Source organism: Pelodiscus sinensis, chromosome 12 (assembly GCF_049634645.1).
Source record: "Pelodiscus sinensis isolate JC-2024 chromosome 12, ASM4963464v1, whole genome shotgun sequence".
Taxonomy (NCBI): Eukaryota; Metazoa; Chordata; order Testudines; family Trionychidae; genus Pelodiscus; species Pelodiscus sinensis.
In genome coordinates, this window is record NC_134722.1 from 47,066,396 (window position 1) to 47,335,606 (window position 269,211).

Genomic DNA, 269,211 nt, shown 5'->3' on the forward strand with positions numbered 1-269,211 from the left:
TATGGATTTTGGGGAGTCTCTAAGGTGCCACAGGACTACTCGTTTTTCCTCCTTATTTCCATTTCCTGCCCTTATTAATGGTGCGGTGTCTTCTCCCTGGCGGTCAGTAGATCACGGATCTCAACGTATTATCAGAAATGTCGATTTCTTCCCATGCGAGTGTCTGTCACCTTCGTTATTTCTATCCCACCCGGGTATTCAGGCCGGTCTGAACCGGTTATTTTGGGTTTTCGAAGGGACCTGACGGTTGCCTTGTCGAGGTGAATGGTCCCGCATAGATGCCCATCGGCTTTGCTGTGCGGGCGGAAGGTCCCAGGGGCATGGCAGCTTTGCCTTAGCTCAACATGTAAGTCCCGTGCGGGAGAGCAAACTGCCCCTAGAAACCCACTGTAACGTCTTACGATAATCATAGAATGAAAGCCATAGGGGGAAATAAATGTCTATCGCTATAGGCCGGCGTCACCGGGCCCCGCCCCCCAGCCGCGGCCAGAGGGGACTCAGCCGGCCGGGAGAGCAGAAGGTTTATTAGTCGACAGGGACACGGCGTCGAACAGACTAATCGGCACAGGAGCCAGGAGCAGCCATTACAACCCATCTTGGGGAGAGGGGCCCAGAGCCAAGGGCCCTGCCCCCAAGCCAGTGAGACTCTCACACCCAGCAGCCCGCCCTACCCCCCAGCCTTTGTCCTGCTCTCCGGGGAAAAGGGGTCACCTAGTTACACCCCCTCCCAGGCTCAGGTGACAGAAAGCATCCGCCGTGCCGCCAGCCCTCCTGGGGCTGGGGAGGCTGGGGCTGCGAGCTTCCTGCTCTCCCCATGCTGGGGTGGGGGGGAACTGGGGCCACACGTCTCCTGCTGGGGGGTGGCCTGTCCCTACAGTGTGGGGCCTTGGCTCCCGTAGGGCCTGGATAGCACAGTGGGGCCTCAGGCAGAACGGGTGTGGCATCAGGCAGAAGGGGTGGGTCATCAGGGGAAGGGTGTGGCCTCAGGCAGAAGGGGCGGGGCATCAGGGGAAGGGTGTGGCCTCAGGCAGAAGGGGTGGGGCATCATACAGAAGGGTGGGTCATCAGAGGAAGGGTGTGGCCTCAGGCAGAAGGGGCGGGGCATCATACAGAAGGGGTGGTTCACCAGGAGAAGGGTGTGGCCTCAGGCAGAAGGGGCGGGGCATCATACAGAAGGGGTGGGTCATCAGGGGAAGGGTGTGGCCTCAGGCAGAAGGGGCGGGGCATCATACAGAAGGGGTGGGTCATCAGGGGAAGGGTGTGGCCTCAGGCAGAAGGGGCGGGGCATCATACAGAAGGGTGGGTCATCAGGGGAAGGGTGTGGCCTCAGGCAGAAGGGGCGGGGCATCATACAGAAGGGGTGGGTCATCAGGAGAAGGGTGTGGCCTCAGGCAGAAGGGGCGGGGCATCATACAGAAGGGGTGGGTCATCAGGAGAAGGGTGTGGCCTCAGGCAGAAGGGGCGGGGCATCATACAGAAGGGGTGGGTCATCAGGAGAAGGGTGTGGCATCAGGCAGAAGGGGCGGGGCATCATACAGAAGGGGTGGGTCATCAGGGGAAGGGTGTGGCCTCAGGCAGAAGGGGCGGGGCATCATACAGAAGGGTGGGTCATCAGGGGAAGGGTGTGGCCTCAGGCAGAAGGGGCGGGGCATCATACAGAAGGGGTGGGTCATCAGGAGAAGGGTGTGGCCTCAGGCAGAAGGGGCGGGGCATCATACAGAAGGGGTGGGTCATCAGGGGAAGGGTGTGGCCTCAGGCAGAAGGGGCGGGGCTGGGGACTTGCCTCTCCCAGACCTGGGTTCACCAGCCACTCATGAGCAGAGGCCTAGAGACCGGAAGGGGCAGAGCTGAAGTGCTTAGGGCCACACATCCAGTGGGGTTCACCCCACCCGAGGTTCCCTAGCCAGGTGATCAGTGGGGCCAGGAAAGCAGGTACCAAGCTGCCAGTCCCTGAGGATCAGGTGCATCAGTATCTCCTCTCTCCAGACTTCCCCTGCCCCGTCTCTGGAGACCAGTCGGTGCCTCACACGGCGTCTGCCCAGGCCCACCCAGGGCCCCTCAGAGCCTGCAGATCCCTCGTTCGCAGACACGGGGCAGCGGTGTCCATGTCTCATGCACACTTGCTCTTGCCAAGGCAGAAGGGCAGGTCCGGAGCTGGGACCAGGATGCTGCTGAAGATGGGCCGGTAGTTTTCGGGCAGGGTCTGCGGATTCTGCGCCATCATTTCCAGCACCACGTTCCGGGCCTCCTTGGAGACGTCACCCCGGAGCTCCAGCACAATGGAGATGTGCTCGTCGCTGTGGGGCAGGAAACCAGAGAGAGAGACAGTGACCCCCCTGCCTCCATTTCTTGCAGAAAGCACAAAGGTCGGCTGCAGGCTGGGGAGGCACTGAAAGTGACATGCCTAGGGACGCATGAGGGGTAAATCCAGCCCTGATTTGGGGGCAGCGGTATTGCCAACCTTATGTTTGGGATGCCTTCCCAACAGGGCAGCTGGGGAGCAGCGGCTGCTGGCCGGGAGCCCAGCTCTGACGGTAGAGCCACCGCCAGCAGCAGCGCAGACGCAGGGAGACGGTCTGGTATCACCACCCTTACTTCTGCACTGCTGCTGGCAGGATGCTGCTTTCAGAGCGGGGCTTCTGGCCAGCAGCTGCTGCTCCCTGGCCGCCCGGCTCTGGAAGCAGCACCGACGTAAGGGTGGAAATACAGTGACCCCTCCTACAATAACCTTGACACCCTCCTCCTGAGCCTCCCTGTTGGGTCAGGACCCACCTGCCTGGTTAGAAACCCTGACATTGAAGATTGAAATATCTCAGACCGGGACTTTCAAGAGCTTTGAAATGCTCGGATGGTGACATTTACCAAAAGGGATCGTGACTGTGGCAGGACCCCAGCCATACGGCCGCCTGCCTGGGTCGGTGTCATTGGTCCATGCCAGGCTGAGGCGAAGCAACCAGCCAGCAAAGCCACCAAGCGAAGCGCCGGCATTTTTCGCTAAATAATGGGACTTCTTTGGTCTGGGCCGACTTTGAATTCCCGTGTCTGGTCGGTTCCTTTTTCTCCTTTCAGCTCTTTGGCTGCTGAGCAGCGGCGAATGAGAGGGGAGTGGAGGAGGGGCTCTTTGGGAAAACTTTCTCTTTTCTCTTTTCTCCTCCGTGTTTGGTTCTCCTCCACTGGGGTTTTTCGAACGGCTGGTTAAGTGAGAGGGCAGCAGAAGGACAGAGAGGCGGGGTTAGTCCCACTGCCCCGCCCCGCTGGCCATCTGACATTTCTTTATCTCGCTGGACAACATAAAAGAAACCTCTTGGGAAGCCACCAAACAAGGGGCTTTGGCTCTGGGGTGGGTTCAGCAAAGGGGAACCCTTCGGCGGGAGCCAGGGGCCCCTGTGCTGCTCCGACAGGTGAGCTGAGGCTGAGCGGCGGGAGCCAGCCGGCCGCTGCCGTGCCTACGGGCCCTGCCCCCGTGGCTTTCGGGGACGAACAGGCTTGCGAGGAGAGGGTACCTGACGTCGGGGTACTTCGTCACAAATCCCAGCACCTCCAGGCTGAGCAAGGCCGGGTCCTGCAGGCGGATGAGCTCCTGGAGGGCGCATATCACCTCCAGGCTTTGCTCGCTCTCAGCCAGGCCCTGCCGGAAGGAACCAGGCAGCGTCAGGAGCCGGGCCAGACACAAAGCACCACCCCAGGGAGCCTGTGGGCCCGGCACGCTGGCCTGTGGACAGCACCCACCAGGCCCAGGGGCTCAGTTCAGCGTCCGGCCACCGTGCTTGGGCCACAGGGCATCCTGGGGGGTGATGTGCTCACGCCCGACCCCTCCGGCCTGAGAACGGAGCGATCCAGCCTCCCGCAGCCAGCATGTGGCTTGGCCTAACGTCCAGGGGGAGCCAGCCCCTCCCCCCCAGCAACTTGCCGCCCAACGTCGCTTTGGGTGAGCGATAGGAGCCGAGAATCTGCGTCGTGTTTCGCGCCCCCCAGCGGCTCTGCCAGGCTGCCAGTCCAGCAGGCGACGGGCTCTTCTGGGGCAGGCCTCCCGCCGCTGTTACTTTGGGTATTTCACTAGCCCCTGGAGCCAGGACGTGCGTCTCCCACCTCTAGATCCACAAGGCAAGGGCCCTTCTGGCCACATGGCCACCCACTGGCTATGACTATGGACCGCCACTGGGGAGGGCAGCGGACAATTCCCTCGCCCTCCGGGGGGGGAACATTTAAGAACACAAGAGCGGCCAGACGGGGTCAGACCAAAGGTCCATCGAGCCCACAGTGGCCCAGAGGGAGGGAACAAACAAGGAATCAAGTGATCCCTCTCCTGTCAGCCATTCCCAGCTTCTGGCAAACAGAGGCCAGGGACATCAACCCTAACAGCCATTGATGGACCTAACCTTCATGAATTCATCTAGTTCTTTTCTGAGCCCTGTTAAAGTCCTGGCCTTCACCACATCCTGTGGCAAGGAGTTCCGCAGGTCGGCTGCGTGCTTCATGAAGAAATAGTGCCTTTACTTTGTTTTAAACCTGCTACCTGCCGTGGCTGCCCGCCCCCCAGCAGCGCCGACCTGCCAGCCTGACCTCGCGCCTCTGGGGGGCAGCTCCCCTCACCAGGTTGTGGAAAAGCTCCCTGAGCTGGGAGGCGTCCTGGAGCAGGCGGGCGGAGAGCTGGCTCCGCTCCTCGGCGCTCCGGCACACCATCTTCTTCTCCAGCAGCGCCCGCACGTAGTGACTCATGACCAGGTGCTCGCTCTCGGCCAGCAGGACCTAGGCTCCGGCGGGAGCGGAGAGCGGGTGAGAGGCCAAGCCCTTCGCTGGGGTCACCCGGGGCCACCGCAGCTAGTGGGAGCCAAACCGGAGACGAGCAGGACCAGCATGCTCCATTCTGGGCATTGGCGGGCGCGGACGGAGTGGGGGGAGCGTGACCAGGCCGGGCAGGTGGGAGGGCCAGGCCCCCGGGGCAGTGGAAGGGGCTACGGCTTGGCCAGGCGGCCTATGAAGGGGAGGCGTTAATTTTCAGGGTGATCCCACCAGGGGGCGGAGGGAAGGTGCCGGGCGCCCCCTAGGGGTGGGACTGGTGGTTTCGGGGAATCAATGGGCACCGGGGGCGTCTCCTGGCTTCCCCCAACCCTGAGAACCCGACCAAGAGCTGTGGGGAGCTCTATGGAAACTATCCCCACAGAGCAGGTGGGATGGGCCAGGTGCCCAGCCGGGCTCCCCCAGGCACAGGAGTTCGTAGGGGCAGGAGGAACCCAGCCCCAGTGGTAGGAACCCACCTGCCCTGGCCAGGCTAACCCAGATGTTCCCAAACTTCTAGCCTGGCCCCCTTTGAGGATCCCCGTCCCATGTGCGCCGCGCCCCCGCCCCTCACTTCCTGCCCTGTTTCCTCCGAAAGTAGCCCGGAGGCGGGAATGGTCCATGTCAGGGCCCCGCGCCCCCGACAGCCTCGCTGGGCCCCCACGGAGGGGTATGCTCCCGTCTGACCCAACCGCGCTCATCCCTTGGAGGCCAGCTCCTCCCAGAACCCACTGGCCCTGCTCCCGCCCCATCACCGTTCTGGGACTCTTATTCCTGCCCCGCCATCGGGCAGAGAGCCCAGTCCCCTAGGAGCGGCACCGTGCCCCCGGGAGTCCCCAGTGCGCAGGGGGCACACTCAGCACCACGCCCCTTCCCAGGGCACAGCACGCGCCTCCCAGCCCACCCGGCGGGGAGCCAGCCACACCCGCTCCCAGAAGGGGGGGGTGTCGCACGGGCAGCGGGCGGTACAAGGAAAGCTTCTGGGGCAGCCATACCGAGAAGATGGGTTTCTGGGCATGGGAGATGTCGCTCATGTACTTGTCGATCACCCCGCACATGCTGGTCACCAGCTGGTCCCCAGCCAGCCACTTGCGGGACGGCAGCTGCACATACAGGGGCTGAAGCACACAGAGCACCCACGTGGCGTCAGGGACAAGCCCATCCCACGCTGCTGGCTCCCGCTAGTGTCTCAGCAGGGTGCTGGGCAGCAGGGATTTTGAAATCAGCAGGTGGGGAGAACTTACACCCAAGAGTTGTAAAAGAGCTGGCCGAGGCGCCCTCAGTGCTGTGCAGTGTGGTGACCCTCCCCCTGGTCCTAGCCCTGCTGCAGAGCCTGCTGTGTTGGAAGGGGTGGGACTTTTGGCAGCATGGGCAGGGCTGGGTGGCGGGGGCTCAGAGTCCACCCAAAGTTGGAAAAAGCTGTTGGAAAAGGGGAAGACTCGCGCTGCTGAGCTAGTGTGTGCACCAGAGCACGGGTGGCAGGGAGGGGATAAAATAATAGAACAGGAGCAGGGTTGTAGGAAGCGAGGAGGAGAAAGGCGGCACATTAGACACGTTTCTGCTCAGACGCAGGAGGAAATAAGAGAGCTGTGGGCGTGAGCAGGCACCATTCCAGTTGGGATGCAGAGGGGAATTCAGTCTGCAGCCACACTGGAGAGAGAGTATCCGGGGGAAAACCGGAGAGGAAATGGAACTGGTGAAAGGGGGGGGGGTGGATCCGGAAGCTGGGCTAGATGCAGACAGATCCTGAAACCAGTCACCCCCCACCCGGAGCCTGAGCAGAGAGCGGGGAACCCCAACTGGTGAACAGCCGCTCGACCGCACCTCCTGGGCAACACGAGGTGCAGAGCCCTCACCTGTGCAGAGAGGAGGGTTCCGAGTGGCTGGCCCAGGCCCTGCGCCTTTGGGGCCCCCGCGGTGGCTGCCCCAACCGTCCAAGGGACGGGCCCTTCGGATTACCCGGGGCTGGGAGCCTGGGGCAGCGGCTGGCCCCTCTCGCATTCACTGCACGGGCGGGAGTCAGGCGGAGTGCAGGGGGCGGGAGGGCAGGGAGGAGCAGAGCAGGCTGCCGGGAGGTGAGAAGGGGGGGGCTGACCCCTGCTGCCACCAGGCCAGGCCCCCGCAATCTCCCAAGCCGGTTGCTCGGGGGCGGGGCAAGCAGGAAGGGGTGGGGCCTGGAGTGGAGGCGGGGCCTGTGGCGGGAGAGGTTGCCCTGGGCCCCCGGATGGCCCTGCCGGTAGAGAAAGTCTGTAGCTTTTGACGTCAGCGCGGTGTGAAAGGCAGGGCAGGCGGCTTTATACTGCGACATCCAGTTAGCGCCTTTGCTGAAGCCCAAGGAACCAGGGTCAGGGCTGCGGGTGGATGTCCGTTCCCCGCTGGCTCCGTGCGACCGGCTGAGCGCCCGGGCAGGGCAGGGTGTCCCCCGGCAGGTCTCGGCGTGTTGCCGTTTCTCTGCCTCTCGTCCCAGGGAGCGTGGCCCCGCCCCGCCGGCGTGCCCGTGTTGATTCCCGGTGCGTTTGGCGCAGCGGGGACATGCCAGGGGACCGGCCGAACGCGAAGGCCGGGCCGGTTGTTTAAGGGGTACGCGGGATTGCCTGATGATCGTCCCACGTCAGCGCCAGGCAGGACACCCGGGCAGCGGAGGCAAGAGGCCGCCAATAAAGAACTGGGTGTAGTTAGCCCCAGCCAACACGGGCTGACGGGCGAGACCCCGGCGAAGCCTCTTGCGAGCGCTGGCTGCGGAGGCGACACGGCTGGCCGACGAGGGCACGCGCGCGTGAGCCTTGCGTGGGCGCTCGTAAGCTCGGCTGGGAGTTCGGTTCAGACAGCCGGGCGGCGCTAAGCCGGCTCGCTCCACGTGAGTGTGGACGGGACGCGGCGTGTGGGGGGGGTCTCAGGTCCTGGCCCCGCTATTCCCGCCCCTCTCGGCCGCGCGTACCTGCAGCTCCGCCAGCAGCTCCTCCAGCAGCAGCCGACAGGCCTTCTTCTGGGTCCGGTCCAGCGCCGCCGTCAGGGAGGGGGGGATTCCCGCCGGCTCAGCCGGGGACGCGCCGCCGGGGTGCAGGGTGGGGATGGAAGAGCTAGAAGGAGACAGACGCTGAGGGGGGGGGGGGGCTGGGGCAGGCAGCCCGGGAGCCTGGGCTCTGGGGGAGACTCAGGCCCAGTGCGGGCGACACTCTGGAGAAGGGGGGAAAGGACTGCAGGGGCTCTGAGGAACCAGTCTCAGGGCCTTGGGGGTAGGGGAGGGGGGGCTGTGCCCGGGGGGGCTGTGGGGGAGGGGGAGCTGTGCCGGGGGGTGGGGGAGCAGAGGGGGAGCTGTGCCTAGGGGGGGAGCTGTGCCCGGGGGGGTTGTGGGGGAGCAGAGGGGAGCTGTGCCAGGGGTGAGGTTGTGGGGGAGCCATGCCGGGGGGAGAGGTTGTGGGGGAGCCGTGCTGGGGGGGAGGTTGTGGGGGAGCAGAGGGGAGCTGTGCCAGGGGTGAGGTCGTGGGGGAGCCGTGCCGGGGGGGGAGGTTGTGGGGGAGCCGTGCCGGGGGGAGGTCGTGGGGGAGCCGTGCCGGGGGGAGGCTGTGGGGGAGCCGTGCGGGGGGGCTCGAGGGAAGCAGCGGGGGCGAGCAGGGCCCAGGAAGGAGCTGCCGGCCCGGGGCCGGGTTACCTCAGCGCCAGGGTGTTGTTGAGCACGGCCAGCAGGTAGGAGACGTAATGCTGGGGCCGGGCCGGGTCCCTCTGGTGCTCCTTGCCACACTCCCCCAGGGCCTCGCGCAGCCTGGGGGGGGCATGCGGGGCCATGAGGGGCGGCCGAGAGGGCTCCGGCCCTGGAGCTGTCCCCAGGGAGCAGAGTGGGGACAGGGCCCGGCCCCCCGCGGCCACCACTGACCTGAGCAGAAAGGCCTCCAGCTCGCCCAGGGCCATGGCGTGCACCTTCTGCTGCAGGGACTCCGTCACCAGGGACGCCACCCGGATGTTCTCCCCCAGCATCTGGGCAGGCAGAGCCAGGCACAAGGTCACTGCCCTGCCCGCGGGCGGCCCCACACCCCTCCGGCAGGGCACCGGGCACCCAGCGCCGGGCTACCCCTCACCCGCGGGCGGCCCCACACCCCTCCGGCAGGGCACCGGGCACCCAGCGCCAGGCTACCCCTCGCCCGCGGGCGGCCCCACGCCCCTCCGGCAGGGCACCGGGCACCCAGCGCCAGGCTACCCCTCACCCGCGGGCGGCCCCACGCCCCTCCGGCAGGGCACCGGGCACCCAGCGCCGGGCTACCCCTCACCCGCGGGCGGCCCCACACCCCTCCGGCAGGGCACCGGGCACCCAGCGCCGGGCTACCCCTCACCCGCGGGCGGCCCCACACCCCTCCGGCAGGGCACCGGGCACCCAGCGCCAGGCTACCCCTCGCCCGCGGGCGGCCCCACGCCCCTCCGGCAGGGCACCGGGCACCCAGCGCCGGGCTACCCCTCGCCCGCGGGCGGCCCCACGCCCCTCCGGCAGGGCACCGGGCACCCAGCGCCAGGCTACCCCTCGCCCGCGGGCAGCCCGCAGGGCAGGGGCCTCGCACTCGGAGACCTCCCCGCCAGGGCAGGAGGAGCCGGGAGAGCAGCCTCGCAGGCCCAGCAGCGACCGCCGGGGAGGGCCCCAGGCCAGGCGTGACATGGAGCTGGGGTGAGCCCTCTGCGGAGCCTCCTCCCGCACGGGGACAGGCGGGTCCTCGGGGGCCCGAGAGCCAGGCCAGGCCAGCGCACGGTGGAGCAGGGCGAGTGTGCATGGGGTGAGGCGCCCCAGGGTGCCAGGGCCCCCCAGCGACACGGGCCCCCCAACCAGGGCCCCTCGGCCCCCTCGCAGGGCACCGCCAGCGCCCGCCCTGCCCCGGCCCGGCCCACCTGCATGACGATGACGGGCAGGGCAGACTGGAAGAAGCCCAAATGATCCATTTCTGGTTCCTCGTCCCGGAACCACTCCTTGACCTCCACCTCCAGCGTGCGCCGCATCCACTCCGCCACGCTGGCCTGCCAGACGGGAGGCCGGGGGGCTGAGGCGGACGCCGGGCGGACGCTGCGAACGCCCCGGCGTGGGCGCCCCACCGCGGAGACGGCCCTGGGGCCCGTGTTGAAAGCCGGCCCACGCTGCGGCTCCCGAAGCGCCCGGGGAGGCTGCAGGCCGGCTGCCCGCTTGCAGCCCGACCAACGGGGCCCACGGCCCTGCAGGGGCCACCCCGCGCCCCGAGCCAAGAACCAGCTGCCAGCGCCGGTCACACCGAGCTGCCGGGCTCTCTGTCTGCTTCCAGGGGGCGGCGAGCCGGGCCTGGCAGCTGCTCAGCCACCTGCCAGGAGGATCACCCAGGGCTCCCGGCCGCGGCAAGCCGGGTGGTGGGCACGGCACGGCACAGCACAGCAGCACGGTCTGGGCGCCAGCGCCCGCGCCGCAGAGCAGGGAGGGAGAGAAGCCGTCCTGGCCTGACTCTCAGGCGCCCCCCGCCTCCCACAAATGGGCAACTCCCTCCCCGCGTGGGACGCTCGCCCATGCAGCTCCCCTGCCCCTCACCTTGACTTTCCCCACGTACGCCCGCTCCATCTGGTCCAGCACCTCGGCGGGCAGCAGGGGGCCCAGCGCGGCCACCTGCACCTCGGGGAGAAGGTCGGGGTGACCCATCATTTCCGGGCTGCGGGGAGGAAGGAGGCGAGCCGGTGACTAGCACCCCTGCTCCAGGCGGGCGGACGCCCCCCCCCAGCCCGGCACTGACCCGGGGTACACGTGCAGCACCCAGACGAGGAGCAGGAAGAGCTCTTGCTTGTCCAGGTCCCTGCCGGCCACGCCCTGCAGCTGGGCGCAGAGGGCCCGGTGGTACAGGCGGGTGCAGACGCCCACGATGTCGTAGTGGGGCGGGCAGCACTGCGCCATCAGGTCCTTCACCACCCGCAGCTCGGCCAGGATGTCGCGCTGCAGCACGGCCAGGTGCCGGCCCAGCCCCGGCCCCTTCGGGTCCACGGGGTCGGCCTGGAAGTGGTTCGCAGCCACCGTCTCCTCCAGGACCTGGTAGAACCTCTGCCTCCAGGCTCTGGGGCGCCCGGGAGGGAGGAACCGGTGGGCCCGGGGGGCGCCGTCCAGGCCCTCCTCCCGCTCGACGATCCGCACGGCCGCGACAAAGCGAGCCGGGTCCTCCTGCACCAGCTCCACGCCCCGGCCCACGGTGCACCACAGCTGCTGCGCCAGCGCCTCGCTCAGCTCCGGCAGGCCCCTGAAGAGGGACTCCACCGCTGCCACGGCCGGCTCGCCCAGGGGGCCGTCGCCACCGCCCAGCTGGGCGTAGGTCTTGTCCCGCAGGCGTTCCAGCGCCATGAGCCCGGCGTGGGCCTCCAGGAGCTGCTGGTCATGGAGGAGCTGGAGGGACTGCGCCAGGAGGTCGCGGACTGCGCAGAGAGGAGAGATCAAACCGCCTGGGACCCTCCAGCGCCCGGCTCCCCTCGGTGGGTCCCGCCCTCGCCACGGGCCAGGACCCCGCTGCTGCCTAGCGCCTCCCTTTGGGGGCAGGGATCGAGGGCCCCCTCTGCCCCGTTCAACCCGTGCCCGGCTCCCCCTCATGCCCACAGGGCTGCTGGCCCCTGCTTGGTCGAGGTGCCGGGAATCCCCGGTCCTACGGGGCCGCGAGCCTGCTCCGCCTCTGAAAACCGGGCCGCCCCTAGCTAAAAACGCCGGCCTGGCCAGCTGTGCCCAGAGCCCCAAATCCCTCCCGGGAAACTGCCTGGGAACCTCCTTCTGCGCTGGGCAGCCGCTCCCCCCGCCCAGGGTGGGCACAAGGGAGGCAGCCCCGGAGAGGGGAGAAAGCCTGAGTCCCACGCCCCGGGCTGCAGGGATGTGCTTGGCCACAGGGTGCCCAGGCCTCCCTCGCGGCCCGGGGGCTGTGTGCGTAGACACCCGCGTCTGTCATGGCCCTGGGAAGCCGGGGGGCTGGGGAGGGGCTGGGCCGCGGGGTCCCCTCACCTGAGGAGAGCTGGGGCAGCGCCTGCACCACCGCGGCCAGCTGTGCGTGCTCCGCCGCCACGGCCCGCAGCGGCTCCAGGCTCCGGAAGGCCCCGGCGCTGCCCCGCAGCTGCCACCACACGGCACCCAGGTCCCGGCGCAGGCTCCGCACGTCGCCGGCCGCCGAGCGCAGCTGCTCCAGCCCCGCGCTCACCCCCTCCAGGTGGGACTGCACCGTCGACTGGGACGCAGGGCGGGCAGGAAGGGTGAGCGCCCTGGCCCCAGAGATGTGGGGCCGCCACGCTCCGCCAGCCCTGCCCTGCCCCTCTGACCCCCTGCTCTCCAGCCCCCCCACAGCCCCTGACCCCCCGCAATCTGCCAGGCCCCCCTGCAGCCCCTGACCCCCCACAATCTGCCAGGCCCCCCCTGCAGCCCCAGGACCGATAACCTGTCCCTCCACGCTCCTCCGCCCAACTTCAGCACGGGGAGGAGGGAGCAAGCTGCCCCCTTGCTCCGCCCCCGGCCCCCTCCTGCGCTGGCTTGTTTGGCCGGAGCACAGACACGTCCCCCTGGCCACGGGACAGTGATGGAGGTGGCTCAGGTCCCACCGCCCACACAGACCCCTCGCTTCCGCCGGCTCCTCCAGACAGGTCCCCCCGGCCCACCCGCCAGGCGACAGCAGCCGCTGGCTGCTCGCCCCGTCTCCGTGCCCCTCGAGCCGGAGCCGCCCGGGAGCGCAGACCAGGGCTTTCCCTGCCGGCCGGGTCGCTGCTCTGAGCCCAGCCCCCAGGGACTGGCTCCGGGCAGGGCAAGAAGCGGCAGGTGCACCCCGGAGATGCCCCGGGCTCGGCCTGCCCGGATCCCACTCGCCCGCCGTGGCAGGGCCCGGGCCCGAAGCCTGCGTCTCCCGCCCCCTGCGCTGGGCGTGAAAGTCACCGATCCCTCCAGCTCCCCCGGGCTCCTGGCCTTCCATTGGCCGGCAGGGGCCCGGCCGGCAAGTCTCCGCGATCAGCCACGTGGGTGGCGTGGCGCAGACGTGGCCTGGCGCAGACGGGCGCTGTGCGTGGGCCAGCGCTGGCGGGGCGGGCGACGTGCCAGCCCCTTTTCTGCAGCCTCCTTCCACAGGGTCCCCCGCTCTGGCGTGGCCCCAGGAACCAGGCCAGGCCCCTGGCTCCCGGGCACAGAGGGGAGCGGGCTGGGTAGGACGATGGCCGGGGGCGAGGCAGGCGGCCCTTCCCCGAGCGCCTACCTTTAGCCGGGACTGGATGGAACTGTTCCGCTGGGCCTCCCGGCTCCGATAGTGCCCCAGGCCCTCCAGCTTGTCCGGCCGGTAAAACACCCCCGAGGCCCATTTCACAGCCGCGCCTCTGGCCAGCTTCTCGGCCTTCTCCGCTTCCGGCCAGCCCTCCTCTAGGGGCAACGGGCTGCATTAAGGGCCCCCCGAGGCAGGAAGAGCCTCCCCCCCCCCCCCGCTGCTTCCCCAGGACGGAGGCAGGAAGCCAGGCTGGACGTCCACACGCCTGCCCGGACATGGGGACGGGGACGGACAGGCAGACACGCGGGAGGCCCTTAGACAATGCTAGGAAAGAGCAGGAGGCCAGGCGGACGCGCGGTAGGGGACGGGGACGGGGGGGTGCACCCAGAGCAGGGTTTCCCAGCCTATGGGTCTGGACCCACATACAGGCTCTGCCCTTCTCTCCCCCCAGTTTTGAATTGCCCTGGGTCACCAAGTCTTCCTGAATTCTCAGGACGGGTCCCCACGTGGGAACCACTGGCCTGGGGGGGCAGCCACGCAGCGGCCGACGGACGGACACACAGGGACGGACAGCGTCCTTCGCCCTGACAGCCTGCCTGTGTGCGCAGCCCCACGAGGCGGGGCCTTCCCGGGTGCCCCCGAGATCCCGGCACCCAGGTGCCCCGGGCTGCTGAGCCAGGCCTGCGAGCTGGGCAGTGACTCAGCAGGAAAGATTCGGCTGTGGCTGCCAAGGCCTGCAGTGACCAAGCAGGGAAAGCCGCAGAGAACAGCCCGGGGTCGGCCCACCCCTCCCCGCTGGCACGGAGCCTGCTCTCCCCAGGGCGCTGCCTCCCCAGCGGGCCGGGGGGTTAACCCCGGGGCCAGGCCGAGAGCTAGCCAGGGCAGGCCCCCCTGGGGCTGGGTTCTGGGCAGGAGGAAAGATGGATTTGTGAGGAAACTGAAGGAGCCGGGTAGCTGGGGGACTGGACGCCGGCTACCACGGTGGGGTGGCCAGGGCCAAGGGGCCGGCGGGAAGGGAGGAGGCGGCTGGCTAGGGAGCAGAGCAGCTTGCCAGCCCAGCGGGGGCTGCGGAATGGCTTCCCCGTCCCAGGACGTTTCACGAGCGCTGGCCTTGTGCCCGGACGCGGCCCGGTGGGACCCTGCAGGACGTGGCTGTCTACACCCCCGCCCCCATTGCGTCACCCTCTTCAGGGACCCCGCGGGCAGGGGAGCCGTGCACCCCCAGGGGGAAGGGATCTCCCCCCATCCCCTCTGCAAGGGCCGGATCCCGGCCAGGGACAATGGCTGAGACCCCCCAGACGGGGAGCCAGTGAGCCCAAGCGTTGGCTGTCTCTGACCCGGGTCCCCGAGGGCCCCGCCGCCCTCCCTCCAGCTGCGGTTCTCATTACCTCGGGGGCTGCTGGCGTCCTCCTCCCGCTCCGCCGCCAGGCCCATGGCTCCAGCCGCCCTGGGCAGGGTGCAGAGCGCAGGGCTGGGCTGGCGAGAGGAAGCAGAGGCAGCGGTTTCCTTCAGCGATTCCACTCACCGCTCCTCAGGGGCTCATTGTGTTACTGCAGACACACTCAGGATGTCAGAGCCGGGAGGGGGGGCCGAGAAGGGGGAGGCTGCCTGTCACTGTTCACTCTCTGCCAGTGTAGATGGATCTGTGCCCGGCGTGTCCTGCGGGTGCACGGCTGGGTGCCCACGTGGGGGCGTGCCCACGGCGGGTGCATGGCAGCATGGGCTGCGGGCGGGCACGCCCCCCGGGCTTGGGCTGTGTGTACACGGCTGGCGTGCGTTAGCCTGGGTGCACATCTGGGTGCGCAGGGCACTGTGGCTGCCTTTGCACTGGCGTGGTTCCCGCCCTGCACCAGGGGCCCCTGCGCACGGATCTGTGGTCTGGGGGGAGGCATCTCTCCCGTTCCCTTACGCCTGCTGCGCGCTGGTGCCATAGGCGGGTATCTGGCTGCTTGAGCGTGCAGCTGTCTGCGGGTGGCTGCCTCTGTTCATAGCACGCGCCCTCTACCATCCCGCAGACGTTCTGGGCATGGGTTTGCCCCACCGGCGGCCTAGCACCCTACCATCCACCCTGAAATAACAAAGACACTAAACACCACAGGCGACCCCAAGGTACCTTTGAGACGGTTTTGCTCTCAGAGTCCAGACTCATCCCCTGCCTGGGCTTTGGTTTTCAGTACAAGCGTCAACTCCGGCTGGGATGCTCCTAGAATTTCTTCCTCAATCGAAACTGCCCAGCCCACACCCTAGACCAGGGATTCCCAACCTTTTTTGGTCCCCATACCCCTTGGCTACGTCTACACTGGCATGATTTTCCGCAAATGCTTTTAACGGAAAACTTTTCCGTTAAAAGCATTTTCGGAAAAGCGCGTCTAGATTGCCACGGACGCTTTTCCGCAAAAGCACTTTTTGTGGAAAAGCATCTGTGCCAATCTAGATGCGCTTTTCCGCAAAAAAGCCCCGATCGCCATTTTCGCAATCGGGGCTTTTTTGCGCAAAACAAAGCTGAGCTGTCTACACTGGCCCTTTCGCGCAAAAGTTTTGCGCAAAAGGACTTTTGCCCGAACGGGAGCAGCATCGTATTTCCACAAGAACACTGACAATCTTACATGAGATCGTCAGTACGTTTACGGAAATTCAAGCGGCCAGTGTAGACAGCTGGCAAGTTTTTCCAGAAAAACGGCTGATTTTCCGGAAAAACTTGCCAGTCTAGACACATCCCTTGGTTTTTAGTAAACCTTCCCGTGCCCCCTATTCAGTATGAAAGGAAATACATTCTAGACTCTAGAATCCACAACTTTTTTCACGAACACTACTACTTTTGGAATATTTCGATTAGGATAATCTAGTTATTTACCAAATATTCCCCGTACCCCCTTGACAAGCTTCTCATACCCCCTGGGGGTACGCATACCCAACGTTGGGAACCCCTGCCCTAGACCCTCTCTCTCCCACCGAACCACTGCCACCTCTTTAGATCCACACCCCCTGCCTCTGGGAGTCAGCTGGAGTCCAGTAGCCTCCCCAGGAATTGAAATTGGGGGGGGGTGTTTGAATTTACAAGGGGGGGTGTCAGGTTCGATGAAGGGTGAGACCGTGAGGGTGAAGGTGGGCTGTATGGCACCATAGTTCACAAAACTTGGGGGGGGGGTTGTTGGGGAAATTCAGGGGGGGTATACACCCCCATGGGGGGGGTGTAGGGAAATCCCCGCTGAAGTCATTTAACCCTTTCCTGTCCCCCCTGCTAGCTGAGTCCTGCGTTTAAGGCAATTCTGGAGATTTACGCCGAAGTAAGGATGAGAATCGAAGGTTAGTACCACACGAAGCAATCCCAGAAACGGAAAGAAGAAAGGCACAGTTCCAAGCCGAAATATCGGACGTACACCTTTCTATTGCAGACATCGGATTTTGAGTGACCCCGCTGAAACCACAGCATCCCTCCAACACATCCAGCGTTCCTCCGGACCGAAGAGCGCCTGCTAAGATAATTGCCCAACTGTGCAGAAACATCTCAGCCGGGCCTTGACGTGCAATATACATTTACAAAATATAAGCCTGGGCGTAGCTCCTAGCTTTGTAGATTTCAGGAGCAGATAGGCCCACCGGGGGAGAGAGGGAGGGGACACTTTTCATGTCCTGCCTGCTTCACACAAGGCCAAAAAAAAGTAACTTGTAATTCCCGTGTTAAGCCCAAGAATTTGTGGCTGTCCCAGGAAGACAATGAGTTCTGATGGAAATGTTTTCAGTGATGGAGAATGCACCATGTGCCTTGGCAGGTACTTTTACTTATTACTGCCCCTCACTGTTGTGTGTCATGGGCCCAGGATGAATTTGTCTAGCTCCACTTCCAGCTACTGGATTTCATTGTGTCTTTATCTAGAAGACTTACCCGGGTCCAAGACAGGCTGGCTTCTCCTGGGCCAGGGTAGCAGGGTCCGTACTGCTGATCAGGGACCGCTGATAGGGGCACTTGCTGCCATGTGTGAGCATAACCCCTCCCTTTCCATTTGCTATGAAACAGTCCCATTCCAGGAACATCCCATTGTCCTGGCACAACCCAACCCGACCTCGCTTTGAGTGATGGTAAAGAGGAAGCTGCCTACCAAATCAGGTGATCCTCGTGTAACCCTCACACCTGCTGGGTGCGGTGCACTATCCCACTTATGGCACTGGGACCAAGTCAAGAGAGACTAATGAGGCTGCTCTACAGCATTACCTGAGAGCCAGCTGGCTTTTAGCTTGTGTGGTAGAGACTCGTGCACTAAGCTCCAGAGGTCCTAGGCTCAATTCCCGTGTCAGCGTTATGCCAGCTTGTACCCGTTAGGAGGATTCTTGAACAAATGGACTCACAGACAGATGCAAGTTTCTAAAATACATAGGAAGATTAATGAGCCCGTCCTCAGAGATCTCCCTGTGTAAGTGGTGACAGACCATGATCTCATCAGTGCCTCATCTTTGTTTTGACAAGATAAATAGACTGAGTGTCATAAGCCTCTCGCTATAAGCCTCCTCTCCGGTACCTAATATTCTTGCAGCTTTTCCTGAACCCTTCTTCAAATATGCAGAGCCCTGCGCAGATACAAAATGGCTGTGTCTAGACTGGCCAGTTTTTTTGGAAAATCAGCCGCTTTTCCGGAAAAACTTGCCAGCTGTCTACAGTGGCCGCTTGAATTTCCGCAAAAGCACTGACTTCCTACTGTCTGAAATCAGTGCTTCTTTCGGAAATACTATTCTGCTCCCGTTCAGGCAAAAGTCCCTTTTGCACAAAAGGGCCAGTGTAGACAGCTCAGATTTGTTTTCTGCAAAAAAGCCCTAATTGAGAAAATGGTGATCGGGGCTTTTTTGCGGAAAAGCGCATCTAGATTGGCACCGATGCTTTTCTACAAAAAGTGCTTTTGCGGAAAAGTGTCCATGCCAATCTAGACGCTCTTTTCCGAAAATGCTTTTAACGGAAAACTTTTCTGTTAAAAGCATTTCCGGAAAAACATGCCAATCTAGACGCAGCCGATTTGTATCTGTATCCACAAAAATGAGCTGTGGGTATCCGCAGCTGTGGATGCGGTCACCCGCGGATATAAAGTGGGTATCCACAAATTTGTCAGGCTCTAGAAACATGGGTACCAGAACTGGACACCATATTCCAGCTGTGGTCTGTGTGCGTATGTCCTATGTAATATGAAAGCCAAGAATCGAATTAGTCCTTTCGGCCACAGCATCACCTTGGGAGCTCTTTTGCTTTGGCTGCTCTCCACTATGACTCCCTCTTCTAGCAGCTGATGTGGAGGTATGAACACCAAGAGAGGAGAAACTGCTTTTGTAGTTGGCCAGCCATTCACAGTCTTTGTTTAATCCTAAACTAATGGTGTCAAATTTGCAGATGAACTATGTAGCTCAGCAGTTTCTCTCTGAAGTCTGGTCTTGAAGTTTTTTGCTGCAGGATGGCTACCTTTAGTTCTGCTACTGTGTGTCCAGGGAGATTGAAGTGTTCTCCTACAGGTTTTTGTATACTGCCATTCCTAATATCAGATTTGTGTCCATTTATTCTTTTATGTAGGGACTGTCCAGTTTGGCCAATGTATATGGCAGAGGGGCATTGCTGGCACACGATGGCGTATATTACATTGGTAGCTGTGCAGGTGAATGAACCAGTGATGGTGTGTCTGATCTGGTTAGGTCCTGTGATGGTGTCGCTGGTGTAGATATGAGGGTAAAGTTGGCACTGAGGTTTGTTGCAGGGATTGGTTCCTGAGTTAGAGTTACTGTGGTGCAGTGTATAGTTGCTGGTGAGAATTTGCTTCAGGTTGGCGGGTTGTCTGTGGGCGAGGACTGGCCTGCCTCCCAAGGCCTGTGAAAGTGGGCGATCATTGTCCTGGATGGGTTGTCGATCACTGATGATGCGTTGGAGAGGTTTTAGCTGAAGTCTGTAGGTGATGGCCAGTGGTGTTCTCTTGGTTTCTTTCTTGGGCTTGTCTTGTAGTAGGAGGCTTCTGGGTACATGTCTGGCTCTTTTAGTCTGTTTCCTCACTTGGATATCGTAGTTTCAAGAATGCTCGGTGAAGATCTTGTAGGTGTTGGTCTCTGTATGAGGGGTTGGAGCAGATGCGGTTGTAACTTAATGCTTGGCTGTAGACAATGGATCGTGTGGTGTGTCCGGGATGGAAGCTGGAGGCATGAAGGTAGGTATAGCGATCAGTAGGTTTCTGGTATAGGGAGGTGTTTATGTGATCATCACTTATTTACACCGTGCTGCCCAGGAAGTGGCTCTCTTGTGTAGACTGGTCCAGGCTGCAGTTGATGGTGGGGTGGAAGCTGTTGAAATCATGGTGGAATTCTTCCAGAGTTTCCAGAAGTGGAGACAAAAACACTTTGGCTACGTCTACACTGGCCCCAAATTCCGGAAAAGTGATGCAAAGCAGGTAAGTCAGAATAGGGAAATCCGCGGGGGATTTAAATATCCCCCGCGGGATTTAAATAAACATGTCCGCCGCTTTTTTCCGGCTTGGGGAAAAGCTGGAAAAAAGCGTCTAGACTGGCACGATCCTCCGGAATAAAGCCCTTTTCCGGAGGATCTCTTATTCCTACTTGAAAGCATTGGGCTGAGAAGTTGATCCCTGAGGTTCTAAAAGGACATGGACTCCATGCATCGAACAAAGTGGTTTTTACCCATGAAAGCTTATGCCCACACATATCATCGTCTGTAAGGTGCCACCGGTCTTGTAGTTGTTTTTGAAACTACAGACTACCACGGCGACCTGTCTGAGGCTTTGTATTTATGTGAGTGCAACACTTAAAATATTATGCATGAAAGGGGAAATGATTCCTAGTTTGTGAATGAAAACTTAATTTGGGAGGTTCTGTATTTTTAAGTTTCGTGTTCTTCAAGAATTGTGGTCAAAGGGAATCAATCAGCTAACCTCCCTGGGCCCAGACTCATCCAAGCGGGTTGACATAAAAGGAACCAGTGTTTTTCGTGTGGACACGCCAGACTTGCCCCGGGGAGGAAAAAAAGTGAAAACTAAGAGTGGAGCTAGCCAGAAAGCAGTGAAGGCGTTTGCTTCCTAAAGGAAGCTTTTATCAGAGTGAACCACGCCCTGGAGTTCAGCTTGTATTTCCAATGCTGGGGCCCGGGGCCAGATCTGCTCCCGGACCAGGAGTGAACATGAGACCAAATCTGAATTCTCTCCACTCATCTGAGGAAGTGGGTTGTACCAGCTACATGTTTTATTAGTCTTTAAGGTGCTGCTAGACTATTTGTTGTTTTTTAATGTTTGGGTCAGTTAAATTACGGAGATTGGTTTTAGGAAAGCCCTTTAAGAAGGTCTTACAGGTAATTCTGGGGGAACTGGTCTGGAATTCGTCTGAGAAGCAATGTTCCCTCTAATCTTTTCCATCTATGTGCAGAATATTTTTTTCTACATGCACCAAGGCACATGTGAATGTGCACCATCAGTAGAAGCAAACCTGGCTGTGAATAAACAAACACCCCGGCTCGCCGAGCCCCCCCCCGCACCCCGAGCCCCCCCGCACCCCGGCTCGCCGAGCCCCCCCCCCGCACCCCCGCACCCCGAGCCCCCCCGCACCCCGGCTCGCCGAGCCCCCCCCCACTCCGGCTCGCCGAGCCCCGCACCCCGAGCCCCCCCCCACTCCGGCTCGCCGAGCCCCCCCCCGCACCCCGAGCCCCCCCGCACCCCGGCTCGCCGAGCCCCCCCCCGCACCCCGAGCCCCCCCGCACCCCGGCTCGCCGAGCCCCCCCCCGCACCCCGAGCCCCCCCGCACTCCGGATCGCCGAGCCCCCCCTGCCGCGCCACCGTGGCCGGAGCCCCCGAGGGGCAGGGTCCCCAGGCGCCGTGGGGGCTACGGGCCGGGGGGCCACGGGGCGCAGGTGCCAACTTCCCGGCCGGGGCGGCGCTGCCGCGAGTGGGGTCCGCTCCGTGCGGTCCGGGAAGTTGGCAACCGGCGCGCAGCACTCGTCACACACACACACACACACACACACACACCCCCCAGCTAGTGGCCGGGCGCGAGGCGGGGCCCCGCCTCGGCCCCGCCCCCCGGCGCCACGTGACTCCCCGCGCGGGCGGCAGCGGCCCCGCCCCCTGGCTTCCGGCGCGGCTTCCCGGCCTGCCCCGCGGGCGGCGGCGGAAGCGGAAGCGGCGCGCGGGGAGGCAGATGGCGGAGTCCGGGCCGCAGCCCCCGGGGGCCCCGAGCCGGCACGAGAAGAGCCTGGGGCTGCTCACCACCAAGTTCGTGTCGCTGCTGCAGGAGGCCAAGGACGGGGTCCTGGACCTCAAGCTGGTGCGGCCCGGGGGGGTCTCTCCGGGGGGGGCGTACGGGGCCTCCCCCCTCTGGCGCCCGCTTTGTGCAGGGCCTGGGGCCGGGTGGAGCCTGTCGGGGGGGGGCTGTAAGTGGGGGGGTCCCTGTCCCGGGGGGCGGTGACACGCTGAGGGGAGTCGTCGCCACCCCGGAACAGAGCCAGACCCTGGTCCCGCGCCCCCCGAGGGCCTGCGCGTCTGCTCCGCGCCCCGCTGCAGGGAAACAATCCAGAGTCCACAGCCCCGTCACCGGGAGATCGTAGCCTGGATCCACCCCAGCGCAGTCGCTCTTCGCAAGTGGCAGCCCTGCATTAAGCAGGACACCAGCTTGAAAGGGATGCGTAGGTCACTGTCAGCACCGTGTGTTGCAGGGGGCCGAGCAGGAAGCCAGCACAGTCTGCGGAGCTCAGGGAAATCACTGCTAAGCAAGTGGGGGTGCGGTTCTCCACTAGCTGAAGTTTCCAAATGATCTTTAGGGTTCTGCCTCCTCCAGTCTGGAGGTGGGGGAGACCTGGCTGCTAGGGGAGGAGAGCAAATCAGATCGTTTCTGGCTGAAGCTCTGCAAATCTGGAGCTTGCATCTGGTCTGTGCCCCAGGTGAATACGCGTTTGCCCACACACGTGGCAACCTGCATGTTTATGCATCACAAAAGCGCACTGCATAGACTGTCCCCAAAGCTGTCTCACCCCAGCACCTCCGAGATCACTAACGTGTGGCTCATTGCACCCTGATGAGCAGCCTTGTCAGACTCGACAATTTGGGAGATTCAATACGAAAAAGGTTTCTTTGAATACACTGAAGCTTGCGGAGGGAGAAGCAGGTGGGTGGCGGGGGCTGCGAGGGGCAGATTGGAGGGGGTTAGGAGGCCACAGGTAAGGCTGTGATATGGGTAGGACGGGGGTAAGTGGGAGTGCAACATTGATCTCGGGTGTATTTGTGGTATCTCGGACCTTGTTCAATGCCCTTCCCTGGTGCTTGGCTGCATCCTGCTTTCCCGGCCTCCCGAGCAGCCTCTGCCCTGGGAGCCGCTGCTTATCATGCCATGTGTGTGGAGGAATCTCCCTTGGATCCGCAGTGCTGCAGTTGCTGCCTGAGGCATCAGGCTCGGATCCGCATGGGAACCCAGGGCTGGAGGACTGAAAACGGGAGGCTCAAGGAAGCACTTGTGCATCCAGGCATGGCTAGGAGGCAGCAGGACTCTTCTCAAGCGGGTCAGCAGTTTGTGGCTCTAAAGTGGCTTGGTGTGGGGCTTTTTTGGGGGGGGGAGCGGGGAGAATGCTGATTTGGCAAAACCGAAACTTTTCACAGAGCCAGTCAGCTTTGAGGAAACTTTTGCCGGGAAGATTTTTCAGAACAGGAATGGGCTCTGAGCTCTGCGAGAGGCACTTCCACCTAGTCTGTAGCATGGTGGTTAGGATGCCAGGTGAAGACCCAACCCCCTGGGTTAGGGATGTCCAGTCCTATTTAATTGGTTAACTGGTTAAATGCAGGGGGCAGCTCCCAGGTGTCAGTTAACTGGTACCTGCTTACTGGGCAACCAGCTACCGATTCACATCCCTAGTGGCGAATTGGCATAGGCACTTATCCTTGTCCCTGGCCATTGGAGATCTTTTCTCACGGTATCTCCCTGCCATGTCCAAAGCCGAAACCTAGCTCTTGTCTTCCAGCAGTGCAGCATGCCTCCATGGAGTGATACCCATGTGTGTGTCGCCTCAGCTGTCTGTGTTCCCACTGCTGCTCTTTCTGGCTTCGGGCATGTGCAGGAGGTGACTAAGAGGTTCAGGCTGGGACAGAAAAGCGGTGGGCGTTTGCTCCAAAAGCGGCGGGCAGTTGGGACTCGTGTTTGTCAGCATCATTGAAACAGAGCAGTGGCTTGTGGAGCACAGCTGTGTAGGAAAGTGACCAGGCTTGTGTCTTTTGCAGTATCCAGTGCAGTGTGGCGCTGGGCATATCAGTACAGACATACGATGCATTCACACTGACCCAGCGCCCATGGAATTCACACTTAGGGTTACTTGGGATGGGAACTGGAGTAACTTCCCTTGGCAGGCACCCAGGGGCGCGCTGAGTGTTAAGGTACGGCTGTTCCTGCCAACCAAAGAACAGATCCACCCCTGGAAACTTCTTGTGGGAACCTCAGGCCTGGGGGCTGAATGCAGCCCGCAGCTTGCCTGGATCCAGCCCCTAAGGCTCAGGGCCCCCCGCTTGCATTGGGGACCCGCACTGGTGCTCCAGCCCCCCGCTGTCTCACCACACGGCTGGAGCACAGAAAATCACGGCTGGGCCCCCAGGCTCTGGTGTGCAAGGGAAATGTAGGAAGCATCTTTCTGCTTCCGTCGGGCATCACATCAATGAGGGTTTTTTGTGTGTGGTCCCCGACTGATTTGTCTGTGGGTCAGTGGCCCCCAACCCAAAAAGGTTCCCTGCCCCTTCCCCTAGAGCCAAGTCAGCCGAGGAAAGCTGAGGACTTTGGGTAGCATAAGAGCTGCCTCACCACAGCCTTCCTAATCTGCTCCAAAAGAGAATGGAGCTAGGGGCTGAAATACGGAGGACCCTCCCGGGGCATTGTCCCAGAGAGGCGCAGTCCTGGCGGGCTCCAGAGGAGCTGGGGAGGTGGCCGGGCTGGCTCTGGGACAGCAGGGGTTTTAGTGCAATGAGAAGTTGGATTGTGGGGAAGATCAGTGGTAGTTTTGAAGTCCTGGGGAGCAGGGTCCTCTCTGCAGCTTGAGAAGCAGGGGCACAGAGGAGGTGCTGTCGGAAGTATGGGGCTCTGACCCCCGACGGGGAAAATGTGGTGCCCGCGGGAGGCCGGCTGTAGCTGTGAATTTCCGGAGTCAGCCACCCATCTCCATTCGGCAGGCAGCAGACACCTTGGCCGTGCGGCAGAAGCGGCGAATCTACGACATCACAAATGTCCTGGAGGGCATCGGGCTGATTGAGAAGAAATCCAAAAACAGCATCCAGTGGAAGTGAGTGGGGCGTCTGCGCAGCGGGGAGGGCGCTGGGAGAAGGGTGCCTCTCGGGGCAGCGGTCAGTTGCGCCCTTGCCCGCGATCCACTCCCCCTCTGAAACGTCCCGCCCCTGCGGCCACCGGTGCAGCTCCACCTGCTGGCATTTTGTCTGTCAGCCCTGTGCAGATGGGCTGGGCGTGTTTCTCCAGAGGCTCTTGCTGCAGGGGCTAAGACCAGAACAGATGCCTCCAGCCCTTCCCCGGGTGTTGAGAGAGGGAGACTTCTGCCCCCAGTATGAGGCAGGACTTTGTCCCTCTGTACTGGAAGGGGAGATGGAAGATGTGGGGCCTCTGGCCTGCTGTAGGTTAGGGGAGCGTGAGCGGTTGGGGGCCACGGGGAGCTGGGGAGGTGTGGAAGAGCCGGGTCTCTGTGGACTCCCGCGGCGGGGCCGGCTGCTCATTGCTGTCTGTCCGCGCAGGGGCGTGGGCCCGGGCTGTAACACCCGTGAGATCGCCCACAAACTCATTGAGCTGAAGGCGGAGATAGACGACCTGGAACAGCGGGAGCAGGAGCTGGAGCAGCAGAAGATGTGGGTCCAGCAGAGCATCAAAAACGTGACGGAAGATGTCCAGAACAGCAGATATCCTTTCAGTGCCCTGGCTCCCGGCTCAGTCGCTGATGCTGTCCCTCCCCCTCACACTCCTGGCGGGTGAGGCCGTTGCCTCTCTCTGGTACTAATGAGCTTCCGTTTGCATGGCACCGTTCTCCTCACATCCCGCAATGCGCTGCACAGCCCTACGCGCAATCGCGTGGTTCTTCCTTGTGCTGTTCGCCTAGCACGGTGGAGTCCTGGACGAGGACTTAGGGCTCCCAGGAGCACGCTCATACAAATAATACTAGCCAGCCCTGAATGCAGCCACCTCTGGGATGGCGCACAGCAGCTGATTAACAGCGTGCTATAACATGGCCCAGCGGCCTGCGACAGCAAGTGCTGCTGACTCTCCACGTAGCACGGCGGGGGGCTTGGGGTGACACGTGTAATCAGTCTGGAATGTCTCCAGCACCTCTGGGGGCTATTGCACTTTGAGGAAGGTGTGTTGGGGAGTTTCAAAGCCCCCTTTCTGGCCCCTGGCACCCTGCGTCAGGACGAGCCGGGACAGAAAGGCCTCTCTGTGGCATTAGCGCTACCGTCTCAAGCATGTAGCTGCCCTGGCAGGTTTCCCCTCTGAGTGCTAACCCTGCTGCCGTGCAGCCAGCCTGCAGCGCTCTGGTGGCAGGTAGACCCCACCCCTTTTCTCCCCCCCAAGACCACTTCAGAGGCTTTGGTGCTGGCACTTAATCTTCTAGGAGTTCCGTTGCCTGCACACAAGGAAAACCTGACGCCAGGTGCTCTTTGAATTCTGCGCCCCTGCAGGAAGCTGCCCCCTTTCTCCTTAACCGCCGGAACGTTAGCCTACGTGACGCACGAAGATATCTGCAAGTGCTTCTCAGGTGAGCTGGCACTGGGTCCCTGGCTGGTCTCCCGGGGCCTGGGGCAGCAGACCCAGCTGGGCGCCCCGTTTCCCAGGAGGGAGAGGGCCGTAGCTCCCAGCTGGCTGTGTCCCACTAGACAATTCTACATCATCCCCCCCCGCCCCCCCAAGATCAGCTGCCCCTAAATTCAAGCTGTGCCCCTGCAGGCAGAGGAGTCAGCGGGACCTGGACTGGTCTGTGCGGGGTGTAGACCACAGCAGTCCCTGGCGTGCACTTCTAGAGGGGGGCTGTCTCCTCTGTCCCTGTGTCCTTGGGGCCGTAGTATCCTTCAGTGCAGGCTTTCAGCTTCCCTCCCCAGGCCACCCCTTCCCGGGGAAACCCTTGTAAGCCTTCCCTAGGACCGAGCCCTGCTCTGCTTGCATCTGACTGAGAGGAGCTGACGTTCCTTGGTCTTTGCTTCATTCCTGCAGGCCTTGTAGATCCTCAGCCCCGCATAATCGACACCTCCCCCTTCTGACTGTCTGCTCCCATTTATTCCAGCCCTCCTGCCTGTCCTCTTCCTCAGCGCCCCTTGCATTGTCCTCTCCCCTCTGCCTGTACCCATCGTCCGTCTTGGGCTCCCGCCTTTCTGGGTGGGGCAGGGTTTATGGCACATCCAGGGAAATGGCGCCCTCCAATAACTGGCAGTGGCATGGGAGGAACGAGTGGGACGGGAATAGGCCAAGGTTGGGTGGGAGGCCGCTGAGGTTCGGGAGCCCAAGTCCAAAACTGCTGCTCAGCTGCTTGTCAAAGCAGGTTTACGCCTGAAGCCAAGCCTGGCTCTGCAGCATGTGGGCCTTGCAGCTGGACTCCCTGCTGGGCGGAACCGTCCCGGAGAAAGTCTTGGGGAGCAGATCTGAATGGTCTGGCTGTTTGAAATCAGCCATCCCAGCTTGTCTCCCGGTGGGGTGCTCGGATGGTCCCAGCCGGCCTCCGAGGGGAGAGGCCGATCTCCGTGTAGCCAGAAAACACCTTGAGGGCACCTGACTCTCCACTCTGCGATCTTTGGAGAGTTAATTTGCTGGAGTTCTTGCATCACAGGCTGAATTCCAGCTTCCATTCCACCGTGCCCCCTTTTCGTAGTACGCCCCTTGCGGGCTGTTTGGCCCGCTCTGAAACGCGAATTGATTTTTGAAAAACTGAATGAAAACAGGTGGAGCGGTTGGAGACGGAGCAGAAGAAATATCACGTGCACTGTGAGACTCTGAGACTCTGTTTTAAAGATGTAGTTGGTGAGGGCACGTCGCTGAAGAGTCTTCTTTTTGCAAACCCACCAGATTTGTCACTCCCCTTTTACAAGCCCAGTTGCTTTGCACCAGGGAGTTTGCAAAAACTGTGATTTTAAAAGTTTACCCTCTCGCTGGCCTTCCTTCCTTATCACTTTTGGGGTTTGCCTCCCTGTTTTTCTTAACTCCTGTGAAGTTAAAGGCAAAACACTGATTTGTGCCATGGAAAGTCGGGAATGTCTGTTGCCCCTAGGGCTTTAGGTACTGTACTTCTAGTTTTGGTTTCTGTGGTAAGTGTAAACCCGCCTGGCGTCAGTGCAAGCCAGAACCTATGGGGGATGCACAGGGCAGCCAAAGTAGCACTGCCGCAGCCGTTGGCTAGTCCGTGTGTTTGTTGACTTGTTTGCACCTCTTTGCAAAGGGAGGTGTTAAAAGCGTCTGCAAGGCGGTGGCATTCCCGGCTCGGGCCCTGGCCAGCGTCAGTAACAAGCACCAGCTTTGGCCTGCACTTGACCGTTGCTAGGGCCACTTCCTGCAGGCCGCCCTGTCCTTGCCCCTAGCCTCCTTTCCCTCGGCAGACACTCACACCCTCTTGGGCTTGCTGCTGGAGTCCTAGCGCTTGGCACGAGAGCTCTGGACCCCTGGCAAGGTCTTCCGGCCGGAGCCCTACGCCAGCTGCCTGGAGTGCATATCCGTGCTCTCCGTCCCGAAGGAGGGAGGCTTTGGTGGCAGGTCTGCGTTTGTCCTGCGGTCTGCCTGATTTCTGCGCTTCGCTCACTGCCTGCCTGCCGTGCCGTGAGCGCTTCCTTCCTGGCCCCGGGGCCGGGCGCTGTACCGGGGTTGCTCTGTGGCGTCACAGCGCACGGTCCGCCCGCAGCGAAGGATCACACTCTCTTTGTGATGTGCTGGGCCCAGGGGTGGCAGGTGAAGGATGGATGGTGATTCCCTTGGGAGCCCCGGCCGGTGGGGTGGGGCTGGTGCTCTCCCGGGAGGGGCTGGTTCAATGACAGCCCCCCCTGGCCCCTGCAGCCAGAACCCTCCCTTGGAATGCCCATCCGTTTGTTTTCACAGGAGACACCCTGCTAGCAATTCGAGCCCCGTCCGGCACCCGGCTAGAAGTTCCCATTCCAGAGGTGGGTGCTGGGTTTGAGCGAGCTGGGGTTCCTGGCAGGTCTGGGCTTTGCTTGCTGGGCTGCGGGGGGCAGAGGGTCGTTAGGAGAAGGCAGCCCCATGTGGACCAATGCCCTGAATGGTCTGTGGGCACTTTGCCTCCTGGTTCCCTCAGGGCCTGAACGGACAGAAGAAATACCAGATCCACCTGAAAAGCACCAGCGGCCCCATCGAAGTCCTGCTCGTCAACAAGGATGCTTTGAGCTCCCCCCCTGTGGTGCTCCCCGTCCCTCCCCCGGAAGACCTCATTCAGTGCCAGCCCGTCGCGGCCGCCAAGCCCCCGAGATCACCTGCTGCCCACTTCCCGGAGGCATCCGTGCCCGGCGGTTCTCACCCGTCCACGCCCACCCCGACCAGCACTCAGGACCACAGCCAGGCTGCATCGAAAGCCACAAGCCCAGGTCGGGGAAGGGGGCTGGCTGGGCATGTCTGGGAGCTGGGTGCGAGTACTAGAGCGCTTGAGCGGGTGAACTGCTGCCCATGCCCCCCGCTCGCGGCCAGGCTGGTTGTCCCCTCGTGGCAGAGACCCCGCTGCTCCCCCTACAGGCGTGGGAGGTGGCCGGGGGGCATGAGGACCAGGCCGAAAGCCCGTAGCCACGCCTGCCTGTGTTCCCCGGGAGCCTGGCTCAGGTTCGGCATGGAGGGGGCAGAGCAGGCTCCTCCTATACGGGGCTGGGTTGGCCGGTGGCCGCTGCTTCCGGAGCCCCCCTGAGTCCCCTGCCCCCCGTAACAGAATGCAGCGTCTCCGCGGCCGAGCCCAAGAGCAGCGGCGCCTTCGACTCCCTCGGCGCGGTGGCCGCGCCCGCCAGCCAGCCGGCAGGGTTGGACACGCAGCCGCTGCAGTCGTCTGCCTCGCTGGACAGCAACTCCGTCCTGCCCAATCCCTCCGCCTCCTTCCAGCCAATCAAGCCGGAGCCTACAGAGAGTGAGTACGGCTTGGCGTGGGCTGAAACGCTCTTGGCGCCGCCCAGGGAGGGCCAAGCTCTGCGAGGGGCCTCCCTCGACCCTGGCAAGCTAGGAGGGGGCCGGAGTTCAGACGGCCGCTTGCCGCTTACACTCTGCGCCCTGCCCCTGCGAGGTCCCTGCCTGGCCCCCGCCTCTCCCGGCTGTGGCTCCCCGAGCATCCCGTCCGCACAGCGTGGGCCTGCGGCGAGTCCCTCGGCCCTGGGGGCTTCCAGCCGTTCCCTCGTCCGGTGGGAGGGTTCTCCGGGCGGCCTCCCTCTTCTCCCGCCATTTCATCCCCTCCCCAGCCCCCCTGCTCCGGTATTCACTGCTCCCCTGGGGGGAGCCCAGACGCCCCTTCGCGGTCCTGGGTGGGGAGCGGGGCAGAACCTCTCTGGGAACTTAGCAGCAGCGCTGGCCCACAGCCAGGCACCACAATTCGCCTGGTTCTGTGGAGAAGGGCTGGGGGCTTGTGGTTCCGAGCCCGGCCCCCGACCGCCCTGTGGGGGCTCCGGAGCCAGCGGGTGCATGGAGCCTGGGTGCTGAACAGGCTGAGCTGGAGAAGTTTGCAGGGGGTGGCGCTTAGCAGGCGGAGCAGCCCTGCCGTCGTGCCTGCCGCAGGCTGTGAGGGGGCTGTGGGGAGCCCGGAGCAGGGGGAGTGATGCGGGAGAGCAGGCACGTGGGTGGGGTGAGTCTCCACTTCCCTTGGTGGACCTGGTCAGGAGAGAGACAGACCATTGCGTGGACCCCTGGTCCTGCCGCTCCCCTTACCCTGGAGTCTGGCCGCCCATTGTGTGGCCGGAGCGGAAGCACGTTCGGTTCCCTGCTCCCCCGCAGGCTGCTGGTGGGGCCCGGAGCCGGTGAGCGCACGGCCCTGCCGCGCTGGGGGTGGCCACACGTGCCTTAGAGAATGCGAGGGGGCCGTGGGGTAGGAGCCTGGCGGCGAGGCCTGTAGATAGGAAGAGCCGTGAGGTGAGGCCTGGAAACTCGCGGGGCCAAGGGAGGGATTCCTGGGGGGGGGGGGCATCGCACCATGACCCTGACGGCTCCACGGACCCCGGCTTCTGAGTTCTTCGCGCGGGGCCGGCCCGGCTGGTGGGCAGGGGCCACTCGCTGAAGCACCAGTGGCCGTGGGGGGAAGCCTCGGGCTGGAAGCCGGGTGGGAGGCGGCGCCAGGGTCGGGGTGGGTGTCCCGAGGGAGGAAGGACGGAGACGCTGGGACAGGGAGTGGCTGGGGAATGGTCTCCGGAGAGCAGCCTGGTTTGCCGAAGGCCGGGCCGGACGGAGCCCTGGGTGAGCAGAACCCTGTCGTCCCCCTAGCCCTGCTCCCGAAGCGGGGACGAGGGGCGGGGGCAGGGGAGGGACCTGTCTCGGCCTCCTGGTTGCGAAGAGAATGTGCCCCAGGTGTAACTGCAGCAGTTTTGTCTCCCAGGGTCTGCAGCCAGCCCCACACCCCAACTCACACCCTGCCCCCCAACCCTCTGCCCCAGCCCTGAGGGAGGGGCCTCGCCCCCCGCCCCTCACTGGTTCTGCGGTGGGTGCCGGGTCCCCTCCGCGTTGGTGCGCGTCAGTGAATTCATCCCGCTCAGGGTGGGAAAGGGGGGAGGGGCGCGGGTGGGGCTCGGGGCAGGGGCAGCCGGCTGTGCTGGGGTATTTCAGGCCTTTCGGGGCCCAGGGCCAACCGCTTCGGTTCATTGTCTCCCCAGTGCTGGAGCTTCCCAAAGAACTCGCCGAGATGTTTGATCCCACACGAGGTACGTTGACCCCCGCCCCCTGCTTGCCCTCCTGTGCTCCGGGGAGAAGGGCTCCCTACTGCCTCCCCCTCCACGGCTCCCCTGCCTGCCTGGCCGTGGGCTCCTGCCGTCGCTGTGCTCGCGAGATGCTGAGCGACCTCTGCTGCAGGCTTCTGGAACGACAGCTGCATGTGCTGGCCCAGGCCTGGACCGAATCTGCCCCTTGGCCCCTATGGACATAAACAATTCCCTCCTGGCTGCCTCGCCACCTGGAATTGGGCCACAAGGCCGCCCCCTGCTGGGAGTGCTCCTCATTGAGTGCACAGGGCCGCTGTGTCCAAGTAACCTGGGGGCTGTGGGGTTGTCCTAGGCAGGGCTCTGCTCTCGGCCGTTCCCCACAGCGAAGAGAGGGCCATGGGGTGTGCAGCTGAAACATGGGGACCGAGGGCGAGGAACACGAAGGAGCATGTGGGGAACTCCCAGGCCGGTCTCATGAAAAGCCCTGGGCTAAATCCACACGTCCAGCACCAGTCCCGCTGCCCGAGCTAGTGGTGTGCCAGCTGGGCAGTGGATCCGGCTGTGCTGTGGGGTTAGCATTACCAGCGGTCGGGCCCTGGCCTGCCCTTCCTCCCCACTGCTGGTAGATAGGTAAGCGAATGCTTGACTGGAAGGGCTGGTATTCCCAGCCGCGCCCCCTGCTCTGTGCGGCGTTTTCCACGCTGTGGAGAGGCAATGCCCCGACCCTGCAAGGGAAGGTAGATGGTAGCAGGGGGCGGGGTGGGCTTAACCGACAGTAGCAGGGGGCTGCCGGTGAGAGTCCGTGGGACACTCTTCACAACGGCTGCTTGTGCGGGGTTAAAGCCTGAAATGCAGTGAGGACAGGAACCAGAGAGCAAGAACCCTTCCCACCCGTGTGCCTCGGCGCTGGGACGGGCCCGGGGCGCGGGCTGGCGTGGAAGGCTGCATAGCTTGGTGTGCCGGGCAGCCTCGTCTTCATTTCATACCCGTAACTTCCCAGCTCACCTTTTGGGGTTCCAGGGGCTCTGCAGGGCCCAGGTTGCTGCTGCTGGAGGAGACTTGATGCAAATATTGTTTCGTTTCCCCTTTCTTAAGGAAAAGAGGCTCCCACGGGGTTTGGGTTTGCCGGTCTCTCCTCCCCGTGCTGGTTCAGCTGGGGGAGAGGCAGGGCTGCAGCGGCTCTGTGCATACCCTCCTCTGGGGAGCAGTGCCCCACGGAGGTGGCTGTCCTGGAGTATTGATTGTCCTAGGGGCCAGCTGGTAAAATCTCCTTGTAGGTACATGTGAGCACAGCTGAAATCCAGCCCGGTGCGTGTGATGAGGCTGTCTCGGTTCATGAGGAAGGTGTGGTCAGATGGGTGCTTAATTGCTTAGTTTTTATTTTCAATTCCCCCCTCCCACCTCCTCCCTGCAAACCCCACCTCGCATGCGAGCAAAGCCGCTAGTCCTCAGTGAGGATCGCCAACTTGCCGCGTTTGTGGCACAACTTTTGCTGCCGTCTTTTTTTTTTTTAAAGAAATCTTTGGAATACGTTGCGGGCGGGGAAAATATGCATGACTGGTACTGGGCCAGTTGGGGGCGCTGTCCCAGGGCGGATACTCAGCCTACAGCTTGTCACGCTGAAGCAGTGCAGGAGTCTTAAAGGGGGCTTTGGCCCACTTTCCCCTGCTGATCACCCCAGCCCCCTTCGTGCGGAGGAGATGGCTTGAGTCCCAAGTTGCTCTCTGAGCAGAGACGATGAAAGGTCTGGAAGACACGAGCTCCGAGGGACTTGGGCTTTAGTTTGGAAAGGAGAAGACTGAGAGGGGACGTGATGGGGGTTTTCAGGTATCTAAAAGGAGGTGGGAGACACATTGTTCTCCTTGGCATCTGAGGACAGGACAAGCAGCAAGGGGCTTAAACTGCAGCAAGGGAGGTTGAGGTTGGACGTTCGGAAAAACTTCCTGTCAGGGTGGTCAGACACTGGGATAAGTTGCCCAGGGAGGTTGTGAGTCTCCATCGCTGCGAGATTGAAGAGCAGGTTGGACAGACGCCTGTCGGGGATGGTCTGGACGGTGCTTGGTCCTGCTGTGAGGGTGGAGACTGGACTCTCGAGCTCCCTTCCAATTCTAGTATTTGTGGTTCTCCGGAGCTGCCTGTGGTTCCGGTCTGCTCCTTGGCTTTCCTGAGAATAGCCTGCTGTCTCCCCTCTCCCCAGAATGCCTGAACTCCGAGCTGCTGGAAGAGCTGATGTCCTCCGAAGGTGAGTGGCAGAGGTAGCTTGCTGCCGAGCAACCTCTCGTTGGGAGGAGGAGCGAGGCCGAGTCCCCCGTGACCAGGCCGGAGGCTCCAAGCGGTGGGTGCGGGTGCCGTGGTTCCAGGATTTGCAGACACCAGGCCCCTGCTTTCTCCCCCGCAGTATTTGCTCCCTTGCTCCGCCTCTCCCCGCCCCCTGGAGACCACGACTACATCTACAACCTGGACGAGAGCGAAGGCGTCTGCGACCTCTTCGACGTGCCGATCCCCAACCTCTGACTGCCCGGCACGGGGCCTGGCCTGGGGCACAGACTGGCCGCTGGCTTCGGAACCTGTCGCCGTTTGGATCCCCGTGGTGCGGCAGGGGGCTCTGGGCCGGACTGGAACCGAGAGCTGGACTTGGGGACCAGGCGCCTCCCGGAGCGTCTCTTCCCTCGAGTTACCTCACCCCTCTGCGTCTGTCTCTCCACTGGATCCGAGCCCGAGCCTGCCCCGTACGGCTCTGCCCCTCGGCGCCTCCTCCGCGCGGCAGGCTCTGGCTTTCCTGCCCCCCTCCCGCCCACCGGCACTTTGCATCTTAGGCAGCGGGAGGGTCCGTGCACAAGCCCGGAGGCAGCTCCCCGTGTGCCCCAGCCCCTCTGCTCGGGGCTGCGCTCAGCTGTGAAAACTGCCCCCACAGGCTCTGTTCCAGCCAGACTCCGGCGAGTTCCTTGGACACGTGAAAGGCAATTGGCCGATGCCAGAGTCCTGCCCGCCCCCCTGCAGGCCTGGTGATTGGCAGCCAGGCCTTGTCCGGGAGATCTCTGTGCCAGTTCCCGCCGCTCCTCCCCGCCTGGCACTGGAGCCTGGGGCGGCGCAGGGGCCCGTTGGCTAGCACTTTGCCATGGCAGGCGGTGTCTGTGGCCGAAGGAGAGACTTTGGGTGCGGGGGGCTCGTCCCCTGTGCCCGGGGGCCTTGGCTTTCCATGGTGGCAGTGTGCTGCCTGGCGTGCTGTCCCCTCCCCCCCCGCCCGCTGACCTGCCCTGTTGGGGTTTGGCAGCCAGCTCTGAATTTTGGGGTCGGTCTCTGGGTTTGCACTGTGCTCTCAGGCCCCGCCTCCCCCCTCTGGATTTGAGAATCTCTTGGCTTTGCACCTTCCCTGGGCAGCCCGTCGGCCGCTGCTCGCCTGCGTTGGCTGCCCGCAGAGCTGCTGGGCCGGTCTGGAAGTGCTGCCGTCCTCAGCCTGCCGGCTACCCTCTGGCAGCTCTCAGCCGCCCCCACCCGCCGCTTGGCTGCTCCTCTCAGCCCCGGTCCAGCCCCGGCTGGTGCCCGGCGAGAGGGAATGAGGAACAAGCGTTGAAACCCCTCTGGGAGCTGGCAGGGTGAGGGGGCTGCCTTTCCCCAGCAGCCAGGGGCCAGTACTGGGGGGGAGAGGAAGCTCCCAGACTCCAAACCCACCTGTGCCAGTTTCTCCACCTCTTCCCTCTGGCCTGGGCGCTGCTTGGAACGGGGGGGCCTGCGTGTGCTTCAGCCTCGATGCCCGGACCTCTGTGTGGCGAGCGCTGTGCGGCCTGGCCCTGCGTTGCAGGCGGGCAAAGGAACTTGGATGGGTATATAAAGATTATTTTTATACACGTGGCGGCGAAGGGAAGCGGCCTGGAATATCTGTACAGTGTTCTTGGAGTGAATAAACGGAGCCTTTGCAGAGCCGGGCGGAGCTGTGAGCGGGGTCAGCGCAGTCCCCGGCCCTTCCGCCAGCGCAGAGCTGGCCCCCTCGGCTCGCTGGGCCCATGCAGCCAGGCCTTGCCCCTCCGCCAAGCGGCCTGACCTGGGAGCTAGGAGCTGGAGAGGGGCTGGTGCTACTGCGGCCGTCTGGCCGGATTTGGAACGGGGCCCAGGCCAGCTCTGAGCGCACCTACCAGGCATCCGTGTGTGACGGGCCGCGGGGCCACCCGGTACCTAGAGGAAGGCAGCAGGCGCCTATGGATTCTTTACCCGAACGTGCAGGCAGCAAGTGAATCCAGGCACTGACGGGGGGCCTCCACCCCTCTCCCCAGCCTCTGCCCGGCTCCTTCCCAAGCCTCTACCTGCCTCTTTCCACCCCTCCCCTGAGTGCGCCCCATCCCTGCCCCTCTGCCTCCCTCCTGGAGCCAAACAGCTGGTTGGAGGCCTGGGGGAGCACTGGGAGGGAGGGGAGGACTGATCCTTGGGCACAGACACATGACGGGGCAGGACGCCGCAGGAGGCCGACTCGTGTCCAGCTTGGGCAACATCCATTTGCAGGAAGCATTTTTCTTTGTAATCAGAAGAGCTTCCTGATTTTAAGGTTGCTGGGAATTCAGAGGGAGGGGGTCAGGGCCCGGCTGTGGTAGGGAGCCACCGGCCAGTTGGCCGTTTGACTCTTTCCTTGAGTGCCGCTGTGGAAACAGGCCCCTTTGCTTCAGGACCAGAGTGCCCAAGCTGGGGCTTAAAAGCTCTGCCCAGTACCCCCGGCTGTCCAGGCCACTATGCTGGGGCCACATGTCGGGAACAGGGACTGGGCCGTGCGGGGGCGGCAGCAGCAACACCATCAGCCCCATTTCTCTCCAGGGGATGCAGGGCCTGGGGGCAGTTCTCCACTTGCGCCCCCCCCCAGCAGTGCTGCGTTAAAAAAGAAACGGGAGCTTTTGGCAATGCCAAACCCTCAGCGCGTCAGAACGATCCCCGAAACGTCGTAAAACACTCCTGGCTCCGACATCAAAGCATGGCTTGGGCAGCAGACGGAGTCGCGGAAGGTGACTGGCTCCAATGGTGGCAGCATGGGGATTACTTCTGGAGATACGGATTTTAACACCGTTTCTGCTACAGGTGTGTGCGGGTGTGAGCAATCCCATTTCTGCAGCTCCAGCGCAGTAGTTTTCAGATGGCACCACCAGGGCCGGCCCGCGACATTTTGGCACCCCAAAGGCTCCGAACCAAAAGTCCAAGGAAACGAACCCAAAATGTCAGGACTTTCTGGTGCCCCCGCCGGCAGCCTGCACTGGTGTGTCGGTTCCTCTGCCTTGGGGCTGCCTGGCAAGGTTCCCTCCTGCTTTGCCAGCCCTGTGCAGAATAAAGTTTTGGGTGTGCACTGAGGCTTGTGCACCACCTGGGGGAACCCTGCTGGCTGTGGGTGCTGTGGCACCGGAGTCGCCGGGGTAGGTGCCCACGTGTGCACAGCGATGGTGTATTGTGTGGTGTGTGATCTAGTTAGCTCTGTAGTAGTAAGGATGCAGCAGTTTGCCTGGGAGAACCTGCCCCACGAGAGCTGGGCTCGCAGGGCCCCGGGAGATTTTCCAAAGGCTCCAGGCGCCTTCACCCGCTGCCAGTGCGGCCCGGAGGCCCCGCAGACCCAGGACTCGATCTCAAAATCACAACTCCCGCGCTAGCTATTGGGAAAGACGCGCCGGCCCCTCCCTTCGCAGCTGGGCGGGCGGGTGTTCGGGAATCGCTCCCAGGCCTCCGCGAGGACCCGGCTCTGCCCCGAGCGGGCTGCGCACAAGCCAAGGCCCCGCGCTGCAGGGTGGCTCGAAGGGACCCGGAGCGGGCCGGGAGCCCCAGGGAGACGCGTCTCTCTTGCCGGGGGCGCGGCTGCGGCAGGGGAAGGGCCGGTCCCGGCCCCAGGGCGCGGGGTCCGGCTGCGGAGCGCACGGAGCAGGGCGCAGCCCGCGTCTGGCGGAGCGGGGGCCCCTACCCGGCTCCTGCCCCCGGCCCCGCCCCGGCCCGCCCCGAGGGCGGAGACACCCGCCCCGCTGGCTCCCCGCCGTCTCGACCCGGAACTGCAGGCGGCGGCGGTTCCCGGGGACCCCGGGCCGGTGAGCGCAGCGGGACCCCGGCCCCAGGGGACTAGGGGAGGGTGTTCCTCATGGTGGTCCATGGGGCTGTGGCCATGGCCCATGGAGGGGAGGTGGCCCCGGGGGGGAGTCAATGGGGCTGGGCGGGTGCCATGGCCCATGGAGGGGAGGTGGCCCTGGGGGGGGTCTATGGGGCTGGGCGGGTGCCATGGCCCATGGAGGGGAGGTGGCCCCGGGGGGGGGGTCAATGGGGCTGGGCGGGTGCCATGGCCCATGGAGGGGAGGTGGCCCCGGGGGGGGTCAATGGGGCTGGGCGGGTGCCATGGCCCATGGAGGGGAGGTGGTCTCGGGGGGGGTCAATGGGGCTGGGCGGGTGCCATGGCCCATGGAGGGGAGGTGGCCTCGGGGGGGGGTCAATGGGGCTGGGCGGGTGCCATGGCCCATGGAGGGGAGGTGGCCTCGGGGGGGGGTCAATGGGGCTGGGCGGGTGCCATGGCCCATGGAGGGGAGGTGGTCTCGGGGGGGGTCAATGGGGCTGGGCGGGTGCCATGGCCCATGGAGGGGAGGTGGCCCTGGGGGGGGTCTATGGGGCTGGGCGGGTGCCATGGCCCATGGAGGGGAGGTGGCCCCGGGGGGGGGGGTCAATGGGGCTGGGCGGGTGCCATGGCCCATGGAGGGGAGGTGGCCCCGGGGGGGGTCAATGGGGCTGGGCGGGTGCCATGGCCCATGGAGGGGAGGTGGCCTCGGGGGGGGGTCAATGGGGCTGGGCGGGTGCCATGGCCCATGGAGGGGAGGTGGCCTCGGGGGGGGGGGTCAATGGGGCTGGGCGGGTGCCATGGCCCATGGAGGGGAGGTGGTCTCGGGGGGGGTCAATGGGGCTGGGCGGGTGCCATGGCCCATGGAGGGGAGGTGGCCCCGGGGGGGGGGGGGTCAATGGGGCTGGGCGGGTGCCATGGCCCATGGAGGGGAGGTGGCCCCGGGGGGGGTCAATGGGGCTGGGCGGGTGCCATGGCCCATGGAGGGGAGGTGGCCCCGGGGGGGGGGGGTCAATGGGGCTGGGCGGGTGCCATGGCCCATGGAGGGGAGGTGGCCTCGGGGGGGGGTCAATGGGGCTGGGCGGGTGCCATGGCCCATGGAGGGGAGGTGGCCTCGGGGGGGGGTCAATGGGGCTGGGCGGGTGCCATGGCCCATGGAGGGGAGGTGGTCTCGGGGGGGGTCAATGGGGCTGGGCGGGTGCCATGGCCCATGGAGGGGAGGTGGCCCTGGGGGGGGTCTATGGGGCTGGGCGGGTGCCATGGCCCATGGAGGGGAGGTGGCCCCGGGGGGGGGGGTCAATGGGGCTGGGCGGGTGCCATGGCCCATGGAGGGGAGGTGGCCCCGGGGGGGGTCAATGGGGCTGGGCGGGTGCCATGGCCCATGGAGGGGAGGTGGTCTCGGGGGGGGTCAATGGGGCTGGGCGGGTGCCATGGCCCATGGAGGGGAGGTGGCCTCGGGGGGGGGTCAATGGGGCTGGGCGGGTGCCATGGCCCATGGAGGGGAGGTGGCCTCGGGGGGGGGTCAATGGGGCTGGGCGGGTGCCATGGCCCATGGAGGGGAGGTGGCCTCGGGGGGGGGGGGTCAATGGGGCTGGGCGGGTGCCATGGCCCATGGAGGGGAGGTGGTCTCGGGGGGGGTCAATGGGGCTGGGCGGGTGCCATGGCCCATGGAGGGGAGGTGGCCCCGGGGGGGGGGGGGGTCAATGGGGCTGGGCGGGTGCCATGGCCCATGGAGGGGAGGTGGCCCCGGGGGGGGTCAATGGGGCTGGGCGGGTGCCATGGCCCATGGAGGGGAGGTGGCCCCGGGGGGGGGGGTCAATGGGGCTGGGCGGGTGCCATGGCCCATGGAGGGGAGGTGGCCTCGGGGGGGGGTCAATGGGGCTGGGCGGGTGCCATGGCCCATGGAGGGGAGGTGGCCTCGGGGGGGGGTCAATGGGGCTGGGCGGGTGCCATGGCCCATGGAGGGGAGGTGGCCCCGGGGGGGGGGGGGGTCAATGGGGCTGGGCGGGTGCCATGGCCCATGGAGGGGAGGTGGCCCCGGGGTGGCCATGGCACCAGGCACACCAGCTGTGACTTCCCTCCGGCTCCCTGCTCGCGGTGGTCCGCTGTCTGCTCCTCTCCCATGGCGGGTGCAGCTGAGCCAGGTTGTCCTGCTGCCTGCCCAGCGCAGGGCACACATGCTCCGGCAGGCTCCGCCTGGCCCCGTGCCCATGGACGTGCCCAGCCAGGTGTTGGGAGCTCCCAGCCCACGGCACATTCCTGGGCTGCCCAGCCGCTCCCAGCGAGCCAGCTGTGCCAAGACGCTCAGACCCCACCCGAGCCCTAACCCTGCTCATTCCAAATAGCTTGCGAAGAGTGTCCGGCCCCTGCCGCTCTAGGGCCAGCCCCCCGACCCACAGCCTCAGACACGGGCAGAGAGTGCCCATGGGCCCGTCGAGGACACACTTGCCACGTAACCCGGCCAGCCCCGGGACACGCCGAAGCGGGCAACCTGGGAGAAAAGAAGCCCACGTCCGTCAACAGCGCGCCCGGCTGCCCGGCCGCAGCAGCGCGGGACTGGACACGCAGCTGGCGGGCGCGCTGAGGATGCGGGAGGGCTAGAAAAATGAAGAAAGCCCGAACTCTGCGTTCCAGCGGGGTTGTCTGAGCAGCATCTGCCAGCTGGAGCTCAGTCGATTTCCATGCCTGCGTTTCCTACGTGCAGCGTGTCCACGCAGGGACCAAGGACCCACCGGCTGGCCCGGGGCAGCTGCGTCGGTGCTTTGAGAGGAGCTGAAACCCATGGTCCCTAGGGGCAAGGTGAAGGGCCGAGCCCGGCCGCTAGGAGGAAGCAGACTAAGTGCTCGTGTAGGGCCCGAGGCAGCCGCAGAGGGGCCCCGTTTGCTTTTCGAATGCCCTTTTCTTTTGGGGGTGTCACAAAATATTCCTGCTTCCGGCCTGCAATGTAGAAAGGACCCAGCGACTTTGAGCGCCGCCGCCGCCGAACCTCGCGAGCGGGCCGGGCTGCTTCGCCTCGTGGCGACTTGCGCCAATCGTCTCCTTGCCGGAGACGATTTTTCCCTCCGACACCATCGGAACCCCCCGTGGCGTTGCCGAGCCCCGTTGGACCGTGTCCGGGGTCCTACTTGGCTGTTCCTCTTCCTTCTTTCCCTTCCGGTCTGCCCGCCGCTTTTTCTTTCTCTTGCCTGAAATAGCTTCTTTTCCGGCGGCTGGCTTCAAAGCCGGCTTCCTCTTTCCGCATCCTCTGCCTCGTCCCTTCCCGCGCGCTGCACTTTCAACCTTCCACATGTTTTCTCTCGCCCTCGCGCCTCCCTCCAAGCGCTCTGCGTCTCGCCCACCAAAGGCCCATCCAGCCCAGTGTCCTGTCTGCCCACAGCGGCCAGTGCCAGGTGTCCCAGAGGGAGTGAACAGAACAGGGAATCCTCACGTGATCCCTCCTCTGTGACCCATTTCCAGCCTCTGACAGAGACCAGGGACCCCATTTCTACCCATCCTGGCTAATAGTCATTGATGGATGTAACCTCCATGAATGTATCTAGTTCTTTTTTGAACCCTGTTCTTCACAATGTCCTCTGGCGAGGAGTTCCACAGGTTGATTATCCTCTGTGTGAAGAAAAACTGCCTTTTACTTGTAACCGGCTACCTAGTAATTTCATTTGGTGACCCCTAGTTCTTATGTTACCAGCTTGGATGTTTTACTGGAACCCTGCTGAGCGGACAACTAACGAGCCACAGGGAAGACAACTCTGGTCAGTTTTTGCTTGGCTGCAGCTTGTGGACTCTTGAGGCACAGCATCCTAGCACTGGAAGGGCCCTTGAGAAGTTGTTGACTCCAGTCCCGTCTTCGCAGCAGGACCGAGCGCCATCACCCCTGACAGGTGTCTGTCTATCCTGCTCTTAAATATCTCCAGTGATGGGGATTCCACACACCCCCTGACAGACAAGCAGTTGTTCCTAATGTCCAACCTAAACCTCTGTTGCCGTAATTTCAGCTTGTTGCTTCTTGTCCTGTCCTCAGAGACCAAGGCGAACAATTTTTCCTCCTTCCTTGTGACACTTTTTTAGGGGGGGCGGAGCACGGAGAGAAGAGAGAGCCTGTGTTGCAATGTGGCCTACGCCCACAGAAAGGTTTTTCCTGCCAGCATAGGGACTTATTTCTCCAAACAGGGGCACTCAGGGCAGGAGCAGGACTCAAACCCACACTCCCAGGCGCTGGAGGCTGGTGCCTGAGCCATGAGGCCCGTGGGACCATCCCTCCCAGCTGTGTAGTGGAGGGGGTGGTGTTTTCACCTCCCTCCCCTAAGCTCTGTGCCAGCGTCAGTTTTAAGTCTCCCCCAGGCCTGCGCCCGCTGGGCAGGCAGCACCACACAGTGACACGGTTGGCCCGGAGTGTGGGGGGATTCTAGGGGGCGTCCCCTTGGGGGCGGGGTGCTGGCAGGATGGTGCCTGAGCAGTGGCTAAGTGGCTCCCTTCCTCCGGCAGGAGTCAGTGGGGGCGAGGAAGGTCGGGCGCCGGAGAACCGGCACCATGCCGCCCCCCAGCAACGTGGTGAAAATCGCCATCCAAATGATGGGCGCCATCCCGCAGCTCATAGAGCTCAACCAGGTACCCACCCGCCTGCCTGCTGAGAAGCCCAGCTGGTGGAGGCGGAGCCGGGGGCGGAGCCAGCAGGGGCAGGGCAAAGGTGTAGCCAGCAGGGGCGGGGCAAGGGGCGGAGCTGGCAGGGATGGGGCAAGGGGTGATGCCGGCAGGGGCGGGGCAAGGGGCGGAGCCAGCTGTCCTGCGGAGGCGGTGCCTGGGGGCCGGTGCGCGGGTCACACCCCATTTTTCCCTGTTTGCAGACCAAGCCCCTGGCTGCGGTTGTGAAGGAGGTTTGTGACGTGTGAGTAACTCTTCCGTCTGTCCCGCTGTCCTCGGCTGTGGTCAAGTCCATCCAGGCAGCTGTGGGGAGCCCTGGCCCTCCACCTGCCCTGGCTGGGGGACTGGGGTTCCCGAAAGCAGCCCCCGGCCTGTGTCCTTGCTCCCTGGGGCACCCCCCCAGTTCAGCTGGAGGACACAGGGCAGCTTTTACCCCAGCACGGGCTTCCAGCCAGACCAGGGGGTGGAGCCTAGGAGAAAGGGGAGGAGCAGGGGGCGGGGCCCATGTGGCAGGGGCGGGGACACCAGGTTTTTTTATTTTGTGCCCAGCCCCCAATAAACCTTAATCCACCTCTGTGGGCGGGGCATCTCTGTGGGCAGGCCCTTTGGGGGCTCCGAGAGGGGGGCGACCCAGCTGTCCCCCCACTGGAGATCCCCGAGCATCGGAGGGCGCAGACCTGACTCTCTCTCCCGGGGCTGGGGGTCCGTGGTGCAGGTGGAACCTGGGGAACGCGGCGCACTACGCCCTGCAGCACGTGGACGGGCCGCAAACGTACATCACCGAGTCGGTGAGTGCCTGGCGCTGCCACCGGCCGGCGCCCATCGCCCGGGCCTGACCCGAGTTAGGGTCTTGACCCCGTTTTCGTGTCTCTCTCGTCGCAGAACCGGGCGGAGATCAAGAACGGGAGCATCCTCCGGCTGACCACTTCCCCGGTACGCCCTGCCCCGCCCTCCTCGGCCCGCCGCAGCTCGCCCCTTCCCCCCTTTGAGACGGGAGCGGCAGCGTGGCCTTGTGGTGAGAGTCAGAGCTCGGTACGGGTCCGACTCCCTGTCGGTCCCCCCGTGCCTCAGTTTCCCCATGCGGGGATAAGGCTACTGACCGCCCTCCGAACAGCTCCAGGGGGCTTTGCGGCTTGAGTAGCTAGAGTGTGTGAAGGGCCCCCGGGCAGCGGGGCCAAGCAAGATTGGTCTGGTTTCCCACCTTGGGACGTCCCTGCCTCTCCCCACGGGACGGTCCCGGCCCAGGTCTCCCCCTCGCCCTGTTGGGATCCCCAGTCCCCGTGGGATGACCCTGGTCTGTCTCCTTGCTGGCCGGCAGGATCAGGAGGCCGAGAGGCTGCTCGCCGGCATCCGGGGCAACAACCTGGACGTGAAGGCGGACTCCCTGAAGAAGCTGGCCAGCCTCTCCCGAGACATCACCTTCGCCCAGGAGTTTATCAACAGGAACGGCCTGACCCAGCTCTTCCTCATTGTGGAGGAGGGCAGCGAGTGAGTGCCGGCCCTCGGCCCCTCCCGCCGGCCAGAGGAGTCCTCGCCTGCTGCGTGCCCCGCATCCCCCGCCCCCTTCTCCTTTGCCCCGCCCCCTTCTCCTTTGCCCCGCCCCCTTCTCCTTTGCCCCGCCCCCTTCTCCTTTGCCCCCGCCCCTTGCCTAGCATCACGCACCCCGGGGAGTTCAGGAAACATGGCGGGCAGGAGTGGAACGGCCTCCTCCCGCGTTCCCCCCAGTCGGTCTGTCCGTCCCTCCCCTGGGGAGACCGTTCTCCAGCCCCATCGATCCCCCGGCCAGGAAATCGCCCGCTGCTCCTCCTAGGTTGTTGTGCGCCCCGTTGCTCTAGCCCCCGACTGATCCCTCACCCAGCTCGAGGGTGGCCCGCCGGGATCTCCACTCTGCCCCTCTCTGGCACTGCTTTGCCAGGCCGTCGGATGTGGGTCTTTGGTTTCTTCCTCTCAAGCATGGTCTCAGCTTTTCTTTCAGCCTCAGTGTTTTCCCTGGGCTCCTGTTGCACTTGCCTGTGCCGGAGTCAGACTCCGTTTAGAACATATGCACGAGGCAGCAGAATTCAGGCTGTTGTACCCTAAATATCCTTGACACGTGTATGCTTAACTGTTACAGGGATAACGGGCGTCCTTGACACTTTCCAGGTCTCCAAACTCCTCCTGGGGCTCAGCCAGAGGCTGTTTTCTTACACCAAGTACTCTCTTTTCATTGCTCATCCTCCCTCTCTCTCTCTCTCTCCCGCCCTCTCCCTGTTTGTCTGTCTCTCTAGGTGTGTCTCACGTGCCCATCGCTGTTGCGTCTGGGCAGCTCTCTCCCTGCTGCCCTGGCCTTTTGAGCGGCGTTTCTGTGAGGCCCCCCTCTGACCATGTTTGCTGTTCTGTTGCTCCAGTGTAGGGGAGATTCTAGCTCACACCCTGAAGGCCTTCATGGAGCTGATGGAGCACGATTTTGTCTCCTGGGAGACGCTGAGTCCAGCCTTCATCAAGAAAGTAGGTGCCCCTGGGGGTCTTTGCGCAGCCCGACGGTGCCGCCGGGCCCGTGAGCCGCCTCTCTGACCACCCCCCGGGCCTCCACGTTGCAGATAGTGAGGTACGTCAACATCAGTGGCATGGACGCCGCGGTCCAGCAGCTCTCCCTGGCCGTCCTGGAGAACATGGTCCTCGGCAGCCGCCTCCTCTTTGAGCTGGTCAGGCGGGAGGTGACCCTGGACCGGCTCCTCACCCACCTGCAGGTGTACGTACGTCCAGCCCCAGGCGCCCACGGGCCTTGTTCCGCCGGGGATGCTCCGCCCCCGCCCCGCCCCCTCCCCTGAGGCTCCACCCCCACCTCTCCTCTTCCTGCCTTCGCCCTGACCCCTCCCGCCCCCTCGCTCCCCTCCCCCTGCTGCCCTACAGCTGGGGGGTGGCTGGTGGGAAGTGCCAGGGGAGGGGAGTAGCTGATCCCCCAGGGCTGATCCAGCCTCCCCTCTGCTTCCCGTGCCCTGGCCCCCGGGCGCCACCCCCGCCTGGCCCCTGCAGCTGGGCGGGGGGAGCGGCCTCCGGGCTAGCGACTCGTTTCCTTGTCCCAGGACCAACCAGCAGCTGCAGCTCAGAGCCATGGCCCTGCTCATCGCCCTGCTGCTGCACGCCGGCGACGCTGAGCGCCGGGTGAGCCCCCGGCCTCCCCCAGGCCTGGCCTTGCCCCGGGGCGTCACCCTCCAGGAAGGGCTGTTTGGGCCTGGCCGGGGGGGGGGGGGGGAGGACGGGGCTGCCTGCCCTTGCGGGGGTGGGGCAGCCCATGGGGCTGTCTGTCCTTGTGGGGGCGGGGCGGGGAGGTTTGGGCTGCTGGTCCTTGCTGGCCTGTGCGACTGCCAGAGCCTCCTGCCTGGTTCACACCCCCGCCCGGCCCCGCCCGGTGCTTGGATTGGGGGCCAGAGCAGCTGCTGGAAGCCAGCCAGTGGCTAGGGGGACTTGGGGCAGCCCATGCTGGCGGGGGGGGGGGGAGGGAGGGGACTGGGCCGGCCCATGGTGGCAGTGGTGATGGGGGGGGGGGGTTGGGCCCACCCATGGCGGCAGTGGGGGGGAGGGGGTTGGGCCGGCCCATGGTGGCAGTGGTGATGCGGGGGGGTTGGGCCGGCCCATGGTGGCAGTGGTGATGGGGGGGGGGGGTTGGGCCGGCCCATGGTGGCAGTGGTGATGGGGGGGGTTGGGCCGGCCCATGGTGGCAGTGGTGATGGGGGGGGGTTGGGCCGGCCCATGGTGGCAGTGGTGATGGGGGGGTTGGGCCGGCCCATGGTGGCAGTGGTGATGGGGGGGTTGGGCCGGCCCATGGCGGCAGAGTGGGCAAGGCAGAGTGTGTCTCACCCGCACTCTCCCCTCCCAGGACATGATGGGCTACCTGGGCGAGAAGAACATCCGGCAGTTCATCCACAAGGTGGGTCCGCAGGGAACCCCTGGCCCTGTGCCCCTCCCCCGCTGTCTGCATCCTCCCGGCCCCCTCCCCACCCGCCACGCCCCTCCCCCGCTGTCTGCATCCTCCAGGCCCCCTCCCCACCCGCCACGCCCCTCCCCCGCTGTCTGCATCCTCCCGGCCCCCTCCCCACCCGCCACGCCCCTGCCCCGCTGTCTGCATCCTCCCTGCTCCCTCCCCACCCGCCACGCCCCTCCCCCGCTGTCTGCATCCTCCCTGCTCCCTCCCCACCCGCCACGCCCCTCCCCCGCTGTCTGCATCCTCCAGGCCCCCTCCCCACCCGCCACGCCCCTCCCCCGCTGTCTGCATCATCCCGGGCCCCTCCCCACCCGCCACGCCCCTCCCCCGCTGTCTGCATCCTCCAGGCCCCCTCCCCACCCACCACGCCCCTCCCCCGCTGTGTGCATCCTCCCTGCTTCCTCCCCACCCGCCACGCCCCTCCCCCGCTGTCTGCATCCTCCAGGCCCCCTCCCCACCCACCACGCCCCTCCCCCGCTGTGTGCATCCTCCCTGCTCCCTCCCCACCTGCCATGCCCCTCCCCCTCTGTCTGCATCCTCCCGGCCCCCTCCCCACCTGCCACGCCCCTCCCCTGTTGTCTGTGCTTGCTGCCTGCCCCCTCCCCATCCCCCACGCTCCTCCCCAGCCCTACACTCCTCCCCAGCTGTCTGCATCCTCTCTGCTCCCCTTCCCCTCACCACGCTCCTCCCCCGTCTGCATTTTTCCCCCTCCCCCGCCTGCCACGCCCCTCTCAGGTTGGGGGCTGGAGCTGCGGCGGGGGCCAGTGACAGCCTTGCTCTGGGGTCTCCCCTAGAACATTATCCACGCCTCGGAGCCAATGGGGGACGAGATGGCCCATTACCTCTACGTGCTGCAGTCCATCACCCTCAACTTGCTGGAGCGGCGGATGCGGACCCCCATGGACCTCTACTCCCAGGTCTGCTGGGCTCCTCCCCCACGGGTCTCGCTGTCCCCCTCCCACCTTTCCTGCCCCGCCAGCTCGCCCTCCTTCCCCACTCCCTCCCGCGGCGTGGACCTCTCCTCTCAGCTACTGCCCCCTGCTGCTGGAGCTCGGCACTGCTGGGCTTTGCCCCGGCGCCCAGGGCAGGTAGCAACGAGGAGGGAGGCGGCAGGAAAGCCCGAGAGATGAGAGTTGGCGAAGGGCAATGGAAACGGGGCGGGGTGGGGAACAGCTTCCGTGGGAGGAGAGATGAACAAAAGGGGGACTGTTCTGCTTAGGGAAAAGACGGCACAGAAGGGAACTGGGAGAGGTCTGTCACATCACCCGCGGGGTGGGGAACGGGACTGAGGGAGTGTTGTTTATTCCTTCTCATCCCACACGAACCCGGCGTCCCCCCAATGAGATTAACAGGCAGCAGGTTGGAAGCGTTGCTTCCCACAAGGTAGCCAACCTGTGGAACTCCTTGCCAGGGGATTTTGTGAAAGCCAAAGGTAGAGCTGGGCTCATTTCAGAATTAGCTCAGGATAGGTGGGGTGTCCCAGACTGCCCTGTCCTCTGCATTCCCTCAGGAGCACCTGGCACTGGGCTATATGGACCATTGGGCGGCGCTGCCCTAGTATGGCCCTTCTTGTGTCGTGAGGCACTTCTGTCTCTGAGCCAGGAGGCCTGGTCCCTCCCCTGTCTGTGGGTTTATTCAGCGGGGCCCCCCTCCCCTCTCCGCAAAGCTCTGGTGGTTGTTTGCCAGTCAAGGGGGCTGGGGGCCGGGGTGCTGGACGGAGTGGCCCGGGGGCCGTTCCTTTGCCCGGGGGGTGGCCCTGCCGCCTCGCTCGGGCTGCAATGAGGCGTCGGCCCGGCCGGCTCTCCCCACAGGAGCAGCGGGACCTTCTCCAGTCCCTGCGTCACAGCGCCTTCGAGCTGGAGAGCGAGCCGGCGGCCAGCGCCGAGCGCCGGCGCTCCGTGTGCGCCAAGGAGTTCCGCAAGCTGGGCTTCCAGGTGAGCCGCCTTCTCCGTGCAGGCCGGAGCTGAGCGGTGGGCCCGGCTGGCCGGCGGAGGCAGGAGCCTGCCCGTGGCTCCGGCCTGTGCTGCTCGGCCGCACCCGGTGCCTTGCTTCCATCTGTCCGGCGCGGGGCTGCTGAGGGACCTCTTGCCCCAGGCGGGCGGCCCCGCCAGGCCTGGTTCCCAGGAGGAACGGGGGAGCTGGGCCGGAAGCAGGGCATGCTGGGAAAGGGAGCAGGCTAGGAAACTCGCCTTCCTGCCCTGGAGAGACTGGCGGCAGCGCGTGTCCTTCCCCCGGAGCCCTGCCCTCGGCAACGGGGCCTGGCCTGTCCCCTCACCTGCAGGCTCTGGGCCTGGCCCAGCCGACGGTGCCACCGTCTCTTCTCCCCGGGGCCACGCCCCACCGTGGCCTGCCCGCCCTGCCCCTAACACAGGGGGGACCCCCGGGCGGGGGAGAACCCGGGCCTGGCCTTGCACCGCGCCGGACGGCAGCCACGGGATCGCCGGGCACTGGGCCAGCCGGGGCCGGCCGAGCCCCTCGTTCCGCGGCGAGGTCCCCGGAGCACCGCCGGGTGTGACCGGCCGTCCCTGCGCGGCAGCCCCTGCTTCCCACGGGGGGCGCGAGACGGTCCGTCGCTGCAGCTGTGGCCTCTTGCGTCCTCCCAGAACCCCGGGAACCCCGCCGAGGACCTGCACCGCGCCCCCCCAGGACTGCTGGCCCTGGACGCCATGGTCTACTTCTCCCGCCACTGCCCGAGCGCCTACAGCAGGGTGAGTGCGTTCCCGGCGCCTGGGGCGCTGCCCGGGGCGGGTTTGTCTACACGGGGCGCTGGGCAGGAGTTAATTCACTTTCCCGTCTCACCCGACCTCAGTCTGGATTCACCAGCCTTGGTTTCTTGCAGCAGCAGAGCCAGCGCCCCCGGAGGCAGGTCTCCCTGGCCGTCCTGTCCTAGGGCGGGTTCCTCAGCCCCCGGTAACCTCCCCGGTGCCGTATGTCTGGGCCTGAGGCTGCAGAGGGGGCAGGGCACCCGCCCTGCCTGGCCTTCGCGGGCAACATCTCCCTTCGGTTCCCGTGGGAGCTGGGCTGCGTCAGCGCACGACGCTCCCGAGTTCCAACCCGCCGGCCCCGGGAGCCCCGGGCAGGGGAGAAGCCGGGCCTGGCCTGGCACCGCGCCGGACGCGGCGGGCGGCTCCTTTGCTGGGGACCCGGCCCTGAGCCGGCGGGAGCCGAGAGGGGACCCAGCCCATCCCTGTCCTCGCTCGCCCTGCGTGCGCCCCGGCCCGGGGGCGTGTGCGTGGGGGCTGTGACGAGGCCGGTGTCTCTCAGTTTGTCCTTGAGAACAGCAGCCGCGACGATAAACACGAGTGTCCGTTCGCCCGGAGCAGCATCCAGCTCACCCTGGCCCTCTGTGAGATCCTGCACGTGGGGGAGCCATGTGAGTGTCCGGCCCTCGCCTCTCTACTGCAGCCTGGCCAGGGCCCCACGGCGCCCCGCCGGGTCTGAGGAGGGAGCAGTCGAGAGCGGCTGGCCCCACGGCGCCCTGCCGGGTCTGGGGAGGGAGCAGTCGAGAGCGGCTGGCCCCACGGCGCCCTGCCGGGTCTGGGGAGGGAGCAGTCGAGAGCGGCTGGCCCCACGGCGCCCTGCCGGGTCTGGGGAGGGAGCAGTCGAGAGCGGCTGGCCCCACGGCGCCCTGCCGGGTCTGGGGAGGGAGCAGTCGAGAGCGGCTGGCCCCACGGCGCCCCGCCGGGTCCGGGGAGGGAGCAGTCGAGAGCGGCCGGCCCCACGGCGCCCCGCCGGGTCCGGGGAGGGAGCAGTCGAGAGCGGCTGGCCCCACGGCGCCCCGCCGGGTCTGGGGAGGGAGCAGTCGAGAGCGGCTGGCCCCACGGCGCCCTGCCGGGTCCGGGGAGGGAGCAGTCGAGAGCGGCTGGCCCCACGGCGCCCTGCCGGGTCTGGGGAGGGAGCAGTCGAGAGCGGCTGGCCCCACGGCGCCCTGCCGGGTCTGGGGAGGGAGCAGTCGAGAGCGGCTGGCCCCACGGCACCCTGCCGGGTCTGGGGAGGGAGCAGTCGAGAGCGGCTGGCCCCACGGCGCCCCGCCGGGTCCGGGCAGGGAGCAGTCGAGAGCGGCCGGCCCCACGGCGCCCCGCTGGGTTAGGGGAGGGAGCAGTCGAGAGCGGCCGGCCCCACGGTGCCCCGCTGGGTCCGGGCAGGGAGCAGTCGAGAGCGGCCGGCCCCACGGCGCCCCGCTGGGTTAGGGGAGGGAGCAGTCGAGAGCGGCCCGCCCCACGGCGCCTCGCTGGGTTAGGGGAGGGAGCAGTCGAGAGCGGCCGGTCCCACGGTGCCCCGCCGGGTCCAGGGTGGCAGCAGCCATAACCTTGTGGGAGTCCTGGCTCCTGGCTAATATTGCCATTCCTGTGTGGAACAATGTGTTTTCTGTGCACCGAGGTATGTGCACCACCCGTAGAAACAGACCTTCGCGGTGGGTGCTCTGCCACTCTGCTGGGCAGCGCTTGACTCTCCCACGTGGTCACACAAGCGCCCAGCTACCAGGGCCCTGCTCCTGGCTGGACGGGGGCACCTGCGGGTGTCCTGGCCCGTCTCTGCTGGGGTTTTCCATTGTGTTCTCCTTGCTCAGGCTCGGAGACGGCCCAGGCCTTCTACCTCATGTTCTTCGGCCAGGAGCACTTCTTCGAGGAGCTCTTCTGTGTCTGCATCCAGCTGCAGAACAAGACCTGGAAGGAGATGCGCGCCACGCAGGAGGACTTTGACAAGGTGAGCCCGGCGGGGCAGGACACCCACCTCGCTGCCAGGCAGGGGGGTGTCCAGTCCCATGGGGCAGTGGGGCTCTGCAGGGACCTGCACAGCGGGGTAGGGTCCGTGACGGTGCCGGGCGCCCCACGGCGGGTGCGGGGGCCGTGGCGCGGGGCCGGGACGGTGCCGGGCGCCCCACGGCGGGTGCGGGGCCGTGGCGCGGGTCCGTGACGGTGCCGGGTGGCCCACGGCGGGTGCGGGGCCGTGGCGCGGGTCCGTGACGGTGCCGGGCGCCCCACGGCGGGTGCGGGGCCGTGGCGCGGGGCCGTGACGGTGCCGGGCGCCCCACGGCGGGTGCGGGGGCCGTGGCGCGGGGCCGTGACGGTGCCGGGCGCCCCACGGCGGGTGCGGGGCCGTGGCGCGGGGCCGTGACGGTGCCGGGTGCCCCACGGCGGGTGCGGAGCCATGGCGCGGGTCCATGACGGTGCCGGGCGCCCCACGGCGGGTGCGGGGCCGTGGCGCGGGGCCGTGACGGTGCCGGGCGCCCCACGGCGGGTGCGGGGCCGTGGCGCAGGTCCGTGACGGTGCCGGGCGCCCCACGGCGGGTGCGGAGCCATGGCGCGGGTCCGTGACGGTGCCGGGCGCCCCACGGCGGGTGCGGGGGCCGTGGCGCGGGTCCGTGACGGTGCCGGGCGCCCCACGGCGGGTGCGGGGGCCGTGGCGCGGGTCCGTGACGGTGCTGGGCGCCCCACGGCGGGTGCGGAGCCATGGCGCGGGTCCGGGACGGTGCCGGGTGGCCCACGGCGGGTGCGGGGCCGTGGCGCGGGTCCGTGACGGTGCCGGGCGCCCCACGGCGGGTGCGGGGGCCGTGGCGCGGGTCCGTGACGGTGCCGGGCGCCCCACGGCGGGTGCGGGGGCCGTGGCGCGAGTCCGTGACGGTGCTGGGCGCCCCACGGCGGGTGCGGAGCCATGGCGCGGGTCCGGGACGGTGCCGGGTGGCCCACGGCGGGTGCGGGGCCGTGGCGCGGGTCCGGGACGGTGCCGGGCGCCCCACGGCGGGTGCGGGGCCGTGGCGCGGGTCCATGACGGTGCCGGGCGCCCCACGGCGGGTGCGGGGCCGTGGCGCGGGTCCGGGACGGTGCCGGGCGCCCCACGGCGGGTGCGGGGCCGTGGCGCGGGGCCGTGACGGTGCCGGGCGCCCGCAGGTGATGCAGGTGGTCCGGGAGCAGATCACGCGGACTCTGTCCCTCAAACCCACCTCCCTGGAGCTGTTCAAGACCCGGGTGAACGCGCTGAACTACGGCGAGATCCTCAAGCTGCGGCAGACGGAGCGGATGCACCAGGAGGAGATGCTGGCCGCGCCCGTGCTGTGAGTGGGACGGGGACGGGCTCCATGGCGGCCTGCGGGTGGGGGCCACCCTGTGGGTTCGGGGCGCTGGGGCCCTGCTCCGAGCCGGGGGTGGGTCAGGCCGCCCGCCCCACAGGTGATCCCGTCCGGCGCTCTCCCCAGGGAACTGCGAGAGAAGCTGAAGCCCGAACTCTTGGAGCTGATCCGGCAGCAGCGGCTGCTGCGCCTGTGCGAGGGAACGCTCTTCCGCAAGATCAGCAGCCGCCGCAGGCAGGGTGAGTCGGCTGGGGCCCGGGGAGCTCGGCGTCTGGCACACCCACCCGGAGGTGGGCCGAGATGGGAAGGGGCGGAGAAGGCCCTGAAGGCCGATCTCCAAGCTCTGGAGCCCAGAGGGGCAGCCCTGCCCGAGCTCAGGCAGACCGAGGGGCCCGTCCGGGATGCAGCAGTGTGGTCCCAGCCAGTCCAAAGCCCCGTGAGGATGAGGAGGGTGAAAGCCACAGGGGAGGAGCTGCAGTGTGGACACAGCCTCGCACGGGGGCTCCTTGCCCGGAGGAGGCCCAGTCTATTGGCAGGGTTGGTCGTTAGAACTGTAGCAAGCGGAGCTTGGGGTGGCCGGGACCACGCAGGGAATATCCCCCTGGGGAAGAAGACGTCTGGGCCAGAGTCTCAGACGGGGCTCCCCACCCAAAAGGGGGCGACAAGACTTACAGACGGGGGATGAGACCGGTGCCGGGAACCCAGCTCTGAGGGCAGCGCTGCCAGCAGCAGTGCAGAAGGAAGCCTGGGATGGGGGCAGCTGTCGCTTTTTTGGGGGTGGTCACAGCCTGCAATATTTTCAAAGGGGGGGGTCCCACTTTTGGGGAAAGGAGGAGCCTCTATATAAGGCACCGAACCCAGAATCGGGTTGCTGGTGTGTACCCCCAGAGGTGGCAAAGGGGTTTTAAACTGGGGGGGGGGGAGCCGCCAGGTGCAGAGGACGGAGCCCTATGGGGTGAGCGGAGCGCCCTGACTCCTGCTCCCTTCCTGTCCCAGATAAACTGTGGTACTGCCGCCTGTCCCCCAACCACAAGGTGCTGCACTACGGGGACGTGGAGCAGGGGGTGCACAGCCCCCCCATCGAGAGCCTGCCAGAGAAGAGTACGTGACACCATGTGGGACGTGATCGCGGGAGCCGAGTAACAAATGGGGGAGTGGTGCGTGGGGGGCATCTGTTCCCTAGCACAGAGCTAGGGATGCTCCGGGGCTGAATGGTGGGAAATTCCAAACGGATGCTCTTCCCACAGCAGGTGGTTAACCTGTGGAACTCCTGGCCACAGGAAGCTGCCGAGGCCAAGAGCATAGTGAGATTCCCAGAGAGCACGCCCATGGAGCAGCCAGAGTTGGCATTGTCTATGCCAGCACTCAGCCTGGATGTCCGGCTTGTTGGCTTCAGCTGGTCTCTGTTAGCAAGCAGGGGGAGAGCGGATACCGGGGTTCGGGCACTGCCCTGTGAAGCCGGTGGCTACTGACCGAGACAGGACTCCGGGTAGATGGGCCTTGGCTCCGAGCGGCCTGGCAGTGCCTGGGTGCTGAATAACCCCACACTGGCTGGGTGCCCCCACCCTGCCCAGGACCCAGGGAGCCGCCTTCCCTCCAGTGCTTACCCTGCCAAGAGAGCCGTGCCCAGCCGAGCCGTGTGCGCTGAGCAGCTGCAGGGCTCCCCGGGGGGGAGGGGGCGGGTCTGCAGGGACATGGGCCCGGGGCGTCTCTGGGGAGCAGAGGGCTGGCTAGGGATCATGCTGCCTCTGTCCCCCCAGTTCCCGTGGCGGACGTGAAGGAGCTGCTGGTGGGCAAGGAGTGCCCGCACATGAAGGAGAAGGGCGCCGGGAAACACAACAAGGTCAGCAGCTGGTACCGGCCCGGCCCCCCGCCCCCGCCCCCCTGGATGTGGCTGTGGGCTGGGGGGGGCCAAGCACCCGCAGAGCCGTGGGCAGACGTGTACTGCCAGGGCAGCCGGCCATTCGGCAGCTGCCCTCTAGATCACCGTGCGCGCCCCACCCCCGTGCCGCCGGCAGCTCAGGGCCCAGCCTGGACCCTGAACGGGCAGCGCATGCGAGCCCAGCACACGGGGATGGAGCCGGGGGCACCCCCGGCCCTTGCCCCCGCCCGGGGATCGGGAGTGCTACCGTGGGCGGGCGCGGCAGCGCGCTGGCGGCTGGGCTACACGGCCGTTGCTGGGACATCCCCTTGCTGGCACCGGGCCCCCGCAGCCCGGCCTGGCTTCAGCAGCCGCTGCCTTGGCCCCGCAGGAGGTGGTGGACCTGGCCTTCTCCATTAGCTACGACGTGGAGGACGACTACCTGAACTTCGTCGCGCCCTCGCGCAACGAGGTGAGCCGGCCGCGGGCGTGGGCCCCAGGGTCTAGCTCGGGCACTGCTGGCGGGTGAGCCAGGCTCCCCCAGGGCAAAGCCCGTTGGGGTCTGGGAGACGCGGCTGGGGGGAGGGTCGGCTCATGGCCCAGAGCTTGCTGCTCGGGGTGAGTGGGCAGCCCCCGGGGCGGGTGTTCTGCTCCCCCGCCCGCGGCTGTCTGGGGCTGCGTCCGTCTGTCCAGCCGCACCTTGGGGAGGCAGGCTCGGCAGTTTGCTGCCACCCCGGCGTCCTCGGAGCCTCACGGAGGGAGCCTGGCTGGGGGGCAGCTACATTCCCCGAGCCCCGGGCAGAGGGGATGGGCTGGAACCGACACCCAAGGGTGCAGGATGGGGGGCGCACGGCCGAGATCGGCTGGTGGTGGAGGGAGAAAGGAGGGGCAAGGAGCTGGGAGGTGTGAACGGGGCAGACAGGACGTGACGGGGGCAGTGGGGAGCAGGTCGGGGAGGGGAACACGGCGAGCTGGGCCTATGTTGGTAGAGGGGAGTGGTTAGGGGCTGGGCAGGGCAGGGTGTGTTGGGGGGATGGGCAGGGAATGTGGGGGGGGGCACATGTGGGAGGACAGGTGGGGGTGGGGAACTTGTCAAGGGATGGGCACATGGGAGGAATGGATGGGGAGGGGGATGCGCATAGGGGGCTGGGCAGAGGGAATAGATGGGGGAGAAGAATGCAGTGGGGGGGGCATGTGTGGGAGGGGAAGTGGCAAGGGGGGCCATGTGTGGGTGGGGGAAGCAGTGGAAGATGCTGATGGGAGAGGCTAAGGTGAGTGGGGCGCAGGGCTGTACCCTTGAGGCAGGCGGGGCAGCACTGTACCCCCGTGACAGTCGGGTGGGGTGCAGGCGCTGTACCCCGAGGCTGAGGGGAGCAGGGCTGTACCCTGAGGTGGGCGGCGGGGCTGTACCCCGAGGCTCAGGTGGGCGGGGCAGGGGGCAGTACCCCGAGGCTGAGGCGGGCGGGGCGGGGCAGTACCCGGAGGCTGAGGCGGGCGGGGCGGGGCTGTACCCCGGGCCGAGGCGGGCGGGGCGGGGCTGTACCCCGGGCCGAGGCGGGCGGCGCGGGGCTGTACCCCCGGGCGGGGCGGGCGGGGCGGGGCTGTACCCCCGGGCGGGGCGGGGCGGGGCTGTACCCCAGGCCGAGGCGGGCGGCGTGGGGCTGTACCCCAGGCCGAGACGGGCGGGGCGGTACCCCGAGGCGGGCGGGGCGGGGCTGTACCCCGGGCCGAGGCGGGCGGGGCGGGGCAGTACCCCGGGCCGAGGCGGGCGGGGCGGGGCAGTACCCCGGGCCGAGGCGGGCGGGGCGGGGCTGTACCCCGGGCCGAGGCGGGCGGGGCGGTACCCCGAGGCGGGCGGGGCAAGGCTGTACCCTAGGCCGAGGCGGGCGGGGCGGGGCTGTACCCCAGGCCGAGGCGGGCGGGGCGGTACCCCGAGGCGGGCGGGGCGGGGCTGTACCCCAGGCCGAGGCGGGCGGGGCGGGGCTGTACCCCAGGCTGAGGCGGGCTGTGGCTTGCCCCCAGTTCTGCCTGTGGACGGACGGCCTGAACGCGCTGCTGGGCCGGGAGATGCGGAGCGAGCGGACGCAGAAGGAGCTGGACATGCTGCTCTCCATGGAGCTCAAGCTGCGCCTCCTGGACCTGGAGAACGTTCCCATCCCCGACGCCCCGCCCCCCGTGCCCAACCCCCCCAGCAACCTCAGCTTCTGCTACGACTTCAGCCCCCTGGAGCAGTGACCCCCGGGCAGCCCCCTGGCCTGGCCCTGCTCCGGCTTGGGCCCCGTGGACCGAGCGCCAGCAGGGGAAGGAGACCGGCTCCCTCTGGGCTGCCAGCTCCCTCCCCCCCCAGGTCTGCCCTCGCTGCCCAGGGAGCCACTGGGCCCTGGCCACTAGTGACAGGCTCCTGCCCTCCAGGGCAGCCCCCAGCCCTTCCAGCGGGGGCCTGGCCCTCCAGGGCTTCGCCCAGCCCCTCAGCGCTGGGTGCCCGAGAAGGTACGTTCTGTGCTGCCCGCCGCTCCCTGGCTGCTCTGCGGGCACATCGCCGCCTTTCAGCGCCAGCCTGGCCAGGGCGCTGGGCCTCTCCCTCGGGCCCGGCAGCTGCTCGGGCTTAGCCAAGGCTGGGCACGGGGGAGGCAGCTAGAATCTGGGTCCCACCGCAAAGGCTGGGGCCAGCTGTTGCCCTGAGCGGGGCCTGCCAGCTAGGCACCCTGGGCAGGCAGCCTGTGGCGACGGCGGGGAGCAGGGCTGAGCTGGTACCGGCTTGCCCCCCGCATGGCTGCAGCCAACGTGCCTGTGCTGGCCCCTCCCCATTCTCTGCCCCCAGAGCCGTAACGCTGCACTTACTGTAACCGGCCCCCCCCCCGTTCTCTGCCCCCTCGGCCATGATACTGCACTTACTGTAACTGCCCTGCGCCCACGGGTGCCCTGCACTGGATCCCTCCAGCCTGGTGCTTCTACTGAGCACCCTGACCCCGGCACCAGGCCTCCCCCCCAACTGCACAAAGGGACCTCCTGCCGGTTGTCTTGGCACTGATCTTCGCTGCCCTGCCCGGGGCTGAGAACAGGGCCCCCGGCCCAGCCTTTGGACAATAAACACTCGCACAGAGCACGCGGGCCTGGTCTCTCAAGGGACATGGGGGCTGGTTAGAGGCTTTTATTGGCGCCCAGTGGCCTCTGGGCGTGGCGGCAGCTCAGGGCGGGCTGCGTGGCTGTGTAGGAAGGAGGGGGGAGCCCAGTGGCCTCTGGGCGTGGCGGCAGCGCAGGGCGGGCTGCGTGGCTGTGTAGGAAGGAGGGGGAGCCCAGCGGCCTCTGGGCGTGGCGGCAGCGCAGGGCGGGCTGCGTGGCTGCGTAGGAAGGAGGGGGGAGCCCAGTGGCCTCTGGGCGTGGCGGCAGCGCAGGGCGGGCTGCGTGGCAGTGTAGGAAGGAGGGGGGAGCCCAGTGGCCTCTGGGCGTGGCGGCAGCGCAGGGCGGGCTGCGTGGCTGTGTAGGAAGGAGGGGGAGCCCAGTGGCCTCTGGGCGTGGCGGCAGCGCAAGGCGGGCTGCGTGGCTGTGTAGGAAGGAGGGGGAGCCCAGTGGCCTCTGGGCGTGGCGGCAGCGCAGGGCGGGCTGCGTGGCTGTGTAGGAAGGAGGGGGAGCCCAGTGGCCTCTGGGCGTGGCGGCAGCGCAGGGCGGGCTGCGTGGCTGTGTAGGAAGGAGGGGGAGCCCAGTGGCCTCTGGGCGTGGCGGCAGCGCAGGGCGGGCTGCGTGGCTGTGTAGGAAGGAGGGGGAGCCCAGTGGCCTCTGGGTGTGGTGGCAGCGCAGGGCGGGCTGCGTGGCTGTGTAGGAAGGAGGGGGAGCCCAGCGGAGCCCTGGCAGCGTATCTCAGTGGCGCTGGCCCTGGGGGTGGCCTCACAGGCTGGCAGCACTGCAGTGTTCCCGGCACAGCACGGCAGGCAGATGAGATCCCCTGCGGGGGCAGGAACACAGGCAGGGGGCCAGCGTCTGCCACTGCAGGGGGCCAGTGGGCAGCAAGCCCCCTCCCGGAACCCCGAGACAGTCCTGAGAGGGGGGAGGGCGGCCAGCCCCTGAGCTGGGGGTGTCGCCCGCAGGCCACAGCTCTCGCTGCCCACACTGCTAAGGAAGGACGCCCCCATGTCCTTAGCAGGGCTTTCTCCTCCGCTGCCCCGGCCCAGGACGGTGGCCTGGCTGTCAGTGTTTTGGGGCCATGCGCTCAGACGGGACCCCCGCAGGCCCCAGTGAGAGGCGGTCTCCAAGGGCTCCCCGCAGGGACCGGGAGCATGCTGGCTGGGGGAGGGCCCAGCTGCCCTTAGTGTGGGACGCTGGCGCGCTGTGGCCAAGGGGGGCCCAGGGAACGCGAAGCCCTGCCGCAGCCCAAGGGGCGGGTGTCCCGCCAGGGCCAGTGGGACCAGGGGCCCAGGCGCCGCCTGGCGCTCACAGGGTGAAGGAAAGGTCTGCCCCCCCCACAAAGCGCGACTGGACGCCGGGCTGCAGGGGGCTGTGGGCCTGGAAGCACTCGATGTCGGCCATGCTGATCCCGTGGCACATGGACACGTCCAGGCTCTTCAGCTGCCTGCACTCCCTGCCGAGCGCCGCCAGTGTCCTGCAAAGGAGACAGTCAGCGTGCTGCCACCCCCGGCCGGCGCCAGGGCAGGGCCTCGCCGTACTCACCGGCCCGTGAGCTGGCTGCAGCCAGCAAGGGCGAGGTCCTGGAGTCTCCGGAGAGAGCTAGCGGCCGCCACGAAGCCAGCGTCCGTCAGCCTCCCGCAGTGACTCATGGACAGCTGCTCCAGGCTGGGGCAGCCCCCGGCCACGGCCCCCAGGCTGGCGTCGGTGAGCTCGGGCAGCAAGCCGAGGGACAGGCGCCTCAGGGCCGGGAAGCGGATGACCTAGCGGACAGAGGGAGGAGAGGCCATGAGGCAGAGCCCCCCCGTCCTGGGGCTCATCCCCCCGGCTCCTGGCCCGCCGTGACGCTTCAGAGCACAGGGCTGGGCCGGAGAGGCAAGGTGTCCTCAGCCCGGCTCCCCCAGAGCACGGCCGTCTCCCCTGGCTCCCTCCTAACTCGGCACTGTGCCAGAGGAGGGGCGCTCTCTGCAGCTTCGCCCCCCTCCCTCCCGCTGTCTGCTCGTCCTGCCCCCAGGGCACATGGAGGCCCAGTCTGGTGCCGAGAGGGGCACCCAGCAGCGAACATGCAACCAGGAGGGTTTTGCTCGCGCCCAGCTGGGCTCCGGGGCCGCAGCAGCCAGACCTGGGTGATGCTGGTGTCGGTTAGCTTGCTGCAGGCCGTGAGGTCCAGCTCCTGCAGCTGCCATAGCGCCGCCAGGGAGGCCCGGGGTTGCTGCGGGGCCTGGGTCCAGGTGGAGTCGCTGCAGGCCGTGGGCTCCGGCTTCAGGTTCTGCAGAGGTGGCAGGGAGGATCCCGTTACCAGAACTCCCACTGCACTTCCGTCCTGCCTCCCTCTGCCAAGCACCAGCGCTGTGCCAGTGGCTCTGGGCCTCCCATCTGCTGCGCTGTGGCAGGGACAACCCCATCCCGGGCCCACTGCACGCCGGCCCCTCGGGGGCGCTCACCTCTCGGGGCTCCTCCACGCCCAGCAGGCCCCCGTCCGTCAGCTCCTTGCACCAGGCCAGCCGCAGGACAGTCAGGCGGGGGAGGTGGGAGGAGACGGCTCGGAGGCTCGCGTCAGTGATGGAGATGCAAGAGGAGAGGTCTAGCGCCCGCAGGGAGCCGCTCAGGGACCGGGCCAGCGAGAGGACAGCGCTGTCCTGGGCAGCAGAAGGAAAGGAGAGAGGCCACTTGGCCGTGCCCAGGAGCTGAGGCTCCATGCAGGAGACCCCGGCTGCTGGCACCGGGGTTGGGTGCAGAACCAGGGCGGCGCCCTGCCCCTGGGCGAGCAGCAAGCGCAGGGAACGTACCGTGAGCAGAGAGCAGAAGGCAAAGCTGAGGGAGGCCAGGGGAGGCCGGCGCTCGGGGGAGGAGCAGGCTTTCACCAGCTCGCGCCCGCTCACTCGGCTGCACTCGGCCACATCCAGGCTCCGCAGGCTCCGCAGCTCAGCCACGCGCAGGAAGGCCCCGTCCGTCAGCCGCGGGAGCTTCCCGAGCCGCAAGCTCCGCAGGGCTGGCAGGCCCGTGGACAGCGCCAGGGCGGCCCGGTCGCACAGCTCTGCGCACCCGGTGAGGTCCAGCGCGGTCAGCTGAGGCTGGTGCGTGCAGAGGAGGCCGACGGCCTCGTCGGAGAGGTCGCCGCAGTGCTGCAGCGTGAGCTCCTGGAGGCGCAGCCCCCCCACACGAACCAGGGATCCCAGAGCCGGCGAGGTGAGGCTGGTGCCGCTCAAGTCCAAGGCCCGGAGGCTGCCAGCCTGCTCCTTCAGGAAGCGCAGGAGGTTGCGGAAGGACAGCAGGGCGGGGGAGCTGTGGGCCCCGCGGGAGGGGTCCCACTCGAAGGCGAGGTGGCAGCGAGCCAGCGACAGCCGGGCCAGGCTCGGGGTGCAGCTCGTCAGCCGGTTGAAGCTGAGATCTGACAGGTGCCGCAGGCCGGCCAGGTCCAGCTCCTGGAGGTGGGTGAGGGCGCGCTGGGCCTGACGCAGGGTCTCGGGCTGGGAAAGCAGCGTCCCGGCCATGAAGAGGCTGTTGCAGCCACTCAGGTCCAGCGAGGAGAGGCGGGGGCAGGCCAGGAGGAGGTGCACGAAGGACGACTCGCTCAGGCTGCTCCCCCGCAGGGACACGCTCCGCAGGTGCGGCCCCAGGTGAGAGGAGACGGCCTGGACCACGTCCCGGGAGACGGCGGAGCTGTCCAGGCTGGCCAGGCGCACGCAGCTCACGGGCCACCTGGCCAGGCGCTCGATGGCAGGCAGGGAGGCCGAGGCAGCGGGGATGTTGTACAGGATGCTCTCCTGGAACCCGACAGGACAGGGGCAGCACGGCCCTGGGGACGGGAGGCAGGACCCCAGGAGAGGCCCTGGGGGAAATGCTGGAGACAGGCCCTGAGGCAAGGACGGAGGGGCCACAGGCCGCCTTCCCCTCCCCCCTGAGCGGGCCAATGAGCATGTGCAGGGAGACCCCAGGAGTGCAGGCCTGTGCAGAGGCAGTGAGGGCAAGGGCCGGATCCAGCCTGCCCCCGGTGTAGCTGACACCCCCATTACCTGACAGGAACAGACGATGGGAGGCTGGTGCCTGGGAAAGCCAGGAGGCTGCCCCGACAGAGCGCTGAGGTTAATGCCTCTCTGCAGCAACCCACCCCCGGGGCAGGAGGGACAGGCTAGGGGTCTCACGCGGGCCGAGCCAGCGGGGGAACGGAGCTTGGCCTTCTCCCAAGCACTGTCCCACCTCCACCCCGGGACTCTGCACTCAGCGTGGCCTGGCCCTGCAGCGCTTCGGGTCGGCTCAGGGAAGAGGGAGCGCTGAGAAGTTCCTTGCAAACCTGCGCCTGGCTGCTGCCCAGGACCGGCTGGCTCGGGCACATGCGGGGCCCGGTTCAGGCAGGCTCGTAACTGTTCGGGCAGGGGACTCGGCAGGGCTGTGACCACGGGCACACCGCGCAGCCAGGGCTGCCGGGAGGGCAGGCGTTACCTGCCGCAGGGAGTCCCGGGCTGCAAAGTACCAGGTCCGATTCACCAGCGAGGCCTCCTTCCTGTCGGCAAGGGGCAAGAAGCTGAGGATGTAGGTGATGACCTGGGAAGGGAAAGGAAGAGGCGTGAGGAATGGGTGTTTGGAGAGGACCGTCCCCGCCTGACTTGCTGGCGCTTTGAGGAATGTTCACAACAGCCTTTCTCCCCCCCTTCACGTAAGGACTCCAGTAAAACAGACGGACGCGTGAGCTTTCCTTGTGAAATCCCTTTGTCTCCTATGCTCTGCTTGGCTGCGATGTCCCATGAACACTGCCCTGGGCTGAGAGCCGGCTAACTCTCCCCCAGTGCCACGCTCTGGGCAGTCCACAGACAGTCACGGCAGGGGAGGGAAGGCAGAGAGGGAGGCTGAGGCCAGGTGTGGAGAAGGGGAGCTGGTCTGCCAGTCCCTGGCTCCTTACTGTTTAGTACTTCGGACTCCGATTACAGCAGGGCCCTGCCTTAGCTGCCCTTATCAGCGCCCTTAATGACGCCTCCACGGAGCGTTTCCACAGCCGACGGCGGGAAGCCTGGGGCGCTTTTTAAACTTACACCCCCTCCTGCTCCAAAGGTCTCTAGCGTCCTCAGCCACGTCCTGCAGGCTGCTGAGCCCTGGGCTCCCAGCACGGCCAGGTTAGCTCAGCGCCATCAAAAGGAGACCGCCCGGGTGCTCAGCGCCAAAAGGCGGCATGCAGCCCCTTGCAGGATAGGCCGGTTACTGGGACCAGGGGCATTTGTGCCCTCTGGGTCGGTTGAAATATACAAACGTGCTTCCAGACAGACCTGGCACTCGCTGGGCAATGAGTCCCACCGGCTGGCAGGGCGCTGCGCGGGGTTCAAAAGTGCTTCCTTTTGTTTGGTTTAAAGCAGCTGCCCAGCAATTTCATTGGGTGACCCCTGGGGCCGGCTTCTCCCTGCCCCCCATGCATGGGGTGGCCAGCTCCCGCCCCCTGCAGGACCGGAGGGCTATGTCTACACTGGCGGGTCTTGCGCAAGAACACGTCCACACTGCCATGTCCTTTTGCACAAGAGCGCCCATGGCAGTGTGGATACGCTCTCGTGCAAGGAAGCTCTGATGGCCATTTTAGCCATAGGGCTTTTTGCACAAGAAACCCCTGCCGCACGTCCACACTGCCCTCTTGCACAAGAGGGCTTACACTTGTTAGAAAAGAGCGTAGCTCTTGTGCAAGAAGCCCTCTCTCCCCACGCTTTACTATAAAACTTCTTGCGCAAGAGCAGGCGGGCAGTGTGGATGCTCTGTGGAAGAAACCGCCAGTGGAGACCTAGCCGAGCAGTCTTCTGCCTAGGGCTGGCCAGCTGCTCCCAGGTACTGGTTAATCAGTACCAGGTAAGCATCACCTGGTGATGAAAGGAAGTATTGCTTTGGGCAACACACAGTCAACCTGTGGAACTCCTTGCCAGAGGATGTAGTGAAGACCAGGACTTGAAGCGGGTTTATAAAAGAGCTAGATGAATTCATGGAGGACAGGACCATCAAATGCTATTAGCCAGGACGGGCAGGAATGGTGGCCCTAGCCTGTTTGTCCAAGACTGGGAATGGACCGCAGGGAAGGGATCACTTGACGATTCCCTGTTCTGTTCACGCCGAGGCATCTGGCATTGGCCACTGGCAACAGCCAAGATGCTGGGCTAGATGGACCTTTGGTCTGACCCCGGCTGGCTGCTCTTATGTAACCGGTTACCGTTCACGTCCCTACTGTGAGCCGAACTAGAATGAGGCCAAACAAGGTCTATAAATACATGGTGCAAAGATGACACAGGGCAGAGCAAGGCCAGCAAAACACCCAAGGGGGCTCAGCCTGCGACCCTCGCTTTCCTCTCACGTTGTCCCCAAAGGGGTTCCGTTGGAAGCCAGAGTGACCACAGCCAAGGGGGACGCGGGGGTTGCACGTGTCTGGAGCTGGATGTTCCTTAATGTAACCAGGCTCTTTGCAAGACAAAGAAACGTGGACAGGATGCGGCTGCCTGATTTGGAGACCTGGTCGTGGGAAGACGGGGGGGCTCAGCCACGGGGTCCGAACGGCCTGAGCTAGAAGCAGTAACCGGGTTCTACTCTGACGCAGGTGGGACCCTGTTGGCCAGAGTCCAGCGAGCACAGAGAGGGGCCCGGCTATCACGCGGACATCCCGCTTCCCCAGGATGACAGCAGTTGGCTGTGCACATCAGCGTCCCGGCAAGCACTGCCTGTGGAGTGGTTCTCTGCAGGCGGTGGCCACAGGCGCATACACATTTGCCCTATAATGTGCGGTCAAGGTGTGATCAGCCCTCAAGGGGCACGGCCCTCTCTCGAGCCACGAGGGAGCAGCCGCGCCAGTGGAGTGGGTCTGTCCCTGGAGGGCAGGGCCCACGGTGGTAAGAGGCCACAGCAACACATTCCAGTAGCCCATTTAGATGACACAGGCTGGCCCCGACCATCACACTAGGACCAAGGGAACACAGGGGTGTCCTCATCTGAATCCAGTTCTACTTCTAGGAACTCGTGGGACCTTCCAGACACTGGGGCCCGAGTGGCGCCCCGGGGTCCCCACCCTGCTCCAGCATGAGCAGAGCAAGCAGGTGTTACCTCCACCGGGAGCCTTCGGGACTCCATGCTCCAGGGGCCAGCAGCAACATCTGCCCCTTGGTGGGACCCCAGTACGGACTGCGCCTGCTCAGGGCCAGCTGCTGCCCTCGGTCCGTCCCAGTGAGCGCCTCAGCCCCTGGAGTCCAGACAGAGACAGTCAACACCCGCCCCTCCGCAGTGCTCCCACCGTCCGTCTGCCCCCCTGCGGCACCCCGGGTGTGTGTCTGTCTGCCCTCCTGCCGCACCCCGGGTGTGTGTCTGTCCGCCCCCCTGCGGCACCCCGGGTGTGTGTCTGTCTGCCCCCCTGCGGCACCCCGGGTGTGTGTCTGTCTGCCCTCCTGCCGCACCCCGGGTGTGTGTCTGTCCGCCCCCCTGCGGCACCCCGGGTGTGTGTCTGTCTGTCTGCCCCCCTGCCGCACCCCGGGTGTGTGTCTGTCTGTCCCCCTGCCCCACCCCGGGTGTGTGTCTGTCTGCCCCCCTGCCCCACCCCGGGTGTGTGTCTGTCCGCCCCCCTGCCGCACCCCGGGTGTGTGTCTGTCCGCCCCCCTGCCGCACCCCGGGTGTGTGTCTGTCCGCCCCCCTGCCGCACCCCGGGTGTGTGTCTGTCTGCCCCCCTGCCGCACCCCGGGTGTGTGTCTGTCCGCCCCCCTGCCGCACCCCGGGTGTGTGTCTGTCTGCCCCGCTGCCGCACCCCGGGTGTGTGTCTGTCTGTCTGCCCCCCTGCCGCACCCCGGGTGTGTGTCTGTCTGCCCCCCTGCCGCACTCCGGGTGTGTGTCTGTCTGTCTGCCCCCCTGCCGCACCCCGGGTGTGTGTCTGTCTGCCCCGCTGCCGCACCCCGGGTGTGTGTCTGTCTGTCTGCCCCGCTGTCGTACCCCGGGTGTGTGTCTGTCCGCCCCCCTGCCGCACCCCAGGTGTGTGTCTGTCTGCCCCCCTGCCGCACTCCGGGTGTGTGTCTGTCTGCCCCCCTGCCGCACCCCGGGTGTGTGTCTGTCTGCCCCCCTGCCGCACCCCGGGTGTGTGTCTGTCTGTCTGCCCCCCTGCCGCACCCCGGGTGTGTGTCTGTCTGTCTGTCTGCCCCCCTGCCGCACCCCGGGTGTGTGTCTGTCTGTCTGCCCCCCTGCCGCACCCCGGGTGTGTGTCTGTCTGTCTGCCCCCCTGCCACACCCCGGGTGTGTGTCTGTCTGTCTGCCCCCCTGCCGCACCCCGGGTGTGTGTCTGTCCGCCCCCCTGCCACACCCCGAGTGTGTGTCTGTCTGTCTGCCCCGCTGCCGCACCCCGGGTGTGTGTCTGTCTGTCTGCCCCGCTGCCGCACCCCGGGTGTGTGTCTGTCTGTCTGCCCCCCTGCCGTACTCCGGGTGTGTGTCTGTCTGCCCCCCTGCCGCACCCCGGGTGTGTGTCTGTCTGCCCCCCTGCCGCACCCCGGGTGTGTGTCTGTCTGTCTGCCCCCCTGCCGCACCCCGGGTGTGTGTCTGTCTGTCTGCCCCGCTGCCGCACCCCGGGTGTGTGTCTGTCTGTCTGCCCCCCTGCCGCACCCCGGGTGTGTATCTGTCTGTCTTTCCGCCCCCCTGCCACACCCCGGATGTGTGTCTGTCTGCCCCCCTGCCGCACTCCGGGTGTGTGTCTGTCTGCCCCCCTGCCACACCCCGGGTGTGTGTCTGTCTGCCCCCCTGCCGCACCCCGGGTGTGTGTCTGTCTGTCTGCCCCCCTGCCGCACCCCGGGTGTGTGTCTGTCTGTCTGTCTGCCCCCCTGCCGCACCCCGGGTGTGTGTCTGTCTGTCTGCCCCCCTGCCGCACCCCGGGTGTGTGTCTGTCTGTCTGCCCCCCTGCCGCACCCCGGGTGTGTGTCTGTCTGTCTGCCCCCCTGCCACACCCCGGGTGTGTGTCTGTCTGTCTGCCCCCCTGCCGCACCCCGGGTGTGTGTCTGTCTGTCTGTCCGCCCCCCTGCCACACCCCGGGTGTGTGTCTGTCTGCCCCCCTGCCGCACCCCGGGTGTGTGTCTGTCTGTCTGCCCCCCTGCTGCACCCCGGGTGTGTGTCTGTCTGTCTGCCCCCCTGCCGCACTCCGGGTGTGTGTCTGTCTGTCTGCCCCGCTGCCGCACCCCGGGTGTGTGTCTGTCTGTCTGTCCCGCTGCCGCACCCCGGGTGTGTGTCTGTCTGTCTGCCCCCCTGCTGCACCCCGGGTGTGTGTCTGTCTGTCTGCCCCCCGGCCGCACCCCGGGTGTGTGTCTGTCTGTCTGCCCCGCTGCCGCACCCCGGGTGTGTGTCTGTCTGTCTGTCCCCCTGCCGCACCCCGGGTGTGTGTCTGTCTGTCTGTCCCCCTGCCGCACCCCGGGTGTGTGTCTGTCTGTCTGTCCCCCTGCCGCACCCCGGGTGTGTGTCTGTCTGTCTGCCCCCCTGCCGCACCCCGGGTGTGTGTCTGTCTGTCCGCCCCCCTGCCGCACCCCGGGTGTGTGTCTGTCTGTCTGTCCCGCTGCCGCACCCCGGGTGTGTGTCTGTCTGTCTGTCCCCCTGCCGCACCCCGGGTGTGTGTCTGTCTGTCTGTCCCCCTGCCGCACCCCGGGTGTGTGTCTGTCTGCCCCCCTGCCGCACCCCGGGTGTGTGTCTGTCTGTCTGTCCCCCTGCCGCACCCCGGGTGTGTGTCTGTCTGTCTGCCCCCCTGCCGCACCCCGGGTGTGTGTCTGTCTGTCTGCCCCGCTGCCGCACCCCGGGTGTGTGTCTGTCTGTCTGCCCCCCTGCCGCACCCCGGGTGTGTGTCTGTCTGCCCCCCTGCTGCACCCCGGGTGTGTGTCTGTCTGTCTGTCCCGCTGCCGCACCCCGGGTGTGTGTCTGTCTGTCTGTCCCCCTGCCGCACCCCGGGTGTGTGTCTGTCTGTCTGTCCCCCTGCCGCACCCCGGGTGTGTGTCTGTCTGTCTGCCCCCCTGCCGCACCCCGGGTGCGTGTCTGTCTGTCCGCCCCCCTGCCGCACCCCGGGTGTGTGTCTGTCTGCCCCCCTGCCGCACCCCGGGTGTGTGTCTGTCCGCCCCCCTGCCGCACCCCGGGTGTGTGTCTGTCTGCCCCGCTGCCGCACCCCGGGTGTGTGTCTGTCTGTCTGCCCCCCTGCCGCACCCCGGGTGTGTGTCTGTCTGCCCCCCTGCCGCACTCCGGGTGTGTGTCTGTCTGTCTGCCCCCCTGCCGCACCCCGGGTGTGTGTCTGTCTGCCCCGCTGCCGCACCCCGGGTGTGTGTCTGTCTGTCTGCCCCGCTGTCGTACCCCGGGTGTGTGTCTGTCCGCCCCCCTGCCACACCCCGGATGTGTGTCTGTCTGCCCCCCTGCCGCACCCCAGGTGTGTGTCTGTCTGCCCCCCTGCCGCACTCCGGGTGTGTGTCTGTCTGCCCCCCTGCCGCACCCCGGGTGTGTGTCTGTCTGCCCCCCTGCCGCACCCCGGGTGTGTGTCTGTCTGTCTGCCCCCCTGCCGCACCCCGGGTGTGTGTCTGTCTGTCTGTCTGCCCCCCTGCCGCACCCCGGGTGTGTGTCTGTCTGTCCCCCTGCCGCACCCCGGGTGTGTGTCTGTCTGTCTGCCCCCCTGCCACACCCCGGGTGTGTGTCTGTCTGTCTGCCCCCCTGCCGCACCCCGGGTGTGTGTCTGTCCGCCCCCCTGCCACACCCCGAGTGTGTGTCTGTCTGTCTGCCCCGCTGCCGCACCCCGGGTGTGTGTCTGTCTGTCTGCCCCGCTGCCGCACCCCGGGTGTGTGTCTGTCTGTCTGCCCCCCTGCCGTACTCCGGGTGTGTGTCTGTCTGCCCCCCTGCCGCACCCCGGGTGTGTGTCTGTCTGCCCCCCTGCCGCACCCCGGGTGTGTGTCTGTCTGTCTGCCCCCCTGCCGCACCCCGGGTGTGTGTCTGTCTGTCTGCCCCGCTGCCGCACCCCGGGTGTGTGTCTGTCTGTCTGCCCCCCTGCCGCACCCCGGGTGTGTATCTGTCTGTCTTTCCGCCCCCCTGCCACACCCCGGATGTGTGTCTGTCTGCCCCCCTGCCGCACTCCGGGTGTGTGTCTGTCTGCCCCCCTGCCACACCCCGGGTGTGTGTCTGTCTGCCCCCCTGCCGCACCCCGGGTGTGTGTCTGTCTGTCTGCCCCCCTGCCGCACCCCGGGTGTGTGTCTGTCTGCCCCCCTGCCGCACTCCGGGTGTGTGTCTGTCTGTCTGCCCCCCTGCCGCACCCCGGGTGTGTGTCTGTCTGCCCCGCTGCCGCACCCCGGGTGTGTGTCTGTCTGTCTGCCCCGCTGTCGTACCCCGGGTGTGTGTCTGTCCGCCCCCCTGCCACACCCCGGATGTGTGTCTGTCTGCCCCCCTGCCGCACCCCAGGTGTGTGTCTGTCTGCCCCCCTGCCGCACTCCGGGTGTTTGTCTGTCTGCCCCCCTGCCGCACCCCGAGTGTGTGTCTGTCTGCCCCCCTGCCGCACCCCGGGTGTGTGTCTGTCTGTCTGCCCCCCTGCCGCACCCCGGGTGTGTGTCTGTCTGTCTGTCTGCCCCCCTGCCGCACCCCGGGTGTGTGTCTGTCTGTCTGCCCCCCTGCCGCACCCCGGGTGTGTGTCTGTCTGTCTGTCCCCCTGCCGCACCCCGGGTGTGTGTCTGTCTGTCTGTCCCCCTGCCGCACCCCGGGTGTGTGTCTGTCTGCCCCCCTGCCGCACCCCGGGTGTGTGTCTGTCTGTCTGTCCCCCTGCCGCACCCCGGGTGTGTGTCTGTCTGTCTGCCCCCCTGCCGCACCCCGGGTGTGTGTCTGTCTGTCTGCCCCGCTGCCGCACCCCGGGTGTGTGTCTGTCTGTCTGCCCCCCTGCCGCACCCCGGGTGTGTGTCTGTCTGCCCCCCTGCTGCACCCCGGGTGTGTGTCTGTCTGTCTGTCCCGCTGCCGCACCCCGGGTGTGTGTCTGTCTGTCTGTCCCCCTGCCGCACCCCGGGTGTGTGTCTGTCTGTCTGTCCCCCTGCCGCACCCCGGGTGTGTGTCTGTCTGTCTGCCCCCCTGCCGCACCCCGGGTGTGTGTCTGTCTGTCCGCCCCCCTGCCGCACCCCGGGTGTGTGTCTGTCTGCCCCCCTGCCGCACCCCGGGTGTGTGTCTGTCCGCCCCCCTGCCGCACCCCGGGTGTGTGTCTGTCTGCCCCGCTGCCGCACCCCGGGTGTGTGTCTGTCTGTCTGCCCCCCTGCCGCACCCCGGGTGTGTGTCTGTCTGCCCCCCTGCCGCACTCCGGGTGTGTGTCTGTCTGCCCCCCTGCCGCACCCCGGGTGTGTGTCTGTCTGTCTGCCCCCCTGCCGCACCCCGGGTGTGTGTCTGTCTGTCTGTCTGCCCCCCTGCCGCACCCCGGGTGTGTGTCTGTCTGTCCCCCTGCCGCACCCCGGGTGTGTGTCTGTCTGTCTGCCCCCCTGCCACACCCCGGGTGTGTGTCTGTCTGTCTGCCCCCCTGCCGCACCCCGGGTGTGTGTCTGTCCGCCCCCCTGCCACACCCCGAGTGTGTGTCTGTCTGTCTGCCCCGCTGCCGCACCCCGGGTGTGTGTCTGTCTGTCTGCCCCGCTGCCGCACCCCGGGTGTGTGTCTGTCTGTCTGCCCCCCTGCCGTACTCCGGGTGTGTGTCTGTCTGCCCCCCTGCCGCACCCCGGGTGTGTGTCTGTCTGCCCCCCTGCCGCACCCCGGGTGTGTGTCTGTCTGTCTGCCCCCCTGCCGCACCCCGGGTGTGTGTCTGTCTGTCTGCCCCGCTGCCGCACCCCGGGTGTGTGTCTGTCTGTCTGCCCCCCTGCCGCACCCCGGGTGTGTATCTGTCTGTCTTTCCGCCCCCCTGCCACACCCCGGATGTGTGTCTGTCTGCCCCCCTGCCGCACCCCAGGTGTGTGTCTGTCTGCCCCCCTGCCGCACTCCGGGTGTGTGTCTGTCTGCCCCCCTGCCGCACCCCGGGTGTGTGTCTGTCTGCCCCCCTGCCGCACCCCGGGTGTGTGTCTGTCTGTCTGCCCCCCTGCCGCACCCCGGGTGTGTGTCTGTCTGTCTGTCTGCCCCCCTGCCGCACCCCGGGTGTGTGTCTGTCTGTCTGCCCCCCTGCCGCACCCCGGGTGTGTGTCTGTCTGTCTGCCCCCCTGCCACACCCCGGGTGTGTGTCTGTCTGTCTGCCCCCCTGCCGCACCCCGGGTGTGTGTCTGTCCGCCCCCCTGCCACACCCCGAGTGTGTGTCTGTCTGTCTGCCCCGCTGCCGCACCCCGGGTGTGTGTCTGTCTGTCTGCCCCGCTGCCGCACCCCGGGTGTGTGTCTGTCTGTCTGCCCCCCTGCCGTACTCCGGGTGTGTGTCTGTCTGCCCCCCTGCCGCACCCCGGGTGTGTGTCTGTCTGCCCCCCTGCCGCACCCCGGGTGTGTGTCTGTCTGTCTGCCCCCCTGCCGCACCCCGGGTGTGTGTCTGTCTGTCTGCCCCGCTGCCGCACCCCGGGTGTGTGTCTGTCTGTCTGCCCCCCTGCCGCACCCCGGGTGTGTATCTGTCTGTCTTTCCGCCCCCCTGCCACACCCCGGATGTGTGTCTGTCTGCCCCCCTGCCGCACTCCGGGTGTGTGTCTGTCTGCCCCCCTGCCACACCCCGGGTGTGTGTCTGTCTGCCCCCCTGCCGCACCCCGGGTGTGTGTCTGTCTGTCTGCCCCCCTGCCGCACCCCGGGTGTGTGTCTGTCTGTCTGTCTGCCCCCCTGCCGCACCCCGGGTGTGTGTCTGTCTGTCTGCCCCCCTGCCGCACCCCGGGTGTGTGTCTGTCTGTCTGCCCCCCTGCCACACCCCGGGTGTGTGTCTGTCTGTCTGCCCCCCTGCCACACCCCGGGTGTGTGTCTGTCTGTCTGCCCCCCTGCCGCACCCCGGGTGTGTGTCTGTCTGTCTGTCCGCCCCCCTGCCACACCCCGGGTGTGTGTCTGTCTGCCCCCCTGCCGCACCCCGGGTGTGTGTCTGTCTGTCTGCCCCCCTGCTGCACCCCGGGTGTGTGTCTGTCTGTCTGCCCCCCTGCCGCACTCCGGGTGTGTGTCTGTCCGCCCCCCTGCCACACCCCGGATGTGTGTCTGTCTGCCCCCCTGCCGCACTCCGGGTGTGTGTCTGTCTGCCCCCCTGCCGCACCCCGGGTGTGTGTCTGTCTGCCCCCCGCCGCACCCCGGGTGTGTGTCTGTCTGTCTGCCCCCCTGCCGCACCCCGGGTGTGTGTCTGTCTGTCTGTCTGCCCCCCTGCCGCACCCCGGGTGTGTGTCTGTCTGTCTGCCCCCCTGCCACACCCCGGGTGTGTGTCTGTCTGTCTGCCCCCCTGCCGCACCCCGGGTGTGTGTCTGTCTGTCTGCCCCCCTGCCGCACCCCGGGTGTGTGTCTGTCTGTCCGCCCCCCTGCCACACCCCGGATGTGTGTCTGTCTGCCCCCCTGCCGCACCCCGGGTGTGTGTCTGTCTGCCCCCCTGCCGCACCCCGGGTGTGTGTCTGTCTGTCTGCCCCCCTGCCGCACCCCGGGTGTGTGTCTGTCTGTCTGCCCCCCTGCCGCACCCCGGGTGTGTGTCTGTCTGTCTGCCCCCCTGCTGCACCCCGGGTGTGTGTCTGTCTGTCTGCCCCCCTGCTGCACCCCGGGTGTGTGTCTGTCTGTCTGTCCCGCTGCCGCACCCCGGGTGTGTGTCTGTCTGTCTGCCCCCTGCCGCACCCCGGGTGTGTGTCTGTCTGTCTGTCCCGCTGCCGCACCCCGGGTGTGTGTCTGTCTGTCTGCCCCCCTGCTGCACCCCGGGTGTGTGTCTGTCTGTCTGCCCCCCGGCCGCACCCCGGGTGTGTGTCTGTCTGTCTGCCCCGCTGCCGCACCCCGGGTGTGTGTCTGTCTGTCTGTCCCCCTGCCGCACCCCGGGTGTGTGTCTGTCTGTCTGTCCCCCTGCCGCACCCCGGGTGTGTGTCTGTCTGTCTGCCCCCCTGCCGCACCCCGGGTGTGTGTCTGTCTGTCCGCCCCCCTGCCGCACCCCGGGTGTGTGTCTGTCTGTCTGTCCCGCTGCCGCACCCCGGGTGTGTGTCTGTCTGTCTGTCCCGCTGCCGCACCCCGGGTGTGTGTCTGTCTGTCTGTCCCCCTGCCGCACCCCGGGTGTGTGTCTGTCTGCCCCCCTGCCGCACCCCGGGTGTGTGTCTGTCTGTCTGTCCCCCTGCCGCACCCCGGGTGTGTGTCTGTCTGTCTGCCCCCCTGCCGCACCCCGGGTGTGTGTCTGTCTGTCTGCCCCGCTGCCGCACCCCGGGTGTGTGTCTGTCTGTCTGCCCCCCTGCCGCACCCCGGGTGTGTGTCTGTCTGCCCCCCTGCTGCACCCCGGGTGTGTGTCTGTCTGTCTGTCCCGCTGCCGCACCCCGGGTGTGTGTCTGTCTGTCTGTCCCCCTGCCGCACCCCGGGTGTGTGTCTGTCTGTCTGTCCCCCTGCCGCACCCCGGGTGTGTGTCTGTCTGTCTGCCCCCCTGCCGCACCCCGGGTGTGTGTCTGTCTGTCCGCCCCCCTGCCGCACCCCGGGTGTGTGTCTGTCTGCCCCCCTGCCGCACCCCGGGTGTGTGTCTGTCCGCCCCCCTGCCGCACCCCGGGTGTGTGTCTGTCTGCCCCGCTGCCGCACCCCGGGTGTGTGTCTGTCTGTCTGCCCCCCTGCCGCACCCCGGGTGTGTGTCTGTCTGCCCCCCTGCCGCACTCCGGGTGTGTGTCTGTCTGTCTGCCCCCCTGCCGCACCCCGGGTGTGTGTCTGTCTGCCCCGCTGCCGCACCCCGGGTGTGTGTCTGTCTGTCTGCCCCGCTGTCGTACCCCGGGTGTGTGTCTGTCCGCCCCCCTGCCACACCCCGGATGTGTGTCTGTCTGCCCCCCTGCCGCACCCCAGGTGTGTGTCTGTCTGCCCCCCTGCCGCACTCCGGGTGTGTGTCTGTCTGCCCCCCTGCCGCACCCCGGGTGTGTGTCTGTCTGCCCCCCTGCCGCACCCCGGGTGTGTGTCTGTCTGTCTGCCCCCCTGCCGCACCCCGGGTGTGTGTCTGTCTGTCTGTCTGCCCCCCTGCCGCACCCCGGGTGTGTGTCTGTCTGTCCCCCTGCCGCACCCCGGGTGTGTGTCTGTCTGTCTGCCCCCCTGCCACACCCCGGGTGTGTGTCTGTCTGTCTGCCCCCCTGCCGCACCCCGGGTGTGTGTCTGTCCGCCCCCCTGCCACACCCCGAGTGTGTGTCTGTCTGTCTGCCCCGCTGCCGCACCCCGGGTGTGTGTCTGTCTGTCTGCCCCGCTGCCGCACCCCGGGTGTGTGTCTGTCTGTCTGCCCCCCTGCCGTACTCCGGGTGTGTGTCTGTCTGCCCCCCTGCCGCGCCCCGGGTGTGTGTCTGTCTGCCCCCCTGCCGCACCCCGGGTGTGTGTCTGTCTGTCTGCCCCCCTGCCGCACCCCGGGTGTGTGTCTGTCTGTCTGCCCCGCTGCCGCACCCCGGGTGTGTGTCTGTCTGTCTGCCCCCCTGCCGCACCCCGGGTGTGTATCTGTCTGTCTTTCCGCCCCCCTGCCACACCCCGGATGTGTGTCTGTCTGCCCCCCTGCCGCACTCCGGGTGTGTGTCTGTCTGCCCCCCTGCCACACCCCGGGTGTGTGTCTGTCTGCCCCCCTGCCGCACCCCGGGTGTGTGTCTGTCTGTCTGCCCCCCTGCCGCACCCCGGGTGTGTGTCTGTCTGTCTGTCTGCCCCCCTGCCGCACCCCGGGTGTGTGTCTGTCTGTCCCCCTGCCGCACCCCGGGTGTGTGTCTGTCTGTCTGTCCCCCTGTCGCACCCCGGGTGTGTGTCTGTCTGTCTGTCCCCCTGCCGCACCCCGGGTGTGTGTCTGTCTGTCTGTCCCCCTGTCGCACCCCGGGTGTGTGTCTGTCTGTCTGCCCCCCTGCCGCACCCCGGGTGTGTGTCTGTCTGTCTGTCCCCCTGTCGCACCCCAGGTGTGTGTCTGTCTGTCTGTCTGCCCCCTGCCGCACCCCGGGTGTGTGTCTGTCTGTCTGTCCCCCTGTCGCACCCCGGGTGTGTGTCTGTCTGTCTGTCCCCCTGCCGCACCCCGGGTGTGTGTCTGTCTGTCTGTCCCCCTGCCGCACCCCGGGTGTGTGTCTGTCCGCCCCCCTGCCGCACCCCGGGTGTGTGTCTGTCTGTCTGTCCCCCTGTCGCACCCCGGGTGTGTGTCTGTCTGTCTGTCCCCCTGCCGCACCCCGGGTGTGTGTCTGTCTGTCTGTCCCCCTGTCGCACCCCGGGTGTGTGTCTGTCTGTCTGTCCCCCTGCCGCACCCCGGGTGTGTGTCTGTCCGCCCCCCTGCCGCACCCCGGGTGTGTGTCTGTCTGTCTGTCCCCCTGTCGCACCCCGGGTGTGTGTCTGTCTGTCCGTCCCCCTGCCGCACCCCGGGTGTGTGTCTGTCTGCCCCCCTGCCGCACCCCGGGTGTGTGTCTGTCTGTCTGCCCCCCTGCTGCACCCTGGGTGTGTGTCTGTCTGTCTGTCCCCCTGCCGCACCCCGGGTGTGTGTCTGTCTGTCCGCCCCCCTGCCGCACCCCGGGTGTGTGTCTGTCTGTCCGCCCCCCTGCCGCACCCCGGGTGTGTGTCTGTCTGTCCGCCCCCCTGCCGCACCCCGGGTGTGTGTCTGTCTGTCCGCCCCCCTGCCGCACCCCGGGTGTGTGTCTGTCTGCCCCCCTGCCGCACCCCGGGTGTGTGTCTGTCTGTCCGTCCCCCTGCCGCATCCCGGGTGTGTGTCTGTCTGTCCGCCCCCCTGCCGCATCCCGGGTGTGTGTCTGTCTTTCCCCCCGCCGCACCCCGGGTGTGTGTCTGTCTGTCCCCCTGCCGCACCCCGGGTGTGTGTCTGTCTGTCCCCCTGCCGCACCCCGGGTGTGTGTCTGTCTGTCCCCCCGCCGTACCCCGGGTGTGTGTCTGTCTGTCCCCCCGCCGTACCCCGGGTGTGTGTCTGTCTGTCTGCCCCCTGCCGCACCCCGGGTGTGTGTCTGTCTGTCTGTCCCCCTGCCGCACTCCGGGTGTGTGTCTGTCTGTCTGTCCCCCTGCCGCACCCCGGGTGTGTGTCTGTCTGTCTGTCCGCCCCCCTGCCGCACCCCGGGTGTGTGTCTGTCTGTCTGTCCCGCTGCCGCACCCCGGGTGTGTGTCTGTCTGTCTGTCCGCCCCTCTGCCACACCCCGGGTGTGTGTCTGTCTGTCTGTCCCCCTGTCGCACCCCGGGTGTGTGTCTGTCTGTCTGCCCCCCTGCCGCACCCCGGGTGTCTGTCTGTCTGCCCCCCTGCCGCACCCCGGGTGTGTGTCTGTCTGTCTGCCCCCCTGCCGCACCCCGGGTGTGTGTCTGTCTGTCTGTCTGCCCCCCTGCCGCATCCCGGGTGTGTGTCTGTCTGTCCCCCTGCCGCACCCCGGGTGTGTGTCTGTCTGTCTGTCCCCCTGCCGCACCCCGGGTGTGTGTCTGTCTGTCTGTCTGCCCCCTGCCGCACCCCGGGTGTGTGTCTGTCTGTCTGTCCCCCTGCCGCACCCCGGGTGTGTGTCTGTCTGTCTGTCCCCCTGCCGCACCCCGGGTGTGTGTCTGTCCGCCCCCCTGCCGCACCCCGGGTGTGTGTCTGTCTGTCTGCCCCCCTGCCGCACCCCGGGTGTGTGTCTGTCTGTCTGTCCCCCTGTCGCACCCCGGGTGTGTGTCTGTCTGTCTGTCCCCCTGCCGCACCCCGGGTGTGTGTCTGTCTGTCTGTCCCCCTGCCGCACCCCGGGTGTGTGTCTGTCCGCCCCCCTGCCGCACCCCGGGTGTGTGTCTGTCTGTCTGCCCCCCTGCCGCACCCCGGGTGTGTGTCTGTCTGTCCGTCCCCCTGTCGCACCCCGGGTGTGTGTCTGTCTGTCCGTCCCCCTGCCGCACCCCGGGTGTGTGTCTGTCTGCCCCCCTGCCGCACCCCGGGTGTGTGTCTGTCTGTCCGTCCCCCTGCCGCACCCCGGGTGTGTGTCTGTCTGTCCGCCCCCCTGCCGCACCCCGGGTGTGTGTCTGTCTGTCCGCCCCCCTGCCGCACCCCGGGTGTGTGTCTGTCTGTCCGCCCCCCTGCCGCACCCCGGGTGTGTGTCTGTCTGTCCGTCCCCCTGCCGCACCCCGGGTGTGTGTCTGTCTGTCCTCCCCCCTGCCGCACCCCGGGTGTGTGTCTGTCTGTCCGCCCCCCTGCCGCACCCCGGGTGTGTGTCTGTCTGTCTGCCCCCCTGCCGCACCCCGGGTGTGTGTCTGTCTGTCTGCCCCCCTGCCGCACCCCGGGTGTGTGTCTGTCTGTCTGCCCCCTGCCGCACCCCGGGTGTGTGTCTGTCTGTCCGTCCCCCTGCCGCACCCCGGGTGTGTGTCTGTCTGTCCGCCCCCCTGCCGCACCCCGGGTGTGTGTCTGTCTGTCTGCCCCCCTGCCGCACCCCGGGTGTGTGTCTGTCTGTCTGCCCCCTGCCGCACCCCGGGTGTGTGTCTGTCTGTCCGCCCCCCTGCCGCACCCCGGGTGTGTGTCTGTCTGTCTGCCCCGCTGCCGCACCCCGGGTGTGTGTCTGTCTGTCTGCCCCGCTGCCGCACCCCGGGTGTGTGTCTGTCTGTCCCCCTGCCGCACCCCGGGTGTGTGTCTGTCTGTCTGCCCCCCTGCCGCACCCCGGGTGTCTGTCTGTCTGTCTGCCCCCCTGCCGCACCCCGGGTGTGTGTCTGTCTGTCCCCCTGCCGCACCCCGGGTGTGTGTCTGTCTGTCTGCCCCCCTGCCGCACCCCGGGTGTGTGTCTGTCTGTCTGCCCCCTGCCGCACCCCGGGTGTGTGTCTGTCTGTCTGCCCCCCTGCCGCACCCCGGGTGTGTATCTGTCTGTCTTTCCGCCCCCCTGCCACACCCCGGATGTGTGTCTGTCTGCCCCCCTGCCGCACTCCGGGTGTGTGTCTGTCTGCCCCCCTGCCACACCCCGGGTGTGTGTCTGTCTGCCCCCCTGCCGCACCCCGGGTGTGTGTCTGTCTGTCTGCCCCCCTGCCGCACCCCGGGTGTGTGTCTGTCTGTCTGTCTGCCCCCCTGCCGCACCCCGGGTGTGTGTCTGTCTGTCTGCCCCCCTGCCGCACCCCGGGTGTGTGTCTGTCTGTCTGCCCCCCTGCCGCACCCCGGGTGTGTGTCTGTCTGTCTGCCCCCCTGCCACACCCCGGGTGTGTGTCTGTCTGTCTGCCCCCCTGCCGCACCCCGGGTGTGTGTCTGTCTGTCTGTCCGCCCCCCTGCCACACCCCGGGTGTGTGTCTGTCTGCCCCCCTGCCGCACCCCGGGTGTGTGTCTGTCTGTCTGCCCCCCTGCTGCACCCCGGGTGTGTGTCTGTCTGTGTGCCCCCCTGCCGCACTCCGGGTGTGTGTCTGTCCGCCCCCCTGCCACACCCCGGATGTGTGTCTGTCTGCCCCCCTGCCGCACTCCGGGTGTGTGTCTGTCTGCCCCCCTGCCGCACCCCGGGTGTGTGTCTGTCTGCCCCCCGCCGCACCCCGGGTGTGTGTCTGTCTGTCTGCCCCCCTGCCGCACCCCGGGTGTGTGTCTGTCTGTCTGCCCCCCTGCCGCACCCCGGGTGTGTGTCTGTCTGTCCCCCTGCCGCACCCCGGGTGTGTGTCTGTCTGTCTGCCCCCCTGCCGCACCCCGGGTGTGTGTCTGTCTGTCTGCCCCCTGCCGCACCCCGGGTGTGTGTCTGTCTGTCTGCCCCCCTGCCGCACCCCGGGTGTGTATCTGTCTGTCTTTCCGCCCCCCTGCCACACCCCGGATGTGTGTCTGTCTGCCCCCCTGCCGCACTCCGGGTGTGTGTCTGTCTGCCCCCCTGCCACACCCCGGGTGTGTGTCTGTCTGCCCCCCTGCCGCACCCCGGGTGTGTGTCTGTCTGTCTGCCCCCCTGCCGCACCCCGGGTGTGTGTCTGTCTGTCTGTCTGCCCCCCTGCCGCACCCCGGGTGTGTGTCTGTCTGTCTGCCCCCCTGCCGCACCCCGGGTGTGTGTCTGTCTGTCTGCCCCCCTGCCGCACCCCGGGTGTGTGTCTGTCTGTCTGCCCCCCTGCCACACCCCGGGTGTGTGTCTCTCTGTCTGCCCCCCTGCCGCACCCCGGGTGTGTGTCTGTCTGTCTGTCCGCCCCCCTGCCACACCCCGGGTGTGTGTCTGTCTGCCCCCCTGCCGCACCCCGGGTGTGTGTCTGTCTGTCTGCCCCCCTGCTGCACCCCGGGTGTGTGTCTGTCTGTGTGCCCCCCTGCCGCACTCCGGGTGTGTGTCTGTCCGCCCCCCTGCCACACCCCGGATGTGTGTCTGTCTGCCCCCCTGCCGCACTCCGGGTGTGTGTCTGTCTGCCCCCCTGCCGCACCCCGGGTGTGTGTCTGTCTGCCCCCCGCCGCACCCCGGGTGTGTGTCTGTCTGTCTGCCCCCCTGCCGCACCCCGGGTGTGTGTCTGTCTGTCTGTCTGCCCCCCTGCCGCACCCCGGGTGTGTGTCTGTCTGTCTGCCCCCCTGCCACACCCCGGGTGTGTGTCTGTCTGTCTGCCCCCCTGCCGCACCCCGGGTGTGTGTCTGTCTGTCTGCCCCCCTGCCGCACCCCGGGTGTGTGTCTGTCTGTCTGCCCCCCTGCCGCACCCCGGGTGTGTGTCTGTCTGTCCGCCCCCCTGCCGCACCCCGGATGTGTGTCTGTCTGCCCCCCTGCCGCACCCCGGGTGTGTGTCTGTCTGTCTGCCCCCCTGCTGCACCCCGGGTGTGTGTCTGTCTGTGTGCCCCCCTGCCGCACTCCGGGTGTGTGTCTGTCCGCCCCCCTGCCACACCCCGGATGTGTGTCTGTCTGCCCCCCTGCCGCACTCCGGGTGTGTGTCTGTCTGCCCCCCTGCCGCACCCCGGGTGTGTGTCTGTCTGCCCCCCGCCGCACCCCGGGTGTGTGTCTGTCTGTCTGCCCCCCTGCCGCACCCCGGGTGTGTGTCTGTCTGTCTGTCTGCCCCCCTGCCGCACCCCGGGTGTGTGTCTGTCTGTCTGCCCCCCTGCCGCACCCCGGGTGTGTGTCTGTCTGTCTGCCCCCCTGCCGCACCCCGGGTGTGTGTCTGTCTGTCTGCCCCCCTGCCGCACCCCGGGTGTGTGTCTGTCTGTCTGCCCCCCTGCCGCACCCCGGGTGTGTGTCTGTCTGTCCGCCCCCCTGCCGCACCCCGGATGTGTGTCTGTCTGCCCCCCTGCCGCACCCCGGGTGTGTGTCTGTCTGCCCCCCTGCCGCACCCCGGGTGTGTGTCTGTCTGTCTGCCCCCCTGCCGCACCCCGGGTGTGTGTCTGTCTGTCTGCCCCCCTGCCGCACCCCGGGTGTGTGTCTGTCTGTCTGCCCCCCTGCTGCACCCCGGGTGTGTGTCTGTCTGTCTGCCCCCCTGCTGCACCCCGGGTGTGTGTCTGTCTGTCTGTCCCGCTGCCGCACCCCGGGTGTGTGTCTGTCTGTCTGCCCCCTGCCGCACCCCGGGTGTGTGTCTGTCTGTCTGTCCCGCTGCCGCACCCCGGGTGTGTGTCTGTCTGTCTGCCCCCCTGCTGCACCCCGGGTGTGTGTCTGTCTGTCTGCCCCCCGGCCGCACCCCGGGTGTGTGTCTGTCTGTCTGCCCCGCTGCCGCACCCCGGGTGTGTGTCTGTCTGTCTGTCCCCCTGCCGCACCCCGGGTGTGTGTCTGTCTGTCTGTCCCCCTGCCGCACCCCGGGTGTGTGTCTGTCTGTCTGTCCCCCTGCCGCACCCCGGGTGTGTGTCTGTCTGTCTGCCCCCCTGCCGCACCCCGGGTGTGTGTCTGTCTGTCCGCCCCCCTGCCGCACCCCGGGTGTGTGTCTGTCTGTCTGTCCCGCTGCCGCACCCCGGGTGTGTGTCTGTCTGTCTGTCCCCCTGCCGCACCCCGGGTGTGTGTCTGTCTGTCTGTCCCCCTGCCGCACCCCGGGTGTGTGTCTGTCTGTCTGTCCCCCTGCCGCACCCCGGGTGTGTGTCTGTCTGTCTGCCCCCCTGCCGCACCCCGGGTGTGTGTCTGTCTGTCTGCCCCGCTGCCGCACCCCGGGTGTGTGTCTGTCTGTCTGCCCCCCTGCCGCACCCCGGGTGTGTGTCTGTCTGCCCCCCTGCCGCACCCCGGGTGTGTGTCTGTCTGTCTGTCCCGCTGCCGCACCCCGGGTGTGTGTCTGTCTGTCTGTCCCCCTGCCGCACCCCGGGTGTGTGTCTGTCTGTCTGTCCCCCTGCCGCACCCCGGGTGTGTGTCTGTCTGTCTGCCCCCCTGCCGCACCCCGGGTGTGTGTCTGTCTGTCCGCCCCCCTGCCGCACCCCGGGTGTGTGTCTGTCCGCCCCCCTGCCGCACCCCGGGTGTGTGTCTGTCCGCCCCCCTGCCGCACCCCGGGTGTGTGTCTGTCTGCCCCGCTGCCGCACCCCGGGTGTGTGTCTGTCTGTCTGCCCCCCTGCCGCACCCCGGGTGTGTGTCTGTCTGCCCCCCTGCCGCACTCCGGGTGTGTGTCTGTCTGTCTGCCCCCCTGCCGCACCCCGGGTGTGTGTCTGTCTGCCCCGCTGCCGCACCCCGGGTGTGTGTCTGTCTGTCTGCCCCGCTGTCGTACCCCGGGTGTGTGTCTGTCCGCCCCCCTGCCACACCCCGGATGTGTGTCTGTCTGCCCCCCTGCCGCACCCCAGGTGTGTGTCTGTCTGCCCCCCTGCCGCACTCCGGGTGTGTGTCTGTCTGCCCCCCTGCCGCACCCCGGGTGTGTGTCTGTCTGCCCCCCTGCCGCACCCCGGGTGTGTGTCTGTCTGTCTGCCCCCCTGCCGCACCCCGGGTGTGTGTCTGTCTGTCTGTCTGCCCCCCTGCCGCACCCCGGGTGTGTGTCTGTCTGTCCCCCTGCCGCACCCCGGGTGTGTGTCTGTCTGTCTGCCCCCCTGCCACACCCCGGGTGTGTGTCTGTCTGTCTGCCCCCCTGCCGCACCCCGGGTGTGTGTCTGTCCGCCCCCCTGCCACACCCCGAGTGTGTGTCTGTCTGTCTGCCCCGCTGCCGCACCCCGGGTGTGTGTCTGTCTGTCTGCCCCGCTGCCGCACCCCGGGTGTGTGTCTGTCTGTCTGCCCCCCTGCCGTACTCCGGGTGTGTGTCTGTCTGCCCCCCTGCCGCACCCCGGGTGTGTGTCTGTCTGCCCCCCTGCCGCACCCCGGGTGTGTGTCTGTCTGTCTGCCCCCCTGCCGCACCCCGGGTGTGTGTCTGTCTGTCTGTCTGCCCCCCTGCCGCACCCCGGGTGTGTATCTGTCTGTCTTTCCGCCCCCCTGCCGCACTCCGGATGTGTGTCTGTCTGCCCCCCTGCCGCACTCCGGGTGTGTGTCTGTCTGCCCCCCTGCCGCACCCCGGGTGTGTGTCTGTCTGCCCCCCTGCCGCACCCCGGGTGTGTGTCTGTCTGTCTGCCCCCCTGCCGCACCCCGGGTGTGTGTCTGTCTGTCTGTCTGCCCCCCTGCCGCACCCCGGGTGTGTGTCTGTCTGTCCCCCTGCCGCACCCCGGGTGTGTGTCTGTCTGTCTGTCCCCCTGTCGCACCCCGGGTGTGTGTCTGTCTGTCTGTCCCCCTGCCGCACCCCGGGTGTGTGTCTGTCTGTCTGTCCCCCTGTCGCACCCCGGGTGTGTGTCTGTCTGTCTGCCCCCCTGCCGCACCCCGGGTGTGTGTCTGTCTGTCTGTCTGCCCCCTGCCGCACCCCGGGTGTGTGTCTGTCTGTCTGTCCCCCTGTCGCACCCCGGGTGTGTGTCTGTCTGTCTGTCCCCCTGCCGCACCCCGGGTGTGTGTCTGTCTGTCTGTCCCCCTGCCGCACCCCGGGTGTGTGTCTGTCCGCCCCCCTGCCGCACCCCGGGTGTGTGTCTGTCTGTCTGTCCCCCTGTCGCACCCCGGGTGTGTGTCTGTCTGTCCGTCCCCCTGCCGCACCCCGGGTGTGTGTCTGTCTGCCCCCCTGCCGCACCCCGGGTGTGTGTCTGTCTGTCTGCCCCCCTGCTGCACCCTGGGTGTGTGTCTGTCTGTCTGTCCCCCTGCCGCACCCCGGGTGTGTGTCTGTCTGTCCGCCCCCCTGCCGCACCCCGGGTGTGTGTCTGTCTGTCCGCCCCCCTGCCGCACCCCGGGTGTGTGTCTGTCTGTCCGCCCCCCTGCCGCACCCCGGGTGTGTGTCTGTCTGTCTGCCCCCCTGCCGCACCCCGGGTGTGTGTCTGTCTGTCCGCCCCCCTGCCGCACCCCGGGTGTGTGTCTGTCTGTCCGCCCCCCTGCCGCACCCCGGGTGTGTGTCTGTCTGCCCCCCTGCCGCACCCCGGGTGTGTGTCTGTCTGTCCGTCCCCCTGCCGCATCCCGGGTGTGTGTCTGTCTGTCCGCCCCCCTGCCGCATCCCGGGTGTGTGTCTGTCTGTCCCCCCGCCGCACCCCGGGTGTGTGTCTGTCTGTCCCCCTGCCGCACCCCGGGTGTGTGTCTGTCTGTCCCCCTGCCGCACCCCGGGTGTGTGTCTGTCTGTCCCCCCGCCGTACCCCGGGTGTGTGTCTGTCTGTCCCCCCGCCGTACCCCGGGTGTGTGTCTGTCTGTCTGCCCCCTGCCGCACCCCGGGTGTGTGTCTGTCTGTCTGTCCCCCTGCCGCACTCCGGGTGTGTGTCTGTCTGTCTGTCCCCCTGCCGCACCCCGGGTGTGTGTCTGTCTGTCTGTCCGCCCCCCTGCCGCACCCCGGGTGTGTGTCTGTCTGTCTGTCCCGCTGCCGCACCCCGGGTGTGTGTCTGTCTGTCTGTCCGCCCCTCTGCCACACCCCGGGTGTGTGTCTGTCTGTCTGTCCCCCTGTCGCACGCCGGGTGTGTGTCTGTCTGTCTGCCCCCCTGCCGCACCCCGGGTGTCTGTCTGTCTGCCCCCCTGCCGCACCCCGGGTGTGTGTCTGTCTGTCTGCCCCCCTGCCGCACCCCGGGTGTGTGTCTGTCTGTCTGTCTGTCCCCCTGCCGCACCCCGGGTGTGTGTCTGTCTGTCCCCCTGCCGCACCCCGGGTGTGTGTCTGTCTGTCTGTCCCCCTGCCGCACCCCGGGTGTGTGTCTGTCTGTCTGTCTGCCCCCTGCCGCACCCCGGGTGTGTGTCTGTCTGTCTGTCCCCCTGCCGCACCCCGGGTGTGTGTCTGTCTGTCTGTCCCCCTGCCGCACCCCGGGTGTGTGTCTGTCCGCCCCCCTGCCGCACCCCGGGTGTGTGTCTGTCTGTCTGCCCCCCTGCCGCACCCCGGGTGTGTGTCTGTCTGTCTGTCCCCCTGTCGCACCCCGGGTGTGTGTCTGTCTGTCCCCCTGCCGCACCCCGGGTGTGTGTCTGTCTGTCTGTCCCCCTGCCGCACCCCGGGTGTGTGTCTGTCCGCCCCCCTGCCGCACCCCGGGTGTGTGTCTGTCCGCCCCCCTGCCGCACCCCGGGTGTGTGTCTGTCTGTCTGCCCCCCTGCCGCACCCCGGGTGTGTGTCTGTCTGTCTGTCCCCCTGTCGCACCCCGGGTGTGTGTCTGTCTGTCCGTCCCCCTGCCGCACCCCGGGTGTGTGTCTGTCTGCCCCCCTGCTGCACCCTGGGTGTGTGTCTGTCTGTCCGTCCCCCTGCCGCACCCCGGGTGTGTGTCTGTCTGTCCGCCCCCCTGCCGCACCCCGGGTGTGTGTCTGTCTGTCCGCCCCCCTGCCGCACCCCGGGTGTGTGTCTGTCTGTCCGCCCCCCTGCCGCACCCCGGGTGTGTGTCTGTCTGTCCGCCCCCCTGCCGCACCCCGGGTGTGTGTCTGTCTGTCCGTCCCCCTGCCGCACCCCGGGTGTGTGTCTGTCTGTCCCCCTGCCGCACCCCGGGTGTGTGTCTGTCTGTCTGCCCCCTTGCCGCACCCCGGGTGTCTGTCTGTCTGTCTGTCCCCCTGCCGCACCCCGGGTGTGTGTCTGTCTGTCTGCCCCCCTGCCGCACCCCGGGTGTGTGTCTGTCTGTCTGCCCCCTGCCGCACCCCGGGTGTGTGTCTGTCTGTCTGTCCCCCTGCCGCACCCCGGGTGTGTGTCTGTCTGTCCGCCCCCCTGCCGCACCCCGGGTGTGTGTCTGTCTGTCCGCCCCCCTGCCGCACCCCGGGTGTGTGTCTGTCTGTCCGCCCCCCTGCCGCACCCCGGGTGTGTGTCTGTCTGTCCGCCCCCCTGCCGCACCCCGGGTGTGTGTCTGTCTGTCCGTCCCCCTGCCGCACCCCGGGTGTGTGTCTGTCTGTCCCCCTGCCGCACCCCGGGTGTGTGTCTGTCTGTCCGCCCCCCTGCCGCACCCCGGGTGTGTGTCTGTCTGTCCGCCCCCCTGCCGCACCCCGGGTGTGTGTCTGTCTGTCCGCCCCCCTGCCGCACCCCGGGTGTGTGTCTGTCTGTCCGTCCCCCTGCCGCACCCCGGGTGTGTGTCTGTCTGTCCCCCTGCCGCACCCCGGGTGTGTGTCTGTCTGTCTGCCCCCTTGCCGCACCCCGGGTGTCTGTCTGTCTGTCTGTCCCCCTGCCGCACCCCGGGTGTGTGTCTGTCTGTCTGCCCCCCTGCCGCACCCCGGGTGTGTGTCTGTCTGTCTGCCCCCTGCCGCACCCCGGGTGTGTGTCTGTCTGTCTGTCCCCCTGCCGCACCCCGGGTGTGTGTCTGTCTGTCCCCCTGCCGCACCCCGGGTGTGTGTCTGTCTGTCCCCCTGCCGCACCCCGGGTGTGTGTCTGTCTGCCCCCCTGCCGCACCCCGGGTGTGTGTCTGTCTGTCCCCCTGCCGCACCCCGGGTGTGTGTCTGTCTGTCCCCCTGCTGCACCCCGGGTGTGTGTCTGTCTGTCTGCCCCCCTGCCGCACCCCGGGTGTGTGTCTGTCTGTCTGTCCCCCTGCTGCACCCCGGGTGTGTGTCTGTCTGTCTGTCCCCCTGCCGCACCCCGGGTGTGTGTCTGTCTGTCTGTCCCCCTGCCGCACCCCGGGTGTGTGTGTGTCTGTCTGTCCCCCTGCTGCACCCCGGGTGTGTGTCTGTCTGTCTGTCCCCCTGCCGCACCCCGGGTGTGTGTGTGTCTGTCTGTCCCCCTGCTGCACCCCGGGTGTGTGTCTGTCTGTCTGTCCCCCTGCCGCACCCCGGGTGTGTGTGTGTCTGTCTGTCCCCCTGCCGCACCCCGGGTGTGTGTCTGTCTGTCTGTCCCCCTGCTGCACCCCGGGTGTGTGTCTGTCTGTCTGTCCCCCTGCTGCACCCCGGGTGTGTGTCTGTCTGTCTGCCCCCCTGCTGCACCCCGGGTGTGTGTCTGTCTGTCTGTCCCCCTGCCGCACCCCGGGTGTGTGTCTGTCTGTCTGCCCCCCTGCCGCACCCCGGGTGTGTGTCTGTCCGCCCCCCTGCCGCACCCCGGGTGTGTGTCTGTCTGTCTGCCCCCCTGCTGCACCCCGGGTGTGTGTCTGTCTGTCTGCCCCCCTGCCACACCCCGGGTGTGTGTCTGTCTGTCTGCCCCCCTGCTGCACCCCGGGTGTGTGTCTGTCTGTCTGCCCCCTGCCGCACCCCGGGTGTGTGTCTGTCTGTCTGCCCCGCTGCCGCACCCCGGGTGTGTGTCTGTCTGTCTGCCCCCTGCCGCACCCCGGGTGTGTGTCTGTCTGCCCCCCTGCCGCACCCCGGGTGTGTGTCTGTCTGTCCCCCTGCTGCACCCCGGGTGTGTGTCTGTCTGTCTGTCCCCCTGCCGCACCCCGGGTGTGTGTCTGTCTGTCTGTCCCCCTGCTGCACCCCGGGTGTGTGTCTGTCTGTCTGTCCCCCTGCTGCACCCCGGGTGTGTGTCTGTCTGTCTGCCCCCTGCCCCACCCCGGGTGTAGCAGGCCCCGCGCCCCCACATCTCTACGCCCGCACTTCCGGGTTTACCCTGGCAACGCCGCAGAGGCTGCTGGGAACTGTAGGCCGGCGCGGGGTCAGAACCTCGCCTCTCCGCGCACCACATCCGGTTCCGGTGACGCGGCGCCGGAAGTTGCTCGTGCTGAGTTGGTGTCTCTGCCGCCGGGCGAGCCGCAGCCGTTATGGCGGTGAGGGGGCGCGCGCCGGGGGGGGCCTAGCCCCCCTCCCTTCCCCCAGCCTCCCCCGGGCCTGAGCCCCCCCTTTCTTCCCCCAGCCCCCCCCCCGGGCCTGAGCCCCCCCTCTCTTCCCCCAGCTCCCCCCCCCGGGCCTGAGCCCCCCCTCTCTTCCCCCAGCCCCCCCCCCGGGCCTGAGCCCCCCCTCTCTTCCCCCAGCCCCCCCCCCGGGCCTGAGCCCCCCCTCTCTTCCCCCAGCCCCCCCCCCGGGCCTGAGCCCCCCCTCTCTTCCCCCAGCCCCCCCCCCGGGCCTGAGCCCCCCCCCCGGGCCTGAGCCCCCCCTCCCTTCCCCCAGCCCCCCCCCGGGCCTGAGCCCCCCCCTCCCTTCCCCCAGCCCCCCCCGGGCCTGAGCCCCCCCTCCCTTCCCATAGCCCCTTCCCCCGGGCCTGAGCCCCCCCCTCCCTTCCCATAGCCCCTCCCCCCGGGCCTGTGCTCCCCCCCTCCCTTCCCACAGCCCCTTCCCCCGGGCCTGAGCCCCCCCCTCCCTTCCCCCCCTCCCTTCCCCCAGCCCCCCCCCGGGCCTGAGCCCCCCCTCCCTTCCCATAGCCCCTTCCCCCGGGCCTGAGCCCCCCCCTCCCTTCCCATAGCCCCTCCCCCCGGGCCTGAGCCCCCCCCTCCCTTCCCATAGCCCCTTCCCCCGGGCCTGAGCCCCCCCCTCCCTTCCCCCCCTCCCTTCCCCCAGCCCCCCCCGGGCCTGAGCCCCCCCTCCCTTCCATAGCCCCTTCCCCCCGGGCCTGAGCCCCCCCCTCCCTTCCCATAGCCCCTCCCCCCGGGCCTGAGCCCCCCCCCTCCCTTCCCATAGCCCCTTCCCCCGGGCCTGAGCCCCCCCTCCCTTCCCCCCCTCCCTTCCCCCAGCCCCCCCCGGGCCTGAGCCCCCCCTCCCTTCCCATAGCCCCTTCCCCCGGGCCTGAGCCCCCCCTCCCTTCCCACAGCCCCTTCCCCGGGCCTGATCCCCCCCTCCCTTCCATAGCCCCTTCCCCCGGGCCTGAGCCCCCCCCCTCCCTTCCCATAGCCCCTCCCCCCGGGCCTGAGCCCCCCCCTCCCTTCCCATAGCCCCTTCCCCCCGGGCCTGAGCCCCCCCCTCCCTTTCCCCCCCTCCCTTCCCCCAGCCCCCCCCCGGGCCTGAGCCCCCCCTCCCTTCCCACAGCCCCTTCCCCCGGGCCTGAGCCCCCCCCTCCCTTCCCATAGCCCCTCCCCCCGGGCCTGTGCTCCCCCCCCCTCCCTTCCCACAGCCCCTTCCCCCGGGCCTGAGCCCCCCCCCTCCCTTCCCACAGCCCCTTCCCCGGGCCTGAGCCCCCCTCCCTTACCCCAGCCCCTCCCCCCGGGCCTGTGCCCCCCCCTCCCTTCCCACAGCCCCTTCCCCCGGGCCTGAGCCCCCCCCTTCCTCCCTTCCCACAGCCCCTCCCTCTAGGCCTGAGCCCCCTTCCCCCCGGACCTGGCCTGAGCCCCCCCTCATGAGCAGGACGGGGGGGTGTCTCCTGCCCAGCGGGGGGTCCTGGGGCCGCGGCGCGTCCCGCGTGTCGATCCCCGGGGGGCCAGGCCCTGCCCGACACTGCCGAGGCCGCGGGGAAGACACGGCGGTGCCAGAGCCCGCCAGCTCATGGAGCGCCCCCCCCGGCCAGGGGAGCCGATGCTGCTCTGCGGGGTGACTGACACGCGCGGGGGCCGCCCCAGGCCCGGACCGTTGTCAGACGCACACGGCAGTGCCCGGAGTCTGCAGGCCAACGCAGAATAAACGGGAAGGACTCGTCTGCGGGGAGCCCAGCAGGCCAAGCTGGATTCCGGACTGCTGCCAAACACAAGCGGAGAAAGCAAAGGCCATTCCTGTGCCTTTCACAACCCCCCCAGGAAGCTACTATGCCAATGTCTCGGAAACACAACTATACAGCCCAGGCAAAACCCTTCCAGTCCTGCAAGCAAGTTATATGTGTGTGAGAACTCGCCCAGCACTGGCTGGGTTGCCGAAGGAGCACTCTGAAAAGCATACTCAGTTCCTGGGGTGGCTGCTAACGCTGCGTACCGTTCTATAACAGCGCTGCCTTTGGGCTCCAATGCCTGTGGGCTGGCAGGGCCTCGAGGTGTGAGGAGGGGGAGGGTGTGTGTGCTAACAGCTACGCTCTTTTTCTAGCCAAAGGGGAAGGTGGGAACCAAAGGCAAAAAGCAGATTTTTGAAGAGAACAAGGAGACTCTGAAATTCTACTTGTGGATCATCCTGGGTGCTAATGTGAGTGTGTGAGCCTGTCTCCGTCAGTCTTCCCGGGCCACGAATTCCTGTCTGCAGCTGCTTCCCTCCCAAAGCCACTTCTGTCCCATCCTCTTGTGGGGCCCGATAGCCCTGACTCCTGGTAGGGATGGAAGGGATTCCTTCTCTGGCTGGCCACTCCTTCTCACTTGGCCCCCACGCAGCTTCTGCAGTGGAAGCAGAATGGTTTTCACTTCCAGGAATGGGTTAGTGGGGCAAGCCGACCCAACCCTGGGCTGCCTTCTGGGGGAGGAGAAATGTACAAGTGACAGCGAGTAACCCCGTGTGTTGGCCTATTGTGTACAGTAAAGGCAGTTGTGGCCAGGTTTGAAGGAGCTTAGAACTGGCACTAGGAAAGCAAGGAGCTCTCCACCCTAAACCTGTTACCCCAGTCAGACTGACACTCCTGCTCTGCGGGCTTGTGGCTTGCCTGACTCCATAGGCGCGGGAACTAGGGGAGCAGGGGGAGTGCTGCACTACCTCTGACTCCCAGCTGCCAACCCTACATGCCTGGCTTCCCCTCTGCCGCCCTGCATGCCAGGGGCTCTGCTGCGGGTCCTGTGCCTGGGGTCCCAGCTGCCAGCCCCACACACCAGGGCTTTGCTCCTGGCTTCAGCTGGGACAGGAGATGGACAGCGATAGGGGGGCTGGATTTCAGGATCCCCACTCTTAAAAATGCTCCTGCGCCACTTCCTGGCTTTGGAAACGGTCTGGTTCCAGCCTCAGCTTTCTGACACCACGGAGCTCTCTGGAGCTTTCCTCTCCAGCCTGGCAGGGCAATAGATCTCAGACGCAGGCAAGGGGCAACGGGGGGCGGGAGGGGTGACACACTGTCGCAGGCCATTTCTCGTGCTAGCATACTCGGAGAAGGCCCAAAGCTGTCTTGGACCTAATGTGTTCCTTCCCGTCCATTCACTGCCTGACTTCTTTTCCCTTGTCTTCCAGGCCATTTATGGAGTTGTGAACCTGGTGATCTTCTACACAACAGCTTCCTTCTGGACCTGGGTAAGTCCCTGATCTCTGTCCCCCATGCAGGGCAGAGGAAGCAAGGGGGTAGCACCTGGTGGGGTATTTGTTCCATTTTCTCACCCTTCCGCCTGCTTCTCCCTGGGGCTGTGAGGAATCTTTGCTGGGTGTTCAAATTGCAACCCCTACATCTCCTGTTGGGGTTAGTGCGGAGTTTGGCAGTCACTGTTTTGGGCCTGGTGCCCACTCTGAGCGCTCAGGTTGCTCTGAAAGGCAGTACATAAGCCTTGGTTCCCTGAACACGCACGAGATCTGTGTGGGGGGGAGGGGATTTTACCCAGCTGACGAGAACTCAGTATGAAGTGGTCTGGGCTCTGCTCCTGTACGTTGGGGCCTTCCAAAAGGGTGGCTTTCACGGCTGACCGCGGCTTGTTGGTTGCAGGGTGCGTGCGTGTTCAGCGTGGCGATCTATGGCGCCAGTTACCGCTCCATGAGCTCCATGGCAAAAGCGTCTTTCGCGGACGATGGCAGCCTGGCTGACGGGGGGATCGACCTCAATATGGAGCAGGGGATGGCAGAGTGAGTGTCCACACCCAGGCGAGTCCAGGTGAGCAGGACCTGCTGCCTGAGTGCATACAAGGGCCCATTTACCCCCGGGCGTGCTGCAAGGCGCAGAGCAGGGGCGGAGCTGAGAGGAGCCATGTCGTGGCAGCAGAATTGCAGTGTTAACTCCAGAGGCTGCAACTGCAGATGGTCAGTTACAGGAAACGGGCTGTGGGCCAGTGAAATTGACCTGTTGCCTTTCCTGTCCCTCTCAGGCACCTGAAGGATGTGATCTTACTGACAGCCATCATCCAAGTGCTCAGCTGCTTCTCCCTCTATGTCTGGTACTTCTGGCTCTTGGTAAGTTGCTGGGGCAGTCCTGGTCTTCTCCCTGCCCTGATTCACAGCCAGCCCTGAACCTCAGCTGGAAGGACCATTGTAAGGGTTGAGCACCAGCCAGAGACCTGCCCCAACGTAATTCCCAGAGCAGAACTTTGTAAAACGCTATCGAGCTTGATTTGCAAAAGGCCAGTGATGGGAGACTGCACCACTGCCCTGGGTAAATGGTTTCAGTGGTGAATTACTCTCCCTTATTTCCACTTCATTTCTTATCCTCCCATCCGAACCTAGAGCCAGCTTTTGGTACATCTCTGGGCCTCCCCCGGCCGTCTCCGGAAGAGAGTGCTGTTCCCCACTGGGATGTGCACTGCGATACTTTACGTGTGGATGGTGACGGGCTGACCTGTGAGCACTTGCTTCACCATGTCTGTGCAGGTGAAACCCCAACTGAACTGAGGAGCAGCTGAGCACTCAGCACCCCTGAAAATCAAGGCAGATGTCCATCGCAACAGCCCTTCCTGTATTAACCCTCCAGCTGGCTGGTACCGACATAGGTCACTGGTGGGATGGGGTGGCAGAAGCCACTAGTAATAAATGGCTGGCTGTTAGCGGAGCGGCCTGGTGCCTGAGCCACGTGTTGGCAGTCTTGCCCGGCAACGGGCTGACTTGAACAAGCATTAAAACGGAGCAGCCCACGTTCTCTCCTGTCTCGCATGGTTCCCTGGCCTGGGGGGCTCTCAAACAGAAGTCAGGGCTCGGCTTAGGCCTCAGGTCTATTTTTAGGCCCTTAGATAAGCGGCGAGCCCCTGCAGCTTTGGCATGTCAAGGTGCACCTCTGCTGGTGCTGTGTCTCTGGTTCTGCTTCTGAGCTCCCGCCCACAGTCAGTGACTCTGCTGCCTCTTGTGCTTTGCAGGCTCCAGGCCGGGCTCTCTATCTCCTGTGGGTGAACGTCCTGGGGCCCTGGCTCACGGCCGACAATTCCGCTGCCGCCCAGGAGCCGAATGAGAAGAAGCAGCGCCGGCAGGAGCGCCGCCAGATGAAGCGCTTCTAGCTCCCCCTGTGGGACGGTTTCGCACTAACCCACCATCTCAACCGTGCTACTTCATCAGGGATGCGATTTAAACCAATCCAAGACCATCGCGGGCTCTGTCTCACCCCCTCCTCCATCCGTTCCAGGGGAAAGGCCTGCAGAGACTTCTCTGGATGGTCTCGGCCGGGGCGCTCCACTAATCGGGGCCTTGCGCGACAAGAGGGAGGATGGTGACGACGGGGTATCTGTAAATAGCTTTTTCAAGCAAGGCTGTTTGTTGGGAACTGCCTTGTTGGAGGAAATATATTAAAGAGGAGAATCTAAGCCAGGGGACTGGTCGCTGCGGTTTGCTCAGGGTCTGACTGCAGAGAACAGTTCTCCAGAGGTGAGGTCTGGGAAAGATCGTGCTGCCGAGTGAGTCTGACGTGCCCAATAGAGGAAGGCTGCCCACCTGAACTACCACTGACCTGGCTGGGGCCATTCGTAACAACCCCCTCATCTCCGGCCAGGAATTCCTGGGCTTGGCTGACCCCTTCCCTCTGCTTCACCAGCCTCACTGACACCTCCCACGTCCATGCGAGTGGAAAAGTCTTTATTGGGGAGAGTAAAACCTTTCGTAGGCGTTTCACCAGGCAATGCACAGACGGGGGGGGGACACGAGCACCTGGTGGTTCTGGTGCCACGTGGGCTGCGCTGCCAGAGGCTCTGCACGGCATGCAGCCTACATCTGATCTCTTTACTTATAGCCCGTTGCCCCCTCCCTCCTTGGAGCAGTCAGTCCTCGCGGAGCGGCTTTCCCAGTGAGGGGTGCGGCATAAGAACCGCCACAGACTAGAACAGACGTGGGGCTCCAGCCTCTTCCGGCTCCGCTTCCAGACACCTGGCTCTACCACGCCCCGCCACTCCCTCCTCGGGTTTTAACAGGCTCCCGCGCGCCCACGTCTCTCCGCGATTGCTATAGAAGCATTTCTTCTCCCCAGCTTGGACGTGGCTGTTTATCTTCCTTCATCATCCTTCCTTCCCCCAGCGTAGCCCTCCCTCCCCCCCCCACGCTAGCTGCCCTGCATGCACCTTAGCCATTACCCCTCCCTCCCTGCCCTGGCTGCGGCATGCAAGGCCTGCCCTCCTGCAGGAATCCACCCAAAACCAGCTCTCCCTTGGCAGAGCCCGATTCTGAATGGATGGGAGGAAGCTCTGAACCAGCAGCCTCCTCCAAGGGAGGGCAGAGCTGCCGAACAGTCACAACATGAACAATAAATAGACGGACCCCCCTGCCCCCCTCCCCCCGAACGCTTTGGACGGCCGCAGTCAGATGCGCACGCGAGACACTGCCCTCGTGTGGCCTGGGATGCAGGACGCTGCCACGGGGGCAGGGAGGTCAGGGACCTGCCCACCTGTCAGTCCGGCAGCAGCTGTTCTAGCTCCTCCTCATTCAGCCGGTTGGTGGCCATGATGTGCTCAAGCTGCTTCCGGTACCGCTCCAGGTCCTGCATGAAATGGGGGATTCGCGCCTTCTCCAGCACCCCAAACGGCTTCAGCTGAGTCACATCTTCATAGGAGACCTGGGGAAAGTACACAGCCGGTTCAGGCTCCCCCCCAACACGGAGCCATGGGGCAGGGCTGCTGGTTCACTGCACCAGGCAAGGCCTTGCACACGTATGGGCAGATCTGAGAGGCCCCAAGAATGGTCCCTGGATTCCAGAGCCCTGAGCTACATGGTCGCTCCCCAGCCAGGCCGTGACCCACCAGCTCCAGGGTCAGGAGATGCTTCCAGCCGTGGCTCTCGGGTCTGACTGCAGGGCGCGTCACAGCATGAGCTGCCGTCCCCGTGCAACAGGCGCAGGTATCAGGGCCTGCCCGTTTCCCAGTTGGAGCGGAAATTGCTGAGGTGGAGGCAGGCGTCGTGTCCTGTCAGCTCAGGCAGGTATCACAGGGCAGAGGCAACTCCCTCCTCTGGCCGGCGCCGTCTCTTGGGCCCCACGGCGGCCTGACACAAGAAGAGCTTGCACCTGGGAAACTCCCCGGTTCCAAACCCCCTGTGGGCGGTGGAGCGTGTAGCCCCGGAGGCTGTGTGCAGCTTCGGTACTCTAGGAAACCGCCCCAGGCGGGGAGGCAGGCGAGTGAAAGCGACGGTCTCCTTGGGTTCTAGGCACAGTGACTGCCTCGCTGCCACCCCCTGCGGCGATAGCTGGGCCGGGCCCAGGGGCACTAGAGACAAACACGCCTCCAGCACACTATGGCACCAGCACGGCCTCCGAGAGGGTCCTAGCACAGTCCGCACCTTGTGCAGGTTGGGGCTGTGCCACACGGCCGCCCGGCTGGGCAAGGCTGGGCTGCGCTGTGTGGTAGTCCCGGCCCTCCGCTGGGGTTGGGAGGGGCACGGTTGTGAAGGGGCATGGTCTTGGGGAAGGGGTGTGGCTTTGGGCAGAAGGGGCGGGGCTTTGGTAGCCTTCCCCAGCTAAGCCTTCACCCACCGCCCATGTCTTCACAAGACACAGGAAAGTGCTGCGGCAGCGGCAGCGGCCAGAGGCTCAGTGCTCCAGAGCCGGGCCCCGGAGGCCATCTGAGACAGGCCGGGGGGCAGCCAAGGCAGCAGAAGAAGCCGTGCTGTGAAAAACGGGGCAGGGGTTCAGCAATACACATTAGCCCCTAGTGGCCAAACCAAGCCACAGACGGCCCCCCAGCGTCGCTCAGGTGAGGTGCCTGTCTTGGGAAACCCCCCTGGGAGCCTGGCTGACGCGTGGGTCTTTGTCACCTCACACCCATGGGACCTCACCTGCACACTCAGGGCCAGGGAGCTAGTGCCGGCTGTGTCTAAAAGTGCTTCTGGTAGGGAGGGGGAGCTTGAGAGGGCCAGCTCCGCCGGGCTGAGACTCAGGGCTGGGATCAGAGGAGCACAGGGGGACCCTGTCTGCTCCAATCTCCGGGCCGTACGAAGCAGGGGAGGGAAGGAACCGACAGAGACGTTTCCAGGTGCAGGAGAGTAAGCAGTGTCTGACACAGCGCCTGGGCAGCGGCAGTTCCAGCGGGTGGGGGCTGCTGCCGTTCCCCCGCTCCGGAAAACGGCCCTGCGCGGTTGGGTCCGAGGGCCTGTATGCCATGGCTGCGGAGGTGCTCGCCAGACACGGCCGTGCTGGATGCAGAGGGGCCGCAGTTCACTGGCACCTCCCTGCCTGTTTGGCCCGACCAGCTCAGCCGCGCTCTCCCTGGGCCGTGCGCAGAACGCCTTGGATGGGAGGCAGCTCCAGAGGCCAGGCCAGGGGAACAGCTGAGAACTCTGAGCCGCCGCTGGGGAGCGCACGCCTGAGCTAACCAGAGACCCTGACTCAGTCTCCCTGGGCGACAGGTGAAACACTCAGATCAGAGGGAAGAGAGAACCCACGCACACTGAAAGGACGGCGAGGGATCCGCCCCGCCCCGCCCCGCCCCGCGTGCTGGAAGGGACGGCGAGGGATCCCACCCGCCCCGCGCGCTGGGAGGGACGACGAGGGATCCGACCCGCCCCGCGCGCTGGGAGGGACGACGAGGGATCCCACCCGCCCCGCGCGCTGGGAGGGACGGCGAGGGATCCCACCCGCCCCGCGCGCTGGAAGGGACGGCGAGGGATCCCACCCGCCCCGCGCGCTGGGAGGGACGGCGAGGGATCCCAACCCGCCCCGCGCGCTGGGAGGGACGGCGAGGGATCCCACCCGCCCCGCGCGCTGGGAGGGACGGCGAGGGATCCCACCCGCCCCGCGCGCTGGGAGGGACGGCGAGGGATCCCACCCGCCCCGCGCGCTGGGAGGGACGGCGAGGGATCCCACCCGCCCCGCGCGCTGGAAGGGACGGCGAGGGATCCCACCCGCCCCGCGCGCTGGGAGGGACGGCGAGGGATCCCAACCCGCCCCGCGCGCTGGGAGGGACGGCGAGGGATCCCACCCGCCCCGCGCGCTGGGAGGGACGGCGAGGGATCCCACCCGCCCCGCGCGCTGGGAGGGACGGCGAGGGATCCGACCCGCCCCGCGCGCTGGGAGGGACGGCGAGGGATCCCACCCGCCCCGTGCGCTGGGAGGGACGGCGAGGGATCCGACCCGCCCCGCGCGCTGGAAGGGACGGCGAGGGATCCGACCCGCCCCGCGCGCTGGGAGGGACGGCGAGGGATCCGACCCGCCCCGCGCGCTGGAAGGGACGGCGAGGGATCCCACCCGCCCCGCGCGCTGGAAGGGACGGCGAGGGATCCCACCCGCCCCGCGCGCTGGAAGGGACGGCGAGGGATCCCACCCGCCCCGCGCGCTGGAAGGGACGGCGAGGGATCCCACCCGCCCTGCGCGCTGGAAGTCCCACACGCGCAAGCTGCCACGGGAACCCCTCGCTGTCGCACAAGCACCCGCTCGGTGCTCTTTGTACGATGCTCTCGTGTGACTGGCTCAAGAGACTCTCTTGGGAATTCAACTCTCTGTACGGGGAGGACAAAAGAGGGTTTCTCTGCCCCTGACACCCACTGGGACCAGCCAGGAAAGGGGCCGCTTTTCTTACACGCAACACCTGCCTCAGCCCTGAGAACTCCCTACACCTAGTCAGGAGCGGCTCCAGGCGGGCTGCCGGCAACTGGCGCCCCAGGCGGAATGCGCGATCGGCGCCCCCGCCTCCATAGCCCTCAATGGCGTGACGTCATCGTTGGCAACTGCCACGGTTGCCTACAAGCCCCTGCACCTAGTACACCGCTTCCGGGTAGCTGTGCATGAAGGGCTGCTGGTGGGGACTCTGCTGAGGGCTTGGAAGGGCCGAGAGCTGTCTGCACCTGTAATACTTCAGGGCTACTGTAACTACACTGAAAATGAGGGCCTTTGGTATTGAAGAAAGCGAGCCCACCAGGACTGTCGGGTGACAGCCCATTGAAGGGGGCAGGGTTGCCGCTGGCCAATGGCGTAACGCATCGTGCTGTTTGCACTGCACAGCAGCCCAGTCGCTGGCAAAGCGCGGCGCGCCGGCTGGGACAGTAAAACACCATGTGCACTGCCCATGAACCCCGTCCGGCTCCGGGCTCATCCCCACGCTCTGCTTTGGCGTCAGGAAGCCGGTTCCGGCCACCCGAGGCTGTTACCTTGCCCAGTGCTGCCAGCAGCCGGAAGTCGATGGTTTGCCGATGCCGCAGGATGCGGAGAATCCCGTCCAGGTACACCTGGTCCTTGCTGAAACAGCCTGCAAGAGGAAGGGGCATTGTGGGATCCAACACGCAGGCGGCTGCGGGCCTAACTCTCCTCCCTCCCTGCGGCGAGTCAGCGGGCGTGTCCGCACCTGGCGCACAGCTCACGGGCCAGACTCACCCTGCCTCTCCCACACAAAGCCTAGCGTAGCCGCAGCGGCACAGCAGTGGAGAGCAGCAGCCCAGGCTACCGCCCAGCCCCCAGGGGTCTGTCGCATGCGGCTCCCGCCTGGACTGCCCTGCTTGACGAGAGCTACCGTATGTCCACCCCAGCTCGGCCAGCACCCCCACTAAGTGTAGACAGCCCGTGGAGTTAGAGCGGGAAATAGCTGGTGTGACGGCAGAAGCAAGTCCAATGGGCTGGGGTCAGTTCCTGGACCAGCTGTCCCCAATCTATGTATGAGCCCAAAAAAGGGGAGGAAAGCGAGGGGAGGGAAGCTGAAGCTCTCTGTAAACACGGGTTCCCTGGGTCAGTCTGCAGGTTAGGGGCTCGGAGAAGCTGGAAGATCTGGATTGCTTTAGATCAGTGGTTCACACCTGTAGTCCAGGGACCCTGGGGCCTCTGCAGACCAGTCTAAGGCTTCCAAGGGGCCCGCACCTCCATTGGAAATGATTTTTGGGGTCCACACATTTTAAAAGGGGTTGAAACCTGCCTTTGGGGCTCTGTGATGTGCTCAGCCGGTCTCTGTGGACAACACAAGTCTGTAAGTCCAGTCCAGGTTTTCCCCAGCAGCGTTAGGAAAACAGCCCTCTAAAGCCTACGCCTACAAGTCCCGCTCCCGCCTCTGAACATGTCGCCAAGTCTTCCCATCTGCACCGCGTCGGAGACGCGCCGTATTGCAGGAGGTGGCCATCGGATCTCGACTCGGCGGCAACTTCTGGTTTCTAACGGCGCTGTCCCAGCTTCGTGTGCGCGGTTCTCACAGAGACGGAGGAGGAAACCCGCAGGCTACCAAGGAGCGCTGCCTTAGTTCTTAGGCTAGATCTACCCTTGGAGAGGAGATTAGGCCCAGGCCAGACCAGCTGCCCGAAGGCCATTCCTGTCTGAGAGCCTCGGCACCGGCTCACGGCTACACTTGATTTTTGGTGCGTTGTCTGGGTAAGAACAACCGCAAGGACGTCTCCTTGAGCTGGGAGTCACACCCTTGGCTCCCACATGTAGACGCACCCTCAGTAGAGACCCCCAAGCCAATCCCAAACCCCCGAGGGTCGAAGCAGGCTGCTCCCGAAGGCAGAGCGCCCTGACTCACCCCACCTTGCTCTACGCCAGCTCTTTGCCAGGAGGCCTGCATTGCCCGCTTCCAGACGAGCCCCCAGGCCTGCTGGCAGGGCCCCTGGGTTGATTTCAAGTGAGAGCTGGGAATGGGGAGAGTTTTCAGTACACACAAGGGACGCACTAGTACGGGGCTCTTCCAGCTAGTACATAAAGGCAGAACCAAAGCCACAGGCTGGAAGTTGAACCTCGATGACGGTGCGTAAGCACTGGAAAAGCCGACTTACGAGGGGCGGGGGGGGGGGGTTCTCCCTCACCTGGAGTCCTTAAACGAAGGCAGGGCAAGCCGCTCACAGGTATTCCAGCGCCTGGCTCCCAGCGCAACCAACGGGAGTCAGGCACCTGTGGGCCGGGGCCCTCGGGGATTTACCAAAGCACCTAGGAGTTTGGCACCCAGCTACCGCTGGCGGTTTCCTGAAGGCGCTGGGGCTGCTGTGGGGACCCCAGGTGATGGTCTCCAGCTGCAGGAGGCTCTGCGTGGCCCACGAGCAGCACAGGGCCCTCGGTGGTCCCGGTGGGGGCCTGCCACGGTGCGGAGGGTAGGTGGAAGAGCCTCGGAGGCGCATGCCGGACGGGTGCTCCGTCTGGGATGGCTGGGAGCCGGGACGCTGCCGGAAAAGCCCTGCACGTGCCCGGGGCCGCAGCACAAGGCCAGGCTGAGGCACAGGGAGGGTTGGGGAGCTGTACACGGCGGGCTCCGTAGCCCACCTTCCCCTAGTCGGTGCCTCTGTTGCCCCGCTAGGCAGCCAGTTCCTCCCCGCCAAACGGGGCCTGAGGCCTTAAAGGGGCAGTGTCACCTCAAGATCCCCTCCCCCCGGCCAGGCTCCCTACGGCCTCCCCCTCCCCGGCCACATGGGCTCAGGGTAGAAAGGAGCCAGACTCCCCCAGCCAGAGCAGGGCCCAGCAGCCTTGTAAAGTTCCCCTGCTGGACTCTGCGCTGGTGGGTGCCTGCGCCATCCTCCTCCAGCCCTGCCCCCGTGCTCACCTCCCTGGGTAGCTGATCCCCAGCCAAACCGCGGTGCCCCACACCCAGCCCTGCCCCACACACACGAGCCCCTCTGTGCTCGGACGAGACAGGCCGGGCGTAGGGCAGGAGAACAAGCGGCCGATGCCTGGGAGCAGACCCCGGGGCTCCCCCACCGCGGCTCCGGGCCTACCTGGCTGCGAGGTGTCCGCCTGGCCTCGCTTGGCCCGCACGCAGTACTCCCACCGCACTCGGGCGTCCTGGACGAAGCGCTCCAGGTGCTGGAAGAGCGCGCTGAAGGACAGGCGGCTGGCCTGGTGCACGGTGTAGTAGAGCAGCGCGGCCCGCCACAGGAAGGGCTGCTTGCGGAAAAGGACGCTGTGCAGGCTGGCCAGGCCTTCTTCGGTGGGGTTAGCGGGCTTCAGGCCGTACCGCTTACGGCCCTGCGCGCTGTGCCATGGCTGGCGGGCGTTGTTCACGCCCCGGATGTAATGGGTGCCTAAAGGCGACGAGAGAGAGAGAGAAATCAGCCAGTGCCCCACGCACCACGCACTGGGACGAAGACATCGGGAATACGGGAGGGAGTCAGTCTCCACATTGACAGGACACGCAAACCCCCCGACACACACCACAGCTGCCCTTTCAGCAGACACGCGGCTCACGAACGCTTGTCTCTCTTGCCACGCCGGTCCAATAAACAATATCCCCCCCCCCGTCTCCCTGACCGAACCGCTGCCTTGCTGTCTCCTGCAGGGCTAAGCAGCACAGCAGTTATTAGCTACTGGGGATGGGAAAGGCTAAGCAGTCAGCATCACCCGTAACGAGGGCTGCCCCAGCCCTGCCCGGACAGGGCGCCTCGGGGCGTCCGCAGCAGCCTCTGAACACAGGGACCTGGGCACCCTGGCAGCAGGGGGAGGAGACCTGGCACAGCCCCTGCCTGTGACGCCATGGCCAGGGCTGGGCTACAGCGGCCCTGTCTGTGGTGGGGTTGGCTGGAGCGGCCCCCCTGCCCACTCCCCCTTTCATCGGTTAACCAGCATGTCGAAGCAGCGAAGCAATGGAACGGGAGCTGACATCCCTACTGGCTATGCTCTAGGACTCGTGGCAGGGGGCTGGAATAATCCTCCATGAACCCTCTGAAATCTAAACTGCCCCCTGCCCCCCCGTGCCAGATGGCTTCACCGCTGAGTTTCATGCAGTTCAGCAACTCGACATGAACAGCCCTCCCATGGGCCTTGCTCTAGAGCCCCCTGCCCCTGCTCGGACACGGGCTGGCCCTGGCTCCCTTCCAACGTGCGTCTCCTCCTTGCTCATCATGCCTCTCCTGCCCAGCCCTGGAAAAGCACCACCTGGGTTGGGACCCTTCTGGCGGAAAGCTCTGAGCGGGGCCCAGACCTCGGCTCAGCAGCCTCCTAGCCTGGGAGAGGCTCAGCTCCTCGTGGGGAAATCCCGCCAGGGCCCTGCTAAGACCCCTGCCTTCTTCAGAAAGCAGGAGGACTGACCGCCGCCAGGAAATCGTAGGAAGCCTGTCTGCAGCGCTCCGCTCCTCATGACCCTGCGACCGTGAAAATCAAGCCAAGCCCCTCGCGCGCCTAGCAAGCCAGCCGTTCCTCTCCGAGACGCCCTGCCAATTCCAGCCACGCCAGTGCAGCGAGCAAAACTACCCTCTCCCAGGCAACCAGCGTGGTTACCGCGGCCTTGCAGCCCGCTAAGGTGGAGGAGGGCCACTGGTGCGGCCTGCTCACCGGCGTAGGTTGCCCATCGCTGTGTAGCTACACAGCCGGCAAAGGCATGTCTTGGGGTTTGGAACGGGTCCCATACGAAGAGAGATTAAAGAGACGGGGACTTTTCAGCTTAGAAAAGAGGAGACTGGGGGGGATATGACAGAGGTCTATAAAATCCTGAGTGGTGTGTAGAAAGTGAATAAGGAAAAGTGATTTACTTCTTCCCACAATGTAAGAACTAGGGGTCACCCAATGAAATGAAAAGGCAGCAGGTTTCAAACAAACCAAAGGAAGTTTTTCTTTACTCAGTGCACAGTCAACCTGTGGAACTCCTCGCCGGAGGAGGTGGTGACGGCTAGAACATGAACAGGGTTCAAAAAGGAGCTAGACAGATTCGTGGAGGTTAGGTCCATCAATGGCTGTTAGCCAGGATGGGTAGGAACGGTGTCCCTGGTCCCTGTTTGTCGGGAGGTGGGTGACAGGGGAGGGACCATGTGAGAATTGCCTGTTGGGTTCCCTCCCTCTGGGGCACCTGGCATTGGCCGCTGTGGGCAGCCAGGATACCGGTCTGACCCAGTCTGGCCGTTCTGATGGTCACCTGTAGTATACTGGCACACCACTAGGTGGCACTGTGCAAATTACCGTAATTATACTAGCCTCCGTCCCTGGAAGGGCACTGAAGGCTTTAGTGGACACGGCAGGGGCGTATAATGTAGCAGTGTCGCGAGCCCACCTTGGCACAGATGCAAGTGACGGCCTGTGGCAGTGAGGCTTGCGGGGCTAGGGCCGTTCTGAATGCCCACATGGCTGGCTGAGCGTCCTGGCCAGAGTCTGTGGACCAGGCAGACCCGCCGCCGCTCGCTAGGTAGCTGAAGCCTGGGGGTTTCTATCCCTCCCGAAACACTGCGTCCTTTGCCTGGCCCAACACGAGGGGCTCTGTTGCTAGCTCCTGTGGGGATGACCTTGCTCCCTGGTTCCCTCCCACCTGGGGCAGCGACCGTCCTAGGGCACCTGACTGCCTGGGGGCCTCTGCCTGGAATGGACAAGGACCCCCGGGGGCGGAAGTCGGTTGGAACAGGGAGGCTGGGGAGCAGGGGAGGAAGACGGGGTAACTTTTTGGGTTTCAGCCCTGAGCAGTGAGGGGCTGGGTCCCAGCCTTTCCCGTAACCTGGGTGCGGTGACTGCTCTGCCGCTGTGGCTCCCAGCCCAGCACGCCCCGAGGGTCTGTGCGCAGCCCGGCCCCGGCTCGACGCGCTGAGCCCAGCAGCCTGCCCCCCGGTCTCCTCCGACCTCGGTCACTCGTTGCAGGGTGACCCCCGCACATCCCCACAGTCTGCCCGGCCGTGTCCAGCCCTCTTGGAGAGGGAGTCGGGTACGTCTCTGCCTGGCTCGGCCAGGATGAGAAGCCAAACGGCCTCGTTTGCAGGAGGACACAGGCCCCAGGCAAACGGGGTCGCCAGCACACAGAAGGGAACATTCGTTCTCTAGCGGCCGAGCCACAGACCGGGCGCCAGACAGTTTTCTCCCCAGTCGGTCCTTGCCCCGCATGGCTGAGCGGATCCTGTGCCGGGGTCACCACTGCTCAGTTCCTGGGTCTCCGCAGGTGTCGGGATAAAGTTCTAGTCCCAGATGAACGGCCATTTTGCAATGAAAAAAATGTCCCAGGTGCAAAATTCAGAGCAGTTTTTCGTGGCCCATGTTGGCCTGCTGCCCTGAACAACCTCTGGGGAGTCCCTGGATGGCGCCAACGCCTCGCCCCAGCTCAAAGGGGTGCTGGCATTCAGTCTGGCTGGGCTCTGCAAAGCCTGACCCCCTTTGGTTCCTCCTCCCTCCCCTCGTCGTGCTCCAAGTTCCGGGGGTTACTTCCGGGGGGGAGACTCCAGGGGCCTCCAGGGCCAGCGCAAGGGGACAGCCACCTCCCGGCTCTGTGACCTTGCTGATCCTTTTTAGTCCCTTTCAATAGCAGGAGCAGGGGCTCCCGATGGGTCGCTGCCTGGCCCAACACCCGCCCCGTACCCGCCGCCCGGCTCTGACCTATTTCGTGGCGCAGCATGCCCTCCAGCCAGTACTGCCGGGCTCCGGACAGGTTGATCGCCAGGGTGGGCCGGCTGTTCTCCACCATCATCACGGCTTGGGACAGCAGGTCCTCCGTCAGCTGAACCACCACCTGGGGGCAGACGGAGAACGAGGGTCAGAGGGTGACGCGGCTGTGGGCACCACCGGCAGCCCCGTGAGCTCCTGGCTGATACTGGGCCCTCCCCTGTCAACTTGTCTGGGGGCCATTTCGAGACGAAGCTTTGTCACCTGCTCCGTTCGCCCACGGAGCAGGGCGCAGGCCTCGGCCCACGGCTCTGAGGGCTGGCAGAGGAACAGACCCAGACTCTGCCGTCTGGACAGGGCCAGGGAAGCCAAACGGCGTTACCTCCTGGGCGGGCCGGAAGGACCCTTGGGTCACTACAGCTCGGTCACTCGGACTCTGCATGGGAACGCTTTCCAGGCGCACGCTGGCCTGCTTCCCCTCGCACCTTCGGCCTAGTCAGTGCGTGGCTAGAGAGCGTGTTCCAGGCGCTGTCTTTGGGGAGAGCTCTAGGTACCAGCTTATCTGGGGTGGGCGTGACTGGTCTCTTGGGACAGGCAGCATCCTGAGGTGACCGTTTATCACGCAGTCCAGCCTGGGGAGTCTCGGGGGCCGGTCGAGGATGCCCTGGTATAGAGATCCCGGAGCTGCCGTGTGGTCTGGGCTGGGTGAAATCGAACCCACCGCCCGGTAATCGAATGGAGCAGTGCTGCAGGGAGGAAATCCCGCAGAACCCGCCTCTGAGCCATCAGTGGTGCAGCCAGGCCGGGGCAAGGGGGTGGGCCTGGGGCAATGTTGGGGCCACCTCTCCCGCCCTCCAGCTGGCCCAGGGGCAGGAGGGACAGCGAGACTGCCCAGGGCCCCACGGGCACCCCCTGCTGGGGAGCAGGAGCAAGGTGTGGGGATTGTCTTGCGACACCCCCCACTCTGGGTGCTCTGAGTGGGGCAGGACGTGGGGGCCTGCCCCATTCCAACTGGTGCTCCCAGTGGGGTGCTGGGTCAGGGCCTGCCCTGCTCTGGCTGCCTGATGCTCCTAGCGGGCACTGGGGCTCGCCCCGGCTCCAGCCTCCTAGCAGGATCAGGGGCCTACAAGCCCCAACTCCGCTCCCTGGCAGGAACGCCGGGTGATGGAACAGTGCTAGCTCCCAACTCCATTCTCCGGGCCTGGCTGGCACACCGCGGTGGCGGAGAGGGGCAAGGCCCTGTGTCCAGGTGGGAGCAGAGCCAGGACTGAGAGGTGAGGGGCTGGGCTGGATCCTGGGTGGGTGAGCCATGGCCCACACAGGCCCGTCCCGGCTACGCCCCTGCTACCTAGAAAGGAGGTGACTCCAATGGAAATTCAGAAGCGTGAAATCCCCGCAAGGAAACCTTTTAAAAACACCGCGCTAGAAACAGACACGATACCCACAGCCCAAATAAAATAAAAACAAACCCTCCGCCAAGGCTGAACGCCCCAGCAAAAGAAGTTTGTGGCAAAACGACGCCCTTTCCAAACGGGCAGCCAACTCTCCCGGGGGGAGCCAGCAAAGGACACAAACTCTAGCCTGTGCAGCCCACGCAGGAAGTCTACCAAACCCATCCTGGGACCCGGGCACCTGCGGTGCTAACGGAGCACTGCGAGAAGAGCAGGTGGCTGCAGAGAAGCTAAACACATTCTTTGCACCAATCTTCACAGCACAGGGGCCGAGGGAGAGTCCCACGACTGAGCCAGCCTTTTTAGGTAACACGTTAAATCCCCAGGCTCAAATTAAATGAGCTAAGACATAAGGAGCAACAGGAAAACTGCCTACCAATGGGTTAAGCAAGAGGAAGATGCAGGACAGGGTAGGCCCAACGAGGGGAGAAAGAGAGTAGCAGAAAATGAGGACACGGCAGAAGCGCGAACATCACGTGTGTGTTGCGGTTTTTGCCAAAAACGTTAGTAGCGACTGGACAGCAAGGTAGGATCTGAGGCTACGTTGGAGAAAGGACACGTTCAGAATTACAGACAAGAGAGCAGTCTTCAAATGGGTAGGGCCTGTCTAGAATACCAAGGAGCTGACGGAGGAGATAGCTGAACTGGACGCAGATTTTCTTCCAAATCTCAGGGAAGACGGACAAGACTCCAGGGGTCTGGAAGAGGGGAAATATGGTGCCACGCTATAAAAAGGGGAATCAGGGCAACCCAGGGAATTACAGACCAGCCAGCTTAACTTCTGTGTCCGGAAATAATGGAGCAGATAATGGAGCACTCAGTTTGCAAACATCTGGAAGACAATAAGGTGATAAGTAACAGTCAGCATGGATTTGTCCAGAGCAAATCCCATCAAACCAAACTAACAGCTTTCTTTTTCAGAGGGGGAGCCGAGTTAGTCTGTAACTGGAAGAACTTCAAAACCAACACACAATCCTGCAGGACCTACCGGTTTTGTGAGTCTTTAAGGTGCTGCAAGACTGTGTGTTGGTTTTGAAGTTTCTCCAGATTTCTTTCTAACTTACTCACTTTCAGAAAAAGGGTTCTTCCTCGTAGAAAGAGGATTACCAACGCTGGTAAAGCCCCTCTGCTCTTTTGACTTACTCTAGAAAGAATGCGATTGCAGTGTGGACGTAACTCCGGTTTTGTCGGAAAAAGAGCCGTTTTTCCAACAAAACTCTGTAGTGTAGACATACCCTAAGGTGCCACAAGACCGCTCGTTTTTAAAGACACAGGCTAACCCGGCCAGCCCTCTGAGATGGTCCGCATTATAGCCCCGCTGCTGACTCCTGTTTGAGCTGCTTCTAGCTTACATCAGACTTCACAAACAACAGTAAAATCACCTCCTAAGGCCAGAATTCTCCTGTTCGGAGCCAAGCCTTTTGGTCTTTGTTTTGCAGTGAGGAGGGGAGCTGCAGCCAAAGTCCAAGTGCCCTGGACTTGCAGCGTTATTGCAAACAACTCCCTTCCCCGCTCTGCCGTGCCTCAGTTTCCCACTCTACAAACAGAGTGTGATGACACATCTACAAAATACTCTGGGAGCTGGGAGTGAAGGGTGCTGTGTCCCCAAAGGAGGAAGGGTCATTCAGACTTTGCAGCAACAGGAATGGATTCTGCACAAAGGAGATTCTTTTAATGGGATTCGGTGGCTTTCTCATCTTTAGTGGCCGCAGCGCTTTTGTCGTTTTCAGAACGCTCGTGCCAGGTGACAGAAGCTGCTACAGCTGGTCAACCAGCTTTTGGATTCAAGACTTTTAACCAGTGCTTGTGTCTGGGGTTAAAGCAGAATTTCTCTCCTAGAAAGACTCGCAGATTTCCTTCACTCCAAACAGAACACATCGGAGCACAGGAGGGATACGCCACAGCGGGCCGTGAGAGGCGCAGCCACGAAAGAAGTCGTCCTGGAGGACTGTATTTTCCAAGGAAGAGCCTGCCCTAACTTCTGACTTACTGAGGGACAATCTCCACTCACGGATCTATTTGCATTCCACTGCCAACGCTCTGTAACGCTTTCCCGGAGCGGGGTACCCGAATACTTGACTGCGAAGAGCCAAACAGTTTAGTCAAACTCGCCCACCTACACCTTGGTTCGTGTGGATTATAATATCCCATGAGCCTTCTGCAAAACTGCGTAGAAGATCCAAGAACGACACTCGGCAGGACAGAGCCTGTCTCGGCCTGGGAGCATTCGCGTCAATCACGTTTTGAATCTGCGCTTTCTCTCTCATTCCCTGGGCACGCAACAGTCCCAAACCTGCAGCCTCCCCGCCACTTGCCTGCCCCAGGCAGGGACAGCTGTCTGGAGCCTCCCTTCTATTGATACTTCTACCCCTCGTGGTCTCCCACTGCCAAATGGCAAAGGGTTCCCTGTTCCGAAACAGAAACTCCTGACAAGCCTCGCAACAGCGCACAGCGCTCATGGGGCTCCCCTCGCCAGAATACCATTGACACAGATGTACAGGTTGAACCTCCCTGGTCCAGCACCCTAGGTACCTGACCAAGGAATTTGCCAGATTGGGGGGGGTCAATGCTCCAACCCCCTGGCTCTGCTGCCACCCAGGGCTCTTTTTCTCTGCGGCTTTGCTGCCACTCGGGAGGGGGGACTCAACCCTCCGCCCAGAAGCCCCATGCCGGAGCTCTGCACAACAGCCCCGCTGCAGCTCAGGACTCCGCACTCCGCCTGCCCTAAGTCTGGCAACGCTCCTGGTCCCATGGGTCACCCTGACGATGCCGGGCCAGGGGTGTTGCCGGACTAGGGAAGTCAGGATGATGGTGTCACCCTGTACCATGTGAGACATTTCATGTGTGTGTGTGATAGCTCAGTGGTTTGAGCATTGGCCTGCTAAACCCGGGGTTGTGAGTTCAATCCTTCAGGGGGCCATTTAAGGAGCAGGGCAAATCTGTCAGGGATGGTACTGGGTCCTCCTGCCATGAGGGCAGGGGACTGGACTTCATGACCTCTCAAGGGCCCTTCCAGGCCTATGAGATAGGTATAGCTCCATTTGTCACAGGTAAACAAAGAACTGTCAACCGGGGGGGTGTGAAACAATGAATTTCAAGGCCTATGAGAAGGCAAAAGGGCAACCCTGAAGAAGGAATGGGAGAGTGCGAGTACATTCATGAAAGCAGGACCCCAACCTGCCCTGGGGGTAAGCACGGTGAATGACTCATAGAGGAGAGCAGACAGCTGGTAAGATTAATGTGAGTCTCTAGAAAGCAGGCATGGGTTTTGTTTTACATGCAACCTTTGTTTTCCATTAGCCTGAATAGCGCTGAACTCATTATCTTTACTTAAAAACCTCACGACTGTTCTCAGAATAAATACACTAGAAGATTGACCAGGTGTTGCTCGGGTCCTTAACTCAAATTAGTTTTGTTTTTCTTCATTTCAATCTTTGTTCTGGGGTTGGACTGGGTTGAGAATACAGGCTGCACTGGGAAGAGAGGACAACCCCGACCCTCTCTCACTGCAGCAGCTTGGGGCCAGGTGAGAAGCATCCGTCCATGGCTGTGGGCACAGCCAAAGGAAGGGTGCATGTCCCTCGGTTGGGAGACAGCCACGCAAAGACAAACTCTGAAATACATAGTATGTAGCTTTCCCTTGCCCCCTGCTGGCCTAACGGGGTTATAGCTGTCCTGGTCCACATCTCTGGCTCCTTGCTGCCCCCCTGTGGTCATTCTGCGGTACAACTGTCCTCCTACCAGACCCCCATCCTTCTTTTCCATTTTATGAGCAACAGTCAAATTCTGGGCACAACCAAACCCTGACCTTGCTTCAGGTTATGAAAGAGGAAGCTGCCTACTCTTACTGGTTAAGAGGAGTTTTTGAACGAACAGACTCACGGAGAGATGGACAGACACACAGTTTCTAAAGTAAATAGCAGATCGTGGCTGTGCGTTGGGTGAGGAAATGAACTGGAGAGGCAAAATTGTTGCGTCGACTAATGGCAATTTATTGGCAACCCCATGCTGAACAAGCAGTGGTCTCACCGACGCTGCAACGGACAGGGAAATGGTAACAATAAAACAAATTCTGCTGAGAAGAACCAACAGAAACCCCCCCAGGGTGCCCCAAAACAGCCGTGTCCAGTAGGTCAACTCTGCTCTGTGGATTGCAGGGACGGCTGGCATTGCTGGCACTTCCCGTTACGGTGGCCGGATTTTCCCCTTAAAAATCCCCTCTCCACTGGTTTTACAATGGGATGATGCTTTTCCAGTTGAAAGTCAAAGCTTGCCAGGGCCACAGTCCTTAGTGAGGAGAGGCGCCTCTCAGTTTTCCACCGAAAATCAACTTCTATTCAGCTGAGCTACACGGGGGCAACGATATTTCACACATGGGCTCCGCCTGCCCCAGGAGTCTGCATGTCACGGCAAAGCAGCGCTGCACAGCACAGCCATGTGGAACGCCAAGTGCTACACAAAACACTGCAAGCCAGCTGCCAGTCAGCGTGCAAGGGTGTACGGGAGACGGGAGAGCTCCACTAGGAGTCTGAGGTGCCAACGGAAGGAAACGGCACTCTGTACGGGTACGTCTACACAGCAACATTACAGTGCGTCTACACAGCAAGCAGTTATTTCGAAATAGTGTCGAAATATTGTCAAGCTGGAGGATGTCTTACTCCGACTCCTATAACCCTCATTGTATGAGGAGTAAGGGAAGTCAGAGGAAGAGGGCTCTGTTTCAAAATAAATGCTGTGTAAACACTCCCAATTTCGAAATAAGCTACGCAACTGACGTAACTCGATTTGCATAGCTTAGTTCCAGTTAAGCCCTGCTGTGCAGATGCACCGTAGGAGCATTGTCTGAACCAACAAGATATTTTGAGATGAATTCCAACCCTCACTTGCTTTCTGACTTCTTGTGGTGGTCTGGTCAAACTGTGAAGATAACAGAACCTTGAGGTTACAAAGTGGAACTCTCAAAAGTTTGGAAACGCCGATGTTAAGGTTGTCCACGTAACCTTAACTCTGACCCATGTGTACATGTGCATTGTCTTACTCCAATGCAGCCTTTAATTAACAATCACATATGATTTTTTTCCCCGCCGTGCTGGATTGGTCTTAGGGAATGAGTCTTGTTCCAATCCAAATGTGTGCAAAACTGAAGTAAAATCATTAACGACAATGAACTTCAAATCCGCACTAGTCTGGCAGCAGAAGCTGCTTCAGGGAGAGCGCCCGCTCACCCGGCTGGGCTGGACTCATAACAGAATAAACGTCATCCACTGCAGAACGAGAGTGAAAACCGGGCCCTGGACCTTGCCGAGAGGAAAGGGCTGGCTTGGCCACACGTCTTGAGGGTGCATCTCGACCTGTATTTCTGCCCTGCTGCGTTATTCAAAACCAGATGTAGCAACTCCCTTCTTACACTGCCCAGGGTTCAACCCCCACTCCGACGCAGTGTCTCAGGACAGCTGGTTAAGCACATGCTTAACGTCAAACATGTGCAACGGGACTTGTGTGTATCCCAGCATGCTCTCCTGAATGAAAGGATGGTCCCGTAAGAAGAGCAGCATGTTGTCAGACAGGTAAAGACTGCGTGATCACCCTCTGCATGTCGTCACTGCCACCTGTAAGCTGGCTGTCAAACACTCCCCCGGGGGTGAGTGGACAGTTCGGCTGGGGCAGTGTTTCAAAGTGTGCAGGCAAGACGGAGGGCAGTGAGGGTCAGAGCCAGGTGACAATACCTATGCCCAAGGGGGCCGTGTTAAGCGTGCACGTGCAAACATCATGTAGCCATTTCCTGATTGTTAAGGGATTCGCTTTGCAACCTTAATGGCGTGTAACCAAGTTGCCATTCTAGACGATGATGCGGGTCTCCTGCCAGGTCCGTGCGACAGCGAGGAGGTGAGCAACGCAGCACACTGCTGGCTGGGGCTGAGGTCGAGGTAGGATGGGCCAGAGTGAAGTGGAATGTTCTCCTGCTGCCTATGCAGGGATGTGCTTCTTCACTGGCAGCAGGAGTGCGGCCTTCCAAGGAAACGTGGTGCTTGCGGTGCAGCTGTGGACTCTCCTAGCCTGCATTCCTGCCCAGCTGGCAGCCAGCGCCCCTGCCCAGACATACACCGTATCTGCTCAGTAGGGGGCACTGAACATGACGCTTTCTCATCAGCCTGTGGATCTCCATCGTCAGGCCCTCAACAAATGCACCATCCTCCGCAGGCCTGGTGCAGGGAGGGGCTGGGCCTGGTGCACATCTGCTGTCTTGGCACTCGCAGCTGCCCCTGTTTGAAAGAAACAAGGAGTGTGGGATTTAGGGCACTAAGTCCTGGCAACATGCAGGAGAATGCAAAGCTCCCACCCCACAGAGAACTGCCTGCGGGTGCCTCTGGCAGAACATGAGCTCACCTCCGGGCCGGTCTCTTTCCCTGCCGAATTCCCAGCCGCTGCTGTTCACACCTTTGCTGGGTCAAAAGGCGCGATACCGCCACAAGCCCCGGGCACTGCTGCAAATCCTGGGTGAGCCCAGGGTGGTTCTGGATGGCTGTGCGGGGAACAAGGAACCAAAGACGGGCAACGTAGTAATTCTAACCGTGTCCCACCATCGTGCGGTTACTAGATCCTACGAGGGAAGGGAGCTGCTGGGAGCAACAGCACTAACGGGGAAGGGCTCCGCTCCCTGGGCAGCCCGAAGGGAAAGGGCAGGGCTAAGAAGCGGTTTAATCACCATGGCCCAGCCCTGCGCTGTCCACCTGCCAGAACAGCACGTCGCGGAGCCAAGCTCCACCTGCCGAGAGTCCCCAGCGCGGTGGCCAGGCTTGGAGCAGATGGCATTCGTCTGCATGGGGACAATTACCGCCGTAACTCGGCCGATGGAGTTAAAGCCCTGCAGATAGAGGCAGCGGGGGGGCAGTACTTCGGAGCGGTAGCGCCGCACAGCTGAGCCAGAGATCAGCTATGCGGTGCTGCTGCTTTGAAACCCCAAGGCAGCGTTTCAAAGGGGCAGCCTCCGCACAGTTGTCTGCAGCTCAGCTGTGCGGCGCTGCCCCTTTAAAACGCTGAAGGGTGGAGCCCGGGGTCAGCTGGGGACTCCCCAGCTAACCGCGGGTTCCGAGCAGCATTTCCCCAGAACCTGGGGTCAGGGGTCACGTCCTTCAGAGACGAGCTGTGCTGCTCCCGCATATTGGAACGTGAATTACGTCTGAAAGGGAACGGTGAGCGCCGCTGAATGGGTTTCCTCCTGCAGTGCTTTCCAGCCCCCTTCCCTCTGAGTCGGAAGCTGCTTCCGTGCGCTCTGATGTCCCGCCCGTTCACGATTAGCTACAGACCCTCCTCCCACAGCAGACTCCTGCAGCACTGTCACACTGGGATGGTCCTCCAGCACGGTGGCTCACTAGGCCTAGCTAGCAACTGATGTTAACTGCAACCTCACAATGAAACACAGCACCCTGCCATCTCACGCTGAGTGGGCCCTGGTGACTCAAGACCCGCTCTGTCTATGGCACGTGTGATACAGACAGTCGCAGCTACACCGGGGCCGGTTCTTGGGCTCAGACAAGCTGTGGGCAGTGCTGAACTCAGAGCAGGGAAGAGACAAAAGCAGCTTTCCGCCAGCTCGGTACGTGATCAATTCCAGGGTTGCTAGCGGGCAGAGTCTGACCCCCGGCACCAGTCAGGGCTGCTCTTATATGTCCTGCTTTGCAACGGCCCCAAAGGGGCTCTTCACCTGATGGCGATTCTGGTGCACAGCCACCTCTAGCCACGCTCGCCTCGCCTCCTGCATGCCTGCCCGGGGTGCCCAGCGGGGCCGAGAGGGCCAATGGGAACCGTGGATGTGTAAACGGGGGAATCTGAAGAAGCAAAAAGGAGATTATTATACTTTTGTGTTTGGCGCCGGTGCGGCCGCTGCCGGAATCCAGGGTTCAATTCTGGTGTCCCTAATTCAAGAAGGTTGAAAAACTAGAGAGGGGGGTCACAAGAAGGATGAAAGGGTAGGGAGCCTTGCCTCACAGCAACGGAGACGGGGCTCTGTCCATTTAGAGTGAAGACCAAGGGAGACGAGATTACAGCCTCAGCCCCTACCTGGGAACCAGACATTGGAAAGCAGGCTCGTCAGTCTGCAGACAAAGGGATAACAAGGGCCGGAGGCGGAAGCCAGACAAACCCAGACTAGAAATTAAGACTCAAATGTTTACCAGCGAGAGTAATTGAGCATTGGAACAACTTACTGTGGTTTGGACTGGATTCTCCGTCCCTGGAAATATCTGAATTACTGCGAGGTGTTTGATACCAGGAGTTGATTTTGGAATATTTACTGGACTCGGACAGGAATTAGTTTAGGGAACTTCTCTGGCCTGTGTTATGTTGGTCAAGGGAGACAATCAGAGTGATAGCCTTAAAAATCGGTGACCTTCTAGCCTTAAAAATCTGTGACCACTAGGCTAGGGTGTCAGGAGGGAGGGGCACAAAGCAGAGTTAACTACAGCGGCTGAATCCCCGGCAGGCCTTTTAGAGCAGCTTTCTGCTCCCTGCCAGCCATGAATGGCGCTCGAGGTGGGCCAGCGTCAGCCACACTTGGTTACAGCTTTGGCTCCAATATTTAACACAAAGAGGTGCTGTGTAAACCAAGAGAAACGTGTTCCCTTTTACGCCCTTTGCATGCTTCCCTGAGAACTGGGTGTCGTCCACAAAGCGTGAAAACTCCGCTTGGTAGCACTGTGTTTTGGAAGCGGCAGGCCTGATTTATGTAGCCTCACTGCGGATGTCACTTTTACATCAAAACGGCTTGAGTCTTTCCTGTGTCACGCTCCTCGAACGGCTTGTGCTACCGTTACTTACGGTCTTCCTGGCTCTGAGGTGCTCAGACGTGAAAACCACTTTTTCCAGCTGCAGACACCAGAGCCACACAGAGAAGCCCCTTGGGGCTACCCTCGGTGACGCTCCTGCGGCCCAAAATTACACCAGATTTGTCTGCGGTCGCCGTGTGTCACAAACTCACACCTAGATGGTGTCTGCACTCACTGCTGGATTCTAAGAACCAGGGGTTCCCAAATTGCTCCCTCCCCATCAATATCTCTGTCTAATTTTGGCTTTGTCGGTAAACATCACCCTTCTGAGTCCAGCTCTTCCTTTCCCCTCTATCCCCACTGATGTTGCGCTAGCAGTCACTGCGGTGAAGATGCTCCGTGACGAGAAGAAGGCAATGATTACCTCTCCCACACAGCCCTCCTTCTGCATGTACTTCCGGATAATCGACCAGATCTGGCACTTGCTCAGCAGTCTCCCACCAGTGGCCACTTCAAAGTTCTCATAAGAGCCGTACTTCTCCAGGACGGCGTGGATGATCCCAGTTGCCTGCCACACACACACACACACAAAAGAGAGTCAGCCTTTCCCCTAGGTACCCCTTGGATTCAAGGGCAGATCTCCCTTGAAGATTTCTTGATACCTTAAATGACTGATTCTTGGAGCAGCTGGTTTGGGAACCCACAAGGAGAGAGGCTATTCCTGATTTAGTCCTAAGTGGAGCGCAGGATCTGGTTCGAGAGTCCAAGAGAACTGCTTGGAACTAGTAATCATAATGTAATAAAATGTAACATCCCTGTGGTAGGAAAAACACCTCAGCAGCCCGGTATCATTTCATTTCAGAAAGGGGAACTACACAAAAATGAGGAAGTCAGTTAAACAGAAATTAAAAGGTCCAGTGACAAAAGTAAATCCTTGCAAGCTGCATGGAAACTTTTCAAAGACACAATAATAGAGACCCAACTTAACTGTATATACCCCAAATTAAAAAACGCAGTAAGAGAACCAAAAAAGTGCCACTGTGGCTTAACAACCAAGTAAAAGAAGCAGTGTCAGACAAAAAGACATCTTTTAAAAAGTGGAAGTCAAATCCTAGTGAGGAAAATAGAATGGTGCATAAACTTTGTCATATTAAGTATAAAATGTAATGAGAAAAGCCAAAAAGGAGTTTGAAGAACAGCTAGGCAGAAACTCAAAACGTAATAGCAAAATGTTTTTTAAGTACATCAGAAGAAGGACGCTGCTAAACAACCGGTGGGGGCCCTTGGACGATCGAGATGCTAAAGGAGCCCTCAAAGATGATAAAGTCATTGTGGAGAAGCTAAATGAATTCTTTGCTTCAGTCTTCATGGCTGAGGATATTGGGGAGATTCCCAAACCTGAGCCATTCTTTTTAGGTGACAAATCTAAAAGGAACTGTCCCAGATTGAGATGTCATTAGAGGAGGTTTTGGAACAAATAGATAAACTTAACAGTAACATGTCACTGGGACCAGACGGCATTCACCCAAGAGTTCTGAAAGAACTCAAAAGTGAAATTGCGGAACTATTAACTGTGTTTGTAACCTATCCTTTTAATCAGCTTCCATACCTAATGACTGGAAGATAGCTAACGTGACGCCAATATTTAAAAAGGGCTAGAGGTGATCCTGGCAATTACAGACTGGTAAGTCTAACATCAGTGCTGGGCAAATTAGTTGAAACTCTAGTAAAGAATAAAATTGTCAGACACATAGATGAAAATAATTTGTTGGGGGAAAGTCAACATGGTTTCTGTAAAGGGAAATCATGCCTTACTAATCTGCTAGAGTTCTTTGAGGGGGTCAGCAAACATGCGGACAAAGGGGACCCAGTGGATATAGTGTACTTAGATTTCCAGAAAGCCTTTGACAAGGTCCCTCACCAAAGGTTCTTATTGCCTCTATATAAAAACATGATATGCCCACATCCTGAACACTGAGTACAGATGTGATTGCCTCATCTCAAAAAAGATTTACCGGCATTGGAAAAAGTTCAGAAAAGGGCAACAAAAATGATTAGGGGTTTAGAACAGGTCTCATATGAAGAGAGATTAAAAAGACTTGGACTTTTCAGCTTAAAAAAGTGGAGAGTAAGTGGGGATAAGACAGAGGTCTATAACATCATGACTGGCCTGGGAAAAGTGATTTACATATTCCCACAATATAAGAACTAGGGGTCACCCAATGAAATGAATAAGCAACAGGTTTAAAACAAACAAAAGGAAGTTTTTTCTTCACACATCACAGTCAACCTGTGGAACTCCTTGCGGGAGGATGTTGTGAAGGCTAGGACTTTAAAAGGGTTCAAAAAGAGCTAGATAGATTCATGGAGGTTAGGTCTATCAATGGCTATGAGCCACAATGGGTAGGAATGGTGTCCCTAGCTTCTGTTTCTCTGGAGGTGGGTGACAGGGGAGGGATTATGTGAGGATTACTTGTTGTGTTCTCTCCCTCTGGGGCATCTGGCATTGGCCACTGTCGGCAGACAGGATACTGGGCTAGATGGACCGTTGGTCTGACCCAGTCTGGCCGTTCTTATGTTCTCTCCCGCCCTACATCTTTTCATGAAAAATTTCCAAATCGCTCAGCTTCATCCTGCATTAGCGTGAAAACAAATGCAACTGCAAATGGAATTTTGTGGCAGGCAATACACAGAGACCCTCCTGATGGGTGGTACCTCCCCTCCCCTTCACAAGAGCATGACTGTTTAGTATCCTTCTGAACTGCTAGGCCTGAACCTTGGCAAAACCAACCTTGTAACAGCACTACCCTTGGAAGGAACAACATCACAGCTTCATAGCACAGACATCATTATTTAGATCCCTTCAAATGCTTCTCAGGTTATTTATGTCCAGTCACCGTCTTACTTTCCTGCTAGTTCCTAATAGCTTCCTGCTCCTCTCCTGAACTCAGTCAACTCATGCACATGGTGAACAATCCAGTCACTCAATATAGCCCTACAGTAAGTATTCAGATGTTGTTATGGGTCAGCCCCACACCCTTCATTGTAGATCTCAGAACACAGACACACACAAACAGCCTCACTACATCCACAGGGGAGATGATTTTGCCCCGGCACAGAGATTGATGGATCAGGTCTATTCACGCAGTGCTGGGGGTTCTGTTCCCAGCGCTGCCATACACTGTGCAAACCGCAGAGCAGCTGATGTTCAGAGTCTAATTTGGTTCCACGTATACGTCTACACTGCGTCGAAGCAAAAACACGCTCCTCTCTGTTTAGGCAGCTAACAAACAGATAGCTTTATTGATCAGTAAAGCAAAGTGAGCCAAACGTGGTCCCAGCAAAGCCGGGCCCAGTAAGGCTGGCTAATACAATCAATCTTAGTATTTTATATCCTTAACCAAACAAGTCTGACGTCAGGGCAAGAAATCAAAGCGAACTTCAAAGAAGAATTACTATCAGCAGAGAAAGAAACAGGTTAAAAGGGAGTTCGAGCTTCAGCTCAAAATAGTTCATTAACACATTCCAACAGCGCATCCCTCTGGCCTCTCCCCACCTCGGTGAAGGCCAGTTCACTCCCTCGTGCAGACACAAGAAACTGAAATGGCTTTTGTTATACAGAATGGCTTCTAGCTAAATATGAAATGGTTTCTACAACTGCAAAATACAACAGGTCTGAGCGCTGGGAGCCACTGACCTCGGTTTGCAAAGCACACACGAGGGGGGTCTCCCACCATGCTAGGTCTCAGAGTTTGCTCTCCAGCCCAAGCGGGAACAACCGCATTGAGAAAATAGCCCCTGCAGCACCAGCCCCGTGAGCCCATGTCAGTGCACATGGACCCGAGGAACCCACCAGGGGCCTGATTTCTGGAAAGCGCCGCGTTACCCGCAACTCCAGCTGAAATCAATGGGAACTCCAATTGCTCAGTAACTTTGGATGTTCAAATGTGATCATGTGGCTAATCGTATCGTTGGTACAATCTGTATCGACGATACGATTGGTCGATAAGCGGCTCTGCAGAGCCGCCACCGCGGCGGTAGCTCCAGAGGAGCCGACTCAAGCCGGGACGGAGCAGTCCTGGCATGGGCTGGCTCCAGAGCCACCAGCGCTGCGGCTCTGCATTTTGCATGTAGTAAGGACTGCTGGGCTCCCACTACGTTTAAAGGCAGAGGCGCAGCGACCAGCACAAGCCGGGACTGCTCCGTCCCAGCTCGCACTGAGTCCTGCAGCCCCTGGCCACTGTGAACGAGGGTTGCTTGGCAGAAACAGCCCCTGTCCTCGGGGGGGCCCAGCTCCCCACTGGAACCCCTGCAGATAGGGGCTGCAGGAGGGGGAGGGGCTGAGGTGAGCACCCTGGAGATGGTGCTGAGGGGAACTGGCTTTTAACCTGGCTCCCCAGAGCACCAGCTCCTGTCCCCGACCTTGCTGCCCCTGAGGCCAGGAGCTAACCTCGCTGCAGCTCCCCTGCTTATCGACTAGTCAATGGGAAATCCATCGACTAGTCGATTAGTTGATTAAATAAAATTAAACATCCCTGACAGGTACTTCTTCTGCTGTTATATAGATCTCTCGGTTTCTGTTTTTTCTACTCCAATTCATCAGAGGAAGTGGGTTTTGCCCAAGAAAGCTCATGATTCTATATATTTTGGTTAGTCTCAAAGGGTATGTCTATACTACAGCACTAATTCGAACTAACTTAGTTCGAACTAGTTAATTCGAACTAAGCTAATTCGAATTAGCGCATCTAGACTTAAAAACTAGTTTGACTTAGCGTTTTGCTAATTCGAACTAGCATGTCCACACTGAGTGGACCCTGAACCGGGGTTAAGGATGGCCAGAAGCAGTGCCGGCAGGGCATCAGATTAGGACTTAGAGCGAGGAGCTGCTGTCTCAGGCTAGCCGAGGGCTGTGCTTAAAGGGACCCAACCCCCACCCCGGACAGGCAGTTCTCATGGGTTCCCCGCTTGCAAAGCAGTCCTGGCTTGGAGTGCCCTGAGTGCCCACACTGGGCACATCGCAGCACTTGGCCATCAGACCGGCTGCACTTGCCACAGGCTGCCATCTGGAGGTCCTGGGTCAATCAAGGGGCTTCAGGAGAGCTTCCATCCCGAGGAGCCCGCAGAGCCAGCCCAGTCCTCCCCATTGGGGGCTCGTACCCCATTCCTCCCTCACCTCCTTCCACTTACCCCTCTCTAGCCCCCCTTCCTGATGTACAAAATAAAGGACACGTGTGGTCAAAAATAGAAACTCTCTTTATTGAACAAAACTCGGGGAGACTGGGAAAAGGAGGTGGGAGAGGGGAAGAGAGAGGGTGGGAGAGGGGAGGGCAACTACAATGATCAGGGGTTTGGAACAGGTCCCATATGAAGAGAGGCTAAAGAGACTGGGACTTTTCAGCTTAGAAAAGAGGAGACGGAGGGGGGACAGGATAGAGGTCTCTAAAAGCATGAGTGGTGTGGAGAGGGTGCATAAAGAAAAGTTCTTCATTAGTTCCCATAATAGAAGGACTAAAGGACACCAAATGAAATGAATGGGTAGCAGGCTTCAAACTAACAACAGAAAGTTCTTCTTCACAAAGCAAATAGTCAACCTGTGGAACTCCTTGCTGCAGGAGGCTGAGAGGGCTAGAACTATAACAGAGTTTAAAGAGAAGTGAGATAAAGTCATGGAGGTTGGGTCCATGGAGTGCTATTAGCCAGGGGGTAGAAATGGTGTCCCTGGCCTGTCTGTGGAAGGCTGGAGATGGATGGCACGAGACAAATGGCTTGGTCATTGTCTTCGGTCCATCCCCTCCAGGGTCCCTAGGGTTGGCCGCTGTTGACAGACAGGCTACTGGGCTAGATGGACCTTTGGTCTGACCCCGTACAGCCATTCTAAGCTCAGGGCTCAGGGTCGGGGGTCTCAGTGGACCACCTTGATTTTCATGCAAACCTGCTCCTGGGTGGCCAGGCTGGCAGCTCTCCTGCCCTAGACGGCCACTTTCCTGTGCCTAGTGCGGAGGTCGTGGATGAGGTCCACGATGTCTGCACTAGACCAGGCCGGCGCCCGCCTCTTGCGGACCTGGGCAGGCTCCCGGGAGCCGCCAGCCTGGTCCCGGGAAGAGGCGGAGGGCTGGGTGGCAGCGGGTGGCTGGCTCGAGCCGTGCCAGGTGCAGGGTCTGCTGGCTGGGTGCTGGCAGGCTTGCACCTGGCACGGGCACCGTAGCCAGCCCGTGCCCCTTTAAGGGCTCCGGGGCCGGGAGGGGGGCAGAAGAGTTTCCCTGGTGGTGCCCAGAGTGGCCACCAGGGAAAGCTGGGGAGGGCTAGCTTCCCACTAGTTCGAATTAAGGGGCTACACAGCCCTTAATTCGAACTAGTTAATTCAAACTAGGCGTTAGTCCTCGTGGAATGAGGTTTACCTAGTTCGAATTAAGCGCTCCGCTAGTTCAAATTAAGTTCGAACTAGCGGTTCGCGTGTGTAGCGCCTATCAAAGTTAATTCGAACTAACGTTTGTTAGTTCGAATTAACTTTGTAGTGTAGACATACACCCTAAGGTGCCTCAGGACTACTAGTTGTTTTTAAAGTTACAGACTAACACAGCTACCCCTCTCAGATTTTTTACCAAATAGATCGGTTAGTCTGTATCTACAAAAACAAGGAGTCCCTGAGATACCTTAAAGACAGATCCCTCTGAGAGTTGTCAACATTTCAAGCAATTGCTTCTTGGAATAGCTGGTTTTAGAATAAGAGAGGTGAGGCTATTCTTTAATTAGTCCTAAGCAACACAGAGAACTTAATTTTTCTTGATTCTATCGCAGTGGCAATTATATTATTTAACTATTAGTAAAGTCAACATCCTCAGGGGATGGATCGTAAAAGTTTAGGAAGATGGACTATATCATCCTATTGACTAGCTGTGGCTCTTTTTTGAAGCCAAAAAGAAGGAATTCAAAAACCACGATTTGAGCATGAAAATGACTTCCTTCACCATAACCACAAGAGGCATGCAGCTCTCTCCCTGAAAAGCAGGCACGAGAAGAATAAACAATATGCTTAACTGGTGAAGGTGGAGAGGTTATCTAAGCCGAACAGGTTACTTTCTCACAGTGGAAATCCAGCCCAAGTGAAGCGACGGAAAAAGAGAACATAAATTATAACAGCTAAAATGGAAATTAAGAGGAATAACAGGGATTTTGCAGCAAACATCTAGATACATCAGAACAAGAAATTCTTGAAGTCTATTAGAAACAGAAAGTCTGGCTGACCACCAGAGCTAAATAATGCAATCAGGGGGCTAGAGACATCACAGACAAGATAAATGATTTATTTTGCATCAGTCTTCATCACAGGTGATGTTGGGAGTTAACTTAATGTGCATTAGTTGAAAAAAATAGGTATCAAAAGAGGAGGTGCTGAAACACATATCAGAGAGCAGCAAGTCACTAGGACCAGACAGTGTTCCTCCAGGAATTTGCTTCAGAGTCACTACCAAAAATATGCAATATCCTAAAAACTAGCAGTTTATACCTAGACACTACATGTGCTACAAACATTATACCTTTTTGGCATTGGAAATGGTTCAGAGAAGGGCAACAAAAATGACGAGGGGTTTGGAACGAGTCCCATGTGAAGGGAGATTAAAAAGACTGGGACTTTTCAGCTTGGAAAAGAGGAGACTAAGAGGGGATAGGATAGAGGTCTATAAAATCATGACTGGTGTGGAACCAGTAAACAAGGAAAGGTTATTTACCTCTTCCCATAACATAGGAACTAGGGGGTCACCAAATGAAATTAATAGGTAGCAAGTTTAAAACAAACAAAAGGAAGTTTGTCTTCACACATCACAGTCAACCTGTGGAACTCCTTGCGAGAGGATGTTGTGAAGACCAGGGCTTTCACAGGATTCAAAAAAGAGCTAGATAGATTCATGCAGGTTAGGTCCATCAATGGCTGTTAGCCAGGCTGGGTAAGAATGGTGTTCCTAGCCTCTGTTTGTCTGTAAATGGGTGAGAGAAGAGTGATCACGTGATGATTACCTGTTGTGCTTACTCCCTCTGGGGCATCTGGCATTGGCCACTGTCAGCAGACAGGATAGTGGGCTGGACGGACCTTTGACTGACCCAGTACGGCCGTTCTTATGTTCTATCTTGAAAAACAGTACTGAAGAAGATCTTATGAATCACAGCTCTGGGAGCCTTATTTCTGTGCAAGGAAAACTGGTTAAAACTGCACTTCCAGAAAATTATAAAGCCGTATAAATAACATATGGTAGGGCTGGCACCGTTTCAGCTGCAAATGACAGTCTGCATCTCGCTAGTCTTACTATTGTTGTGCAGCAACACAATTGTGGAGAAAGGAGCAGTTTACAAGACACAAACAAATTCTGACAAAGCAGCAAATTACATAGCCATGAAGTGAGGGGCAACTGATCATGCTTAAGAACTTGGCAGAGCAACCAAGATTCTTGGGAGTAGGAACAGATGGTCGATTTTCAGTATTGAAAGTGATTACTAGGGTATCTCCAGGCTTTGTACTAGAACAGGTGTTTAATATTTATTTTCTGGACTAATGGGAGAGAGATGAGGTGGCTAACACTGCAGATAGGAAAGGTATATACACGAGTCTAGACTAGAAAATCCAGATTGAACTGGTCATTTAAAATTCAGTCTTACGATGCAAAGTAATGCTCAGTGGATGAAACTGTTTGAATGATTCGTACACTTGACCGGGTTGTAAGCGAATGGCAATCACCCAGGACAGAGACTTGTGTCTGAACGCAAACAGCTCAATCTGCAATAGCAGCCTAAAGACGCAAACAAAGGAAATCAAAGGGAAGATCTCACAATGCTATCACATAGATCGACACTTCCTCTCCTGGCATTCTGTGCTTATTCTGGTCGCCCCATCACAAAGGTAGGGAAAGGACTAGAAGCTGAAAAGTTGTCTGTATAAGGAAGATAGAAAAGACTGGGCGCATCAGTTTAGAGAGAAGAGGAACAAGAGGTGTGGTAAAGAGATAACACAATGAGCAGGACACAGATGGTCTCAGCAGTTCCTATTTACTTTCTCACATGATAACAAAGGGACATGCAAGGAATTTTAAAGGCTATCTATACTCCAGACTTTACAAGGGCACACCTGTGCTGGTGTAGCCGCTTGGTGCCAATGGGAGAGAGCTCTTGCATTGGCACAATTAAACAATCCCCCAGGCGTGACGGTAGCTATGGCGGCTGGAAAGCATCTCCCCCTGACAAAGCGCTGTCCACACCAGCATTTTTGACGGCAAAGCTTATGTCTGTCAGGGGTGTGTTTTTTCACACCCCTGACCGACAAAAGTTTTGCCAACAAAAGTGCTCAGGCAGACACAGTCAAAGGCAACATATTAAATAAAAAAATGACTTTGGAAAAACCCAGCATGTAGTCAATCTGTGGCACCCACTTCCACAAAATATGATTGAGGCTAAGAGCTAGTATAAGATTCAAAAGATGATGAGAGGGACACTAACCACTTGGGCTTCATTAAAGATATTAACTGGTTAACGCACTACAATGGAAATTTTCCCCACCTTTGTTATTCGCATTTACACATATATTCTCTGGATTCTGTAATTTCCACCGCAACTCATCTGATGAAGTGGGTTTTACCCACAAAAGCTCATGATATAATACATCCATTAGTCTCTAAGGTGTCACAGGAATCCTTGTTTTTAAACTTACAGATTAGCACGGCTACTCCTCTGAGACTAAGAATACCCACAGTTAGATCAGGATTAATAATATTTAGGGATCAAACCCATCGTGCTTCAGCCTACAGATCATCCGCTAACTGCTTTGAGTTGGGAAGAAATGTTTCTTGCGTGCAGATTACATAATTGTCTGTTATAGGATTTCTTCCACCTGCTTCCTGTGAAGTACCTCGAACTAGCCACTGTTTGCGACAGGATGGCAGACAAGATGGACTGATCCAGTACTACAATCCCTAAGAAGGAAGAATAGATTTCAGGACTGACTGGCTCCTAGACAGTGACTAAGAGACAGTGCGGGAAGAATTCCGAAGCCACAGCTACCCTCCTTTCACAAGGGCCTGGGAGGCACCGAACCTTTTGGAGTTTTTACAGGTTACGAGTCATTCCAGGAACTATAGTTTGTAATTACATGTGTGCAACACAGTCACTTCTCTGCTGAATGCTTGCTCTGAAAGAAGCATGAATTCGGTTTCAGCTGCACTGAATATAAACTGTCAAATCCTCGTAAATCCAAGTGGCTGAACATTCTTTGCTCCAACTTATATACTCACTCCCCGCGTGTGGTGCAGACCAAGCCTGGGAAATTTAAACCCATCAAGCGAAAGTTTCAGAAAGTCATGAGGAGCCGAACCAGGAGGCTAGGCTAGAAACTGTTCCCCTACCTTAACGAAAGCAGGTCACAACCATCAGCAGCTAGAATACTCACTGAGAAAAAGCAGCAGCGTTGAGGATGCTGCCACCCTGCTCTTAATATCATTCCCAAAAGACCTCAGAAAAAACAATCCCCAAACTGAGTACTTGGCATACAAACACCAGGAGATGCACTGTTCGGCTACGTCTATACTGCGCTGTTTTGCACAAGAAATATGCAAATGAGGCGAAGTGTGGAATATCGCCGCGCCTCATTTGCTTAATTAATGAGCGGCTCCTTTTTGCACAAAACCCCCCTCTTGCTCAAGAGCCGTTCTTCCTGAAAAAAAGCAGAACGACTCTTGTGCAAAAGGGGGTTTCTGCACAAAAACGAGCTGTGTAGATGGCTCATTTTTGCACAAAAAGCGGCCGCCCATTTATGCAAATGAGGTGCGGCAATAGTCCACGCTTCACCTCATTAGCGTATTTCTTGCACAAAACAGCGCAGTATAGACGAAGCCTTAAGGTGTTGCTTCACACACACACACAAGACAAGCACATCCCTTCCAGGGATATTAAAATGCAGGTTTTTGGTAAACGTGTAACTGCTGAAATTCTCAGCAGTAACACGTTTACAAGCGGGAGGGTGGGTGGGAAATGTGGCTCCCCATACCGGCTCCCTGTGAGCATCAGCTCCTGCCCAGGCTAGTTGGTTAATTGTTTAAGCGTGCACACTACCACATCCCTACTCCCTTCCTGCTCTTCGGTGGACCATTCATTCTTTTGGGGACTGAGTATATCTGCTTAAACTAGGGATGTTAAAATGCGTGTAATTGAGTAACCGTGTAACCACTAAAAAAATTTCAGCAGTGATGTGGTTACATGCATGGGACGGCATGAATCAGAGGCAGCAGCACAGAGCGCGAGTGCGGGGAGGCAGCTTTCCAGGAGCCGGAGCACACGGGGAGCCGAATTTTAAGCCAGCTCTTCATGCATAACGGGAGCCTGTATCTAACTGTGAACATTAACCAATGAGCCAAGGGTTTAAACTACACAGAAATCATTGTAAGAATCCCCTAATGTATAGTCAGTCTTTAGCAGTGACTGTGCCACTGGAAACAGGAGAAGAGAGAGCTGGTTGTGTGCAGTGTGATCCATCACCCTGTAGCAATCACAACCCGTATCAAGTTAGGAATTCTTATGTGTTACTTGTATTGTCGCAGCTGATAAACAAGGGAATGCAGACAGACACATATCTTGCCACAGCACTCCTGCTGAAGGACTGACTACTGGGACTCCTCAAAACCACCCTCAAACTCTCACCACACAAAAGGCCAGCTTCCTCCAAGACACAATGAATTCCTCCACAAACTCCGCAACATGAACAGCCAGCCTTGCCACCACGGATACCACTTCCCCACACACTAGCATCCCTCAAAATGACACCGTAGCTCAGTGTTTCTCACCCTGTGGTACGAGTACCTCAGGGGTACTTGAAAGAAGTTGGGGCGGGGGAACGTCAACACAACTGACATTTGGAAAAAACAGAATTTTTGTTTTAAGTTTTACAGCGCTTTATTATTTTTGTACTTTTTACACCCAAAACTTTCATTGCCCGTCCAGCTACAATTAAGTTGTTTAAACAAAGGTGTTACAATGGTAGAAAAAATGTGTGTGTATCTGAAAACTGTAGGTACTGGGTGTACATATATATATATATATTTTTTTTTTTTTAAAAGGGGTACTTTATTACAAAAAAAAGGTTGAGAAACACTGCCATAGCTGCCTGCCTCACATATTTACAAGACAATGGCCAACCCTCCAATATCCATCCCAGATACACGGCTGAACTCATCCGTTTCATCCTCACCCATAACAGTTTTGCAATCTCTTTGTCCAACCCATGCGAACAACCTTCTGTAACCCACTAATCCCTCTTTTGACTGCATCGGTATTAACAGGCCATGCTACCTTGAATGATTCCTTAAAATATGTGCTCACTGCTCATGCTAAGCAAGCTGTTCCACTGTGCTTTTAGCTGGGGAGCTCGGAGTCCCTTTCCCAGCTCTGAAGTGGGGGTCTGAGTGAACTCCAAAGCCCGCTCTCTCACCAACCGAAGCTAATCCGATAAAAGATAACCACCTCACCCAGCTTGTCTCTCTAGTATTCTAGGGCCAACACGGCTACAATTTTTACACGGCTTAATACAAGAGCTTTTCAAATTCCAAATTCAGGTCCTTTTGGGGATTGCGCTGGTTATTATTTGTGGTGCACGCTGAAGGAAGCGCCACAAATTCGAACCTAGCCCAGAACGGACATACCAACTTTCCAACCTACTCCAACTATCCGCAGATTTGAGAGAAGATTCAAAATTGTGCGTTAAACAAAAACATTGCAGCCTTAACTATGGAAGGATTAGCAGTTGCTCCATAAAACAAACTCAAACACAGCGTTAATGTTGTTCAAGGCACTCAAATTCTGAATTTGAGATGTTGGGCTCACACAGTTTCAAAGCCATGTACTTCCTTTTCCCCCATTATTGATTCTAACATACCAACACCTTTTCACAACGTATAATGTGAGGTAACAACAACTGTGCATCCCTGTACAAGGGCATTCTGTGACAACACAGAGCCCCACAAGCTTGGAGATGGAAGAGAAGTATCTGAAATACAAAAACGAGGGCATCAGGAGTTATTCTATGGCATAGGCAGGCTTCTTAGTAGAAGCCCTTCAAATGAAGTCAATATTCCAGAAAACCAAAGGATTATTGAACTGGTACAGTATGTGACAGAATCCTGCACGCTAAGGGTATGTCTACACAGCAGCATTATTTTGGCATAACAAACGTTATTCCGAAATAACAGAGAACGTGTCTACACTACAAGCTTTTATTTCGAAATACTGTCGAGCTGGAGGACTTCTTACTCCGAATCCTGTAAGCCTCATTGCACGAGGAGCAAGGGAAGTCGGAGGAAGAGCGTTCTTCTTTCGACTTCCTGCTGTGTAGACAGCACCAAAAGCCGGCTAAGCTATTTAGATTTCAGCTACGTAAGTGACGTGGCTGAAGTTGTGTAGCTTAATTCGACTTTAGCCCTGCTGTGTAGACATACCCTAGGGAATTACTAAGAACATCATATCCTCCCCCTCCAATGCTGGAGGAGCATTATCCCCAGTTCCAGACCTTGCTGTACTTAGGGAAGGCTACCTCCTGGGTGTTGAACCAGCCTGCCTCCTTGCTACATGAGGGAAAAGGGTGATCTCCCTTGGGTACTGACTGATGTGACCTCAGAGCAAGACGACACTCTGGCCTTTTGCTATAAGGTGTGTGCCGTCCCTTAAGGTAAGGAGCCAACCTGCTCCCTGTGCAGGGAGCGTGTGTGAGGGGTGTACAAGAGACTGGAGTTTACCTGGGTAATGAACTGGTCTGATGCATCTCTGTATTTCTCCAGCACAGCGGTGGGGACAGGCTCCTCGTACTCAAACTGCGGGTTGTAAGTGTAACAAGACTGGAAGAACTTCTCTCTCTCCTCATCAACATTCAGTGGCCGCAGGGCCACCAGCAGGCAAGGACTCCTCCTGCTGATCTCCTCAGACTTTGGCCGGGCAATATGAGGTAGGGAAGCTGCACTGCGGATCTGCGCCCGCGCCCGGCCACTACTATTCACAGTAGAGGTGCTCTCACTCCGGCGCATCCAGCTGCAGGGGCTTGAGAAGGAAGAACAGGTTTCCGACTGTCGTCTGATCTCAGACCTCGCTTCTGAGGCCTTGGAGCACTTAAGCTTGGTAAGCATTTTGGGCCTTTGGCCCAGGTGGGCAGGGTCCGAATCTGGAGACGGTGAAGGGGAGAGGTAGGGGTAGAGTCGCAGCCCATTGTGTTCAGAGAACTTCTTCCCGTCGCGCTCACGCTGGGGGCTAGCACTCAGGACACTGCGGTGCCGCTCATACGACTGCGTCCCTGAGTCTAGCACCATTTTTCTTGGTCAAAATCTTTGTCCTCCAAATGAGGCTCTCCGCTTTCATCTCAGCCTTGTACCTACAGACACATACAAGGAGATGCAGGAAAAGCACAAACAACCACAAACAAGAAGTCTCCGAGGCACCAGGATGCTGCAGCTGAGGTGACGCTAGTTAAACAAGAAGAGGAACAAAGTCCAGGAATATATCAGTACCCCTCTTCTTCTAATTTCCCAAGTAGGTTGGCTCTTACCTGCACCTGCAGGTGAACTGCCCTCACCAATATTCAGTAACCCCAGACATGGAGGCGAGCCCAACACAGCCACATCTCTCCAGAAGAGATCAGACGCAAAAGTTCCATGTTATTTACAGCCTCATCTTCCTTTTCACATTCAAAATGTTAGCTTTGGAGCTACAGTTTTCTATGTTTGGTCCGTACCAGGAGGCCATTTTCACGGTAACCACAAGTACATGCAGAGTTTGTGCACCATCCTAGATCCTAAACCAACCTCATTCCATCAGGGCAAACCACAGGGCTTTGCTGTTGTAATTAAATCAGTGCACATACTGCAAAGCGTGAGATATAGGAATGGAGAAAATGTGCTTTTCCTATCGTTAGCCTCCTAACCTTGTATTTCAATATAACTAGGGCTAATTTTGCCCTGACAGAGTTCTCAGTGAGGAACATGGATGAGGTCTGGTTTAAAGGAAAGTTTAAGACTAAACCTAAAGTATTAGGTGCAGCACTCTGCCTTCCTGCAGTGTTAAGACCATGGAGTTAAAGCGAAGTCTGGAAGAGTAGAAGTTACAGTTCCCAGGTTAATGAGAACTGTACCATGGCACGCCATAACATTTTTATTCAGAATGGTGTAGCCATGTTGGTCCCAGGATATTAGCATGACAAGGTAAGTGAGGTAATATCTTTCATTGGACCAACTTCTGCAACTTACTGAGACCAGAAGATGAGTTCTGTGTAAGCTCCAAAGTTTGTCTCTCTCGCCAAGAGAGGGTGATTCAATAAAAGATATTACCTTCCCCCTCCCCTGCTCTCTCTCATTTTTAGCCAGGGATGCAATTCTGCACTCCTATGCAAACAGGCATTCCCCATGCAGTGTTACCTCACCCATACGGTGTTCGTGAAGTCACACAAAATTCTTTTCTACAAAATGGTATCCTCCATGCATGTTCAGAGGCCAGAGACAGTCATCCCACAGACACAGCTGGATCTGGGGCATGCAAGGCATGCCTTGAATACACTGACAGCACTCCCCTGGGTCTGTGCGCACCGACAGGGCATTCCCTAGGCTTGTTTCCGTGCATGGGGTGAGACGACACTTGGGGCAGCAAGTGGACCGAGGAAGTTACTGCTGCTTCTTTCACGGAATGGTCCTGCTGTTGCTAATTTTCACCAAGGAAAAGAGTAGCCCCAAGTATGTTGGGGAGCGGAGCCTGTGCTGCTCTAGGAAGCTGATCGGGCATTTGCTGCTAGAGCAGGGTGTGAGGAGGCACTGGGAGATGGGGAAACAGTGGCTTGTGGAGATGCAGGAAACTGTTCAGGTCACAATATCAAACCAGCAAAAGCTAGAATGAAGTTTGCCTCATCAACCTTCCCCCCCCCCCGCCCGTTTATGATAAGATCTATAACTAACCCATCCCCAATGATTTCTAAGCCCGGCCCTGAGCTGTTCCCATGGGCAGGGCAGGGAGGGGGGCTGTGAGCAGTGATGACAGGAGGTGTTACGGGGGCCAGAGGAGCGGGGCAGGGACATTGCGTGGAGCTACATACGGCACTGGAGAGGCCTTAGAAGATGCTGCAGGGCAGGGGATGCTGCCGAGTGGGCTGTGCGGGGCACTGGGGAGACTGAGGGCAGAGATAACAGGGAGTCCGGCAGGGCAGGGTTAGGGGTCCAGCGGGGGGAGGCCTGGCGGCGAGGGTGCTGGGAGTGCAGCACTGGGGGGCAGGATAAGGAGCCCAGCGGGACAGGCACTGGGGGGGGATTAGAGGGTCCGGGGGGAGGCCGGGGGCGGGGTTAGAAGGTCCGGGGGGGCCCAGGGGGCGGGGTTAGAAGGTCCGGGGGGGGGGTTGGGGGGCGGGGTTAGAAGGTCCGGGGGGGCCCAGGGGGCGGGGTTAGAAGGTCCGGAGGGGGGTCGGGGGGCGGGGTTAGAGGGTCAGAGAGGGGGGCGGGGTTAGAAGGTCCGGGGGGGGCCGGGGGCGGGGTTAGAAGGTCCGGAGGCAGGCCCAGGGGGCGGGGTTAGAAGGTCCGGGGGGGCCCAGGGGGCGGGGTTAGAAGGTCCGGGGGGGGTTGGGGGGCGGGGTTAGAAGGTCCGGGGGGGCCCAGGGGGCGGGGTTAGAAGGTCCGGAGGGGGGTCGGGGGGCGGGGTTAGAGGGTCAGAGAGGGGGGCGGGGTTAGAAGGTCCGGGGGGGGCCGGGGGCGGGGTTAGAAGGTCCGGGGGGGGCCGGGGGCGGGGTTAGAAGGTCCGGGGGGGGCCGGGGGCGGGGTTAGAAGGTCCGGAGGGAGGCCCAGGGGGCGGGGTTAGAAGGTCCGGAGGGGGGCCCAGGGGGCGGGGTTAGAAGGTCCGGAGGGAGGCCCAGGGGGCGGGGTTAGAAGGTCCGGAGGGGGGCCCAGGGGGCGGGGTTAGAAGGTCCGGAGGAGGGTCGGGGGGCGGGGTTAGAAGGTCCGGAGGGGGGTCGGGGGCGGGGTTAGAAGGTCCGGGGGGGCAGGGGGCGGGGCCCGGGGGAAGGAGGCCTGGTGGGCGGGGCGCTGGGCACAAAGGCCGGTCACGTGCCGGGCCGCGCGGACCCGCCCAGACACAGGAGGCTCCTCCCCGCCCCCAGCTCCGCCCCTCCCGCCAGCGCGCGGCGACCGGGCCAAGCGCCCCCCGCCCTGCCCCGGCCCCGCGTCTCTCACCCCGGCCAGGCCCCGCGCGGCCGCCGCCGCCGCCCGACACGCCGGCCCCGCTCGGCGCGGCCAGCCAATGGCGGGCGCCGCTCGCACCCGGGGAGCCAATCGCCGCCGCCGCGCGGGCTGCGCGCCCCGCCCCCTCTGCCCATTGGCCGGGGCCGCGCCCGACGCTCGGCCGGCGAGCACCCCCCCCCCCCGCCTCAGCGCGCGTGTCTGGTTCCCGCCCCTCCCCCAGCCCGTGCCTGGCCCGATCGGCTCCTGCTGGGGGGGGCTCCGGACCCTGGGTGGGGGGGGTTGGACTGAGTGGGGGGTGGGGCCTGAGGCCCTGGCTCGGGGAGGGACCCTGGGTGGGGGGGGTTGGGCTGAGTGGGGGGTGGGGCCTGAGGCCCCGGCTCGGGGAGGGACCCTGGGTGGGGGGGGTTGGGCTGAGTGGGGGGGGGGGGCTGAGGCCCCGGCTCGGGGAGGGACCCTGGGTGGGGGGGGTTGGGCTGAGTCGGGGGTGGGGCCTGAGGCCCTGGCTCGGGGAGGGACCCTGGGTGGGGGGGGTTGGGCTGAGTGGGGGGTGGGGCCTGAGGCCCCGGCGTGGGGAGGGACCCTGGGCCGGGACTGCCTGCCCCCAAGAGTTCCTGAAGAGCTGGCCGAGGCGCCATGGCCCCTCCTGGGGCGTTTCCTGGCACCCGGGGAGGTGCCCAGGGTCAGAGGGAAGCCAGGGGCAATAAATGGGGCACAGGCCTGTGAGTCTGACCTACCCCTGCGTGGTCACGGGGCAGCCGACACGGCCTCCCTTCTCCTCCCGCACAGCCAGGCCATGGGGATCCAGACAACTTCCTGTCCGGGGCAAGGCCTCTGGACTTGAAACCCGCTCTATAGACTGAGGCATAACTGCCCTCCAGCCTGATGCTGTGACCACGGGGCAACTCCTGGACAAGCCTCTCTCTGGTAGCTGAGCCCTCACTGAGCGGAGGGAGACAGGCAGGGAAGGAGGCTGACGAACACGGTCGCCCTGCCCAGGCGTAAGAGACGCCCCAGAGAATGGGAAAGCAGCCCAAATGTAACGGGGACGTAGTCACTGTGTGGTCATGGCCGTGGTGCTTCTCTCAACCAAGAGGCCCTGTATCCCAGCCCATTGAGAGTGTGGGGGAGGGGGAAAGGTGGGGACTCTGTCCTGGAGATGAGGGCTACACGTTAACCCCAGAATAGGAAATGGGCTCCTTCCATGCACATGGACCACTGTGGAGAAATCCCTGTGATATTCTACTTTGTATTAAGAGGTTGTCCTTCTAGATATATCTTTAAGTGTTCTTATAGGATCTCTGTAACATTTCTCCTATAACTTTGTATTAAGATATATAGATCTTGTAAGAAAAAATGTCTTTTGAGCTCTCCCCTTTCCTTGACTGCCCTGTTGAAATGAATGAGGTGTGAATGGAGGATTTGATACGGTCTCGCATGATATTCTTATTGATAAACTAGGCAAATATAACTTAGATAGGGCCACGATAAGGTGGGTGCATAATTGGCTGGATAACTGTAGTCAGAGAGTTGTTGTTAACGGTGCTAAATCCTGCTGGAAAGGGATAACAAGTGGAGTTCCTCAGGGGTCTGTTTTGGGACCCGTACTGTTCAATATCTTCATCAATGGGATAGAGAGTACGCTTATTAAGTTTGCAGATGACACCAAACTGGGTGGGGTTGCAACTTCTTTGGAGGATAGGGACATAATTCAAAATGACCTTAGCAAGTTAGAGAAATGGTCAGAGGTAAACAGGATGAGGTTTAATAAAGAGAAATGCAAAGTGCTCCACTTAGGAAGGAACAATCAGTTCCATACATACAAGATGGGAAGCGACTGTCTAGGAAGGAGCATGGCAGAAAGGGATCTAGGGGTCATAGTGGACCACAAGTTGAATATGAGTCAACAGTGTGATGCTGTTGCAAAAAAAGCAAATATGATTCTAGGTTGTATCAACAGGTGTGTTGTAAGCAAAACTCGTGAAGTCATTCTGCCGCTCTACTCTGCACTAGTTAGGCCTCAGCTGGAGTACTGTGTCCAGTTCTGGGCGCCACATTTCAAGAAAGATGTGGAGAAATTGGAAAGGGTACAGAGAAGAGCGACAAGAATGATTAAAGGTTTAGAGAACATGACCTGTGAAGCCAGGCTTCATGAACTGGGCTTGTTTAGTTTGGAAAAAAGAAGATTAAGGGGGAACATGATAGCGGTTTTCAAATATCTAAAAGGGTGTCACAAGGAGGAAGGAGAAAATTTGTTCCTCTTGGTTTCTGAGGACAGGACAAGGAGTAATGGGCTTAAAGTGCAGCAGGGGAGGTTTAGGTTGGACATTAGGAAAAAATTCCTAACTGTCAGGGTGGTCAAATATCGGAATAAATTGCCAAGGGAGGTGGTGGAATCTCCCTCTCTGGAGATATTTAAGAACAGGTTAGATAGACATCTGTCAGGGATGGTGTAGACGGAGCTTGGTCCTGCCTTGAGGGCGGGGGGCTGGACTCGATGACCTCTCGAGGTCCCTTCCAGTTCTATGATTCTATAAGGTGAGCACCTCCAGCAGCAGTTGCAAGGGTGGAGAAGGTCTGGGAGCCTGATCTAAGACAATACCTGCAAAGTGAGCTCATTAAGAAGACTGGACAGACAGATGCCTTGGGAGTCAAGCAGCAAGTGCCTGCCCTTGGAAGAACTCTCTTTGAAGCAGCATTACGAAAGGCCAGTTGATGACTAATTGGCTGCATGAGAGGGATAAATAGGAGGCATCTTGCAGAGGGACCCTGGGTTTTTGTCTTGTCAATATGGGAGCATCGATCTGGATCGGCAGAAGCCCGGCTCCACCCCCTCCCCCATCTAACTCACCTGGCCAGTGCAGTTAGGGGGAGCAACTTTTGGTAACAACAAGATGGAGTGTGCTTGTGTGTGTGTGTGAGTGCATGAGTGTGATGTATCATATGCATATGATAAATATTGATTATTCTATGTGTGATCAATAAATGTGGCATGTTGCCTTATCCCTCTGAAAAAGATCCCGAGTACTTTTTTAAGTACAACACCAGGTGTTGAGACGTAATTCCAGAGGGGACCCGCCAATGTGATGAGGAAAAAAAAGTTTGAAAACCACTGGCCTGGAGACCCCAGTAAGGGCGGTGCCTGAGCTTTGTTCAGTTGCCAGTGGCACTGGATTTAGATTCTCTTGGTAGCAAGGCTGGGAGGGGCTCCAACGCCTTCGGAGAGAGAAACACCCCTCTAGCAAAGCGTTCTTCAGCACCAGGGGCAGGCACATCCAGCAGCTAGCCCAGAGGTGGGGTACTCTCCCTCCCCTCCGTCAGCCTCAGGGCCTGGCCCATGCGTTCAGTTCCCCCGCTGCCGAGGGCTCTCCAGCTCCCGGATAGGGAACAGGCATCGTTCCCTCTCAGCTCCGGGAAGCCCCACAAAGGCCCCAGCTTTGCGGAGCTCCATGGTTGCACGCTGCTTGGGGCAAATCCAGCCTGCCTGCTGCAGAGGCCAGCGCAGGGACGCCAGAGGCACAGCTCAGACTGGGCACAAGCTGGGCTTGCCCTGTGGCTGGAGTGGCCTGGAGGGGGGCGTGGTGCCCTGCCCCCTAGAAATTAATGAGTCTGCAACAGCCTTAGCTTTTAGCTCGTGCAGTAGAGCAGGCATGGGGAATGTTTTTTGGGTTGGGGGGAGGGATAGTACCCCACCTCTGACCCACAGAAAAATCCATCGAGGGCTGCACATAAGTGAGAAGCAAAGAAAAAACCCAAACCACTCACTGATGTGGCCCCCAGGGCCCCAACTAAGCTGAAAGACATATACCCCTCGCACACCAGAGCCGGGGGGGTCCAGCCTAGTAGATTTTGTGTGCTGCAGTGGGGTAGTGGGGTGATTGGAGCACCAGTGTGGGCCCCCCAATGCTAAAGGCCAGCCCCCCTAATGCTGGACTAGATCCAGGCAAGCCGGGGGCTGCATAGGGCCCCCCCGGGCCTGAGGTTCCCCACCCCTGCAGTAGAGGCTCCTACATTAAGTGTCAGAGGACCCCAGTTCCAAGCCGCCTGCCCACGGCTGAGGTCTGTTGCCATTCTGCTAGCTGGCTGGTGGTGGCAGGGTCGTAGTGACACAGAACCCGCGCTGGCATGATGCAATGGCCTGGTGCTGGGGTTCATCACTCATCTGCAAGTAACAAGCCTGTAATTAATCACATGTCACAAAACCAAAGGCAGCCAGAGCAGAAGACGGGTGCTGCTTTGCCGGATTGAAACCCTAGGCTTTCCAGCCAACTGCGGCTGGAACCAGGGTTCCCTGTAAGCTGAGCACTTGTGCACCCACTCAGGAGATCATCAAATGCTGCCCAGCTGATTAGCAGAGCATCCACAGCCTTTTGTCTGTTGTTGCTACTGGTGGTGCACATTCACGCATGCCTGAGTGCACATAGAAAAATTTATTCTGTGCATGGATGGCAAAAATCCAGACATGGATAGCAACAATTAGGGGGAACATTAGTTGGAACTGGCCAACCCCCTCTGCCTTCAGTTCATGTTGGGCTTCTTAGCAGCCCTCCGAGCAGAGAGGCTCTTCCTGGCCAGTGTTGGCTCCGGGCTGGGCGGGAAGAGGGACTTTTGCCCATTCCCTCCCTGCTCTTCCCCTCTGTCCTGGACCCTGCCCAGCAGAATCTCGTTGATATAGCTCAGCGTTTGGTTGCTGAAAACCATGTTGAGATGGTCCACGCCGGGCAGCTCCAGGACATGCACTGGCTGCTTCTGCTGGTTCTGCCAGCGGGCGCACAGCTTCATGCTGCGTGTGCTTACCGTGTCGTCCCCATCCCCGTAGATTATGTCCACGGGGTCCTCGAAGGGGAAGTGCTCATCATAGATGTAGGTCTCCGCAGTCGGGAGGCCCGTGCCGTAGAGGCAGTGGGTCTCCACGCCAGGCGGAGGCAGCCCCTTGAGCAGGTCCTTAGTGTCGCTCCACATGTACCAGCCGTCCTCAAAGCTGACGTCGAGGAAGAAGCGCTGGTAGTCCCGGTAGGTGTAGTTGTAGGACGGCGTGGAGATGAAGACGTGCGTTTCGGGCCAGGCCAGGCTGGTGGGGAACATCCAGGGGCTGGTGGTGGCCATGCGCTGTTCCTCCCGCAGCTTGATGTGGGAGACCAGAGGGATGCCCTGGTTATCGCCTGCAATTCACACAGAGACTCAGCAGGAGCAAAACAGACAGACACCCCAAGGGTCCCAAAGCAGCCGGCGTGTGCCCAGATCGCCCGGTGCTGACATGCAGCCACCTCTGGGGGGAGGCAAGGCTGCAGCTCAACAGACGCACTGTAATTCAGGGCAGGAGGCCCAGAGAAGTACTGGGGTACAACTGCAATTTATTGGCTAATCTAAAGGATGGAATTCCCAGGAACACATGTCTCCGAGCACGGTGGGGTCAAAGAGCGCCCCCTAAAGAGTGCCTGCTCTGGTGCACCACTCTGGGGCGCCGACTCTGTAGGTCACACACACGTTCTCTGCAGCCACCGTCCTTCCGAGCTTGGCCCTGCTCCTGGGAGCCCAGCCAGAGGTGGGGAAGCGGAGGCAGGCTTTTGTGCTGGGGGAGTTTGTCCGCGGGTGCTGCTGGGTGTCCGGCAGGAGGGGAAGGATCCCAAGCCTGCGGTAGGTTTTCTGAGCTGGCTCCACGCGCGTGTGTATGTAGGGGGGCTCTCCCGGGTTTATTGCCAGTCTTGCCATATTTGGGGTGGTTTGGAAAGACATGGGTCCCGGGGCCCTGTGATTATTCCAGCATCCTGGAACCCAGCGTAAGTCGCTGCCCTCGTGGCTCTGGAGAAAGGCAGGCAAACATGGCTCTTACACAGTCGTAAAAGGTTCAGATGCCAGAAGGCAAAGGAAAAGCACCCCCGACGGATGTTTTCAAAAGCGCATGGTGTTTAAGCTCCTCTCATGACTCTCTGAGGTTGGCCACGCCAGGTAAAGGTTCGGGGGTGGCTCTGAAGGATGGAGAGAGGAGTAGGAAGTGGGTGCTGTGTCTCGGGGTGTTTCTGAGCTTGTGGGGCTAGGGATGGGGGAGGACTAGAGTGGGGTGGTGTAGTGTGTGGAAACAGCTCAGAGATCCTCCCAGTCTTCTACAGCACAAGTCATCAAGCCCCTGCCGGTGCAGCCAGGGGTACGGGAGCTATCGCCGTGCAGTTAGGTCTTTGCGTCCTTGCTGTATCCATGGATTTCATCGTCATCAGAATGGGGCTTCTGAAGGAGCATGGCACACAGGCTGGGCAGGAGGGATAGCTCAGTGGTTTGAGCATTGGCCTGCTAAACCCAGGGTTGTGAGTTCAATCCTTGTGGAGGCCGTTTAGGGATTTGGGGCAAAAATTCATCAGGGATGGTATTTGGTCCTGCTGTGAAGGCAGGGGACTGGACTCTATGACCTTTCAAGGTCCCTTCCAGTTCTAGGAGCTAGGCAATCTCCATTTAAAAAAAAAAAAAAAAAAAAAACCTGGTGCACACAGAAACCCCAGCCCTGGAGAGGAGAATGGAGCCAGGTGAGAGAGGGCTGGCCAAAACCCTCCTGACACAATGTGTTCTTTCGCTGGGAAATGTTGATTCCTTCAAATGGGGAATCTTTGCAGGCTGTGGCAAGGCTTTCATCAGGAGGGGCCTCAGCTCACGGCATTGCTGCTGGGAGACACCGCCCCCCGGAGCATCCGGGCCACCAGCGAGGGGTGCACCTGGAGATGGAGGAGACCCAGCCTGCCCTGATGCCAGGTTAGGGAGTCAGTTGCTCCGGCCCAGGGATGACTTATACAAAGTGAAACAGCTTCAGCCTGAGACACCCCCCCCCAGCATAGCCCCTGACTTGCCGATTCGGGCTCGCAGCTAGGAGAAGGGAGAGCTTGGTCCAGGTGTCCCTGAATCTGGCTGAGCAGGGTCAATGATGCTGAGTCTCCTGCATCCCAGGGCATGCCCTGACCACCTGGCAAAGGCCTATGGGGGGGTTGTTTCCCGGAGCTCTAGGAGTGACCTGGGGGCCGTGTGTATGGTGAGCGACGGTGCGAGTCTTGTGACTGCCGTGCCTTTCCTAGGGCTGCCCCTGCCACGCTGAGCAGTCTGCAGCCCCGACCTCCCAGCCCCGCGCGGCGGAGTCACCCCCCATTTCTCCGGCAGAGGAAGGCAGACCCACCCGAGGCCAGGACGCGCATGCACTTGGCGGCGCCGCCCCAGGGGGCCCCCAGGGAGATGAAGCCCGCGATGTAGCGGTCCTTCCAGGCCTGGGGCTGCTGCAGCAGGAAGTAGAGGGTGTGGAGGTTGCCCAGGCTGTGCCCCAGCAGGAAGACCCCTCTCTGGTAGGTGTCGTGCATCTCCTCAATCAGCGCCTTCAGGTTGTGGAAATACTCCTGCTGCTGGTCTGCGGGGAGAGCGGCATGGCGCACGGGCCGGGCAGCACCCCCAGCCCTGGACCCTCCCGGGGAGGGGCAGAAGAGGGTGTTCACGGGGGGGGGGTCATCCAGGCCCTCCCATGAGGTCACTCCTCACAGGGGTCCCCCAATCTCATGAGAGGCAGGATTCTGCCCCCCAAGTCACATCTAGGCCAGCAGGGCCCCCTCTGCCCTAAGGGCGTCTCTTTCAGGCTTGCCCGCCCTTATCCCCATCAGGCATGGGCAAAGGGTAAAGGCCCAGCTGGGGAAGGCAAGCTGAAGCCCCGCCCCTTCCCCCCAAAACCACACCCCTTCCCTGAGACCACGCCCTTTCAAGAACCTTCCCCCCAGCCAAGCCCCCCCCCCCAGCCCTCAAGCCCGACCCTTCCAGGCCATGCAGCGGGCAGGGCTGCTGCACCATGGGCAGTGGAGGCAGTTTTGGGAAGGCAATGCCTTCCTGTGCCTACATTCCCCTGGCTGGCTTGGTCTCCCTCCTGGCCCGGGGCTCTCCCTGCTGCCTCTGGAGGGGCCCTTCTGCCTCCCCTCCCCGGCTCCCTTGGCTGAGCTGGCAGCTGGTGCCAACCCTGCACGTACTGGGCCCGATCCTCCAGTCGTAGGGGGCGGCTCGCACCGTCTCGTCTCGCACGTAGCCGTTGTTCACCAGGTTCTGCACGAGGGTGTGGAGGTAGCCTGCACAAGACAGTTCAGTGCAAAGTCTCCGCTGCTCAGGGGGTCCAAGTCCCAAGCAGCCTGTGAAGAGCGTCGAGAGGGTCTCCCGTCTCGCGGTGACTGGGCCCGAGAGCCCTGCCAAGCCGGGAGGCCGGGACCCTTCCCTACCGCTGAGCACCAGCACCCTGGGGAGCCCCGCCTGGACCTAGTGCCTCGCCCTGCGGCCTCACCTGCCAGCTTGCTCTTGTCCAGGTACTCCACGGAGTAGGTCTTGCCAAAGCCGGGCACGCGGATCTGCACCCCAGGGGCGTTGGACACTCTGCCGGTGCTGCGGTTATACACCACTCTGCGGGGACGGGACAGGACAGGACAGGCAGGGCGCTGTGGTTATACACCGCTCTGCGGGGACGGGACGGGATAGGACAGGCAGGGCGCTGCGGTTATACACCACTCTGCGGGGACGGGATAGGACAGGCAGGGCGCTGTGGTTATACACCACTCTGCGGGGACGGGACAGGACAGGACAGGCAGGGCGCTGTGGTTATACACCGCTCTGTGTGGACGGGACGGGACAGGACAGGCAGGGCGCTGTGGTTATACACCACTCTGCGGGGACAGGACAGGACAGGACAGGCAGGGTGCTGCGGTTATACACCACTCTGCGGGGACGGGACAGGACAGGACAGGCAGGGCGCTGTGGTTATACACCACTCTGCAGGGACGGGACAGGACAGGACAGGCAGGGCGCTGTGGTTATACACCGCTCTGCGGGGACGGGACAGGACAGGACAGGCAGGGTGCTGCGGTTATACACCGCTCTGTGGGGACGGGACAGAACAGGACAGGCAGGGTGCTGTGGTTATACACCGCTCTGCGGGGACGGGACAGGACAGGACAGGCAGGGTGCTGCGGTTATACACCGCTCTGCGGGGACGGGACAGGACAGGACAGGCAGGGTGCTGCGGTTATACACCGCTCTGCGGGGACGGGACAGGACAGGAGAGGCAGGACGCTGCGGTTATACACCACTCTGCGGGGACAGGACAGGACAGGACAGGCAGGACGCTGCGGTTATACACCGCTCTGTGGGGACGGGACAGAACAGGACAGGCAGGGTGCTGCGGTTATACACCGCTCTGCGGGGACGGGACAGGACAGGACAGGCAGGGCGCTGCGGTTATACACCGCTCTGCGGGGACGGGACAGGACAGGACAGGCAGGGCGCTGCGGTTATACACCGCTCTGTGTGGACGGGACGGGACAGGCGGCAGGGCAGGGCACTGCGGTTATACACCGCTCTGTGGGGACGGGACGGGACAGGCGGCAGGGCAGGACTCTGTGGTTATACACCGCTCTGCGGGGATGGGACGGGACAGGCGGCAGGGCAGGACTCTGCGGTTATACACCGCTCTGTGGGGACGGGACGGGACAGGCGGCAGGGCAGGACTCTGCGGTTATACACCGCTCTGTGGGGACGGGACGGGACAGGCGGCAGGGCAGGACTCTGCGGTTATACACCGCTCTGCGGGGACGGGACGGGACAGGCGGCAGGGCAGGGCGCTGCGGTTATACACCGCTCTGCGGGGACGGGACAGGCGGCAGGGCAGGGCGCTGCGGTTATACACCGCTCTGCGGGGACAGGATGGGACAGGCGGCAGGGCAGGGCGCTGCGGTTATACACCGCTCTGCGGGGACGGGATGGGACAGGCGGCAGGGCAGGGCGCTGCGGTTATACACCGCTCTGCGGGGACGGGACAGGCGGCAGGGCAGGGCGCTGCGGTTATACACCGCTCTGCGGGGACGGGACAGGCGGCAGGGCAGGGCGCTGCGGTTATACACCGCTCTGCGGGGACGGGATGGGACAGGCGGCAGGGCAGGGCGCTGCGGTTATACACCGCTCTGCGGGGACGGGACAGGCGGCAGGGCAGGGCGCTGCGGTTATACACCGCTCTGCGGGGACGGGACAGGCGGCAGGGCAGGGCGCTGCGGTTATACACCGCTCTGCGGGGACGGGATGGGACAGGCGGCAGGGCAGGGCGCTGCGGTTATACACCGCTCTGCGGGGACGGGACAGGCGGCAGGGCAGGGCGCTGCGGTTATACACCGCTCTGCGGGGACGGGATGGGACAGGCGGCAGGGCAGGGCGCTGCGGTTATACACCGCTCTGCGGGGACGGGACAGGCGGCAGGGCAGGGCGCTGCGGTTATACACCGCTCTGCGGGGACGGGACAGGCGGCAGGGCAGGACGCTGCGGTTATACACCGCTCTGCGGGGACGGGACAGGCGGCAGGGCAGGGCGCTGCGGTTATACACCGCTCTGCGGGGACGGGACAGGTGGCAGGGCAGGGCGCTGCGGTTATACACCGCTCTGCGGGGACGGGACAGGCGGCAGGGCAGGGCGCTGCGGTTATACACCGCTCTGCGGGGACGGGACAGGCGGCAGGGCAGGGCGCTGTGGTTATACACCGCTCTGCGGGGACGGGACAGGCGGCAGGGCAGGGCACTGCGGTTATACACCACTCTGCGGGGACGGGACAGGCGGCAGGGCAGGGTGCTGCGGTTATACACCGCTCTGCGGGGACGGGACAGGACAGGCAGGGCGCTGCGGTTATACACCGCTCTGCGGGGACGGGACAGGCGGCAGGGCAGGGCGCTGCGGTTATACACCGCTCTGCGGGGACGGGACAGGTGGCAGGGCAGGGCGCTGCGGTTATACACCGCTCTGCGGGGACGGGACAGGTGGCAGGGCAGATCCATCCCAGTGGGGTGCAAAGGGGAGGCCTCTGGGCGGGGACTGAAATCCAGGCAGCTCTCCCCTCCGTCCCACGTGGGAAAGGGTCCGTCTGTGCAGTGCCCCCGAGGCAGCCGAAGGGCTCCCCTTGTCCTCAGCGGGCCGTGGCCCCCCGGCGCCGGGGCCGGTACCTGGTGTTGTCGATCCAGCAGGCGACGCCCAGCGGCAGGAACATCTGCAGGTTGATCCAGAGGGTGAAGTAGTCCTCGGTCCTGCGGTGGCACATCCAGTTCACCACGTCCGGCTTGTCCAGCTTGGCCTCCAGCTGGTTCCCCAGGCAGCCGGGCACTGCAGGCCCCAGAGACAGAGAGGAAGCCGCGAGCCAGACCCCGGGCCCGGGCCCTGCTGCGTGGGGCATGCAGAGCCTGAGAGCCCCTCCCGCCGGCGGTGTCACCACGGGGCTCCGGGCGGGTGCCTCGCAGGGCTGCGTTCAGATTGGAACGCCCCAGGGAGGCGGGCACGGCGCGGGCTGGGACATCCCAACCAGTAGGCTGGGGGGGGACGTTTTTAGGTCGGGGGGGGGAAGGGACGTTGTCCCACCGAAAAATTAGTCGGGGTCTGCACAAAGGTGAGAAAAAAACCCTCAAACCACAAACCAAACCACCTCCCTGACGTGGCCCCCAACCGAGGAGAAGGACCCTCCCCATGTTCCCCTGCCGCACCAGAGCCTGGGGGGGCCGGGCTAGTAGATTGTGTGGGCCCCCCCCAGGCTGTGGGGTAGTGTCAGAAATGCAGGGCTCCGTGTGTGGCAGGAGGCTGCCGGGAAGTGGGTTGGGGGGTGCAGGAGCGTGTTGAGGGTTGGTGGGTCTGGGAGGGTGCAGGACCAGGCTGGAGGTGGAGGGTCTGGGCAGGAGGGAGGGAGCTGGCTGGGCTGGAGAGCCAGAGCCTGCTTCCTTATGCTGGGGGGGAGGAGCCTCGGGGGCCGGATCCAGGTGAGGCAGGGGCCGAATTTGGCCCCAGGCCCGGAGGTTCCCCACCCCCGGACGAGGCTGTTCCGGGCAGGGAGCGTGCCGGCAGAGTCCAGCCCCAGGGCACGGCTGCCCAGCGGTTGTGCTGACGGAGCAGTGTAGACACGCAATGCTGGTGTACTAGAGAGTGAGTTCCACAGACGTAGCTCACCCTGGCCCCGGGTGTGAGTCTCTCTGGGCACCAGTGCTGCACTGGGCTGGCCCGCTCGACCCTGGCAGCACTTGGGGGTCCCTTTGAGCCTGGCCGCCTGGAGCCTCAAAGCCCCTTTCGAGGGGCCAGGCATCCCTGGAACAGCAGGCTGCAGGAAAGCGGGCAGCGAAAGTGTGACTGGGCTGCGGCTGGGAGAGCTCTGTGAATGCCATCCCCAGCCTCTCGCCGTGCTCCTGGTCCTGGTGACCCCGGCTCCCTGGCCGCGGGGGAGGCATGACCCTTCCGCACAATGTCACACAGGAACATTAGATAATTATTAAGGGAATTTGTAACTGGGACTCCAAAGGTTATCGCGGCGCCGAGGGCGGCTGGCTGGGCTGCCCGAGGGGGGGATGGGCAGGGAAGCTGACAGGCCGGAAGGCCCCGATCCGGCGTTGGGCCCCCGTGCGCCCCGCCAGTTCAGAGACTCCGCCCTGCGTCTGGCTGCAGGCACGGGTGGTCTGAGGGGGTTTACGGTGCGGGGCACGGGGCCATCTCCCCACAGCAGAGCAACCCGGGTCAGGAGGCTGCTCTGGCGATGGCGAGAATCCGGCCGCGGTCTCATGAAGGGCTGAGGGCAGTCAGGCCTACTGGTCAGAGCAGGGCACAGGTACCGGGAGGTCAGGCTGAGGCGGCCCAGAGGGGAACCAAGAGTCAGACGTTCGGCAGGTTACCAGGAGGGCGGGCACCAGGTTACAGACAGTGATCGACCTGCGAGGGCGAGGACAAAGCAGGGCCAGGAGCCAGGGAACCGTCCGTGCCTGTGCTAGCACCTCCCCCATACCCCTGGCAAAAATGTAATTACTACGTGGGGCTCCCCCTCCCCGAGTGGGGGTGGGTGGGCTTGGAGCTGGGGGGTTGGGGCGCAGGAGGGGTGTAAGGGCTCCGGTTAGTGTGGGAGGCTCAGAGGTGGGGCTGGGGGGTTGGGGCGCAGGAGGGGTGTAAGGGCTCCGGGTAGTGTGGGAGGCTCAGAGGTGGGGCTGGGGGGTTGGGGCGCAGGAGGGGTGTAAGGGCTCCGGGTAGGGTGGGAGGCTCAGAGGTGGGGCTGGGGGGTTGGGGCGCAGGAGGGGTGTAAGGGCTCCGGGTAGGGTGGGAGGCTCAGAGGTGGGGCTGAGGGGTTGGGGCGCAGGAGGGGTGTAAGGGCTCCGGGTAGGGTGGGAGGCTCAGAGGTGGGGCTGGGGGGTTGGGGCGCAGGAGGGGTGTAAGGGCTCCGGGTAGTGTGGGAGGCTCAGAGGTGGGGCTGGGGGGTTGGGGCGCAGGAGGGGTGTAAGGGCTGTGGGTAAGGTGGGAGGCTCAGAGGTGGGGCTGAGGGGTTGGGGCGCAGGAGGGGTGTAAGGGCTCCGGGTAGGGTGGGAGGCTCAGAGGTGGGGCTGGGGGGTTGGGGCGCAGGACGGGTGTAAGGTCTCCGGTTAGTGTGGGAGGCTCGGAGGTGGGGCGGAGGGGTTGGGGCGCAGGAGGGGTGTAAGGGCTCCGGTTAGTGTGGGAGGCTCAGAGGTGGGGCTGGGGGGTTGGGGCGCAGGAGGGGTGTAAGGGCTCCGGTTAGTGTGGGAGGCTCGGAGGTGGGGCGGAGGGGTTGGGGCGCAGGAGGGGTGTAAGGGCTCCGGTTAGTGTGGGAGGCTCGGAGGTGGGGCTGGGGGGTTGGGGTGCAGGAGGGGTGTAAGGGCTCCGGTTAGTGTGGGAGGCTCAGAGGTGGGGCGGAGGGGTTGGGGCGCAGGAGGGGTGTAAGGGCTCCGGTTAGTGTGGGAGGCTCGGAGGAGGGGCTGGGGGGTTGGGGCGCAGGAGGGGTGTAAGGGCTCCGGGTAGGGTGGGAGGCTCAGAGGTGGGGCTGGGGGGTTGGGACGCAGGAGGGTGTAAGGGCTCCGGGTAGGGTGGGAGGCTCAGAGATGGGGCTGAGGGGTTGGGACGCAGGAGGGGTGTAAGGGCTCCGGGTAGGGTGGGAGGCTCAGAGGTGGGGCTGGGGGGTTGGGGCGCAGGAGGGGTGTAAGGGCTCCGGGTAGTGTGGGAGGCTCAGAGGTGGGGCTGGGGGGTTGGGGCGCAGGAGGGGTGTAAGGGCTCCGGGTAGGGTGGGAGGCTCAGAGGTGGGGCTGGGGGGTTGGGGCGCAGGAGGGGTGTAAGGGCTCCGGGTAGTGTGGGAGGCTCAGAGGTGGGGCTGGGGGGTTGGGGCGCAGGAGGGGTGTAAGGGCTCCGGTTAGTGTGGGAGGCTCAGAGGTGGGGCGGAGGGGTTGGGGCGCAGGAGGGGTGTAAGGGCTCCGGTTAGTGTGGGAGGTTCGGAGGTGGGGTTGGGAGGTTGGGGCGCAGGAGGGGTGTAAGGGCTCCGGTTAGTGTGGGAGGCTCGGAGGTGGGGTTGGGAGGTTGGGGCGCAGGAGGGGTGTAAGGGCTGTGGGTAAGGTGGGAGGCTCAGAGGTGGGGCTGGGGGGTTGGGGCGCAGGAGGGGTGTAAGGGCTCCGGGTAGGGTGGGAGGCTCAGAGGTGGGGCTGGGGGGTTGGGGCGCAGGAGGGGTGTAAGGGCTCCGGTTAGTGTGGGAGGCTCAGAGGTGGGGCTGGGGGGTTGGGGCGCAGGAGGGGTGTAAGGGCTCCGGTTAGTGTGGGAGGCTCGGAGGTGGGGTTGGGAGGTTGGGGCGCAGGAGGGGTGTAAGGGCTCCGGGTAGTGTGGGAGGCTCGGAGGTGGGGCTGGGGGGTTGGGGCGCAGGAGGGGTGTAAGGGCTCCGGTTAGTGTGGGAGGCTCGGAGGTGGGGTTGGGAGGTTGGGGCGCAGGAGGGGTGTAAGGGCTGTGGGTAGGGTGGGAGGCTCGGAGGTGGGGCTGGGGGGTTGGGGCGCAGGAGGGGTGTAAGGGCTGTGGGTAGTGTGGGAGGCTCGGAGGTGGGGCTGGGGGGTTGGGGTGCAGGAGGGGTGTAAGGGCTGTGGGTAGTGTGGGAGGCTCGGAGGTGGGGCTGGGGGGTTGGGGCGCAGGACGGGGCTTTGGGCTGGGGCAGGGCGTTGGGGATGCGGGGGGAGGGCTCCAGGAGGGAGTTTGGGTGTCGGAGGACTGCAGGAGGGATTTTGGGGGGTAGGTTGCCACGGTTTCCAGGACGTGAGCACCGGGCTCCAGAGGCCCCATGTGCTGCAGGCGTCCCTGCAGCGCCCAACGGTCGCACTTCCCAGCCATGCGAGAACAGGGCCCGGCTTGAGGAAGGCCGTTGGAGGCTTTTTCGGTAGCGCCAGGGCCGGGGGAAGCCGCCGGGCCGGGTCTCCTCTGGGCTGGTGGCCGTGCCCCAGAGGGAGGGGCTCTAACTGGAGCAAGCGCAGGGAAGAGCTCGCAGGATGCCCGGGGCACGCGGGGCCTGTCTCCTGAGAGCAGGCTGGAGGGCTCCGCCCGGGCAAAGGAAGGCGGAAAGGAGCTGCCTGCGAGTGCAACGACCCAGCAGGTCCCCTCCGGTCAGATGTTCTCCCCCCTCCAGCTCCAGCCTCCCTCTGCCCTGGGAGAGCGGGACCCCGCCCCACGGCCCCTCCTGGCCGGGCACGGCCTCTCCGGCGGGCGAGGACCCCACGAGCAGGCCAAGGGACGGAGAAGGGACGTGCTGCTCCCCTGTAAATGCCACTGGTGGGGCCTCACCGGATGCGGGGCTCCGAGCGGAGCCACCAGAGCGATCGGGTCTGGAAAAACCTGCCTGACAGCGAGAGACTCAAAGGTTTCAATCTATCCAAGAGAAGTTTGACCAAAGTGCAGAAGCAGCCACGTGGCCGGGAGAGTTCGAAGGGCTCTTCCATCGAGCCGCCCAAAACTCCACCGGCTGCAAACGGAAACTAGACGTATTCAGGCAGGAAGTTAGGTGGGATTAACCGCTAGACCCCCCCGGCGCTGACTGCAGAGCAGAGTCCCCGTGGGGCCGGCAGGGCGACGTGGCTACAGATGGGCTCACAGGCTGTCCGCAGCTGCAAGGCCCGTTTTTCGTTTGGCCGGCTGTCCTTTTTCCAAGGTGCAGACCAACTCTTCCCGCACCAAGTGCCATCTGACACAACTCCCAGCTCCAGCATGTGCAGCGGTGGCGAGAGCCGGCGCACAAAGTGAGCTTGGATAGCTGCAGAATCCAGCGCCAGGTGTGTGCCCAAAGCGCCGCAACGCTGCCTCGCAGACGCAATGCGCCAAATCGGCATGCGTGGCTGTGACCTCAAACCACAGAGCCACGGGTCCCGAGACCCAACACTCTACTGCCGTCTAACAAATAACAGTGTAACCCACCGGCCACGCCTCCACCCGGCAAGCACCCGTTAGCTCACGTGGGGGAGGTCTGCGTCGGGGGGCAAAGACTGAATTCACGGGGACAGAATAAAAACAAACAGACCCAAGCGCCAAAGGTCTGTATGATCCGCAGCCTGAGAAGGCATCTTTTAAAAGCTTTTCCCGTTAATGCCACTGTAATCTGTCTGTTCTGGTGCAAGATGCGGTTTTGTGCCTCAGTTCCCCATCTGTTCCATGCGATTAATGGCATCCCTCTCACTGAGGTTCACAGAAGCCTCATAAGCAGTTTGGAGATTGTGGCAAAAGCTGAAGTGACATAGCAGCCATCTTCCGTTGGAAACCATAGGAGGCAGTAACCGTTAGGGGGCACTCTCCCCCAGTAGCCCTCTCTGCTGAGTAAACAAACTTGTCTCACTGCCACTGTTCCCTTTAATCTTTCCCATCCACGTGTGGAATAATTTTATGTGCACTGAGGCATATGAGAATGTGCACCACCAGTAGACACAAAAAAACCTAGCTCTGCTAATCAGCTGGGTGGCATCTGAATCTCACCTGAATGGCCGCACAAGCGCCCAGAGTACGGGGAATGTTGTGCACCCCTCGAAGTTGGACCAGTAGAAGATAATTTATCTCACCCACCTTGTCTTTCTCCCTGGGCATGAGCAGCTACAAACCCACAGGGAAATGCTGAGCCTCATGTAAATTGTGTGACGTGGCAGCCATTTTGCATAAAGGAAAATTGAACACAGTGGCTTCCGCGGATCGGAAAGACTTGCTGATCAGTTTGCGAGTTGCCCCATCCGTTTTGCAAGCACCCGGCCATCCCCAGCACAGCGAGAGCGCCGAGGACACGGATGAGAAACCTGCCGCGTGTTAGCGAGGGAAAGTCAGAGAAGGGGAGAGGAGGGAGCCACCATTTCGGGTCCTGTTATGAATTAATATTTTAACTCTTTAGGGTACCAGTGTCGTTCCACGGAAAACGCCGACTGTGCGCAGAGAACCTGCGCTGTAAACCTGGGGGAGGGGCACGTTCTTCACACAGCCCAGAGATGTACAGAGCGATGCCTGTTTCAAGTGGCCGACGGAGCTGGGGCGTCACGCGTCCGAGGCCCCCCCGGGTCTGAAAGGGATCTGGGCCCAGGGGCCAAACGCCTTCCTGGCCAAACTGACTCGGGACTGACTAGGGGAGTCAGGAACGGTGCCGGGGGCGGGGGGCGGTTCCTCTCGGCAGCACCTTGCAATAGCTAAGGACTCCACCCTTCTGAAAGAGCAGCCGGCCCTGGTGAGGAGTGCTGGGGCATGGCGGTGCAGAACGGCGCAGGGCAGGGGAAAAGTGGCGGGGGGCATGCACAGGACCGGCTCCTGGACAGGGACAGGCAAGGGCACAGCTGAGGAAGAGGACAGAGGGGTAAGTGACTGGCAAGGGAGAAGGAAAAACACCAGAAAGAGCCCGCCCCAGCTGTCCTGCCCCCACGCTGGGTCCCGGGGCAGAGACCGGCCTGCTGCGTGCCCCGGCTCCCCACCACAGCCCCCCGGGAACGGGGGTGTCTCCCTGCTGCCGGGCCCTTACCGAGTACCACGGGCGGGGTGCTGTTGGAGCGGGCTGCCTCCGGCGTGGCGCTGGGCGGGAAGAGGACGTTGAAGAGCCAGAACTGGGCCGTGGGCCGCGGGAGCAGCAGCAGCACCAGCGCGAGCCGCAGAGCCCTGAAGCCTGCGCACCCCATGGCAGGTCCGGCTGGGCTCCCTCTCAGCAAACAGCCTTTTATCAGCACCAGGCCGGGCCGGGGGAGGAGAGAGCCGCAGAGGGACGGCCGGGAGGGGGAGGGAGAGCCGAGGAGAGTGACCGCAAGGAATCCGGTTCCCGCTGTCTCCTGCTGCAGCCCAGGGCTCTCGGCTCGCTGGAAACCGGCCCTGGGCCTGGCCTCCCGAAAGCAGGGATGCCCAGAAGGAGTGACCCCGTCTCCCCGGGGGCAGGGGAATACGGCCCCTGCAGGCTGGCGGCACTGCTGACCGGGGCCTGCGTTACCCCGGGGCAAGGTGCGGGGTCAACAGGCTCACGCTGGTGTGTCTGCCCCGGGGTCACGTCCCAGGGGCCCCAGCCTGGGGCCTTGCCACATATGTGCCCCACAGAACTACACACACATCCCAAACACCCCCACACTACCCCACACCGTACCCCCACACCACACCCCCACACACCACACAGACACCCTGTCCACATACCCCACCCCACAAACACCCCCCCCCCCACAACTCTCACAACAGAGCTTTCCCGAGCTCTGGGGGCTGACTCCTGTCTGTTAAATAAAGGGGGGTCTCTTTCATACTAGCAAGGCTTCTGGGGCTTGTTTAGCCCCAGGGGGAGGGGAAATTGAGGCTGGGGCTCAGCTGCAGGAGATCTGCTGGGACTTCCCACCCACTCCCTGGGCCGTGGTTTGTGGCGAGAGACGGGGTTAGGGGAGGGCTAAAATGCCCCTCACGTGAGTCCCTGGCTTCAGGCACGGCTCCCTCGGAGAGCTTCGTCACTGCAGACTCAGCCTGGGCCCCCGCACCCTGCACAGGGCCCAGCACAACCGAACCCGATCCGGCATGGCGGGGGTAGGTCCCTCCGCCCGGTGGTGCACATGGAACCAGGCGGGATTTTCCCGCAAGGGGGTAAGCCATGGAAGAATTTTGCCTAGCGCTAAGAATGTCGGCTCACAGGGGTTCCCACAGGGTGCTTTGGGGAACCCCGTGTCTCTGCCCGATGGGTCCAGGGGCTCCCCACAAGAAAATATGACGGGCGGTTGTATGACCCTGGTATTTGTGGTTCAGGCCCTCGTCCTGCGTCGCGAGCTCTTGCCAGCTGGGAGGAGTCCTTGAACAAACAGACTCACAGACGGACGGGCAGGCGGACGCACGTTTCGGAAACACACAAGTCAAGGAAAGGTGCCGAGTGCTTCCGTGGCCCCTGCCGGCCTTCCTTCCCTGGTCGGAGGGAGGGACCCGGTAGACGTGACAGCAGTTCCCCACCCCGGGGGCTCGGAGCCGCGTGGCCGGTGCTGGGACCTGCCTGCTCTATTCCCTGCAGGAAGGCCTGGCCCATCCCCAGCCCAGGGGCCGGTCTGCGCAGTGAGGAGCCGGGCAGGGGTGGGTCTGTGGATGGGCCAGGAGCTGCCCCGCCCTGTGCCGGGGGGGGGGGGGGGGGTTGGCTAGATCTCCCAGTGCTGCAAGGCCCGGAGGACCAGGCCGGGGCCTCATGAGCAGGCCTGTGGGGGCACTGAAGGGTCAGGCACAGGATGGCAAAGGGGGGTGCTGATGCAGGCTCTGGCTTGGCCCCCCCACCGGGATGCGGCCCGGGACAGCCCTGGCTCAGACGGCCCTGCCAGGGCGAGGGAGGAGCAGCTGCTGCCGGTGGTCTTTGGGGCTGAGCCTGGTCACCCAGAGGGAGTGGGGGGAAGCGACGGGAGGGGGGGACTGTGGGCGTTCCATGCGTCTGCCACCACCTGGGATTTGGAACAGCCCCCCCAGCCCTGGCCCCAGACGTGGCCGGGACGTTCCATCCGCGGTGTCAGGCTGAGCAGTGAACCAAGCATCCCCCGGGGGCCCATCTGCCGGACAGCTGCCCTGGGACCCGCACGCAGGAGCCAACGCTCCCAGCAGCCCTGGCCCGGCCTGCCTTTGGGAAGGAGCAGCAGGCCCTGCCCAGGCTCAGAGGGGAAGCCGGCCCCTTCCTAGCTGGCGAAAGAGGCTCTCTCCACAGGGGCTGTGCCCCGGGTGAGGCTGCCCCAGAGGCCGAGGGTGGGGGGGGGTGTCAATGTGTAAATCGTGCTGCCCTGCCCAGCTGGTCTCAGCTCCTGGAGAAGACACAGGCTCTGCCCTGCTTCCATCCCAGCCCCGCGTCCGGCTCTGCTTAAGCAGTCCTGAGATTCCCCCCCGCCCCGCTGGCCTGCCAGATCGGGAATATTCTCCCACCTGAGCCCCTCCCTCAGTGTCCTCCCCCCTCCTGCCCCTTTGAGCCCCAGGCCCGGCCTGTGCCAGACACCTGACCTCAGGTGTTATTACCTGCCAGGTGTGGGAGCCGATCTCGGGGGATGGCGGAGGCCCCAGCCCCCGTACAAAGGACCAGCCAGCCTGGGACAAAACACGAGAAGTCATCCTTCTGCGCTGGTTAGGTCTCGACTGGAGTCTTGTGTCCAGTTCTGGGCACCACATTTCAGGAAAGATGTGGAGAAACTGGAGAAGGTCCAGAGAAGAGCAACAACAACGATGAAAGGTCGAGAGAACATGGGCTAGGAGGGACGGCTGAAAGAACTGGGCTTGTTGAGTTTGGGAAAGAGAAGACTGAGAGGGGACATGAGAGCAGCTTTCAAGTACCTAAAAGGGTGTCACAGGAAGGAGGGAGAAAAATTGTTCTCCTCGACCTCCGAGGATAGGACAAGAAGCAAGGGGCTGAAATTGCAGCAAGGGAGGGTTAGGTTGGACATTAGGGCAAACTTCCTGCCTGTCAGGTGGTGAAACGCTGGAATAAGTTGCCTGGGGAGGTTGTGGGGTCTCCATCCCTGGAGACATTGAAGAGCAGGTTGGACAGACACCTGCCAGGGATGGTCTAGATGGTGTTTGGCCCTGTCGTGAGGGCAGGGGATGGGACTTGATGTCCTCTTGAGGTCCTTTCCGAGTAGGGTTCCCAGATGGTTTCACCAAAAATACTGGACCCCCCCTCCAAAAAAAAAGCGCTGGGAAAATTTTGTTGAGAAAAAAAAACCCCGAACACCTGGCGACCCTACTTCCGGGTCCAGGGTTCTGTGCCTGGCACGTGAAGGCGTGACACTGGCATGTGTCCCTGTGTGGCCTGCTGCCCGGCAAGGGAGATCCCAAGCGGCACCGTGTCCCCCTGGCACCTCTCCTGGCAACACTGGCTGCAGCAGGGCCGGGGATCACGGCCAGCGGCAAACAGGCTCCTGGAACGAGTTCGTAACGTGTTTGTGCAGCATCTCCAGTTGTGTCCAAAAGGTGGCACCACAACGTAGCAAGGAACTGGGGGGGGGGGGGGGGGGGTGTGCGCTCTGGTCCAGTAGGGGGTGTGCGGTGGTCCTGGGCTGGGAGGAGGGGAGGGTGGGCTGCAGGCTGATGCAGGGGGTATGGGGGGCCTGGGCGGGGGGGCCTGGGAGGCTGGGCGGGGGGAGCAGGCTGATGCAGGGGGTATGGGGGGCCTGGGCGGGGGGCATGGGAGGCTGGGCGGGGGGAGCAGGCTGATGCAGGGGGTATGGGGGGCCTGGGCGGGGGGCATGGGAGGCTGGGCGGGGGGAGCAGGCTGATGCAGGGGGCATGGGAGGCTGGGCGGGGGGGCCAGGCTGATGCAGGGGGCATGGGAGGCTGGGCGGGGGGGCCAGGCTGATGCAGGGCATACGAGGGACCCTGGGCTGGGGGGGGGCAGCATTCAATCCATTGTGGCTTTTTGTTTTTTCCATCATTTAACACCCGACCCCCGTGAAACGTGCCCTGCTGTGGCAAGGTGCTGTCCCCCTCCCCCCAGCCCCAGCGTGACCCCGCTCCAAGGCCTGTCCTTGGCCTCTCCTGTTCCTGGGGGCCGGACCTCCTTCCCCCCGAGCCAGTCTGACCCTCACTGGGCTGGCTGCTGGAGACAGTGGTCCGGTGCTGCCCCATCCCTTGGGGGTCAAGCCAAACCACCCCCCAACTGGGCTGGCTGGGGCCAGCAGTCCCTCTCCTGTGGGGCTGGCCCCAGCTCTGGGGGAGCTGAGCTCCCCAGCTCCTGGGCCCCCCAGACACATGACCCCCAATTTCCTTTCCCCCAGCACCCGCCTCTGCCCATGTCCCTCCACACAGCTTGGCTGGCCCCCTCCGCCCTGCCCCATAAAGGGACAGAGCCCCCATTGCACTGACCGTGACGCTAAGGGGAACGCCCCGCTTCCCCCCGCCTGAATCCGGGGCCTACAGCCCTGTGAACGGGGAGTCTCCCCCCACGTCTGGGAAGGGCGCTGGCCCCTGGCACTTGGCCCAGTCGCTTCCTCAGGGGCTGCAATGCTGCGCTGAAGCTCTCTGGATGCGGGTTCTTTGGCAGGGGGGGAGTTCGGTCCCCTGGGAACGGGGCTGAGTGCCCGGCCTGCATGCTGTTTGTGACCACCTCTGCTCCAGGCCTGCTGGGCACAGGGAAAACAACCAGGCGGCACACAGACTGTCGCCAGCCTTAGCCTTACCCAAATCTGCTCCAGCAGGGGGTCCACACGGAGCCCCGGCCTGTGCTAGCACTGGGCAGAAGGCGGCAATACAGAAGAGGACCGTAATCCTCGAAAGACATGAACTGGAGGTGGCCTTATGAAGCCAGTCTCCCCTGCCTTTAACGCTGCATTTTTATATCAAAAGCGAAGTCTGGGGCACTTCCCGCCCACTTAATTAGCCTCATTAGCGCCCGTCCTACAGCCAGCAGCTATCTTTGGATAGTTCTGTAACTCGGCGTCTGTTCTTTCTACTCCCGCGGAACATCTGAGGAAGCGGGTTCTGCCCGTGACGCTCCCAAGCCTTCACAATTCTGTGCGTCCCTCACGTGCCACTTGCTTTTAATCCCGCTTGGTTCGCCTTCCCCTACTCAGGCAGCCCCTGAAGGAAACACAGAGGCCGGTTTGAAATCAAGAGCTTCGTTTACTGGACCGACTGGCTTTGCATCCCCATTGGGCCCGATCCATTCAGTGCACAATTCCGGCTTCGGACTCTCTTCACAATTCATTTCTTGCCCGCAAGAAAACAAAGAGATAATAAATAGAAAGCGTCTCAGGACGGGGCGGGGGAGGAACCGGACTAGACTGTACGTGTGTTGGATACGGGGGCGCGCGTGCGTGACATAGATCCCCCGCCCCTTCCGGACCCGGTGAGTCCCCGGACAGGGAGGCTGCAGAAAGAGACACGAGGCCCTGGTCCCCTTTGGCTCTGGGGCGGGGGAGTCGGGGGCGTGGGGAATGCTCTGGCGGCCATGCATGGCTGGAAGCCCTGGCGGGCAGGGGAGGGGATATAGCAATCTCTATTTAAATTCCATTAAAATAGACTATTTTAAAAAATTAGTGCTAATAGTTATAAAACCCCCCCGGGCAGAGCCAGGTGGGCGGGGGCAGCTGGGTGGGTGTCTGGGCACCGGTAGCCGCCTGGTGCGCCCACAGGACCGAGAGGGTGGCCTGGCTTTCAGACACAGAAACGGGGTGTCGGGGGCTGGGCGGCCCTCCTGCTTCTCCAGCCTCGGGCGGCCCCAGGCACCGCACCCTGGCAGGGCACCGGGGGGTGCCCCCACCCGGCTTCCCTCCGCACCTTCCTGCCTGGCCCGGGGGCGGGGGGGGCTGGGTGTGGCGTGGGCACTGCGCCCGCTGCCCCACAGGAGCGGTGACAGAGCCCCCAGCGCAGAGACCGAGGGAAGATGGCTACGTCTGTACCTGCGTTGGGGGGGGGCTTTCCCAGGATGCTTTGCAGCCTCTCAGCCAGCAGGTGCAAAGGGGTCCTGGGGAAGCCGCAGGTGGGGGGGCTGGTTCCTCCCCAGAACCGGCGCACCGGGTTCCGCTGATGGCTCTTTGGCACCTGGCCCAGATCCCGCAGGGGCTGGGGTCCTGGCGGGCGCCTTCCTCGCAGAGGGGCCGGCGGGGGCTGGGCCGGGGGGCTCTCCCGCCCGGCAAGCCTGCTCTGTGGCCGGCCGCGGGAGGCTGCGTGAGGAAGCTCCCTGCACCCTCACAGCAGGGCCCCGGGAGGGAGCGCGGGCGAGACGGGGCCGGGCAGGGTCTCCGAGCCGGGCGCGGGGCCCAGGAGGAGGAGAACGGAAGAGGCAGCCTCAGCCCTGCCCCCGGCCCGGGGCCTTGGCCCCCCGCCCCCTAGCAGCCGCGCGGGGCTAGATGACGTGGCAGCAGTTGAACTGTCCCAGCGACAGCAGGTTGTCCTTGGAGCTGGGCCGGATCTTGAAGGCCAGCGCCTTCTCGCACAGCGGGAACTGCAGCAGCCGGTCCCGCAGGTTGGCGCTCTTGCTTTTAGCCGGGTCCAGCTTGATCACGTTGTCGGCCGCCGCCTCGCCGCCGCCGGGGGCGCTGTCCGCGGGGGGCCGGGGGCAGGGGCCCGTCTCCGGGGGCCCGTCCGGTCGCCGGGACTCGTCTTCCGGAGCGAGCGGCCCGCTGGGCATGGCGTGGAGGCTTCCTCTGCCCTGGGCTCCGGAACGCCCAGCAGAGCCTGCCACGGGGCCCTCGCCGGGCCCAGAACACAGGTCCACGCCCCCCCCACGCTGCTCCCCACCGCCCCCATCCTCCACCGCAGCGGTGTCCTCCTCCGGCCCCGGGCGGCCGTCAGCCTCGCGCCTCTCTGGGCCCTCCCGGAGCTCGGCGGCCCCCTCTTCGGCCGGGCTCCCCCCAGGGAGGGGGTCTGGGGCGCTCCCCCCGCTGCTGAGCCGGGCCAGGGCCGCAGCAGGCCTTGCCGCCTCTCGGGGGCGACCCGGCTCGCTCCTGGGACTCGGTGCCCTGCTGAGGGGCGACGGCTGCCCGCTGGTCCCCAGGCCCTGCTCCCAGAAGCCAGGCTTGGCAGCCCCCAGGCTCCTCTCCCCCTTACTGTGGGCCCCGGCGCCGCGGCCGAACAGCAGGGAGACCCTGGAGCTCTGGAAATCGCGCATTTGCTCTTGGTTTAAAGAGGAGCTTCTCCTTCCCACAGCGCTGGCCTTCCCCTCGTCCTCCTCCTCCTCCTCCTCCTCCTCGCAGATCTGCTGCAGGGCCGGGGCGCTCTTGGCGATGGGGGCGTCCGCCAGGGCGGGGCTCAGCAGGGCGCGGACCAGCTGCCCGTTCCCACGCAGGCCGGGGGGCGCGTCGTGGTCCCCCAGGGCAGAGAAGGAAAGGGGCTTGCCCTCTCTTCTCCCGGCATCCTCGGGGGCGGGGGGCCAGGGGCCGGCTGCCGGCCAGTCTGGTGTCTCTGCGAAGGACGAGAGGTCCCGGGCGTCGCCCGCGACGCTGAACGGGCCCGACAGGGCGGCGCTGAAAGAGAGAGGGGCAGGCCCGGGGTCAGGCCCGGGGTGGGAGCTGCCTGCTGGGAGCAGCCCTGGGCCAGGGCACCCAGCGACCCGGGGCCAGCCGCAGCGTGGGGCCGAGCCGGGGCTGGCGGGGGCCGGTCCTGTCCTGGCCACGCAGCAGGAACGTACGGACCCTACAGGCGCTGTCGCGTCGCAGCCCCCCCCACGCCCCGGGCGGGGGCTCAGGGGGAGGGGGGAGGGGCTATATAACCCTCCCTGTAAGAAATCTGAGTGTGGGGTGGGGTGGGGTGGGGCTCAGGGCAGAGGCTGGTAATGGGGGAAGGAGCAGGAGTCAGGACAGGATCTTGGGTGTGAGGAGCTCAGGGTAGGGAGCTGAGGGCAGGGGGGGGCAGGAGTCAAGGTGGGGGGTGAGGAGGGGCTCGGGGTGAGGGGGGCAGGAGTCAGGGTGGGGGGTGAGGAGGGGCTCAGACTGGGGGGGCAGGAGTCAGGGTGGGGGGTGAGGAGGGGCTCAAGCTGGGGGGGCAGGAGTCAGGGTGGGGGGTGAGGAGGGGCTCAAGCTGGGGGGGCAGGAGTCAGGGTGGGGGGTGAGGAGGGGCTCAAACTGGGGGGGCAGGAGTCAGGGTGGGGGTGAGGAGGGGCTCAGGCTGAGGGGGGGCAGGAGTCAGGGTGGGGGTGAGGAGGGGCTCAGGCTGAGGCTGGTAGGAGTCAGGGTGGGGGGTGAAGAGGGGCTCAGGCTGGGGGGGCAGGAGTCAGGGTGGGGGGTGAGGAGGGGCTCAGGCTGAGGCTGGTAGGAGTCAGGGTGGGGGGTGAGGAGGGGCTCAGGCTGGGGGGGCAGGAGTCAAGGTGGGGGTGAGGAGGGGCTCAGAGCTGGGGGGGCAGGAGTCAGGGTGGGGGTGAGGAGGGGCTCAGAGCTGGGGGGGCAGGAGTCAGGGTGGGGGTGAGGAGGGGCTCAGGCTGGGGGGGCAGGAGTCAGGGTGGGGGTGAGGAGGGGCTCAGGCTGGGGGGGCAGGAGTCAGGGTGGGGGTGAGGAGGGGCTCAGGCTGGGGGGGCAGGAGTCAGGGTGGGGGTGAGGAGGGGCTCAGGCTGAGGGGGCAGGAGTCAGGGTGGGGGGGCTCAGGGCAGGGAGCTGGCGGCATGGGGGGCCCCAGCGCACCGCCCCACGTCCCCCTGGGCCCAGCCGGCTGGAGCCTGCGGACAGGAGCCCAGGGGATTTGGGCCTCGGCCACGTCCCAGTGGGGCCTGGCCCCCCCACCCCCTCCCAGCGCCGGGCCGGGCCGGACTCACCTGCTCTGCACCTGCTGGGCCAGGTTGTAGACCAGGCTGAGCTGGTGGCTCTGCCGCTCCTGCTTCTCCCGCAGGATGCGCTCGGCCAGCAGGAAGTAGGTGGCCGTGATGTGGTTGTAGCGATCGGCCTCCAGGGCCCTGGGGTGCAAGGCAGAGGTGAGAGACGCCCCCGGCAAAGCCACCCTGCGAGCCCCCCACGCACAGCACCACTGCCCCGGTCTGCAGGGAACCCCTGCCCCAGCCCCCTCGCTGCCCCCCTGTCTGCAGGGAACCCCTGCCCCAGCCCCCTCGCTGCCCCCCTGTCTGCAGGGAACCCCTGCCCCAGCCCCCTCGCTGCCCCCCAGTCTGCAGGGAATCCCTGCCCCAGCCCCCTCGCTGCTCCCCCGGTCTGCAGGGAACCCCGTCCTGTTCCAGACCCTCCCTGCTCCCCTGGTCTGCAGGGGACCCCTACCCCAGCCCCTCTGTGCCCCCCCAGTCAGCAGGGAACCCCCTCTCTGCCCCAGCCCCTTTCCTGCTCCCCCAGTCGGCAGGGAACCCCCTGCCCTGCCCCTTCCCAGCCCCTCCCTGCCCCAGCCCCCTTCCTGTTCCCTCAGTCTGCATGGGACCCGCTGTCTGTACCCTCCCTGCTCTTCAGGGAACCCCTTGTCCTGCCCACCCCTTGCTGCTTCCCTGGTCTACAGGGGACCCCTGCCCCAGCCCCTCTGTGCCCCCCCAGTCAGCAGGGAACCCCCTCTCTGCCCCAGCCCCTCTGTGCCCCCCCAGTCGGCAGGGAACCCCCTCTCTGCCCCAGCCCCCTTCCTGCTCCCCCAGTCGGCAGGGAACCCCCTCTCTGCCCCAGCCCCTTTCTTGCTCCCCCAGTCGGCAGGGAACCCCCTCTCTGCCCCAGCCCCCTTCCTGCTCCCCCAGTCGGCAGGAACCCCCTCTCTGCCCCAGTCCCCTTCCTGCTCCCCCAGTCGGCAGGGAACCCCCTCTCTGCCCCAGACCCCTCCCTGCCCCCCCAGTCGGCAGGGAACCCCGTCTCTGCCCCAGCCCCCTTCCTGCTCCCCCAGTCGGCAGGGAACCCCCTCTCTGCCCCAGCCCCCTTCCTGCTCCCCCAGTCGGCAGGAACCCCCTCTCTGCCCCAGCCCCCTTCCTGCTCCCCCAGTCGGCAGGAACCCCCTCTCTGCCCCAGCCCCTCTGTGCCCCCCCAGTCGGCAGGGAACCCCCTCTCTGCCCCAGCCCCCTTCCTGCTCCCCCAGTCGGCAGGGAACCCCCTCTCTGCCCCAGACCCCTCCCTGCCCCCCCTCTGCAGGAAGTCCCTGGCGCTGCCCTCTCACGTCCCAACGAGCAGCTGCCCCAGAGGGGGGTGCTGCTAGGCTCCTGCCCAGGGTCCCCGTGGGTTGGGGTCAGCGGCCCAGCCCCGCGCCCCCGAGGGCAGGGGAGGCCAGGCCAGGCCCAGGGCGCCCGCCCGGCACTCACTCCTGGATGGCGTCCCGCTCCGCGATGCTGCCGCACGTCATGGCCTGGATGATGATCTCGTGCTCCTCCTCGGACACGCGCTTGTGCGAGGTCAGGGGCAGCAGGCAGCGGCTGGCGGGGGAGGGGTCCACGCCCTGCAGCCAGGGGTGCGCCTCGATCTGCGCCAGGGAGGCCCGCCGCTTGGGGTCCCGCTGCAGCATCCTGCCCACCAGGCTGGCGGAGAGCAGGGAGGCCGAGTCACACGCCAGCCGCGCCCCAGGGAGCCCGGCCCCGGGTTCCCCGCCGGGTAAACACCCCCGGACCCCGCAGCCAGTGTGCCCCGGGAGCCGGGCGCTTGGGCGGCCACTCAGAGATTCAACGCCAGCCGCCGGCCGCCCGCGTCTCGCCGGGGTGCACAGCTCACAGACCTCGGTGCTCTCTGCGCTCTCCCCCGAGCGGCACTGCCCTGGCTAAGGGCCAGGCACCATCGATTGCCCCCTGCCCCCGCGGCTCTGTGATGGGGCAGGCTGGGCCCGGGGAGGGGAGGGGAAGGGCAGGCTGGGCCCACGGAGGGGAGGGGACGGGCACGTACTCAGAGCACTGCGCGGACACGCGGGGCGGGGCGGGGGAGGGCAGGCTGGGCCCGTGGAGGGGAGGGGAGGGGCGCGTACTCAGAGCACTGCGCGGACACGCGGGGCGGGGGAGGGCAGGCTGGGCCCGCGGAGGGGAGGGGAGGGGAGGGGCGCGTGCTCAGAGCACTGCGCGGACACGCGGGGCGGGGCGGGGCGGGGGAGGGCAGGCCAGGCCCGCGGAGGGGAGGGGAGGGGCGCGTGCTCAGAGCACTGCGCGGACACGCGGGGCGGGGCGGGGCGGGACGGGGGAGGGCAGGCCAGGCCCGCGGAGGGGAGGGGAGGGGCGCGTACTCAGAGCACTGCGCGGACACGCGGGGCGGGACGGGGGAGGGCAGGCCAGGCCCGCGGAGGGGAGGGGAGGGGCGCGTACTCAGAGCACTGCGCGGACACGCGGGGCGGGGCGGGGCGGGGCGGGGGAGGGCAGGCTGGGCCCGCGGAGGGGAGGGGAGGGGCGCGTACTCAGAGCACTGTGGGGACACGCGGGGCGGGGCGGGGCGGGGGAGGGCAGGCTGGGCCCGCGGAGGGGAGGGGAGGGGCGCGTACTCAGAGCACTGTGCGGACACGCGGGGCGGGACGGTGTAGCGACAGTCCATGATCATGGTCAGCGTCTCGCTGTCGTTGGCCTCCTGGAAGGGCGGCTGCCCACACACCAGCATGTAGAGGATGACGCCCAAGCTCCAGACGTCTGCAGAGAGAAGGAGACGTGGAGAACTCAGCCCAGCGCCGAGGGGGGGAGCTGCCCGGAGCGTAACCGTCCCCCCCCCACACTTTATGAAACTGCCTCATGCACACAAACATGCATCGCGCCGAGATGCTCCGGACAAAATGCTCCGTCGACACTGCAGCCGTTGTCGGCAGAGCCAATGCAAGTGAAGCGCTCATTAGCATTTCTCGTGCTCTCATTTGCATCATCTCTTCCGATCCGTTTTGCGAAAGAGGTTTTTGCGCAAAACAAACCACCGCGTAGACGGGCAAAAACCCCTTTCGCATAAGATCCTGGACGCCTGCTTTTTTGAGGAATCAGGGTTCTTGGGCAAAAGGGGATTTTTGGTACAAAATGGCCCCGTCTACACGGCGTTTTTTGCGCAAAATCATTTTCCGCAAAACAGATTGGAAGAGACGATGCAAATGAGTGTGTGAGAAATGCCAGAGAGCACTTCCTTTGCACTGTCTCTGCTGACAGAGGGTATGTCTACACTACGGCGCTAATTCGAACTAACTTAGTTCTAATTAGTTAATTCGAACTAAGCTAATTCGAACTAACGGATCCAGACTAAAAAACTAGTTCGACTTAGCGTTTTGCTAATTCGAACTAGCATGTCCACATTAAGTGGACCCTGAACCGGGGTTAAGGATGGCCGGAAGCAGTGCCGGCAGGGCATCAAAGGAGGACTTAGAGCGTGGAGCTGCTGTCTCAGGCTAGCTGAGGGCTGTGCTTAAAGGGACCCGACCCCCGCCCCGGACAGACAGTTCTCAGGGGTGCCCTGCTTGCAAAGCAGTCCTGGCTTGGAGTGCCCTGAGTGCCCACACTGGGCACATCGCAGCACTCGGCCATCAGACCGGTTGCACCTGCCGCAGGCTGCCATCTGAGGAGAGGGGGCAATTGGGGGGCTGCAGGAGAGCTTCCACCCCGAGAAGTCCGCAGAGCCAGCCCAGTCCTCCCCATCGGGGGCTCGTACCCCATTCCTCCCTCACCTCCTTCCACTTACCCCTCCCTAACCCCCCTTCCTGATGTACAAAATAAAGAAAACGTGTGGTCAAAAATAGAATCTCTCTTTATTGAACAAAACTCGGGGAGACTGGGAAAAGGAGGTGGGAGAGGGGAAGAGAGAGGGTGGGAGAGGGGAGGGCAACTACAATGATCAGTGGTTTGGAACAGGTCCCATATGAAGAGAGGCTAAACAGACTGGGACTTTTCAGTTTAGACAAGAGGAGACTGAGGGGGGATAGGATAGAGGTCTATAAAAGCATGAGTGGGGTGTAGAGGGTGCATCAAGAAAAGTTCTTCATTAGTTCCCATAATAGAAGGACTAGAGGACACCAAAGGAAAGGAATGGGTAGCAGGCTTCAAACTAGTAACAGAAAGTTGTTCTTCACAAAGCAAAGAGTCAACCTGTGGAACTCCTTGCTGCAGGAGGCTGTGAAGACTAGAACAGAGTTTAAAGAGAAGTGAGATAAAGTGATGGGTCCATGCAGTGGTATTAGCCAGGTATGAGCCCCCTGACGGGTAGGGGTCTGACCAGCTGATTTTCCACGGAAGGGTGGAACACAGACACAAAGAATTCCGGCCTAAAAAGGGAGGGGATTTAAGATGCAAAGTGTTTCCGTCTTTTGTCTTTGGCTGGCATGGCCCTCCCTGGGGAATGAACCAGAGACCCCCCGGGAAAAAGATCTGCCCGGCTTGGGGGTTTAGCTGGGATAAGCCCCGTTTTAAGGTTCGTGGGTACAGAACTGGGAGTGGTAAAACTAGCACTGCGTTTTCTGGGAGTTTGAGTTTGCAACCTACTTGGCTCGGCCTGTTCTCACGTATTGCCATTGAAATCTGACTGAATGTATCACCATCAAGCCCAGTGTCAAGAACTGTTCCCCAAGGGAGCAATCCTGGTGTACCTCCTGCTTTCATTGTTAAAGGGGGCTTGCCGGAATGGTTTAGTTGGGGTTCTGATCCCAGTGGTTTCCTGGCAGCTGGGCCCAAAACTGCCTTCTCCGGGGGGGGTGGGGGGGGGTGACTCAGCTCTGTGCCTTGGCTGGGGGAGACCAGGGACCTGGCTGTGAGGAGCCCCAGAGAGCAAGGGGTCAAGTGGCGGTGGCTTTGTCAGCACCCCAGGAAGCACCTCCAAGGGGGCCGTGCCTGGCCCCCGTCACAGACGCTGTTCCTCCCCTGCTCACATCACACACACAGAGAACAAGCCCAGGGCCAGTGTAACACACACACACACACACACACACACGTCTTCCACTATTTGATCTGAGGAAGTGGGTCTGGCCCACGAAAGCTCATCACCTAATAAACCATCTTGTTAGTCTTTAAAGTGCTACATTGTCCTGCATTTTGCTTCAGCTACCCCAGACTAACACGGCTACATTTCTATCACACACACACACACACACACACACACACACACACACACACACACACACACACACACACAGAACAAGCCCGGTGCTAGTGTAACACTTGGGGCCGTTTCCTGCAGCCTGTTACCACACACAAATACACACACACCCCAAGTCTGGTGCCAATGTAACACACACACACACACACACACACCAAGCCCCGTACTAGTGTAACACCTGGGGCTGTTTCCTGCCGCCTGTCACCAGGAGGAAGCCACAGCTTCCTGCCCTTTGTTGGCGGCCTCTGGCCAAGGTGCTCTGCAGCCCAGCTGGGTGGGGAGGGACCCTGGGGAAAGGGCTGGAGGGCCTGGCAGAACTGGGGAGCGGGGGGCAGTGGGAGGGGACAGGGCAGCAGCAGGGCCGTGCGAGGGGCCCCTGACTAAGTCGTGCCTTCCCCCGCCCCCGGGCGCAGCAGAGGGGCTGAGCCGTGCTCCAGCGATGACCCGTTATTTAGAGCAGGGGCCGTCTCGCCGGGCGGGGGGGGGGGGGGGGTGAAGCCGTCCAGGCCCCGGCGTGAGCAGGGGGGCGAGCCGCGTGGGGCAGCCAAGGGGACGGCTGGGGGAGCCCTGGGGGGCTGTGGGGCAGCACGGCCTGTGAGGGAGCGTGCCCGGCCCAGCTGGTGAGGCTAAAGGAGCAGGGATTACGGGGCCCTGCTCTCAGGGCTGTAAGCTGCTCAGCGGCCCTGGGAAAGCGGATTGTGGCAGCAGGGGACGAGGCTTGGCAGGAGGGGGCAGCACAGGGGGACGGGGGGAGGCAGCCGCGTCACAGACAGGGCCAGGCCCAGGAGCCCAGGCTCTCGGCGCACGGCTCGGGGGCATCTCTGGCAGCCAGGCTCTGGGCGAGGGCCCGGCCCACACCAAGGCGCCAGGCTGTCCACCCCGCCTGGGAGGGAACAGAGAGGAGGTGGACACACAGGGCCTGCCCTCACTCCAGCCCCTGCTGGGGAACCACTCCACAGGAGCAAAGAGAGAGTGGGGGGGGGAAGGGGCTGTGGGGGGCACCGTGGGGCGGGAGACTCTGTGCCAGTCGGGGAGGAGTCATGGGGGGTACCATGGGGTGGGAGGCACCGTGCTAGTTAGGGAGGGTCATGGGGGGGTACCGTGGGGCAGGAGGCTCCGTGCCAGTCGGGGAGGGGTCATGGGGGGGGCACCGTGGGGCGGGAGGCTCCGTGCCAGTCGGGGAGGGGTCATGGGGGGGCACCGTGGGGCGGGAGGCTCCGTGCCAGTCGGGGAGGGGTCATGGGGGGGCACGAGGCTCCATGCCAGTCGGGGAGGGGTTGTGGGGGGCACCGCGGGGCGGGAGGCTCCCTGCCAGTCGGGGGAGCAGGGCGGACAGAGCAGTCCAGGTCCCAGAGAGAGGGAGAGCCGGGGCTGGTTCTGTTGTTCCAGGCCTGTCACCCTGGACTCAGCCTCCTCCTTTCAACGTGCCCCCCCCCCCCCTCCAGCCTGGCCGCAGCTCAGCCTGCCCCTCTCTCCCAGGAAGGTGCCCGTGCTGGCCCACTAGCATGGACCCCTGCGCCCTCCCCACGGGCAGGGCAGGGGCAGGGGCAGGGTGCCCGGCCGGCCGACAGACTGTCAGGGCCGTGCTGGGCTGGCTGCCGAGTCGGCCTGTGGAACAGGAAAGGCCCTTCCTGCCTCCGCCCGGCACAGAGTGTTCCCAAGCACGTCCCTGCCCCGGCAGTCCCAGGGACCCCTCCAGTGGCCCCCTGCCAGGAGCCCTGCCCCCATCTCCCAGCTCACCCCACCCCTCCAGCCTACAAGGAACGGGGGCCCGGGTGCACCAGGACTCAGGGCCCCCTCCTAGGGGTGCCGACAGGGCTCCCTTCCCCCACAGAGGCAGGGTCCCCCGCCGGACGGCCTTGGAGCGGGGCCGTGTGGACACGGGGGGCTGGAAAGCAGCAGGCCCCATTCCCGTGGGCAGGGCCCCAGAGCAGTCAAGCTGGGGGCTGCCAGCCAGGGGGCGCCCAGGCAGCTACCCCTGCACCCTCATGCCCGGCAGGGAGTTGGGGCGCGGGGCAGAGAGGAGCAGGAGTCAGACAGGGCATGGCCCATGGCGCCAGGCATCATGCCAGGGCGGGCACCACAGCCCTGGCCCTGGCCCCAGCCGCCTCGCTTCAACATGCTCCTCCCCAGCCTCACCGCACCTCCCCCCACAAGGGGCAGCGACACCCTTTCCCAGAATGCCCCGCTCCACCCCCAGCGGCGTGATTCCGGGTGGGGGTGGGACAGCACCCTGCCGGAAACGACATCCCTCATGCTGTGAGGTCACACGTGGGCGGGGCCACCGGGGGGGCGGGGCCACCCCATTCCAGGAAGTGCCCGCAGCTCTGGTATTCCAGGCGCATGGCAGCAGCCTCCCGAGGTCACCCCCTCCTGTGCGCCCCAGCTGGGCCCTGTGTAGCTAATGGCCTCAGGGACACGCCATCACTAGGAGACAGAGATTGTCCTGGGGCCGACCCGGATCCCCTGCTCTGATATCAGCCCAGAGCACCCACTCCAACCCTGCACCGCACACCCGGCTCGGCCCTGGCCGGCGGCCAGAGAACGCACCACCAGTGACGCTCGGGGCTGGGCACGTCACTGAACATGGAGATCCTGGGGCGCAAGAACTGAGCAGAGAGGGTCTCAGAGGCACATGCCCCCTGCCCATCTCCAGGCCTGTGTCCCCTGCTTTGGGAGCCCCCTCCCAGCCAGGCTGCCCCCCACGGCCGCTGGCTTCCCTGCATGGCTTTGCAGCAGGGCAGCGCGGGCTGAGCAGTTGTGAATTCTTCTCTTGGGGGCGACGCTGATTTTGAAGGACATTAAGGGTTTATTCTGTGAGACTTAGGCCAGGTCAGTCGCAGGAGACAACCCCAAACTAAGGTACACATCTCCAGCTACCCGAATAGCACAGTTGGAGTTGACACACCATGGCACTACCACGGCAGGGGGGTGGGGGTCGATGGGAAAAACTCTCCCATCGACTCCTCTGACACTTCTCCATCCAGAGGAGTACCAGAGCCGAGGAGAGTGCAATCCGCAGTTGATTTAGTAGGTCTTTACTAGACCCACTCTATCGACCCCTGGGGAATCAATCCCCAGAACGCCGATCTCCTGGGATGTGTAGACAAGGCTGAAGTCAAATGCTTTACTGCAGTCCAATTTGGTTAGATCCACAGAACTGTACCAACCAAACTGTGATCTCATTAAAAAAAAAAAAATCAGCTTTGTTTGGAAAGGCATTAGTTATGCTGCCATCCTTACGAATTCCATCCCACCTCAGCCTCCGCATGATTTAGCATGGGGTCTGCGTCAGGCTAACCGGTTCCGTTGTATCCCAGGTCACCATATTCCCCTTTCTAAACAGCAGCCCAACAGGAGCTTTTCTCCAGGCCTCTGCAACCTCCTCAGTGTTCCAGGGTTTGGTGAGAGCGAACATCAGTGTCTCAGACAGCTTCTTGGCTTTTTATATCTCTAGTTGCAAGTCCTCTGCTTGTGCAGATTTAAGGCTTTACTATAGCAGCTGCTGGGAGGCATTCTCCCTGTTACTACTATAACAAAAAGAATTTCATTGCCCCCTGGAGCCATGAATACTTCATCCAGCTTCTTCCCAAGCACACAACACAAATGTTTTCTGAACATTTCTGCTCTATCTGTGTTCTTATTGACAAGTTTATCATCCCCACCTCTTGTTGGACTGAGACCACTGCCATGAATTCTGTTGTTCCGGATATATTAAATACTTCCTTCCTAATTTCTTTAATCTATGCGCCATAGATTTTTCATTGATACTTTTAGCTTCCCTTATCAATTGTCTGCATTTCATAAACATTAGTCATGGCATCTAGGGATAGATAATTCTGTTTAATTAGTTAACTGGATAATGGATTAAATGGGGGTGGGCAGAGGGAGGCCGCTCTAACCCAGCTGGGTTTGAGCAGCCCCTCTGCCAGATGTGGCTGGGTTAGAGCCCCCCTCCCCTCCAACCTGGCTACTTCCGGCCCCACACATGGCTGGAAGAGGCAGCCCCATGTGGAGGCCTGACGGAGCTGCTCCCTGGGTACCGGGAATCTGGTTAAACATTAACATCCCTAATTGCATCAACTTTCCATATACCATTGCTGCTTCCACCTTTCCTTTGAATCCGTTTTTTTTAAACGGAAGAAACCTTCTTTCATGGGGGTGGAAACATAGTTGTTTAGGCATCTGGTAAAACATTGAACAGCTCCCAATTAGCGTTCATCTTTTGATCCATTTGGTCTCTCCCCCACCCCCCTACAATTTTGCTCCTGATTATTTTCAGTTTGGGGAAACTGGCCATTTCCAGCAGCAAGCACCCACAGTCCTGGAAAGGACTCTAGTCTGCTTGAGCAGGATAGATAGATTAGACCGTGACGATTTGCACCTAACCAACAGCTAATTTCTAGGCCAGCGATCAGCTCTGTACCTGTCAGGAGGGGAGATCCAGGACCTAATACTTTTGTGGTCCTGGAAATGATAGCTGATTAATGCCAAGGATGCCCAATTATCATTCACATTTGCATATGTACATTATTTCCTCCCATTCCGGTTTTTGCTCATGATCGCTTCCGTTCTGAGAAGCTGGCCTTTAAAAGAGCCAAGTGTACAAACTCCTGGAATGGGACGACATTCTGTCCACACCTAGCCAACAAAATTAAGCCACGATGGCTTAAACCTAGGCTACCCTCCCATTTAATTCTATGCTCAATTCCCATTGGCCTCTGCCACAGACCCCGCCTTGCGATACATCGTTAATGCGCTGACCCAGTTAACATCCCTGCCCCTTGGAACTGAGCTGTCAGTCACTAGCGCAGGGGGCGGGATCGGAGATTTCCAGGCCACGCCTCTTCTGCTCACTCTGCAATTCCCCAGCAAGGTGTATCCAGTGTCTTTCATAGCCCTGGCGTTTGACTCCTCCCGCCAGAGCTGAGTGACACCTCTCCTAGCCAATCGCTAATTCCTTGCTGGTTGCCAGGGTTGCAGTAGCCTTAGGGCTCCGCAGATGCAATGGGATGCTTCCCTCTGCCTCAAGGGGGGTTGCGAGGGGACGTCCATGAGATGCTCAGATCCCGGGCTGACTGGAGCCCCATACGCAGTGGGGACAGGCAGCCTGCATGCCCACAGGCACAGAGCACTCGGACTGGCAGGGCCCTCGAGAGGCAGGACCCAGTACCAACTCTAGACCAGTGTTTCTCAACCTTTTTTTTTTTTTTTAATAAAGTACCCCTCTTTAAAAAAAAAAAAGACAAGTACCCCCAGTATCTGCAGTTTTCAAACACACCATTTTTTTCTACCATTGCAACACATTTGTTTAAACAGCTTAATCGTAGCCGGGCGGGCGATGAAATTTTGGGTTGTGAGTTCAATCCTTGAGGAGGCCATTTAGGGATTTGGGGCAAAAATCTATCAGGGATGGTACTTGGCCCTGCTGTGAAGGCAGGGGGCTGGACTCAATGACCCTTCAAGGTCCCTTCCGGTTCCAGGAGATAGGCAATCTTCATTCATATTATATTATATTAATAAAGCGCTGTAAAACTGAAAACAAAAATTCAGTTTTCTCCAAATTTCAGTTGTGTTCACGTACCCTCCTCCCCCACCGACTTCTCTGGAGTACCCGAGGGCCCTCGTACAACTGGATGAGAAACACTGGTCTGTCTAACCTGCTCTTACAGATCTCCAGTGACGGAGATTCCAGAATCTCCCTGGACAATTTATTCCAGTTTTTCACCACCCTGACAGGCAGGAACTTTTTCCTAATGTCCAACCTAAACCTCCCTTGCTGCAGTTTCAGCCCATTGCTGCTTGTTCTATCCTCAGTGGCCAAGGAGAACAATTTTTCTCCCTCCTCCTTGTGACACCCTTTTAGATACAGCCACGCCCCGACTTACAAACATACTGACTTCCGACCATCTGTACTTATGACCAACCTCCCATTATCCCCATTATAATATTTTTGAGTTGAGAACCGTGTACGTCAAGTTTTTTGAACAGCGTGGGCAGTGCGTTTAAGGGTATTTCCAACTAACGACTAAATCGAGTTACGACCAGGTGTTCGGAATGTAACCTGCTCGTAAGTCGGGGACTGCCTGTACTTGAAAACCTCTATCATGTCCCCTCTCGGTCTTCTCCTTTCCAAACTCAACAAGCCCAGTTCTTTCAGCCGTCCCTCATAGCTCATGTCTTTTAAACCTTTCATCATTTTTGTTGCTCTTCTCTGGACCTTCCCCAATTTCTCCACACCTTTCCAGAAATGTGGTGCCCAGAACCGGACACAAGCTGGTGGCATCTCTGGCCGCCGATCCCCAGCCCTCAGCAGCGTGCCAGCCGCGCCCAAGCAAGCCGGCGGGGCCCAGAAGCAGACGGCCCCGGTCACTTACCTACAGCCGGGGCGTCGTATTCCTCCCCCAGCAGGATCTCAGGGGCCGAGTAGGCCAGGGAGCCACAGCTCGTGGTGAGCATCTTGCCGGGCTGGAAGCGGTTGCTGAAGCCGAAGTCGGTCAGCTTGACCACGCCCTGCTCCTGGAAGAAGACCACGTTCTCGGGCTTGAGGTCACGGTGCACCACGTGCAGCTTGTGGCAGTAGGAGATGGCGTGGACGATCTGGGCGAAGTAGTGCTTGGCCCGCCCCTCGGCCAGCCCACCCTCGTGCCGCATGATGTGGTCAAACATGTCGCCGCCGTCCCCCAGCTCCAGGATGAGGTAGAGCTTGGAGTGGGTGTCGATGACCTCGTAGAGGCGCACCACGTTGGGGTGCTGCACCAGCTTCATGCAGCGCACCTCCTGCAGCAGCTGCCCCGCCGCGCTCACGTCCAGCTTGCTCTTGTCGATCACCTTCACCGCCACCTTCTCCCCCGTGAAGACGTGCCGCGCCAGCTTGACCACGGCGAAATGGCCCTTGCCCAGCGTGCGCTCCAGGTCGTACAGGCCGGCGATCTTCCCTTCGTAGCAGCCCTTGGCCCCGGCCATGGCTGCACTGGAGTGTCACAGCAGGGCAGGCATCGGGGAGGCTGGGAAGAAGAGAAGCTACTGAGCGCAGGAGGCACCAGCTACCCCTCCCCCAGCCCAAACACCACTGAGCGCAGGGGGGCACCAACGGGCGCACTCAGCTTTTCCATCCATGTGCAGAATAATTTTCTGTATGTGCGCCAAGTCAAGTGCAAATGTGCACCACCAATAGACTCACCAAACCTAGAGGTGGGCTCTCTGCTAATCTGCTCGGCGACACGTGAGTCTCTCCTGAGTGGTGCACAACCCACAGCTTATAGGGACAGCGCTGGGCACCCCTCCCACCCAAACATCCCACTGAGCACAGAGGGCACCAGGCAACCCCCTCCCAAATAGTCCACTGAGCACAGGGGGAACCCTGATGGGGGAGGAGGTGTGCACCAGGAGCCCCCAGCCCTACATCCATCCATGTGCACAGCTCCCTCCCCACAGCATCTTTGGCCACACTCGCCCAGAGGGAGCCTGGCTCTCACACATGCCCCGGGTGGCTGGCAGGAGCTGTCTAGGGTCATGAGAACAGCCAGACTGCGGCAGCCCAACGGTCCAGCAAGCCCTGTAGCCCAGAGGTCTCCAACCCTTTTGAGCACGGGATCTGGAGTGTGAGGGGGGCTCTGAGCTGCTCTTGGGACAGGCAGTTGGCATGTAGGAGGGGTTCTAGGTGCAGGGTTCTAGGTGCAGGCTCTGGGATGGCGTTTGGATGCAGGGGTGCTCGGGGCTAGGACAAGGGCTTGGGGTGCACGAAGGATTCATGACTGGGATAGGAGTTGGATGTGGGCTCCAGCTGGGCCCTGCTGATGGCTCCTGGGTGGTGGCCTTCGGCCTGGCCCGCTCCCTAAAGCAGCCGGCAAACTCCCTCCCAAGCCCTGTTGTGCCCCTCACTGCTGTGGGGACAGGACACAGAGTGGGAGGGGGCACCTTGACATCAGTACCCCCCTCTCCTTCCCCTGCCCTGCACAGACAGCAGGAAGCTCCCTGTGGGAGGGGCAGCTCCAGGCCAAAGGGCAGGAGGTGCGCAGCTGAAGCGCTGGCACTTGATGGCCTCTTGGCCAAGCCAGTCAGGATCCCCTGTCAGATGCTCCAAGATCGACCAGTGGATCCCGATCGACTGGTTGGTGACCACTGCTGTAGCCAAAGCCTGCCCCGAAGGAACGATCCGAACAGGTGAGCCAACTATCACGTGGCCCAGCCCCAGCCGTCCACCCCTCGCATCCAGCAAGCCGACACAGTGACTCTGCCTGGCCAGTAGCCACCGCCGGGCCCACCCGCCACAAACTCAGCGGATTCTCTTTGGAACCCAGTTCTGGTTTTGGCCTTCCCCACATCCCTGGGCAACCAGTCCCGCAGGCCGGCTGGGCACTGAGTGAATGGCCAGGTGACCCCACGCCACCGGCACTGGGCCCCTACCCTGATTGGACCAAGCCAGAGCTCTTGCTCCAGGCTCCCAGGGGTCACACCTCCACTCCCAGAGCCCGGGGCCTCCTCTCCTATAAATCCCCAGCCAGCCCTCTGCACACGTAGCCACGCTCGGCTGGGATTTCCAGCCGCTGCACAGCCTGGCACCCCAGTGGTGGCCCCCGCCTGTCACCTGGAGCTGGCGCCCAATGTAAGGGAGGCACAATGGTAGCTAAGTGCCACTGGGGCAGGGGAGTGTGCAAGGACCCCCCCATCCAGTAACCCGGCATGTTCTTGCTCCAGCTGCAGCCCATGAGGCCAGCACGCTGGCTGGCAGCAGGGGGCCAGTCCGCTCGGTTCCAGCTGCTGGTCGCACCAGTGAGGGTTGGGGGCTTTCAACATGTTCCCCAAACCACCCCAGGCATTCTCAGGCCCCTCCACCAATGCCCCCCCGCCCTGACCTGCAGCCCCCTTATTCCAGCCCTGCCTGCCCCATGTATGCTCACAGCTCTGCCCTCCCTCCCCGCCGCATGCTGACCTGCAGCCCCCTTGGCAGGCAGGGCAGCGAGGGCTTTTCAGATGCTGGGCTGGGGGCTGGCAGGCCAGGAAGGGCACCCTGGTGCCAGACAGATCAGCGAGGCCTGGGCTGGAGGGAAGGGGGGGGTGTTCACAGGACTAGGGTCTGTGCTTGGAAGTCCGGTGGTTAGTGGGGGGAGGGGCAGTTGCACTGTACCCTGAGCTCCGGCCCCCCAGCCGTGGTCAGGCACAGCCGGGGGGCCCTGGGAGAGGAAGGGGATTCTGCGCCCGGGGAACGCCGCGCAGGGCGGGCCCGCGGCCTGCGGATGCTAGCACGGCTCCCCAGGCTGGCAGCGTGCCCATGTTTCTCTGGCAGGCTCCCTGTGCGCATGGTGCTGGTACACACCGCACACGCTGCGGGGGGGTGGGGGGGGGGCGACTTCCTGGCAGCCACCAGCTGATTTCCCACTGCAGCGCCCTGGGCTGCCGCGGCCTCCATCATGCCTGCAGGGCGGCGGGGGTGCAGACCCTCTGGCAGGATGGGCCCCCAACTATGGGTCAGGGCCGAGTGGGCGGGACTTGGCCAGGAGCCCGGCTAGGAAATGAAGGGCCCTGGGGCCAGCCAGGCAGTGCCAGTGCCCAGCCAGCCCCGCACCGCTCCGCCCCCCGGCCAGCAACCCCCACCCCTGCGCTCAGCAGGATCTCAGCCCCCAGAGCCCGCTCCGATCCTGCGCTAGCCCGGCCCCCCCGCCGCTGCGGCCCGGGCCGCGCACCGTCTGCGGGCAGAGGGTCCAGAAACAGCAGCAGCGCAGATCCCCAGGGCCGCGCAACGCAGGGCAGCTGGCGCAGCGAGTCGGGGCAGCAGATCTTTGGGGCTGGCTGGGTTTCCTGCAGCACCATCAGGGCAGCACCCCCCCCCCCCGCGCCTGCTGCGCGCCCCCGTGCAAATTGCGCGCTCCCCACGGTGCCAACTGCGCGCTCCCCACGGTGCCAATTGCGCGCCCCTTACGGTGCCAGCTGCGCGCGGCCCTAACAGTGCCAGCTACGACCCGCCGTGCAAACTGCGCGCTCCCCCCGTGCCAGCGGCGCGCGCCCCCGTGCCAAGTGCGCGCCCCCCCCCGGTGCCAGCTGCGCGGGCCCCCTTGCCAATTGCGCGGCCCTAACTGTGCCAGCTGCGACCCCCCCCCGTGCAAACTGCGCGCTGCCCCCGCGCACAGTGCGCGGCCCTCAAGGTGCCAGCTGCGGGCCGGACACTTGACGCCCCCGCAGCGCCCGGCGGGGCCCGACTTACCCGGCTCCCAGCGGCGGGTCGGGCTGTGCCCGGCGCCGCAGGGCTGGGCAGGGTCCCCGCGGTGACGTCAGGAGCCCAGCGGGCGGGGGGGCGGCTCTTAAAGGGGCCGGCGCGGTGGGGGCTGCAGCGGGCGCTGGGGGTCACTGCGAAGGGGGGGCGCGATCTCCCCTCCCGCTGGCGAGCGGCCGCCTGGGGGGTCACGAGAAACCGCGGCAGCTGCTCCCCCCGCCCGCAGGCTCGGTTTGCAAACAGGGACACGTGGGGCGGCCGCAGTGCAAGCCCCGCCCCCCACAGGCACCTCGGGGGGCTTCCAGGCGCCTGGGAGTCCGCGCTCGGCTGCCCCAGAGCCTCAGGCACTGGCCGCGCCTCCCGGGACTTCCCGCTCCCAGCCCCACGGCAGGCCGAGACCCGGAGCTGAACCCCCGCTACAGCTTCCCCTCCCCCTGCTGCAGAGCTGGGGGCCTGGGCGCCCCCCGAGGCTGGGATCCAGCCAGGTCTCCGGGCTCACAGCAGGGAGCCTGCCCCCCCCCGTGGGAACATTTAAAAAAGTGGGGGTGCTGAGCCCCCTTACCCCTCCACCGAGGTGGGGAGCAAAGGGGCCAGCAGCAGAGCCCCGGTGCCTGCGAGGAGCAGTGGGGGGTTGGTTATGACTCCCTGAGAAAGTCCAGGCCTTGGTAGGGCAGCACTAGGGCAAGGAGACCAGCTGGAATTATCCCACCCCTGTGGGCAGGCCGGATGGCTGGCAGCAACCCCGGCTGAGCGGCGGGAGGGCGAGAAAGGCCGGGGAGTGACCCTGAATGTTGCTCAGCCGGGGCAGGACTCCCAGCGCCCTGGAGAACCCCCCAGGAAGGGGCCTAACGCCGCAGGCGAGCACCCCGCCATGCTCCCCTGCACCGGCCCATGGGAGAGGGAAGGCCACGGGAAGCGCGGGAGAGACTTCAGGAGCCACTGCAGCGACTTCCTGGCGGGTCAGCAGAGCCCCTGCTGGTCCCGGAGCCCCTCGCGAGGCGCGCAGTCCCCATCCACCGGGAATGGCGAGGGTTCTCCGCAATGCGCAAGTCCCTTCGCGGGCACAGCATGGCGGGATGGAGCCTGGGAGATACGTCTCCCTGGGGGGGACAGATCCTGGGCTTGCCTACCCCAGCCCATGGAGCCCCACACGGTCTGTTGGGTCTCTGCACTTCGTAGCCTCACGAGAGCCGAGCAGACGCCCCGCCCCGCGCCCCAGCCCGGCTCACGGCAGAGCAGGTGCGGCGCTCAGCGCCAGGGGCCGGTTCCCAAAGGCCTGGGCGAGATCCCTGGCTCGCGGCACGGGGAGCGGAAATCCCCCCATGGCAGGCCTGGGCCCACCCCTCCCATCCTGCAGCACCCGCACCACCCTCCTGCACGGCAGCTGAGAACAAGCAAACCACAGTGACAGCAGCCACATCCTGCCGGGAGGCAGCCGCTCAGCGACGATGCTGGCAAGGGGGGGCGGCAGGGTCACACACAGCAGCCTGGCCCCGGCCACCGGTGTCTCCCAGGAACGGCCCAGGAAGTTCCCCCAGGGGGCAGCCGGGCGATTCCCCAAAGCCAGGCCCCATTCCTCTGCTTTCTGGCAAACTCAGGGGTCAGTCTAGCCATCAACACGTTCTGGGGGCAGGGCTGGGGATCAGCCCCCCCACTAGGTACAGACGGAGTGTGGGGCAGGGAGGGGGATCATCCCCCCCAGAGCATACACGGGGGGGGACAGGGAGAGGGATCAGCCCCCCCAGGGCATACACGGGGGGATGGAGCAGGGAGGGGGATCAGTCCCCGAGGGTACAGACAGGGTGTGTGGGGCAGGGAAGGGGATCAGCCCCCCCAGGGCACACACGGGGTGTGGGGCAGGGAGGGGGATCAGCCCCCCCACAGCATACGGGGGGGATGGAGCAGGGAGGGGGATCAGTCCCCGAGGGTACAGACAGGGTGTGTGGGGCAGGGAAGGGGATCGCCTCCCCCCAAGGTGCACATAGGGGATGTGGGGCAGGGAGGGGCAGATGCAACCTGCTGCAGGTCCAGGTCTTGGGGCGCGGCCAGGGCCGGTTCCCCGCTGGCGCTGAGCGGCTGCGCGGGGTCTGACTGGAGAAAGTGAGGCGTCTGTCAGGCAGGCAGGGCTAGTCCTGGGGGTCGGGGACCAGTGCCGCCACCGGGAAGGGGTCTGCGCTCCATGGGGAGCCTGTGTAGGGAGCAGGAAATGGGGCCATGTGGCCCTAGCTGCGGCATTGTGGACCGGGGCAGGACATGGGGCTGCATTCCTGGATCTAGTCCAGTCTAGAAGCTGGATCATGGTAGCCAGGTCTGGGTGCAGTGGCCAGGCTACCTGTTGTGGCCAGCCCCAAACGGCACGGGGGGGGTCCGGGCTGCAGGTGCTGATGGGGGGTCCGGTTGTAGCCTGGGTGCCACAGATGCCATCGGGGTAGGTGCCACGATGGCCAAGGTGGGCTCTCAAAGCAGCATGACCTCCATCCTGCCCAGGTTCGGCCTCACCCAGAGTCCGTCTCGGCCAGGCATTTGGGAAGCCAGGCCCTGGTGCTGCAAACTGCCGATGGAAGGGGGGAAGCAGCTGGGTACCATCTACATGCTGCTGCCTCCTCAGCTCCTCCGGATTTCAGCTCCTGGAGTCAGGTGATTGCAGGGGAGAATCTCTACTTGCAATTGGCTTAACGTGAGTTTCTAGCCTTCAGGGGGCAGAAAATAGCTTGGAAGGAACCATCACTCCCATGTAACCCTCCAGGATCTGGAACCAGAAGGCCAATGGAAAAAGCCCCATTTTTATTCTTTTAAAAATTCTCTTAAGTTTTAAACCAGATGTACGGTTTTGAGGGGGGTCTAACTTGTGCTTACAGGTTGCAACACTGCTCCCTTAGCAAAGCCAGACACTGCCTCCCTCTCCTTGCCCCACAGCCCCTTTGTGTTTGGGAGAGCTTGTGTGTCTGTCCGTCTGCGTGTCTGTCCATTCCTCTGTGAGTCCATTTGTTCAAGAACTCCTCCTAAATGGGAAGAGCTGGGGCCACCAAACTGGGTAAGCAGCTTCCTCTGATCCTAACTCAAAGCCAGTCCAGGGTTTGGTCGTGCCAGGGCTAATGGGATGTGCCTGGAATGGGACCGGTTCTCATCACATGGAAGGGAGGGGAGTGATAGGAGGGACAGTGACGCTCACACATGACCACAAGGGGGCAGCAAGCGCTCAGCCCCAGGGAGCAGCCACTGGCTGAGCTGGCCCCAGGGAGAAGCTGTGTGCCCCCCTCTTTCCCGGGCAGAGGATCCCCTTTCGGATCTCTAGGGAAATCCCTTTCTGATTGGCTGTCCTTCCCCATCCCCCCCACTTCCTGAGGAGGAACAGCCAATCAGAGATGCTCTAGGTGCCAGAGGACAGCCTGTGTGGCCGAGTTGGATGGGCAAGCGATGCCGCTCAGCACTCCAGCTGGCTGGGAACTGCTACCCACCCCGATGTCCTGGGGCGGTTCTTGGGCGTGCGGGAGAAGATCTTTCCTGTGCTGCCCCCGCCATGACTTGGAGAGGAGGGACGTCTGGAAGCCCAACAGAACCAACGGGCTGAAGAACGAGCTGGGGGCATCCAGGAAGGCAGGAGGCCTGCGACGTCCCCACTTTGCCCGGGGCCCGGGGCCCGGCGCATTCCTGCCCCGCCCTGCGGCCCCGGCCCCCCCGGCTCATTAGGGCTGTTTTCCCGTGCCCCAGGCTGCGGCTGTGCTGGGCAGGAGCGGTTCTGGGAAGCCATTAACGCAGTAACGAGGGAGGCGGCCCTGGGCCCGCACTGAAAGCTTTCTAATCTGCGGGAGACACGGCCGTGCGCCGCCCTTCCCCGGCCTCGGTAACGAGCTAAATGAGCCTCCGCCTGCTGTCCCCGGCCGCTTCCAGGAAGAGCGGCCCCGAGAGCGGGGACAGCGCCGGCTTTGTCAACACGGCCTGTTTTCCTGCCCGCCGGGGGAAGGGGAGGGGAGGCGCGGAGCGAGCCCCCGCAGCGACGCTTCCCTGGGGCGTCTGCTCCCAGCGGGGTCTGTCTCCAGGGCTCCTCGCGGGGCCCTGCGGGGCCAGCCCGGCCCTCTGCCCCTCTGCCCCTCTGCCACCGCTCACCAGCCGCTCCCGCACCTGCCCTCTGCCCACAGCAGCCCCCAGCAGCAGAGCGCCTGGCAGGAGACACAGCGGGGAGGCCCCTGAGTCCTGCCGGCACTGCGACCGGGCGGCTGAGTGCCAGGGCGGGTTGGCACCTTCCCCTACTGCCCCCAGTAACTTCCCAGCCCGGTCCTTACCGGCCTCCCCTTGGGAGCTCTATTTGTGCCCTTGCGCCTGGTGCCGTGGCCCTTAATGTCATTCAGCTCCCCCCTGTTCGCCCGCTCTGCCCCGTGCATCACCTCTCAGCCCATCTCCGGCTGTGCTTCTCCCCGGCTGTGCAAGCATACGCCAGAAACCAGCAGGGCTTCATCGCCGTGCTCTGGCCCAGCCCACCAGCCCCGCACTTTGCACGCCTCCTGGAGGCAGAGAGCCTGGGGCCTGCACAGACCATTGGGTCCTCTAGTTCGACCTATGTCTAGCCAAGACCTGGGAATTTCAGCCAGTTCCCCAGGGACTGAGCCAAATAACTTATGGTCAACTGACGTGTCTTGCAGACGGGATCCTTTCTTGATCTGACAACATCAAGAGATAGAGAAGCCACCAGAGTTCGGTTTCATCCAAGGCTTCATGGCCCTCACTCTCCCCCATCTTTGCCTGCTTTTTCATTTGAATTTGTTTGGCTGCATCTTTCATCCAGATCTTCTTTTGCCTCCCCCGATAGGCTGGGGAAGTGTCTCTAACCCAGCAATTGCTCCCTGGGAAGAAGGTATTTATACACTTTAAGCAGTCACCTCGCCATCGTCATTGTCATACACGAAACCGACCAAGGATTGTAGAAGAGAGGGCTGGAAATTGTCCATTCATCGAGCCTGAAATCTCTCGGGTCCGACAGACTTTCAGGAAGTCCAAGGCACGTGCTGGTGTTGTTGAGCAAATTTCATTTCGGAAGCACCGTGCAGGGATGTTTCCAATATTCATTGTGGGCAGGGAACGGGGGGGGGGGGGGGGGGGGGGAGTGTCTGATTTTGGTAAGAAAACAGAAAAATTCCATTTTTGGGGCCAATCAAGACCATTTCCGCCACTCACAGATTTTTCAGTTTAGCTCCTGAAAAAAAGCCAACTCTTTACTTTACTCTGTATTTCAAGTCTCTTACTTGGAGGCATTTTCTCCAGCCCTCAAATGATTTGGGGAATTGTTTCCAGCTCTCTCCCTCATTTTCACCAACCTTGTAAACCCCCATTGCAGATCCCCAAACTATACACTGCATCCTCGTGTTGTTCTTACCAAAGTTGTATATAGAGGTCAAATGACCTTTCTCCTAGACACCAACCACCTCGCTATGTTCACACAGCACACAACTTGTGGAACTCCTTGCCAGATGATGTTGTGAAGGCCAGGACTTTAACAGGGCTCAACAAGACTTTTTATGAGGATATTTTATGGTCTAGCTACAAGGAGGCCCTTGAACAGGTAGCAAGCCAGCAGGGCCATTCTCTTGATGGAGGGCTTGTGGCTTTTGGGGCATCTAGTCAAACCATCCCCCATTCTCACTCACAGTTTTCTGGGTAATTTCTTCCTCCCTGCTGATTTGGCTCAGAATCGCTGTCCGCTATGGGGCCTTGTAAGAGCACCCAGAGGCTCTGTGGTACCGGCTGGGACTTGTATTCAGTTTGCACAACGTGGACGTGATGAAGAATTTAACCAGAAATCTGTGAGTGTCATTTGAGAGGGGTTAAGTACACTTGGCTAGGTGCCCCAAAAGCCACAATCCCACAAAGGAGGAAGAAGGCTGGGCTGCTTCAAACACTAACCTGGAGGCAAGGGGAAGTTGATACAAATGAACAGAAACCAGTTAGGAAGTGTAGAAAATTGACCAAGGGAGGATGCAAAGGAAAAGTCCATGGTCAGCAAAGTTAAGGACAAAGCGGAGGGGTTTGATAAGTATATTAGGAACAAAAAAATCCTGACAGCAGTATTGGTTCATTATTATATGGAAGAGGGGTGAATTCTCAATAATGTAGAAAAAGGCAGACATGTCCAATAAATATTTCTTTTCTACATTTTTGGGGGAAAAACCAGATGACGTGGTTTGTCAGCAGACTGTTATGAGAACACTCATTCATTCCACTGGTGTCTCCGGAGGATGTTAAACAGAAGCTGCTAAATTTAGATATTTGAGTCAACAGATCCATATAATGGGCATCCAAGAGCTTTAAAAGAGCTGGCTTAGAAGCTTAATATTGCAGGTCAGTAAGTCCCGAGGAAGGTAATGGAGTGGCTGATATGGGACTCAATGAATAAAGAACTAAAGGTAGGTGATATAATGAATACAGAGTGATGTGGATTTATAGAAATTAGATCCCATCAGACTACCGTAGCATCATTGCAATGGGACTAGAAGCTTGATCTTACTCTATATTTTAGAATGTGCGTCTGTCTGTCTGTGAGTCCGTTTATTAAAAAACTCCTAAATGTTAAGAGCTATGTCACCAAATTGGGCCCAACTTCCTCTGATCCTAACTTACAGCAGGATCGGGGTTTGGTTGTGCACGGACAATGGGCTGTGTCTGGAATTTGATTGTTGCTCATAAAATAGAAAGGGAGGGGTCTGATAGGAGGGACAGTTATACCGCAGAATGACCACAGGGGGCAGCAAGGAGCCAGACATGGGGACTGGGACAGCTATAACCACACTGGGCCAGCAGGGGGCAGGGCTGGAGAAAGGGACAGCTGTCTACTCTACATTTCAGAGAGTTTATGGGTGTGCCTGCCTGTCTGAGCTCCAGCAAAGGGACATGCATTCTTCCCCCGGCTGTGCCTGCTGGAGCTGCAGCGGCCATGGAGAGGCACTTCTCACCTGGTCCCAATCGAGTGACCCCCTCCCCCCCCAAGGTTTTGGTAATGCCAACTAAATCCCATTTATGCTACTACACGGACAATTCCACTTGTCTGTTCCCAGGCTCCTAGCACCGGTGGGCAGCCGCTCATTCCTTCTCTTTGTTCCCTTTGGCTCTGCCACTGAGTTTGGTCTGAACTACACCCTGGTTTCATGCTCAGCGAGTTCTCAGTTCTTGCTCCTCTTCTCCCTCTGGGACGGGGCGCTCTGCTTGCTGCAGGCTGGCACCCCTGCTGGCCTACAGCTCTGCTGGGCCAGCATCTCTGTCAGCTGCCATTCCCTCAGCCTGCGACTCCTCTGTCCCTGCAGGACCCTTCGGCCAGGCCACCATGTGCCAGGCCCAGGTGCCAACTCTGGGGGTGCTTCGGCGCTGGAGCACCCCCAGAAAAAAATGAGCAGCCCCCACCAGCAGCCAGTCCCCTCGCCCCCCCGCCACGTTCCCCCACAGCCACTTGTCTGCTGGCAGCCCCGGTGAGCAAGAGTGGGGCGAGGCGGGTGGGGATGGGAAGAGGCAGGATGGGGACTCGGGGCAGCCGGCTCTCAGCACCGCCTGGCTCGCGCCCCGCCCAGCGAAGGCCGGAGTGCGCCGCCGGAGCCCCTGCAATGCGCTGCAGTGCCCCGGGCAGCCATTTAAAGGGCCCACAGCTCCAGCTGTAATGGCAGCCGGAGCCCAGGCCCCTCAGAATCGCTCACCCCGGGGTCTCCTTTGCCCCCCTGTTGTTGGGCCCGAGTGGCTGGCAGGGGAACCCGGGCCTACTCTCTGCTCCGGGTTCCGGCTCCGGTTCGTGTAGCTCCTTCGGCATCTTGCTGCCTTTCCTTGAGCCCCCCCCCCCCCTCCCCCGGATTGGCCAGTCTCTCAGCTCCCCAGGGAATAAGCATGGGCGGCTATAGCGCCCCCACACATCACCCCTCCGGGAGGGGCTACTAACCCCCTCCCTGCAGCCCCCTCTCCGCCCGACTCCCTGCCCTGCCTGTTCCAAGCAGGGCGAGCTTCCTCCCAATTCAGCTCATGCAGGGCCAGCGGGGGAGGACCCTCCATCCCGCCTTTCCTTGTTAGTCTCACCCCCCCCGGGATGGCCCTGGCCAGCTTGTCCCCAGGGAGGTTGGCCCCCTTCTCTGGAGATGGAGCCACCCCAGCTAGACAGCCCCTCCTCCCCGCGGAAGGGGAACCACCCCCGATGTCACCGACTAGCCGGGCGAGATCGTGGGACCAACATGCCCCACCCCTCGGCCCGCTGACTTCGGAAGCCCACGTGATCTGAGAGCGCGTCACAGCCTGGGCCCAAGAGGCCAGCGCCGTCCTGTCGGCCGCCTGCCCCGGCAAGATGGTCTTTAGATTCCCCTCAGGGCAGCCTCCCCCCCAGGCTAGCTCATCTTCCTGGAGTGGCTGAAGGTCTCTTGCGGGCAATCCTGGATTTCTTACAAATCGGGCATCCGCAGGTGTGTCCCGGTCAGCTCTCCGGTCCCACGCCCCGCCCGGTCCCACCCGCGCGAGCTTCCCCTGCTCAGAGCTTTCTTCCCAGGCTTGAGTCTTGCGGTCCCGGGGCCGTGTAGCGAGGGGCTACAGGCCACCTTCTCAGCCCCCTTCCTTCCTGGACTACAGCCGGCCTCTTTCGGTGCACGGGCTGGGGGTTTGCCAATGGCGGGACATGCTCCTTGGGAGGAGGTGGAGGAACATAGCGGGCGGGGAGCCAGGCGCCACCTGGGGCTGGCCGTAGGCGCGCTCAGAGCTACGGTGGCAAAGAAATCTGCCAAAACAAGAGAGTGGGATGGAGCCTCTTTGGATTTTGGTTTTGCTCCCGTTCTGAGCCACAAACCGGGGCGGGCGGCAACATAAGCACCAGGTGCAAGGGCGTGAGAGTCAGCACAGCCTGGAGTGGGTGCCCAAGAGCAGCGCTCCCAAGGGGAGGCCAGTGGGAAGTTACTGGGGGCAGTAGAGGAAGGTGCCAACCCGCCCTGGCACTCAGCCGCCCGGTCGCAGTGCCGGCAGGACTCAGGGGCCTCCCCGCTGTGTCTCCTGCCAGGCGCTCTGCTGCTGGGGGCTGCTGCGGGCAGAGGGCAGGTGCGGGAGCGGCTGGTGAGCGGTGGCAGAGGGGCAGAGGGCCGAGCTGGCCCCGCAGGGCCCCGCGAGGAGCCCTGGAGACAGACCCCGCTGGGAGCAGACGCCCCAGGGAAGCGTCGCTGCGGGGGCTCGCTCCGCGCCTCCCCTCCCCTTCCCCCGGCGGGCAGGAAAACAGGCCGTGTTGACAAAGCCGGCGCTGTCCCCGCTCTCGGGGCCGCTCTTCCTGGAAGCGGCCGGGGACAGCAGGCGGAGGCTCATTTAGCTCGTTACCGAGGCCGGGGAAGGGCGGCGCACGGCCGTGTCTCCCGCAGATTAGAAAGCTTTCAGTGCGGGCCCAGGGCCGCCTCCCTCGTTACTGCGTTAATGGCTTCCCAGAACCGCTCCTGCCCAGCACAGCCGCAGCCTGGGGCACGGGAAAACAGCCCTAATGAGCCGGGGGGGCCGGGGCCGCAGGGCGGGGCAGGAATGCGCCGGGCCCCGGGCAAAGTGGGGACGTCGCAGGCCCCCTGCCTTCCCGGATGCCCCCAGCTCGCCCCTTGCCCCAGTGGTGGTCAGGCCCAAGCATGTGGTCTGGGCTCTGCGTCCACAGGCCAGCCAGTGATTCCCGCCCTGGGGGGCTGCGCCCTGCTTACTCATAGACTCATAGACTTTAAGGTCAGAAGGGACCATTATGATCATCTAGTCTGACCCCCTGCACAGTGCAGGCCACAGAATCTCGCCCACCCCTCTTAGAATAATCCTCTCACCTATGTCTCAGATATTGAAGCCTTCAAATACTTTGAAGGCCCCAACATGCAGAGAATCCTCCAGCTGTGATCTGTGCCCAATGCTACAGAGGAAGGCGAAAAACCTCCAGGGCCTCTGCCAATCTACCCTGGAGGAAAATTCCTTCCTGACCCCAAATATGGCGATCAGCTAAACCCTGAGCATGGGGGCAAGACTCACCAGCCAGACACCCAGAAAGTTCCCTATAGCAACTCCTATCATCCCTCCATTGACCTATTTCCAACTGGTAATGAATGGTCAATTAGTTACCAAGATCATGTTATTTCATCCAACCATCCCCTTATCATAGAATCAGAACTGGAAGAGACCTCAGAAGGTCGTCAAGTCCAGCCCTCCGCTCTAGGCAGGACCAATCCCATCTAAATCAACCCGGCCAGGGCTTTGTCAAGCCGAGACTTAAACACCTCTAGGGATGGAGACTCCACTACTTCCCTAGGTAACCCATTCCAATGCTTCACTACCCTCCTAGTAAAATAGTTTTTCCTAATATCCAATCTGGACCTCTCCCACCACAACTTGAGACCATTGCTCCTTGTTCTGCCATCTGTCACTACTGAGAACAGCCTCTCTCCATCCTCTTTGGAACCTCCCTTCAGGAAGTTGAAGGCTGCTATCAAGTCCCCCCTCACTCTTCGCTTCTGCAGACTAAACAGACCCAAGTCCCTCAGCCTCTCCTCGTAGGTCATATGCTCCAGCCCCCTAATCATTTTGGTTGCCCTCCGCTGGACCCTCTCCAATGCGTCCGCATCCTTTTTGTAGTGGGGGGCCCAGAACTGGACACAATACTCCAGATGTGGCCTCACCAAAGCCGAATAAAGGGGAATAATGACATCTCTGGATCTGCTGGCAATGCTCCTCTTAATGCAGCCTAATATGCCATTAGCCTTCTTGGCTACAAGGGCACACTGTTGACTCATATCTAGCTTCTCATCCACTGTAACCCCCAGGTCCTTTTCTGCAGAACTACTACTGCAGAACTACTACTACTTACATGGCTTCCTGGGGCCATGGCTCGGGCCTGACCGAGGGACTGTGCGCTTGGCTGGCAGGACTTTCCCGTGGTCCCTGCAAGCCTCGACATCTCCTGCCTGTCTCCTGAATGCTGTACCCTGGCAGCAGCACGGCCCCCACCATGAGGAAAGCCCCCACCATGAGGAAACGTTAAAGACTAACAAGATGGCCCACAAAAGCTCATCACCTAATAAACCATCTTGTTAGTCTTTAAAGCGCTACATTGTCCTGTATTTTGCTTCAGCTACCCCAGACTAACTCAGCTACATCTCTATCACTACTCCTCAATCACAAGGCATTTTGCAAGGGTACCAGCTGTGGGCCCCAGCAGGCACCTGTGTGGCGTGGGAGTTAGCCTGGTCCCCCCGTGCTCAGGGTTAGGGTGGCTGTCTTGTGGCTGGTAATCCTGCCCCCACCAGTGTGCCCTGTAAGATGGGCGCCTGTGCGACCCACAGCCAGAAGCATGTTTCTAGCGGTGCGCATTTTCACATGCCCCAGGGTACGGAACAAAATGATTCCAAAGGTCCATTTAGCCCAGCACCCTGTCTTCCGTGGTCAATGCCAGATGCTCCAGAGGGAATGAACAATCATCAAGTGATCCCTCCTCTGTCACCCATTCCCAGCTTCTCACAAACAGAGGCTATTCTGCCCATCCTGATTAATGACCATTGATGGACTTACCCTCCATGAATTGATCTAGCTCCTTTTCGAACCCTGTTACAGTCTTGGACTTCACAACATCCTCTGGCAAGGAGTTCCACAGGTTGACTGTGCACTGTGTGAGGAAATACTGCCTTTGGATTGTTATAAACCTGCTGCCTGTTAATTTCCTTTGGTGACCCCTAATTCTTGTATTGTGGGAACAAGTAAAGAACTTTTCCTTATTCACTTTCTCCGCCCCAGTCATGATTTTACAGTCAGGGAAGGGTTTCTCAGCTCAGGGCTTCCAAAGGGAGACAAGAAACATGGGGTGTGTTCTGAGACACAGGGGAAGCTGTGGGTTAAAAGTGGCTGGGCTGATCTGCTGCCATATTGGACTGAGGCGTGTTGACTGCTCTGGAAAACTGCTCAGCAAGCCATGCCTTCTGGTCTACTGTGAACAGAGAAGTGTCCTGCCCCAGGGGGTCTGTGTGGTTCTTATAAGCCTCCTTCACCTCTTCTAGGACGTGCTGAACCCAGCTGTGGGGGCGGGGTTGGAGGAGCTGCCGGGTGAAAACTCGGGGGGAACCCCAAATCAGCGAAGGGGCTCTGACCTGGGAGCACGAACCGTGTGACATGGCCACGCACAGTGGCCTAGGGCCCATGAGCGCCTGCTTTCAGCAAATCTCTCTAACGGCCAGAAGTGGGAGCTAGATGGGGCAGGCTCACCGCAGAGAATCTTTCACTATCTTTGGGATCAGGAAAGAACTTCCCGCGGATCAGCGGGGCAGAGGCCCTGGCCTCGTCTGCCCCCCTCTGCAGCGTGGCGTGAGGGTTGGGCGCTGGTTGGAAAGCAGAGGAAGCGGCGTCCGCGGCACGTGGAGTCTTTCAACCGAGGGGGGAGGGCGTCCGTCGCTTAACCAGAGCCTCGGGGGCTCTCACGGGGTGGGCGTGGGTTGTGTGGCCTGCGATGTGCAGGAGGCCCCAGGCAACCACAACGGTCCCTTCTGACCGCCACGGCTGGAGCGTGTCAGAGGTCTGTGCGCACGGCCCGTTTCCACGGTTCCCGCTGGCTCACCCTGTATTCGTGGGGGCCGGGATCAGGCCTTGGGCGCTGTGCGGGGCCAGGCTCCTGCCGGCCCAGTGTGCCTGTCCGTGCAGGCTTGGTGGCAGGGACACAGCGACACTGTGATTGAATTCGGTGTGGATGGCAGGGAGGGAGCCGGGCCCCCTCTTGGAGCGCGGGAGAGGAGCAGGATCCGATTCTCTCTCCCCCTGCCTTTCCCCCGCGGGAGAAGTCATGGCCAGGGAGCTCTCTGCGCAGAAGCCCACCTCCCGGGTAGGTTCACACAGTCATGTGGCTGGAGCACTTCATTACGGGAAGCCAATATAAACCCTGCTCCCCTCGCAGAGGGGAAGTCCTGACACAAAGGCGAAGAGTCTCTCCCAGCGAGCCCGGCCGAGCCCGCACGGTAAGCCCCGGGCCGTGTCCAAAGGGCTGGGAGGTGCCAAGTCTAGGGCAGGGGTGGGGAACCTCTTCTGGGTCAGGGGCCATGCAAACGTGAGACCCAACCTCCCCACATTTCCCTTGCACGCCAGCGCCTGGGGGGGCGGGCTAGGAGATTTTGTGGGCGCCCCTGGGCTCTGGGGGGGGGCCAAAAGTGAGGTGCTCAGTGTGAGGGAGGGGGCTGCTGGGAGGGAGGGTACAGGAGTGGGTTGGGGGGGGTCTGGGAAGATGGGAGGGTTACGCCTCGGGCCTCGGGGACCAGATCCAGGCAAGCTGGGGGCCGCGTTCGGACCCTGGGCCTTAGGGTCACCCCCTGGTCTAGGGTTTGTAGCGGGTGAGGTTTATGAGTGAAGGACACAGCTTTTAAACCTGCCCCTCCCCGGCCACGCAGCCCTGGCTCCAGGGGACCCGGAGGCAGGGTCGCCGAGCTGATGGGGTGGGCTCAGCCCTGCTGGGAGCCCTTCGACCCTCCTGGGGGCCAGCCCTGTGCATTTTGCTGATGTGCCCACAGGGCCTGATCCAGGAGCTGGGGCCCGTTGTGCCGGTGGTGGCACGGAGACGCCAGGAAAAGCCCGTCCCTGCCCCAGAGCCCCGACCACATGCAACAGGCGACTGAGATGCGCCCACAGGGGGTTGCTCTGTGTCCCCACCCCCCCCCTGCATCTCCCGGCCTCGCCTGCCAGCCAACCCCCCCTCGCACCCCGAGCCCCCCCAGAACCCCCTGCTGCCAGCACAATGGGGGGGCTGCTGGTGCCCCACTTGCTGCTTTCCACTGTGCTGGGTTCCACCCCACGGCTCGTTAGCCAGTTCTCGCCCACGGAACCTCCTGGCTAACGAACGCTGAGCGGGAGCGGTGCCGATTGGCCAGGCGTTCAGTGGGGCTGGTCATCGCCCTTCGCCGGGGGCCCCCGGTGGGGCTGAACTCCCCCGGGGGGCTCTCAGCTGGGAGCCCAGGGGCCCGAGCCGCTGGACCCGGAGTGGAGCCCCGGCACGCGCCTCCTGGGGGGCTGGAGGCTACTGGAGGGGCAGGCCCCGGACAGGCGCCCTCCTGAGAGCAGGGGCGTTTGCAGGGAACACGGGGCTCCGGGCCGGTCGCAGCCTGGGCCTGACACACGCGCCCCAGGCCGCCAGGTTTGGCTCATCCCCGCGCGGTGCAGTTCGGGGCAGGGGCCAGTCGCTCACCGGCCCACAGCCCCGCAGCTGCAGGCCGGCCGGCCGGGGGCACGCCTGAGCCCGGGCTCACACGGGGGCTGCGCTGCCCTGGCTGAGACAGCACAATTCAACAGCCATGCTTCATGTGGTGCCTCTGCCCTGGCCCTGCCCCAAACCCCTGTCTGCCCTGCCCCACGGCATGCCCCAAATCCCTGTCTGCCCTGCCCCACGGCCTGCCCCAAATCCTTGTCTGCCCTGCCCCCCCACGGCCTGCCCCAAGCCCCTGCCTGCCCTGCCCCCCACGGCCTGCCCCAAACTCCTGCCTGCCCTGCCCCACGGCCTGCCCCAAATCCCTGTCTGCCCTGTCCCCCCATGGCCTGCCCCAAACTCCTGCCTGCCCTGCCCCACGGCATGCCCCAAATCCTTGTCTGCCCTGCCCCCCCACGGCCTGCCCTAAATCCTTGTCTGCCCTGCCCCCCCACGGCCTGCCCCAAGCCCCTGCCTGCCCTGCCCCCCACGGCATGCCCCAAATCCCCGTCTGCCCTGTCCCCCCATGGCCTGCCCCAAATCACTGCCTGCCCTGCCCCCCACGGCATGTCCCAAATCCCCGTCTGCCCTGCCCCCCCATGGCCTGCCCCAAGCCCCTGCCTGCCCTGCCCCCCCACGGCCTGCCCCAAACCCCTGCCTGCCCTGCCCCCCACAGCATGCCCCAAATCCCTGTCTGCCCTGCCCCCCACGGCATGTCCCAAATCCCTGTCTGCCCTGCCCCCCACGGCCTGCCCCAAACCCCTGCCTGCCCTGCCCCCCACAGCATGCCCCAAATCCCTGTCTGCCCTGCCCCCCACGGCATGCCCCAAACCCCTGTCTGCCCTGCTCCCCCATGGCCTGCCCCAAACCCCCGTTGCCCTGCCCCCCACAGCCTGCTCACATCTCTGCCCTGCTCCCCACAGCCTGCCCCCTAGGGCCTGCCCACATCTCTGCCCTGCCCCCTAAGTCCATTCCCACGGCATAGAGCAGTCCCGCGCCGGGCCTTGTGCACTGGCTCCCCTGACTCCGTGCTGAGGCGCACTCGGAGGGGCCTGGTTGTGGGGCGCCAGCCGGCCCCACGCCGCGCGGCGCCCACGTGAGGGCCAGCTCAGAGCCGTGGAGCTGGGGATTGACCTGCGGCGCAGCCAGTCCCCGACCCACCTCCCCTCGCGCAGGTTCCCTGGGGGAGCATGCTGAACATGCTGCTGCTGAGCTGGGGGGTGCTGCAGGGCATCCAGGCCATCCTCAGCACGGACCTCGGCAACAGCCCCCTGCAGGACATGCGTCCCGGCCCGGGGGGGCCCGACAGGCCCAGCTACCTCGGCCTGCTGCAGAAAATCAAGGAGGCGCCCCTGGGGCCTGCAGGTGAGTGCTCCGCACAGGCCTTGTCCCCAGGGCCGGCTCGAGCCAGTCCTGCGCCCCGGGTGGCGGGCGCACGACGCATGCGCAGCTCTGCCCCCGGGCGCGCTGCGCACCTTACAGCTGCAATCAGTGCGTGGCACCCCTTAGAGCTGCCATCTGGCGCCCCCCATAGGTCGGCACCCTGGGCCGCTGCCCGGCTAGCCCCCCCCTAATCCGGCCCTGCTTGCCCCTCTATTCGGCACTGGGGAGGCCACATCTGGAGTGTTGTGTCCAGTTCTGGGCCCCCCACTACAGAAAGGAGGTGGATGCATTGGAGAGGGGCCAGCGGAGGGCGACCCAAATGATGAGGAGCCGAAGCACAAGACCTCCGAGGAGAGACTGAGGGATTTGGGTTTGTTCAGTCTGCAGAAGAGCAGAGTGAGGGGGGATTTGAGAGCAGCCTGCACCTCCCTGAAGGGGGGTTCCAATGAGGCTAGAGAGAGGCTGTTCTCAGTGGGGGCAGATGACAGAACAAGGAGCAATGGGCTCCTGAGGTCTCTTCCAGCCCCCTGCCCAAAGCAACTGCCAAGCTTGGTATCATCTGCAAACTTAATAATCGTCCTCTCTATGCCATCATCGAAATTGTTGATGAAGACACTGAACAGAACCGGTCCCAAAACACCCAGGGAGGGGGGTGGAATCTCCATCCCTAGGGGTGTTTAAGTCCTGGCTTGCAAAGCCCTGGCTGGGATGATTGAGTTGGAATTGGTCCTGCTTTGGGCACGGGGCTGGACTCGGTGCCTCCTGGCTCCTGAGGTCTCTGCCAGGTCTATGATTCTATTAGCAGTTCTGCGGAAAAGGACCTGGGGGTTACAGTGGATGAGAAGCTGGATATGAGTCAGCAGGGTGCCCTTGTAGCCAAGAAGGTGAATGGAATATCAGGTTGCATTAGGAGGAACGTTGCCAGCAGATCTAGAGAAGTGATTATTCCCCTTTATTGGGCTCTGGTAAGGCCACATCTGGGCTGTGTCTACATTGGCACCCTTTTCCGGAAAAGGGATGCTAATGAGACACTTCGGAATTGCAAATGCCGCGGGGGATTTAAATATCCCCTGCGGCATTTGCATGAACATGGCTGCCACTTTTTTCCGGCTCGGGGCTTTGCTTAAATTCAGGAATAAGGGATGTTCCGGAAAAGGCTTTATTTTCCGAAAGATCCCGTCTAGATTGGCGCTTTTCTCCGGCAAAGCCCCGAGCCGGAAAAAAACGGCAGCCATGTTCATGCAAATGCCGCGGGGGATATTTAAATCCCCCGTGGCATTTGCAATTCCGAAGTGTCTCATTAGCATCCCTTTTCCGGAAAAGGGTGCCAGTGTAGACACAGTCCTGGAGTATTGTATCCAGTTCTGGGCCCCCCTCTCTAGAAAGGATGTGGACACATTGGAGAGGGTCCAGCGGAGGGCGACCGAAATGATTTGGGGGCTGGAGCGCATGACCTATGAAGAGAGACTGAGGGGTTTGGGTTTGTTTAGTCTGCAGAAGAGAAGAGTGAGGGGGGATTTGAGAGCAGCCTGCAACTCCCTGCAGGGGGTTCCAAAGAGGATGGAGAGAGGCTGTTCTCAGTGGGGGCAGATGGCAGAACAAGGAGCAATGGTCTCAAGTTGCAGTGGGGGAGGTCTAGGTTGGATAGTAGGACAAACGATTTCCCTAGGCGGGTGGGAAGCGCTGGGCTGGGTTCCCTAGGGCGGGGGTGGAATCTCCATCCCTAGAGGTGTTTAAGTCTCGGCTTGACCAAGCCCTGGCTGGGCTGATTGAGTCGGGGTTGGTCCTGCTTCGAGCAGGGGGCTGGACTTGATGCCTCCTGAGGTCTCTTCGGGTATGTCTACACTACCACCCTAGTTCGCACTAGGAGGGTAATGTAGGCAACCGGAGTTGCAAATGAAGCCCGGGATTTGAATTTCCCGGGCTTCATTTGCATATAGCCGGGCGCCGCCATTTTTAAATCCCCGCTAGTGCAGACTCCGTGCCGCACGGCTACACGCGGCACGGACTAGGTAGTTCGGACTAGGCTTCCTATTCCGAACTACCGGTACTCCTCGAGAATGCACTGCAGGTTCTCCTGTGTGATAAAGACAGACCCCCCTATTCCCCATCCATGGGGGTCTGCAGGAGGTGCTGGGCGGGGATAGAGCGCCCCTTCAGCCCGGCAGGGTCACCCTCTGGGGCTGACTCACAATAACTAAGAGTGGAGCCATGTCAGACCCTCTCCCGTGTTTGGCTCCGTCAAGCCTGAGTTCCCTCCACTGATGAGCTCTTGGAGGTGGGGCTGTCTGTCCTATGGGGCTCAGCCTGGGGCACTGGGATAGGCAGGCCCCACCCGGGGAAGGTGGCGGGCCAATAGGAGATGCTCGCTGGGGAGTTAGGCGCCTCTCAGATGGGTGAGTCCTTTGCATCTCCAGGGCACATCACTGTGACCAGGGGTGGGCAAGAGAGCCTCTGTGGGCCAGATGCGGCCTGCAGACACCCTGCCACTTCTCCCCCCCCCGGCCAATTGAGACTTGGGGCTCGGGGAGCCAGCAAAGTCTCCTCTCCCCACCGGGGGGCATGGCGCCCAGAGGGATTCACCAGCACCGGCAGGGGGGCAAAGACTTCATGTGCTTCCCCTGTCCCCAGCCAATCAGGGTCTATGGGCGGGGGAGCATGGAAGTGTCCTGGCCCCACCCCTTCTGTCTGAGGCCACACCCCTTCTGTCTGAGGCCACACCCCTTCTGCCCCCCCCATCTAAAATTATTGCCTCCCCCAGTGCCCCTCCACTCTGGACTGTCGAGAAGTGGGTAGGGGGGGCAGAGTGAGGCTCTGACTTCACCAGTCGGCCGCGTCCGTCACCATGTCTGTGCTCCACAGGGATTCGCCCCCGGCCTGGCTTTGACAGGATGGCGGTGGAGCTGCGCGTAGCAGACGAGGACCTCATGCAGGAAGCCAGTGTCCTCGAGCCAGAGGTAACTTCCTGGGACCCCTGGGGGTCGCTCACATCCTCTCCCCGACGAGACGTGTTGTGGGACATGCCACAAATTCCTCAGCCCCCGTGGAGCCTCGGCCTGCGCTTGACCCTGGGGAAGTCGCTTCTTGTGGCACTTTTGTGCTCTCGAAGCTCAGGGTCGCCCTGCGACTTTTCATGGGGGGGGGGGAGAAAAATCGGGCGCAGCAATCCGGATGCAGTGTGGTCTGCCTGGGTTTGCAGAGAGCCTGAGGCAGGAGGCGAGGGGGGGCTGAACCAGTCCTCTCGCTGGTGTGCTCATCCCCAACGACGACAATTTCAGAGTCAGGCCTGGCCGCTGGTCCACTGCTGATCGTTTCCGTGGGCACATCCAGCAAGCAACTTCCTACGTTCTCCTGGAGCCCCCGGGCCTGATCTCTCTAGTCGGGCCCGGATGCCAACACCCGCAGCTCTCCCATGCCCGGCAGCTGCTGAGCTGGGTGAGGGGCTGGCAGTGCAAGGCTCCGCCACACACTGGCAGCTGGAGTGCGAGGACAGTGCGAAAGACATTGAAATCAGTCGCAAGACAAGCAGTCCCAAGGCTATTGCAGGGGCGGGGCGCTGGCTGCTTCCATGGTGACTGCATGACAAACCTATGACCTGACGCTGTCGCCAAATGTCACCAGAAGCACTTGCTGCTGAGGACGCAGGGCCTGGACTCACCAGGGTTGTGTATTGTGTAACCCCACCCCCTGAGACATGGGGGCACCCCCTGGCAGAGCAGCTCGTCCTCTGGAAGGGGATAGCATCACTAGGGAATTCTCCTCTCCCACAGACCCAGTTCTGGCATACACCTCTGCAGGGGGCCGACAGACCTGCCAGGCCTCTGGGGAAGGTGGCTCCTCGCTTGCAGAAGGGGCGGGGGCCACATGTGGAAGGGGCGGGGCCTCATGTGGAAGGGGCGGGGCTAAGGCTGCCAGCCCTCAGCGCTGCTCAGCATGCAGCCCGCCCCTTCTCCAGCCCTAAGAGCCGCATGGAGCGCATGGCGTGGCACTCTGGCGGTGATTTAAAGGGGCCCGGAGCTTTGGCTGCTGCAGTAGTAGCAGCCAGGAGCCTTGGGCCCCTTTAAATTGCCAGACGCCGCGGCAACTACCCCTTTGCACATGTGTCACGTCCCTTTCTGGGGATGGGCTGGAGCCCAAGTGGCCCCGTAAAGCAATTCCAACTCAGCGCAGGCCCAGCAAAGGCTCGTCCTGCCCCTTCTGCGCAGCACAAACGTTCCGCTCACCAAGTTGACTGAGCCCCTGTTAAGCATCAATACTGCAAAGCTGGGTTCTTTTCATTTGCCTTCTTGTCTTTAAGGTTCTAGGGTTTGCACAGGGAGAAGGACACACACACACACACACACACTCACCTGGGGTACCTGGAGCTACATCCTCCCGGGGCAACACACAGGGGGCACACCGGGTTGCGGGAAAGGGTGCACTCTGCAGAGAGGGGTATGGAGGAGCAGTGGGGGGAGGGGACACAGCAGTGAGAGACAGCAAGAGCGGGGCACATAAAGAACCGGCGGGTGGGCGGCAGAGGCGAAAGTCGGGACACCGGCATGCGGGCTTAAAAATGGGAGTGTCTCTTTAAAAACCAGACGTTGGCTCCCCCTACATCGGCCTGTATGAACACCCTGTCTTTCTGCACCCCCTGCAGGTGCTGTCCGCAGCTCTGGAGACCACGGACCGGGAGGAGCGCTCCCCACGCCGGTGCGTCCGCCTGCTGGAATCCTGCCTCGGGCACCAGCTCCCCTGCTGCGACCCGTGTGCTACCTGCTACTGCCGCTTCTTCAATGCCTTTTGCTACTGCAGGAAAATCAACGCCACCTTCCCCTGTGGCAAGAACTAGCTAGGGCGTGTTCCCCGGCGGCTGCCCTCTTTTCTCGCTCCTGGGAGTAGTCCCTGGTTTTCCTTGCGCCCGGGTGCCCTTTGCATCTCCAATAAACCGTCTACGAGTAAATTTGCCTGGTTCAGCTGTTCCATCCAGGCTTTTGCTGGGCCTCTCCCAGAGACACGCTCCGGCAGGAAAGCACCTTACTGAGGTGCCCAGTAGCAAGAAGCACCTTCCTGGGTCTGATTTCTGGAGTCTGGGCAGGAGGGGCAAGGGATTGGGGCACCTACTTGGCACAGCCCCCGGGGGAGGCGCCCACTTGGCTCCATGCCACTGGACTCACAGGTACCATCCCTTACCACTGCTCCCATTGGCTGCAATTCCTGGCCAATGGGGATGGAGCCTGCAAGCAGCGCAGGGGCGGAGCTTCCCTGCTGCTGTGCCGAGCCACATTCTCCCCCCGACAGCGAAGGAGGCTCGGAGACACTCCATGTTGCTGGAGCCCCAGCGTTGGCTCGCCCCAGTGCAGGAGGGGGGAGCTCTGAGCCTCATGGGCCAGATCAAGACAAGCCGTGACCGGCTTTGGCCCTTGGACTATAAGTTCCCCATCCCCGCAGTGGGCAGCCTCTCCATCCCATCCCTTCCATAAACATATCGAGCTTCCCTCGGAAGGCTCTTCCGGGGCTCTTCTCCTCGGATGTTTGGAAACCTGCATTTCAAGCCTAAACGTGTGGGAGGCCAGTCTAGACCCATTTGTTCTTGTGTCAGCATTGGCGCCGTATTTAAATAACTCCCCCGCCTCCCCGGGGTATTTATCCCTCTGATGTAATTGAAGAGAACAGTCCAATCCGCCTCTGCCTTCCTTGGTTGGGCCAAACAAACTGAGCTCCTCTGGTGTTAGCTTCTCTTTCGTAGGAGCACTTCTCTGCTCTGCTCTGCTCTGTTTGAATTCCCCTGCACTGCACACAGTGGGCCAGAGAAGCACGCCCGGTGCCAACACTTCGCCATCTCTACTGGAAATCCCTCACCTGATGTATCTTAGAGCTACATTAGCGTTCTTCATGGCCACATGGATGGCTCATAGTCACCGTGCGATCAACCAACATACCCAAGTCTGTCTTTCTGTCACTTCCAATTGATAAATTCTCAGCTTCTAGCAACAAAATTCTTGCTGTATCAAGTGCCTTAGAGAAATCAGAGAGGTTAGATCTGCTGCATTTCCTGTCTAAAAATCAGTCGTCTTCTCAGAAAAGAGCAGGTTGGTCTGTCACGTGCTGCCTTTTGTAAAACCACATTGTATTTTATCCCCGGCACCACTCACCTGGATGTCTGTAACAATAGGCTGAACCTCTCTAGTCCACACCCTTGGGACCTGACTGGTGCTGAACCAACAATTTGCTAAACCATGAGAGGTCAATATGGTCTCGCAGCGTTACCAACACGTCCACTGCTTGCTGGGGTCCTAGAAGACATTGAGGGGTAAATCAGAGCTAAATAACAGCCCAGAACCTGGAGAGCCAGACCTGGTGGCTGTAAACAAACTTTGTGGGACCATGGGAAACTTGGCCACGCTCACACTAAGTGGACTTCTGGCTCACTAACATCATGCCAGACCACGGATATTGCTGGATCAGAGAGTACTGGGCTAGAGAGATTCATCATGGACTTTCTCTTTCCAAATTTGTTCCAAGACCTTGCAAACAATTGTAATCAACCTATCAGGCCTGTGATTTCCCAGATAACTTTCTTTCCCCCTTTCTTAAGAATAGGGACAATATTAGCTGCTTTAGATTTAGCCGAGGGTCTATATAACAAATCTACCAACACAGTTCTAATCTTTTCCATCCATGTGTGGATTTATTCTATCCATGCGTGGAATACATTTTTATGTGCACTGAGGCACAAATACTGATGTAGCTACCGTATTCATACACAAGGGGAGTTCTCACAATGCTGAAACATCCTCTTTGGATATTTTTGGAACAAAATGTTTTCATTTTTTGTTTGTCGAAGGGCATAGTTTGTCGAAGGGCATTTCCATCGTCTGCCCAGCTCGGTGAATGGTCAGTCTTGCAGTAGGGCCTTGAGGCTGCCTCCAGGACGGGCGTGCTGTTTTGGTAGGGGCTGTACATGGGGAATGTCATGTTTTTCTTGTGCTTTTTAACGATCCAGCGAGCCGCGCAAAGGGACAGCCACACACAGCACGAGCTGCACACACCTCTATTCATACCGGCGGGAGCAGCACTCACTGGCAATAATGTCCCCCCATAGCTCCCAAAACCTCCTGCTCCTCCCTGCCACCCCCCATCACTGCCAACAACCCCACCCCTCCCAACACTCCCCAACTCTGCTTCGCCACTGCCCCCCCCCTCCCACTGCCCCCTGCCAATAGTCCCATCTCTGCCACTACCCCCGCCCCTGGCAACAGCCCCGCCCCAGCCCGGCATTACCCCGCCCCCTGGCAGCAGCCCCGCCCCTAGCAATAGCCCCTCCCCACCCTGCCACTACCCCCGCCCCTGGCAACAGCCCCGCCCCAGCCTGGCATAGCCCCGCCCCCTGGCAGCAGCCCCGCCCCTAGCAATAGCCCCTCCCCACCCTGCCACTACCCCCGCCCCTGGCAACAGCCCCGCCCCTACCCAGGCTGCGCCCCTCCCGCCCTTCTCGGCCAATGACGCTCCCCCGACCGGCGCTGGGCGGGGCTCTGCGGGGGCGGCCGCGCGCGGCGCACGCCGGAATATCGCCCGGCCCCGTGACGCCGGGGCTCTGTCACGTGAGCGCCGCGGGTGTCACGTGGCTCGGGCGGCGGGTGCCGAGGCCGGTCGCGAGCGCTCAGCCGGCGCCGCCATGTCGGGCTTCCCCGAGCTCTACTTCAACGTGGACAGCGGCTACCTCGAGGGGCTGGTGCGCGGCTTCAAGGCGGGCGTGCTGCGCCAGGGCGACTACGTCAACCTGGTCCAGTGCGAGAGCCTGGAGGGTGAGCGCCCCGCCCCTGGCAACCCCCCGGCCCCGCCCCTGGCAACCCCCTCCGGCCGGGCCCCGCCCCGCCCCTGGCAACCCCCCCCGGCCAGGCCCCGCCCCTGGCAACCCCCCCGGCCCCGCCCCTGGCAACCCCCCCGGCCGGGCCCCGCCCCGCCCCTGGCAACCCCCCCCGGCCAGGCCCCGCCCCTGGCAACCCCCCCCCCTCCGGCCGGGCCCGGCCCCGCCCCTGGCAACCGCCCCTGGCAACCCCCCCCGGCCCCGCCCCTGGCAACCCCCTCCGGCCGGGCCCCGCCCCTGGCAACCCCCCGGCCCCGCCCCTGGCAACCCCCCCCCCGGCCGGGCCCCGCCCCTGGCAACCCCTCCCCCCCCGGCCGGGCCCCGCCCCGCCCCTGGCAGCCCCTCCCCCCCCGGCCGGGCCCCGCCCCGCCCCTGGCAACCCCTCCCCCCCCGGCCGGGCCCCGCCCCGCCCCTGGCAACCCCTCCCCCTCCGGCCGGGCCCCGCCCCGCCCCTGGCAACCCCTCCCCCTCCGGCCGGGCCCCGCCCCGCCCCTGGCAACCCCTCCCTCCCGGCCGGGCCCCGCCCCGCCCCTGGCAACCCCCCACTCCGGCCGGGCCCCGCCCCGCCCCTGGCAACCCCCCCCCATGCCAGGCCTGCTCGCCCCCCCACCGGCCGGACCCGCGCCCCCCTCAGCTGGGCCAGGCCCCTGCCCCTCCCCCTCATTCCCCACCGCCCCGTGTCCAACCTGCCCCCGGCCTGGCCGCTGCCCCCCCCCCCAAGCTCCGGGTCCGGCGGGTGGGGGCTGCGGGGTAGGCCGGTTGCCGGGCGGGCCGGGTCCAGCTGCAGCTCTTGGGCAGGGCGCGGGCAGCCAGCGGGCTCCCTCCCCTTGGCGGGGGGGCTGCCCTGGGGCAGGCGGAGTCCGGGCTGAACGCTCTAGAGGTGCCTGCGACAGAGGGGCCCCGCTCTTCACCCTGCTCCCGACCCAAGGACCGGGGCGGGGTTTAACGGGGGCCAGAAGAAATACTCCTGTGCCCAGTTACTCCCCGCAGCAATGGAGATGTCTCCTAAAGCTAGCCTGGGCTTTGGGGGTTGGGGTGAATCTGCCTAGTCTAGGCCCAACGGGCTCGCCTGCGGGCAGGCGGCTGTGCTGGAGTTGGGTTGAGTGTCACTTCAATGTGCCATTGCTAATCCTGAGTGAGTACAGAGTAGGGATGCTGGGAGCCGTTTGACAAGGTAACCGTAGAACTGCTAAAAAAATCTTAGTGGTGACACGCCATGGGTTGCAAAGCCAGCAGCGAAGCCGCCTTCCCGGAGCGGGGCAGAAATGACCAGATAACATTAACTGGTAAGCATCAGCTTATCAGTTAACCGGTGAATGCACGTTGCTAGAGCAGAGTCAGTTATTGCAAGCTGCTTCTCACGTAGACAAGCCCGACTGATAGAAATGAAGAACCACCTTTCTGTGGGAGAGGGTTGTCCCACAGCTGCCTCTGGAGTTGTCAATGTGTGCAAGTGCTCCTCCTCTTGCCAGCTTGGGCACTCTTTAGTCCTGATCTCTCAAATCTCTGTCTTTCAGCATTTCACATGCCTCTATCCTGTTTCTCGCGCCTAGTCATTAGGTGTTCTGGGTGTATGCTTGATTGGAACGTTAAGGGGAACAGGAGAACCTTAACTGTGATTTGTTGAGGTTTTAATGGTGCATAACAGTATATCACGTTCTGAATTGTATTTAGCATCCTGAACTACCAATAATGAGGGTTCTTGTATGGGAACTTACTAGCTTTCAGCGGAATCCTGAAAGTTAAGGGTGGAACTCCTTGTCTGAGGATATTGTGCTAAATACATTCATGGCGGTTAGGTCCATCAATGGCTATTAGCCAGGATGGGGAGGGTGGTGTGTCTAGCTTCTGTTTGTCAGAGGCTGGGACTGGATGACAAGGGATGGATCACTTGATTGTCTGTTATGTTCATTCCCTCTGGGGCACCTGTCATGTGGCACTGTCAGAAGACAATGCTGGCCTGCATGGATCTTTGGTTCGACCTGGTATCACTGTTATGTTCTTATGTTATGCATGTAAACAACGCTCTGAGCATGTGAGGTTTTATACAGTGCTAAGCATCTAGCGTTTAACGCAGGAAGCTCTGTGCATGCTTTCTGGGCCACAGGAATCTGTCCTGAAGCGTTTCTGTTACCTTTTCCTGTAGAGAGAAGTGAAGGGGAGGGGGGATTTACATACTAAAAGGTGCATTAATTTTTAATCCTCACTTCCTTCTACACAGTCCCTTGTGAAGCTTGTAGGCACCAAGTCAACTTTATTCACTCTACTTGGGGTGAAGCTGGGGAGGAGGACTCAAATAGAGGAAAGAGTAGGAGAGAGGCGCGCCCCTCCCCTCCGTGTGCAGCAGCCAGGAGTGCTAGGAATGGGTGGGAGAAGGAGAATGTATCTTCCTTGTATTGACCAGTTTGGGTAGTGGGGGGATGGTGTGCTGCAATATTCAGATGCCAAGTGATACAAGACACAGATCCTCTGAACAGGCTCCGGGAGCAGTTCTCTGAAAGGATCCCAGCAGCATTGGAGGGTTGGTGTCTTGTCTGACAGGCATCCCGTCTGGGGTTCACTGTGGAGGGGGGGGTGTCAGTATCTCTTGCATTGCTTTTGGCTAGCAGGCCTAGTTCTCCTACACCATGGAGTCTTTAAAATGAGAAGTAGCCATCTTTCTGACACCAAACCCTGCCCTTATTCCAGCTTCTGGCAGAAATTCTACAGCTTGTGTGTCCAGGAAGTCAGACTAGATGACCAAGTGGTTTCTCTGTCCCTAGGGTTTGTGACATTGGGAAGGAAAAGCAGAAGAGAAGAGGCAGATGGTGCAATAAGTGGAACTTTTTGAGTCCTGTTTGTCAAACACAGTCTCTGTTTGACTTGACCAGGGTCTGTTCAGTAATTCACATGGTAGAAGCTCGCTAGGAGACCACGCTTTCCGATGGATCTATGATGCAGCAAATGTGGAAGGTGCTTGTCAGATGCGTGTAGCCCTTTGGCAAGAGACCCAACAGTGCCCCAGATGCATTTTTACATCACAGAGGGCTTGGCTTTGGGCAGAATGTGGCAGCATGGGTATTTTTATTCTGGCAAGCAGGCTTGGTCCTCAGGCTAGTAGCGGGCAGGTAGAGTGTTTCCGGCTCTTCCGAACAGCATGATGGATCTTCTGGGCAGATTTCCTTGCTTTCTAAGGAGTTCTCTGGGGCACCCATCACTGTACGTGCCTCGTTATGCGAGTTAGGCACTCCTTTTTTCCAGAGTTACTCTTGTATCTCCCTACGCAACGTCTGTAATCCTGGTTGCAAAGCCTAAGAGCAAGAGGAAAGACCCGGTCTGTGAAAACCAGGGTAACATGTAAGGGCTCCACTGTTCGGGGAAGTGCTTGGTTCAGAAGTCCCATCTTTCTTACTTCCCCCATTAAAGCTTGTGAGAAGGAGAGTGCTGGGACTGGCTGAATGCAGCTCAGGGTTCGATCTTCCATTTGGTCTGTCTGGTAAACTTGACCCCTCCCTCCCTTAGGACCTTCCGGGTGTTCATTCTTTCTCCTCCTGCCACCTCGAATTGGAGGCGGGTGAGTGGGCGGCTGGTTACTATTTTTCTCTGGCTGCTCTGAGGTGTGTGTGTTATCCTTCCCTTGGCCAGTGTTTTAAGATATTCCCCATTATCTGTCTCTGGTTGTTGCTTTGCTGAGCAGAGCTATAGCGTGAAACTGACGAGTCTTGTTGGTTTCACTGTAGCCTGCAGCTGCTAGGACTATGGCCGCTTCAAGCTTTGCATAACCTCAGCCAAGGTGTAAGCCCCACAGGCACTGGCATGACCTGCAGACATGCGACTCTTATCACTGAATCAATTATACATGGATCACACCGAAACATCTTCACAACTAAGCTTAAAAAACCCTTTTCTAAAAAACTGAAAGCTTTGACTCTGTGGTAGCCGATAACATTTGCCTTGGGAAATTTCCCGTCCGTGGCAGGTGAACATGCTTTTTTAACCTTCAACAAGAACATGAGAACGGCCACACCGGGTCAGACCAAAGGTCCATCTAGCCCAGTGTCCTGTCTGCTGACAGTGGCCAGTGCCAGGTGCCCCAGAGGGAATGAGCAGAACAGGGAATCATCACGTGATCCCTCCTGTCGCCCATTCCCAGCCTCTGACACACAGGCCAGGGGCACCATCCCTGCCCATCCTGGCTTATAGCCATTGATGGACCTGCCCTCCATGAATGTATCTAGTTCAAACAAAGGACCTGTGCTTGTCATTTAGGGAGTTCCAGAGCTGGGGGGAAAAGCGAACATACTAATATTTAAAAAGCCTGAGTCCTAGAATCCCAGGACTGGAAGGGACCTTGAAGTTATCAAGTCCAGTCCCTGCCCTCATGGTTGGACCCAGCACCGTCTAGATCATCGCTGACCGGTGTCTGTCCAACCTGCTCTGAAATATCTCCAGCGATGGAGATTCCACAACTTCCCCAGGCAACTTATTCCAGCGTTTAGCCACCCTGACAGGCAGGAAGTTTTTCCTAACGTCCAACCTAAACCTCCCTTGCTGCAATTTCATCCCATTGCTGCTTGTCCTGTCCTCAGAGGTTAGAGAATATTTGTTCTCCCTCCTCCTTGTAAGACTCTTTTAGGTACTCGAAAGCTGCTATCATGTCCCCTCTCAGTCTTCTCTTTCCCAAACTAAATAAACCCAATTCTTTCAGTCTTTCCTCCTAGGTCATTTTTTCTAGCCCTCTAATCCTTTCTGTTGCTCTTATGGACCCTCTCCCATTTCTCTACGTCTTTCCTGAAATGTGGGGCCCAGAATTATCAGCTAATTAACCTGACATCAGTCCAGGACAAAAGTGTTTCCCATCAGTCTTTCCAATCAGTCAAGAAATAAAGGCTGGTAGCATAAGTGATAAGGATTTATGAATGTGTCTTACTAGATTAATCTGCTATAGTTCTTTTCTAAGTTTTCAGTTGTGGTGAATAATGGGAACTGTTGATATGATATACTGGGCCTTTACTGTGTCCGACGTAGTCGCACACAACAGCCTATTAAAAATTAATGCTCCAAAAATAACATGGCATGTTGAATCATTTAAAACTGTCCGACGGATAGCTCTTAAAATAGGGACTCCCCACCAAAGGGTGTTTCTAGAGGGGTCTCACGGCGGTCTATCTCAGTGCATATCTGTATTGATCCTCTGTGAACTTTACTACAAATGATCTCTTCTTCCCAGGCGAAATAAAGTGGTGGTGGTAATGACAACAAGCCCGTTTAGTTTCATAGCGCCTAAGGCTGAACTCCTCAGATGATCCATTTTGAGCTCTATGCCTCTCGCCCAGTGTTCGTGTGGGGGTAGATGAAGGGACCTGAGTCCTCTGGAGGCTGAGCTCCAGTCACAGGCCGAGGACAGGAGAGACAGAGATGTCAGCCTTCGTGGTATCTGCAATGGCAGGGAACTGATTAGCGAGAGATGTCCATGCTGCAGAAGATGGCAGGGGCCGGCAGTGGGGGAACACAAGGTTCTTCACCCATCAGTTTTGGGGGGAAATGTCTTCCATAGTCTAATTCTGGGGATCAGGTTGAGCCTGGGCAAGACGTGCCAGAGAGATGTTTCTTTCCGCCTCTGCAGCATCTAACCGGTTAACTAATTCAATGGGATTTTACATGCCTAGCCAGTGTCTTAAATCAGAGCTGCAAGTGTTGGGGCCTGCAGGACTTCTGTTCCCTCTGTGGCCCGTGAAGGGAGGAGATGGATGGGGGATTAATACACATTCAGACTAGGGATGTCCTAGCCAGCATGGATTTGTCAAAACCAAAGTGTATCGGTGTTGGTTCACGGTTGTATTGGGAGGCTATATCTAATGGGATTTTGCAAGAGTCTGTCTTGGGTCGGGTACTAGTCACAATTTTTGTTTAACTTGGAATGGAAGGGGTGCTTCTGAGGCTTGTGGTGGACACCAAGCTGGGAGACGTAGCAGACGTGTTAGAGCAGTGTGGCCCAATTTTATTTGGTCATGGAACCCTTTTAAATTTGAAAGAATTTTGCAGAACCCCTAAGAACAGTCTTCTTTATATAGAGCTGAAAAAGTAGACCACAAATAAGCATTATTGTGTATTGTAGATATGTAGATGAATCTATCATAGCCAATTTATATTTGTCAGGGTTACATTTTAAAATGGAAGAAATCACACGACTATACTGAAGTAAAGTATTCAAGAGCGCTGCTTTCACGCTCCCACACAAGCAACTGGTTTGACAGCTGAAGCTTCGACTGTGTCCGAGGCAGTGCTAGTGTATTCGTATTCAGTCACCCATGTGATCCACGCTCCCTGAGAGTGAGTACGGGGATTTACGGTGGACTATCACAGGCGATCGCTGCGTGCACAGCGCTGAGTAGTGACATCATCGTCCCCACTCTGGCGAAGCTGGCATTCCACAGGGACACTTATCGTGGCAAATGGAAATGGTTTTCAATAAAATTCATAAATGCTTAAATATTAATGGTTTTAATCCTACAATGTTGTTGTCATGGAACTTTCTCATGGAACCCTTATTTTCACTTTGAGGAACCCCAGGATTCTGCGGAACGCCATTTGGGAAACACGGCGTTAGAGGATAGAAAAAGAATTCAAAAGGACCTTGACAAACTGGAAAATTGGCCTGAAGTCAACACCATAAGATTCAGATGCACAAGTGCAAAATTCGACATTCAGAAAAGAGAAACTGAGGCTAGGCAGCACCACATCTGTTGTGCCTGGAGCCTTCTGGCGTTCTGCTCAGTCACAATGTCAGGCGTTCAGAACCGAATGGGTCCTCACCAGGGTAACAGGCTGCCTGATCGGCGGACTCCTTAGTGATGATGGTGTTGGGAGTCAGCGTTAGCGTCAGCTCTCTGCTGTTAGACGATAACAGGAGAAGGGCGACCTATGGTTCCCGCTGCTGGGATTGCATGCTGCCGGCTTCAGCGAGCCTGCTCTCGGGCGTGTGCGCACGGATGTGCGGTTTAATGATCCCATCGTGTTTCTCCAGCCTTCTAAAGGAGCCACTTGACCACTGTTTTCACCTCCAGAGAACTCCCTGCATAGGAAGCCTCCCCGCTCCTTTGATGCAAGATCGACGGAAGGCTGTTTTTAGATCTCTTGGCTAATCTTAGTTTTAGCATCAGACTCCTGGGGCATGCCCTAGGAATGTGAATGAGTAACCTGCTCAGCTGCTCCCAGGTACTGGGGCCGGGAGCCCTGTTGGGGGGAGCAGGAGCTGGCAGCCCTGTGTGCGGGGCAGAGGAGGGGAGACAGGGAGCTGGCAGCTCCACTGGAGCGGTTCCTCCTGGGATCCCGCTTAATCAGTTAACCTGTTAAACTTTGGTTTAATCAGTTAAGTGATGAACCCAGTTTTTACCTCCCTAGCATGCACTCACGGGCTATGTCTAGACTACATAGGTTTCTCGAAAAGTAGCCTTTTTTCAAAAAAACTTCACCTGTGTCTAGACTGCTGTTGCGTTCTTTCGAAATTAAAGCAAAAGAACGTGGCGGTGTTTTTGACAGCAGTAAACCTCATTTTATGCGGAAGAATTCCTTTTTTCAAAAGAGCTCTTTCGCATAAAGGTGTTCTTGAATGCAAACGGCTTTTTTGAAAGAGCGTCCAGATTGCTTGGGTGCTCTCTTTTGGAAAAGCGATCTGCTATTTCGAAAGTCTTGTGTGTGTCTAGGCAATCTTTTTTTTGAAAGAGCCTTTTTCGAAAGAGGCTTGTAGTCTAGACGTACCCATGATGGGTGGGTACCATTCCTTGATTTATTTGCTGGATGGAGGGTTGGCTGCCGCTCTGAGAAGAGTTTTATTGGAACCCTGTAAACTTAGACAAGAATTCAAGCATACGCATGAGTCTGCTAGTAACTGCTCTTCCTATGTAGAGCCCTGCAAAGCCTCAGATATCCACTTTATATCCCTGGGGGTCCGTATCCACGGAAGCGTATGCACGTCTCTGCAGCTCGTTTTTGTATCTAGAGCCCTGCAGATTTGTGGCTATCCACTTTACATCCACAAATCAGCTTTGCAGCTGTGGATACCGATTCTGTATCTGCACAGGGCTCTTATCCCTGGCGAGAGCGCGGGGATGTGTGAGTTCTCGTGTCCAGCACAAGGTGGCAGTCGTGTACTACTCATCTGGCTCTGCCCGGCTCTCCTGTGTGCCACGCAGAGCGGAGAGAGGCCATGCCCCTTTGAAGCTTTGCGCTGGATCCAGGCTCCAGAGCTGCTGCCAACCTCCATTGCTTTTACAGGATCCTTTCCTTCAGGGCTACCGAAAGGTGCATCTTGTAGACTTGCCTGGAGCAGCGATGTGCGATGCTCCTTCTGCCTGCCCAGTGTCTGCCGCTCTGGAACTAAAAACGTTGTTTCGAGTCCTCTGCGAGCGCCGTGCCGCACAGGAAAGACGTTTCTTCGGGAAGAGCATCAGACTTTTGTATCCGCACAGGGCTCTAGTTACAAGCAGCTGCCATTCGTCCCTCTTGTGTGCGTGCTACGGCAGCCTCTCGTGACATGTTCGCTCCTCTCTGCATGGCCTACCCAGCCAACGAGAGCAGGTCTTGCATAAGAGTACAACTTGTCCATGGCAGCTTCTGCCACTTCTGGCCCATAGCTAGCCATGCTCGGGGGGAGGGCAGAGGTACTGCTCTGACCCACATGAAGCTCCAGCCCAAATCCAGGTTCTTGCTCCCCAGACCCTTGATGGGCTAGAGCTGTTCACTCTGTGTCAGAATGGTCTGAGCTGGTGAATTTCCCCAATTTTATTTTTTTGGTTTGTTTTCAGAATTGGCTGAACTGTTTTTTATTAAACTTAATTTCTGGAGGCAGAGGCCAAGCAACCTGTGGAACTCCTTGCCAGGGGATGTCGTGAAGGTGAGGACTTTAACAAAGTTCCAAAAAGAACTAGATACATTGAAGGAGGTTCGGTCTGTCAATAGGTATTAGCTAGGATGGGCAGGGATGTGTCCCTGGCCTCTGTCTGAAGCTGGGAGTTGGTGACGGGCGGGATCACGTGAGGTTTCCCTGTTCTGTTCATTCTCTGGGGCACCTGGCATTTGCTGTTGTGGGCAGACAGCTCCTTGGGCTAGATGGCCAGATGGGGTCTGGCCAAAGGGCCATTCTCGTGTTAAGCACAGGGAACGCTCACTGAAGTTTCAATGTTTGGCAAAGGAATCTGCATCTGTGAAGGCAGGATTAGAACGGCCACACAAGGAACCTAACGAGCAAGGGTCATGGCCCCTACACCCGCTAGTTGTCTGCCCGGGCATCCCCTACATCTACTGCCTTATGGTGGCAGCTGTCGTCAGCTGGGGCGCTCTTGCTGCTGTTCCTGCCTAGATTCTGTAGTCATGCCCTGGAGCCAGGATCCGGTGCACTGGAGGCTTGTCCAGCAACGGGCACTTGGGTTGAGTCTCTCTCCATAGGGGAGACTTCCCCCACTGCTTCCTTTGTGGCTGGGTGGGGCAAGCCCTAGACTGAAGTGCCTGGTGGTGGCGAGCATTCTGAAATGGCCGGGAGCGGGTGCCTGGCCCCTGTGGATGCAGGACCACGCAGGCCTGTCTGAGGCCGCTGGGGCACAGAGTTGGGAGCCAGCAAGCGGCGTTCACCCCCAGCCTTCGAGCAGCCCAAGCACACTCCCGGATTCTGGTTCCTCGCCGAGCCGCCCAGCAGAACTTGATTCCAGGCTTGTTGAACTTGGCTCCTTTCCTCCCAGAAATCCACCCCCGCGCTGTATAATGTTCCCTTCCAGCTGGCTTTGCCGCCCTGCCCTGAGCGCCTCTGAACGCCTCCCTGGGCAAGGCAGAGGGGCGGAGCCTTCCCGTGGAGTGGCTGCCATGCAGAGCTTGCCGCTTGACCTCTTTGTCTCGAGGAGGAGTCGACTGCAGCTGGTGCAAATACGCCGCGCCTGCTGGGAGCTGATAGTGCAGCAGTCCCTGTGTACATCCGGGGCCTGGAAGCCACAGCTAATGCCGAGTACATTGCGGGGAGGGGAGGGAAATATCACTCCTGCATGGGCCTGGCAGTTGGGGGGGGGGGTGCTGTCTCTTCCCGCCCGTGCCCGTGAGCTGGCCCATTTGTGTGATCGGTCACTGGACCGAAGGGGGGGGCAGGTTTTGGACCAGTCCCCAAGGAAAGAACCAAGTATCTGTGTCTGTTCGGGGATCCTTTGCGTCGAAAGGGGCATCAGCGTATCGCTCAGCAGTGGTAAGGTCTGGTCCCAGCATCATCCAGGCTGGAGCTGGACGGTCCGGTGCGCTGGGCAGGCCCCGGTGTTCCCAGGCCTCGGAGAGGCAGGACGTTCTTGTCCCCGACACCTCCGTTTCCCTGGCCTCGTTACTTCCACAGCGGGGAGGCTGGACAGAGGCAGCCCGCCCTTCCTGGGGACGTGGGGAAGCAGGGGGCTGCCCAAGGTTCCTTAGCGTGTGACTGAGACGGGGGCTCATGAGCAGGCTCACGCTGGGTGTGTTTGGAGCAGGCTGCTTGTTCTTCGTGTGGGATGGTTCCGGAGATCTCCTGGAACCCTCCTCTGCCTCAGTTCTGCCCAGGAAAGCGCAGGCCAGCTGCCAAGTTGCCCAAAGATGTCGGGGCCCAAGACAATGTTCACTTGGGCTTCCCGCCCAGCCAGCGGGGTTCTTGGGGCAGCTCCGCCAGACTGCGCTCTGGCCTGGGGGGCGCTCTGGCCTGGGGGGCACTCTGCTGGGGTGTGGGGTAGGGATGTGGAGGTTTAACTAGTTAACCGGTGGGACGGGGCTGCTCCAGCCCCACAGGGGGGCCTGGTGAGCCATTTAAACAAGATTTTGCATCCCTAGTGTGGGGCAGAGGTGGTGGCAGAGCTACCTCTAGCATCCCAGGTGCTTGTCAGGACAGGGTTGGACTCGGCAGAGCCGGGGGCAGACCGTGTGGGAGGCTGGGCAAAGAGCCTGGAGAAGGGAACTGGGGTAAGCCTCCTGGAAAGTAGCTGTAAGTGGTCAAGGGCTGCGCTTGGGTCTGGTACCGAGGTTGGGTGAAGGAGGGTTGTGATCTGGGGCAGGGGATTGGGGGGCAGGGCCCAGGAAGGGGGTAGGGTGCAGGAGAGGATTCCGGTCTGAGGGAGGGATGCAGGAGGCGGTGCTGGGTCTGGAAGGGAGCTGTGGCCTGGGGAGGAAGTGGGGGGTGCAGAGGGTTTGGATGGTGACTTGGGTGGAGGGGGGTAGCTAGGGGAGGGAGGGGCTGGGTGCCAGAGACTGGCTGTGCTCAGATGGTGCTTACTTAGGTGGCTCCCAGCCAGCAGCCCTGCAGGACCCTGAGGCAGGCTCCCAGCCTGCTGCAGCCCCAACCTGCTTTTTATGGCTGGCTGCTCCCTGTGGCCCTCTGCTCCGGGAGACTTCGTGAGCTGCCCTCGCCCCCACCAAATCTCCGCTCCCATTGGTTGGTTTCCACGAAGCCTCCCATTGCCCGTGGGGCAGAGAGCTGCTTGAAGCAGCAGGTTGCTGTGTGCCTCGGTGCCAGTGGGGCGGCCGGTGGGCCGTACCTTGCCACTGTGCGCGACTGCCACTAGTAACCCTGGGAGGGACACATCCATTCAAAGTGGCTTTTAACTTGTTCGGGTTTGGACTCTGCCTGAGGAGCCTCCAGACTCGCCCTTGGTCCACACGTGCCTCTCGGCAAAGCCGAGCTTTCAGCACGGCGGGGCTCTCCGGGAGCCAGGCACGCAGCTTGCAGGCGGTCCCGTGGCATGCCTGGGGGAGCTGGGCAGCCGGCTTGTGCGCTTGCTTGATCAGTGGGATTCTCGCGAGCTGCTCGTGCAGGTTCCGAAAGGCTGAGCTGATGGTCTGTGTGCGCCCGGCTTCTGAAACGGGTTGGTCTGTGCAAGGCACCTCGCAGAGCGAGCAGAAGCCCCTTGTAACTGTATGGAAGTCCCCGGGGAGCCTGAATTCTTCTCCAAGCTCGCTGACAGCAGGCCTGCCACGAACCTGAGAGCAAAGCGCTGCTGGGCAGAGGAGAGCACTTGGTTTTTGGATGCTTTTAGATACATCTCTAAGATTGATAACTGCTTGTCCACTCCAGCAGATCCGCCACGCCCAGGGCTATCTATTGGGGGGGGGGGGGGGGTATGAGTGCAAATGTAAAGGCTTCGGGTGGGGGCAGCTGTGTGGGGAGACGTCTCAATTTTGCTTTAGCAGGAGAGGAAAGCCTTACTTGAGGAAAAGGAGGTCGGGACTTGGAGAAACAGCTGGCCTCGTGGGGTCTGGGAATGCCGTAGGTGTCACCGTTTGCCAGCGTACGGGGAAATGCTCCGATCAAAGCGCAGTTTGCTGGATCGTCACCCGTCCGGAATAGCCCAAGTAAACCCTCCCCTGCCCAACCTGAGTGGTGGTTTCTGCTTTTCAGATCTCAAGCTGCACCTGCAGAGCACGGATTATGGGAACTTCCTGGCCAACGAAGCCTCCCCGCTCACCGTGTCCGTCATCGACGACAAGCTGAAGGACAAGATGGTGGTGGAGTTCCGCCACATGAGGAACCACGCGTACGAGCCACTGGCGAGTTTCCTGGACTTCATCACGTGAGTGCCAGCCGCTCCGCAGCAGACCTTGCTGAGCTTCCTGACTCAGAAGGGCCTTCCTCGCCCGCTGGCCGTAACGGCTGTAGGCTCGCAAGCCTGAGTGAAATTGCCTGGGTCCCCGCCTGGCCGCGCAGTGCGTTGGGTGGGTGTGTACTTGAGGCTTGCGCTCCAAAGGTTCCACAGGTGTCTCCCTTGGCACCACAACTGCCAAGATCTGCTCTAGGACGGGCTGACTCCATTTCCCTCGTGGAAGCTTTCCGTGGGCATTGAGATCTACGGGCTTAATGTAAACCCCAGGGCTGCCACGCTAGTGCGGTCACGTTAACACGCAGCCCTGGGTGGGTGGTTCCGACCCGTTACCTGCAGTAAAACAGTTCTAATTGGGCTGTTCGTTTGCACTAAGGTTAATTGGAGGCAAGTCTGACTCCTTGCAGACCTCTGCGAGTGGTGACGTCCACCTGACCCCCCCTTGTATTCTCTCTCTCTCCTCCTCCCCCCCCCCCCCAGTCGTATGGGTCCCCTCCTCGATGCACCTTCCACTTCATCCAGCACTTCCAAAATAGCCCTCCAGGAGCCCTTTGCTGGTGAGTGGGGGGCTGGAGGGGTGGGCCTTTGCCAAGCGATTGGTAAGTTTGGAGAGCAGAGGAGACCGTTCTGATCTGTTCTAAAATCTTTGCAGTTCTCTGCATGGATGTTCAGCTGTTACCTCAAGCTCCAACTGGCACAGAGAGCTCTTATTCCCCCCCCCCCCCCCCCATGCCTCCAATGCCTTAGGACAGTGGTTCCCAAACTTTTCAGCATCACGCCCCCTTTTTGATTTTTGAAAAACCCTCATGCCTTCCACCCCGCCTCCCCCCCCCCCCCAAATAGCAGCAAAACTTGAGTGGGGGGGGGGGGGGGGAGAGGAACTGACCGGGACAGCAAAACTTGATTGGGGGGGAGGCTGGGTCGCCTCGAGCCCCCTGGAATTTTTTCCCGCCTTGGGAACCCATGCCTTGGGACAATACAGGCCTGTCACTTGAGTGCCATCTTCGCCTTGATGCGAAGGGGGAGTTCCACACCAATCTCGCTAAATCGTTTTTTTTTTTTTGTTGTTGTTTTTTCCTGGGTACGGTCTCTAAGATCTCGTCCGTCCTCACAGCTCAGGCTCCTGCCAGGTTCTCACCTTGCCGCGTGCTGTACTGCAGGCGTCCTTTTTCTCTGGCTTCTGCAGGCACTCCCTTGCCTGCTCCCATCCATGCAGAATGCTGCTGCAAGGATCGTTTTCTTCTCCCCTTGCTTTGACCACTAGCCCCGTTTGTTTGCATCTGCTCACTGGCTCCTTGATCTCAATTGCATCAAACGCAGGCTGCTTCCCTTCACTTTCAAGGCCCTTCATGGTCCGTGCCTGCCCTCCTTAACGTCCCACCTGTCTTAGACTTGATTGGTTAAGAGGAAGCTGCTTACCAAACTGGGTGGTCCTAGCTCTTACCGTTTAGGAGGAGTTCTGCAACAGACAGATGGACGGACCCTCTTTACTAGCAAGGACAGGTTAGACTGGGCATTTGGGAAAACATCCTACCTGTCTGGCCGGTTAAACACGGGAATAAATTGTAGATTAGTGAGACCTTGCCTATTTTAGATGTTAACTAAGGAGTGTGGGCTTACCCCGCTAGCCCTCCGTTGTCCATTAAAGAAGAAATACAGTCTCTGAAATCTCAGAATGGTAGGACTGGAAAAAACTTTTTAAACCAGGGTTTTACATCCTAGTCAACGGGCTCAACAGCATGTTGATCCAGTTAACTGGGATCCCGTGCTCCTGTTGACCTCTCGAGGTCCCTTCTAGGGAAGTAAAGGGTTATCTAGTCCAGTCCTCGGCACTCATGACAGGACCCAGCATCATCTAGACCAGGGCTACGCAACACGTAGCCTTTGGGCCGCATGCGGCCCACGGTGAGTTTTGGGCTCAACACGCAGCCTGTGAGTGAGCCCCAAAATAAAAAAGTCGTCAATATAATGGTCTTTGGTTGATAAGTGTTTTAGTAGTTAAATTCCTGGACTGTCATTGCTCATTAAAAGTGCTGTCACATGGGTGGAAATAAGGTAACTATTGCATTTGATTAATATCAGCAGAATTGATTTAAACAGGGCCTGTGTGTTGTGTAGCCTTGCCTTAAGCTTTGTATTCATGCCTGTCAGTGTGAAAGAAGCTATTTGTGTATATATATTTACATGTCTATGCAACCACACTTAAGTTGTGGCCCTCAGCATGTGCTGTGAGTATCATTGTGGCCCCCAGGGCTTCCAAAATTGAGTAGCCCTGATCTAGATCATCCCTGATGTCTATCTAACCTGCTCTTAAATATCTCCTGAGATGGAAATTCAACAACCTCCCTGGGCAACTTATTCCTGTGTTTAGCCAGCCAGCCAAGTAGGAGGCTCAGCCTAAACTGCCCTTGTTGCAATAGCCTATTGCTGTTTGGCTTCTCCTCGGGGGGCTAAGGAGAAGATTTTTCTCCCTCCTCCCTGTCACAACCTTTAAGGTGCTTGAAAACTGCTCTAATATAGGGATGTTAAAGACGAGTTAGCTATCCTTAAATCAGGGGGAAGACCCTATTTGGACACAGACTGGCTAATCTAGTGAGGAGGGCTTTAAACTAGGTTCAACGGGGACAGGTGAGCAAAGCCCACAGGTCAGTGGAGAACATGGGGACCTGGGAGATGGGTCGGAAATGGGAGGTAGCGTGGGCTATAATGGCAGAGAGAAAGGAGGATCAGGGCAAAACTGGGAGGTGTTGGGACAAGGTCAAATCTGTACCTTAGATGCCTATACACAAATGCGAGAAGTATGGGTAATAAGCAGGAAGAACTGGAAGTGCTAATAAATAAGTACAATTACGACATTGTTGGCATCACAGAAAATTGGTGGGATAATACATGTGATTGGAATGTTTGTATAGAAAGGTGCAGCTTGCTCAGGAAGGATAGACAGGGAAAAAGGGAGGAGGTGTTGCCTTATATTAAAAATGAACACACTTGGAGTGAGGTGGAGATGGACATAGGAGACGGAAGTGTTGAGAGTCTCTGGGTTAGGCTAAAAGAGATTAAAAACAAGGGTGATGTCATGCTAGGAGTCTATTACATCCCACCTACCCAGGTGGAAAAAGTTGATGAGGCCTTTTTTTAAACAACTAACAAAATCATCCAAAGCCCAAGATTTGGTGGTGATGGGGGACTTCAACTATCCAGATATTTGTTGGGAAAATAACACAGCGGGGCACAGACTATCCAGTAAGTTCTTGGACTGCATTGGAGACAACTTTGTATTTCAGAAGGTTGAAAAAGCGACCGGGGGGAAGCTGTTCTAGATTTGATCCTAACAAATAGGGAGGAACTGGTTGAGAATTTGAAAGTGGAAGGCAGGTTGGGTGAAAGTGATCATGAAATCCTAGAGTTCACAATTCTAAGGAAGGGTAGAAGGGAGAACAGCAAAATAGAGACAATGGCACTGCATTTCAAGAAGGATGTGGAGAAATTGGAGAGGGTCCAGAGAAGAGCAACAAGAATGATGAAAGGTCTAGAGAACATGAGCTATGAAGGAAGGCTGAAAATTGGGTTTGTTTAGTTTAGAAAAGAGAAGATTGAGGGGGGACATGATGGCAGTTTTCAGGTATCTAAAAGCGTGTCACGAGGAGGAGGGAGAAAACTTGTTCATCTTGGCCTCTGGGGATAGAACAAGAAGCAATGGGCTTAAACTGCAGCAAGGGAGGTTTAGGTTAGACATTAAGAAAAAGTTCCCAACTGTCAGGGTGGTCAAACACTGGAATAAATTGCCCAGGGAGGTTGTGGAATCCCCATCTCTGGAGATATTTAAGAGCAGGTTAGATAAATGTCTATCAGGGATGGTCTAGACAGTATTTGGTCCTGCCATGGGGGCAGGGGACTAGACTCGATCTCTTGAGGTCCCTTCCAGTCCTAGTTTTCTATGATTCTATCGTGTAAGCAAATGCTTATCAGATAGTCAGTCAACTTGTTGATTCTCCTCTCCCTCCCCCCTTGCAGTGCTGCACAGCTGAGCCCGGGTTCAGCTTGCCGTGCAGCGCTGCTGTGTGGGGAGCCTGGGATCAGCTGGGGACTCCCCAGCTGATCCCGGGCTCCAGCGCAGCATTTCTGCGGAACCTGGGATCAGCTTGTTCTTCTCTGGACTTTCTCCAGTTTTGTCTGTCTTGACATATGGTGCCCAGAACTGGACACTAGGTCTCCAATGGAGTCTTATCAGTTGGGAGTAGAGCGGAAGAATGACTTCCCGTGTGTTGCTCACCACGCTCCTGTTAATACATCCCAGACTGTTTGCCTCTTTTGCAGGAGCGTCACATGGCTTCTCTCCTCCCAAGCACTTGCAACCCCTCCCAGCTGCTTTTCGTACGCTGCTCCAGGCATGCGTCATGCTGGGATTCTGCGGATTCAATCGTGGGACGTTGGATGCGGGGAGGGCCTGTCTGTTGGGGTTCAGGGAGCTCTGCCTCCGCTTTAGGCATCCACAGCCTTTAGGGGACCACCTGCTGATTTCTGTTGCCTGCCAGCTGAGAATTCAGCTTTCCTCTTGCTGCTTCCATTGCATCCAGAAGAGGGCGTCCGCGTCGAACAAACGAAGGCTGTGTGGTTTGAAGGGTTTGTATTTCCCTCCCCGTTCTCAATGGGCAGTAAGCACTTTCCTTAATCCATCCAACTTTTACCTGGCTTGGTGAGTCTTTCAGCCCCCTTGTCGGTCTCTTGCCAGCATGCAGCGTTCATTGGCATTTCTTCTATTCCTGGACTCTCGAGGTGCTTCTCACGTTATTTAGGACTTACAACAGAACAGTAAATGTTATTTCATTCATTTGTCTGAGTCACGGAGCAGACACGTGCTGCTTCTGAATTGGGGTGACCAGACATGACAGGAGAAACCGTGGTGTATTTGATTTATAAGGCAAATGAACAGCTTGTAACTTGCAGTGAAAAAATGATTTGCGTTTCTAGGGTTAACAGGTAGTGCCTATTTGACCTCCAGTCATCTGATGAAGTGGGTTTTACCCACACAAGCTCATGATTTTATTTATATGTATTTTTAGTCTCTAAGGTGCCACAGGACTATTCTTTTTTTTAAGTCATTTCTAGTTGGCTTGCCTCGCCACTTCCCCATCCATGCTATGTTTGTAACTTGTTTGGTGTTCGATTGGAAGGGCGAGAGAGTTTTTGTCCATACGCAGAGTAGGAGACTTTCCCAGGTGATTAAGAATACTCAGTCATTTTAGTTTCTCTTCTTACAAAGTGGAATTCCTACCCTTAGCTGATCTGAGAGTCTTTAGACAGTGTCTCATGTGACACGAATTCTTTTCTTGTCTTCACTTACTAGATCCTAGTTGGAGAGAAACAGAAGTGGATAGCTTTTCTTATTTTTTAAGGGCTGGGAAATTAATCTTACTATGTATTTCAGAAATGTGCTTCTGTTGGAGTCAGTTTGTTCAAGTACCTGTCCAAAATGGTAAAAGCTCGGGCCATCAAATTTGGTATGCCGCTTCTCTTCTCCTAACTGAAATCAAGGTCTGGACAATGGGATTTGTGTGGGATTTGATTTTCTCATAACGGAAAGGGAGGGGTCTGGTAGGAGGGACAGTTGATTAGCTTCTATGATGAAGTAACTATTTCTGTGGACATGGGAAAGTCAGTGGATGTGAGATACTTTGACTTCAGCAAAGCTTTTGATACAGTCTCCCACAATATACTTGTCAGCAAGTTAAGGGAGTATGGATTGGATAAATGGACTGTAAGATGGATAAAAAGCTGGCTAGACTTCGGGCACATTGGGTAGTGATCAAAGGCTCGATATCAGGTTAGCGGTTGGTGTCTAGTGGAGTAACCCAATAATCTGTTCTAGGGCTGGTTTTGTTCAGCATCTTTACTAATGACCTGGATGAGGGGATGGATTGCACCCTCGGCAAGTTTGCGGATGACACTAAGCTAGGGGGGAGGTAGATATGCTGGAGGGCAGGGATAGGGTCCAGAGTGACCTAGACACATTAGAGGATTGGGCCACACGAAATCTGATGTGGTTCAACAAGGACAAGTGCAGAGTCCTGCACTTGGGATGGAAGACTCCCAAACATTGTTACAGGCTGGGGACCGACTGGCTAAGTAGCAGTTCTGTGGAAAAGGACCTGGGAGTTACAGTGGATGAGAAGCTGGGTATGAGTCAGCAGGGCGCCCTTGTAGCCAAGAGGGCTAATGGCATATTAGGGTACATTAGGAGGAACATTGCCAGCGGATCTAGAGAAGTGATTATTCCCCTTTATTTGGCTTTGGTGAGGCCACCCCTGGAATATTGCATCCAGTTTGGGGCCTCCCACTACAGAAAGGATGTGGACGCATTGGGGAGGGTCCAGCGGAGGGCAACCCAAATGATTCAGGGGCTGGAGCACATGACCCATGAGGAGAGGCTGAGGGATTTGGGTTTGTTTAGTCTGCAGAAGAGAAGCGTGAAGGGGGATTTGAGAGCAGCCTGCAACTCCCTGAAGGGGGGTTCCAAAGAGGCTGGTGAGAGGCTGTTCTCAGTGGGGGCAGATGGCAGATCAAGAAGCAATGGGCTCAAGTTGCAGTGGGGCAGGTCTAAGTTGGACGTTAGTAAAAACGATTTCCCTAGGCGGGTGGGAAGCGCTGGGCTGGGTTCCCTAGGGCGGGGGTGGAATCTCCATCCCTAGAGGTGTTTAAATCTCAGCTTGACAAAGCCCTGGCTGGGTGATTTAGTTGGGATTGGTCTTGCCCTGGGCAGGGGGCTGGACTTGATGATCTCCTGAGGTCTATGATAGTTATACCACAGACAGACCACAGGAGGGCAGCAAGGGACCGGAGATGGTTCCTAGGACAGCCTATTAGGCCAACAGGTGATGCGGTGGAGAAAGTGACCGCTAACTACTATATATTTCAGAGAGTGTCGTGTGTGTCTTGTCCTCCATTTGGGGGGAAAGACCCACGTGACATGCACCCCCCCATGGCTGTGCCCGCTGCAGAGACCATGGAGAGGCGCTTCTCACCTGGCCAAAGCTGCTGGGGTTGTCCTCTCTCTCTGGGACAGGCTGTGTCCTGAACCCCTCAACCCAGCTCCCCCCCCCCCCCCCCCGAGCAATGATTTATGCAAAGAAAAACAAAACGAACTTGCGTTAAGGACCCGAGCAATGCTGGATAAATCTAGTAACCCTTCAAATTCTCTTACCCCTTACAGCTGTTTCTGGAAACCGCTTTTTTGTGACACAGGAGTTGTAGATGTTTAGGCACTGCTGTGTTCTTACACAATCCCTGACTTATTTATTTTTTAAATTCACTCTTCTGATTAAGCTTTTCTTATGTTTTCTCACTTTTTGTTTGGAAAACTGGCGGTTTTAAAGCACCAAAAGTTAGAGGCCCATGGTAGCTACTTGCAGCACAGCTAGAATTCCAAAACAAGCTTAAATGGTTAAGTGATTCTAGCTTTTTCTTTTCGCGTGCGGCCATTGGTGTGAAAAACCACACTGTTGGTTTGGTGCCCTTTGAATTGTCTGTACAGGCTTTTGTTTTTCACGCATTTCTGAAAAGAAGTTTTTAAAGCCGGTTCTGTCTGAAACTTGCCTGGGCTGCCAAGATCTTTCGTTGGGACTGCCTTTGAAAAGAATACGGTTTACACGCAACACGGCAGGTGTTTGTGCAGTGGGGCACGCTGGCAGGCTGTCCGGAAAACAGGATTTGGGAGAATACTCTAGCTGTTAGGACCAGACGCTTGTGAGCTGCAGACCAGCGCTGTGAAACCTGCATCAGCTGCTGTGTCCGTCGGTTGTTTTCCTACGGCAGAGGCAAGTTTGTGTGCAGCCACTGAAGAGCTGTCCTCTGACAGAATGGGATAAGAGATGCCGCAAACTTGAGCCATACAAAATCCCAAGGAAACTAAAGCACAAGCTTGGTTGTGACCTAGGCTGTGTCTGCACTTGCACGTGCGCGACACAACTTCTCTCAGTCACGTGTGCGTACGCCCCCACCCTGTGAACCAGAAGGTTTTGCCGTGGCAAGTGCTCCACTCATTGGGGGTGGGCGTATTAAGAGCATTCATACGGGCGGACCAGGCTGTCGACACAGCCTCGTCACTAAAAGCTGCATAATATAAACCTCCCCTTCGATAGGGCTGTACTGCAGTGTATCTGTCGCAAGTCCACAGAGGCAGGGACATGTAGGTAAGCTACCAAATGCCTTGCCCGTGGGGATGCCAGCTTCCCAGCTCTGCTGTAACTGCTAACAGCCCTCTACCAACCTATCCTCTCCTGGCATGACCAACTCCGGTGCCGGACGTCCACCTCTTAAGTGCTGGGGGAGAGGAATGCAATGGAGGGGGGCAGAGTTCATAGACTCCTAGATCAAGGCCAGGAAGGGTCATTGGATTGTCTGCCCACCTCTCTGCCGCAGGGCAGCGAATTTCACCCACTTATCCCTGTATTGAGTTGGGATGTAGAATCCCAGTTAAGCCGTTACCTGTGCACACCCTTATACTGAGTACAATAAGCTGCATTTGACTTAAGTATCTTCCCAAAAAGCATCCGGTCTGGTTTTGAAGATCTCATGAGATGAAGACTGCACTTGTGGAACTCCTCGCCAGAGGATGTTGTGTTGGCTAGAATGTTCACAGGGTTCAAAAAAGCTACATACATTCGTGGAGGACAGGTCCATCAATACTTATTAGCCAGGATGGGCAGGGTGGGTGTTCCGAGCCTCTCTTTTTTTTAAGGGCTGGGAATGGGTGACGGGAGGGATCACTTGAAGATTTCTTGTTTTGTTCATTCCTTCTGGGGCATCTGGCATTGGCCACTTTGGGCAGACAGGACACTGGGCTAGATGGATCCTTGCTCTGACCAGTGTAGCTGTTCTGATGTTCACTTCCCTTAGTAATTTGTTCCTGGTCTGCCTTATTTCTTATCTGAATGTACCTGGCTTAAGGTTGCAGGGTGACGGCTGGGGCAGTAACAATGGATGATGGGGATATGCCATAAGATGGCTAAAAATATACACTTACCTGCTTCTGTGAGTGTCTCAGGCTTACTATGTAGCAGCTGGAGCTGCTTCACAGCAGAGTTGTCGTGCAGAGGTGTCGTGTCCCTCTAAGTCTTTTCCATTCATTGGCGGAATAAATTTTGCATGCACCAAAGCATGTGCGGATGTACAGCAGCAGGAGCAACCCATGCTGCCGGCCGGGGGAGCGCTGCTAATCAGCTGGGTGGCACCCGAATCTCTCCTGGGTGGTCACTGCAGCGCACAGCTTGCAGGGAACACGTGTGTGTGTGTGTGTGTGTGTGTGTGTGTGTGTGTGTTTACTGGCTGGGTTTCTGTTGACACAACAAATATAACCAAGTCCTAGTCGCTCGTGCCAAGGTGACCACTGGTTTTCCTCTCGCGATCAGTGCGTCTGTAGCTGTCAGAAGGAGGCTTCCCCATGTTAAGAGAGAACCTTACTACTGTTAGAACCCCCCCAGGGGTTTGTAGGTACGGGAAGTCCCCGTTGCAAGTGGCAATGTTAGGTCTCCGGGGCGTGTTCCCGTGACTTGCCACTTCCCTTGAACTCCTTTCTTACCGAAGAGCCTGCCCTGCTACGTTTCCATCTGAGTCCCCCTGAAGTGAACAGACCTCTCAACATCAGACATCCTCATTAAATCTGTCCTGGTAACCACGGTTCCCTGGGGCCTGTCGGGACCTACAGGCATGCGTGTGCCCAGTGCTGGAGCGGGGATACCGCGGTGTCCCTGTGCGGGGAGCGCTGGGCCAGGCCTGGCTGCAGCCCCCAGTGAGGGGCTGGCGGAGTCCCTCGACTAGCCGCTTACACCCCTATAGCTGTTCTGAGACGTGGCCTTTCCCGTTGGGGCTTTGGTTCTCTTCCCCACCCCCGGCAATATGGTGTTGTGTGGTGTCCTCATTAATGCCTATTTTGTCAGTCTTCACTGTGCACGTTAAAGACCTCATCCTTCACGGTGCCCTCTCCCCTGCGAGGTGGAGGCCCTGTTCTCCCTGCGTCTAAAGCCCCTGCTCCTTGCTTTTCTGTCTCTCACGAAGTCACTCGCCCTGGGCTGTGCCCTGTCTGCGCTTCGCCTGGTTCAGTCCTGATCTTGCCTGATCTGTCCAGCTCTTGTTTGCACAGACGTTACAGCCTGTTCCCTTGCTCTGTCGTTGGCTTTTATAGTCGCTTGGCCGGGACGTGGCTGCCCTAAAACAAACATCCCTGCGGCGGAAACGTGCTACGGTTGAGTGCGGATGGAGCGTTGCCTTCTCGCCCTGCCTGGCTTTGGTTCCCAACTGGCACCAGCTGGGGATCTTGGCCAGGGCTTGGAGCGTGGATGCTGCTTCCCTCCCGTTGTAGGCAGGCCTGTCTCCTGCTCTTCTCGTGCTACTGGCCGGCTTCCCAGGGAGCAGTCAGTGGTGCAATGCGCCCGGCGCGGGTGGCGCCTTCGCTGGAGGAGCCGTTGGGTGTGACGGGGTAGCCGGTTACCCGGTGTTGCTTACCAGGCAACGATCCCAGGAACAGCCCACTGCCTGCATCCTGCATGGCACCTTGCAAGGGGCTGGGGAAACTGCGCTCTCGGGTTGGGAGCTGTCAGCCCCCTCCCCCTCTTCCCTGCTGACTGCCAGCCCTGGGGGGGGGCAGTAGCAGAGTTAATGGAGCTGCCCTGGCAGGGTGGGAAGGGGGGGCACTCCAGCCCTACAGTCCCCCCACCCACCGCTGTTTTTAATCAGTTAGTTAACTAGTTAAACATTAATTTAATTCATCAGGATTTTCCGTCCCTCGTGCGCACGGGAAGGGTTGGCTTTGGCTGGGGTTTTGTGCTGGGGGGTGTCTCAATGTCCATGCTGTTCTTGGTCGGAGAGGGGCTGCTGGCAGCATGACGCCCTCCCAGCGAAAGCGTGGAGGCGTGGCCCGACGGTGGCTTGTTCCCCAGCGCGACTGGCCCCCCCAGGGAAGCTCGGTCTCTTGCCCAGACCTGTTTGGTGTTGGCGGGCAGTAGGCCCTGTAGTGCCCGAGGAACCGCGATGCCAACGTGTTCCTCCTTTCAGAGCCTTGAGTGCGGCAGGAGACAGGCGGGGAAGTCTGGTTGCTGATTAACCTCCCTGCTAGCCGGGGGGGCTGTGCGTGGGGGGTGTGCTGCACAGCGCGCCGGGGAGCTGCCCCACATCTCCAATGGGATTTTGCATCCCCACACGGAATTCGTTAATTGGTTAAACATTAATGTAACCGATTTAAACAGGGAGTGGGGGAGGATCCAGTCTGGCTGCTGCTGGCCCTGAGTGAGCCAGGGGCCTGGTGGGGCTGGAGCAGCCTTCTGTACACGGCAGTGCTCCCTGGGTACCAGTTCCCGGGTGCTGCTTTCCGGCTCCCAGGTGGGCGCGGCGCAGAAGCACTGGGAGTGGGAGCAGTCCCGCTGCAGCAGAGCGCGATGGCGTGATCTTGCAGAGCGACCTGGAGATGTTAAAGCTACTTTGATATCAGTCGCTTTTATTAGCGGGGCAGGTCTAGGCTGGAGAGTGGGACAAACTCTCCCCCTAGGAGGGGGGGAAGCGCTGGGCTGGGTTCCCTGGGGAGGGGGTGGAATCTCCATCCCTAGAGGTGTGTAAGTCTTGGCTTGACACAGCCCTGGCTGGGATAATTGAGGGGGGTTGGCCCTGCTTTGGGCAGGGGGCTGGACTCTTGGATTGTACGTCGTCTGTGCTAGTGACATGCTGACCGGTGGGAGGGGGAGCACGCTGGGTGCTTCCTCCCAGCCACTGTCCGGTGAGCATGGCCCCATCCCTTGGCATGTAGCAGCATCTGAGCAGCCCAGCCTGGCTAGCAGAGGTGCCGGGCGCTGGGCTGGCTGTGCCGGGGGAGGCTCTGACCTGGCGGTGGGGGATTGGGCTGCGCCAGGGGTGTGGCGTGCCCTTGGAGGAAGGCGCTGGAAGAGGCGCAGAGATGCCGGAGGCAGAGGAGGTGGCGTGAAGGGCAGCATGTTGGCAGGTGGTGCCCGAGGCTCGTGCCCTAGAAGGAGCAGGCAGGCGCGGAGGGTGGGGTGCAGGCTGAGATGCGGCGCGCTTGGGGATGGAGTTTCGGAGCCCCTCCTGAAGACTGGAAGGTTCGTTTTAGTGCCCACGGGGTAGGGAGCACGCCCACTGTCCATGGAGGAGAGCGCTCGCCCAAGGGGAGACCAGACACCGCCTCGCTCCACAGCCATTCCCAAAAGACCTGAACCAGGGCCCTGAAAGGAGGGAGGGTTAGCGTGGGGCTCATCGGTTCTGGTTAACCCGCCTGTCAGTGGTGGGCACGCCGCAGGCTGGGGCTCTCGGGCCAGGCGGGGGGGGGGGGGGGCGGTTACGACCAGTTGGGACAGCACGTGGCATACTGGGAACTTCCTTGTATCTGGCGTGACCACTGAACTCCTTTCTCTTTTCCTTTTCTTCTCTCCCCTTAGCGAGTGGAGCTCGCTGCCTTTTTCTGCTCCTAGGGAGCAGATTTCTGCCCCCCGAAAACGTTTTTATGCTGTTCTCTGACAGTGTTCTCTGGTAACGCTCCTGCTGGCAATGGCCCTGTGCTAGAACGGCCCTGTGCGCGATGATCGATCGCTTGCTGCAAGGCCTGTGTCTTCCTCATTCTTCTTGGCCTTTTTGGAACAGCTTTCAGACTCGCCAGCCCGAGCTGGCGGTCACAATCCCGGCTCCCCCACCGCCAGCGGGCCGTTCGGCTCAGGGTGTGTACCGTCAGGCCGTAGGGCAGCTACGGCAGGTATTAAGTACAGGTGAAGCTGCAAAACGACTTTCTGAATGCAGCAGATATTTACGGAAGGGACTGTAGGCGGTTCTACCTCACCAGGTTCATGGGCAGGTGTCTGTGTGGGCATTAGCCCGACGGAACGTGCCGTCCGGTTTGCTGCTGTGCCTTTTGCACGGCTTTTGTTTGGGGTCGCTCCCAAATAGCCCGTTTGTACCCCGGTTTAGTTGTCTGCTGGGGCTATCATCGGTGGACTCCTCCGCGTGCCACGGCTGCCAGGTTTGCAGCCCTCTGCAGTCGAAGTAGCGGTGCTTGGCCTCCCCTTAGAGGGCCCGTCAGCCCTGCCCTGTGGGGCCTGGCGCTCGCTGGCGGGTTGGGTGCCGGAGCTGTTGGTGCTCCCAAGCCGCCATACGAGCGCGTCCACGTCTGCGGGCAGCTCGGCTCTAAGTCCTGGCAGGCGCGCAGCTGGGTGCGTTTGGGAGCAGGCTGCCCTCTCCTGCTTTCCCAGGCCTGTGCTGAGGTGCTGGGACCGTACACCTGGCGTGCAGCTTGCACAAGTGGGGCGGGCTAGCGGGAGTGGCAGATGGGCATGTGAGGGCCTGCGAGGGATTTTCCTGGAAATCAGGGCGTGCAGCCTGTCTTGGGTTGCACCGGTTGCAAGCAGGCGGTGCAGACTGGCCGTGGCCGCCTCGCCGCTGGTCCTGCCGCACCCGCCCGGGGTTGCTCCGAGTGTTTCAGGGAGGTGGCCTCAACTGGTCTCTGCTTCTCCTGTCGCAGACGAAGTGGGGGCGGCCTCGGCCCTGTCCTGGGGCCCACCGTGGGAAGAGGCTCTGCTCTGGAGAGCCGTGGAGGCGGGAGAGGGGCCCGCGAGCTGGGAGGTGGTTAACGCCTGAGCCCTGTGGCTCCGCCGACCGGGAGCCTTGACATAATGAGCGGAGGCCTCTTTCCGGTTGGTCCCAGCCCCCCCTCCCCCCTCCTGGACCTGCCGGCTTCCTTGCAGCCTGCCCCCCAGGACTGGCCTTCGCTCTCCACCTACCTTGCTGGCTGCTCATTCGGGACCCGCCCCCCCCTCCTCCCTGCTCACTGGAGGCCGTCCCTTGGTGCCTGCCTGGTCTCTCTCCCCTGCGCTCCGGGCGTGCCTGGCTCTCCAGGAGGCCTCTGCCTGGCACCAGTCTCCCTCAGGCTGGGATTTCAGCCTGTCTTGTGTATCTCTGGCTCCTGGCTGCAGCTGGGCTTCCCCGAAGACACACCCCCCAACTACGGCTGTCTCCTGCTCCCCCCCCAGCCTGCTCCGTGCATGAGGGGGGCTCCCTGTCCATCTGGACAGCCGCCTCTGCCTTCCAGCTCCTCCCCCAAACCTTCCTGGGACTTCCCGCCACTGTGGGCCCGCACTGAGGGAGGCAGGGTGCTGCAGCGCTGCCTAGTGGCCTGAGCACGGGGCCGGGGCTTGGCGTGCTGGGCTCTCTTCTCCACCCCGCCTGCGTGACTTCAGGCAGCTCGCATTCCCCTCGGTGCCGGGGGCGAGACGCCCTGAGCGCCCAGGTAAAGTGCCCCGAGAGCGGCTGCTACGCACCGTGCAGCAGAACCGAAGAAAGCTACTGGGGCTGTGAGGGTGGCGTGGCGGCTCACTGCGCACGCAGCCCGTCTGTGCTGCCCCTTCCTCCTCCAGCGTGGCCAGCTGCTCTGCCTCATCTGCCAGGGTGGGAGAGTCTGTACAGTGCGGCTGCCGGGCTATGGCCCCTCGCCTCCGCCCCGGGGTGAGTGCTTGGTGGGTTTAGGACAGACGAGCCCCCTCTGACCCTCATCCTGGGACCGGCCTAGCGGCTTCTGCATCGAACCCGGACGCGCTAGAGCAGAGCCCCTGGGAACCTCTGGGAGGGGTAACGGTCACATAGGACTGGCAGGGCCCTGGAGGCATCGGGTCCAGTCCCCTGCCCTCCCAGCAGGACCCAGCACCCTCCAGACCTCCCCCGACGGGTGTGTCCAGCCTGCTCTTCGGTGTCTCCAGCGATGGAGACCCCACGACCCCCCCGGCCACTGATCCCACTGTTCAACCACCCTGACAGGAAGTTTGCCCCAGAGTCCAGCCAAGTAGCCACAAGACGCTGGGGTCTGGTTTGGCCCGGGGCTGCAGGAAGCCTGCGGCCTCCCCCCAGCACCTGCCCGATGGCAGCAATGCAGCGCCGCCCCGCAGAACCCGCCATGCTGCGGCAGGGCTTTGTCCGGCCGCCGGGGCAGTCTGCCCGGAGGCAGGTGACGCGCGGGTCCCGGTGCCTTGGGAGAGGGGCTGGTGGGAGTGGATCTAAAGTGGGGAGGGCCCATGCTCTATCCCACGGGCTGGGAGACCCGCGAGAGGTGGAAAGAGGGTCCTCTGGCTCGTTGGGGGGTGGAATGCACCTGGTATCTTCCTGGCGAGGCCCCCCTGCCTGGTTCCAGTGGGTAGGGCTCCCTCTGCCCCCGCCCTGTGCCATGCGTGTGACCCGCTCCCCTCTCCTGTGCCCTAGGTACAGCTACATGATCGATAACGTCATCCTGCTGATCACCGGCACGCTGCACCAGCGCTCCATCGCTGAGCTGGTGCCCAAGTGCCACCCGCTGGGCAGCTTCGAGCAGATGGAAGCTGTGAACATCGCGCAGACCCCGGCCGAGCTCTACAACGCCATCTTGGTGGACACGCCCCTGGGTGAGCCTCGGGGCCGGGCGCCAGCCCGTGTCTCCGCATGCGGGGCTGCAAACGTCTGGCCCCCGCCCTGGGCAGCGTGGGGTCAGCTGCCGCTTGAGTGGCCTCGTGTGCCCAGGGCGCGGTGAACACGGAGACCTGCCGCGGGCCGCCCCTCGGCCGCTCTGCGAGCCCGCTGGTGCAGGAACGCAAAGGTCGAACGTCGAGGCTTGTTAAGAAACTCCTTGTCTGGAGTGACCCGCCGGGGGCAGGCCCGACCAGCAAGGAACCTGAAGCCCCTCGAGGGCGTTTTAGATCCTTTACAAAGTTGGCAGCAGAGTTTTCCCGTTCCCATTGGCATGCGGGGCAGTTCTGTCCCCCAAACCCTGCTCTGAGTCCTCGGCCTTCCCTCGGACGGACGCTGTGGGCGCAGGGCAGGCTCCGTGCTGGAAACCAGGCTTTCCTCGGGCCCGTCTGTAGACGTGGCGTTTAGCAGCCAGGTTGCGCTCACGCCAGCGGCGCGTTCTCCCTAGCCCGGGGCTGGACGTGAGAGAGGCCAGCGTTTCACAAAACGTGGGGCGGCCGCTGTGGTCTGCGGAGGCAGCTTGTCCACGCCCCACGGCAGAGCGAGTGCTTTAAACTCCTCGCCCCAAAGCCAGCCCGCCGAGAGCAGGCCAGGAGGAGACCCAAACGTTTCTGCCGCGTCCAGGAGCTGTCTGAGCGCACAGGCTTCTTGTAGCTGCTCCGGAAAGGACCCGACTCCTGCTAGCAGCCTGGACTTGCCTTAGCTGGCAAAGAAACCGCTGCCCCTGTACGTAGCCAGGGCCAGCGAGGCTGAGAACTAGCTGATGGCAAAATAACTTGCTAAACAAGGAGCCAAGACCTTGGACGACCACGGCCCAGCAGCCGCTCCCGCGTAGGGCATGGGCAGAGGGGGTGGCTCGTCTGCAGCAAAGCCAGAGCATGGCGGGGCATTCCCCCACCCCGCCCCGGGAGCACAGGCCTGGGAAAAGGGAGCTTGCATGCGGGGCAGCCAGGTGGGAGCAGACTGGAAACGTGATCCAGGCTGTCACCGCGGAGGGCGCTGCGGGGAAGTGTTCTCCAGGGCCGGGCTCTCGTGTCCCACGTTACCACGGTGGACACGCACGTCTAGAGTCTGCCTGACGAGGCGGCGCGTCCCTGTCCGGGCACCCAGCGTCCAGGGCGAATACGAAAGGCAAAGGCTTGTCCCTTGCTGAGAAACAAGGCCGGGGAGAGCGTGCGGGTGGGCCAGAGGCATTGAATTCAGCTCTTGCCCTGCTTAAAAAGTGAACATCCTGTCCCCTGCTTTTGGCCTTCCCTCCCCTGTGGGACTGCCTCGGCACTGAAGCCGGCCCGGTCCTGCGGCATTGAGTGGCGCTGCCTTGTGCCTGAGTCTGGCCTTGCAGTGCCAGAAGGGTCAGGAAACGAACTTCCACACGGCCGTCCCTTCCTGCGGGGTGCCTGGGGGGTTCCCTGGCCTCGTGGCATCCTCATAGAAAAGGCTCCACCCCCATCTGGGCACCAGAACGCAGGCCTGGCTATTCAGCACGCAGTGCCCACTCTGGGCACGCCTGGCCATGCAGCCGTCCGTGTCGGGGGAGCTGGCAGGTACCTGCCCTCCTGGGTGCAAAGGTCTGGGGGGGCCAGAGGGAGGAGGCGTGGCACCTTCGCTCATGACTTTGTGTCCGTTCCAGCTGCCTTCTTCCAGGATTGCATCTCGGAGCAGGACCTGGACGAAATGAACATCGAGATCATCCGGAACACGCTGTACAAGGTGAGGGCCTGGTGCCCCCGGGGCGGGGCCCGTTCGTCCTCCTGGAGCACTTGCCTGGCTGCCTGCTTCCCCAGCTGGGCGGGGGCGCTGCTAGTGCGTTGGGCGTCGATTGTAAAACGGGCAGTGCCCCCCCAGCCGCCACGCCGTTAGTGACCGAGACCCCTGGGGGCACTGGAGACGGGCTCTGTTACACCCAGCCTGCTAGTGCTGGCTGCTTTCCATCCCGACTGGCTGTGGGGAACCCAGGAGCTGGCAGGGCCCTCGAGAGGCATCGTCCAGTCCCCTGCCCCCACGGCAGGACCCAGCACCGTCTAGACCATCCCTGACCAGGGTCCCCCCGACCTGCTCTTCAATATCTCAGTGGAGGGGAATGGGTCGGCATTGAGGGGCCCTGGCAGAGCTGTGGGAGCAGGCAGGGTGCCCTGGGCAGAGCTAGAGGGGAATAGGGATGGGGCCAGCAGAGCTAGAGGGGAATAGGGGTAGGAATGGGGCCAGCAGGGTGCCCTGGGCAGAGCTAGAGGGGAATAGGGGTAGGAGCGGGGCCAGCAGGGTGCCCTGGGCAGAGCTAGAGGGGAACAGGGGTAGGAGCGGGGCCAGCAGGGTGCGCCCTGGGCAGAGCTAGAGGGGAATAAGGGTAGGAGCGGGGCCAGCAGGGTGCCCTGGGCAGAGCTAGAGGGGAATAGAGGTGAGGGCGGGGCGGGACTGGGCCTGGCAGAGCTAGAGGTGGGAGTGGGGCAGGATTGGGCCCGGCAGAGCTAGACGGGGATAAAGGTGGGGGCGGGGGTGGGGAGGGATCGGGCCCAGCAGAGCTAGAGGGCAGAGCTGGGGGTGGGAGTGGGGCATGACTGGGCCCAGCAGAGCTAGAGGGGGATAGGGGTGGGCGCGGGGCAGGATTGGGCCCGGCAGGGTGGCCCGGGCAGAGCTAGGGGTGGGGGTGGGGCGGGATCGGGCCCAGCAGAGCTAGAGGGGGATGGGGGTGGGCGCGGGGCAGGATTGGGCCCGGCAGGGCGGCCTGGGCAGAGCTAGGGGTGGGAGTGGGGCATGACTGGGCCCAGCAGAGCTAGAGGGGGATAGGGGTGGGCGCGGGGTGGGATTGGGCCTGGCAGGGCGGCCTGGGCAGAGCTAGGGGTGGGGGTGGGGTGGGATCGGGCCCAGCGGAGCTAGAGGGCAGAGCTGGGGGTGGGGGTGGGGCGGGATCGGGCCCAGCAGAGCTAGAGGGGGGTAGGGGTGGGCGCGGGGCGGGATTGGGCCTGGCAGGGCGGCCTGGGCAGAGCTAGGGGTGGGGGTGGGGTGGGATCGGGCCCAGCGGAGCTAGAGGGCAGAGCTGGGGGTGGGGGTGGGGCGGGATCGGGCCCAGCAGAGCTAGAGGGGGGTAGGGGTGGGCGCGGGGCGGGATTGGGCCCGGCAGGGCGGCCTGGGCAGAGCTAGGGGTGGGGGTGGGGTGGGATCGGGCCCAGCGGAGCTAGAGGGCAGAGCTGGGGGTGGGGGTGGGGCGGGATCGGGCCCAGCAGAGCTAGAGGGGGATAGGGGTGGGCGCGGGGCGGGATTGGGCCCGGCAGGGCGGCCTGGGCAGAGCTAGCCCCAGCTCTGACCCGCAGGCTCTGGGTCTAGCCTGCACGCTCAGGACGATCTTGCTAATCTGGGATGGGGCAGGCGGGGCTGTCTGCTCTCCTTGTGGGGCTGCCGGGACAAGTCCCCAGCTGACGGGGGAGCCCTGTGGCCGAGGGCTGGTGGGGAAGGGGAGGCCGGTCATGGAAAAACCTCCTGTCCCACCACACGTGAGCCCCGAGCCCAGCCTGTGTGCAGCACACGCGTGCAGGGAGCGTGGGCAGCGTGAAGCTCTCCTGCCTGCGCCGGCCCTTCTGGCCCCTCTCCGAGCCCTTGGCTCTGCCCGGCGTCCGGCCCTGGCTCCTGCAGGGCTCGGTAGGGAGGCGTTGGAATCCGCGCCCTCCCCTGCTTTTCTGAGCACTGTGGCATGTGGGCCAGAGGGCTCTTAGGGGCCCCAGCGACCCCCTTTCCCCAGCCGGGAACGGTTCAGGATGCTGGCAGGGTCTGGCTGGTGCAAATTGTCCTTCTCGTCTGAGGGACTTGGCAACTTCAGCTGCCCTCGTGATGCCCTTCACCCCGGCTCGGTCAGTTGTCTCTGAAATTCCTCCCAGCACCTCCCTCCCCAGCTGTAAACCGCGTGGGGCCCAAGTCAGCGTCCCTAGGCCCTGCTCCTCGCAGCCTCCAGGCAGGTTTGGATCCGTGAGGTTACTCTGCCTCCTGCCGTGCAGGCGTCTCCTTCCGCACATCACCCGGCAGCTCGCCGAGGCCGTGGCTGCTTTTACGGGATGCCGCCACGTTGCCCTGATGCCTGTGCGAGCACAGGGCCCTTCCCTGGCTGGATGGGCACCACAGCTCCTCTAGATGTGGGGGATTTAATTCAGTAACCCCCCAGGGGGCTGGCTGCTTGCTCTGGGCCCCCTCTCAGCATTCCCCAGGGGCAGAAAGCTCAGGAAGGCTGCAGGCCAGTCTGGCTCATTGTGACGTAGTGGGGGTACCTGGCTGGTTTCTTGCTGCTGGCTCTGGGGGAACCCCCACTGGCTGTCGTGGGGACCACGACCCAGCAAAACAGGATGAGTCACTATGCAAACCAGTGGCCAGACACCCCCCATGGAGAGGAACAAAGGAAGGTGGAATGCTGCCTTGGCTGGGGGGCAGGGCTGGAAGTTAGTGAGTTGGTTGGTGGCTGTCTGGGAGGATGGATGAGACAGCCTAGGGAGAGGAGCTGGAGTTTAGGGGCCCAGTCTCCCCCATCTCAAGGGGGCCTGAGGCATCCTAGCCCAGTTCCTGTAACCAGATTACATCTGTGCTGCGCTGTGCTGGAGGAGCAATAAACCACCCTCAATTCCACTGGCTGGTACAGTCTGTTTGTGCCATTTCGGGGTGCAGGAGACGGGGAACCCCCAACGTGCCGTCACACTCATGTTTTCCCTCCACTTGTCTGCCTGGCTCTGCCTCCAGGCTGTGACTAGACTTGGAGCAGGGAGTGGCCGCTGTGAGGAGGCTGGCTAGAAAGCTCCGGGCAGGTAGAGGGGGAGATGTGGGGCGGCGCAGGTCTGAAAGGCAGAGCTGAAGGTGGGGGCCCCAGGGTGAATGGATCTGCACCCGTCTCAGTGCACATCCTCCTCCCGCTGCCTCGGTTGAATGCCGGTGGGTTCCTCACTCCCCTGTGCCGGAGCCACAACTGTGCAGGGCAGCGGCTTCTTCCTGTGTCCTGCCCCCCGTACTGAACGTGCAGGGAGGTGACTCGCCGGCATCATCCCCAGAAGGGTTGCTTTGGCGCTTCCCAGGTCTCATGCGGGAGTGAGAAGCGACAGCCCAGGGTCTCTGTAGGTCGGCCTTCCGCATAGTCCCCCCACCGGGAGGAGGGGCCCACTCACTAGCCCGGGTTGCCCAGCGTCCGTCTACAGCTTGAGCATCAACCCGGCCGCAGATCACCCTGTGGCCGTCAGGCCCTGAGCGGGGGCCGCTTTATGCCCCTAGTGCAGCAGAACTGAACCCGGCGCTGGGGCAGTGGGCTACCAGTCCTGCGGGTGCAGCCCCGGGCTCAGTGTCGCCTGCATCTCCCGTGTCCACGGGGGCCTAGGGCCTTCAGCAGGAAGCGCTGCGCTTTGGAGCAGGCTGTTCCTGGCTAACTGGGGGGGCTAGTCTGAGTCCCCCTCCCCATGCAACCCGCCCCCTGGTTTGATCCATAGGAAGGGGCCGCGGAGAGGAGCTGGCACTGTGTTCGCAGCTGTCTGGGCAGCCCTTGGATTGGACCCTCCGGCAGTGCGAGAGGCTCTGGCCGCATATGAACAAACCAAATGCAGCTCCTGCCTCCATGGGCGTACGGTTATTGGCGCAGAGGGGCAGCAGCGGGCTGCTGAGTGTCCCTCATACCCTCGTTTGCTTGGCTTGCTCCCCAGGCGTATCTCGAGTCCTTCTACAAGTTCTGCAAGCTCCTGGGAGGCACCACGGCAGACGCCATGTGTCCCATCCTGGAGGTAGGGCCGCAGGCGGGAGCTCCTGGCGCCGCGCCGTACCGCTCGCCACATGCCAGCCAGAGCCGACAGCTGTCCCGACTGCACGCGGGCATGCTGGTCGCTAACGCGCCTCTGTGCCCGTGTGTGCAGCTGGCCTGCTCGGGGCCGCGGGAGACGCCGTCGCTAGCACGGGGAGGCAGGGGAGGTCCTCGCAGCAGGTCCCCCTCCGGCTTCCTCGCCTGCAGAGAGGTTCCTGCTTGGAGAGGAGCCCGCAGGCGGTGCTGGGACAAAGTTACGGAGGAGTTGGAAGCGACTGCTCCGTTCCTGGTAGCCGAGCCCGCCAGTGTTCCCGCCGTGGGTCTCTGCTCATACCCGCCTGGGCGTGCCCTTTGCCAACGGGACTGGTGGCACCCCATGGGCAGAGCTTTCCCATGCCCGCCATCTGTGGCTAGCTCCTAGCGCCTGGCATCTCCCCAGCCCGCCTTGTCCGCCGTGATCCTCGTGAACACGAGTGGCGGAGCCGGGAGCTGCGTTTGACCCCGGGGCCGTGGCTGTGTGCAGCAAGCGTCTGCCAGGGGCAGTGGGTGGCTCATGAGCTTAATTTCCTGCGGCAGGGAACCAAAGCGCGGCCCGGGGACATGATGCCCAGGTTTTTAGCACGCGTCCCGTGGTTACTGAACATGGATCAGTTCAGCCCTGCTGGCCTCTTTCCTTCACCGCTGGCCGCCTCGTGGTACCAGCCACGTGCCAGCAGCGCCACGGGGCCTGACGTGGGCACTCAGATGCCTTCTGTGTAACAAAGCTGGACTCGCTCTTCGTGGCTGTCCGGGCAGCGGCCGCGGGAGCGCTGAGCGGGCCGAGGCCCAGCTAACGTGGGCGCTCTGCCCTGATGCCTGTCTCTCTCAGTTCGAAGCGGACAGGAGAGCCTTCATCATCACCATCAACTCCTTTGGCACGGAGCTCTCCAAAGAGGACCGCGCCAAGCTCTTCCCCCACTGTGGGAAGCTCTACCCGGAGGGGCTGGCCCAGCTAGCCAGAGCGGACGACTACGAGCAGGTCAAAACCGTGGCAGACTACTACCCGGTAAGTACCCTGGGGCACTGCAGGACCGGGGCTGGGGCAGGAGAGCCCTGGGGCGGATGCCCGGGCCAGACCTCTCGTCGTCCTGTCAGAGGGAGGATGGGGCCGGCGCTGTGCCGCTCGCAGGGTGGGACAGGAAGAGCTCGAGTCGTTCAGCAGCAGCCGACTGGGAGCCGGGCTGTAACCACACCTGCTGTGTGACGACCCCCCAGCTGCCCTGTCCTAGTCCCCGTGTGAAGGAGCGCAGTGAAATCCATCTGACACTTGGCCGCGTCTCCGCACGGACTAGCCCCGACTCCGCTGTCGGTCAGCGCGTACCTGTGCGGACGTGCTCGTTCCAGACTCTGTGTGGGTGGTAGCTCGCCGGTGCTTACGGCAGAGAATCCTGCCCTCCCTTCGGGAGCCGGCCCCGCGCCCCCCCCCGGTGCAGGCAGAGCGGGGAAATGGCACTGGGTGCGAGGGTTTGTGCTTAGCTCCTCCCGGCAGCGGGGAAGAGCACTCCGGCCCCCTGACCGCCGCCTCTTGCCGCAGGAGTACAAGCTGCTCTTCGAAGGAGCCGGCAGCAACCCTGGCGACAAAACCCTGGAGGACCGTTTCTTCGAGCACGAGGTGAGTCCTGGCAGCTGCAGTGGAGCTCTGCGGTGGGGAGAGTGGCTCAGACGTTCTGCCCTCCCAGGCTGGCCAGGGGGCTGAGCAGAGCGCTGCCTTATCCCCTAGTGCCTTGCTCCCTGCCACAGTCACATCTAGGGAGCAACAGGGAGGCCTGCCGAGGGTGGGCGCCCTCCTGGGTAAGTGTGTCCCTGTTCTCCCCACACGCCCCTCCCCCCTGGCAGCCGATGCCCCAGAAGAACCCTCGCCCCGCAGGGCTGGCGGTTACCTGGTTAGCCTGTAGGAGCTGGAGCAGGCAAATACTCCGGCCGGGGGTGTGCTGGGGGCGGCGGGGGCTCCAGGTCCCCCCAATAGTTAACCAGTTCAGTGGTCGCCAGTTAAACGGGATTTTACACCCTCATGTCCCAGACACTGGACTGCCTGAGCCTGCATGGCGGGCCAGGCTGGAGGGGCTGCCATGGGCTCTGCCCCGGCTGGGGAGCTGGGCTGGAGCCGCTCACGGGGCGCCGCGGTGGGGTGGCCGGGGGCTGGCGGGCCCTGACGCGGGCGCTCTGCTCTCCCAGGTGAAGCTGAACAAGCTGGCGTTCCTCAACCAGTTCCACTTCGGGGTCTTCTACGCCTTTGTCAAGCTGAAGGAGCAGGAGTGTCGCAACATCGTGTGGATCGCCGAGTGCATCGCGCAGCGGCACCGCGCCAAGATCGACAACTACATCCCCATCTTCTAGCTCCCCGGCCTCCTGCTGCCAGCGGAGCCCCCGGAACTGCCCCCCCTGTGTGTGCCGGACGAGCGAGTCCCGGCTCCGGGCACCGCTCCTCTGGAAAGAGCCGGGCCGCTCTCCCCGGCTGCTGCTGTGTGCGGAGAGGGGCCAGCGCGTCGCGGGAGGGCTCCGGTCTGTGTGGTGTAAGTGTCCCCGTCCTGTCCCAGAGCTGTGTGTGCTTCGCAGAGCCGGTGCCGCGCCCTGCCCCCCCGCTGTAGCCCGAGTCGTAAGGACCCTGTTCCCAGGCTGGCGCGAGCCGCCATGCTCCAGCAACCGTCCCTGGGTGAGCCTTGCGCCTCCCTCTGCGTCCCTCATGCCGGGGCTGTGAGCGAGCAGCGCGCAGCCCCTGGGTCCTCCCCCTGGCACAGGGCAGCATTGCCTGCGCGCAGGGCTGGGGGGACCCGGCCAGCCACTACCTCTGCCCTGGCACGAGTCTCGCTCACCCGCCCTCAGCCTGGCCCCGGGCCTCGACTGGAGGTGCCAGCCCGCCTCGCCCCACCGCCTGCCCATGCCTGTGGGGGGCTGTCTGGCCAGGCTGGCTGTCCCTGGAGCAGCCCCCCGCGTTCTCCACAGCCGCCTCCCAGGCCCCTCTGCTCCATGCTCTCCAAGCAACTGCCCGGGCAGGGCCAGGCTCTGCATCCAGAAGCCACTGGAGGGCTCTGTGCTCCCGCTGGGCCAGGCTTCAGGGGAAGCTGCTGAGAGCCAGGCCCCGGGTTGGTGATCAGGGCAGGGCACGGCCTAGACCTGTGGTTGCCCCCAAGAGCCGCCTGCCTGCGGGGACGTGGTGGCCGCAGCCCCGAGGCAGGGAGAGGGTGGCCTGAGGGGGGCTGAGCTGTTGCTGCTGCTGTGTGCAGGGGCGCTGGAGGGGGCATGTGGTGCCCTTAGCTTCCCTCCCCCCCGTTTTTCCCTCCCCCCCACAGCCCCCTTGGCCCATGCTGGGCTCCACGCACTTGTCCACAGCGCATCCTGCTCTTGTCTCTGCAGCCTGGGCACCGAGCGGTTGGTCCCTGGAGTCAGGTTCCCTTGGGGATGTTCCCCCCACCCCTGGTGGAATTGCTGGCATTGCACTGTCCCCACACCAGTGGGGGTGGGGGGAAGGGTCCTGCCCCATGCTGAGCCGTCATGCTCCCAGCTGCGAGGGGGGAGCACAGCCAGGGGCCGCGGGGCGGGAGCTTCCTGGCCCAAAGCCGCCCGCTGGGCCCTGCTCCTGCCTTGCTTGTTACCGAGCCGGGACCGGTTCCCCCTCCTGTCTGGCCAGGGCTTGGCCTGCACCCCCAGGCGCCGTGGGCTGGCCCCGGGAGGCTGCAGCAAGGCGAGAGCCGGGCTGCTCCTAGGGGCCGGCTGCTCCGTCCCTCTCTGCAGCCTGATTTGCTGTCGTGGCTCCCCTCCTTGTGACAATAAATATCTGCCTGAAGCACTTGGCTGGTTTCTCGCCTCCTGCAGGGCCGGCCGGTGCCCCCGGCGCCTTCTGTGCTGCCAAGGTCCCTGGCGCTCTGTGGGCACGGTCAGTGCTGCTCTGTGTGCCCTGCTGCCTGGGCGAGCCCTCCCCGGCCGGGCAGCTGGTGGGACTGGGGGAACCTCCTGGGCCCTGAGCCAGGCGGCTGCTTGCGCTGGGGCTGCAGGGAGCGCAGCAGGCCCAGGCCCTCTTCCTGGTGGCTCTAGCTGTGTTGCTGCCCGTGTGCCCCTCCCATCAGGTACGCGCTCCCCCACCCTGCATGCTTGTGCTGCAGTGTGTGTGGGGGGGGTCTCCTCTGTAACCCGGGGTCCCCAGCGCTGGGCTGTGTGATTCCCAGGGACTCACCCACATGCGGCTGGGCCCGCACACCAGTCCCAGCCTGAGCAGAAGACAAGCCTCTTCCTGGGGTGGGGAGAGAAAGGGAGGGAGGCAGAGACAGCCACCCCGCTGGGGCGCAGGGCCTGGGAGCTGGGCAGTTTTGGGCTGGGAAGACTTGGAGAGGAGACTCAGCAGAGTGCTGGGCGCTCAGGGGGGCTGTACACGCTGCCGCCGGGGGCCTAGAGCTGCCAGCCCGACTCCTCATGTCCACACAGCCCAGCACAGCCGGGATATCCCGGAGACGCGGTGACCCCTCTGTTCCACGGGCTGGTGGAGTCCCGTCTGGCTGCTAGGGGGCAGGATCGGGGAGCTCCCTGACGTGCCGCACAGTGGTGGCAGGAGTGGGATGCACGGCCCTCTCTGGGTGGAGCTTCCAGCAGCAAAGCGTGAGGCGCAGTAGAAGGAAGGGGCCCACGGAGCCAGGCGTGCTGGAGGTAGAGTGAGGCGATTCCTGGGGCGCTGCAGCCCTCGGGCGGTGAGTCTGTGCCCTGAGGATCGGCGGGGAGATGGCCTGCGCCAGACCTTGCGGGGCTGTGCAGAGAGAGGGGCTTGCCCATGGGGAAAGCAACCACGGCCCAGCAGATTGACAACGACCAGCCCGGGGACTGGGATCCTGTCCCAGCGGGCAGCAGCCAGACACCTGCCAGGTGTGTCAGGCTCAGACCGGAGGGAGGGCTGGAGTCTGCCAGGCAGACACAGTGCCCGCCGGCAGCGGTTTGGCCAGGGCGGGGGCCGGCCCAGCAGAGCTGCAGCGGCTGGGGATCAAGCTGAGGCTAAAGGAACTGGAGCAGCGAGAGCGGCAAGACCGTAGGGAGGAGCCCTAGGAAGGAGAGGCAGAGCCCTAGGAAGGAGAGGCAGAGCCCTAGGAAGGAGAGGCAGAGCAGCGCGAGAAGGCAAGGGGCCCTGCTGCTGCCCTGTGTGCGCCTCCCCCCAGGAGCACCCCAGTGGCTGTGCAGGGGTGGGCACAATCAGAGCCATAGCCCTGTACCCACAACCCCCCCTTGTATCCACAGCGTCCTTCACGCCGGGCCAGGCAACAGCAGGCTGAGCAAGGGAGCGGCCTGCCCCCCCCACCTCTGCAAACCGACTTCCTGCCCCGGCCACGCAGGCCCAGTCCGGTGCTGGCTGGGGGGCAGCCCGTTCCCTGCCCCCACTCCATTTCCAGCCGCTGCGGGGTGGACACCCCCGTCGTGGCATCTCCGCCTCCCCCCACCAGAGAGGGCCGAGCGCTCTGGGGCCGAGTTGAAATACAAATAACCGATTTATTGGCAAAGTGGCAATCACCTCATTGACCCGGTGCCGAGAGCCGTGGCCTGTCCGCTCCAGCCCGGCCCCCGCGGGGGGCCACAGGCTGCCTGAGCCACGTGCTCTGGGGCTGGAGCGTGAAGCCATGAGCAGAGCGGCAGGTGGGTCGGGCAGGGAGCCGCCCACTTCCTTGAGCCAGGCAAGATCCAGCTGCGAGCTCCCCGCTCCCCTCCCGGAGCTGAGGGAGTGACAGGTACGTGGCCCACTGGGGTGGGGCGGAGCCATGGCTTACGGTGCAGCCGTGGCCCTTTTGGGAGACCCCTCCCCACTCGGCACCGCGGGCGCTCGGGTGCTTTGATCCGTGCCCAGTAGAAGCGCAGCCGCCTCCGTCTCGGCTGGGAGGAAGCAATCTGGCAGCGTGAGCGGGCGGATCCGCCCTGCCCGGCATGTGCCCGCCCTCTGGGTACCTGGCTCGGAGCCTGGGACTCTCAATGAGCCGATTCCGCCACCCTGCCGCTTGATCTCCCAGGCACCTGCTGTCCCCCCGCCTGCGAGCCAGGCTCACTGGGGCTTGAGGCCGTTGTGGGGCTGGTGCTGCAGGGCCCGGGGCAGCGTTTGGTTGATGAAGAAGGCTTTCAGGCAGAGGTCCCTGACGGCGCGGGGCAGGTAGTGGTGGATGAAGTACATGAGCCAGACGCCCTGCCCCGGGTAGTAGCGCGGGGCCGGGCGGGCCGAGACGAGGGCGTCCGTGATGCTGTTCACCACCAAGCTCAGGTCCTCGTTGGCGAGCTTCATGAACTGCACAAACTGCTTGTGGATCTCGTGGATGTACTCCTCGCCGTAGTCCTGCAGCAGGGCTGCCGGCAGGCTGGCCAGCAGCTGCTCCTTCTTCTCCTGCCAGTAGGCCGGGTTGCAGCTTATACCTGCAAAGAGCCAGAGGGCCGTAAGCCCCAGCGCCCACAGACCCAAGGCACCGGTGAAACCCGGGGCCGAGGGCTGGACAACCCCCCCTCACTGGGTAACTGCTTAAACAATAAGCAAGGAATGGGGAGCAGGCAACCCCAGCTGGTGCCGCTGAGTTCTGCTCTGGGTGTAGCCAGCCCCCCGGGCTCCCTCTGGGCTGCGCGCTGCAAGGATTTGTGAAGTACTGAGCCGCATCCAGGCTGCCCAGGTCTCTGCGTTTCCCCGCTGCCGGCAGCACTTCTACCTTCGCTTCCTGCTGTTACACAAGAGCGGTTAAGTCACAGCCCTGCACTGCCAGGGCGAGGCAGCCACCTGGCAAGCCGGGCAGCTGCTGACGCTAACTTGGCAGCAGTCGCTCGGCTCGGCAAGGCGTGACAGCGAAGAGGAGGGCAGCAGGGGACGGCCTCAAAATCTCTGGGGAAAATCATCCCAAAGCTTCAGCCGCCCTGGGAAGCAAAGCGGCTGAGGCTGCACACGGGAACAGCCCGGCTGGGTCAGACCGCAGGGCCATGGAACCCTAGAACTGGCAGGGCTCTCAAGAGGTTGAGGCCAGTCCCCTGCCCTCACGGCAGGACCAAGCACGGTCTGACCATCCCTGGCAGGCGTCTCCATCCCTGGAGATACTGAGGAGCAGGGTGGACAGACTCCACAACCTCCCCAGGCAACTTCTTCCAGTATTTAATCTTGACAGGCAGGAAGCTTTTCCTAATGTCCAACCTAAACCACCCCTGCTGCAACTTAAGCCCATTGCTTCTTGTCCTGTCCTCCTTGTAACACCCTTTTAGCGTTTTTCAAGTACCTATCAATCCCTCGAGTACGTCGAGACTGCCTGGGTTTTCTGGGATCCCAGAGGTTTGCTCTTCCGCTTTTTCTTCGCAAAAAGATGAGGGCCAAATGGCAGACAAGCAATCTGAAAAAGCTACGCAAATTGCAGAGCGCAATTTGCGTGGCTTTTTCCAAAAAAAAGGCCATAGTGAAGACCTAGCATCTGTCGTCTCTCTTCCAAACTAAACAAACCCAATTCTTTCAGTCTTCCTTTGCAGCTCATGTTCTCTCTTTCATCATTTTCGCTGCTCTTCTCTGGACCCTCTCCAATTTCTCCACGTATTTCTTGAAATGTGGTGCCCAGAACTGGACACACTAGTCCAAATGAGGCCTGATCAGCAGAGAGCAGAGCGGAAGAATGACTTCTCACGTTTTGCTCATAACACTCCTGTTGATGCTGCCCAGAATAAAGTTTGGGTTGTAGTTTTTTTGCGTTGTCACATTGCTGACTCATATTTAGCTTGTGGTCCACTCTGATTTGTGCTTGTGCACATCCCCCGTCATAAAATACAACACTAGAACTGGGAGCTACCTGGAGAGGCATCGAGTGCAGTCCCCTGTCCTCACGGCAGGACCGAGCGCCATCGACACCATCCCTGACAGGCGTCTGTCCAACCTGCTCTTCAGTCTCCAGCGATGGAGACTCCACAACCTCCCTGGGCAACTTATCCCAGTGTTTCACCACCCTGACCGGCGGGAAGTTTTTCCTAAGGGTACATCTAGACTACATGCCTCTGTCGCCAGAGGAATGTAGATGAGGCTACCAGGCATAGGAAAATGAAGCAGCGATTTAAATAATCGCCGCTTCATTTAAATTTACATGGCTGCCGCGCTGAGCCGATCAGCTGTTTGTCGGCTCAGCGCGATAGTCTGGACGCGCGGGTGTCAACATCAAAGGTATTTGTTGGCCACCCAGGGATGCCTCCTGGGATGAGGTTTACCTGGGTGGTCGACAAATGCCTTTGGACGCGCGGGTGTCGACATCAGACTATTGCGCTGAGCCGACAAACAGCCGACAGGCAGCCATGTAAATTTAAATCACTGCTTCATTTTCCTATGCCTGGTAGCCTCATCTACATGCCTCTGGCGACAGAGGCATGTAGTCTAGACGTAGCCTAACTTTGGCTGAGGAAAGCTTCCTAGTTCCAGTGAGTGACTTTTTCAGCTCAACACCCTTGTCTCACCTAAGACCCACATGGCCCGACCTAGGGTTTGAACCCAGGCCTTTCAGATCCTCTGTACCGCGTCAGCCGTAGCAGAACCGGCTGCAGAAGGAATGTGCTTTGCCAGTGGGTTACCTGTCTCGTTAAGAGCCGGCCCTGGTACACGGTGGGGGCAGATGGCCGGGTCTGGATTAGACCCAGCCTAGCTCAGTTCTTAGCCCTCCCAACAAGGAAGCCAATGAACGGTGGCTCTGGGACGTGAGCCCAGGTTTTCTGAGCTGCTCCTGTCCCCGACCCCTCCAGGGGTGCTGAGTGAAGGCTGGGAAGCGATCTGCACCCACTAACTGCAGTGGGGGGCACAGCGGGGAGGAGAACACAGCGCCCAGCCAGGAAATGCAGGCGCCCTCTTCCCACACGGCCGGTTTTGGGGGGCAGGGCATCACACCCCAGTGAATGTGCCGTGTGCAGTTGTGACAAGCCCCAGGTGGTACCCGCCCTGCCGGCAGCGCTGTCGCTCTTACCGGTTTTGAAGTAGCCGGGGAGAATCACGCTGACTTTGACCCCCCAGGGTTTCAGTTCGTTCCGGAACGTGTCCATGAGGAGGGTCAGGGCAGCTTTGGAGGCCCCGTACGCGGCCAGGCACGGGTACGGCATGTCGCCTGGGGCAGAAGGAAACGCGCCGTTACTGCCAGCACGCCCGGAGGTGCCAGACAGCAGCAGCGGGCGGGTAGCAAGCACAGGGACCGGCCTGTCCTGACCAAGAGAGACGGGGAGGGGACCTGGGCCAGTCACCACGGAGAGCGAGTCCTCGCTCTTCCTGAGCCCCGGGGCACTGGGCACCCCCTGCCCTCTGTCTCCACCCCTACGGCGGGCAGAGACCCCAGGAGCCAGCGAGCCTAGCCCCCTGCCCAAGGCAGGACCAACCCAACTCAATCAGCCCAGCCAGGGCTTTGTACAGCCAGGACTTTCACACCTCTAGGGATGGAGATTCCACCCCCGCCCGCGCCCTAGGGAACCCAGCCCAGCGCTTCCCCCCGCCTAGGGAAATGGTTTTTCCTACTATCCAACCTAGACTCCCCCGCTGCAACTTGGGCCCATTGCTCCGTGTTCTGCCCCCACTGAGACCAGCCTGCCTCCTGGCTGCGTTTGCTGCTTCACTTACGCCGATACTGTGGGAATGAGGAGCCAGGTAAAACATATGGCCAGGGGTGGGCCCAATGTCCCCTCTAATTAATTTTTTTACACCCTTGTGTGGAATAAATTTTGTTTTATGCACCAAGGGCACATGCGGATGTGCACCACCAGGAGAAACACATGCTAGCAGCCATGGGTGCTCTGCTAATCAGCTGGGAGGCATCTGAATCTCTCCTGGGTGGGGCAAACTCTGCTTGGCCTCTATGCGCTGGGGCCGGGCGTAAGACAGCGAGACCCTCGCGAGATGCATCAAATCTGCCTCCCAGCCTGAGGTGGATGGGACCTGTAGGCTGCTGTCCAGGCTATTATATGGACGAGCCAAATCCCTGGGTGGGAAGTGGGGGACATACATGGCCAATTTCAACTTTTTGGAGAAAAAAAATCAAAATCCAAAGCATTTGGGCAGAAAGCCAAACTCTTCCCCTTCCAGGGTGCTGCCGCAGGGCCCGGCGAGCCGGTGTGCAGGCAAAGCCCGTGCCTGGTCCTTATGAGCTGGGCTCTCAGGATTGGACTACATCTCCCACAATCCCTCACCCGCTTTTGTGGCTGGGATGGGGCCTCGCTAGTCACATGGCCGTGCTGCTTCCCAGGAGGCAAAGACTGGCAGGGGTGCCTGGCAATCTTCCCGCTAATCTTTCCCATCCTTGTGCGGAATAATGTTACGTGCACCCGGGTGTGCGTGAACGTGCACCTCCAGGAGAAACACAACCTAGCGGGGGGCGCTCTGCCAATCAAGGGCGGCACGTGAACCTCTCCCGAGTGGCCGCCCAAGCCCCCAGCTTACAGGGAACACGGGTCTGGCCCACAGAGTACAGATAGCTGGGCTGTGAATTCAGCCACGGCTCTGTGGAGCGGCCCGGTGCAGGAACCATTGCCGGCGGTGTTGCCACTGGAGTTCTGACAGCTGCTGGAGCTGGGAGGCCTGCTGGCTTTGGGAAATACTTGATGAGAATTTAAGCCCGGGACATGGGCAATCAAACGGCAGCTCCCATGAAACTTGGGCCTGCCAGCAGCTGGGCGTGGATGCCGGGGATGGGTTTTGCCTGTTCGGCTCGTTCTCTCTAAAGCCCCCGGCATTGGCCGCTGGCGGAGGACAGGGTGCTGGGCTAGACGGACCATCGGGCCGACCCCGCCTGGCCCGTCTTACGAGGCCCAGCGGCCCCGTTTCGGAATTGGAATAGTTCGGCTTGGGGCAAAGCCCGAAGTCCAGCCCGGGAATGTTCCCCTGAAAGACAGAGCCGGCTCGCGAAAAGTGAAGCCGTTTTCCGTCCCTCTAGCCTCCCCCGCCGCTACCTGCCGGGCTGCTGACGGTCACGATGCGGCCCCGGGCGGCGCGCAGCTGTGGCAGCAGCGCCTTGGTGAGCTCCAGCGTGCCGAAGAAGTTGATGTCCATGCAGGTGCGGAACTTGCAGAGCGGGGAGAGCTCGGCGTCGGCGATGGTGTCGTCAAAGCCCGCGTTGTTCACCAGCCCCCAGAGCCCTGCGGGGCGGGAAGTGGGGTGTCAGCGGGACCCGGGCACGGCCCCTGGTGCCTGCCGCCCTCGCCTTGCAGGGGGCTCTCCCGCAGCAGAGAGGGGACCCGCCCCGGCGTGCTCTCCCGCGGGGCCAGAGGCTTGGAGTCCCCCTCCCCACGCCGGCAGCCGGAGGGCGAGGGCAGAGCTAAGCTCAGGGCCAGTAGGGGCCGAACCGCCGACGCGGACCCCTGAGCAGGTCTAGGGATGGCTACAGGGAAAGGGAGACGTTCTGGTTAACTGGGATTGGGGGGCCGCAGACGGGTGGGAGGCTGCTCCAACCCAGCCGCGCTGCCAGTCACCCAGTTACCAGGGAGCGTCGACTGGGAACGGTGCTGCCAACCTGTTCTCATCCCTAGGCCGATCTGAGGGCCCTGGCCTCACGGCAGGACCATCCCATTTGAACTGCACCAGGCGTGTGCCCCTTGGGCTAAGGGCCCCCCCCATTGCCACGCCACCTACCTGTGCCCACCGTCTGGGGCGCCACAAGCTGCTGGGCTCTCCGGATGTCGTCCGGCTTGGTCAGGTCCATCTGCAGCAGCGTGAGCCGCGGGGAGCAGCTCTGCCGGAGCTCCCTGGCGCCCGCGCCCTGCAGGTCCAGCACGCTGGCGAAGACCGTGAAGCCCAGGGCGTCCAAGTGGTGCGCAGCCTGCTTGCCGAAGCCGGAGTCGCACCCTGGGACGGGACGAGAGGAGGGTCAGCAAGCGCCTGGGGACCTCTGTGGCCACCCACGCCCAGCCTGCCGTTCAGGAAACACGGCTGGACTGACAGAGGGACAGACGATGCGAAGCCGTGGCAGCTCGCTCGACACTGCACCCCCTCCCGCCGATGGGCAGTGCTCCCTGTAAGCTGAGCGCTTGGCTGGCCACCCAGGGGATTAGTGGCGCACCCACAGCTAGGTTTTTGTTTCTACAGGTGGTGCACATTTGCATGTGTTTTGGTGCACATAAAATTATTCCACACATGGAGGAAAAAGATTAGACGGCGCATTGCCCACAACTAGTGGTCCCTATAAGCTGAGTGTTTGGGAGGCTGCCCACGGAAGAGTTACGTGCCACCCGGGTGATTTGCAGAGTGCCCACAACTGCTAGCATGTGTTTCTAGGGGTGGTGCACACCTACACTTGCCTTGGTGCATGGAACAAAATTAATTCTGCACACAATGAAAAAATTGAGGGAATACTGCCGGTGGGTAGAAAACACACGGGGGCCAGGGTGTGGGGCAGAAAGAAGGCACAGGGACCTAGCTAAGCCACAGCCACAAGTGTGTCCTTATGGGCCTGCTGCTGCCACCGTCACTTGCCGCCCCCATTCCCAGCCGGAGCGGGGGTGTGGAAAGGGCACTAAGCCATTGTGCCCACCACCGGGCCCAGAGGGGGACGTGTGCCCAGAGCAGCCGCTGGGTCCCTGGCCGGCAGGGCAAATGTGTCACAATCCTGTCACGTGCGCCACGCCAAGGACGGGTACGTCTCGTCCTGCCTGGGTGGCTGGGCTCAGGCCGGCCCGGCGCCGCGCCGGAGTCTCAGCGGGAGCTGGGGCCTGAGCGCCACCAGCTGTTCAGCAGCACTGCCCAGTTACTGCAGCCAAGGCGGCGCCATCCGGGCGGAGCCGCTGGACGGCCCAGCTGGGGCAGACTTGGCAGCCGGGTGGTGGGGGGGGGTTAAAGCCGTGCACGTGTCCTAGAGCCCCACCGGCGTTCACAGGCCTCGGGGTGGGGGAGAGGGACCCGCTCAGAAGCTGTGTTCCTGTGTGGAGACAAGGCCAGGTTGGCCCTCGAGTCCGACGCCCTCAGGACCCGACCGGGGCCTTGCGATTTGCCGGACCATGGGAGGGCGAAATGGTCTAGCAGCATTCTCCACACTGCCCCGGCGTGCTGGGCCTGTAGGGGCCAATGAGAGCCAAACAACAGCCCCCACCACGGGGAGCCAGGCCTGGGGGGGCGTTCGACAGCCTTTACGAGCCCGTGGGAAACGTGGCCACACTGTGCTCGCTGGCCCTCGGGCTAACACACGTCGCGCCGGCCCACGGAGGTCGCTGGCCCTTGGGCGTGGGCATCATTTGACTTCTGCGTGGGGAGGGCGGGGCTCAGGCAGGCTCATGCCAGGGCTGGCGAGTGGCCTCCACCTGACTCACCTCAGCGGCCACCCACTCGTCTGGGTTGTGGGGACGCAGCCAATAAACATAGCGCCAAGCAGGGACTTGGCTCAAGAAGTTTGAGAACTGCTCAGGGTGCAGGCAGGGGGGTAGCTAGGGGCTGGGTGCGAGCAGGGGAGTAGCTAGGGGCTGGGTGTGAGCAGGGGAGTAGCTAGGGGCTGGGTGCGAGCAGGGGGGTAGCTAGGGGCTGGGTGTGAGCAGGGGAGTAGCTAGGGGCTGGGTGCGAGCAGGGGGGTAGCTAGGGGCTGGGTGCGAGTAGGGGGGTAGCTAGGGGCTGGGTGCGAGCAGGGGAGTAGCTAGGGGCTGGGTGTGAGCAGGGGAGTAGCTAGGGGCTGGGTGCGAGCAGGGGGGTAGCTAGGGGCTGGGTGCGAGCAGGGGAGTAGCTAGGGGCTGGGTGCGAGCGAGGGGGGGGCTGGGTGCAGGTGGGGTGGGGGTGGGGGGTTCCAAGTGCAGCTCCCAGCTTTGGCCCCCTGGGGGGTGACAGGGCTCAGTGGTCTGGGGTTCAGTGGTGGAGCCCCGGGGGCCCCCGAAAGGGCTTTCAAATCCATCAGCCCCATGGGAGAGCTTTTGGGGCAGGGCACTTGCAGGAACGAGGCTCGGAGCATGAACAAGGCCTCGCTTGCAGCCCCCTTGGGTTTCTCTGGTCACTCTTCCCTCTTGGGCTGTGTGGCACCCCCCACCGCACCCCCCCCCCCGCCCACAGCCCCTTGTGTCTGCATTGGGACCCCTGGGAGACCCCGCTCAGCTCCTACTCCAGCTTTGCCACGAGGGCTGAGACTTGGGCGGTGGCTTCCAGCAGCTGAGCGATCACCCCACGAAGAGGCGTTTCAGCGCTCTCGCCTTCCGTCCGCCAGCTCCCAAGAGCTGTGCTGCTGCCCGCCGGCCGAAGAGCCGTTCCCCGGCAGCCACCCAACCTCCGGCGCGGAGCCTGCGTAGCACGGACGGGCCCGGGGGAGCCATGTCCAACGCACGTGGGGCTCACGCTACAGGACGACACCCGCGCCACGCCCCAGCCTGCAGCATAAAGCACGACCCCAGCCGTGCAGAGCCGCCCCCGTGGCGCGCACGCCGGCCCCCAGCGGTCCCAGGCCCCTTGCGTCCCCACACGCGCCGGGCGTGTTTTCGGCGCCGCCGCGAGGTACAGGAACGAGAGCCCCGGACACTGGCCTCTCGCCCACGGCCAGGCAGCAGCCAGGCCGCATCTGGCAGAGATGGGCCGAGGCCTTCGCTCTCCAGGGCCATCCCTAGGTACCACAGGGACGCCTCACGCAGGCACCTTCCCCCGCTGCTGCGCCGGAGCCAAGCCGGGCGCAGCTCCACCGCCTCACTGAGCTTCCCCTCGGATCTCCTCAGCCAACAGGCAGCCAGGGAGGAGCCGGGTGGGGACGTGCCCTTGGCACAGAGAGCCAGGAGGTCACACGGCTGCTGTTACCTCTCGGAGGAGGAACAAAACCTCATTTATCTCCAGCCCCATCGCACGGAGCCCGGCGCTAAAAATAGCTGCAGCTAAACACACCCCGGCTCAGTCGCAGGGGCCACGCGGACACCAACGCCCTGGCCCGGGCTGGCTCTGAGCTGGCACCGTCCGCCCCCCCCGCTACCCTCCGCCAGCCCCACGCCTTCACCTACAGGGCCCTCCCTGCGGTCGCTTGCCAAAGGCTGGGCCGGGCGGCGAGTGCCCAGCCGGCTGGGGGCCCGTGGGGACCTGCTGGAACGGAGCCGGCAAGCGAGCGGCATGCAGCCCCCCGGGCCCCACAAGCAGGACTGGCCTCTGCTCCCCACGGACCCGGGCACTGCCGAGCTAGGGGCCGGGGGGGCTGCTTCCCTATACGCACGCTGGTGCCCGTGGGCCGGCTCAGTCTGCAGCGGGGAACGCCCGGCCGGCCTGGGCCGTTCTGGGCCCCCAGCGTGCCCCTCGGCCAGGGGGGCAGGGCAGGAGACCTCCCCTCGGGATAGCACACGGGAGCTGAGCCCCGTGACTTGCACAAGGGGGAGCCCCTCTCCCCCCCACGGCAGCGACCCGGCGGGGGCCTTTGGTCTCCCTGCGCTGCCCTGAGGGAAGGGGGGGCCGGGGAGGTGCCCAAGGGACGAGCAGAAAGGCCCCGTTCCACGTTCCCCTCCCCCCAGCAAGACCCCCACCGAGCCCCGTCTAACGCCGCCCAGCGCCAGGGAGGGCAAGGCCCTGGGGGCTCCTCAGTGGGGGGCACTGGGTGCTGGTCAGTTCGGGGCACCCCACTGTGGCACCCGCAAGGCCCACGCTGCTGTCTCATGTCCGGCTCTCCCGCCTGAGGGGCCGCAGCCGCGGGCAGGGCGCTGGGGGGGGACTCCTTGGGGCAGGGCTGCGCCCAGGCCCGGGCGGGTGTGGGGCAGGCCGGGGAAGAGCCGCCGGCCCCGTGCACCTGCAGGGAGGGCGGCGTGGGGCGGAGAGAAAGGAATGAAAACAAACACCCCGGCGCGTACAGCCTGTTCCCGGGGCTGATGGCAGGGCTGATAAGGGAGGTGCGGGCCAGCCCGCTGGCCACATTAACCATTAACAGGAGTGGGGCGGGCCCGGCGCAGGAACACAGCGCTGCGTCTGCCGCCTGCCCCCACGCACGCCCCCCCACGTCCCACCGGGCGCCGCGCCCGCCCTGCACGGACACGCGCCCCCACAGCACCTGCTCTCGCGCCCCTCGCCTCCCCTCCTCCCCCCACGGCCATGCACGGCGCGAGCCCAGGGCTAGGAAGGGGGCCTGTTCTCCGGAGGGGCCCTGCCCTATTCGCCGCCGCAGCTGAAAGCGTGTGGTGAACAGGGCAGCAAGAACCTCGACACCAGGTCCCTGCCGGGGGTGCCAGCGAGGGGCGGCCAGTCGTGTTTAGTGCCTAGGGAGCCCAGGGCAGGGGGTTCAGGAGTCAAGGCTGGGGGGGAGGGGTGGGTGCCATTTTGGGGGGCTGCTTCAGCTGCAGCCAAGCCCTGGCCTAGCTAGAATTCACCGGCGGCACCGCCTGACCCGCAGCAGCGCCGTGCTAGGACACCGAGGGCGCTCATGGCTCTCACACCGTTAAAAACGTAAGAGGCGCCAGACGGGGTCAGACCAAAGATCCAGCCAGCCCAGTATCCTGTCCCCCGACAGCAGCCAATGCCAGGAGCCCCAGAGGGAGGGATCCCTCATGTGATCCCTTCCCATCACCCATTCCCAGTGTCTGACAGACGAGGGCCACCCTCCCTGCCCAGCCTGGCTAACAGTCATTGATGGACCTGTCCTTCATGAATCTATCTAGCTCTTTTTTAACGCTGTTAAAGTCTTAGTCTTCACAACATCCCCTGGCAAGGAGTTCCACAGGTTGCATGAGAAAAAGCTTGGTTTGTTTTCAGCCTGCTGCCTCTTAATTTCATTGGGTGAGCCCTAGTTCTTATGCAGTATTGTGGGAAAAAGTAAATCGCTTTTCCTTATTCACTTTCTCCACACTGTCATGATTTCATAGACCTCTGTCCTATCCCCCTTTGTCTCCCCATTGCTAAAATGAAAAGTCCCCGGCTTGTTAATGTCTCTTCACAGGGGACCTGTTCCAGACCCCGCATCACTTTCGTTGCCCTTTTCGGAACCGTTTCCAATGCCAAGAGATCTTTCCTGCAATACGGTGACCACGCCTGTAAGCAGCAGTCGCCACGTGGGCGTGTGCTGGTTTTATAGAGGACCAGTGACTCGTGCTGGCAGGTGGGTGCGGGCTGGGTTGTGGAACTGGTCAGGCCGTAGATGGCCCCCGGGATGTGAGTTCAAGACCCCCGATCTACAGCGACTCCACGCCCAGAGAAAGGCCCAACGTGCTCCGTGAGCAGGCAGGTGCCGCTGGACACATTCCTGCTGCCGACAAGGCGCCGGTTTCGAACAGCCTGGGGAAGTAGCCACTGGGACCATCTGCCAGCGCCCGTGGTGGAGGCTCACTGAGACAGGACACGATCCTCCCCCCAAATGGCAGGGGCCAGACCTCGAGCAGGCAGCAGAGGGAAGGAGGCAGCCCCCAGCTCAGCAGAGATCTGGTGCTGCCGGGGAAACTCAGCTGCTCCCCAAGAATCATAGAACCCCAGGGCTGGAAGAGACCTCAGGGGTCAGAGTCCAGCCCCTGCCCAAGGCAGGACCAACCCCAACTCAATCAATGCACCCAGGGCTTTGTCACACCGAGACTTAAACACCCCTAGGGCTGGAGACTCCACCCCCTCCCTAGGGAACCCAGCCCAGCGCTTCCCACCGGCCTAGGGAAATCGTTTTTCCTAACGTCCAACCTAGACCTGCCCCTGCAACTTGAGCCCATTGCTCCTTGTTCTGCCCCCACTGAGACCAGCCTCTCGCCAGCCTCTTTGGAACCCCCTGCAGGGAGGTGCAGGCTGCTCTCAAATCCCCCCTCACTCTGCTCTTCTGCAGACTAAACAAACCCAAATCCCTCAGTCTGTCCTCACAGGCCATGTGCTTCAGCCCCCGAATCATTTTGGTCGCCCTCCGCTGGACCCTCTCCAATGCGTCCACATCCTTTCTAGAGCGGGGAGCCCAGAACTGGACACAACACTCCAGATGTGGCCTCACCAAAGCCGAATAAAGGGGAATAATGACATCTCTGGATCTGCTGGCAATGCTCCTCTTAATGCAACCTAATATGCCATTAGCCCTCTTGGCTACAAGGGCACCCTGCTGACTCATCTCCAGCTTCTCATCCACTGTCACCCCCAGGGCCTTTTCTGTCTGTGACGGCGCATTGGGGTTCCCCCGTCTCCTGCACCCCCGTAGTGGCACAAACCGACTCCGCCAGCCAGTAGAACAGAGGGAGTTTATTGCTCCTCGAGGATACAGCACAGCACAGATGTAATCCGGTTACAGGAACTGGGGCTAGGATGCCTCAGCCCCCCTTGATATGGGGGTGACTGGGCCCCTAAATTCCAGCCCCTTTCCCTGCCTACGCTGTCTCCTCCATGCTCCCAGACAGCAACTAACTCTCTTCCATCCCTGCCCCCAGCCAGGGGCGGCATCCACCTTCCTTTGTTTCTCTCCCTGGGGGGTAGCTGGTCGGACAGGTTGAGAGACCCTTGCCTAGTGACTCATCCCCTGTCCTGCTGGGTGCTGCAGCCAGTGGGGGTCACCCCCAGCCCACTGCCCAGCATAGCAACCAGCAAGGTGCCCACACTACGTCACACTGTCAAACTGCTGCTTGGCCAGTCGGTCCCCAGCCTGTCACAATTCTTGGGATTCTTCCATCCCAAGGGCAGGATTCTGCACTTGTCCTTGTTGAACCTCATCCAATTTCTCCCGGCCCAATCCTCTGATCTGTCCCGGTCCCCCAGGGCAGAGGCCGGCTCTGCATCACGCCACTTGCCACGAGGGCCAGCTGGTTTAAAGCAGCAAATCCTGGCGGTTTGACACTGCCGGCCCGGATTCCGGCTGGATCGACTCAGCCGTGGCCCCCCACCCGGGAGAGAGCCCAGAGCCTCTTCCCATGGCGATGGGGCTTGCCTCGGACCGTTGCTTCTCCAGACCACTGGGGGAGGAGAGAGCCCAGCGGGCAGCCCCGCCGCAGTTTTGGAAACCTTGTCGGTGGCACCCGCCTGGCAGAACGTTTCCGTTTGAAACGAGTCTGGTTTGACAAAAGTCAGCGGGAAGGAAACGTGGGACTAAAACGGGTGCAAATGCTCAATGGGGCAAGAACGGCTTCGTAGGGGGCACGCGCGGTGGCCGGGTCAACCCCAAACTCGTTTCTCCCCCCCCCCCCCATTTTGCCAAATGTTTCGAGAGCAGGGAGGTAATTTGAGGGGGGGGATTTTTGTGGACTTGCCCATGAAGAGCCCCTGAGAAGCACAAGTCTCCCCAACTCCTGCCAGATTGCCCCACCGTTATCCCCACATCTGGGACCCCAGCTCTGAGCCCCCCAGCTCTGGGCCCCGAGACATCCCAGGGCTTGGCCTATGCCTGTTCAGTAGCTCCCCTATCCCCACGCAAAAAAACCCACTCCCCAGGCCGGAAACAGCGGCTGAGCTTTGCTGACAGGACTCCCCGTCTCCCGCCGCGGGGCCTGGAGGGCTCCCCAGGAACCCCGGAGGAGTGAGGGGGAGCCAAGGGGGCCACACAGAGAGGACAGCCCCAGGCAGGTGTGGGAGTGCGGGCGGTGGGGGACCAGGCTGAAAGGAGCAGAGAACCAGCCGCCACCAGCCTGCTGGGTCCCCGGGCCCAGTCTCAGAGCAGGGAGCCGCTCGGGGCAAGAGGCCTCCAAGGCAGCAGGAAGGGCTGATGGAAAGAAATCTCCGCTGGTCACGGTAAGGCGGCCCCTCCCTTCGCTGGGGATCTCCGTGCCAGGAGCCGGCCGGGGCGTGAGGCACCGGGGTTCAGTCCCTGCTCCCCTACTTCAGTGGCGCCTCGTAAAGCGCCCACGCAACTGGCTGAACCCCCACCGGAGATGACGCTGAACGTGGCTAAGTCCCCGTGTCCCCCGCCCCTGCCAGCTGCATCGCCCGGGGCCCCCCGCCACCGCTATGGGGTCCTGCCCAGAGCGAGGGAGAGGGACAGCAGCTGCCCGCAGAGGAGAGGAAGCAGGGATGGCCGAGGCCCGGGAGCACCGGCTTCCCTGCCAGGGAAGGAGGCACGAGGCTGCCGGCCGAGCCGTCTAGACGGAAGGGGAATCGCCCAGGGAGCAGAGCCGGCCTGGAACGCCGAAAGTTGGGGGCGCAAGGAGGTCAGGTCTCCCCCCACCCACTGGAACGCGGCCACCCCCGGCTGGAGATGGGAGGACGAGGCGGCTCGGCATCAGAGCTGGAGCCTGAGGAAACAGAGCCGGACGGAGCTTGGCAGACGCTGCAGGGCAGCCTGACCGGCGCACTGAGCCTCCGGCCACCCACGCCTCCCGCAGCAAGAAGGGGCCGTCTCCAGGGGCACCGGCCTAGGCCTTGGCAGCACGACTCGGCCTCCGCTACTGCGGCTTTTTGCGGGCGCACGGCCAGCGGGCGCGTCCTCGCCTGGAGCGCCCGTGCCGAGGCCAGTGGGGCAGGGCCGGGGGCCGGCAGCCTGAGGTCCCTGCTCCCCAAGCCGGGAGCCCGGCCTGGCCGCAGCGTCTACGCCATCCGGCTCCAGCGCGGGGGGCCGGCAGGGGCCCCTCCCCCTTCGCCCTGCCGGGGGGCAGGAGGAAGCCAAGCCCGGCTGAGATGGGGCAAGGCGGCGTGTGCCTAACCGGCTGGAGAAAACGGCCATAAAGATAAGAGGCAAAGCTCCGAGTGCCTGGGCCCAGCCTGGCTTTTATTGGCCATTAGCCCCGCTCGCTCCCAGGGCAGCCAGGCGCCAGGCCATCTGGTCCTGCCAGCTGAGCGGCACGCGAAAAATAACTTAATTCCACAGGCCGAGCGCGCCGGGGGCTCCCAGGCCGGGGCGCAGCGCGCTGGGTGTCAGCCAGGCTGCACAGAACCGCCGTGCCCAGCGCCAGCCCTGCGGGGCAGCCACCCGGTCACTGCTCCTCCCAGGGAGAGCCCTGCTGAGGGGCCTTGTGCGGGCCAAGAGGTGCGGGGAGTCACCGGCTCTGCACCCCTGGCCGCTCCGCCGGCTGGGCGAGCAGCAGGGTTCTCAGGGCCCAGGGACACGGAGCAGCCAGCCCAGCCCAGAGAGGGGAGAGCCCTGACCCCCTCCCTGCCCCCCGAGCCAGCCCAGACGGGCCCACTCCCAGCAGATGGGTCCCAAGGCCTTTGTCCTGCCTCCCAAGCCAAAGGGGGCGGGCGGGTGCTCCCCTCCCGGGCTCAGCTCACCAAGGGCCTTGGCCACTGTGTCTGCATGGGAGGCTGCCACAGCTGAATGCCCCTCTGCATCTCGGTATCAGTGCCATGGCCAGGGAAACTGAGGCACACACACGGGGTTACGGCAGGACAGGGGACGTCACAGGCCACATCACCAGGGGACTAGAGTCCCCACTTTGACAACATCCTGTGCCCAGGAAAGCCAGGAACGGGCAGCAGCACGAGCCGCCTTCTTCCACCACGGGGCAGCCTGCTCCCCGTGGCCCCCGGCCCGACACACCACGGTGACCAGGCGCCGGGTACAGCCCCCGGGCAGGCTACGCGCGAGTTCTTCTGGGGGAGACGGTCTGGAGCGGCCGACGCATCCCGTGGCACCACCGGCCTAGGTGCGATTCGCTGCAGGCTAAGGCCACCCCGCAGGGCGCCGGCCATCACCAAGCAGCCGGCTTCCGGCCCCTTGCGTGGAGCTGCGCCAGGGCGGGCCGTTCCCACGGCTTTTGTGCGCAAAGGAGAGCAGCTGCAGGGGGTCTCAGACTCATAGACTAAGGTCAGAAGGGACCATTATGATCATCTAGTCTGACCCCCTGCACAGTGCAGGCCACAGAATCTCACCCACCCCTCCTAGAATAACCCTCTCACCTAAATCTCAGATATTGAAGCCTTCAAATAGTTTGAAGACCCCAAGATGCAGAGAATCCTCCAGCTGTGATCTGTGCCCCATGCTACAGAGGAAGGCGAAAAACCTCCAGGGCCTCTGCCAATCTACCCTGGAGGAAAATTCCTTCCTGACCCCAAATATGGCGATCAGCTAAACCCTGAGCATGTGGGCAAGACTCACCAGCCAGACACCCAGAAAGTTCTCTAGAGTAACTCCTAGCATCCAGACCAGGCGCTCGGTGCCACGGTTCCCTGGCAGGGAGACCCCGACTGCCTTGCTGGGGCCTCTAACATCCGGGCCAGGCAGCCGGGCTGGGAGAAGGGGCAGAAGCCCGGGGCAGGCTGGGGTGGAACTAGGCCTCCCGTCTCTCTAGCTCAGGGCCTCAAAGAGTCCACGGACCCTGAACCTGTAGAGCCCAATTCATCCCTTCCCTGCACATCCCGCTGCCTGGGGGCTCCAGGCTGCCATCCCACCCCGCCCAGCCAGCCTGCAGCAACCTGGCCAGGGAGTAGAGCTGGGTGGGGACAGCATCTGTGCAGCCAGAGGACATGGGAGTGAGAGCGCCCGGAGGGCCAGACGCAGCCGGGCCGGCCACTTGCCCCTGCCACCCCCTCCGACAGGCGTTCCCTTTGGCTTGCCAGCTGCCGTGACCCCACGTTCCACAGCGAGGGCCCCCGCCCGCAAACACCCCATTCGGCCGACGCCTCTGCCACCCCCAGCCACTGCCTGCCCCGGGCTCTATGGAGGGGGGCAAAGTGAGCACCCAGCCGGGGAGGACCCCACCCCTTCTGTCTGAGGTCCCGCCCCTGGAGCCAAGCCCCGCCCACCCCAGCCTGATGCTTCTGGCCCCCTGGAGGGCCGGGGCTGCTGTGCCATGGCCCCAGCCTTCCTGGCGACCAGGGCATGCAGGTAATTTTAGGGAGGCTGTGCTGCCCCTTGCCGCCATCACCGGCCGCCCAGGGACTGCCAGGGAGGGGGGGTGAGAACGGCTTCCCAAGAGGCCAAATGTCCCGGGATCTCTGCAGTCCAGGGCCAAACCCTGCAGCCGCCTGACCTGGGGGGAGGAGTGAGGGGGGTGTCAGCCGGTGCCTGCCTGACTGCGTCTAGCAGCTCTGCGGACAGGGCTGTCCCCGCGTCCAGAAGGTCTCTTGCCAGAGGCTGGAGAGTCTGGTGAGCTGGGAACGGGGCCGCCCCACCCCGGGCGGAGGGAAAAGCAGATCTCTGCACCTTCTGGCTGGCAGGTCCCCACCATTCATCACGCAAAGCCGAACCCTCCACCGGCCCCCAAGCCACGAGGGGGGACTCAGGGCACGCACGGCCGAGTCTCTGCCGCCACCCATCCTAAACCAGACTGTCCGGGCGGTTAGAAAAGCAAATCAAGTCCGAGGCAAGCCCAGATCCCCCTGCAGAGCGAGGACCAGGGACCCGCGCGCTGCCTCTCAGCGCCTGCGCGTGGACCACGCCGTCGTGAATGGCACGAGCCCCCGCTACCCCCACTCAACGCAGCCGCTTTCCCTGCGAGCTGGCGCGACGCCCCCAGCAGTCACAGAGGGAGGGATTTCGCATCCACGTTCCCAAGCATCGTCCTCTACAGCTGGGGAAACGAACGGCACTCTTCCTGACAGGGCCCCGCTCCCGGGAAACCAACGGCACTCTTCCCGACCAGGGCCCCGCTCCCGGGAAACCAACGGCACTCTTCCTGACCAGGGCCCCGCTCACACTTTCCCTTCCTGTGCAGAATAAATTTTCTTCTGTGCACGGCCGTTGGTGCACCACCAGGATAAACACAGGCTGCCGGCTGTGGGCACGCTGCTAATCAGCTGGGTGGCCCCTGAATCTCTCCTGGGTGGCTGCCCAAGAGCTCAGCTTAGGGGGAACCCTGCTGCCCCCCACTTTGGGGGTGGGAACCGCAGGACTCGGCCGGGGCAGCAGCCTCTCTCCGTTTGCAGTAACTTGTGTGCGGAAGGAGCCTTGATCCCAGTCGGGGAAGGATCGCGGGTTCTTTGAGCACAGCCCGGCCCGCAGGGCTCTCGCGACAGCCGGTAACTCCGGGAAAAACAGAGGCAGCCAAATGGCCGAGTAAGAGACTCCAGAAGGGCTGCGGGGCCCTGTGAGCATCACCCCACGATCCGTTCAGACCCTGGGAGGGTTCAGACATCAACCATGCGGACGACTCCGGGCCTGGGAGGGAGCGGAGGAGGCCAAGCCGGGTGAGCTAGAGGTGCCTGGGTCAGGCCCGCTCTGTCCCCGCAAGGGGCGAAGGGAGCCGAGAAGCGCGTCGCCCCACCGGCAGCCGAGGGGATGGAGTCGATGGCGGGCGACTGCCCTCCCTGCCGCCCCACGGGGCTCCTCAGAGCACCTCTGTGACGGCGCGTTGGGGGTCCCCCGTCTCCTGCACCCCGAAATGGCACAAACAGACTGCGCCAGCCGGTGGAATAGAGGAAGTTTATTGCCTCTCCAGGATACAGCACAGCACAGATGGAATCTGGTCACAGAGCTGGGCTAGGATGCCTCAGGCCCCCTTGAGATGGGGGAGACTGGGCCCCTAAACCCCAGCCCCTTCCCTAGGCTCTCCTCCATGCTCCCAGACAGCCAGCCACCAACTAACCAACTTCCAGCCCTGCCCCCCAGTCAGGGCAGCATCCACCTTCCTTTGTTCCTCTCCATGGGGGGTGTCTGGTCACTGGTTTGCATAGTGACTCATCCTGTTTTGCTGGGTCGTGGTACAACAGCCAGTGGGGGTTACCCCAGAGCCAGCAGCATAGAAACCAGCCAGGTACCCCCACTACGTCACAACCTCCCAGGCTGACTCCACGGGGGGCTGCTCCACCAGGGAGTGCCGGCAGCCCCGATCCCCTTGCTGAGTTCTCCATCCCTCCCTGGCAGAACCTGGGCTGTTCTATCCCAGACAGCGCCCTGCCCTCCAGGACCTCCCTGGAGACATGGCTGCTCCCCTCAGCTCGCCCTAGGAGAGCTGGACAGGGGGAGAAGGGCAGTGAGGGAGCAGTGGATCCGGTCTCTGGTTCGGACCCCCCGAATTCAAGCCCCACTTCTCCCCCTCCCAGGGGCCATGCAGGGCAGGTGCGGCTCCAGAGCCCCGCCCCGGGCGCGCTGTGGATTCAAGCGAGGCAGAGTGACCTGACAAGGACCCGGCCTGGCCCCTGGGAGGCCGAGACACTGGGGTTGGTGTTCTTCCCTCTTCCCATCACCTTCAGACCGGATCGGCCGGTTTGGATTCTTCCCCCCGGCCCTGCAGGCCTCCCTGGCCTTTATGGAATTCCCCAGGCAGGCTGGAAGGGACCAGCGCGGAAAGGGAGGCAGGAACTGCCGGGGCTTAGCCCACGCCTGGCTGCACCTGTCCGTGCCCAAGAGAGAACCGACGGGCGAGCTGGGAGCCCAGCCAAGATCGGGGGGGGGGGGGGGGAGGAGGCACGGCACGCACACATGGGAGTCAGCAGATTCTAAACCCCCAGCCCCCCCTCCCTCAGCTCAGCCTTTCTGCGTTCACCAGCTGGTTGTGAAAAGAGAGTGACCCCTAGGAGCCGTGAATTTACCCACAATGCAAAGGGGAAGAGAGACTAAATGACTGGACCAAGAGCACATGGGAAGCCTGTGGCGGAGCGACCTGAAGCCCAGTCTCCCAACTTCCCACTCTGGTGCCCTCACTACTAGGCTGTTCTACCCCCACTGCCCAGGGCAACCTCTGTCCTCCTCCCCGGGGCTGCACCCCCTCCTCCCCCAAGGCAGAGCACAGACTAGGACCCCCGAGACAGCACAGTGTGGCTCGGGCCCATGTTCTGTGGGGGGCCTGGGGACGGTTCAGGGTCTGAGCCAAGAGCAAGAAAATCCACCACTTAGCACGAGCACCGGAATCGCGGGGGGCCAGGGATCAGGTCTGCCCCATAGCAGCCGCATTGCCCCCCATGCTGGGAAGCATTAGACCCCCCCCCCCAGAGACGGCGCTGCACGGAGGACGCTGGCCCGGCCCGGTGCAGCAGGACCAGGAGTGCCCTCCGACCCAGCTTACAGCACCCCCAAAGGGCCTCTTGGCACCGCCCACGGAGGCCAGCTCCGCACCTGGGGGCGAGGGGGGCGGGAATTTGCTGTTGCTCTTCTGCTGGAGGAGGCCCGAGGGCTGGGCTTCTCCCAGGAGCAGGTACCGGGAGGGGCCGGCTCAGCTGCCATTTGGTGCTTTCAAGCGAGCGAGTCAACACGAAACACCCAACCCCCGCTGCTGACCTGGGGCCTAAAATCCACCCTGCATGGGCCAGGGCACGGCCGTGGGGGAAGACGGGCAGGGGCGAAGGGGACCCAGCACAGTGCCGAGTCGGATTTCCACGTGCCCGCGCCCCAGGCCGGATGCCCGGGGCTCAGCACGCCCAGGTGGGGACCGGCCTTGCCCGGAGCTGCAGGAGGGGCTGGTGGGCTGCTGCCTTCCTTTGGAATCCAGGCTGCTCCAGCCCGTTACGGAGCCAGACCAAGGCACTCAAGGGCGCCTGTGGCAGAGGGCCGGAGGGGCACCACGCCAGCCCTGGGGAGACGGAGAAGCCAGGTCTGCAATTGTTCAAGGGTGGGCGGAGCCGCCGAGAACGCCAAGGTTGCAATCACATCGTTCCTGCCCCCGGCCCAGAACAGCCCTAGGGGTGCCTGGGGCTCCGCAGGGAACACCCGGGGCACGGATGCAGGCCGCTGTCAGAAACCCAACACCCAAGCCCCGGCGCGGAGGGAGGAAAGTCTTGTCCCCGGAAGCCAGGCACATCCATGCATAGGCACGGGAACTGGGGCGCTGTAGTTCCCGCGGGTTCCCACCCTAGTGCCTGGGGTCCCGGCTGCCAGCCCCAGCTGGGGGTGGCCAGGGAAAGAGGGGGCTTAGCACCCCCACTTTGCTAGGGGGTCCAAAAGGTTAACCGGTTAAGGCTGCCCCTCCCTTGTGCTTAGGACACCGCAGCTCTGGGGAAGCAGAAGTCACTCTCTCGTGCTCTAACCACTCCCCCACGCTTCCTCCAGCGCCCCTCTGCTCACCCGCTGAACCTTGCGGCAGTGCAGGACGGCAAAGGGCACGGCCCACAACTGCCCTCTCGCTCGCCCGCTGCAGCCAGGCTGGGGAGGGGGAATATTGTCAAACCTAAGCTAAGCACAGACGAACGCCTCAACCAGTTACCCGTTGGTATCCCTGACTGGCAAACCGGTCGCCCTTACCAGGTGATGCTTACCGGGTACCGGTTAATTGCTGCCCAGCAATGGCCCCTTTCCGGGCCCCCGCTTGGTTAACTGGTTAAAATGCTCAAACAGGATTTTACGCCCCTACTGCCAGCAGAGCAGATCCTGGTGCTCGTCCGCCCGTGGCAACGTGGCCTGTAAGTGGACAGATCCGAGGGCAGCCGTGTCACGCCTGCCAGCGCAGCGCCGACCGGGCACGCCCCCAGCAGCATGTTGGTAGCAGGCGACACCTTTGACGAATGCCCAGCGTTGGCTCAGAGCCACTGGGAGGCAGAAGCAGCCTGCGGCCAGGGCCAAGGCAGAGCCGTGCAGCCAGCCAGCCGGCCCTGGGCCACAGCGATCTCCCGCTCCCGTGGTTGGGCGTGGCGTGGCACGAAGCCCAGCAGAGAACCTGGAAGACGACCCCCCCCCCCCCCCCGGGTCAGGCAGGATGCCGGGAAGAGGAGTGGAGGAACAGAAGAGCACATGTCTGCAGGGCAGGGCAGCACCCGGGCGCAAGGCAAGCCTGGCCAGACAAGGGAGGAATGGGCGAGGGGAGAGAACAAATTCTTGGCACTGGCCATGGGGAGGGAGGAGGAGCCGAGCAGCGCTTCTGTCCCCAGTGGCTGAGACTTCACCTAGCTCCCTCTCCCCAGGCTGGGAGGCGCCTACAGACCATCTCTAGGGCTGCCCTGGGGTCGCCCCTCCGGCCTTGACGTGTCAGAAGAGGGGCTTAACATGAGGATGGAGAAGGGAAAACAAGTCAGGGCTGCGCTGGCCAATTCTGAAGGGCCAGACAAGCCACGTGCCAGTGTGGGGGAAACTGAGGCAGCCCTGAAAAATGAGAGGGATCAGACCTAGGGTACGGCTACAATAGCGCGTTGCTCACAATAAGCTACGCAGTCGAACTGCGCAAATTGGGTAACTTCTTCCGAAAGAGCTTTTTTTTTTTTTTTTTTTACTCCACCCTAAATCTTGAAAAAAATCGCTGTTCCCGCATTTTCCTTAATCCTCGTGCAGCAAGCTTTGCAGGAAGCCAGAATAAGAAGCTCGTTATTTCAAAACAACAGTGCCAAGCACGATGTCGGGCTACTGGCCGTTCCCTTGAACTAGCCCCAGTGGAGACGCAGCCCTAGGGCCCAACCCCGCTGTCCCCCACAGCGCCTGGTCCCAAAGCCTTTCCGAAGATGCCAGACACGCTGAGGACACAAATGGAGCAAGCAGAGTAATTTCCTCTTCCCACGGCTGTTCGGTTTCCTTTTAACTCCTGGCAGGTGAACGGCCCCCGCTCTGCAGAGGAGTGGCCAGGACTGGATTCCTGCGGGCCCAGGGACTCTGAGATCTCCCGGGGCCGTGTAAGCCAGGCCGTGCACCGAGGGAAAAGGGCAGCACCGATGGGGTGTGTCCCGCACACAGAGGCGGGCGTGGGGGCTATAAAGTCACCATAAATCGCAGGGCGGGGCAGTCACCTGTTCCAGAGCCCCAGGAGTTTGCCAGGAGGAGGACCGGGTTCTCCGTCCCTAGCAAACCGACCCAGCGCCTCGCAGGAGGAGTTTCGCTGTCTGGGGCGCCGGCCCTGCAGGCCTCTTTCCACCGTGGGGAGGCGTGTCCGGTACCCCCTGATCCTGCACCCCCATCCGCGGCAAGAGGAGACTGCCCGCCAGTAGAACAGAGGGTTTATTGCTTCTCCAGGACACAGCGCAGCATAGACGTGATGTGGGTACAGGAGTCAGGGGCAGGCAGCCTCAGACCCCTTGGGGTGGGGGTCGGGGGTCCACCAGCCCCTCAGCCCTCAGCTTAGTCTCCTCTCCATGTTTTTCCAGCAAAGATTGCCCTTCTCCAAGCCACACCCTTGTTCAGACCCCTTTTCTCACCAGGTGAGAACTGGCTGGGCCATGGACCCGTGACATGGAGCCCTCAGGGCGACCCCCCCGCTGGGCAGCGCTTACAGACGCAGGCCAGTAGGGGTCACCCACAGCCCACACAGCAACCAGCCCCCCAGCTATGTCGCACCCCGCTCCTACGGCCGTTGTTCCTGCGGCAGGTGAATGCCCGGAGGCGTCGCACAGCCCTGCCCGGAGCGGATTGGGCCGTGCCACGAGGCAGGTCGTCACCGCCCCAGCCTACGAGCCTAGGCCCCAATCCGCCTGAGGGAGGCGCCCTCGTCCCCGCTCCGTGTGCTGTCACCGCCCCCAGCATCACAGCTGGGCCCAAAAGCCGCTGCAGGCGGTTTCCTTCCCAGCAACGCCACGGCTGCCGGCCTCAATTTCAGCCCTTTCCAAACCGCTCTGGGAGCTGCTCCCCAGCATGCCTGCTCCCAGCCCCTCCTCTTCCCTCCGCTGTGACCTCCTAGCCGGTCTGGGCTGAGCGCGCCCAGCGGAGAGGGACCCCTGCAGACGCCCGGCTCGCCCGTCCTGAGCCCGAGGACCTGCAGGCGACATCCAAGAGGCCGAAGATTTCTCAGATAGCCAGCCGTAGGCCCCCCACCAGCGACAGGCAGGGCAGGAATCAGCCAGGAGGGCCCCCGGCCCAGCACGGAGCACAGGAGCTGGGCAGCCGTGTCCCCCAGAGGAAAGCAGCAGGCTGGAGAAGCCCGTGCCCAGAGGAGGAGCGACTTGCTCGTAGGCGCTGCCGGCTTCCATCTCACCCCGAGACTACAGCGGTCCTGCAAGCGGAGCGGCCTCTCCCAGGAGCAGGGTCACCCTTCGGCAGACGCTCTGCACAAGCGCTCGGCGGGAGTGCAGGACGTGCCCGTGAGCTGAAACCATCACCTCTGCCCGCTGGCCAAGGAGCAGTGGGGACTGAAGAGAACTGGGAAGTGCCCCAGGGGGAAGGGAATTAGCAGGAGACACCCCCGGAGACAGGCAGCCAGCCCCAAGGGGGGGAGAACTGGAGAGAAGGGACAATCACCCTCTGAGGGGGACAGTGGGAAACCCGGAGATTAGCACCTTCCAAGGCTGGGGGACTGCAGCAGGACCCTGCACACCCCACGGACTCCCATGGGAGCCCACGTGGATAAAGTGGGGGGCTTTTGCCATCAGACTCTGGGTTGGGTCCTGCAAGCCAGGCCTCGGAGGAGCCTCGCACTGCAATCGGTGAACCCCGACCCCTCCCTCAGGGTCAGTCTTACCTAGCCAAGGAGACGGACTGGAGCCCCGCCAGGCTGGTACGCACACGTGCACACCCCCTCCCCAATGGTTTCAATGCCTATGCTGCTTTTCATACTGCAGTTAACAGACACGGCCAGAGCGTGATACTCCACGTTGGGTCACTACCGGACAGGATGACCCCGTCCCGGTACTCCAGAGGGTGTGGCACACAGCAGTTTGACGGGACACATTCTTAAGTTGGCAGGACCAGAACACTCGCAGGAGGCCTTTGCTTAAAAACTAGGGAGGGGCTGCTGGGTCTGTTATTTTTAATCAGTGCAGGGAAACTGGGGACGTGCCTGTGACGTAGTGGGGGGAACCTGCTAACTCTCTGGCTGCTGTCTGTAGCACCACCGAGCAGACAAGCGATGAGTCACTATGAAAAGAGGGTATCCCAACTGGTTTGGCCAGCTGACCCCCATGGAGAGGAACAAAGGAAGGTGGAATGCTGCCCTGGCTGGGGGGCAGGGCTGGGGGAGAGGGAGTTGGCTTCTAAACCCCCCAGCCTTTCCTCCATGCTCCCAGACAGAAACTGAGACCCCTGCCCCCTATCAAAGGGGGCTGAGGCATCCTAGGCCTGCCCTGTAACCTGATGACATCTGTGCTGTATAGTGGGGAAGCAATAAACCACCTCTATTCTACTGGCTGGTGGAGGCTGTTCGTGCCATTTTGGGGGTGCAGGAGACGGGGGACCCCAACGCACCATCACAGTGCCTGAGAACTAGCCCCCCATCTTTAAAAAGGGGTTACAATATGGTAGACCAGATAGATGTTCGAATCTTGTGTCCTGGGACAATGGTCAGGGACGATCACAAAAGAGAGCTAGAGCCCCAAATAGAATTAAATCCCCGTCAACATTGTGTCCTGGAAGACAGGTCTTGTCAAGTGACCTTTATGTCTGTTTGGGGGAGATCTGCGTCCTAGAAGAGCCTGCATTTACACGACCCTGGGAAGCATTTGATTTTGCACCATGCAACATGTTTGATTCAAGAATTAGCCAGTTCCTAGGCCAGATAAGAAGTAATTTACAAAATACTAAATGCTATCAGGCAGATCTACAGCTATACCGGCAAGAACCTGTTCCTAGACCACAGATACCTCTTCCTGATCACTGATAAAGGAATGAAGAGATGAAATCTCTTCTGATTAACTTTACAGCTGACACAAAGGTAAGTGACAGTGAGAATAGGTCCAGGACACAAAACCAGCTGGACTGTTTGCTAAATAGAGCACATTCCAACATGCAAACCCCATATCAAAATGCAAGGTCACAGCCCCAGGAACAAAGAATGCAGGTCAGAGTCAGAGACCCTTAGAACTGGCAGGGCCCTCGAGAGGTCATCGGGTCCAGTCCCCTGCCCTCACGGCAGGACCAAGCACCATCTCAGGGGTCTCCAACCTTTTTACACCCAAGATCACTTTTTAAGTCTCAGAACAGGTGAAGATCTACTGCCCCGCCCCTTCCTTGAAGCCCCGCCTACATTACATGAGGCAATCTAATGTAAATGCACTGTGCAGGTGTGCAGTTCAGAGAGGGCTCAAGAGCTACTCTTAGAGCCCCTGAGATCTACTGGTAGATCGCGATCTACTGGTTGGTGACCACGGATCTAGACCATCCCTGGCAGGCGTCTGTCCAACTCGCTCTTCAATATCTCCAGTGATGGAGATTCCACAACCTCCCCAGGCAATTTCTTCCAGTGTTTAGCCACCTGACAGGCAGGACGGTTTTCCTAATGTCCAACCTAAACCTCCCTCGCTGCAGTTTCAGCCCGTTGCTCCTTGTCCTGTCCTCAGAGGCCAAGGAGAACAGTTTTCCTCCCTCTTCCTTCTAATACCCTTTAGATACTTGGAAACTGCTGTCATGTCCGTAAGAACGGCCGTACTGGATCAGACCAAAGTCCCATCCAGCCCAGTAGCCTGTCTGCCCAGAGTGGCCAATGCCAGGTGTCCCAGAGGGTATGTCTACACTAGCCCCTACTTCGAACTAGGGAGGCTAATGTAGGCATTCAAAGTTGCAAATGAAGCCCGGGATTTAAATATCCCAGGCTTTATTTGCATCTTCCCGTCCGGGCGCCATTTTTAAATCCCCTTAGTCCGAACTAACTGCCCGCGGCTACACGTGGTAGTCAAACGTTAACTCGAACTAAGTCCTTAACTCGAACTAAAGGGATTTAAAAATGGCACCCGGACGGGAAGATGCAAATAAAGCCCAGGATATTTAAATCCCAGGCTTCATTTGCAACTTCGAATGCCTACATTAGCCTCCCTAGTTCGAACTAGGGGGCTAGTGTAGACATACTCCGAGGGAGTAAACTGAACAGGTAACGATCAAGCGATCTGTCTCCTGCCATCCATCTCCACCCTCTAAGAAAGAGGGTAGGGCCACCATTCCTTACCCAGACTGGCTAATAGCCATTAATGGACTTCACCTCCATGAATTTATCTAGTTCTCTTTTAAACCCTGGTATAGTCCTAGCCTTCACAGCCTCCTCTGGCAAGGAGTTCCACAGGTTGACTATGCGCTCTGTGAAGAAGACCATCCTTTTATTTGTTTTAAACCTGCTGCCCATTAGTTTCATTTAGAAGCCCATAGTTCCTATATTATAGGAACAAGTAAATAACTTTTCCTTATTCACTTTCTCCACACCGCTCATGATTTTATAGACCTCTATCATATCCCCCCTTAGTCTCCTCTTTTCCAAGCTGAAAAGTCCCCGTCTCTTTAATCTCTCCTCATATGGACCCGTTCCAAACCCTGAATCATTTGAGTTGCCCTTTTCTGAACCTTTTCTAATGCCAGTCTATCTTTTTGGAGATGAGGAGACCACATCTGTACACAGCATTCAAGATTTAGGCGTTCCATGGATTTATATAAGGGCAATAAAATATTCTCCATCTTATTCTCTATCACTTTTTTAATAATTCCTAACATCCTGTTTGCTTTTTTGACCACCGCTGCACACTGCGTGGACGTCTTCAGAGAACTATCCACGATGACTCCAAGATCCCTTTCCTGATTAGTTATAGCTAAATTTACCCCCCCTCCCCATTATATTATATGTCTAGTTGGGGTTATTTTTTCCAACGTGCATTACTTTACAGTTATCCACATTAAATTGAATTTGCCATTTGCCTCTCTGGCTGCTCTTTTCCAGACTAAGCAAGCCCAGTTCTTTCATTCTTCCCTGCTGGGCCATGTTTTTCCAGACCTTGAATTGTTCTTGTTGCTCTTCTCTGGACCCTCTCCAATGTCTCCACATCTTTCTCGAAAGGTGGTGCCCAGAACTGGACAAGACTCCCACTGAGGCCTAATCAGCAGAGCAGAGCGGGAGAACGACTTCTCGTGTCTTGCTCGCCGCACTCTTGCTATTGCAGCCCAGAATGAGGTTGTTTTGTTTTGTTTTTTTTAAAAAAAAGCAAAACAGCGTCACGCTATATCCTGGAACATAGGGAAAAGTGACCCGAGAAGGTCATGGCAGATCATCAGCTCAATGCTGGCTGGAGGGCTAATTAACTCCTCGCTGTGAGCGCTGTTTCAGCGGAGCACTGGAACACATGACTTCAGGAACCCAATCTCGGCAGTTTATCAGAGGTAAAGCGGCAATTTGATCACAATCTCTCGTTATCTGCAGAGGGAGACTGATCTGACGCTGGAGGGCTGGAAGCCAGGAGACCAAGTGCCGGTGCGTGGAAGTTGAAGTCAGCAGAGTTCAGACTGGTGGGAAGAAGTCATTTTTAGATTGGCGTGTGTCGGGGGGGAGTCATTCCCCATTGGAACAGCCGGGCAGGGCAGGTCTTGGCAGGATCGGATGCCGGTCCAACAGATGGGCTCATAGACTTTAAGGTCAGAAGGGACCATTATGATCATCTAGTCTGACCCCCTGCACAGTGCAGGCCACAGAATCTCACCCACCCCTCCTAGAATAATCCTCTCACCTATATCTCACCTATACTTTGAAGGCCCCAAGATGCAGAGAATCCTCCAGCTGTGATCTGTGCCCCATGCTACAGAGGAAGGCAAAAAACCTCCAGGGCCTCTGCCAATCTACCCTGGAGGAAAATTCCTTCTCGACCCCAAATATGGCGATCAGCTAAACTTGACCACCAGCAAGACTCACCAGCCAGAAAGTTCTCTATAGTAACTCCTATCATCCCTCCATTGACCTATTTCCCACTGATAATGAATGGTCAATTAGTTACCAAGATCATGTTATCTCAAACCATCCCCTTCATAAACCCATCTAGTTTAATCTTGAAGCCAGATAGGTCTTTTGCCCCCACTACTTCCCTTGGAAGGCCGTTCCAGAACCTCACTCCTCTAATGGTTAGAAACCTTCGTCTAATCTCAAGTCTAAACTTCCTACTAGCCAGCGTATATCCATTTGTTCTTGTGTCCACATTGGTATTAATCTTAAATAATTCCTCTCCCTCCCTGGTATTTATCCCTCTAATATATTTAAAGAGAGCAATCATGTCTCCCCCCCCCCAGCCTTCTTTTGGTTAAGGTAAACGAGCCAAGCTCCTTGAGTCTCCTTTCATAAGACAGGTTTTCCATTCCTTGGATCATCCTAGTGGCCCTTCTTTGTACCTGTTCCAGTTTGAATTCATCCTTCTTAAACATGGGAGACCAGAACTGCACACAGTATTCCAAATGGGGTCTCACCAATGCCTTGTATAACGGCACTAACACCTCCTTATCCCTACTGGAAATACCTCGCCTAATGCATCCCAAGCTCTAGCTTGGTCCCCCCAGATGTCGGGACGGAGGCGAGAGTCAGTGTGTGACGTCCGATGGCCAGGTCCGGCTAAATGAGCCCATTCAAAAAGGAGACTTGAGGCCACAGGGACAGGACGCTGGCTGCCTGGGACTTTTCTAACAGGGCGGATTTGATGGCCAATGTAGTTTGTACGATGTTGACATTCTGCAGGAAAGTTGAGGCTGACCCAGATGTTTTTCTAATGTCTCTCCTCTTCCCGGTGGCTTCCTAAGCCTTACACTTGCTCTCGGGCTCGGGAAAAGACCCGAGTCATTGGCCCAAGGGAGAGGGAGGAGGACTCTCTAGCTTGGTGGGTAGGACCAAGTCCAGTGCCAGTGAAACAACTTCCACAAGGGAAACTGAGGCAGCCCCACGGCAGACTGTGCCCGAGCTGTTTCTCAAACTTGCCCACACACCTTACATTTCCAAGGCTTAAGTGGATTTCCTTCTTTTCGGGATCTTAAACTAGCTGATTGACCCGGTGCTGCTTGGGTCCGTAATTCGGGAATTCCAACAGGTCCGTAATGCAGGAATTCCATCACGTGTATTCTGTTTCTTCAGCCCTGTACACTCTTCTCATTCATAGAATCCCAGGGCTGGCAGAGACCTCAGGAGATCAAGTCCAGCCCCCTGCCCAAAGCACTTTATTTTAACTAAAAAAGGGCTAGTTGGCCTCCAACATCATCTTCTCGTAAGCATTGATTTAGCAGTGCCAAAACAGAGCCCTGCGCCAAACGTCTCCCTTTTCCGCAAGCTTTGAGACGCCAGCCGCTCCCAGACTGATCCTCGTTTTCCGGCTCCCCTGGGTTCAGCCTCCTTCACCGTGCGCTCAGCAATGTTGATTTGGAGGGTTGTACTGGCTTTGGTGACTCGGTCTCTTTTCTGGTTGGTTTCAGGAGTAGCAGTCCCATTCCAGGCACAGCCAGTTAGGAGAAGAGGAAACTGCCTGTTGAATTTGGTGATCCTTGCTCTTCGGAGAAGTTCTTGAACAAACATCTATTATATAGTTGAGAGTGTCTGAAAGGGTCAGTGGTGTTGAATGCAGCGTTGGCCATGGGATTAAGCAGGCCGTACCAATCCTCCAGCCTTGTTTAACACTAATGTCGGACAGAGTCTTGCTAACACCATCCAAAACACAACAGATCATTAGATCCTCTGTCCGGGCTACCAGAGGCCACTACATTTCACCCAGGTATCCCCGAGCTGAAGCGGCGTTTGGCTAAGGCAGACGCAAGAGGCATCCGGTCCCCATGGCTCCAAGGGATGGAAGATCTACCATTGCCCTTGGAACGGCTATGCTCACCCCTTGGGGAAGGCGGTGAGGTCAATTAAAGTTAACCCGATGAAGCTGCTCCTAGATCCGCCGGTTTTCAGTACATCTTGGGACACCAGGGAAGTGTGGGAAGACGGGGAAAGCCAATATTTCAAGCCGGGACAGCTGGGTGCCCTGGGTCGAGATAGGCTGTGACAAAAGGAAGGGGACAGTCTTCCCGTTTATTGTCCCAACTGCGATCAATCTTGAGCAAGGTACACCATGTATGGGCCCATTGGCAAAGCTGCAATCCACAGAGCAGGCCTATCGCTGTGTAACATGCGTGCCACCACCCGGTATGAAGTCATAACATTTTATTGCTGGCAAACACGCTTGTTACTAAAGACAACACGTTTGTTCCAGGGTCACGCCCACAAGACCGATTTACAGCAAGGCTAGCCAGCCATGTGTTGACAGGGCATGAAGGAGAATCCACTCTGCCAGTGGGCCCGGGGGGGGGTACCCGGAACTGAAAGTCTGGCTGCTTATGGGGGGCACTTTGTCCCCCCTGTGATCAGAGGCGGCGGCTTCCCTCAGCCCACCTGGTTCTCCTCACCAGAGCCCCAGGGCCAGTGGGGCTGGCTTCTTCTGGAGGAGTCTGTGCCCCCATGGATTGGCGCCCCCCCCCCCCCCACTTCCCCCCTGAATGGACCCCTCCCAAAGATCCCTCGGAGAGACAATAGATATCAGGGACTGGCAGGGACCTCGAGAGTCATTGAGTCCAGTCCCCAGCCCTCTCGGCAGGAGCCAGCACCATCCAGACCATCCCCGACAGGCGTCTGTCCAACCTGCTCTTCAATATCTCAGCGATGGAGACTCCACAACCTCCCTGGGCAACTTATCCCCGTGTTTAGCCACCAGGACTGTTTGGACGTTTTTCCTAATGTCCAACCTCAACCTCCCTCGCTGCAGTTTAGCCCGTTGCTTCTTGTCCGGTCAGACGCCGAGGGGAACAATTTTTCTCCCTCCTCCTCGGGACGCCCTTTTAGAGACTTGAAAACTGCTCTCATGTGCCCTCTCCGTCTTCTCCTTTCCAAACGAAACACGCCCAATTCCTTCAGCCTCCCCTCCTGTGCATGTTCTCTAGACCCTTCATCATTCTTGTTGCTCTTCTCTGGACTCTCTCCGACTCCTCCCCATCTTTCTTGGAACGTGGTGCCCAGCACGGGACACAAGACTCCCGCGGAGGCCTGACCAGCGCAGAGCAGAAGAGTAACCTCTCGTGTCTCGCTCACCGCTCTCTCGTTAATGCAGCCCAGACGTTTGCAACAGTCTCACGTGAGTGCCCTGTGACCTCGGCAAGGCACACAAAGTCCTTGGTGCGCTGCTCCCTGTTCCTGCCAGCGCTCCGGCCGCCCCGTGTTTCTGGGCTGCATTCCTCCGACAGGAGAGCTTGGAACAACGGGCGGAGGACCCCAGAAAGACTCCTGGCAAGCGAGCGAATTTGACATCACAGTCGGTACCCGGCTCTGCAGACCGTGTCATCAACAGCCACGGAGAGGAGACACTGGAAGCTCTTCCTAGCTCTGCCCTCAGCCCCGCCCCTTCCACTCTAGGCCCCGCCCCTCCCTTGCATCCTAGGCCCCACCCCTCCCGGGAACACGGGACACGGCCCCCTCCCTCAACTTGCCTGGGGAGGCTGCTGGCTCTGCTGCCCACCATCCGGCCACGGACGGCAGCAGCTCACCCGGCCGTGCTAGGGGTGCTGCTGCAGTTTCCTGTGCCGGCCGGAAGCCAGGCTGTGCCGTCTCATGCCCTGCCTTTGGCCAGAGCCCGAAGGTGGCCGCTGACCCACACCTCTGAGCTGCCAGGTATCTGGACAGGCCCCGGGTGCCCTCCCATGGGCACTGCTGTGCCTCCATCAACAGCCATTTCCACCTGGGAGGTGGCTGAGGCCGCCTGCTGGGTCATCCAGCAGCGTCTCCAGCCCCCGAGTGCCCGGGGCAGAGCTCAGCGATGGCTGCGCTGCTGTTTCTGGGGGGCTCGCACGTGTTCTCCGGGCCCTGCTGGGGCTCCAGGCATCCGCCGGCTCTCTCCGGAGCTGAAGCCACTTGGGCTCTTGTCCCCACCCACTGGCTTTGTTCCCTGCCCTGAGGCAAGGGGGGGGGGTCTGTGCACCCTGTAACACCCCACGAATGTAGGGAACAGTCTCTTTGCTCACCTCCCAGGAGCCTGTCTACAGCCAGGAGCAGCTCCCAGTCTGCAGCACACCTGCTTGCTGGGCAGGACTCCTGCCTCTCTGCCCTGGACCCGCCGACCCCCGTCCCGAACACACACGCAAGAGGCTCCGCGGCAGGACATCCTGCAATCGGTCGCCTCCCACAACAGCCCAAACGTTCAGGGGCAAGAACAAACTCTGGGAAAGATCTCGCTGGAGGACTGACAGCCCCTTCCTCCCCCACAGATCCGCAGCTCCCTGCCCCCCTTCCTTCTGGGCGACACGGCTCCGGTGCTTGAGAAACGCCCCGTGACCGAGCAGCCCCTCTGCCTCGCCACGACGTCTGAAACACTGGCCCGGCGCAGCCACACCGTGCAGCCGCACGCAAGTTCCCGAAACTTTCCGCACCGTTTGCGTCAGGAGCGCCGGACATCCGCTCCTCCCGGACACCAACACCGAACGGGCAGGGAGCTCTGGGCCAGCGCCCCTTGGGGAGAACACCCGGTGGCACTCGTCTGAACCCGGCAGCACGTACCCGGAGCGACCAGCCGTGGCAAGGCGCGTGGCAGGATGGAAGCGCCATTTTGACTGCGGGCTGGACGCGCATCAGTGGATAACGTGGCAAGAGCTGTTGTCCCCCTGCACCCCCGAGGCTCCGTGCGCAGCCCTGCGCCCCACTGCTTCAGAGCCCCCCATTCCGGGTGTGGATGCTCCCGCAGTGGTGAGCCACGGAGGGCGGAAGGGACGAGCGGGCAGCGCACACCCGCCACTCCTGCAGCTGGCCGCCTTGCTCTGCCACAGGCCACCCCACCCCGAGGCCCAGAGTGGGGGGAGGGGGAGAGGAAGGGACCCAGTTCTCCAAAGCTTTCACCCTGGAGTCAGGCCGCCTCTTCCTGGGGACGAGGAGTGACGTGCACCAGCCCAAACCTGGGTGCCGGGAGCAGGCCTGGCATCAACTCCCCGTGGAAGTGGGGGGGGGTGTCACTTCGTGTGCAAATGCTCAGCCGACTTCATGCTCGTCCTGTCTGAATGAAGCACTCTGCATCGGCCCTTGCAAAGGGCAGGATCGGACCCTCGTCCGCAGGGAGCCACCACGGTGACAAATCACCGGGTGACAGGGTCCCTTCCAGGCTCCGGGGCAAGAACACCACCTGCCGCTCACTGACTCACCACTTGCACAAGCAGCGCCGTGCACAGGCCTCGTGCGACACGCTCCGAGGCCAGCCCAGCTGCCACAGAAGTGGAGTGGCTGGTACGTGGGGCGTGCCAAGGCTCAAGTGAGAGAGGGACGTGGTCGGAGGCCAGGGAGGGGGCATGGGCTCTGGAGCACGCACGTGTGCACACAGCAAGCACACAGGCGGGTGTTCGGCGAAGATCGCACTGCCCGCATCGGCTGCTGCCTTGCCCTCCGGCCTGCTCTCCCTGGGAACAGGTGAGAGCCAGCTGCCGCCCTGCGCTGCTGACTCTGGAGGAGAGTCTGCAGCAAGGGAGTGGCTGCTGGTTCGCCGGGAGCTCACTGGCTGCCGGCCCTGCTCCCAGGGAGCCAGCGGGTAACTGTCACCGCTGACGTGTTGAGCGGCTTTTTTGTTTTTTTTTTTAATCCCAACTTTGCAGCCACTCTCCAGGTGGTTTGTGTGTGGAACCACCGCCCTGTTCCCCCACCTGCCAGCAGCGTGCTCCCATCCGCCAAGCCCCCCCCCCCGCCTCACTTCCCCCCCACGGGCCCTCGTCTGTCCGCCAATCCCACCTTCCTTTCTTGGCGAGAAATCCTTTCCTGCTGTCGTACCAGTCCTCCTCCCTAGCCTGCGGCCCCGGCCTCCCCATCAGACTGCAGCTCCCGGAAACAGCCGAAGCGCAAAGCCTCGCCCCGCAAGTGGCCTGGACCTTACGTCATCGAGGGAGAGGGAGCCGTGGCCAGCGCAAGGGACGGCGAGGCAGTCTAACGGGTCTGTGCGCATGAATGACCCCATTTGACAGAAGGGAAAACAGAGGCTCTGGGCGATTCACTAACAGTGCTAGTTAAGGGCAGAGCTGGCACCAGGACCCATGTATCCAGGCTCCCAGGACCTCGCCACCCCCGCTCCCAACTAGCATGTGGTCTCCCACAAAGGGGTGTCTCTGGGTGGTCACTGGTCCCGTCTCAGCCTCCCCCTCAGGCAGGTAAGCGCAGCCGTGCACCGCCAGCAGCTCACCAGGCTCCAGAGGACAGTGCCCGGGAGCCGCACGACGCCACGGGTAGGATGCTAGCGCCACGCCATCACCAAGGACCAATTCTCCGCCTGGTGGGGCTAGGGCTGTGTCACTGCGGCATAGACTTCCCGGGGGGCCCAGGCTCTAGGACCCTGCAGGGCGGGAGGGTCTCCTACCCGAGTCCCTGGGGCTGCACCACAAAGAAACAGCCCCGTGAGCCCACGACGGCCGGCGTGGGCCAGCTGGGCGGGTTTCCTTGCTGCGTGGCTAGTCCTTCAGCCAGGGAAGTGCAAGTCCTGCCAGCGC

The 269,211-nt window shown here is 62.0% G+C and overlaps 12 protein-coding genes and 1 long non-coding RNA gene across 25 annotated transcripts in view; 7 read left to right on the plus strand and 6 right to left on the minus strand.

The window, feature by feature from the left end:
- Nucleotides 1-505: 505 nt before the first annotated feature.
- Nucleotides 506-14,865, minus strand: EXOC3L1 (exocyst complex component 3 like 1). Of its 2 annotated transcripts, XM_075940539.1 has the most exons (14): nt 14,372-14,862; nt 12,978-13,138; nt 11,750-11,969; nt 10,512-11,178; nt 10,313-10,430; nt 9,652-9,777; nt 8,654-8,754; nt 8,432-8,542; nt 7,718-7,859; nt 5,775-5,897; nt 4,594-4,749; nt 3,504-3,628; nt 1,752-2,297; nt 506-1,082 (listed from the first exon to the last, which is right to left on the minus strand). In XM_075940539.1, exons 1-13 carry the CDS (start codon nt 14,415-14,417, stop codon nt 2,111-2,113), a joined length of 2,283 nt encoding a protein of 760 aa, XP_075796654.1. In that variant the 5' UTR covers nt 14,418-14,862; the 3' UTR covers nt 506-1,082; nt 1,752-2,110. The 2 variants fall into 2 exon arrangements, with proteins under 2 accessions (XP_075796654.1, XP_075796655.1); XM_075940540.1 differs by lacking the exons at nt 506-1,082; nt 9,652-9,777 and having other exon boundaries at nt 1,800-2,297; nt 14,372-14,865.
- A 6,229-nt stretch (nt 14,866-21,094) lies between these two features.
- On the plus strand, nt 21,095-34,765 carry E2F4 (E2F transcription factor 4). Its single transcript, XM_075940557.1, has 10 exons — nt 21,095-21,275; nt 24,152-24,261; nt 24,722-24,883; nt 25,691-25,734; nt 28,053-28,114; nt 28,267-28,552; nt 28,885-29,076; nt 30,800-30,847; nt 33,042-33,086; nt 33,243-34,765. Exons 1-10 carry the CDS (start codon nt 21,150-21,152, stop codon nt 33,356-33,358), a joined length of 1,191 nt encoding a protein of 396 aa, XP_075796672.1. The 5' UTR covers nt 21,095-21,149; the 3' UTR covers nt 33,359-34,765.
- A 147-nt stretch (nt 34,766-34,912) lies between these two features.
- Nucleotides 34,913-56,544, plus strand: ELMO3 (engulfment and cell motility 3). Of its 2 annotated transcripts, XM_075940546.1 has the most exons (22): nt 34,913-36,891; nt 40,591-40,783; nt 41,388-41,510; nt 41,747-41,787; nt 42,259-42,331; nt 42,426-42,476; nt 42,862-43,031; nt 43,931-44,030; nt 44,123-44,274; nt 44,609-44,687; nt 45,403-45,453; nt 46,302-46,424; nt 47,319-47,441; nt 48,111-48,215; nt 48,772-48,880; nt 50,078-50,214; nt 51,399-51,562; nt 51,704-51,816; nt 52,574-52,678; nt 53,338-53,420; nt 53,830-53,910; nt 55,461-56,544. In XM_075940546.1, exons 3-22 carry the CDS (start codon nt 41,433-41,435, stop codon nt 55,671-55,673), a joined length of 2,151 nt encoding a protein of 716 aa, XP_075796661.1. In that variant the 5' UTR covers nt 34,913-36,891; nt 40,591-40,783; nt 41,388-41,432; the 3' UTR covers nt 55,674-56,544. The 2 variants fall into 2 exon arrangements, with proteins under 2 accessions (XP_075796661.1, XP_075796662.1); XM_075940547.1 differs by lacking the exon at nt 40,591-40,783.
- LOC142831111 (uncharacterized) lies at nt 56,232-85,537 on the minus strand. 4 transcript variants are annotated; one of them, XM_075940548.1, is made up of 8 exons: nt 85,400-85,537; nt 63,621-63,756; nt 61,002-61,103; nt 59,348-60,325; nt 59,003-59,197; nt 58,681-58,827; nt 58,104-58,321; nt 56,232-58,035 (listed from the first exon to the last, which is right to left on the minus strand). In XM_075940548.1, the coding sequence occupies exons 2-8, from the start codon at nt 63,645-63,647 to the stop codon at nt 57,867-57,869; spliced, it is 1,836 nt and encodes a 611-aa protein (XP_075796663.1). In that variant the 5' UTR covers nt 63,648-63,756; nt 85,400-85,537; the 3' UTR covers nt 56,232-57,866. The 4 variants fall into 4 exon arrangements, with proteins under 4 accessions (XP_075796663.1, XP_075796664.1, XP_075796665.1 ...); XM_075940549.1 differs by lacking the exon at nt 85,400-85,537 and adding an exon at nt 85,343-85,377; XM_075940550.1 differs by lacking the exon at nt 85,400-85,537 and adding an exon at nt 64,108-64,150.
- Nucleotides 85,538-87,023: 1,486 nt separating this feature from the next.
- Nucleotides 87,024-91,052, plus strand: TMEM208 (transmembrane protein 208). The gene is made up of 6 exons (XM_075940558.1): nt 87,024-87,531; nt 87,731-87,826; nt 88,790-88,849; nt 89,253-89,389; nt 89,629-89,713; nt 90,607-91,052. Exons 1-6 carry the CDS (start codon nt 87,460-87,462, stop codon nt 90,742-90,744), a joined length of 588 nt encoding a protein of 195 aa, XP_075796673.1. The 5' UTR covers nt 87,024-87,459; the 3' UTR covers nt 90,745-91,052.
- A 768-nt stretch (nt 91,053-91,820) lies between these two features.
- On the minus strand, nt 91,821-129,488 carry MATCAP1 (microtubule associated tyrosine carboxypeptidase 1). Of its 6 annotated transcripts, XR_012906780.1 has the most exons (8): nt 129,348-129,487; nt 125,892-126,517; nt 112,550-112,693; nt 101,904-102,036; nt 98,339-98,644; nt 96,446-96,593; nt 95,807-95,904; nt 92,258-92,285 (listed from the first exon to the last, which is right to left on the minus strand). XR_012906780.1 is itself a non-coding variant. In XM_075940552.1 (7 exons), the coding sequence occupies exons 2-7, from the start codon at nt 126,453-126,455 to the stop codon at nt 92,121-92,123; spliced, it is 1,410 nt and encodes a 469-aa protein (XP_075796667.1). In that variant the 5' UTR covers nt 126,456-126,517; nt 129,348-129,487; the 3' UTR covers nt 91,821-92,120. The 6 variants fall into 6 exon arrangements, 4 of the variants coding, with proteins under 4 accessions (XP_075796667.1, XP_075796669.1, XP_075796671.1 ...); XM_075940552.1 differs by lacking the exon at nt 96,446-96,593 and having other exon boundaries at nt 91,821-92,285; XR_012906779.1 differs by having other exon boundaries at nt 92,234-92,285; nt 95,807-96,593.
- A 4,275-nt stretch (nt 129,489-133,763) lies between these two features.
- On the minus strand, nt 133,764-147,742 carry LCAT (lecithin-cholesterol acyltransferase). 2 transcript variants are annotated; one of them, XM_075940559.1, is made up of 6 exons: nt 147,151-147,734; nt 140,336-140,492; nt 137,644-137,759; nt 137,339-137,434; nt 136,510-136,734; nt 133,764-134,515 (listed from the first exon to the last, which is right to left on the minus strand). In XM_075940559.1, the coding sequence occupies exons 1-6, from the start codon at nt 147,302-147,304 to the stop codon at nt 133,872-133,874; spliced, it is 1,392 nt and encodes a 463-aa protein (XP_075796674.1). In that variant the 5' UTR covers nt 147,305-147,734; the 3' UTR covers nt 133,764-133,871. The 2 variants fall into 2 exon arrangements, with proteins under 2 accessions (XP_075796674.1, XP_075796675.1); XM_075940560.1 differs by lacking the exon at nt 136,510-136,734 and having other exon boundaries at nt 147,151-147,742.
- LOC142831112 (uncharacterized) lies at nt 146,338-150,263 on the plus strand. Its single transcript, XR_012906781.1, has 3 exons — nt 146,338-146,988; nt 148,395-148,508; nt 149,632-150,263. It is a non-coding gene; the product is annotated as an uncharacterized LOC142831112 (long non-coding RNA).
- A 1,936-nt stretch (nt 150,264-152,199) lies between these two features.
- LOC142831113 (uncharacterized) lies at nt 152,200-171,464 on the minus strand. Its single transcript, XM_075940561.1, has 6 exons — nt 171,234-171,464; nt 167,407-168,036; nt 158,457-158,598; nt 157,303-157,515; nt 155,845-155,982; nt 152,200-154,564 (listed from the first exon to the last, which is right to left on the minus strand). Exons 2-6 carry the CDS (start codon nt 167,993-167,995, stop codon nt 153,445-153,447), a joined length of 2,202 nt encoding a protein of 733 aa, XP_075796676.1. The 5' UTR covers nt 167,996-168,036; nt 171,234-171,464; the 3' UTR covers nt 152,200-153,444.
- A 12,423-nt stretch (nt 171,465-183,887) lies between these two features.
- On the plus strand, nt 183,888-191,728 carry AGRP (agouti related neuropeptide). Of its 2 annotated transcripts, none has more exons than XM_075940562.1 (4): nt 183,888-184,195; nt 186,585-186,774; nt 189,655-189,749; nt 191,432-191,728. In XM_075940562.1, the coding sequence occupies exons 1-4, from the start codon at nt 184,079-184,081 to the stop codon at nt 191,621-191,623; spliced, it is 594 nt and encodes a 197-aa protein (XP_075796677.1). In that variant the 5' UTR covers nt 183,888-184,078; the 3' UTR covers nt 191,624-191,728. The 2 variants fall into 2 exon arrangements, with proteins under 2 accessions (XP_075796677.1, XP_075796678.1); XM_075940563.1 differs by lacking the exon at nt 183,888-184,195 and adding an exon at nt 185,033-185,361.
- A 2,602-nt stretch (nt 191,729-194,330) lies between these two features.
- Nucleotides 194,331-232,268, plus strand: ATP6V0D1 (ATPase H+ transporting V0 subunit d1). The gene is made up of 8 exons (XM_075940565.1): nt 194,331-194,579; nt 207,015-207,186; nt 222,451-222,629; nt 224,321-224,400; nt 228,351-228,428; nt 229,314-229,490; nt 230,019-230,096; nt 230,660-232,268. Exons 1-8 carry the CDS (start codon nt 194,450-194,452, stop codon nt 230,819-230,821), a joined length of 1,056 nt encoding a protein of 351 aa, XP_075796680.1. The 5' UTR covers nt 194,331-194,449; the 3' UTR covers nt 230,822-232,268.
- On the plus strand, nt 231,116-233,932 carry LOC142831191 (uncharacterized). Its single transcript, XM_075940726.1, has 3 exons — nt 231,116-231,178; nt 231,597-233,521; nt 233,564-233,932. The coding sequence occupies exons 1-2, from the start codon at nt 231,116-231,118 to the stop codon at nt 232,638-232,640; spliced, it is 1,107 nt and encodes a 368-aa protein (XP_075796841.1). The 3' UTR covers nt 232,641-233,521; nt 233,564-233,932.
- The window catches only part of HSD11B2 (hydroxysteroid 11-beta dehydrogenase 2), a 36,231-nt gene continuing 945 nt past the window's right edge, over nt 233,926-269,211 (minus strand). The window contains exons 2-5 of the mRNA XM_075940564.1: nt 240,051-240,263; nt 239,372-239,557; nt 237,406-237,543; nt 233,926-234,856 (exon numbers count right to left, since the gene is read on the minus strand). Of these exons, the coding sequence (XP_075796679.1) occupies nt 234,495-234,856; nt 237,406-237,543; nt 239,372-239,557; nt 240,051-240,263 (899 nt within the window). The 3' untranslated portion in view covers nt 233,926-234,494. The remainder of the gene's footprint in view (nt 234,857-237,405; nt 237,544-239,371; nt 239,558-240,050; nt 240,264-269,211) is intronic.

What these genes read in the sequence shown, in the direction of transcription:
- EXOC3L1 (XM_075940539.1), bottom strand. Translation starts at nt 14,417, where the DNA reads ATGGGCCTGGCGGCGGAGCGGGAGGAGGACGCCAGCAGCCCCCGAG. An exon ending in AACAACACCCTGGCGCTGAG is followed by an intron (nt 7,860 to 8,431) that starts GTAACCCGGCCC and finishes GTCTCCTTCTAG; the next exon opens with CTCTTCCATCCCCACCCTGC. An exon ending in GGGAGCTTTTCCACAACCTG is followed by an intron (nt 3,629 to 4,593) that starts GTGAGGGGAGCT and finishes TCCTTCCGGCAG; the next exon opens with GGCCTGGCTGAGAGCGAGCA.
- E2F4 (XM_075940557.1), top strand. Translation starts at nt 21,150, where the DNA reads ATGGCGGAGTCCGGGCCGCAGCCCCCGGGGGCCCCGAGCCGGCACGAG. An exon ending in GGGTCCTGGACCTCAAGCTG is followed by an intron (nt 21,276 to 24,151) that starts GTGCGGCCCGGG and finishes TCCATTCGGCAG; the next exon opens with GCAGCAGACACCTTGGCCGT. An exon ending in AAAAACAGCATCCAGTGGAA is followed by an intron (nt 24,262 to 24,721) that starts GTGAGTGGGGCG and finishes CTGTCCGCGCAG; the next exon opens with GGGCGTGGGCCCGGGCTGTA.
- ELMO3 (XM_075940546.1), top strand. Translation starts at nt 41,433, where the DNA reads ATGCCGCCCCCCAGCAACGTGGTGAAAATCGCCATCCAAATGATGGGC. An exon ending in AGCTCATAGAGCTCAACCAG is followed by an intron (nt 41,511 to 41,746) that starts GTACCCACCCGC and finishes CCCTGTTTGCAG; the next exon opens with ACCAAGCCCCTGGCTGCGGT. An exon ending in ATGCTGGCCGCGCCCGTGCT is followed by an intron (nt 51,563 to 51,703) that starts GTGAGTGGGACG and finishes CGCTCTCCCCAG; the next exon opens with GGAACTGCGAGAGAAGCTGA.
- LOC142831111 (XM_075940548.1), bottom strand. Translation starts at nt 63,647, where the DNA reads ATGGAGTCCCGAAGGCTCCCGGTGGAG. An exon ending in CCCGAAGGCTCCCGGTGGAG is followed by an intron (nt 61,104 to 63,620) that starts GTAACACCTGCT and finishes TTCCCTTCCCAG; the next exon opens with GTCATCACCTACATCCTCAG. An exon ending in TGCAGCCAGCTCACGGGCCG is followed by an intron (nt 58,036 to 58,103) that starts GTGAGTACGGCG and finishes TCTCCTTTGCAG; the next exon opens with GACACTGGCGGCGCTCGGCA.
- TMEM208 (XM_075940558.1), top strand. Translation starts at nt 87,460, where the DNA reads ATGCCAATGTCTCGGAAACACAACTATACAGCCCAGGCAAAACCCTTC. An exon ending in CCTGCAAGCAAGTTATATGT is followed by an intron (nt 87,532 to 87,730) that starts GTGTGAGAACTC and finishes CTCTTTTTCTAG; the next exon opens with CCAAAGGGGAAGGTGGGAAC. An exon ending in TCTGGTACTTCTGGCTCTTG is followed by an intron (nt 89,714 to 90,606) that starts GTAAGTTGCTGG and finishes TGTGCTTTGCAG; the next exon opens with GCTCCAGGCCGGGCTCTCTA.
- MATCAP1 (XM_075940552.1), bottom strand. Translation starts at nt 126,455, where the DNA reads ATGGTGCTAGACTCAGGGACGCAGTCGTATGAGCGGCACCGCAGTGTC. An exon ending in CAGACCAGTTCATTACCCAG is followed by an intron (nt 112,694 to 125,891) that starts GTAAACTCCAGT and finishes TGTGTGTGGCAG; the next exon opens with GCAACTGGGATCATCCACGC. An exon ending in TGCTGGCAGCACTGGGCAAG is followed by an intron (nt 92,286 to 95,806) that starts GTAACAGCCTCG and finishes TACTTTCCCCAG; the next exon opens with GTCTCCTATGAAGATGTGAC.
- LCAT (XM_075940559.1), bottom strand. Translation starts at nt 147,304, where the DNA reads ATGGGGTGCGCAGGCTTCAGGGCTCTGCGGCTCGCGCTGGTGCTGCTG. An exon ending in CACCCCGCCCGTGGTACTCG is followed by an intron (nt 140,493 to 147,150) that starts GTAAGGGCCCGG and finishes TGGGGCCTGCAG; the next exon opens with TGCCCGGCTGCCTGGGGAAC. An exon ending in CGACTGGAGGATCGGGCCCA is followed by an intron (nt 136,735 to 137,338) that starts GTACGTGCAGGG and finishes CTCTCCCCGCAG; the next exon opens with ACCAGCAGCAGGAGTATTTC.
- LOC142831113 (XM_075940561.1), bottom strand. Translation starts at nt 167,995, where the DNA reads ATGGCCGGGGCCAAGGGCTGCTACGAAGGGAAGATCGCCGGCCTGTAC. An exon ending in GTGTCCGCACAGTGCTCTGA is followed by an intron (nt 157,516 to 158,456) that starts GTACGCGCCCCT and finishes GCTCTCCGCCAG; the next exon opens with CCTGGTGGGCAGGATGCTGC. An exon ending in GAGCGGGACGCCATCCAGGA is followed by an intron (nt 155,983 to 157,302) that starts GTGAGTGCCGGG and finishes CTTGCACCCCAG; the next exon opens with GGCCCTGGAGGCCGATCGCT.
- AGRP (XM_075940562.1), top strand. Translation starts at nt 184,079, where the DNA reads ATGTGGCTGGAGCACTTCATTACGGGAAGCCAATATAAACCCTGCTCC. An exon ending in AGCCCGGCCGAGCCCGCACG is followed by an intron (nt 184,196 to 186,584) that starts GTAAGCCCCGGG and finishes CCCCTCGCGCAG; the next exon opens with GTTCCCTGGGGGAGCATGCT. An exon ending in GGCGCCCCTGGGGCCTGCAG is followed by an intron (nt 186,775 to 189,654) that starts GTGAGTGCTCCG and finishes TGTGCTCCACAG; the next exon opens with GGATTCGCCCCCGGCCTGGC.
- ATP6V0D1 (XM_075940565.1), top strand. Translation starts at nt 194,450, where the DNA reads ATGTCGGGCTTCCCCGAGCTCTACTTCAACGTGGACAGCGGCTACCTC. An exon ending in TCCGGAACACGCTGTACAAG is followed by an intron (nt 224,401 to 228,350) that starts GTGAGGGCCTGG and finishes CTTGCTCCCCAG; the next exon opens with GCGTATCTCGAGTCCTTCTA. An exon ending in CCATGTGTCCCATCCTGGAG is followed by an intron (nt 228,429 to 229,313) that starts GTAGGGCCGCAG and finishes TGTCTCTCTCAG; the next exon opens with TTCGAAGCGGACAGGAGAGC.
- LOC142831191 (XM_075940726.1), top strand. Translation starts at nt 231,116, where the DNA reads ATGCTCCAGCAACCGTCCCTGGGTGAGCCTTGCGCCTCCCTCTGCGTC. An exon ending in GCGTCCCTCATGCCGGGGCT is followed by an intron (nt 231,179 to 231,596) that starts GTGAGCGAGCAG and finishes GGCACGGCCTAG; the next exon opens with ACCTGTGGTTGCCCCCAAGA.